Source organism: Grus americana, chromosome 17 (assembly GCF_028858705.1).
Source record: "Grus americana isolate bGruAme1 chromosome 17, bGruAme1.mat, whole genome shotgun sequence".
NCBI classification, from domain to species: Eukaryota; Metazoa; Chordata; class Aves; order Gruiformes; family Gruidae; genus Grus; species Grus americana.
Window position 1 is genome coordinate 16,520,232 of NC_072868.1, and position 285,681 is coordinate 16,805,912.

The following is a 285,681-nucleotide window of genomic DNA, read 5'->3' on the forward strand; positions in this document are numbered from 1 at the left end:
CGTGCTGGTTCCCATGACCTGGCACACCACACTCATGCTCCTTCCAGAGCGAACTCTTCCCAGCTTTGCTGGATGCGCACAGGTTTGCTATCTTGTCAGGGCATACGTTTCGTTAATGGAAGTTCCTTTACCAGAATCACTGAATGAGAAGAAAAAATAGTGAGATTACTACTGACATCACATATCCCTCTTACATCCATAGACCTTACCGAGCTTCACAAAGGGGAAAAGAGTTATCGACATTTTTTTGACAGCAGTTGTAAAGTAGACCTAAAATCCTAGCTGAATATGAGGTGTTTATTCCATACTGCAGGAGCACATAGGCACTCTCATCATATCCCAGATTTCAGCTGTATTAGGTGCTGGAAATAATGCCAGCACAAAAGGTGCTTCCTTTTCCAAATTGCTACAATCTCTATGTGAGAAAAGATAACACGGTGGGACAGAAAGCAAATGGATTGGGTTAATAGTCTGAACCCCTGGAAGTTTCTGCAATATATGTTTATTATTAGGGTTTAACTGGACACCTTATTGGGCATGTTGATAAAGTATCCCTCTCTACATTCTGCACTAATGCACTTCCAAAAGATATGAGCTGCTGCTAATTAAGCCAGGGGTGATTAGCTGATGATACAGGAACGTCGGGTTCGCCAGCTTGCCCCTGGTCTGTCAGACCTGGGCTCCTGCTCCTGGCTGGGAGCAACGTCTGTGCACTGGGCAACGTGAAAATCTCCCAGGTAAAGGTGTGATGTTGTACGTGGGACTGGGGACTTGGATTTAGTCTTCGCCATGTGCCATAAGGGTTGCTGTCACGGTAAGTAAATGATGGTCTATTTTAATCCATTATTATTATGCATTATATATTTCTTCTATTTAATTTCAAATCAAATGTCCTCTATCCAAAAAGAGAGATATTTTCGACCCTGCACTCCCCATCCCCCTTAGACGACCAAGGACATATTTAAAACTTAAAGGCAAATGTTCCATAAAACACTGCCCAACCCTTTGCAAATTCCCTGCATAACTCTCACATGCATCCTCTAAGTTTAGTCCATCCCTACTCCAAAGTTGTAATTTGCCCTCCAGTCCTTTTTTTTTTTTTCCCTCTCTCTTTTTTTACAATCCTTGCGATGGCAATTAGGGCAAGAGATGCACTTAGGGCTTTGCTTCAATTACAGATCCCTCCATCTCAAGTTATATGCTCTGCTGTTTTATGCTAATTTGAATGTCCTTTTGCATGAAACATCAGTCTGAATTCTCTAATTGTTCTCTCCTTATCTGAGATTTGTCTCATGCTTTCCACCCCTGGGTGTGGTGATCTACATCCCACATAGTCCCAAAGGCTAACTCTTTTTTTTTTTTTTTTCTTCGCCAGGGCCGAGGTTTTGTTAAAGAAAATCCCTTGAGGCAGAATCACTAAAGCTAAAGAAAAAATAGCAGTATTAGCGCTGACCATTAATACAGTCTTTTTCTCTCTATAGGTCTCACAAAGCTTCACAAAGAGGAGTAAACGTTGTCATCTGCATTTTACAGGTACGTGAACAGGCAAAGAGCAGAAAGTTACATCTGATAGACCTGGACAAAGACAGATCTGATACGGAGATTTGGAGTATCTGATGGGTTTGAGGACATTATGCCCCATTTGTCTTTAAATGATGATATAAAAGGGTGATATAACTGAGCTACAAGGGCTATCATAATTTTCCTTTCTCCTGTATGTCCTTCAGTTTTTCTGGATTTTGTCTTGAATACATGGAGGTGATAACTTGAAGTAAATGCTACTCCTGCTGTGAACCTCAACACTTCTGTCTTCAGTTTAACTCTATCAGTGCTTCCCACCCCAGCCTCCAAAGGCAGCCCTTCTTTCTTTCCAGGAAAACACTTTGGTGCAGAACAGATCTAAGTAGTGTGTTGGGGGAGAAATATTAGGCTGAGGTGCAGATATGGAGGTGCCGAATGCTCTGAAGCAGTCACTGGAGGAAGCGGCACAAGATGCCCTTGAGAATTTCAAGGAAGCAAAGAGTGCCTGTCTTGATGCCAGCAGTCCTGGCTGAAAAATGATGCTGGACTTAATGGCTGGAAAGACACAAAATTGTATATGACACTTTCATTCTTGGTCTTACTCCTCAGCCCCCAAATTTCTGCTGCTGTATATTACGCATCCCCCTTGTGAAGTTAAAGTAGCTCATAAAAGTGTTAAGTAAAAAGTCAAAACTTACATGGGAACTGTTACATTTTCTCTGTGTGGCCATAATGAGGTTATTTATGGTACATGTAGGAAAGATTAAAGGTTTTCATAATAAAGGAAAGCAAGAGCTCAAGAATTGGGTGCCTCCTAACAGCACTGACTCTCAAGATGGGATAAATCACCCAAGCAACCATTAAAACTTCAAGAAGATTGCTTGTAAACCTCCAAGCAATGCCAATAAAGCATATTCCTTGCCATATAGCAGTCCATATGGTGGAGCTCAGCAGTTTTTCAAAACTGAGGGCTATTCACCATTTAACCCTACTGTCTTTTTCCTCAGAGGGCATAGCGCCAGCGAAGCACTATCAAATCAATGCAGTCTTTAAGCGTGGGAGGGTGGGGAAATGGAGAGCAGACGCAGGAGAAGTTAACTTACCGGGCAGCGAGCGTGGAGATGGGTTGGATTCCTGCCCTTAAAACTCAGCACCACGTTTCATTATGCTGCTTCTTGGGGGTCTCCCATCATAACACAATGTTAGAGACGCATTTTTATGGGCTCTCAGGAAGTTAGGAAAATATTCCATGGCCCCTCAAGGTTCTGGTTCATTTGCATTTTAAAAAGTCAAGTCTGCCCGTCCCTTCCACTCTGAAAGGCCAAGGTAGTGAAAACTGCAATAAATCACAGTGTAAGTTTGCGTGTGGCACGACAGCAGCGACTGTACGGGACGCAGCCTCAAGTTTTACACCAGAGAAAAACTCAAAACCAGACATATTTTTTCATTTCTTCTTTTTAATATTTTTTTTCCTTTTTCTCTCCCCCATTTCTCTTTCAGGAAAATCAAACCTAGACGTAGAGATGTGACAATGGTAAGCACTGAGGAAGGTGATGTAGGAGTTAATATGGGCCAGCACTGGCCCAAGAGTAATTCCCAGAGATGGATCCTGTCTGGGCCAAGTTCTGCAGCCTTACCCAGTGGATTTCTCCTTTTTTTCTTTTCTTTTTCAAGCCCTACTCGAGAGAAGTTACCAAGTTCCATCTTCATGTTAATTCTTAAGCTTGATTTAAGAGAGTCGAACAAATTTATGAAGAGTCCTAATTCTGCAGACTGCAGGCTCCCCATGGCGACATTCAGTGAGCTTCTGGGGAATTCTGGTAACGGACTCATTTCCCACAACGACAGCTTGATTCTCACTGCGGGATTTCTAGTGTTATTACATAATAAATAACAATGGTTATAACAAAGATAAGGAAAACCCACCAGTATTCAAATAATTCAGATTTAAGCAAATGGTCAGCTTTCAGAAAATATTTTTTTTTCCAACCAATATTGTAAGAAAATATTTCTGGGAGGGAAAGGAAGTAAATCTAAATCTCTTATAAATACATTAACTTTGGGCACTTGTGTAAATCAATTGGACTAGTACATCAGCCGATATAAATTGTCGTTCTATTAGTTTTCCTAGAGTTATTCTAAAGCTGTGCTGGAGTAATTGTCTTATTCAGTTGAACTCAGTGGACATCTTTGTCTAAGGACTGTGGCACACGTGTGGATTTAACAATAGAGATGGATCCAAAGTCCCCGTCTGTACAAACTAGACTATCACGGTCTGCAACGCGTCTTCAGGTCTCTCAGTGATTGGTACCATAGACTACCTGCAGACCTGACTTTAAAAAGTAATGAGCGTTCAAGTCCCCTGGTAAAATCAAGGAAAGCTTTAGGTGTCTAACACCTCTGAAAATTAGGTGCATCGTCCTGGGGAGGGAAAGAAAGGAATATCAGTGCCAAAACTCTTGGGCCTCGGCACGTATTTCTCTCACAGGCAACTCGGGTACCAGCACCCGCACGCAGACACATCGTGTCTGACCCGGCGATGCTGAACACGGAGGGCTAGGTGGGAGTGAGCATCCCAAGCAATGGGAGTCGAGCGGAGCAGGGAGGTAGCGAGGCTGGAGGGGGCAATAGCCCTGAAACTGCAGCAAATGCTCGGAGGGGTGCTCCTGCCATCGCTCGCACGGCTCTAGGAAATTCTAGTCCAACACTTAGCATACAAATGGGGAGAGAGTTTCCTGTCTGGGGACACCACACCGCGTTTCATGCCTAGCCAAAGTGTATTTTCTTTGTCTGTGGGAAGGTCAAAAGCACGAAAGAGTCAGAGCTACAGTCAGACCAAACCAGGGGAAGTGAATTGGGAACTAATATTAAAAAATTGTGGCACACGTGATGCAAGCCCACTGAACACTCTTTCTTATTTATTTCCACCCCCTTACTCCTCAGAAATGTGCATGTTGCCAGCACAGTGTCTGTATCTGATTTTTTTCTTCAGTGCCCTTCTGAATTACCCATCTTATTTGCAGAGCAGAATCCTTCAGCAATCCACCCAGAAATGCCCATGAGATTTGAAGTTAGCCTGGAAATCTTTCAAAGGACACCAAAGATAACTGCACTGGCTCTTCTATTGCATTTCCATTTTATGGCATCTTTTTATATTCTGTAGTAGGCTTTTCTGAATAAAAATGAGACAGCCTCTTAAGAGGCCTTTTTATTATTTGCATTTGGCAAAAACAGCCTTAATGAGCTGTTAAGAGTCATTCCCCACTCCTATTGTTGGCAATGCATGGGAGCCTGTAAAGTGTTGAAAAGCCAAAAGACAATTTATGATCCCTGATGCTATCCCTTCCTGAGACAATTCTTCAGAAAGGAAGATATCTGGGGAGTAGGAAGTCCCATTATTTAAATGCTTGAGTAACTTTTACTGGAGTCATAACTGTGGAATTTGCTATTTTCATTTCAGAACTGTTTACTCTCTCCGCATTCCCCTTCAGAGCAGCAATGTCATGCCTGCGCTGCGTGCTCATTCCAGCCTGCAGCACTAGAGAATAGGAAGATGACTCAAGGAAAATTCCCCATTCATTCCCGGGATTGAATAAATAGCACCAAATTCCAAGCAGACACTAATCAACTTACAAAACCCTTTTAATTTTCTTCTTCCAAGCAGTGCTCATGCTCAATATCTAGAGGCAGCAGTCCCTTTGTCAGCACTAGTCGCATTAGCCTGGTCCACACAGATCTGGAAAGTGTAAAGGAACTCAAATTTACCGACATACGGGACAAGGGGTTATTCAGCACAGCGGGGAAAAAAAATGAAACAAAGAGTTTCACAAGTTTCTGCAGCAGAGGCATGCGTGGTTCTCAGCATTGTTTTCGCTTTGAAAATGGGCAGCAGCCAGTAAATGTCGGAGGTGTTTGTTAGTGACTGAGGGTGCTGAAGAGACAATCAAATATTTGTGACAAAGGCAAAGACCTTGGATGTTATCGTTGACACCCAGACGTCTCAAGAAAAGAGCAAATATTGCATTCATTGTATTGTCTCTTACTGTAAATGACAAAATGACATCTTTCACCAGGCTCGGGTATTGATCAGCTTCAGCCCTTACTAACTTAAATACTGTAAATGGGTGAGGGATGGGTTTGTCTGTTTGGCAGTAATTAAGTGATACTCTCACTGTCTGAACAAAGAGATGACCCAATGAGGCCTTACACCAGTGCCATTGCCATCGTTCCCATTCCCAGAGACCTGTAATCACTGCTACTATTAATGAAAACAAGGCAGGCATTAAAACAGTGAAAGATTAAAAACTCTCTTTAAGAAGTCAGTTTTTATACAGGAGATATTCTCTTTTAATAAAACCCCAGTATTCTCCACGGTGATATTTCCCTTGCATGCCTGGCCACATGATCTCAGTGCGCTCGGATGTCCGACGAGCATCCCGTACGGTCACCCAGCACCCGGAATTGAAGCACATTTACGAGCAGGGAAACGTCATTCAAATGGTTAATGAAAGCACCTGGGGAAGCTTGATATAGTGAGCGGCCAAAAAACCCCACCACGACCCAGCCAACAAATGGCTCCAAATGCTGTTGTGCCTCTGATAAGAAACTCTCGCTACGATCCGTCATTCCAGGCTACCGGCATGTCACCCCGAAGATGCTGAGTGGGCGCCAGTTAAAAAGAGAGCAGGAGAAACCCAGAGCTGCTACAAAAGAAGGGTTGTAGCCAGCTCCAAGCCCCCTGACCTGAACAGGAGGTGGCTCGTTGCCTGATTCCGGCGCGGGGCTCTGCGCTCGCGGCGCAGTTCCACGGGGAGCGTGGTGGGAGCAGCCTCGGTGAGCGGGAGCCCCGGGGGTTCACCGCTGCACCCAACCTGGCGGCGGGGGGACCCTCCCCTTCCTTTGGTCCTTGGGGGTGGTAGAAACCTCCACGGGGGCATGGAGGGAGCAACCTCTGATCTGGGTGCCACCGGAGCAAGGCACACAGAGACCCGGGCAGCGAGGATTCAGGCCGCAGTTACGTTCGGCTTCTCGTCTGGTTTCAAAGGGCACACCGTGTGCTTTATTTGCATCTGGATGTATAATTTCAAAGCTATTTTTTACTAAATAGTCAAACAGATGTGATTTGATTGCCTCCCTTTTATCGGTACACGTAATAGTCACCAATGTTCTACTATAACAAAGCGTCCAAAAATAAAGCAACTTGGTCTTACTGAAAATGCCGGTGCAAGTACCGCTTTTTAGCCCTGTCTCCTAGGAAGCATGATAAAGTATCAGATCCTGCAGTGATTTTTCCAGATCAAATTTCCATCGATTCTAGCCTGTGCCTGATCTCTCATTTTTTCAGACACAATCATATTTTTCTAAGTTGGATATTTTAAATCCCCAAAATGCCAGGGTCTGATTCTGACCTCACATCCTGAAACGAGTGGAGTGACTTTCAGACTTACTCCTTCTTCCATTAACAGCAATATAACTGCTGTATAATTTTGTCTTCCATCGGGGAAATATTGCCTTGCTGGTTTTTTCGAGCCCGAGTCCTTTGTCTGAAATGTAATCATCAGCAATTACCCATGTGCGGAGCGTTTTGTCACACTTACTTACCGCTCACAAGCCAGCCATACATAGTAAACAGTAAAATGTGGGGCCAGCCTCTTGCTGGTGTAAGCAGCTGTGAGACGCGTGACAATAAAGTGATGCAAATCCACAACAGCTGGATTCTTGGCTCCTCACTTGGCTTCAGATTATTTAAAAATGTTCTTTCCTTCTGTAATTCTATTTGCATAAAAACACAACACAATAATTTGACGACTGCTCACCCTCACGCTGCGCATAGAAGCGAAACAGCTTAATACTGAACTGAGCAATCAGTTATTATTTTTTCCCTGAAATCACACATCTTTCACTTTCTTCCCTGTGCTGTGACTTACAAAAGTGACTTACAGTGCAGCTGGGTTATGCGGTAAAATGAGTAATTCGTACTTGTTAAAAGAAAAGGGTTATTCTTTTGTTAAGTCGTGGAACAAAGCTTCCCAATAAACGTCGTATTCTGCTATGCGCCGAGTGCTTTTGTCCAGTGCATAGCACAAATCATACTGTTCCCGAGTGCTCATCCACAGCAGTATTCTTTAATGCTTAACTCAGTGACCTCACAAAAATAATTGGTGTGAAGCAAATTTACTTAGCCCTCCGCCTTTATTTGCAGACTGAATAGCTCAGAGAATTGTGCATATTGTTTATGGAAATGAAGAGGGAGAAAAGAAAACAGAACGTTACTCTCCGGATAAAGACGGGCCCATGCACAGAAGAAACCCAGGGGCTTAGCGTGATGTCCCTGCCTGCATTATAGACACCTCATGAGAGATGCTGATCGACTAATACAACTGCAAATCACCTCGGTGACTCTGAAAATCCATTCCAGCTGCTGCGATTTAAAGCAGTCGACATTTTTGACGTTATTCTTAAGTTAAAATTTCAGGTTTAACTGTGAGCTTTGACTAATAATTATCCCCCGGATGCAAATAGTAATGATTTACGAGCAGACTTCTGTTGATTTACAAGTGGAAGAATAAGCCCGACTCTCCTTTCTGCGTATAAATCTGTACACCAAAGCCCTGCTTGGAACCTTGGGGATGTTCGGCATCAACTGGGTTCCAAACCCAGGCCGGGTCTCCGTTCCGTGTGTCCACCCGCAGAGCCTGTCCAGGAAGGCTCTGCTCAGGGTGCGCAGGAGCAGAGCAAAACCCCCCCCGATTCGGCCGCCTCTATATTTATATGTATATATATGTAAAGCTTCCCCAGGGAAAGAACCCCCCAACGATCCGTAGTTTAAAACCGGGTGATAGACAGAACAGAATAGTTTTGCTTGATGTGCATGTGATATAACCGTACCACAAAAGCAGCTTACCAAACAGCTTGCGGAGATTAGCTAACAAGAACTAAGCTATTCTTTTCAGAAGGTGTTATTAGCATATTTTTCATCAATACTATACTTAACAGCTACTACATAGCAGGAAGTGGTATTTAACCTCTTGTTACAATGTAACGAGATTACTTTGTATGGTTATGTTACATTCCATTCATAAAGGCCCTCCTGTGTCCAGTTAATTAGATTCACTGTTTGGCAGCATTAACTGGCAGCAAATGCAAAGAAATGTGTCTGCAATATTGAAATCTTAAGCTTGGTTTGGTTTGTCTTGCTTTAAGGCTGCGTTGAGAGCTCTGTAAATCTTGATGTTGAGAGATAAATGGCATTTATTAGAATATTCTGCCGGGTCCTGATGAATATCCACTGAAACCCCCAAAGGTTAAAGGAAAGCTAACTCTCATGGTTATCTGAAATAGATGAACATCACCTGATTTTTTGAGTCAAAACCAGGTGAAACTATTTTTCCTTGATTTGGCTATAAATCTGAGCTAGATGGGACTCTCTTGCCATAAGGCTTTTTGCTTTTTGGTGAGTTCAGGCTTTGTTTGGAAAAGGGAGCACGTTGAAGGAGTTGATCTGAATATAGAGCTTGGAGCAAAGCAAGTGAGTTATGTGGGATGTTCTATTTCTGTTTTGAACAATTTCTAGGGTTCTAATAATTAGTGGGTTGGTTTGGGGTTTTTTTACCCCTAAAGATTTTCTGTGTTGCAAGATGGGTGCCAGGAGTGCTATTTGTTATTTGAAAGATCCAATGTTAATTAACAAAAAATAATATGACAGAAAAAATAAACTCATAACAGCTGCATCTAGTTTGGCAGAGTTACAGCAGCAGCATCTCCCTCTTGTAGAAGCTGTTCTGTACTTCTACAGAAAATCTTGACAAATAGTTAAAAAACCTTCTTTTCCATCTTCTGTAAAAATGTGGCTTTACCCCTGTGTAAAGGAAAAGGGGAAAAAAAAAAAAAAGAAACAAATTAAATTCAGCAATCCAGCTTAACAATGCCACTGTTTTGCTGCTTGGCTGTACAATGAGTGTGCCTGGCTGTAGTATTACAGGCAGCAGTTTTTGTGCAGCAGCACAAAAGACACATCAGGGTTTGGTTTTTTTTTTTTTTCCTCTGCTTTCCACCCACCTTCCTAAGACTCATCAGCACAGCCCTTACCCTCTGGTTTTGGGAGGTTTTTTAAGCCAAAGAAAAATTTACAAGTGAACAGGGAAAATGTGTTTTCATGCCCAAGATTACAAGTTAAAAAAAAAAAAAAAAAAAAAAGAAACTCTAGGAAAAGATTGTGCTAGGATTTTTTTCTTTTCTGCAGGAAAACCTGGAAAATAGATTTAAGGTACATTGAACTGGCTTTTAAAAATATTCTGCAAGTGCTAAGTACCATCACAAATTTTACAGGGTGCCTAGTTGGGGGGGGAGTTAGAGGAGCTGAAATCCGGAGCGCAGCCGCAGAGCACGGTGCGATCCACGTTGCGGGAGCCCGTCGGTGCGGGTTACAGCCGCAAGCCGAGTCCTGCCCTCAGACCGGGGGGGGACGCGCGGCCGCGCCTCTGAGCCTTTCCTCGCCTTGGCAGGCTGGGGGGGGGGGGGGTACCCCGGCCCTGCCGCCAGCCCAGGGCGCAGGCCCCTCCTCGGAGCGCTCCTCATCCTTCCCAGCGCGAAGGCAGCTTTCCCCGGGGGGGGGGGGCGCGGATGCCCTGGAGCCGGGGGGGACCCGGTGCAGCCGCAGCACGGCAGCGGAGGGCACCCGCGCTGAGCCGGGCCTGGCACCGAGCGAAAGCGCTTCCCCCTCCACCCCCCAGCCGGGGTCGTGCTGCCCTCCCTGCCCGCGGAGGGGGGGTGGCTGCCCGCGGACACCCGGGAAGGTCGCACACGCCGCGGGGGGCGCTGAGCCCTCCCGGGTTTCGCTCTCAAACCGGGCAGCGGTGCGGCAGCCTCAGCTTTGCCACTGCTGCTCGTTCAGATAAAGTCTGTAAAAGGTTTTGTTTGTGTGTTTCCAGGCTGCAAAGTTAATTTAAAGGGACACTGTCAAGGTTAGCAAGCTCAGAATTTGATTTGACTGGATGTGCGTGTTTCCGAATAACTGTTTGAAAAGTCTGCGTAGTGCTACCTTTTTTTCTTTCTTTTTTTTTTTTTTCTTCCTCAAGACAAAGATATTTCTCCAGGGAAAATATATCAAAGCTGCGGGTCTGACTTCATGGGCAATCCTGCTAAATCTGCCTAGTGTTCATTCATATTAGAGGAAAAGCAAATTAGAATGAAAGCAAGCTTTCCAGAGGAATGAGATTGGTTTAAAAAAAAAAATACCTGAAGCAAGAGGAGGATTTTATAAATGGTGTACAACTCTTTAAGCAAAACTCCTTGAAATTTAAATACCAAACAAACATAGTGAGTATTTATCAGTGGATTATGGGGCACTTATTGACTCCTGCAGTGGTTCCCACACTTCCCAGGGTCACACTTAAACAGACTCCCCTCGCATCTGCTCCAGCCCCTCCAGATATTACTGATAAGTCCTGACATCCAGACTTCTCTGCTGTAATTACTGTGTGCTGGACTTATCAATTATTCAATCAATAACCTGTAAGATGCGTATCCTCCTATATCTGTTTGCAGAATCTTCCTTTTCCCCCTGTTACTGTGCCAGTGCTCAATGAAACGGACCGTGGCGAAGCTTTTGGGTTCTTTGCTTCTAGGTCTCAGGAATGAGCTGAGGACACTTGCCCATGTTTCAAGGGCAGTTAAGCCTCTTACTCGTCTATGTTCTTAAGTTGTAGAGACAAATGATGTAAATGTGAACCCTGAAACTTGCTCCTAATTTCAACAGGACTGTGCTTATTTTTTGCAAATGTTCCCAGGAAAGCAAAGGAAGCTGTAAGACAGGCACCAAAGAAATCTTTGCAATGCTAGGGTCACCATCAACAGATGGATGAATAACCGAGGCATACGGACTCCCTAGCATCCGAACACCAACCTTACATACTCCCTCTGCAAGTGCGCTACAACCGGTCACCTTATCACCACTCGCCAAGAGATCAGTGATTTATTATAAGATGCTGTGGAGTGTGGCTATCACTAACAAATTGCATGCCTTGCAGTACTTCATATAAGCCATGTGGTGCTCAAAAAATAACTTCTCAAGTTTCAGTGTATTTTCCATGTCTTTGTACGCAACCTGTGACTTAAAAATACCACTTGCATTGCTGCTGCTGGCCAGAGTGGCAAGTGTGTTCTATGCAGTGCTTGTCAGGACTAGACCCATAGTGTTTTCTCTTACACTGAGATAAAATATTTTACTTCCACACATTCTAATAGTTCTGGAGTACTGTTTTGTTGCACTATGAATGAAAGCTACAATGAAAAGTTCCATTTCAACTAATTGGTAATTTTCCCTTTTTGACGATAATCAAATCAGATTTGATTGTAGTTTTCCTCTCTCTGTACGTTTTTTTGGTGGGGTTTTGTTTTGTTTTTCGCACTCCCCTTTCCATTTCCTCAATAGAGAATGAGAGAAAACACTTGGGGGCAGGGGAACCTACTTTTTCTTTTTTTCTTTTTTCTTTTTTTTTTTAGAAGGATTATTATTCAAATAACTTCTGAAAAGCAGCTTCAATTTGAATTTTTTCATTTTGCTTTTGAGATCTCACGTATTTAGTCATTGACTTAGAATTACAGCCAAATCCTATGGAATTATTTCTGCAAGCTAAAGAAAGCAGAGCGCCCTAGCTGAATTTCCGATGTGTTTCTTCCAGCTGCCATTGGATGTTTATCTGGATCTCCACTGCATGAAGACTTGAGCTCACTCCACGCTGTTTCTCCTCATGTACCTGTGCAGGTGAGCAGTGTTGCCCAGTTGCAGCCTGGCCCCATTCTGCAGCCTCACAGCCTGGTCCCATCCCACAGCCCGGTTCATCCCATCTCGTCCCGTGGCCCTGTCCCCAGCCCCATCTCATCCTGTCGTCCTGTCCCGCAGCCCCATCTCATCTCGTGGTCCCATCCCGCAGCCCGTCGCATCCCGCAGCCTGTCCTATCCCATGTCATCCCAAGGTTCCATCCTGCAGACCCGTCTCATCCCATCCCGCAGCCTGGTCCCGTCCCATCTCATCCCAAGGTCCCATCCTGTCCCATCCCACCTCATCCCGAGGTCCTGTCCCGCAGCCCCGTCCCGTCCTGAGGTCCTGTCCCGCAGCCCCGCCCCATCTCATCCCGAGGTTCCATCCCGCAGCCCCATCCTGAGGTCCCGTCCCGCAGCCCGGTGCCATCCCATCTCATGCCAAGGTTCCATCCCGCGGTCCCGTCCCGTCTCCTCCCGCAGCCCGGTCCCGTCCCCGGCGGCAGGAGCTGTCCAGCGGCCGTTGCGCTGCGCGGCGCCTCCCGGCACGGAGCGGCTCCAGGAACGGCCAGGGATGCCCCGAAGCCAACGAAACGCCGCTTTGCTGTTTTGTACTAGGCGAGAATCGGGGCTGTTTGTGTTCATCTCCTCTAAATTTTATAGACTTGCATCGGGCTCCAACACCACGGGGCCGCGGAAGGGAGACGCTGTGCGGTGAGTCACTCTCTGCTTTATGAGCACAAACACACACGCAGACGCGTACGTTTACGGCCTCGGTGTTTGTGCTGAACAAACGTACCGCAGCTCACGACACCCGTCTTCAGCTGCAGCGTGGATGCCTCTCGCACCTCGAATCCTTCCTGGAAAGGAAGGCTTTGCCTGCACAGGCCCCCGTGGGAAATACCGTTCTGTTCACCTTCCCATAAAACTTGGTGTAGTTATAATACAGATCTTTAAAGGCTTCATTGTATCACCTATGTACAATGGGTGTCTGAAGAAGCTGTCTTTAATCTCTTTTCTGCAGGCTTTTCTGTTTTCCCCCAGAAGCTGTCCTGGGTTTTAGGACCCCTTCCATCTCACCTCCCAGTGGTGAGCCATTAAGCTGAAATCCAAAACTCAACACATCTGCGCCGCTTATTGTGTAAAAAGATCAGGGATAACTATATATGAGGGATCAATTATTTGGCTGTAATTCAGCAAAGTACTGAGTCATGCACCAAAATTTAAATGCACGCCTTGTCCTGGGATTGCTTATATGCTTAAAGTTGGGCACATGCGTAAGCGGTTTGTTGAATCGGGGCCTAAAATGGCATGCTATTGCTCAGTATAAATTAAATGTTAAAGTTTGTTCTAGAGCACCATGGTAAAATAAATCTTTATCTTAGCTACTTAATACTAATGAAAAATAATATTATTGGTACTTTTCCTGCAGCAATTCACTTAAAGAGAAATGTTGTACGATTACAGAGAACAGCTAACCATGCTTCTTGATCAACCTGATAATTAATAGGAATAGAGAAAAAGCCCTGTATTTCTGAGTGCTGATCAGGCAGCAAAGGCACTCCAAACATCTGAAGAAAAAACAGTTTGTTAATTGCTGTCTAGACAGTTTATTGCTGCAATAAGATCAAAACACAGAATACTGAGGTTTGTGGTATGAATCATGCAGACTAAACAATTGTTTTATTGCATTTACAGAGCACTTGATTTATAACACAGTCAGCTCGGTAATAAAATTCTTCCATTGTATATCCTGAATAATCTTACCTCTTTTTCACATCTCTCTGGTTTAATTCTATATCAAGATGTTTTTAAAATGTCCAGAGTGGAGGGGGGATGGCTGCCATGTCTATATAAAGTCGCTTATCTGGGGTCTCTGTTAGACCATCGCTGAGCATACAGCATTCGGCTGAGCCTTGATCAGCTGATGGTACTGAGGGTACAGCGAGGAGCAGATTTATTGGGCTGCAGCCTGCAGCGAGTGCGCTAGAGGAAAAGTAAGCCTGTCCCATTGCAAGGGGTTTATTCCACTCCACATTCAGCCAAAAGGGATCAATCAGGCAAGTGACTTTTTTTAACTTTATTACTCTACAAAACTTTTTTTTTTACTGAGAAGAAAGATTCATCTGTCCGCTTCTGTGGGTATCTCTGAGGTTTAAGGGGAATTTTTCTGGGAACCAAGAAACTTTTGGGATGATGGAAATTCCTCATCTTTATGGAGCGCTGAGCTAAGGGAATAGTTGCATGAAATCTGAGTCTGTGCAAAGTGCCAACTTTCCCTGGGAGCATACAGCGATGTTGCCTGGGTCTTTGTACAAGAGAACTTTGAAATATATATTTTTTTTTTTTTTTAGTTTCCTAGTTTTGACCTATTATCATCCTAATATCCATGAAGAGGAAAGTAATACTAGATCGGATTGTAGTTCTGGAGTAAAATCAAACCAGAGACCTAAAGCTAGAGAATCCTAATTTCACAAATCCCAGACGGCTATCCCAGTCCCACCGAGCACGGTGGAAATGTTGCCGCTGACTTCACCAGGTCACCACTGCACCTACAAATTTAGTGAACTGTTTCTTGATAAATCTGACAGGGCTGGGGTAAAGCAGAATGATATTTCTCACTTTATAAAAGCCTGTTTCCGTAAGATTTTGAAGTAAAAGCTGTTTGGGTAAGTTTAGATGAGTATCTTTGACTCAATATTGGGGAAAAAAAAAATCCTTCTGCAGAGTAAGCCCCTGATTAAGAAGATCTGTGCTGTCTCATTGCAATATCTCAACATGAATGCCACCACTGTAGTTGTATTTCAAGTTAAGCTCTTTAAAAGGACACACCTCCCAGGCCTGACTGGTAAAATATGTCTGAAGTGGAGGGACCTTTGCATGAATCCAGACCCGGCTTTACCAGTAAAAGTCCGTATTCCTGATGGCGCAATGAAATGACTTCTCAAAACAGCACTAGGTCTGTATCAAGACTGCTCCAGCCCTGAAGCCGCAGTATGGACTCTGCGCTATCTCCTGGTACAAACTGTGCTCCAGAGAAATGACAGAAAATGCTCTGGTACAAATTGTCACTCCTGCCGCTCACCTTCATGGTGTGCGGGGATCAGTCCCGGCTCTCGAAAACCTCCAAGTATCGCATTGCCTGTCTGCCTTGTAACTCGGCTGCAGGAAGACCAGCCTGGCTCTGTCTCAAGCTCGTCTGGACCTCCAGCGCCCACCGAGGGCAGAACTAACCTTCCCCAATGTCCTTAGTACACGAAGAGGCGAATTCGCAGGGCGCAGCTGGTCCCTGAGCAGCGCAGGGGCAGGACAGCGCTGCAGAGGAAGAGCACCGACGGAAGGAGCCAACGTCAGAAAAGGTAGGACCCTGGGTACCAACCCGGGCAGTGTCTGTCCCGTGGCTGATCTGCAGGCTTTTTGTTTCTGGAACGCAGGAATCTCCAGAGCGCGCTCAGGCGAGGAGCCTGCTGAAGGCTGATGCACCCTCAAGAGACCCACAGGTTCTTGGAGACCCAGATGAGCTCAGCCACACAACCCAGCGAAGAAGGGAAAGACACGCAGGTAGACACTATGTTCCCCAGAATACCACCTCCGTATTCCCCTATTCTTTCTTCTCCAAACAACAAACAAACGAGTACAAGCAGAGAACAAGAAATCGTCTTTATAAATAAACCAGCTATTTATAAAATGAGCAGTGATGGTCTTAGACAAAAGCAAACGCTAAAAGCCACCGTGACAGGGCAGGGCAAGAGAGGCAAACGGGCTTCTAGCAGCATAAATCAACGCCTTGCGAACAGAGAGGTGCTGAAGAGAATACCTGAGATGTGAACAGAATTCAGCAATCCTGCGAGCAATCTGGGAGCTGATCATTTAGACTCAGAGATTCTCATGAATAAAATTGTAAAGTAAATCTGTAACATTACTGTCAATAATGCAGAACTACAGTTTTCCAGTTTTGAGAGTCCAGATAAATTATTAGGTTACTTTCTATCAGAAGAATCTGTTGCTGCCCAAGAGGATTTGACATTAAATTTGCTGGCGGGAATAGAGCAAAAGCTTTTTTCAGAGTCCAACTCCTGCACAGGTGTTTCTTAAAGCTGAGTAAATATTTCCAGAACGGGTGCCTTGTTTTTTTTGTGTTAGGACACTGGTTCACGCTGCTCAAGTTACCAGAGCTTTTTGATACCAATTCAGGCAGTTTTCTCCTCCAGATCCCTAACGCTTCGCGTGCAGCACGATGTCAGCCACCAGCACGTTACGCGACGTTCGTGGCACCGTTTCCCGCGTGTCACCAAGATGCTCTGGAGTCCACCCCTGACTGCAGAGGAACTACCAGGCAGCTCCCACCCGCCCTGCACGGATGGCCAAAATTCTCTGGCAAGAGTCAAGGTAATCTTAGGAAGAACTTGAAGAGAAAATCTTGGGGATTTGTTTTGCCCACTTTTCAGCCTACTTTTGGCTTGCTGATCCCCGATGAGCGTGTTGTTCCAGAGAACAAACCCAGGCGGGAGGGCGGCACAGCTGACATGTCCTCTGGCCCAAAACTCTCCTCAGGACAAAAGAGCAGAGGAATTTATGGTGAGGAAAGGCAGAGTGAGAGAAGGATTGTGTCTAGGGAAAGGCACCAAAATGTTGTAGATGCTGTGAGCAACAAATGTGGGTGCTGAAAGGCCTCGAGGACCAAAGACGCAGGGAGTTACGGCATGCGGGCCAGCGTGACAGCCGGTGCTCCCCTGGCAAAGCACCTTCGCTCCTGTCAGAGCAACGCGAGCTGTTACAAGCACACGTACTCGGGGGCAATCAGCCCTTCGTGCTTTCTTTTACACAGCTTTAAATGCTGTTAGAAGTATTTCTGTCGTTTATTGCTACTCAATAAAGTTTTATCTTGTGAAAGTCATGATTTATTTACTGCATCTTGCAGAACAGACATGTGCGCTCTCCCACATCAGCACCCCTTTACCAGATTCATAAAAATGTGTTAACAATTCATTTAAAATTCATACACAAGCCAAGTACAGTTCCTTCACAAAGCTGCAGCAAGTAATATAAAGCAGCACGTGCCCTGACATATGGCACACTGTCAACGTATGCTCTTAAGGTCTCCCCCAGCTGTAAGTACTTCAGCGTGCTTTTGGAATTGCTCTTGTGTCCGGCTAGTCAAACAGCATCTTCCCATTTTCCAGTTATCATCGAGCTTTTGCTAATTTTCCCTCTCAGCTACCAGGAAAACGCAGACTGTGAGAACAGTCGGTTTAGAGAGAGGCTGGTCAAGAGTTTATCTCCAGCTTTTCAGTTTATCAACCGCCTGTTTAACAGGGGGCTTTCACCTGCTCAGACGGGACGCAGCTTTTTGCCGGTCTATGTGTGAGTTACGCAAGCAAAAAGGTGAGGTGAGAATCAAAATGAGGGGTTTATCCCTGCGTGCTCCTCTGGGGAAAATCATCTTTGCCTGTAGCTCTCCCAACGGTCCTCATTCTGAAAGGTGCAATCATCGCGTGGCTTCAGTGACCTTTTACTGATGGCTGTGAAAGCCCTCCGGTTGTTCCCTTTCCCCAGGACACGCAGTTTTGCTCAGCATACCCGCTCGCAGCACTGACATCTTCGTTTTCCAGCACCAAAGGACGCTGCCTCCGAACCTGGCCAGGAAGGTCTCACCCCCAGGCCCCTCGTGGCAAGGTGCCCCCACTTTCAACCTTTCGCGGGCGAGGACGACTGTGGGAACGCAACCTCAGACTTCGTTATTCTCCGGTATCTCATGATATTTGCATAATTTCTAACCAAATGAGGTGTGAGGGATCTGTGATATCTCTGCAGCGCACTTTTTCCCTTTTATTCCTATTTTAATGGTGCTGTGCACTGGGAAAGACAGCCTGATGTTTGTGAATTCCAGAGGGAAAACTATTGGCAATTTTGTGCTGCCCTAAGCAGTAACGATCCAGTTTTGGGGTGTGGACAGGACCCGAGTGTGTGCTTCAGGCCCGAGCTGTCCTTCAAAAGAGCACCCAGCTGGGCGGCTCCCGCTCCGTGTGAAGTTAGGAAGAGTCCTCGCTGCATTCCTCACAATGTTTCTACACACGTTTGTGCAATATTTGGCTTATTTGTGCAACGTAATTAATGAAACATGTCTCATTGGCACCAGCATCCCCAGGGACCCTAAAGCAAATGGGACCCTTTGAAGCCTTAAAGGGTCTTAAAAGCAGAAAATGTTTACCACAAGTTTATTAAACCAAGCTTTACTGGTAATAAATTAGCAGCCTGTAGACATGCCCTTGTCTTGAGGAGCTGACATTAATCTTTTAGAAAAATACAGTAACGATTTACAATTTTCATAGCACCTTTCGATCTTTCCATTCACAAGCTGCCAGTGGATTTTGGTACCAAAACCTCTCGGTTTGGTTAGGTGTCCCTTCCCAGGGCAGGCCCTCGGCAGAAAACAGGGACGAGTCGAGGGACTCCTGTCCGCACGCGATTCTCAGAAAGTCCGTGAAAGACATCAAGCCTTGCACAGCGCTTACAGGCGTGCGTGAGCAAAGCCCCACGCGCAGCACCATCGTGTTCCTCCTTTTCCCACAGCCACTGATCCATGCCGCTGGAATTATTTTCAAGACATCGACCCCGTCTCGGTAATTGAGCTGGGGGTGGCTGATACGTCCGTTCTGTCCCTACATCTGCAGTTCAGGTTATGGGATCTTACCGTGCTCTTTCGAAACCACAAAACCCTGGGGGGGGATGTTTACGGATTTGCACATCCCTTACACTGCACCATTGTATGGTAAATTATAGTGGAGCCTCTCCTGAGCTCATTGACAACAGCCCATTGTTTGAGGGCGTTACATATCCCACGTGCTCGGCCCGGGACTTGTATCGTGAAAGTGTTGGTGAGCTCACGTGAGAACCGCTTTCTAGTGTTTCTGTTTGGACTTTCAAGGACGTTTGTGCAGGTGCACAACTTGAATAAGGGCTCTTTTCTCAATCTACAGGATTGTTCCAAACTTCAGCTGGAGCAACGGCCGTTCCCAGCAACACTTGGTTTTTAGAAGTGATCTCAAAAATTTTTGTTGTAACACCTAGTATTACTCAGTTTTATTTATTAAGGGCGTGTTTGAGTATCTTTCCGTTAAATAGGGTATACGGGTGGGATACAGCTTGTAAGGTTCAGTGAGGGCTGAACCAAGTCCAAGGCAGTGTGAGGATGCGTGCAGATACTAACACGTTCATCTTTTGCGTGTAAATGCTGCCTTAAGTTAATAAATGATGAAGTGTGATTGCAGGATCAAGCCTTACGTGCCAGGCAGTATATTCCTCACTGTGCCTGACGTAACCCGTAGCTACCCAAAGCGTCCAAAACCTGCGGACTGAACTGTGGCATCTGTGGCCACGGCTCGGTGGCGGAAGGGGCTCGGAGGATTCCTGCCCCATGACACCTTCCCCACTCCCCTCCCGAGCTCTCCGTCCTCTGCTCGGGGGGGCTGGGGTGTGTCTTGAAGCTGGATCAGTGCCCCGAACTGGATGGCAGACTGATTTCACTACTAGATGTGCCAGCACAGGAAGGACTGTGGTGCACGGAGGAAGCAACGTGGAGGGAGTCGTGGATCACTGGAAACCGCAGCTGCCTCGGAGCTCGCCGTGACTCGGCAGACCAGGTTAGTCACAGCTGATGGCCGAGCCCAGGGGAGAGCGGCTGCCGGCAGCGCTGTGCGAGGGGCTGATGCTCTGTCTTCCTAAATCCTGGAGGGCCGAAGCTTATTTGTACAACAAACGAGGCCCGGTTGGGGTTTACCACGCAGAATTGTCCCTCTCTAATGTAACTCAGCTGTGTATGTATTCCATTGCAAAGAAAATACAGCCGTGACTTCTGCTGGGTTCCTTAGCGCTAAATGTTCGTTTGACTTAGGCGTGTTAAGAGAAGTGCATTGGGCAGGGGTCTGAACAAATGCAAATCGGAGGTGAATCATCTAAAATATTTGGTGTTACAGGCGCAAGCGGGACCCGAGTGAAGCCGCTTGTCCCACTTTGTGTCACACAAACACTAACCCTTTATAAATCATTAATTTCCAGACTGTTTATTATCCGGGGGAAGTAACAAAACAGTAGTATCACATAACACATCCTAAGAATGCCTTGTTCATTTTAAGAGCAAATAAAACTAAATAGCACCAAGCTGTTAGCGATGCCGCCTACGAGACCGAGCAGAAACACAAAACGGGGACCTTAATCAGGCCAAGGCTCCAAAATAAACAGGGGAATGGGTGAAAAAAAGAAGAAAGGTTGGGCAAGAGGGAGTTCCCGTAGACAATCTTCACGTCGATATTCTTTGTTCGCTATTGCGTGGAAATTGTCTCTGCTCGTTACGCGGCGGGGCTCTCACCAGCAGCGCCGTCAGAGCGCGAATGGTTTCCACAGCTGCTGCTCGTGCCCCTCGCCGCCTTTCTCACAGGAATGATCTGACGCCTATCCACAGAGCAGAGCCACCGCTTCAGCAAAGAACCATCGAAATTAATTACTCCGTCAAGAAAGCAAACTTCTTGTTGTTTTGTTAGCACGGCCCCTCCTCTAATGCGTTTGTCATACGTCGCCCAGGAGCCGCGGGTGATGAGGTAACAACGCTAATCCCCGTCTGAAGATGAGGCACAGAGAGAACGAGAGCGATGTTTCCCTTTGCTCCAACTTCACCGAAGTTCACCTTTCCGCGCAGCACCGGCCCCGGGGCGCAGAGCAGACCCCGCCGCGGGGGGAGGACGCTACAACCCGGGCGCTGCCGCGGCACGAGAACTCAACCGTGCGCCTTGCTCCAAAATACCCTGGCAGAGCTGCAAGCAGGAAGATGAGAGTTAGATAAAGGAGGTGGAAATTCTAATTTATTTTGTAACCTGCCAAGGGACAGTGCTGACGGCTGCGAAATGCGCGGCTCCTTATTCCTCGCGGATTTGCTCGTACCGCGGTGCCAGAACCCGGACTGGTTCGGAACTGTCGAACCTCACCAGCACAAAACGTATTGGCTTTTTGTCAGCTGAGCTTAAATCAGTTCCCAGTTTTGCTAGTAAAAAGTCCTTTTCTGGCCAAAGTGACTGAGTTTATATTGAGCTGGCTTTTTTGCTGGCCTTATTTGTCAGTAAAGTATCGTACTTCCAAAAGGGATGTTAGCAAAACTGTAATCCAGGCCTCACGCATGATTTTGGTCCATATGTTATTTATTTTAATCTCTTAAGGTTCCAAAATACTATACATTTACTGTTGCCTTTAAAGTTATTGTTAGTTACAAAATATTAGAAACATAGTTTCATCTATAAAATGCATAATTAAATTAATCTTTACCATACTTATTTTACATCACACAGGAAACGTTTTTGCCTGATGAATACCATGGACGTATAATTAGTACTTTATACCATAAACTAGATTATAACTTACACTGTCCACCCTGGCTCCAAATATCCTTGCAGATTTTAATTCAATTGCTGCACTTTATCTGGATGAAAGCATTTGAATTCAATTATTATTATTCAGGGCGGATTTGTGTCTTTATATAGGTTAGATGTGGTAGTAGTTTTAAAACAGAAGTTTAGTGGAAGTCTCAAATTAGACATTTGCATCTATATTTAGGCATCTACCAGATTTTTAAATGCTGAACATCTGATTTTTCAAGCTGAGGTTTCCCTAGGTTTGGGGTTTTATGGGAATCAAGGCCAGAAGATAAAAGTAAAGGGAAAGTAATTTTGAGGCATTTCTGAATTTCAGTGGGAATCGGGCACCTGACCTGCTGGGGCTCTTTCGAAAGCCCTCTGACGTGCCTCTCTGTACCTTCCAACGCCTAAATGCCTTTCAAAATCCGGCAGGACACTTTGGATAAATGTTTAACAGTAAACCCAATAAAATCTCCCCGTTCTCTTTGATTTGTTCTTTCCTCTGCCTGAGCAGATTTTAGGAGTTTCTGGCAAGACGTCCCTTGAGGGAGATCTGCCCTCTTTAATTTTAGCTGAAGGTAAGAAAGACGTGGTCGCAATTTAGAGACGTTTTCCAAACGGGATCCTGGAATTAGCCGTGCGCTTCTATATTTAGGCATCTCTCTCCCAGATTTAAACAGCGAGCGCCTGGTCGGGGCATTGATCTTCTGCGGCTCCTCGCTCCAGCCGGGCACGCAGCCTCGGCCGGGGCTGCCGCAGGGAGCGGAGGCAGGCCATTCATTCTCCTATTACAGGCCATCCCTGTGTTTATACCATCTTGTTTAGCTTACTCCTAATGCACATCCTAAGACGTACCTCTAATACACATCCGAAGACATGTTTATGAAAATTCTTTATAAGCAAAATATTTTACTTCCATTGAGTAAGTTCAGATACAGAACAGCCTCGGCGCTACGGGCCGGTTCAACTGCACTCTCGCTCTCTCCCTGCGCATCTTTTATTTAAAAAATCAGCCTTCAGCCCACCCACATTACCACAGCAAGACCCAATAATTGTAACATATGGATTCTGGGCCGATCTTGCGCTGTTCTTGCTAACATGTTTGCAAGCAGTAATTATTCTTCAGAAGATTAAATACTACTTAGAGCTGTGGAAGGTAAGTTGTTAGCTGGAGCAACTGGGGTTTGGGCTCGTTCTTTAAATGCTTCTTCGGAGCGGTGACTGTATCCCTTTCTGAAGCACACATTCCCAAGGTGTGATCCCCACTGTCCGCTAACTGGGAAATCCTTTCCATCAAACGGGCTCGAATCAATGGCACCGGTGAACTGGCTGCACATCCCGACCGGCCCTGGTCTTAAAAGGGTTTTGAACATTTACAGAGCCCGCTGACTCGGTTTGTGGGTGCTCAGCACTTCTGAAAATCAGGCAAGAAGCTTTTAGAGATTGAACAATAGCCCGACTCCAGCATGAAGTAAAATCATTTAAAATTTGAAGAGAGACACGTAAAAAGGGGACATGACATTCAAGAGATATTTTATTATGTTAGACAGCAAATTCATAGGAAACGCTTTTTCAGTGAAGTGATTTATTGCACTGTGGGACTCGTGGCCACCGAGACAAGGATTTTAAAAGTTTTGTGCACAGACTGGATGACAGAACTATCTTTGTTTAACTGTTATCGTTAATGGCATTTCTGCAAGCGTTGTTTAACCTCAGGCTTCAGGGTCTAATCTATGCTCTGATTTGCAGGTCAAGATGAAACCTAATGTGGTGGCTGATTATCTTGCAGTCTTTTACACCATCTTCCCTGAGCATCCGATGATGTCCAGTATCAAAAGTGGTTATTGACTGAGATAGGCACCTTCGCCCCGCCTCGTTAGGTCCTAAAATCAAGCTCTGGTGCTCAGGCACTGCCGGAACAGCGCTGTGCAAATGCCCTGCAGAGATGTCCTGTCCCTAGAAGACAGCGATGATGAGCTCTACCAGCACAGCGATAACCAGCTCCCTGGACAAAAGCTTTCTTCCCTGGATGCTCTGATTTGTCCCCAGCGTCTTACTCCACATGGACTCGATCCCACATGCCCTAATCTCAGATTCATCGGGATTCAGGTGGGCACCGCTTCCACACTGCTGAACTCAGCCTTCTCCTGCGTTATTTACGTTTATTCTTTCCTGGAGAGAGGAAAAAAAAAAAAGTAAAAATATTTTACATGCTTTTTAAACTCATAAATATAAGGAATCAAAGGCAATTTGGCAAATCTGTTTCATGGCTAGAAGCCCACCGTGGATCTGCGCACTTAGTTAAACCCAATCTTGCTGAGGTGTCTTTCTACCTCTGAAGAATCTGTCACTCGGAGCCGATCGATCACGGTGACGTCCCGTCCTCCCCAGCCCTAGAATGTGTGTTTCTTTTCATTTGCCTATTCCTTCACTTCCTGCCATCTGCCTCCCTCGAAATTTCTTCTCCTTATTTTTCATACCTTTTCCAAGTTGTATCTCCACAATCTATTTACCCACTGTGATCATCAGACTAAAACCAGAAAGCGACTGAAGCTCATATTCCCAGCAGGCTGAAATCTGATTTCCTCTGCCTGTTTTATTCAGGTATCATTGACAGTATCTGAAAAAACAAATATGCACTGCGTTTGGATGAATAAATTTCACATAAGAGTGAGATAAACACGGCATTATGCCTCACAGGTATTCAGAGAGGGAAAAAACCCAACAAAAGAAACCCCAAAACAAATATTCACTTCAATTACCCCAAAAGCTCCAAAATTATCTTAAAGTTATCTGACATTTATATATATACATACACTGTATATATATAAATACTGGAGATATATATATGCTGGAAAAAATATATATACTGGAGATATATATATATACTGGAAATGTTCTGTTTACTTTCTGGGGGTTTGTGACCTTGGGGTGAACCCCACAGAGACCCCACGTTTTCAAGCTTTTCTTTATTATCACATGTTTTAAGATTACTTTACAGATCCACAGAAGAAAGACTTCTCTTACAACCATTTGTTTCTCTAGGAACTTCAGTTCTAAATGAAACATCAAATATCGTGGGAGTTAGTAACCCGAAACCGAACAGTTTGTATCAAGAAACTGCTTGATATGAACACTGAGTGCGCTGAATAGTAGTCATTCATTTCCAGAAGTGCCGTCAGCTGCCATGTAATAGTAGGTTCCCAAAATTATGGAAGTTTGCATAAATATCTCCTCAAACAGGCACTAGAGAATTAAAACTTTTTTCCTCTTTTTTTGCACATGCATGGATGGAACTTCCATCATATTTCACAGATAGCACGTAATTACACAGAGGGCTTGATGAAATAAAATCGGTTTTTCCGGGATAAACGTTGCAAGCAGGGGGTAAGGTAGAAGGGAAGCCGGTGGGCTGCCGGCGCTGCGGGGCAGAGCCTAGCCGTTAGGTCACGGCGCTGGTGACGAAGGCCACCTACCCCACCCCGTCCGGGCGAGGACCAAGCCAAAGGTCTGGAGGGTGCACGCGGGAGGAGACGCTGCTCTCCAGAGCAATGGCACGAGGGGAGAGCTGGACATCCCACTCCTCAGGGTTTATGGAGACTGCACAGGTGAATTTATGGGTGACTTTGTCCTTCCCCTCTTGTACTACAGGAGCGTGCTTTGGCTGGACCGGGTCCTAGCGCAGTAGGAAATCAGCACCCTCGGGATTTTTCGCTGGTGCAAACTCACCGCGGAGCCATGGCAGAGCGTGGAGGGGAGGCTGCACCCCCCCGGGACAAGCAAACGTGGTGTTTGTGCTGTGACGTGATCAAGCCTTTCCTTGCTTCCTGAAATTTCAAGTCCTTCTTAAGTCTTTATCTACGTGAAACCTTATTCTGGAGTCCCTGCTCCTGATTAACTCTCTGTAGACACCTAAATATTTGAAAAGCTGCTTAACCTTGGGGAACACCCCCAGCGATTCACCGCAAAGAGCGGGGGCAGGGGATTTTAAAAAGAAAAACATTATGCCCGCACTGTGCAACTCCACGACTGAGGGAAATGCACCCGAGCCCGGGAAACTCTATCCTGGGTTACTCACTGCGAGTATTCCTTCCTTCCGAGAGGCTGTTTGTTTGTGTACGGCTGCCCCAGGCTATCGCAGCAAAATTCCTCGTGCTGAAGCAACTCCATTCATACGGGCAGGGCCGGCGCGAACGCACAGTCCGGCGACGCGCAGCAAACCAGCACCGGCCAGGAGCTGCAGATGTAAACCCAAACTGAGCTGAGTTCAGCCCTCTTTACGTGCCCCCTTAGTAATGCAATTAGAAATAGAGAGAAACAAAGCTGGAGGGAGAAATCCCCGTCGTTTCTATTTACACCATGCATCCAACAGACCTCCCCCTTTTCTGGAAGAGTTACAGAACGCATTAATTGAGCTTCAGGGTGGCTGATAATTACATAATTGCAGACTAATTTCCCCTTTCCTAGAGGTGAAGTTACATTCGTGACAAAAAAAAAAACAACCCAAAAAACACCAAAACCCTGCACAGCCTTCTCAGAAGCAGAAATGCTGCTGCACACACGAGATCTGAGCCTGCCCTGTCCAGGCTGCGCTAACGAGAACCCAATAAAGGGAGAGACCTGGCTGGTGCAGGTAGCGAGGATGGCCGGAGCTGCAGCCTGTGGCCGGCGTGGTCCGGCCCCACGTGCCTCCCCTCCTCGCCACATGGACCCACGAGCACGTTTTGTGGCTGTGGTCTGAGGAGCCGATCCAGCTGAGCTAGCAACTTTTTTTTACTGGGTTATTTTTCAGCCAGTGCAGCATAAAAAGAACAAAAAAAGAGGTGGGAGCAGAGGCTGGTTTAGCCACGCTGCTGGTTAGTGCTGATGCTCAAATGTCATCGAACTGAACTGGGAGGCTTCGGCTCCGTGAACATGAAAACCAGATCTAAAGACTTGGTGCGCCCTCCTTCCTCTTCGTGCCCCTGGCTGGACACAGGGATGGCAGTGAGTCGGTGTCTTGGCTCGTCCCAAACCGTAACTTCACCCTGAGAGAGAACACCAGGTCTCCTGCCTGTAAGCCACCTGGGCTGTGCCATCGTCCGTGTCTGCACCGTCCTGAGCACGCTGAGTGCCCAAGGTAAATAGCGGGGGGGAATGAGGGTGCTGGACTGCTCCCTGATCGTTGTAGGAGGTGATACCGTCTCTGAGAGCGGCATTAGCATTCAAAATTCCAGCTATTCAGCCTTGATTTCCCCATCGCTCGCTCACAGCGAGGTCAGACAACACTCTCTCATAAAGCCTGTCTGGGCGTTCAGTGTCGTGCGTACGGTGGGTGAGGATGTGCCACCTCGGCACCGAGTTCTCCGCTCGCTGTGTCACGTGGAGGTAACACCCTGCACCGTGATGTCGCGTCGTCAGGGCTTTCAACCCCCCGGCAATAAGTTTATACCTTCTTTGATGTGGCTGTAGGGATGACAAAGACGCATGCATCTCACGATTGCTTCAGCCGGTCTCTGGAGGCCTGAGGTCTTCCTAATCTTTTGCTTTTCCCAAAAAAATGCAAAAGATTTCTCAGCCATCTGAAAACCTCTCGGGAGGCGTATAGCTTCAGACCCAAATTGCAACTTGAAAAGGTTTGTAGAAAACAAGTCTGCAAACATATTTAGTGTATGAAAAATGATTTTCTAAAAAACATACAAGATGTTCTATTTCACCTAATTCTCTGTATTGACTTCTGTGGCATCATCTTCTTCCTTCTCTTTTTCTTCCTGTAATGCATTTCTATTTCTTCCGAACACACAAAAAACTGTTTCTTTTACAAAACAGAACAAAGAAGTTTTCCTTCCCAATCAGTAATTTTGTTTTCTTTTGTAATTGTAAAAAGAAACTCCTGAAAAATCAATATATCGTTGCCAAGTCATACACAATTGGGAATGGAGCAAGCTTAGTAAATAAAGGAAATTGCAATTTTTTTCCTCTCTTTGGTCACCCTTTAGTACACTCAAGGTGACTGCCAATCTCTTCGGTGCTTCTGGTTTGCTCCCCAACCCCATCTATCCTCCCCTCCTCCTCGAAAATGTAAAAGTTAATCTCGGAGATGAAAAGAGACGTTTGAAGGGAATTGTTCTTGGAGTCAAAATTCCTGATGCCCTAAATTACAGCAACCCCCACCCCGAAGTGACTGGCTCCTTCAAGTAATCTGACCCCTCTCAATTAACTAGCACAGAGATAAAGATTGCTCATGCTAAAGTTGTCACATAACACCAGGCTTAGAAATTGGAAAATCTTGAGTAGAAGACAGATACCTGTTCGGCTGTATCAATAGTTTCAACATATATCAATATTTGTATACGATTTACTCTCTTGATGTGCAAAATTGCGTGAATTTATGCACCTAAACCTAACAAGAAGGGCTTCTTGTTGAATAACCGCTTTAATTAAAATGTATAAAAGAGCATTTCCTGGCTGAAGCTTTAGGAGAGCTAGGATCTGTGGTGCTTTTTTCAAGGCACGACTGTCATCTGCAAAATATAAGCACAGAGTTTTGAAGCTCAGATGTGAGCTGCTTACAAACCCAAGAGAGGCAGAAAAAGATGTTTTACTGACTTGATTTGCACCTGCAATTAAACAGACACACAGGCTAGGCTAATTTACACTGAAACTTAATTGCAAGCATAAATCTTGTGTATACAAATGACGTATAAATAAAACCTCTCCTAGATATCCATGATCTCTTACACAAAGGAGCCAAGAGTCCCATATCTCCTTTTTTTTTCATGGTTATAGGTCTCACTTTGGGACACGGAATTACTTTAATGCATTTGTCTTCTTCCCTGAAAATACCTAACTGTGGGATGTCAGAAAAATAAATCAGGATCCAATTTGTCCCGGAGTACCTTTAAACAGAGATGCTGTTAACAATTAATCAGCAGAAAGAGTGTGAGGCAACACAAGCGTGCGGGTTACAATTTATTAACTGTAATTCCAGCTTGTTTGAGCGTCCTGCAAAGGTGCCTGGCTGCTCTTGAGTTTTTGTGGAGGGAGCCAGGATTGAGTGTTACAAGGAATGGGTCAAGGGATTATAGATTTGCTGAGGCCATTTTTATTTTCTAAACAATATTTCCCACGCAGAAGGCACGCTGAGACTCCAGGGGCGAGCAGCGTACAGCTGGGCCAGCGCGCTTTCCCTGAGGGGCAAGTTTGTGATGAAGCCCAAAGGAGAAGGTAGAAAAAAGGGAACATCCAGAAAAGAACAAAAAGCACCCCACGCTGGGTGTTCGCCCTGAAAATGCCTCTCGTGTAACGAATTTCCACACCAGGGTGAATGTTTGGGGATTTTGAGGGGCGCGTAAAGGAGACCAAATGGGGCCAGGGCGCTGAAGGCTCAAGAGACCTCAAGTCATTTTGTGCCGGGAGCAGAACGGAGCATCACGGCCACGCTCTGAATGCTGTCGGTATCTGCGTGGAGACTCGGACTGGAACAAGACCAGATACTCTGAGGGCTGAATTTTAATTTCATTTTGTCCCAGGGCTGGTCAGTGAAGAGGCTGTGAGAGTTGTTTTGTTTCTCTTCCGCAAAACGTATTCTCTAGGTTTTTCCTACTCAGGTCTGAGCCTGCTGTTATTCTGATAAGAGTGTTTATGGTGTGACCTACTTAACCAGAGCTCTGGTGGCTGGAGGCTCACAGTAGTGCAAAGACTAAAGGCCACAAACAGGAAAAGATATCATATGAAAAAAAAAACACAAAAGTTTTCAGGCTTTTGTCCTTTACATGCTGCAAGGTGTCAAGCACTGAACCAGGGCTGAGACCATTGTTCAACCAACTGCTCTTTTCAAATGGAAATGTCTGCAAAAGCCATGTCAGCAAAAGGAATTCTTTGCTTAAACTGTGGCTCCTAGCTTATATCCTACAACAAAACCTGAGGCCTATTAGTCCATACTTAGGACTTGTTACTAGGTTTTAAAGCTCCTTTCAGGCACAGTTTTACCCTAATCTGGCTGTATCACTAGCACGGGCAAGATTATGAAGCTGCAGGGTTATGTTGCCTTTGACTTGCGGATGTGTGTCAGAAGTCTGGTTTATAGTTTCCACCAGTGCAATTGTCTTTTTAAAAATATCTGTCTGCAGAAGGCACTGGAGCGACGCAGGACTGGCTACGTCCACACAGGAAACAGGACCGAGGATTTCCAAAGCTCTGTTGATTTTTCAGCTTTCATGCTCTGGAGATGTATTTCCTTTGAAGTGTCTCAAATAGGGTAGTATCCAATTATATTTGTAATCCCAATCTAATTCAATCAGGGACTCCAATTATAGCTGATCTGTCTCTTAATCTAGTTAAAGTCTGTAGAGTAGACTGCACCTTAGCTAACATAACTAAATTAACATTCAAGCTGTTGGACACTTGTAATCAGAGATAACCAAGTTACAGCCAGAACTAGCTGGAAAGCGGGAGGTTTGCGAGGGAAATGGGCTGATCTTCATTTAACGTCCAAACGCTGCGTCGGTTCTACTCGCAGCTAACTCTCTGCCAAGCTCCTATTTACAAAGGGCCTTAAAAAGTACTTCTGGGCTGAGCTAAATACAACTACCCCAGCCTGGTCGAGTTGTTTTCTTCCTCTGGAAGGCTTCGTCCCGGCTCCCCCAGCAGCGGGCTCGGGAGCACTAACGCTGTGCCCCTTGCACAACCGCATCACCTTGCAGCCCTTTGGAGCACGTGGCCCAGCAGCTGCTCGGCGTCTCACCTGCCGACGGTGTGGCCACGGCACATCTGGAGCAACCACGGCACATCTGGAGCAACCACGGCACATCTGGAGCAACCAGGCAGGCGCCCAGGCCTCGCACAGCCCCCCCTCACCCGCGCACCTCCCCAAAAAAGCCGCACCCGAAGAGCCCCCTGCCCTTGAGTGGACGGTGCGCGCTGAGGGACAGCGGGTAGGTGACCTGACGTGCACGGGTGACGCACCGCGGTTGTGGTGCACCAGTCACGCTGCCGCGGGGAACGATCAGACGGCATGAAGGGGCCGCAGGTATAAAAGCGGACGGATTGTAAAAGCTGGCAGGGGAACGTTACAGATGGGGGTAGCCCTGCTAGCCAGCGCTGCTGCGTCAGCGTGACTTCAGATCACGAGTTAACTGGCTGACGTTAAAACCAGCAGGTCCCAGACCAGTTTGATCAGCCCGCGCGCATGGGGCTACGATGCAACAACTGCGCTTCGTAGGCGGGAATGTGGGGGATTGTTTTGGTTGTTAGGGGTTTTTTTTTTTAAATTTATACCAGAAATGGCTGTCTGAAGTGACCTTGGCCAACAAAACAGCAAAGATGTCCTGTTGTATTCAATCATACTTGGGGGCAGCGATTAAATTTAATTAGTTCTGTCCCAGCTGCCAGTTGCTCAGCCTCAGTGTATTTCCCCACCAATTCTGGCTCCCTCTTTCAGTTTTAAGGGCTGCACTGAAGCTGCCCTGATGAAGACTAAAGTCTGTTTCAACCGTTTTGGGAGACAATGTATGAACTAACAATAATTTCCTTGGTTTGAAGAGAAAATGGAGCAGCGACGCTGTCTCTTGCTGAAAGTAGTGTCTGACAGCAGGAACACCTTGCAGCAAATGTCCGTTTACCCCAGTTTGGCCTGAACTGTCTGGTCTGACCTGACTTGTTTAGAAAGGCACATGCATTCTCTTAAATACAGTAATGACATATAAATGACATATATTTACAGAATGGTATTGGAAATTTCATCAAAACTGGATCTATGCACGTAAATCAGAGTTTCTCGAGATAATATTACTTGTGGCAGACAGAACATACTACCATCTTTGAGTCTTGGTGAAGAATTGATCTGTAGGAAAGTTGGCACGAGGAGAAGGAAGGGATGACTTTCTTCCAAACTTCACTCTCAGGACAAGATCCATGAATTGTGAAAATAGGATACCACTCACAGTAAATTGCTCAGATGTTTAAGAGCCATCGTACTATTATATCCACTCCCTTTCTCCCCTCATTCCTGCCATAAAGAGCAGAGTACTGAGCGTGATCACTTTAGATATTTAAGTCATTCTTCAACTAAGCCAACATTTCACAAAGAAAAAAAAAAGTGCAATTCATAGATTTTGGTCCTTTTTTCTTTTAGGCTGTCATTGGGATAATTTTGTATTGACTTCATTCTATTCATGGTTTTAAGTGTCAATATTTTGGTTTGTTTTTTTCCTACTGCTTTCCAACCATAACAGTTGGAGACAGAGGGCTTGGGGATTTTTTTTGGTTGTTGTTAATTTTTATTATTTTTTAACTAAAAGCTGAGCCATCAAAGACCAGATGGCACCTCCAAAACCTGCTAATGCTCTGAATCTCCACTAACAATTGGCTGTCGGTCCTTCGTTAGGTATGGCATGAACCAAATTCACCCACATGGAAACTAGGCAAATTTAGGACTGGGATATAACTGACAAAAGTAATTGGAAAAACTGCTGTAGCAAAAGAAATGGAATTAGGTCTACAATGTCAAAAAAAATAAAAATCTTACTAATCATAGTCATAAAAGCAGAGAATGAGAGCTAATTTTACTAAGTAAAAGACCCCTGCTAAGTGGTGTTTTGACATCTGAAAATAATTCAATTTCGATCTTGGTGCTTCACTGACACGAACAAGGAAATTCATAATTCTCTCTCGGAGCCGTCGTTCCAAGCCGTCTCTGCAGACGACCGCAGGCACTCGAGCCCAGCTAACAGACTTTCTGTGCGACCGCCGGGAGCACGGACCTGGGAAGAGACGTTTGCAGCCAGGCCCCGTCCTTTGCCAGGACAGGCAACGTGCTCCATGTGCCTTGCGTGAGCTGCACCGAGGAAAACCTGATGGCACCCGGTATCGACCAATTGATTATGAAGCAATACTACATGTGATTCAATCACAGTTATCTGAGACGATAAGCATACGGGGGGAGTTGTCCTAATTTGTCACCTACTAAGTCGTATTTATCATTGCCATCTGATTAAATATTTCACCATCACATTCAGGTTGGTTTTCACTGAAAAAATTATACCTCATAATCAAACCCCATTAGCCTAGTTCCTAATTTTGAAGGGGATTTACCACAGGCAAACGCAGCCCTTATGCCGCTGGCTCACAGGGTTATTCGAGACCCTTACACCAGTGCTGGCCCTACATCCCCCTGTAAAAAGGGATAATAATTAGACATCTCCAAAGGCTCCATTACAGCTTAGTGCTAAAAAAAGGGTTTGTGTACCTAGTCTGGAAGGAAACGATCTCACAGGATTCCTGTTACTATCTGTGATGTATCATTGGGTCATGAAATTCAGCGAAGACAGCACCGCAATGACAAGTTACACTTACCTCTGATCTCACGTTTATTCAGAAGCAAGTAAGTGTTTGAAAATGAACAAACACTGCGGGGTGGGGGGATGCTATTCACTTAACATGCAGTTAATCCAGCCCTTGAAAGCCTTGGTTTGTATTCTCGGGCAGAGCTGGATCTCTCGTTCTCCAGACTGCATCTGCCACCTAACACACGATATTACACGCGGACACTTTTCATGCTGTAAGAAATTGAGCCGATAATGTTTACTCTTGCCTAGATGAAACGCTTGGGCATTTTAGCAAACATCCAGAGATGTGTTTGTTTACCTGCCTAGCCCACATGCCTCTCATTCCTCCTGGCTGGGGAGCCAGCCGTGGTTCTTCCCAACGTTACAGTTCCGCTGTTTCCCCTTCCCTGGCTCGGGAGAGTCGAGGTTTGAAATCAAGTTGCTTCCTGCATCTCCAGTCAGCGCATCTCGGGTAAAATGCATTTTCGAGGTGACAGCCTAGAACCCATGGGAGTCAGCAGTGCGTTAGTCGCACTGCGAAGGTGGTGTTTCTGTAGTGTTTATAAACTCCTAGGTTTGGCAGCATTGGCAGCCTGAGTACAAGAGACGGTGTTTACAAGAGGGAGGGGAACTACCTTTTTTTTTTCCTTGTTACACCCCATGTTGTCTCCTTCTGCTTCACCTTCCCCTACTGAAATGGAGGTGTGAAAATCTTGCCACCTCAGAACACCTCCTCCCCTCTTCAGTCTCATCATGGATGTCTAAATATTATTCCTAAAACATAATCACGTGAAATAATGCGACCCCCTCACAGTAATCCCAGCTAACGGAGCTGGAGCGAACAGAGGGCGTGGGGCCACCAGATGACTATGCAGAGTCACAACCGCTAAAGCAAGAGGCTTGCTGCTATCGGAGCGTTTCAAAACAATATAAACGGCTGCTCACGCTTAACAACTCGTTATTAATTAATAACAGTTCTGTGATGTTGTTACGTGGACACTGGGTTTGTTTAGTAATGGAGGAAAATGACTCTGTTAATACCTTTGTTGCAGCTCTTCATTACTGCTCTACTTAATATTTTGGCTCTTAAATATTTAGGACTGAGTGCCTGGATCCCTTCAGGATGTTCAAAAGAATCGACATTAAAGATTTTAGCGCAGCGATAAAAAAACCTGGAAGCAAATTCAGGAGAGTTTCTAAATTTAACCTGAAGCTTATTAATGAGCAGGTGTCCCCTCAGTGACGCTGCCCTGCAAACGCATCCGAAGAGGGGCCGTTGCTGCAGTGAGGGCAGCCGTACTGGTACTAGCGATTCCCACACGGAAGGTCCTTAAGCTGTATGGTGGCCGCTCCAGCTGCAGCCGCACCAGGAGCATCACTAGGGCAAGCAGCACGTTGTTCCCCGAGGAGCGGGCTAGGGAAGCCTCTTTGGAAAGGCTCGTGCTCCGTCGTTCTCCCACTCCCCCGTGTTTTCCTCGCTCAGCCCAGGATCCACAGCCCGCGCGGGTGCCCAGTGCCGGTGCGAGCGTGCAGATCTGGAGCGACGACTTGGCTGGTGGGCCAGCAGTGCGTAGGTGCTGTCTGGCTTGCCGGCTGCATGTGGGTAGGGTTCGAACCGCAATTCTTTCAGTGAGGACATTAATTTGGATCTTTCCTCCCTATCCAGATGCTGATTGTCACACAACTTGCACAAACTCGTGTCTGAAACTGTTCCCCTACCGTCAGGTTTGACTGAAGTGGTCAGCAGGTTCAAAAAAGGAAGATGGATGGATGGACCAAGGAAAAGCGTAACCCTTATTTTCTTACAAAGTAGGAAAAAATAAATCCCTTAATTACCATCGTTATAATGGTATAAAAACTGTTTCAAGAGAGTGTCTCGTGGTTGTGGACTCAGTTAGTCTCGTCTGGAGGAGTCACAAGTACTTACCAAGATGCAATTTAATACACTTATTAACCACCTCTGAGTTTGAATGTCTGGGTCTCTGCATTCAATCTTGATTAACTGGCCCAACAATGAACGTTAATTACCCTGATTTACATTGCCTACAGAGCCATGGTCAACTTCATATCAGCAAACATGAGGCTTCCTAAACGTGTTCCAACAGGGGACCGTTCAAGTTGTCTTCCCTGTAGTGGAGATAAGCTCCGAGAGCCTACGCTGGGGGATTTACCTTGCGATGAGCCACAGTAGGGAACAGGGGAACGATGCAGGAGGAAAGTCAACCGGTGTGCCTCGAAGTATATCCTTTTTTTTTTTCTCTTCAAACTATAAAGAGGTAAGTAATACATAGGTGCGACTTAGGAAAAGGCATTTTCATTTACATTTAAATTCTGAATTTTGAAGAACAGATGAACTCAGTTTTTAATTTGTGTGTTCTTCCCAGCAATAAAGTGAGCTGATGAAAGTAGGACAGCACAGGATTTAAGATGGTGTTCCCTACCTTGGTGGGAGTTAGTAAGCGTGTATATGGAGATACATATAGACACATACAAATGTGTATGTCTATTTTTATATATATATATATATCTCCCCACAAACATAGTTATCAGATTTTCCATAGTGGTAATCATTTTGCAGTGACATCCCTGAAGACAGGAATTTCCCGGGCTGGGCAGAGCTGTGGTTCCTGCTGCTGGCAACAGCGTCCTGTGGCAACGCGTTCCAGGTGCTGCTGGGGCTGGGTGCTCAAAAAGCCTTTTATCAGCCCCGAGGGTGGGGCTGGGCTGCTCTGGACGTTTGCCTATCGAGGATGATGCCTCCGCTCTGTTGGTGGTAGAAGATTGTTCCTCTGGACTGTTCTTAAAAAAATAAATAAATGTCAAGCCAGAAAAGGAAGCCTGCTATTTTTCAAATCCAGAAGCTGTAATCATGCTAATCCATATGATCGTGCCAAAGCCAAGCAACATGCCTTTTGCATATGATGTAATCACCCAGCGTAGCCTATTTATAATCACCCCTGGCTGGGAACACCTTCCCAGAAAAATATCATCAGGAGAGTTTTTCCTTGGTCACATTCTCCTGCTTCCTCCCTATATTTTTCAGCCAGCTGTGGTCTTTTCCCTACTTTTGCTGTCTTCCCAGCCTTAAACACAGCAACGTCCCTTGCTTTTTTATTTTTCATTTTAAACTAACACTCCCCACATCTTCTATTCTTTCAGTGTGTTACAGCCATACTGAGTGAAATCCCAGTCCTCTGAAATCAATACCAAAACTTCCATTGATTTCATATAATATATTCTTTTAAATTCAGTACAAATGCTCCACATGAGTCGTCTATTTTAAATATGGATCTACTGTACAGGGCTGTCTGTCTCTCAGCTTGATACATAAAACAGCGTGTTTAATAAATTCGCCGGTGTGGGTTGCTAGCATTATGTGTAATAAATGAAAAATCTGTTGGTTATACTGAGCATATCAAGTGTAAAAGGAGAAAATTCATCAATGTAAATATCTATCTGTGGATCAATTGGTATCAATCTTGTTTAACAGTCTATTTCCTCAGGACACACTTTGGAAACAAAGAGCATTTCAAACTGCTGGTTAAACAAACACATATATAGAAGCTCTTTGGGCAACATGGGGGTGGAGTAATCGCTAGATAAAAATGGTCAGAGTGGTTTTAAATACTCGTTAATCTCTTCTGTTTTATATTAGTAAACACAGAGTTTCTCTGGATGTACCATGCCCATTTAAGTGTATCAAGAGTGAGGGTTTGTAAAACCATTATTTGCTTGCAGAGGAAACAGCAAGGAAAGTGGCCTGAAAAACAAAATTTGTCCCCTGACCTCCATGTTCAATAATTGTCCAAGGAGGAGGGCGATACCTTCTGCTCTGCACAGGTTTTTCTAAGGCTCGTATTATCCTTAGCTAAATAAATCCCCTTATGAGACACTATAAAAACAAGACAAAACCCCAAGAGGATATATAACTAATTAAATCATGATGTGCTGTTTACCTTGGTCTACAATGTTAAAATATTTTCATGGCTGTCCCATGCAAACTACAGCTTCCCCCCTTCTCAAGCATCACAAAAAAAGACATAATCCTGAGCGGTACCATGGACACTTGGCATGACCCTTACGCCCAGGCACAAACTTTAGAATTGTACAAACTCCAGGGTTTTTGCACAGTAAAAGTGCCGGTAAAGTAACCAGTAAAATGATACTGTGGTGTTGTGCAACGTTCTGTGGCAACCGTGTGGCCTCATTCCATCCCATTGCTTCCTGCTGTCTCGTAAGATTTGGGTTTTCCATCCTGCATCGCCCTCCTGAACCCCACGTCATCTCGGGTGGACGTTTATCCTCACAGCAGCTCTGCAGCTGGGGAAATGTCATCCTCAGCTCACAAGTGGGAAACTGAGGCACAGCCCCTGGTAAATTGTTTGCTGATCAACGCAACGGCAAGTGTGTGTGAAGTCCGACTTCGGCTGAACCTAGATCTTCTGAACGCTTACCCAGTGCCCTGCTCCTCCAAGTCAACAAAGTCATCTCCGCACCAAATCAATCTCTCTCCAATGTCCTGAGCAACCCGGTTCAGTTCTCATAAGCAGACCCGGGAGGGGAGGTGTTCTACACGCAAACAAAAAGAAGCCGTGTCTCCCGCGAAGATTTTGCAATCCACGTCTCCATATTTTCAAGGATCCTCACATTTTTGCTTAGGCAAGGTCCAGCTGGCTTCAGCGGGGGTGGGAGGGGAGGAGGTGACTCTGCTCTGTAACACCCGGGAGCTTTACAGCAGGGTGAATCCGAGCCTCAGCCGAGCCGGGTCCTGCAGCCAGCTCCTGCCCCACGGGCTCTGTCCCCAGCGTGCCACCGAGCACCAGGGGCCACCCAGCCGGGCTTCTGGAGCAGGGCTTGACTGCGGTGCCTTTTCACGTGGAACCAGCAGCAGCAGAGGGGAGTAAAAATGAAAAGCATCGCGGGGGGGTACTGCAGTCAGCTTAGTACAGGCGCACACTTCCAGAGCGTCGTTTTTTCCACGTGCTTCGAGTTTTTCTCGTGAATCTTTTACACGTGTAACGCTTGTATTTGCTGTTAAAAATACTATTGGCTCGATTTTGTCGGCTTCCCAGAAAGTGAGACTTAAAAGAAGTCTTTAAACAAACGAACCAACACCAAGCATAATTACGCGCCGTCTGGATCCGCTTTTAAAGCCCCTTAACTTGCCCACAGCCCCGGGAGACCCCGGGCTCGCCCGCTCGGACAATCAGTGCTCTTTCCTTTTCCACCTTATCTAACGACAAAGGGAAGAATTAGCATTGTCCCGCGCTTCTGCTTGCTTTGGGGGGGGGGGGGGGGAAGTTTAAAAAAAAGAAGTCTTTAAAGCACAATATAAAAAGCGCAGGTGAGATAACAAAGGTATTGTCTCTCGCCAGCCGGGAAAGCCGGGCTGCCGGCTCGCTTGTTTGTTTACTCTCAGAGCGGGACCCTGCCCCGCTGCCGGGGGGGTCGGGGGGGGGCTCCGGGGCGGCCCCATCCCCGCGGGGCACCCGCCTTTGTGGCCGGGCCGGGACTACATGGCCCAGCGTGCCCCGCTGCGCCCGGATCAATGGCCCTTATTTGAATAATCTGTGAGCCCTTGGACTCAGGCCAATCAGCTGTCAGGGGCCCATGATAAATCGCAATGCATTATTGATAATCATAATTACTCTGACATGCGCATTCCGCCCAATGGGGGTAATTTCCCAACTCTAGGAATTTGTTGTGAAGAGGAAAATAATTGCTACTATTTTGCTCCCGATGCTGGTGCACCATGTCGCGACGGAAGCAGGCGAAGCCCCAGCACATCAACTCCGAGGAGCAGCCCCCAGATGCTGCAAGTGGTAAGGCGCGGAGCCGCGGCGGGTCCCGACTGCGCTGGTGCGCGGAGGGGGCGGCCGGGGCGCTTGCCGGGGGGGTTCTTCACCCTCGTGCTTCGCCCCTCGCTCCTTTTCCCCTGCGGGCTCTGCCAGGGGCCCGACCCCCAGCTCCCCGCGGGCTTTGGGGGGGGGGGGGGATGTTTAAATCCCCGCGCCCCTGCGGAGCCCCAGCGCGGTGTTGTTCCGCGGGGCCGAGCGGGGCACCGGCCCCTCGGTATTTGGGGCGGGGGGGGGGGGGTCTGCTTTGGGCTGCTTCGGGGCGCAACTCTGCGCGGTGCTGCTCGAGGGGTCCCTTGCCGGGCTGGCGGCCCCCCAATGCCCCGCTCCCCCCCCCCCCGGTCCCGCGGAGCTGCCGCTGCCGCGCTGGGGTGCAGCCTCACGGGAGGTGAACCCCAAAGGCTCCCTAGGTGGGGGAGATGGGGGGGGGGCGGCAAACAGAGGAGGGGGGAGGAAGGAATTGCGAAGTCTTTGCAGGGGTAGGAAATGGCTCGAGTTTGGTTTCCCCGGTGTATTTAACACTTTCTCGGTAGTTATGAGGATTTTTGTGGGGTTTTAAGAAAAAAAAAAAAAAAGCGCTCGGACTATTTTTGTTGGAGATCACAATCGCCCTGGACCTTTTGTAGCTTGACCTCCAGCCATCTTTGATTTCCGACTTCCTAAAATAACTCCGGTGAGCTAATGTGGGGTGTGCGTGAGCGCTTTGTATTTGGGCGGTGGGGGGGGATTTTGCTACTGCAAATCGCTGTCCCTCCTTTTAGGGGAGCTCGTAGCCCTCTGCTTTGCTAAGGGGAGAATAAAGTATAAATTTGCGCTCAAATTAGCCCTGAGCTCCCGGCGGGGTGGGCGTGCGGGGGAAGGGGCGGAGGGCGCCTGCCGGTGCCCCCACGGGAGCGGGGAAGGGCCGGGGCTGCCGGAGCAGCATCTCCCCGCAGGGGCTGCCTGCAGCCGGTCGGGGCGGGGGGGGCTGGCGGTTTCCCGGGCTCCGGTGCGGGCTCTTCCCCCCGGTATTGACGCCCTCGGTGCGGGGGAAGCTCCGTCCTGCCCCAAAACGCGAGTGGACCGGGAGGGCACGTCCCGGGCGGGGAAGGGGAGGCTGGCGGTGAGCTGACCTGGGCTGCGTTTGGTAGCAAGAGTTGTTGCGGTCGTTGTGCCCAAACACGTCTGTATGTCCCTCAAGAACTTTCTTTGGGCTCTCTGCCTGCCCGAGGGACTGGTTTAGTGGAGTTTTTTTCCCATCCCCAGCACTGCTCAGTACCAGTGCGTGTTACAGGAGCTGCTGATTCCCAGCCCGCAGGAGGTTCGGGCTCTTAATTTTTTCCTCCTCCCCCCTCTCTTCTTTGAGTCGAAATGTGCGATTGTTGGGTCCGGTTAATGGTGACTTAAGAAACAGCAAGCTGGCCAGAAGGCAATAAATCCCATGTTTAATGCATGACTGTTTTCCTTTGTGCATATGGTTAGGTGGGGGGATGGAGGTGATGTTTCCACATGTAAATCTCTGCCCGTTGCTGGAAAGGCACCTCCGGGGCTGCGCTGAAACAAAAGGGTTAATAACTCCTGATGCGGCCCGCGTGGGGCGGGGGAGGTGTGCGGGGAGGGAGGATCGCTACACACCGTGCTCTCCGGGGCAATGGCCAGCTGCTTTTTTGTTGGTGTTGGGGCTTTTTTTTTGCCTTTTTTTTTTTTTTTTTGCTTTCCCCTCCTCTTTTAACAACAAAACCCTGGATGAAAATCCCGCCGGGAGCCGGGGCAGCGATTGCACAGACCGGGGGGACCTGGCGAAGCTCTCGCCCCGCCGGGGGGGGGGGGGGGGCTGCTCCGCCGTCTTTTGTGGGTGGCGAGGCCGGCGGTGGCCGGGGCGGGAGGGAGCGGGGGGGCCGGGGCTGCCGTGCGCCTCCCCGCGGCCACGCTCCGCCGGGACCCTCCGCTGCGGCCGGGGACGACGGCGGGGTCCGGTCCGCCCGGGGGTCCCCGCGCTGAAACCCCGTCCGGCGCGTCCTCCGTCCCGGCTCTCAGAAATCACAGTCGCGGCTGCGATGGCTCTTATCGCCCGCGAATCTCCGAAATAGTCGTGATACTCCCCGCTCCAGGTGTGCCGGTAAATAACGAGTGATGAAGCTGCATTACAAAGTCGAAATACCGCAGGGATTTGCCTGGGACGTTATCGACTATATACATAATCGTAATAATAAAATCAAACCTTTATCTCCTCTTTAGCAAGTGTTCCTTTTTTGGGAGGTCTTTTTTTCGAGTTTTTTGCAAAGCGATTTGGGACCCAACTCTCTGAACAATGCGGCGTGTTAAGAAACGGTTCTGCTAACCTGGTGATCAATTAACAGGTCAAAAAATCAGCAGGTGGTCACTGGAGAATAATGCTACATACTGAAAATTAGCATTTTCACAAAGGGCTTGAAAATGCCCATTGTGCAGGATTGCTGCCATTAAAAGTCTGAATCATTCTTAAAAATACAGTATCAAACTGCAACTTTGTCTCAGGGTAAAATTGGAGGTTTCCTTTATTTAACTCCCCGGTTCGTGCTTTGAGCTCTGCCCAAGGGGAGAGGGGGGTGTTTGAGGAGGAGAGCCCGAGCTCTGCCGTGGGTTCCTGTATTTTGTTTTCATTTCGGGCTGCCCGAAGCTCCCGCCGCGGGGAAGGCCGGCGGGGCGGGGGAGCACCCTGGGCTGGCAGCACCCTGGGCGGGGGAGCACCCTGGGCAGGCAGCCGGGGGGTTGCACGGTGCGAAGGGCGAGAGGGTGCCTGGGGGCGGGGGGCGGCCGTGCCCGGCTTGTTTTTCCTTTTACGTAAGTGAAACATTATATTGGTTGTAGTGATGAAGCCCTTTTGCCGGGCTCGGCGGCATGTGACGTTTTGACAGAGCTGCTGCTGTAACCTTTGCCTCCTCCTGCTTGCTGTGGGTGGTAAGTTGATGTCAGGCTTACAATTAGGACTCTCATGCAATTGACCTTGGCAGCGGGGTTTGTGCCGTTTAGCTCGGGTCTTAAACACTGTACTAGTGTTAAGTGTGGTCCGGGGCCGCCGCCCGTACAGCTGCGGGCCGCGCCGGTGGGGCAGGACCGGCCGCCGCGGAGCCTCCGCCGCCGAGCAGGTAGGGCCGAGGGCGGGCGGCCGCGCTGCCGCTGCTGGGGAGCGCTCCGCTTTTGTTCTTCCCTCCAGAGCGGGTCCGGCGTTCGCCCTTTGCCTCAAAAACACCCCATAAAAGCCATTGTAACGGGCAACGCCGGGGTTGCAGTTGGGCTCGGCGGGTGGGGGGGGGGGAGGCCGAGCGGGGCAGCCCCGGGGCGGCCGGTTTGCCCGCGGGGGCCGGGGCGGGCAGCGCAGGCCGTGAGTGCCCCCCACCGACCGGGGACGGGCCGTGCGCCGCGCAGGCAGCGCCAGGGCTCCCTCCCCTCCCCAAAAAGGGGGCTCTGCTCCCTCCCCTCCCCAAAAAGGGGGCTCTGTCCCCCCCAGGGGGGCTCTGTGGCCACCCGCGCACTCGGGGTTCCCGTCCGCCCATGGGAAGCCCCTGGCAAGGGCTGAGGAGGGCGCGGGGCTGCTCGGGCCGCTGCCGTGGCCTCGCTCGATGCCAGGGCCCCCGATCTTACATTTTCCTGCCTGTTTTAACACTTTTTTTTAAGGCTCCTCAGAAGCGTTTACGCACAATAGTTTGTTCTGTGCTTGGCCAAATCTTTCTCTTTAATAAGTGGATAATCAAAAGGGTGAATCAGTAGGTAGGTAATAAATAAAAAAGCCTTGTGAGAGTAACCTGAAAGCACGCGAAATCCTAATTGTTAGGTGTAACGCGTTTCTGGCTCGTTCTTGGGTAGAAAAATGCTGCTGATAAACTCGGTGCAGAAAACCTGAAGGCCCGTGGAATATTTCTGTAAGTAATCAGTCGTGTATTTTGCTTGCTCTAGGAAGTGATTTTGTCATAGTTACAGTTAAAGAAAATGCTTCAAATGGTGTTTTATAGTGGGGGAAGAAGGGAAATTTTGAACAGTTTAAAGTTCTTGGAAGCCCTAGCTTTTCAGCTGGGAACAGGGGAAAAAAAAAATCATGAGGGAGGCGCGATGCGAGAGCCCCAGGAGCTGGTGGCAGAGGTTCTCGTGTCTGGGGCTGGAGTGATACTTGCTAATCCTGCAGTGAGTTGATTTTTAACGTGCAACTGCACGGTTATGTTAATATTAAAGAAGTTGATAAAGTGTAGTCGTGGAAACAATAAGCTCACCAAAGGTATTAAACTCTTGAAAAAAAAAATGGGGAGGAAAGGTTGAGCTCTGACCATTTCCTTCCAATTCAAGTGAAATATAATTATACCACAGTTAAAAAAAAAAAATCACTAATGCTCAGATGAGTGGTATACCAGCAGCACCCTTTCTGAAATCACATAAAACCAGACAGGACTTATTTCACTCCTCTTTCACTGGTTTCCCCCCGAAAGAAATTAATTCGAGCTGTGTGGATTTTATCAGCCTTCCTTGTCGATGACCGCCTTGTCCTACACAATAGTGGATTTTTTCCATCCATTTGCCAGTGATTCAATCTACCCCCCCTGCTGGGTTTACTGCATTCTTCTAACTTATTGGATAACTAGATGCTGAGAGATAACATTCCTGAAATTCGGGGGTGGGGAGATAAAAAAAAACAGTAGAAGTCCTATCCCTGGGAAGCCTTTGGAGAGGGTTAAATGAAGTGCACAAGCAATTGTGGCAGGGCTCTCCCCGTACAGTACGTGGACAGAGCTGGCCGCCCGGGGAGGTTTCCTTGGGGAGAAACCCCGCGATTTCAGACCGTCCATGTCCGTGATAAGTGCTCGGGGACAGGCAGCGCGGGTTTGGGTAAATGCGGTGCTCTGATTGCAGGCGCTTGGTGCTTCGAGGCTGGGGAGAGGATGTAGCTAGAAACCAAGATGAGGAGCTTCAGAGAAGCTGTTGGGTTTGTTAAGAAACAGTAAATTGCTCCTGTATTATTCCAGCTACTACGCAATAATTAAGCATCCTGCTTCTACTGACTGTATCTTTAAAATGCTTTTTGAGGTAGGGGAAGCTGTTGTACTCGCTCTTTCTGAGGTAGAAGGGAAAATAAGGCATAACTCTTCCCTACAAAATATTGAATTTATTTGGAGTCCTGAGCTAGTGCCTTACTGTCAGCCCCGAGGAACTGGAACTAAGCTGTGTGGCAGCGAGAGCGGGCAGGGCAAGGGCAGCGCTGCCACCCTGCCTGCTGCTGCCCAATGCAGCTGCCTTCAGCTCGCTGGAGTTTCTCTGAGGTGGCAACTGGTGCTTGCGACCAGAAGAGTCACCCCTGGAGCTACTCAGAACTGTGAAAATGAGGGGCATGGGCTGTGCTGGAGTTTGGAAAAGGGGGCTTTGAATTTAGCGTGGTCTTATCGTTGGAAAAGTGGAAAAATAAGAAAGCGCTGTCAATGGGAGGGAGATAAATGGTCAGATGCTTTGAAGCAGTTAAAGTTTGAGGGCTTGTCTAGACGTAGTTATCCTGGAATATCTGCTTGGGGGTGGCAGCAGTCGTTTCACGCAGACATTTCTAATCCACTTGAAACATTTTGCACGGCCACTGTGGAGGTGCAAACTGCAGCGTGAAATGCGTGTGCTCATGGAGGAGAGGCTGTGGAAGTGAAGAGCTTTGTGCTTTCTCATGTAACACCTATGGTTATTTTGCAACACGGGGAAACTGTATAGTTGGGCCTGGGAGATGGGACTGTTAAAGGATTTGTAAGAGAGGTTTTGCTGTTTTAGCCTATTCTGTGAAATACCTGCTGGATGGAAATAGAAAAGTAGTCAGGTAAAGACCTCTGGAGTCAGTGTACAGAGTAGTTATAGAGGCTTCTTGTCTGTTGGGGGTTTTGGTTTGGGGTTTTTTGTTTGTTTTTCTCCCAACACCAGTGCTTGCTTTCCCATTATATCTGCTCAGAGTCTTGCAGAGGTGGGTTTAAAACCATCTATTCTTGACCTCGGTTGACTCTTTATTGACCAAGTTCTGAATCATGTACTTTCTGTAGGTGTCTGCAGACTAGATTTCTCTGTATATTTTTCCGTAGAGTTAAATCAACTTCAGAGGCATCAATTTAATAATATTTGGGGTGGGAAATGTATGCTAGAACTATGCTTTTATCTTGTTTCCTTCACTTGTGGAAGTTGTTTGGGCTAAAGGGGGGGGGGGGAAAGTATTTCATTCTCCCTGTTTAGATATGAGGGATCCAAACAGTTTTGATCGTAGCTGTGCCAAGAACACCTTTCCTCCCTGTTCAAGGACTTGTAACCCTGATGTGTACATGATTAACAGAATTAGGTACATATAGATTTGCAGTTTTTGCTTTGCAGGCCATAGCATATCAGGCCCCTGATATTTGCATTTTTTAATTGACCAAGTTGCTTTGGTTTTGTTTTTTAAATCGCGTGCACTTTCCATCACTCGTGTTAAACAGTTGAAGTTTGATTTGTTTAATACCCTTGTTAACCTAACAAATGCCAAGGTCTGCAATGTCCTCCCTTACAGAGCTTTTCCGCTACCCTGAAACAGTAAGTCAACATGCTGGAGTTGTTGCTTGGACATGCTTCCCCTCCACCCCGCCATGTACAGGATATACACATGTATCAGATGTGTGGTTCAGTTACACCTTTAAAATGAAAGCCACAAATAGCTCCTGTGCTTGCAGAGCCTTCGGTTCCCCTTGTAAGATGGTGTGGGCTAGTAACATGGAACCGGCGCTGAGCCCCGACGTGAGTTACCGGAGATGTAAGACCTGAGCAGAGGAGATCTCGTAATACAAATTCTCCATTTTGGTGGAGCTCCGCAGCGAGCCCCGCTGCGGGGGTGGGAGCGACGTGCTTGGCTCCTGCACCCTCGGCACCCATCAGAATTGGACCCAATAATGGGAGCTTCAGGACGCTTCACCTGTAACACGTCTGCAGTCCTTCCCACTCCCCCTCCGCTGCGTGAGCCTCAAGTTTTACCTCTCAGCGCTCCCGCCTCCTGTGCACTCGCCCGCCTCGAGCTGGGTGCGAGTTTGTTGTTTGAAGGATGGCTAGACTGAGCAAAAACATCCTGTTTTGGTGTACAATTTCTCTTAACCTCTCTCCCCATTCTGATATTTCCCTGAATTATATTTTTTTTTTGGTCCGTGTGCAGTTTCTGCTCAGTGTAATCTGTGGGGCACTGATGGAGGGAGGGCAGGAGTGGACTTGCAGACCAGCTTTGCTTTCCCTCCCCCTCCCAAAAAGCGGGTGAGTGGCGGATGCAGCTAAACAGGGTGTCCCGAGCGGGTCTGAAATGACTTTGCGTTTTGCAAGCAGGACTTGTTGCATCGCTCTAATAATCATCAGTATCGATGTAGGCTCATACCTACATGTGGGGCTCTGTAAGGTAATCGTCTCTTCTTTACTACTGTGGCTTTTTAGAGGTTGTTTTTTACGTGAGCGTGCTTTTGAAGTATTTAAAAGCTAATACTGGACTTACTTTTGCTTTTGTCAGCCCTCTTTGGTAGTAATTACTTCCATAACGGCAGAGTGAATGTCGTTTAATAGATCGGCGTACAGTTAAGAACTGCTCTGAAGGTCTTGCATTAACAACCTTGTATGAATTTCTGTGAGGTGGTTAGCTAAGGATTACAGACTGAAGGACAAACGCAAAATAAGTTCATGTGACGTTTCAATGTTACGGTGCCTTCTCTGTCTTCCTTGAGTCGTGTTCCTGTCGTTAAAGCTATTTTGCGGGTGCTAGCTGCCTTGCTGCACTGTCTCTACCTGTACAAAGGGATTTGCGATAAACCTCTTTCCACCAAGCCTTGTGAGATTCCTTTTATATTGCTTTTATTGAGAACGGAACTAAGATGCAGATTTCTTTGGGGCTGCAAATGACTTAGCAGCAAAACAAAGAGCAGGAGTTCAGATCAATCTGCAAACTTGATTCCAGTGTCTTGTGTCTTTAACTTGCAATTCGGGTGAAGTCAGTGATCTTAAGAATAGGAAATACTCGGTCTAAATCTAGCTGTTAATAATGTGACTTTCTTTTATTTTAAGGGAGTCCACAAGACGTCCCAGGTGACGGAGATGGTGAAATGAGTTCCAAAAGGTGCCGCACGGAGGAAACTAAAATCTGTGAGAAATGCTGTGCAGAATTCTTTGATATCTCTGAATTCCTTGAGCATAAGAAAAATTGCACTAAAAATCCACCTGTTCTAATCATGAATGACAGTGAGGGAACAGTACCCCCTGAAAGCTTCTCCGAAGCTTCTCTAGGGAGCTTTCCAAGTGATCGAATGGATAGCAGGACACGCAAGGACACTCAGGCAAAGGGCTGCACTGGTTCTATGGAAAAGAGAGAAGGAAAAGCGGATGCTGAGTCGGTAGGAGGAATGTACCTTAAAATAGAACCCCCCGTCCCGCCTGCGGCTCCTGGGCTAAGCTATCTACCAAAATCCAAAGTACCAAACACTAATGTGACTTTGCAGACGATACGTGGCACTAAAGTGGCTGTGAACCAGCGGACCTCCGATGCCATCTCTTCGTCAGCAGCCAGTTTTAATGCTATCCCCATGATCCTGGAGCAGCTCGTGTGCTTGCAGCAGCAGCAGCTCCAGCAAATTCAGTTGACGGAGCAAATTCGCATTCAGATTGCCATGATGGCTCCCCATGCCCTGCATCCCTCTATAGCAGCTGCTACTGACCCGCTGAAAGCTCTGGGTGCTCACATGTCTCAGCAGCTGTCGGCTGCTGTTGCTTTAATCGGACAAAAAGCTGGAAGCCAGAGCCTATCACTGGAATCCTTGAAGCAAGGAAAACTACCTCATTCTAACACTGGCGTTGCGGCCACCGGCTCGCTGGCTGCTGGGCTTTCCCCCTCCTTCCCCTTGAAGCCGGAGGCAAGCAGAAGCCTCCCCGGCTCCATTTCTCGGTTCCCAAACCCTTTACTACCTCAGTCCTCCAACTCCGTCATCTTCCAAAATCCGCTTTCGGCCGTTTCTTCTGTAATAGATTCCTCAAAGAAGGGGAAGGGAAAACCTCCCAACATTAGCGTGTCTGAAAGCAAACCAAATGCGGAAGAGCCGTTCTTCAAACACAAGTGTAAGTTCTGCGGGAAGGTCTTTGGCAACGACAGTGCCCTGCAGATTCACCTCCGTTCCCACACCGGTGAAAGACCCTACAAGTGTAACATCTGTGGTAACCGCTTTACAACCAAAGGAAACCTTAAAGTGCATTTTCAGCGTCACAAAGAAAAATACCCCCACATAAAGATGAATCCCTACCCGGTTCCTGAGCACCTGGACAATGTTCCCACTAGCACTGGAATCCCGTACGGGATGTCTGTGCCGCTGGATGAGTCTAACCTAGTTGTGGACAGCAAACCTCCCCTAACAACCCTGCCTACCTCTGCGGCCACCAGTGCACCTCAGACAGTCTCCAGCCTAGCAGGCGTCAAGGAGTCTCTGCCTGGTACGTTCTCGAGTGACCTGCAGTCAAGGCCTTCTCCAGAAAGCGAGGGTAGCTCTTCCTCCTCAGGGGCGGTCGGTCACGAATCGGGAACAGAGCAGAGCTTGAGTTCACCACAAGCTGCCTGCAGCGTGAGCATCTTCCATGTAAGTGGGTCAAATGAGCAAGGCTCAGAGACATCGAAGCTTCAGCAGCTGGTTGAAAATATCGACAAATCCACTGCTGACCCCAACGAGTGCCTGATCTGTCACCGAGTGCTGAGCTGCCAGAGTTCACTCAAAATGCATTATCGTACTCACACCGGAGAGAGGCCATTCAAGTGTAAAATCTGTGGCCGCGCCTTCTCCACTAAAGGGAACCTTAAAACTCATTATGGCGTCCACCGGGCCAATACTCCTTTGAAGATGCAACATTCGTGTCCTATTTGCCAGAAGAAGTTTACAAACGCAGTTGTGTTGCAGCAGCACATCCGCATGCATATGGGGGGACAAATACCCAATACACCAATGCCGGAAAACGCCTGCGACAGTGCTGACGTGGATCCTGCTGTGGCTGAGAAGAACGGAGACGTCAGTCGCCCAGATGAGACCGTGGAAAGCATAGAGATGGAAGAGGACCTGGAGTCTCAGGACGGCCCTAGGAGCTCTTCAAAACCTCCTACTCCGTACGATGCACAATCAGAATCGCCAGCCACAGCAGCCAGCTTCTCTGGTATTGCAGCACTGGAGAATCAAATGAAGATCGTCAACTCCGCTTTGAACTTGCAGCGGCAAAGCAGCTTGAAGTCTAGTGACAATGGCTCGGCAGAAAGTGATGGCATGACAAATGATTCGTCTTCTGTGGCAGGAGATCCAGATTATCAGAACGGCAGGAGTCCTGCTGCCTCCGAGTCTGCATCGCTCCAGGCTCTGTCTCCGGCCAACAGCCAAGCTGAGAGCGTAAGGTCAAAGTCACCTAGCTTCAACAATCAAGAAGATACCGGCACGGGAAATAAATCAGAGGGTCCTGAGAACACTTCTGCAGAAATGGAAGGGGTCATTGGTGCTTTGGATTTAACTTACGGCAACATTGGTCGAAAGGTCATTAAAGAAGAACCTGGGTTACACTTTGCAAATGGAGAATATGGTGAGTAACGTGAAATGGTGGCAGTAACGTGGGGTGGGGCGGTAGGGCTGGAGGAAACTTTTCTCCAAAAGGACCAACAGGAGTCAAACCTCCTCAGCTTTCCACTCTTCCTTCCTTCCTTCCTTCCTTCCTTCCTTCCTTCCTTCCTTCCTTCCTTCCTGTGCCCTGTCCCGCCCTGCAACTCTCTGAGACACGTCCGCGTTTCATGGAAAAACAGCTTAACCCAAGAACGTGGCATTAAAACTCTCTTTTTTTGTGAGGTTTTTGAGCTCTTTAGTATTGAGGCTGATGTTGATCTAAATTTGATCAGAAAGCGATAATTTCTGACTGCTAAGCTCACCAGCAAAAATAGGGATGAACTGATTTACCTCAGAGCATCCTAGCGAGCGTAAGAGCAGCCCCACTGTGACTCTGGAGGGCTCTGCAGGGATGCTCTTCGGGCACGTGCAGCTCCGAAGGCAGGGCCTCTGGTGTCTTAGCCAGATTGAAGCTTGGAAGCAGAAGGAGGTCGGGATAAACGTTATCTTTGCTTTCCTTCCAGGTCGAAGTAGTATTCCAGCTGCTTTTGTTAGAGCCCCACCAGCCCTCATAAAAATGGAGATGCCCGGTGAGCGTCCCATTAGCACTAGCCATTTCATCGGCCCACCAGCTCTCTCTCCTGGTGTTGCCCCCCTCCTCGTGCCACGACCGAAATTCTGCCGTCCCGCCAAACAGCACATCTGCAGTACGTGTGGGAAGAACTTCTCCTCTGCCAGCGCCCTTCAGATCCACGAACGGACCCATACTGGTGAAAAGCCATTTGCCTGCACCATCTGTGGGAGAGCCTTTACAACAAAAGGAAACCTGAAGGTAAGTCGTATCTTTTGTTGTCACCTCCTTTGTCAGGGAAAGTCGTACCAGAGAGGGAGAGATTGTGAATATTTACCCTGCCTTTGGGGGGACAGCTGGGATTTTCTTTTAGTTCCTCAACTGGTTATCTGTGACTCCTGTCTCTCCTTCCTGAGTTCCCTCACACAACTTGCTAAGCAGTGTACTCAGCTCACCCGCAGAAGCCTTTGCTGCTGTCCCTGACTTTCCTTTCTGGATGGTAGGGAAGGCTTAGCCCTTGCTAAGCAGATTGCTTTATTTTCCTTGGGATTTTGATGTGTCCAGACAAACGTTTCCTAGACTGAATGCTACAAAATGCCTACGGAATACATGCATTGCATTGCACTGCTTGAAACGCCGTGCAGGACGAGGAGGGATAAAACTGAGGATAATCCTGAGATGGCCCAAAGCGCTTGGGGATTGTCTCCAAGCACTTGCTGGAGAAGTGCTGCGAGTCTGTCCTGACTGTCAGGTGAATCCTTTTGCCCAGCAAGGGACTCGCAGCTCCCTCGCTCGCACGGAGGCTTCTCACTTCCCATGGGAACCTCCTCAAGCTCTTCAGCCCTCGTTCAGTCCTTCAGCGCAGAAACGGGGATGGGCAGGGACAATACCCTGCAGTTTGTGAACAGTCGCTGACTGGAAGCACCAGCACTATGTTTGTGGTGTGGAAGATTTTACCTTAGGCGTAACCTCTCTTCCAAATTCCTTGCTGAGTTTTTTGCATTAACTAGTCCTTTTTTCAATGTAATCTGCTCAGCAATAATGTGGCTTTTATTTTTTTGGGAGGCGAGGGGCGCCTTTGCCAACATCGCTTACAGTAAGTGTAAACCACAGACCTACCAGCACTTCAGCAGGAAACTCTTAGAGAGCCGTGGTGATGTCGGGCAGTAGAATGACTGTATCTTGCGCGTGCCAGGAAGAGAATGGAGACAAGAACTAGGCAGCTTAAATACTTACCTGAATGCAAACGGAGCATACATGACTTGTTTTGAGCAACTCGGCTGTAAGCAAAGTAGAACTCGGGTTACCGTAAGAGAACTGTGGTACTAACGAGTCTCTCTACTCTTTCCCCCCTCTCTGAAAGGTCCACGTAGGAACTCACATGTGGAATAACTCTGCCAGGCGGGGAAGGCGGCTTTCGATTGATAACCCCATGGCTCTGCTGGGGAATGATCCCAAGAAGGTATCTGAAATGTTCCCAAAGGATATAATGCCTCCTTCCGTGAGCATTGACCCCACAGTATGGAATCAGTATGCGGCGGTACTCAGCAATGGCATAGCAATGAAGACTAACGAGATCTCAGTGATCCAGAGCGGTGGCTTACCTACCCTTCCAGTCACCATTGGGGGCGGTTCGGCAATAAATACTGCTACGGTCTCCAAAATAGATGGGACCCAGTCTGGGACTGGCTCTGATACAGAGAAGGCCAGTGGTGCTGCTGCAGACAACGTGCCAAAACACCAGTTCCCTCACTTCATGGAGGAGAACAAAATTGCTGTTAGTTAAAAACTCTAGCGAAGTTGACGTACAGAAAGAACAAATATATATATACACAAACATATATTTTTAAGAGATTCCACTTCAGCCTCCTATTTTCCTATTGACGTGCAAATGATTTTATGGTTGTCTTTGTAAGAGTTGCCCAGAGTACAATCATGATATTGCTTTGCAAATAGTAAATAATAAAGAATAGGATTTCCTTCTATTTGGAAAGATGCGGGTCTTGCAAAGTAGTTCTTACGTGTGACTTTAATGTGTACAGCCTTACAGAAGTTTCTGCAACTTGAAATTCCAAAGGTTAGAATATTTACCTCTTTGTTTAGAGTGAAATACTTGGGGGTCTTGAATAGAGTGGAAACAACCTACTGTTGATGGAAAAGCTTCTATTTACTGATGAGAAATGAAAACTATTAATGCGGGTAAATATCCTAGAATGTCTGCCACCCTCTTAGAAATAGTTTTTCTGTTTGGATTTTTGGCTCTGTGTGATTTCTGAATGTACTTTTTACTATAGTGGCTATAAAAACTACAATTTTTTTTTAAATTCCTTTTTTGCCTCAGAAGTTCTATGAAAAGAAAGTTGCTGTTTTTCGTTAATCACTGCTCCTAAGGAATTAATTCTCTGTATTATTGACTGCTGCTTATTTAATACTACTACTAGGACAGTCCTTCAAGTGTAGTGCCAAAACTCCTACTTCCAAAGATGTGCAGTTTTTCCTAGATGTTTTATTTCAATACCGAGAGCCCCAAACAAGCATGGGTGGGTATGTATATACTTTTTTTTTTTTTTTTTTCCTCTCTTGAAAGGGAAGACTTGCCTTGGGAAGTCAGGTCTAAAAGCTCTGCAAGGAATCTCAGGTGACTGTTGCAATTAGGCATGGGAACTGGTTTCCTTAGCAAGAGACTTTTTTATTTTTATTTTTTTCATTTGGGTAATTTAGAAGATCAGTCTGTGTAAACCTGTATTTAAATATGAAGTATTCATGCTTAGGTTAAATGTTTTGTGGGTTTTTGGATGGCATTCCTACTCTGGTCATTAAGTTTCTTGGTGGTCTGTGAACTGGCATTCTACCAAAACGGTAATTAATGATCCACGTGTGTTGTATGAAGGTTGCTGGGATAGTCATCTGGATTCTAAGTTATCTACCTCATTTTTTCCTTTTGTAGTTGTAGTGTCTATTTTTCTATTAATGACCACTGTAATGAACTGAGATTCGAGCAGATGCTTCCATGCACTATCTGAAACCAAAACCTGATGTATTAGTGGAAGCACCTGAAGACTTACTGGACTGACCTTTCGCTATTCCTCTCGCGTCTGCTGGAACTGCGTGTGTAATGGGATCTCAACCAGACTGGAAGGTGAGCATTTGGTATGGAAGGACTGAACGACGGAAAGAAGTCTAGTTGTTGACCACAGGAAATCTTCAAGTCCGGTCTCCGTTGTGGAAGGCCCCAAAAATGCAGATTACCAAAAGTTTGTGTAATGTTGTTGCACCTGATTCTTGCTTATGATCGCTGTATGCCGAGTTGTGCCTTTCCTGCTGGACTTGTAAGAACATACCAGTACCTGTTTACACTGTAAAATGGATATTGTTACATAGACCATGCAAAAGGCATCCCAATTGTCAAGTTTCTGCATTGTGAATGTATGACTTTTAAGAACTCTGTAGTTTTGAGTATCTACTGATGCGTTTCTGTTGACATTTTGAGAATAAATTTTGGGATGGCTTTTTCACACTTGGTGCTTACGTTTTTCTGGCAAAGCGTTTTGTCTCCTGACGAGCGAGTTCACTAAGCAGCATGCTGTCTCACTCCAGTGGCTCTTTAAATCCACGATCCTAGGTTGTGCACCAGTTTGTTCCTTAAAACAACAAAAACTAGGGAGCAGCGGAGGAGGCTCGAGATCAGTTTCTTGGGAACAGTTTGATACAGGGGTGGGAACTTGCCAGGGATGCTGACTACTGCGCTAAGAAGGAATGACAGTAGTAGGTGCAGTAATTCCTGTACTGGGATCACCCTGGAGAGGGAGAGCAATGCTGTTACCCAGTTGCCAGTGCCTGAAGAGGCTGGCTGTGCAGAAAAGCAATTGCCCCTAAAGAGCAAAGAACAACAGTTCTGAAAACGGTCCTGATACGATGGAAAAGTGCTGAGCTTCTGCTACTCGCAACCTAAACTAGCAGATGTAATTTGCACTCGGGAGGTGACAGTGGAGGAAAAGGGTGCAGAACCAGCGTACCCTTGAGGTACCCTTCACCATGGGTGCTGCCCTGCCCTGGTGCCCCTTGCACAAGGCTCGTACGTGGGGGGGAAGGCAGAAAGGAAACACTAGCTCTAGGCTCTGCCACAAGCTCTGGAGGAATGGCAGGAGAAGGGGTGGGGAGGGCAGGCCCAGGTGGCCCAGGAGGGTGGGCAGGGTAACTGTAATGAACTGCAGCAGCACCAGGAGCAGTGTGGTGTGGAAGAGGAGGTGTGGGTTTATGGAGAGGTGGATCACAGCTGGGAAATTCCTCTCCAGCATGGGCCAGCCATGGGTATTGTGTAAAAGTGGCCTGGCTTCAAAAGAGCCTGCGATCAGAAGCCTGCTCTCCGCTGATAGCTTGAGACCGAGTGGTATCATGATGCCATGAAAATGTGCCAGCAGCAGGAAGCTGACGAAACCTGTCCTGGGGCTTTGCAGGTAGTATCTGCTGATGTCTCCTCATCCAAACAGCTCCTGAGGCTTGGGGTCTCTTTCTCTCCTAAAAGTAGGTTCTGAGCCTGTCCCATGAGGGCTGAGCTCATTGCTGCTTTACCTCAAAAGGTCCCAAGGCACGCGGCTCTGCCTTTCCACGGCCATCCATAAAAATGCAATTCTGTATTTAGACCTCTGCCGCCTTTAGCTGTGTTGGTCAGCAAGTTGGAAATTAAGGGGAGATGAGAAGGGAGGAGGAGTTTATTAAAGCATGAGCTCTGGTCTAGAAATAAAATGTCAGGAAACTGCTGGGAAACCAGGACCAGAGGTTTGGGCGAAGAGCTGAACCGTATCCTGCAGCGCAGGGCTGCTCAGGGGAAGCGGGGAGGTGCAGCTAGTGCCTGCCTTGGCCGGGCACCGAAAATGAAACGATGGGGCTCGGCGCGGAGTCGCTGCAAGGCTTTACTCTCCCGGCCGCGGTGCCGAGCTCTCGCTGTGCCCAAAGCTGTATCTCGCAGCTGGGTGACGAGGCAGCGCCAGGCTGGAGCGTGGCGGGATCCCCAGCGAAGCTGCGGGGGGCAGGTGGCGGATCTGATCACCCAACCTGAAGAACAGGAGGGACCTATCTGTCCGGGGGTAGGGCCTGCCTGGCCGCTGTGCCGTAGGGTACTGCCGCTGGAGGCAGCCGGCGGCGAGACTGTTTCCGAAGCAAGCGGGACCGGGAATGGGGTGCTCTCCTGCGTGCCAGAGCTGAACCAGCGCCCGAAACTCAGCGTGGTAGAACTCGCCGCACTGGCAAGTGCGTACAGTTTACAGTAATGTCGCATCTTTAAAAAGACAGCTGGTTCTCCTCTTCCCTATGCTGATGTAAATTAGGAACAAGTTTACCGGAGCTAATACAGCTACGTTGGTGTGAGAGCAGAAGAGAGCGTGGTATGTGCGCCGTCTCTGCTCATTAGCCTCTCTTTTTGCCTAAAGGACTCTGCTCTTACTTGTTATTGCTTGCTTTGCTCAGCGCACAGAGGATTTGCCCAGGCTGTTGCTTTTGTGAAAGTAGCATATTTACTTGCATGAGCTAAGGTAAAGACTGGCTTACTTAAAATGTTAAAATTTAACTTTAAAGTTGCATTGCTTTAAAAATAAAAGGGAAAAAAAAAAAAGAGTGCATTAGGCTTACCTTAATGTATTAGCTCTATTCTTCTAAAGAAACATTGCTCTTGACCTACCCTTTCTGTTCAAAACTTTCCAAAAAGTCAGTGGGAGCTTTGAGGAGTGAGCTGATCTGAAAATCACGTCGATAACCAGCTCTCTGGGCTCAGCTCCGCGAGGCTCCTGCCGTGCCCGCGGCTGGCAGCGAGGAGGTGGGAGCCTTCCGGGGCTGCTGATCAGCCCGGCGGGGAGCAAAGCGTAAATGATGCTGGGCTTGGATCCGCAGAGGGGAAAGGACCTGGTGAGGTGCCTGAGCCCCTGGGGGGGCAGAGAGAGAGGCTGAAACGAAGGAAAAGGGATGAGTTTTGCATTAATTTTTAATTTTTCCTGTAGAAAGCCATTGTGCTTACGGCAGGGTTTGCAGTACGTTTGGAATCAAGAAAGATGTGCAAAATAACAGCTCAGGCAGAAAGCTGCCGCAGCGTCTGTGTGATCCCCTGAGGTTACTGCTGCGGCGTTCTGGTCTCTGTTGTGTGCTCAGGTGAGAGGGCTCTTCCTGCGGGCGCTTCCCACGGCCGCCCCGCTCCCGCTCCCCGGGCCGTGGCGTTGCGTGGGTGAGCACTGGGCTCGTGTATGTGTAACTGCAGCTCACACTCATTGCTGACCTAGAAAAGCGCCTCTCATTGCACAGCCACAGCAGGACAGGAAACATAACTCAGAAGCAGAGAAAAGAACTGGCAATTTCACAATTTCACAATCCTGCCTATTACCGTGTTTTCTATTTCATGACCATATCTCCTATTTTCTGCACTTTGAGATAATTGCTTATAAAGGACAGTATTTTTTGCAACATTTTGATTTCTGTTGGTACCACTGATACTGGAAACTGTCTGACGGATGCTGATTTATTGCAAAGCGTGCTTTTTAATGCCATTATAGCTGGATGATGTGCTGGACATCCCAGCCAATCTAAAGCAGCATCCTCCTCCTTTCAAACGTCTTCACTGGCCTCCCCGGTTGTCACATCTTGCAGTACAAAGATTAAGTTCTCTGATTCAGTTACTTCATGCAGAAAATGTCTTGATTTGGAATGAGCACAGGTGGATCTCAATGCGTGCCTTATTTTCCAATACTTGGTTTAGGGAAAAAACAGACATTACTAAAGTTTTGTATAAAAGTGTCTCTTTAAAGAAAACTAAAAAAAAAAAATAATCCAAACAAATCAAGTAAAATTCACAGCACCTAGTAGTATTTTACATATTTATATATTTAGTCAAACAGAGAATCTCAGTAAACGGAGGAGAAGCAGAGGTACTGTCCGTAATGTCAATGCAATACCTACAACGAGAAGAGCAAAAGGGAAGAACAGGCTGAAGTATAAAACCACAACCTCAGCAGCAGCGGGCATTGGCGCAGGTCAGGAATATCTTGTCTAAAATGGTCTCGTCTATGCTTCAATCAGCTCATTTAAGCTTTCAAATAAAAAAAAAAAAAATCCACCAAAACCCCAAACAGAAAAACCAAACTGAGCTGACCGCAAGTCGAAGCACCTGGTTTGTGAGCCCGTGCGAATGCGAGGGCCAGCTGCCCAAACGGGCTGTGATGCAGGAGGAAAGCGCGGGGTAAATAACTACCTGTAGTCTCGGTGTAGTAATACAGACCCTGTCCTGAAACCTTCTACGCGCGTTAGCTTCCTGGCTCCTCGATGGCTTTGCAGTGTGATGTACGTGATGGCAGAGGAGGCTTTAGATCAAGCGTAACTGAAATGGCTTCACAGCCCTTTCCAGCCCTGCAGAGCCACTGCGTGAAGTTTGTTCCAGAAAACCTTGTCTCCATGCAGTCTCTAAGTTCAGAATACCAAATTTTGTTTGTTTGTTCTTTTCACCCACTGATTGTTTCTGTGAAACCAGCTTGATTACTTAGATCCTTAAAGTACAGCACACGTTCAGGTGATTTGCTGATTTGGGGTACCTAAATCTCTGTACGTATTAAAAGTAGCCCACCCCTCTCAACTCATGATGTCCAGGTTTGGAAAAAATCAAATTTCCTCGTTATCTATTCTTCTGTTCCCCCATAAATTCTTTCAGTCTTAACTGACAAAATAACCACTTTATATAGGGGGGCAGGGGTTGATAAAATTTGCAAACAAAAAATGTGTAACAAATACCAATTTATTCTATTTATAGCTTTACATTTTTTTTATCACACCCACAGGATGTGCAACACAGAAATAAAAATCAGTATGGTGAGAATTCATAAAACAGCTACAGCTAACACCAAAATCATTTCAAGAGCTAATGAAATTAAAACGTGAGTTTATTTGTCTAGAAAGCTGCACCTTTTTCTTTCTTCAGTTCTTATATTTGACAGCTGTCCTAGATGAATGACAATTTGACTATTATTGTTTTGAAAAATAGGGACTGAAGAATTGTTTTTTTCTTGGTCCACAACATATAGTTGTGCGAGGAAAAAAAGATCCTATACAAATAGCACACTTCCTCAGATCCACATGGAAAGTATCTGCTCTGAAACTTCATTACGGGAATGCCAAATGTTCTCTCGATAACAGAGCCCATGGCAGTATGAGCTTTATTGTAGTTTCCCTTAGCAAGTGTTGATGGATTTATGGAGGGCTTCATTAAATATAGGCTTAAAGGATATCCGCTATCGCCCACTTGTCAAAAGAAAAAATAATATCAAAGCCATCCGTGCGGATCGGAGATGCAGGTGTTAACAGTGCATTATAATCTGGTAGTGTTTAACTTGCCAATTAATTGCAGTAGTCTTGTCTGAGTTCAGACGTTTAAAAGATAAATTTAAAAGATGAATGCATCTCGTGTAGGCTTAGGGCACACGTACAATGATGCCATACTGCTAATGACTCTTGCTTCGGCATCCCAGTTCACGTTTGCATTTCTCTTACCAAAATGCTCCTTCCGAGCAGCGACTCTGCATGCGCGCGGCCGCCGAGCCCCGGGAACGGGCAGCTTGGGCACGTTTGCTCTTATTTTAAGGGATCGAATGTCCTAGTGCGAGCCTATTTCTGTGCTACCCACCCCTTCCCTTGTCAATTGTGGGAGTGAGTCAGTAGCACGGGGAAATAACGCGGCGTACGAGGCTGCCTGCTGCACGGTTACTGCACGACTGCAAGTTTTCAAGCCCTTAGCAACCAAATCCCTACTCCTGCACGCTCGTCTTCCTTACAAATGGTGCAGCTGCAAACACGGCTCTGAAACAAAGCTAGAAACACCATGTGCAATGGGCTACGTTTTCAGACAAAGAAGGTGCACCCTGGTGTTTGTAAAACATGCACTAGTGAAATCAGGTAATAGCAGGTACAAAGAATAATGTCACAACTTGAATTGCCTGTGGATCATAAACATTTTGTGCAACCGGTTATACACCTATAGTCTGAGCCATCTCCTTAGATGTCAGAATTATCTATAATTTGAATCTCATGTTTAGGGAAAAAAAACAACAACAAAGTAAGCAAAACCAAATGTAGTTCCAAAATGGAATTAATCTCCCAGCATATAAAAAGTCAGAGAGACGATTATTATTCTGACCTTCTACAGTGTTCATCAGGCAAAACCACTGGAGTCCTATGCATAAAAACCTCAATTATTTATTTAGTAGCACAACTAAAATGGAAGAAAATTTATAGCATATTGTGCTAAATAGGCAATGAGTACAATTTGCAAGCGCATTGTCCAAACCGCCACCCATTGTTTGAGTGGCAAACTGGCACCAGGACTTGCTCGGTGGAGGAATATAGGCACACCCCCAGAATACGCTCTGCTTACACGTTCTTTAATCAGCGGAGCTTGGAGACCTGGGCGCATTTGAGGCTCAGTGGAACACATTGTGGGTGTCACGGGCAGAGAGGAGGGAAAGGCGCAGGGCCGGGGGGGGGTGTGCAGTGCTCTGTGACGCAGCGGTGCGATGGAGAAGTGGGGCAGAGAGGTGAGAACGGCAGGAAGGCTTGCTTCCAAACCGCTGGGAACCGCTGCGGTACAGGCTCCTGGACGTGGAAACTTCTGGTTTGATTCAGGCGCCCGCTGCCAGCCAGCGTGTCCATAGGCTGAGCTGCCCCAGATCGAACTTTTGCTCGTCTTTGAAAACTTGAACGGCAGACGACAGAGACTCACGACTGCTCAGCGCATAAAACGTAATGCTACCTGCAAAGCGAGCGGGCTTGTGCTGCCCGCTCTGGGAAAAGAGGTTAAATCATTCCGGCCAGCAACCCGGGAGCTTTGTACAACCCTTCGCATTAAAAATGGGGGCTCAGCCTTGGAGATGCCAATAAACGATTTCTGGTTTTGAAATGGGGTCTATAATGCGCAGGGATGGAACCACTGCCAGCAGCTGACAGACTCCCTCCGGGACAGCCTCGGAGGAGGCCGAGTGGTCCGGAGTCGGTGCTACGACAAATCACTGCGGGGGGAGCGGGGAGGGGGATAAAACTCTGCTTGTTCTGGTGTTCATTTAATCATCTGAGCAAAAAAAGTCCTGGGAGAAAAAACCATAGATAATGATTTCAAATTATGGAAAATAAATCAGCTCCTTTTAATTAGCTGTTGTGCAGTATGAATTCTGCAGCTTGCAGGGCTCCTTCGTGAGCCTCAAGTTCTGTGCTTACAAAAACTGAGCATCAGAAGAACAAGCCAGTGGCATCAGAAAAAAACAAAATAGTTTTTATTTCACTTGATTTAACAAATGTAACTTCTCAGTCTGAGGCTAGAGGTTTTCCCTTGGGCATTCCTTATCACCAGGAAAATGAAAATCAAAGGCTTGGAAATCAGGAGAGCGCATACCTGCTGTGAATGGGGAGCTCACGTGTGCAATCTTTAGAGCAAAGGTAATGAATGCTATGCAAGAAATACGTCAAGGGGTGGGTTTAGCCATCAGGCCACAGCCAGGTCTAGATCTTGCACAGTGATTTTCTAACCAAAAATCAAAAGTGTTACAATACAAGGCAGAAAATTAGAGTGCCCATAAGAGAGTCTTTGAAAGATTGTTTGACTCCTCGGATGCTGCGGGAGTACGTCCGCAGGGTGCAGCATCACCGTCGCTTGATTTCTGTCACCGTTTCCCAAATCGCTTGTCCCTGATTATGTGGGTACGTGTGAACCTGGCTGTGCGTCCCGTCGCTCCTCGTCTAGGATTACTGGCACTGAGAGTCACCCTGCGGCCGTCAGGTGTTCCTCCTCCCGTGCTGCTGGATGGCGGAGATGGGCAACGTGCAGAAATGAGGGGAAGGAGCTTTAGCTGCTCCATACGCAGCAGGGATGTCATTCCTTTCCGTCTGAAACACAAAGATGTCAAGGGCCAAAATGTGGTGCCTAGGAGAACGTCGGCTGTTTTAAAACCCAGTGCCACTTCCACCTCAAAGCAAATAACAGTGACATTTGGTAAGTTTTATTTTAATTGCAGATGGAGCCTCGAGGCTGGAGGCTAGGACTGTCATTTCAGCCAGTTACAGCATCAGGGCAACGGTTTTGTGGCAACGGTGTTAGCATTTGTGACAGCTTCGGTCACGTACAACATCCTGGGTAGGTTCTTCTGTTGCTCCTTTTATTGAATTATCATTTGAAGTGAATTCTACCTTTTCTCTCATTTAAAAAAAATATTTCTGCAGTCAAATATGAGAAAAAAATGGAGCAAATATGTTTCATGAGCTGAAATGTTTGTGGGAGGAGAAGGGATTTCTGTTTCTACTTCAATTGTCCCCATGAGTGCATAAGAACAGCAGGCTGAGAAGTAAGAAATTAAAACATGGTATTACTAAATTGAAACACAGTCTAAAAGTCAGTTCCACAAACAGTTTTTGTAATAAGACTGCCCTAGTTAGAATGACCTTGAAAATACCTGCCCAAACATTCTCAGCACTGGTGCCTGAAACTGGTGTAACTATTAATTACATTGCTGAAATGTTCTCAGTACACAATGCCAGGATGACTCTGCTTCAAGTGTAAAAAAAAAAAAAAAAAAAAGAAATGACAATTGCAGGTTTTGTGCTGGTGTAATCCATAGTGTAACCTGAGCTAGAACGCAGGGAGGGCAGAAAGACAAGAGAGCTACCCAGAAACTCTAATGCGACTCGCTATTCTTTGCTCTTATTTTCTTTTTTTAATATATTCTTTGCTTTTCTTTTTAGTAGTCTTCATTTTTCACTGGGAAAGTACTAGCTTTAAAATTACCTTGTGCTTATTTTAAGATCTATGCAAACATCCCTCATCTTAAAAAAAAAAAGAAACAAAACCAGTAACTTTGGTATATGCCATTTTGTAGTATGTTAAAACAAATGGTGAGTTTGAACTTCCATCAGGCTTACCCGCTCATTCTCTGCTCCTGCTCATGGTGACTGTGGTATCTTTGTCCTGCGGAACCCTGAGCTGTTTAGACTGTGCAGGCAGATGAGATCTGGCAGCCCGGGATTGCAGGCAGCTGCAGGGAGTAGCTACAACAACTAAATGAGACACCCGTTGTAAGTGGTCTAAATACAGCTGCATGCATAAGTAGGCACGGTGAGTCTTTGCTCAGCGAACGTTTCCAAGCAGGTTATTTGTTACATGAAGGATTTTGCTGGCTCTTTGCAAAGGGATGAGAAATAAGCTGGCCGTGCATGAGGAAGGGGTTCAGATTTTGTGGTGACCGGGACTGCAGTGGAAGATGGCGAGATGGATGTGTAGATCTGACTATTTCATACGATCTTTATCTGCGCTGGGCATTTCCTCCATCTGTACGGGCGCACGGGTGTAAGTGTTGGTGGTTTCAAACAGGAAGAAGCTGCACTGGCACGAACGACAGCCTACGGCAGGTCTGCTGCCCTCGTGGCGTGGCTACGCAGGTGGCAGGAGCAAACAGATGGGCAATGCCCACGGCGGCTGGAGCGCTCCTACCCAAACACTTAACCTCGTCGCTGGATACTGTCAGCATCCGCGGGCACCTGCCCGCAACAGCCGCGGTGGCAGCTACTGCTGGGTGCAGGCACGGCTTTGCTCACAGCAAACGTCCCACACGCACGGCACGATTCCCCTCGAGGCGAATCCGGCTGATGCGCTCCCGGCCCAAGCCCGTGCCATCCCCGGCTGTGGCACTCGTGCGGCTGCTGCATGGCCGTGCGCAGGCTGCGCTCCGCATCCAGCCCCGACGGGATCTGATCGAAATAACTAACTAAAGGAACTCTCCCAGACAGCCGGTTTTTGTAAAAGCAGCCCCTGGCCGAGCTGATGTAGCGCAGCAACGCAGAGGAAAGCGTTACTGGGGGGCAGCGAAGCGGGAGGAAGTGATTTGAAAGGGGGGGCTGGACCTGGTCCACCAGCTGTGTCACTGCGACAGGGCCATCGCCTCACTAGTTCCACAGTCTGAAGCAGTTTGTTACTGTTTTGACGTTTTCTCAATCACTTGTTGGTTTTCTACAGACTTTAACCCAGGTCCCAGCAGGCTATTGTCGCAGTTTCTGGTGGCTGACCAGATACCATTAACCCTGTTAGACTTCTCTATTTGTGGTTTTCTAGATGTCATTTAACGTTCCACGTTTTAAGAAGGATGTGTTACGTGAATATTTGCCTTGACCAATTTTTTTTCATGATAGCATCCCTAGGAAAGTGGACTTCGTTTGAATAGGACCATGACAGTACCTGTTTCTAATCCCCTTATGAAATACATCTTTCCCACTGGGAAATTTGTTTTTCGTGTTTGAATGAAGAATAAGGTCAACAGCATGAGAGGTACGTGGGCTGGAGGTGAGCAGGGTGTGTGGTTTTTAAAGGATTCCTTTGCTTTCTTGTTTGTGGCAAAGAAGAACATGAAGATATGGAGATGGCAGGAGGAAAATGCAATGGAGATAGAAGAATTGGAGTGAAGCAGGACGAGTGGATGCAGAAGCCAGAACAGGTGTCAAAGTGACCTTGGGCAGAGTTGGGCTGGGCCAGGAAAATGAATCAACCAGTGGGAAAGATTGCGGGGGCATCCAGGAACCCTGTCTGGTAAAATACAAATTGCACTGGGCCAAGCACAGACCTCAGCTTCTGTAGCCCAGTGCTTTGTCGGAATCTGGTTTGTATACCTAGCTTTAGTGAAGACTTAGTCACTGTGATTGTAAAGAAAAGCTTGAATTCATAAACAGAAACGCTGGAGCAATTTGTGCCTAAATTTGCTGAGGAACTCTGAATCCGGATGCAGACACGAGCATTGCCGGGGTGGGTGACGGTGACCGGGCGAGAAGGGGGCGAGCAGCAGCACCGCAAGGCGCAGCCCTGTAACGCGGGTGCTGGGGCGGTGTAAGGAAGGGGGGACACGACTTGCACCCCCGCGCTGGCTGCAAAAGGCTGAGCACACACGGGACGTGGCGGTGTGGCAGGGCTGAGCCCCCCGCAGCCACCCGGGGGGCACCGAGGGGAAGGGGCGGGCTGGAGCGCGGGGGTAAAGGCAGAGCAGGTGCCGGCTGGGCTGGGCAGGGCTGTGCGGAGCGGAGCGGGGCCGAACCGGGCCGGGCGCTGAGGGCAGGCAGGCGGTGCGGAGCGGGGCAGGGCAGGAGGCGAGCAGCGGGCCGGGCCGGGCCCCCGGGGGGGGCGCCCCGGGGCGGGCGGGGCGGGCGCGGCACCTGCGTGCTGGGAGCCCGGCGGCGCGGAGCCCGGCCCCCTCGGCGGCGGGGCCAGACGGCGGCGGGCCGGGCCGAGGCGCTGCTGGGAAGCGCATCCCGCCCCGCTCCGCCCCGGCAGCCGCGGCCATGACCGACAACATCCCGCTGCAGCCGGTCCGGCAGAAGAAGCGGATGGACAGCAAGCACCGCACCGGGTGAGCGCTCCGCGGGGCGGCACCTCCCGCTGCCCGCGGGCCCGGGGCCCCGCTCCTCGCCCGGCCGCCGCCCTGGTTGGGGGAGACGGGCGGGCGGCGCGACCCCCGGTCCCCTCGCCCCGGGCCGACGGCGGAGCCCCCGCTCGGGGGCCTTTGCGGGATGCCCGGGGCTGGCGGGGCGCGGAAACGCGGCGGCGGGCAGGCGGGAGCCGCGTCACCCTGCGCTGCGCGGCCGCGGTCCGAGCCCGGGGGGGAGGGGGAGGAGGAGGAGGAGGAGGAGGCAGGCGGGCGCTGACAGGTTGTTCCTGACGCCATTGCCGCGGCACGCCCGGGCGGAGCGCAGGGTCCTGCTGGCCGCGCTGCGGCCGGGGCCGGGGAGAGCGGGGCCCCCCTTGCGTGGGCACAAACCGGCCCGGCCGGCCCTCACCGCATCGCCCCCCTCTCCCTCAGAGCCCCCCAGACAAAGCGCTGCCCGGGCAGCGGCCGGCATGGCTGGTGGGCACCGAGCCTGGCCCGGAGAAGTGGGGCGGCACACGCCGGCGGGCTGCTGTCCCCCCCGCTCGGTCCCGTATCCCCCCCCCGCTCGGTCCCGTATCCCCCCCCCGCTCGGTCCGGTCGCCCCCCGGCGCTGCGCTGGGCCGGGAGTTACCGGCCGGCGCTTGGGCGAGCGCTCGGGCTCCGCTGAGGAGCAGCGCTGGGCAGAGCTGCTGTAGGGCTGTGACAAAGGTCTGCGTGCAGAAACTGCCTTCAGCCGTGTCCAGGCCACGCAGTAGCTTTAATGTGGGATGCCGCGATACCCTGAGTGTGGGATGTGTTCCGAAAGGAGGTGTGCGTATATGTTTATCCTGATATTCCCATGCAGGAAGTTAAATAAGAAGAATGATCCTTTCGTGCTGTTTTGGTAGGAAATTGCACCGTTATCCAGACAGGTTGGTTTGCACACAGGGGGATGTACAGCGTATCCACATTACCTGGCTGTCGGTTATTGCAATGTTTCTTTTGTCCCTGGATAACTTGTTTTTTAAAATGTGGTGAGTGATACTAGCAAAATAAACCACAATATCAAGGGAAACCCTGACTGTTAGAACAATAGCAAATTGTTACTTTTTTCCCCTTGTTTGTTATGTTTTGGGTTGAAAGTTTTGATTCGTATTCCTCTAACTGAAATTGATCTACATAGTTTACGCATTATTAGAATTACTCCTCTTTATCAACATTGTTCCTACTAACTGATGTAGCATCATCCCTGCCAGCTGGGAGGCTGTGATGCAGCAAGTAATTCCCTGCCGCCCGTGTGAGACGCACCACTGGGCACGCTGCACAAGGCGCAGCCACCACGGCATTACATTTGGTGATGTGACGGAAAGCGATCAGGGAGAGGTGGATGCCTGAGAAATTTCTCAAAGCTTCTGGAACAATTTCTAAAGTTCTCTAGTCTCCTCCAGGTATTACGATGTGGTTAGTAGTGTCTAACAGAAATGGTTCTCCTCTAACCTAAGCTATGGTTCGCTGGTTGTGCACTCTGCCTGATTAGCAGTCACAGACGTGATGGTTCCAGTGTTAGCAAGAAATTTTGGCAGCAAGAAGTTGTGAAGGAAGATCGCTTAGGATTTTTCTCAGTAGAATAACTTGGCTTTGGCGTTTTTATTTGGTGTTTATTTGATAGCTCTGGGGATGGGACTTACCATAAAACAAGAGTTCCCAATATACGATAAGTAGCCTGTGATATGTTAGTAACTTGATCAAATGATAGTGTGGATCACAAAGCACCAAAGTCCAGCAAACCCAAAACAGTGTTATAGACCAAAGGAGAAATCAGCCAGCGAGTCAGGGAGGGTCCCTGGTGGTGCAGCCAGGATGGCATCCTGGGGATCCTAAGCCATAATCAAGACCTCCTTTCTTCTGTTCCCTCTGAGGAAAACCCAAACAAAAGCACTTCCAAGTCATCTTCCTTGATCCATACGAAAACTCAGGGATAAGCAAGTTTTGAAAGACTTCACCTTAGCGTAGCCCCGACTGCAATTTCTGCTGTGGGGCTTTCCCCCCACCAGTGGGGGCAAGTTCTCAGACAGATTTTTGTCAGTGTGGTGAGCGGGGATCAGATTCCAGTTCATGTACTCAATTACTTCATAGAAATCTTCACGTACGTTAACAAAAAGGAAAGAAATGCTTAATTCTCGTGTAGGCAGCAAAGGGCAGGTGTCACCCAAGCCAGGCTTTCATTCAGCCTCAGCCTCTAGTGTCCTCGGAAGAGAAGCCAGGGAGGAACTCGCACACGAACAAGCACAGAGGTGAATGATGCTACAGGCAGCCAAGATCTGCGTCAGAGAGAAACCATGTGCTTAATAAACCAGTGGGAGAAGTGGTTATCTGTTCCTGGGCTCAGCTTTGGTGTGGGTCTTCCTTGCTGCCGTCGAAGGCTAGGCTCTGAATCCTGGAGCTGTATGCCTTGAATTCAGCCGTGTTCTTTCCAATGCGTTGCAGCACTCTGAAAACCAGTATGAGACGTGCCAATGAGGAGGGACGGGTAGCATTAACTGCGGCGGGACTGTTGGTGGGATGGCAGGTGGGGCTGAGCTCTGTCGGGAAGGGAGCTGCGAGATGCTCCGTTCAGCGCGTGACACGAGCTTTTCCCTAAATAGCGTATGGTCTCAGTCCACAGTCCTGCAAGGCATTTTTGAAAGCGGCAAACTGCTGTGCTCACGCTGCCTCTGCGACGTAGAAAGGCCTCGATCCAGAAATGTGGGGGAAGAATGGGGAATGAAGCGGGAAGGAGGAGCTTTGCAGTAACAGTTCACGCGGCCATTCCGTTGTACGTGCGTGTGTACTCTGGCTCTATTTAAAATGGCAAATTCCATTTCAAAGTCAACAGAGCTGGGAGCTCCTGCCCTCCGTCTGCCTGCGTGTGGGTGTGCCACGGCGTGCGCCGGGCTGGGCTCCCACCGACCGGCTGCTTTGCACCGCGGCGCTGGGCCGGTGCTGGGTTTGGGCTGCGGGAACGGCAGCGCCCCTGCACCCCCAGCTGCGGTCTGAGACGGGGCTGTTTGAGGTGTCTGGAGGTGCATAAAAAGGCTGGGTGGTTGTGCGTGGCTCCGGGGTCTTTATCAATGGGGAATTCTTTATATGCTCTTACAATAATGAAACGTGGAAGGTTGGTTTGTATATTAAAGGCGCCAAGGACTGAACAGCACAGCCTGTGAGAAACATAGAAACAGCATCTGAGAAATGTGCTTGTTGTAGAAGTGATTAAATATGTTGATGAACTTCAGCACTAATTTGATAAATACTACCCCAGTGTTAGACAGATGTAATACTTTTTTTTTCCATTAGATTTGTTTTACATGAAAAATGCTTATGAAAGCATTCTTCACAGAATCACAGAAAGCATTTTTCATTTGCTCTCTCAATTACTTCTCCATCAAACATGCTGCATTTATAAATAAAAAATGCTTCTTGGTAATGGCTGTTCATCTGGCACCTGACAGTCTGTCATATTACAGCTTCTTACATCATCACTCAGAATGGGGTTCGTAAACAAATGCCATCCCAAGTGAAGTACACGGTAACCTTTGTGCTCTTCACCACCTCCCCATTCGTGTAGATCCCGGGGCAGATTAAGGGCCCATCACTTGTAGGACTCTGTTTTGGATACAGCTCACAGTGAAAGGTACTTCTGAATGGTTGTGATTTTATTTAGGGATTTGAGAGTTTGGTTTTTATTATTGTTTTTGCCAAGTTACGGTTCAAAATGTGTATAACACAGTGCTGTGTAAGCTTCCCCATGTAAGTAGTTTTCATATATTTTTCATGTTCTTTCTGTAAGATAATTTTAAAAGTTCGTGGTGTGCAGTGACTTGCTGGTTTGCCATACTACAGGGGCTATTGCAGTACTGTTCTTCGGTGCTTCAGTTGCAAAAGGGAGGAGGAGAAATGTTTAGGAATGGGTATTCCTGAACTTCTATAGAGAACTGCTCACACTTCTGTAACTGGTGGCCATTCCTGGAAAGTGCATGCTAATTTTATCAGCATCTCTAAGCAGCAACTAAACTTTCAGCTGTTTTTCTAGACAATCTTTCTTTCCCTTTCAAGGACGTAGTCTTCTGATGTCCTGATGGAAAGTATTTTGTTATTGTTAATAATGCCGGTAGTTCCGTCCTGCCAGAAACAGCCGCCTTCCTGCAGTGACACTGACCTTGCCCTGAGCGGAAAGCTTTGGAGTAATGCGATGGCCTGAGCAGCCCCCTCCCTCGTCATCCAGGTCTTTAAGCTTCATACCCGAAAACAGGGGTGGCATCCAAAGAAAGTAGATCACAGAACTGTGCAATGCCTGTAAAATAGTTTCAAGGAGGAACAAGTAAGTGAACTGGAAAAAGCTGATAGCCCCAGTCGAAAGGACTTTTTATTTCACGAGCACCAGGATAATCTGAAAGCACGTTTGCGTACTCGTTTCCATGTGCTCAGAGTACTTCGCTTGTGGTACCCAGCCGAATGGATTTGTCAGAATGTTTTTTTCGAGGTTAAGATGATTGAGTTTCCAGAGGAGAAGAAAGAGAAAAGGACACTGTCTGAAGTGTTCCTCAACAGGTTCACCACCCGTCCTGCCTCGTCTTTCCCGTTTGCTCTCATACAAGTTGCATTTTGTCATCCCAGCACGTGTGCGTCCCGAGTCGGATGCTTAGCGGCACGGCCCAGGGCTTTGCACCCTGAGCGCGGCCGTCTGTCCCCGCAGTACGACTCCTCGGCACCTTCGGGGCTTTTGCTTTGGCCCCTGAGCGCGCAGCAGCCGCGCAGCACCGGCCAGCGCCGGGCTTTCACCGGCGTCGCGCCACGCGGTTTGCCAGCGCAGCCTGGTGCAGTCGTAAAAGCGGCTGTGGAGCCCCGCGTTTGCTCACCCCGCGGCACGGGCCCGCGTGAGGCGGGGGTTCAGGCAGTGACCTGTCCTGCCTGCGTCACCCTGCGCAGGTCGGGAAAGCTGCGCTGCTGAGCCACCACCCGCCCTTGCCGCCCTCCTCTTTGTGTCAGGCGCTCTGCGAGGATCGCAGGTGTCATGGGGGGGCAAAGCAGAACCGGTGATTTCAGTAGTGTATTCTTCCTTAATGAGGTTTAAGACATCATTGAAAAGTTTAAAAAAGTAAAAATGATGGCAATGGAATATCTTTGGGGGGGTGATGAACAGCAGCCTGTAAGAACGAGCACATGGTTCTGTGCTTGAGAAACGTCGGTGTTCTTACCAAAACCTCCTTTTCTAATTTATTTCAACAAGCCATGGGCTGGCACTTGCACAATTAGTGTGCAGAGATAGCCGTTGCCACTTGGCATTGCTGCAAAGCCCGGGGTTCGGATTGTGGGCTGCTGCCCCGCGCGCGCCCGGCAAAGCCCAGGCCAGAGGAAGAGCCACGGTCACGGAATAGGCGAGAGCTAAATGCCAGCGCGGGGGTTGGCTAGGCGCCTTCCTGACGGAAACTCTTTGGGCAGCTCGGAATGTATATGGGATAATATATATATATATAAAAAATATATATATAATATATACATTGCAGTATAACACAATTCTGCAATTGATGCTATTTTGTACGAGGGAAGGGAAATGGAATGAAATAAATCAGCATTTGCTGATTTATTTTTTTTTAGGATTTTCAGCCACAGGGCGCACGAGTTCCGTGCTCAGCACTGTGCGTTCTGGAGAGGGCTTCCAGGCGCGAGGTAACGGGTTCCCGGGTGCTGATAAACCTCCCCAGTGCGCGTGTCGCACCCTGTCACTCTCTTACTACTGGTTGTAGTGTTGTGTTCATTGGGTGGAGTTTTGATTTTTTTTTTTTTTACAAGCTCCTTTATGTTGCACAGAAACCTCGGGCTGAAAGGCAGTGTGGGAGACTCCTTAGCAGAAATGCTGGATATTTTGTACTTGAGCGTTGATACTACTGATAATCGCCTTCAAAAACTCGCTAGGCAGGAAGTTTTTCTTTTGTTTGTCTAATTAGGTTTTCAGTTTGCCTTCCCTGTAATTCAGGGGGTTGCAAAAACTGTGACTCTAGCCAGGCAGGAATTTCACAAAACTGTGATTTTTACACAGCAGATTCTCCCGTTCTTGCTTATACTTGGAACTGCGTTATTTTTAGACTGAATCTCAAACCTTATAGTAACACAGTGTTTGTAGATTAACATTCTTACAGTAACAAGTATCTTTGTGGTGGGAACGCTACCAGGGGTCGTGGCTTGGATTGCAGAAAGTCAGCTAAATTCTGGGTAATTTCACTTTTGTGCAATTGCCTTCCGCTTCCCTGCCTTTGCAGGTGCTGCCGGTCCTGGGGGCTGCGGTCGCGCTCAGAACCGCGCAAGCGTAAGCAATTCTGGGGTGCTGGTTGCTAGCATTCACAGACTAGTGAATTCACAGTCATGTGGGAGAGACTAAAAGCAACGTAACTGTATGTAACAGAGCGCGCTCTTCCTAAGGTAAAACATCCTCATTAGTTTGTGGGATTCATTTGCCGTTTTCCTTATACATTCATGAAGAAAAAATGCTGATAAGTCATTGAACTTACTGAAATGTCCAGAAGTCTGCTTTGGAGATTTAGGTATTGGTTTGAAGATCTGCCCAGATATTTGGCGAGTTCCTGGGAGCACACTGGTGAATTTTACTTTGTAAAAACAATTACCAGCACAAATAAAATATTAAATTGTAGTAGTACCCTCTTTGAGCCTTATCCTATTGTAAATATTATGATATAGGTGCCTAGGTATTTCTGCTGAGTACAATCCCCAGAAGAGGCCCAACCTAAAAAATAAACAAAGGCAACTGGTTTCAGATGTCTGATTACCAGGACCAACCAACTCTGTAACTGGGGAGCACGTTGTGATGAAACGGGGAGTGTGGACACCAGGTTTGCCCCCTTGGGCAAAGCCTCTTACTTGGGGTCTTATCACAGAGGTCATTCCGAATTCACAGCCGTTAAACCACGGAATCAAGGCTAACCTTGTGTGGTTTTTCTCCATCGTGAAAGAAGGAGAACCACTTTTTTTTTCTTTTTTTTTTCCCTTCTTTTTGTCCATAGAGCATATCTGTCTTCTACTGCGGTCCAAATACCACCATTTTCACTGATTTCCATTAAAATATATTTGGGCTACAAGTGACTATTTGTCTTAGGTCTTCATCTGCAAACAAAAAAGAAAACTGCAGTTAAAAGGTTTCAAGCTAATAAAATATACTTCTGAAGTAGAGTTTATGAATTGAGTGTTTAACACCAACTTTACTCTTTGTCTCATGTTGGTAACTGCCTGTCAGATGTGGGTATTATACACAACCCTGCGGGGAGAAGGATCTGCTAGTTAGATTTTCTTAACCAGAAAAACAAACAAAAATTGATTGTTCCAGGAGCAAGTGTACCCCTTTGCAAGGGGTTACATTTAGGGCACTTATGTTAATCATGGGTTTATGGTGCTACCTGGGGAATAGCCAAAGATGGAAGGCTGTTGTCTTAGAGATGCTACAAGCGCGGCGTCACCGGCGGTGTCCCCGTCGGCAGGGCGGCAGTCGTGGTCTGCACAAGTCCTCGTGTTCCTCTCGTGGACCCCTGAGCAGTCACGCACCTCCGCTGCCTTGTTCCGCTAGCCCGAGCCTGCTGCGCGTTGCTGTCGGGGGAGTGAACTGTCCTGTGTTCGTTTCCGCCAGATTTTCCTGCATTCTCCTAATTTTCTCTTCTTCAGCAAATGAAGAGTTAGCAAGTCGGAGTTGATGACCGCAGAGGCTTTGATGAAGCGGACCTCTACATGGTCCGTGATGAACGTGTTAGGTGAAAGCCCTGGGATTGTAACTGAAGCTGGGGACCTCACCAGTCCTCTGCCTTTGGAATGGAGAGTTTGACGTGCGCCGAGCTGGTATTGGGCACCGTCCAAAACTTGTGATTTCATGTTCCTTCCGGAGCGAAGCATGGGTGCTGCATAGTGCTCTGCTGTCTTGTTGGCGTTTGGGTCGGAAAGCTGCTTTGAGTGAGAAAACCTTCTCCCCTGTGTTTGGTGGCACCTCTACGCTTACGGCGTCAGTTGTTCTCGAGCACCGACTAGAGAAAATCCACCTTTTCAGGGCTCACCTGCCACTCTTCATGAAATATAATAATGTCAAAGTAATTTGATTATGCAAAAATCCTTTCGTCTAGTTTTAAGAGCTTGTGAGAAGTTATCCCACGAGTCAGCTTGGTGAAGTTGGTGCCTGTGCCCGCTCACGGGGCACCAAACCACACGGCAACACCTCTTCTTTGCTGCTGGAAGCAAAGCTGATTTTTGTGCCTCTTATCTGCTGAAGGAACTGACTTAACTGATAACACATCTCTCTGTTTATTTGCATCCAGCAGGGCATAAAACATTAAAAAATGGTATCTTGGTAGGAAACCACCCTCTGCGTGGTGAGTTGTAAACGCTGTTCGTCGTGCTGCACGTATCTCCTGGCGAGACGGTGCCTTCAGGGGCCGAATGCTTTGTGTACTTCCTTCAGTCGTTATTTCTTTCGGTTAGGTGTGTATTTAACTGAACTTTTGAGGCAGAAGGCCGTGATTCAAGAGCAGATCTTAGCGGTGGTTTCTGGAAAGATATTTGTTAAGAGCTCTGAAGCTTTTGGTTATCAATCCGGCTGATGCTGGCTCTCCCAAATGTCAATGAAAGTCAATAGGTCTGGTTTTAAAGGAACGGGGGCATTGGGAAGAGATTGGCTTTCAGGAAGAAGCAGTGACCGCAGAAAAGGAACCCTTTTGGGGTTTGGGAGGGTACAACGCTGCAATTTGGAACAGAGAGGCTTTTTCAAGGCACAAGAGGAATCGCTGAAAAGTCCTTGCATCTCCCGCGAGGTAACTGAGCCTCCTTGATTCATTGCCCCAAGGAAGGAGTCGTTACCTCGAGCACTGACGGTTTTATTCACTACGGTCCGTGCGAGCTGAGTTTTCACTGGCTGCAGCAGCCCGGGTGAAGGTCCCACGAGGTGCCTCGAATTCACCTTTCTGAATTCCCGTGTAACTTTTAGCAAAGGCCAGAAGTGATGTTAAATAAATAGCTTTAATATAAGCCTGAGTTGGAAAAGTTAAAAAACAAAAAAAATCATCATGCCAATGTGTTCATATTTTATTTATTTTGAACAGTTTTGGGAAAAATGACATTGCAAGATACAAAAGGTATTTGTTGAGCTGGGTGATTGAATCATGACAATGTTTAATAGAGCAAGAGCAGAGATACCACTGACAAAGTAGGCAAAAAGGCAGGAAAAAAATTAGAGCAGAGATTATATTGGACTAGTCTGATTGCAAATAGGATGAACCTAAATTCCTGCAGCCCTTGCTCTGGCAGCTCGGGGATGTGGCACCGGGTCCGGGCTGCCCTCCCTAACCTCGCAGCCTCTGCGGCGGGGCTGCAGTGGGACAGTTGCCTGAAGAGCTGAAAATACAGATAAACTGACAAACTGGGACTGTGTAGCTGGAGCTACATTGATCTCCGTCAGTGAAAAAGTCTGTTACTCATTGGTAGTTAACATACAATTTGCCATTAACGTAAACAGAGCTAATGACTGTAATACTGCATAAAAATAAAATCAGTAATCATTTAGTATCTATTTTCAGATTCTTCTTAAGGTTTAATTTTTAGAGCATTATAGATTATTATTCCTCGGCAAGACTGTTTTAAAGTACAAAAATTCAAATATGCAAATATGAAACCCTTCTGTTAAGAAAGTATACATTTCTACGAAGTAGGGGTTGTAGGGAAGGGGAGGAGAATCTCTGTCTCCATCTCTCCTCTTGAGGACATAGCAGATGACTTTACATATGTGCGTTCCTGTTAAAGTTCAGTTCATAAATGGCAAAGGCCCCTTTTGCTTGAGGAAGTTTCCGTGTGCCAGCAAGGAAACGGGAGCAGTAACAGAAAGTGCCTGTTACTGTTTTATTTGTGGAGGAGCTTTCTGGCATAAAACCTGCAATGGATGGATGCAAGGGGACCTCTCTGCCCGTACCCTGCACCCTCTCTGCCCGTACCCTGCACCTCCTTGCTCCCTGAAGCCCTTTCGTTCGCAGGCGGTGGCAGCTCTGCCAGCAGCCAGCGCTGACTCGGTGCGTGATGAGCGTGGTCCGTGCATCTCCACACATCCGTCGCTCTCTGGAAAGCCGGACGAGGAGCCGCCCCAGCCCTCGTGGCTGCAGCCGCATCTCGCCCTGCCGCAGGCTGCCCGGCTTTGAACGCGTGGTTACGTGATGATTTCGTAACGGCTCCGGCACCGTTCGGAGATGTTTGCTGGTGGCGAGGCCGGGCTGCAGCCGGCGGGTGTTTGGCAGAAAGGCAAGCGCTGGGCTCTGAGGCGCTCGTAGTCCGGCGGATAAGTGGCAGGGAAGAAGTGATGCTCAGCTGTTCTGCCTGGCTGGCAGAGGGTCTGGGGTGCGCGTTAGAGAAACGTGTTAAAAATTAACTCATTATCTAATTACTGTTCCTCCTATAGGTGCTGTGAGTGCTTAAGATGCTGTGGGAGGAGAGACCCGAGGCCTCGTACTGTTTGGCTTGGCCATCCAGAGAAGAGAGACCAGAGATACCCTCGCAATGTGATCAACAATCAGAAATACAACTTTTTTACGTTTCTCCCTGGGGTAAGCGTGAAGAAAGTCACTTTTCATCATCCTGCCCCAATGCTTTCCCCAATTTCAGTGGGTTTACAGTAGACAGGTGCAGAACTGGGAGCTGGGGGAAATAACTCACGTTTGGGTTGTGTTTGGTGGGTCTCCTCGAGGACACGGAGCCGTGCGAGCGCCCGGGACGCTCAGGGACTGCCCTCGGTTTGTGTTTCGACGCTAGAGGAGCGTGCGGAAATGTTCCTGGTGGTTAGTTCAATAAGCGTAACTTCTCAACTCCGTTAATCTCCTCCCTCCCCTTTTTTCCCTTTTTTTTTTTTTCCAGGTGTTGTTTAACCAGTTCAAGTACTTCTTCAACCTTTATTTCTTGCTTTTGGCCTGCTCTCAATTTGTCGTTGAAATGAGGCTTGGCGCGCTTTACACGTACTGGGTTCCTCTGGTAGGTCCTTTAAGGTTTATTTATTCAAGAAAGTTTCAGTGTTTGACAAAATTTCTTGTGCTGCCTTTTCTGTAGGGTTTAACTTTGCACCTTAAATCACTTTGTTAGCTTGCTTCTTCGGGCCTGCTCCGTACATGTCGTAGCAGAGGTGCCTGTTCCAGCCCTGAGCTTTATTTTGTAGAGGCGTGAGGGGGATGTGAGAGGACTGGATGTGACGGTTGGACTTGATGTTCTTAGAGGTCTTTCCCAACCCTAAAGATTCTGTGATTCTCTGACTCTGCCCCAGCCCGCTCGTCGTAACAGAGCTCCGGCCCCTGGCCGCGGGCGCTGCAAGGAGCAGGGCTTGGTGAATACCGTGAGGAAATGGACGGAGGCCAGAGCAAACGTATTTCCCTGGCGACGCGTCTGAGCGGGCTGTGCTCGTGGAGGGGCTGCGTGGGGCCGCCGCGCCAGGGCCAGCGGGAGCCCGGACCGGCCTGGCAGCTGCAGCGAAGGACCGAAGGGCGCTTTCCAACGCGACCGTAGCGAGCGGCCACGCGCGCAATGACGGCAGATTACGTCCCCTGCCAGGCGGTCTGACCTGCGGCCTTGGGATAGGTCACAGGCTGCTTCGTAGTTTAACCGCATTGTGAAAAAAACCCCAAAAAACTGAGAAAACCACCCTCCCCAAACCTCCCACGTATGAAAATAAATACATAGAGACATTTTCAAACTCAGTCAGGGTGCAGATATTCTTTTCCTTCCTGTAAACTATTTGCCCTTTTCTTTTGATAGCCGTGTGTTTCACCTGCGATCAAAGGAAATCGATAATAAGCAGTTTTGAAGCAGAAATTCCAGTGCTGTCGAAGGACAGAAAGAGGAATAGTTGCATAGAATGGGCTTCTTAAATCTCTAAAACGCACTGCGTGAGCCAGTTACAACTGCTTACATGCGTAAATATAGGCACCTATATATTTTTTCTTTTATCTGAGTAAAACTATTATTTCTCTCTCTATGTGAATAACTTCTCTGCTGCGCTTCAGCTCATAGTATTGTAGAATAATTTTGGCTCAGAGGACATCTGGTCCAGCTGCTCAAAGCAGGGCTGTCTTTAAACTTAGCTTGGTTGAAGTCATGTACCAGAGTTTTGAAACTCTCTGAGGCTAGACATCTGGTTTACTTTAAAGAAATGACACAAACCCAACTGACCATTGATTAAAAAAGCGCAGGGCACTGCTTGTGCACTCATTTGAGAAATGGTGGTGGTAAAAGTTGGTGACTGTTGAGGGAGCTGAGGAGGGGCGAAGGAAATTTGTCCTGCCTTTTAGACTTTCAGCACCGTGAAATCCCTGGTAAGAGCCAGGAAGAAGCGAGGGGCAGCTTTGGGACGTTGCTCTAAATGTCTCTGTACACCAAAGCCTGGGTCTCACTGAATTCTCTCTCGAGTGCGTGCTGTAGAGCATTTGCTCTATGAATCTAACGCTAGTTTCGTAAGATCCTGCCCTATGAACAGCGTACGCGTGCGCACAGAGGATCGCTCTCTCTGGGTTTTGTATAGGCAGTTGTGACTTGTCTGTGCCAGGTCAGCAATCAGAATTTGGTGTATGAGCAGGATAAGAAAGGTCTTTGTTCGTTACTGGCTGCTAACACGAGTGTCCGGGATGGAATGACAGATGAGATGACACAGTGAGTCGGCACATGTGGGAATATTTTGGGGCGATTATTTGAAGACTCTTTAAACAGCTGAAACATAAGTTGAAAATCACTGATGCTTTTTTATTTTATTTTGGAATGCGGATAGAAATTTCTAGCTAAACACACAAATGCAAGTTGTAAATAGAAAGGTTCATTCTTGATTTGTTGGTTATGGGAATGAGAGATCTTCCACGGTGGTGCAAAACAGACAGTCGTGGTCCTGAACGCTGGGGGTAGAACGCTTCTCTGAAAATATTGTATTAATGGCTTCTTACTTTCAACGGCTGTAAATGCAGGATTGAATACAGGCCTCTCTTAAAAAAGTAAATGCCCGTCCTTGGGTCTCTTCTTGTGTGTGCATTTTTAAATACTGCAGAAGCATACCACATTGCCTTTCAAGACTGACAGTCATTAACCTAGATCATGCACTGAGATGTGTATGTATGTGCTAGAATTAGGGACTATTCAGTTTTATTACAGGATTGTGAGAGCCGGCAGGTGACGTGTACCTTGGTATTTACATAATTAAAGAAACTCCTCTCCTTCAGTAGCTCTTAGGTCACCGCTCATCATTTTCCTTTGGTTGAAAACCATGTGAGCGTTTGGATGGCTGTTGAGTTGGGCAGTGTCAGCAGTGCTCCGCAGCAAGGCTTCCCTGGGGTGGGGGGCTCAGGCTCACGAGTTCTTTGTGCCCAGCTTAACAACTCGTACACACGGCTTTCGGAGGTGTGTGCACAGCCGTTCTTTCTAAAATGAAGCTACTTAAAGCTGGAAATTGCAACCCACTGGCAAAATCTCCTGTTTGGGCAGGTGGGTATTTACAGACATTTTCATGCATTTTTCACGTAACCCTCAGTTTCTCACGTCACCCTGCCCCCTTCTAAAAATAAAAAATGTTCTTATCGACAGAGATAATCAGTACGCGGCTGTAATTTTCAAGAATACAGGTTGTAAAAAGTTCATTTTTCTTCTGTAACAGTTGAGGAGTGTTTTAAGTGTTTAGTGATTCTGAGCTGAATAGCACCTAACAAAACAATACCTTTGTGGCGCTAGCCCCGTAAAGAATCATTTGCGTGAGTTTAGTTGTTTTTTACATAGTGAAGGATGTGATGCATGTTCCTCGTGGCAAGAGGAAATGAAATGACTGCCCATGTCCACAGAAAAGTAGGACAGAAACCCTAATCGCACAAATGTGTAATTATACTATGAGTAGTTCACATTAATGTGTTTATACTGCATATTTGTGTAGGTTGAGTATGTGTATACATATACATGACTACACAAGCATTATATAAGTATATATATATTTGCATATAGAAAAAAGAGGTTATATAAATTTCTGTATAAAGCAGTCTCCCAGATTAGGTGAGCTAACTTTGGCTCTGTGGTGAGGGAGTACTGAGGTTTGAGGGATCCTGCCTTACATTGGACTTTTACGTAACCCCTCTCAGTCTGGTTACTCACCTGTGATGTGAGATGAAATAAGTTACTTACCCTCTTCAGATAAACTTTACCAAGATTTGCTTGGGAGGTACTGGCAGAGCATCACGGTAAAGCTAAGAAGCACAACCATCATTTTTTGAGCGACAGCTCTGTTGCAGTTTTTGCTATTGGGAGTTCTGGGCAGCAACGTGTAATATCCCCGTAATTATTTAGTGAGAGAAAAGAGAGTAAGGAAGTGCAGATTGTTGGCATCGGTAGTGATAAATATTGCTCTTATTAGAGGCAGATGTGATTTTTCCTGACCTTTTAATCCATTCTGTTCCCCCCCCCCCCCATGCTCCTTTTAGGGATTTGTGCTTGCTGTTACCGTCATCCGAGAGGCCGCGGAGGAGATCAGATGTTACGTGCGCGACAAGGAAGTGAACTCGCAGATCTACAGCAAGCTCACAGCAAGAGGTCGGCTCGGCGGCTCCAGCGCCCGCTGCATCCTGGCACGGCTGCGGCAGCGCTGGGGGTTGCAACTCAATCAAACGCTGCTGACAGTCGGAGGAGCAGAGTTCAGGGAATGGGGAGGGGGTTGCGGGTTTGCGGGCACGTGGCTTTGCGGCCACGCCGCTGCTCCTGCCGCTGCGGAGGCCTCGGGGGTCCGGGGGGCTTCTCGTGCAGGGGTCCTCGCCAGGCTGCGGTGGGTGCTGGGCTTTGTGGAGGGTTTGCCAGGAAGATGCTCAGCTAATGGCAGAGGAGGTTAATTGCCTCAGATAGAATCCCAGACTGGTTTGGGTGGGCAGGGACCTCCCAGCCCACCCAGTGCCACCCCTGCCATGGGCAGGGACACCCTCCACTAGCCCAGGTTGCCCAAAGCCCCATCCAACCTGGCCTTGAACCCTGCCAGGGAGCCAGGGGCAGCCACAGCTTCTCTGGGCACCCTGTGCCAGGGCCTCAGCACCCTCACAAGGAAGGATTGCTTCCTGACATCTAATCTAAATCTACCCTCTTTTAGTTTAAACTAACTTTAAACTAAGTTCAGAGCATCATCTCGGCGACCCGACAGTGCATCTTCAGGCGCAGGAGCCCGTGCGGTGTGCTGGGACCTCACTGCAGCCAGCACCGGGCGGGGGTGAGCTGCCGAGCGGCTGACGGGATATTTTAAACCCTGCTTGCTCCTAACCCCAGTGTAGGCCAGAACGTCTTCCCCAATTATTATCCCTTCTTGGTGGATTGGAGCCACCAAAGAAAATGAAACTGGATCTGAATTGCGCTCAGTTGTGGAGGTGGATGTTTCCAGAAGGGAAACGTGTTTTCCTTCCTGCAAAGCTGTGACATGAGAGAAGCGCTCCGTAACGTTGCAGGAAGGGAGGGAGAGGCAAATGCAGCAAACGGCATAGTGGGAAGAAAACAAGAATGGAGCTATAGTAGATGTGATATGTTGTTTGGGGGCTTGGGGGGGGGTTGTTTTTCTTCTGCTTTTGGTAATGGTGCATCTGTCTTCCCCCTGCATGTGGTTTTTGCTTGTTCACTGTGTCGAAAAGAGAGACGGATGTAAGAAGGATTCCTGTAAGATACCAATTCGTATTCTTTAATGGAAACAACAAATGTGTGCTTAAAAAAGGGAGGAGGATCCACGCTGGCAGATAATTTGCAAAAGCACTGTACTAGTAGAATTAAACGCAGGTCTGTGACGTTGTCTGAAGCTGGTTACGCAGCGGTAGGTTCCAGTAGTGAGGGTGAAGGTGGGCAGTGTGGTAGTGCCTAGGGCTGGGGACCCTGTCAGCACAGGGACTGCGACTGCCCGGCGTGCTGGCGGAGCTCCTGAGTGCACGTGTTGAAGTGACTTAAGCTTCCATCGCTAACTGAACACGCAGTACCAGTTGAGTCTCATAGGTTTTTTTTTTCTGGGTTGTACCAGCCAGGGACTTGCATCGTGCGGGTCCTTTGCTAAAAGAGACTGTGTGCTACGTTATCACATCTTCGGTGTGTCTCTGTCAGCAGCAACTGATGAAGTTGCTCAATACTGGCAGTATCTTCTCTTGTATCTTTTTGTATAGATCATCTTTAGCCCCTTCCTCCAACCGTGAGGAGTTTGGAGACCTCGTTTGTGAGCGAGCGCAGGCTGCAGCTCAGCGCTGCCCCGTCCCCGCTCCGGCCGTTGTTTACAGCCGTGCCGGACCTAACAAAGACATTTCAATTCGCGTTTGAAAAATCGAGTGCTGCCTCACTATGGAGTTACTCCTAATGCCATGACAATGACGGTGAGGCCAGGGGTTTGTTTTTAAAAAGGGAATGAACTGAATTAAAGCAACTGCTTTTTTCATTTCCAATCTCTTTGTTCTAAAAGTTTATACCCCTGAATTAAGATGTAGTGAGCTAGGCGCAGTAAAAATAAGCTGCTTTCAACACTTGCACTTTTAAGAATAAGGCTGGTTTTTAAAGATAGTAGCTTAAGGCTGTATATATTTCACTTGCCAGGAATCATGAGGCAACTCCGAACTCGGGAGTTTGAGTTTCTGAATATTAAATCCCCTTTTAATAACGTGTTCTTACTACAACACTTAAAATGCTTGGCAACCAACAAAAGCCTCATCTGAGAGGGGTGTACTACATCTATTTAAAGATATAAAAGAGTTGCCTTCTGGATTCTATTCAATGATCTATAAGGGGCCTGACCTCTCCTTTAGTTCTTTTCATATTGCTATTACGTTTCCCATGAATGATTTCCCTCCCCCCAGTCCTTTAACTTTTCTGATTTTGTGAAAGAAGCCAAGGAGGATTGGCAGCTGGGCACCAGCCGAAGATCTCAAGCCACTTTATTTAACACGCATTTGGTGCAGAAACAGGAGTGAGACTCTGGAGTTACTGGTGAGAGTAGGGAAACCACAGAAAATTACTTGTGGTTTGGGGAGAAAAGTCATTTTCAGTCCCTCACTGAACCTGGTGTCTCTCTGTAGTCGAGCTTTTCAGGAGACCTGAGCATCCACTGATTGAAACCTCAGCACCTCTGGGAACCCCCTGGGAGCGGGGAAGGACCTTGAGGCCACCGTGGCTGGGGGCGTTGGGTTTGGTTTATTGTACCTGTTAGAAAAAGCAGGCGAGCTGCCAGGGAAGCCCTTCACCAGGTTAGAAGGAGAAGCAGCTAGTATCAAAATAAGCTGAGAACAGCTGATCTTAACCAGTCATTTTCAGTGTAGGTGACAAGGCTCCAGGTAGAACTTGCCTTGGACTGTTTGCAGGCTGGTTGTTGGGATTTTTTTTTTGGTGTTGAATAGCACGGTTCATGCTTCAGGATACTGGCACAGCCCTGTACTAAAACGGGCAGTGCAGAAGGGTGCTGGGGCACAAACCCCCTCTGAAATGTTGCTATATAATTTTTTAAAACTTCACAACGGTTTCACCTCCGAAGGCAGCGTTTGGGGGGGGTGAGGTGAGGCTCGACACGGAGCACGGCTGTTCTTGAAGCTGTTCTGGCTCTAATGGGGCTGTAGCTTTCTCCAAGCTGTTTTTATCTCCCCCGAGTATTTGCACTAAGCTGCTGTTAAGGTGGCTGGAGAACAGCTTTTCCCATCTCCAACCTCCCAGCACAGCCCCACGGATGTACGTATGTTCTCAGGCCTGCGTGAAGTCCGGGAGACTCAAGCGCGTGCTTATGTGCAGTTTTGCATGGGGATAGGAGTGAGCACGGGTTTAAGTGCTTTCCCGAATCGGGACCCTCCTGCCCTCGGTGCGTGCGGCTCGATGCAGAGCCACAGCTGGATGTGGCTCCGGGCCGGAGCTCTCCAGCTCCAGCACAGCCTGGTCCCCCGCCCCGGGGTAAGGCTGGGTTTGCAGCTTTGCTCCTGTACGCGAAGCTTTTTTCAGGCACTCTTCTTGTCAAGCTTTTTAAGATTCACTAAGCTGCTTGCTTTGTAGAGAACAAGGGAGAATCCTCTTTGGATCACGTTTTATTTTGAATATGGTGGCTGAATTCTGGGGACTAATCATTTTGGGGGGCAGCGTGAGGCAGAGGAGACAGTAGTGCATTTTCTGTGTTCCTCTATTTTACGTAAGATCAAAAAAATTCCACCCTGAACCTCTTTTCTCTTTCTACTAACGTAATCCATTTATTTTCCAAAACAATGAAACCAGCAGACTTCTGGAAAGCATTTTGTTTGTTAATAGAAAGCTCTCAATTTAAAGGACAGTTATTTGGATTGTAATAAAAAATAATCAAATTTCAATCCCCTATTCATAAACCTACAAGTCTCCTTGTGTTCAGAAGTCTGTGTGCGGACTTTCTGCTTGATACAGAGCTAGAACTGTGCTTGCAAATTCTTGGTTTGTTTTTCTTCTCTGGCAGCCCCCTCCCCGTAACACTGCATAATGGGGAGAAACTCCGCAGCAAGAGCTGGGAAGAGACCTCCTACTGAGGGGTGCTACTTAAGATACAGATCATTGGCATTTACCAGCCATATAAAAACAATATTTTTCCAAACCCTCTGAGTCCTGCTCCACAGTTTATACAGCATAAGGCTGTAAAAGCCAAAAGTTTGGTGCAGCACATCCAAACACCACCTACCTCTTTTTTTTTTTTTTTTCCAGATGCATTTGACTTGTTTTAGTAAAACTCTGGCTTCGTCTTTAATTCCAGATTAAGTGTTTTGATCTGTACCTTAATGAAGGTCTGCAGATCTATTGTGAAATCTTGACGTAAGTGGTACAAAAAGGCCTCTCTTCTGGCCAATGTATTAATACTTTAAATCTGCTCTAGGGTGCATTCATCACACTGCAGATTTGGCGATAATTTCAAAGGCCATAGCTGAAGTTGCAACAAACTTTGCATTTTATTGTGTTTATGTTTTTGCCTTTTAAAAAAATAAATTAAAATCAAGATACAGTAGAGAATAAAACAATCTAATTTTAAGATTTTTTTTTCTTTTTAAAATAAGAGATCAAGACTAGTTGCTTTTTAAAATTGTGTTAATTGTTGACTTATATTCTGATTACCTTCTGAAAACAAACTGGAAGCGTTATAAATGCTGAAAACCTATGCATATTTAGAGGAAGCACTTTTAGATGCGTTTATAAAAGCATGAATTTTTTATTACAAAAAAAACCTTAATAGCAGAGCAGTCATGTTTTTAGCTAGTTTCTTAAACGTGCGTGAGAAAACATCTAATGTTTAGGAGGTAGTTTCCCCACAGAAAGAAGAAGGAATGACAGAATTCCCAAGATCAAAATAAAACTAATTCAAGTAAGTTGCTTTATGGGCGTCCCGAGTCAAAGGAAACATCTGGTCCCGCGCCGCCGGAGCAGGACATATGGTACCCACTGCGGAGATGTCAGCCGGGAGAGGCCGGGCTACGGCTGGAACAGCAGAGGTGGCTTTGCTGCCTAAAAAGGGCAAGTCATTTCCAGAGGAGTTATAAAACCGTGTGCGTAGAGAGCTCCTGGCTCTCCGTGGCCTCCAGACAGCTGAGCTTGGGAGGGTTGTTGAACGAGGCAGATCTGCTCCAGCTGCTTTGATTTTCCGTGTATTGGAAAAGTTTTAAAGCAGATGACTTTGTCTTCCAAATAATGATCCAAAAAACCTTTTATGTGCATAATGGTAGGAAATCATCACGTTGTGGCTTTGTCCAGGCATTAATTTTTCTTTGCTGGTGTGAATTTACATCATTAGGGAAAGGGCTACAAAAATAAGTTTCCATTCCTGAACCCTGCAGGTAGTCCTGCCTGTACTGACAGTCACCAAATAAATCCATGTGATCTTTGAGAGAAATGCATAAAATATGGTTAAAGAAATGCACCTCTCCTTCCAAGAGCCTTTTTGCCCAGAGGTTTAGGAATCGCAATGCCTGTGTGGGGAGAGAACACGGGGTTGTTTTTTTTTCTCCTCCTTTGCAGAGGAGAATATTCAAAAGCACTTTTTGTTGTTTCATGAATAACCGTATTAAAAGGGGAGGAAGAGATGTTATCTGTCAGACCCTTTTAGTGTCATAGTACCTAACTTTGTATAGCCCATACAGAAGACTGCCAGGGATGCTTTTTTGGATCCTCTTGGAGTGCAGCTTTTCTTTTCAAGCCTCTGCGTAATGGACTCTTAATCCCCGGTATGCTTCCTGCCCCGGCAGAGATGGCTTTAGCCCACATTCATTTTGTTTACCTTTTTTTTTTAAAAAAAAAACCTAAAAATCTCACAAGGCAAAACCCAGAACGTGTGAGAAACCTATGAGATATTTGTGAAATGGGCCATGACTGCTTATAATTTGTAGGAATAATTACGGCATGTAAGGAAGTCTGCATTTATTAGCAGCGGTGATGAAGCATGTTGTTAAGCACACAGTGTGTCACCGAAGCAGCAGGCTGCCGGTAGCCCAGAATGGCTTTCATTGTTAATCTGGAGCAGAAACACTGAAGCATATCCTGAGAAGGATGCTAATGAAGGGACTGCCAGTAGTAAAATCCTAGTGACCTTTGTGCTTTGTGCTAATTTCCATTCCCCTCCCTTCCCCCTTCTCCTCTCCCCTGTGCTGCTCCCCGGCCAGTTAGCCCGGGAATTTCGAGGTACAGTAGGAGTGTTGTCCGTGCCGGGGTGAGCTCCACGTGCCTCCCCCACTTCCACTCAAGTCATAGCAGATTAAAGAGGCTTTTGTTGAAATATAACAGACAGACACATAGAGGCAGGGTTCACATTAACTGATTATAAATCACTGGTTAGTCTGAGAAGCCAAATCTAGAGCTGGCTAATGATTTGAAATTACTAGCCAATTGTTAAATTAATCCCCTGTTTTAAAGCAACTGGGAAATGTTTGACAGCTGCAAAGAAATAAATATTTACGCGTTTTCTGCAGGACCTGTGCTCTGCAGGGTTTGCTCGGGCTGTGCCCGCCGAGAGGCGGCAGAGCTGGGCCAGATGCAGGAGCTGCGTGGCGAAGGAAATGAGCCTGGGATTTCAGATGGGCCCGTTGTGCTGCTGGCTTCCAGGTCCTGGCTTGAGAGTTGAGCTCCGCGCTTTCAGCCACCTCGGGAAGAGGAGTCGGAAGCTGGGGGTTCCCTGTTGTAATTTCCCTGTTCTTGCTCTGTTGGCTGCCTGACGCTGGCAGCGTTTTTGAATTCCTGGGTTAAGCAGTACAAAACTAAGTCTAAGGGCTTGTTTCAGAGTTGTCACTAGAGAGGGACCAGGGGCTTTCTGCGGCCAGGGCTGAGGTCTGGAGCTGTTAGATGAGAGACTTTGCTTTACGCAGCGGGAGCAGTGCGCTTGGTAAGACTTTACAGGGCAGTGCTGCCTAATCCTTGTGATAGAAACCTTACCCAGCCTCACCAGTACAGTGAACTGGGAGGAAGGGAGGTGAGGAACGTCGCACAGCACCCACAAACCTGTCCTGCTGCTGCTGTAATGCTCTGATCTCTTTCCTCTGCAGGGACTGTGAAGGTGAAGAGCTCCAATATACAAGTGGGCGACCTCATCATTATTGAAAAGGTTAGCCTTTATGTGTATCTTTTCTGTGTAAAGTACTTTCTTTGCTAGACCATAGAAAATGAGATATTTTGAAGTCACGTTTGTTTTACAATAGGCTTAGCACACCAAGTGTTGAACACTAGTTACAATATTTAATCACTTCTCAGGGTTTCCCCCAGCCGCGCCCCACCAAAATAGCATCATCGTCTTTACAAGCGAGAGCCAATCTGTAGATATGCGCCTATAACCTGATTTTTCCACTTACACTATGGCAAGATAAAAAGCTTCCCTGGTCCTCTCCCTGACCGCTGAACACAGGTTAAATACCCGATACAAACGCAACATCCGAGAGTTGCTTTGGGCGTAAAGAACACAAGTACTGGGAGAGACAGTGATCCGTTCGCAGGCACTGGTGTGTACAGGTGCATTTCCCCCTTTATACAAGTTTGTGTGGGGTTTTTATCCACAGATTGTTTTTTTTTTTTACACAGTCTGTGCAAGCAGCTATGACCTCTAAAACCGTTAGTATGAAAATATTCAGTACAAAATTTAAAAAAAGGAAAAAGGTAGCTGTGGACTCCAGATACATGCTTTCTTCTAGCATGGGACTTCTTGAAGGGAAACAGCATTAGTTTAAAATTTCTTCATACTTCTCGAGTTACTCACTAGCTCTTTTGTAAGCCTAGCTGTTGGTCAGTCTGGTCAGTGGGAGCTGGCACCGGTTATTATTCTGCACTTGGAATTCTGCAGGGAGGCGAGTTCAGGATTCAAAGCAAAACGAGTATCAAGCTTGGGTTTGACAAAGAAATCCTCTTTCCCCTCCATGCCCCCTCTGCTTGTCGCGGTGGGGCTGTGGAAGGCGGCCGCACACGCGTGCGGGGCTGTATGCACAATAATGGCCTTTCTTCTCCGAACAGAACCAGCGGGTCCCTGCTGACATGATCTTCCTGAGGACGTCGGAGAAGAATGGTAAACATCTGGAACCAATTGTCAAAATAGCCATTAACCTTTCACTGGTTGTTTAGAGAAAATTATCTTTTGGAAATGTGAAAGAAATAGGTAATAGTAAAATTTTACAGAGACAGAGAATTCAAATGCTTTTATGGACCACCACTTCTCAGGATGTTACACTCCGTTTTGTTTGCTAATCAAAGTACGTAGGTAGTGGAATCCAGGGTAAATGAATCAGGTTGTGCAATGGGTTGTGTTATAGATGTAAATCATTTTACTTGCCGTTCAGGTTTGTTTTCTTACGTGTGGACAAGGAAATGTTTGATCAGAAGCATTAAAAAACATAAAGACTGATGAGAACGTTTCAGATGTCTTAAAGATACAGTGCAGAGTCTCACTGTAGTCTGGACTAGTGGAAGGAAATGAATGTGTGATGCCGGAATGTCTTTCTCACGTTATTCACAAATATTACTTGAAATCAGATACTGTCTGCAAGGAAGGAAGGGTGTCCTAGATAATAAGTTCATGTCATGAGCTATAGGTGTACCTAAGACAGATCTGGAAAGAGCACTGACTGGTGTTGAAAACCCACAGGGTCCTGCTTCCTTCGCACGGACCAGCTGGATGGGGAGACGGACTGGAAGTTGCGGCTGCCTGTAACCTGTACTCAGAGGCTACCAACTGCTTCTGTAAGCTGCCTTCCTACGAAATACTCTACTTGGTGAACACGTGTTTTCTCTTTTACCTGAAAAACTTTTGAGTGCTTCCTTTAATGGGCTGTTTTGAGAAGGTGGCTACTGGTGGGATGCTCCTATTTTCTTTGTCCTCCCCAGAGCCCATCGCAGTAACTTACTGCGGGATGGGTCTTGTCGCAGGACAGGCACCCTTGGCGGTGGTGCTGTCATTCCTTGTGCTGCCCGACGTTCAGAGGCACAATTCATGCTTTTTCATGAAGTAGGTTCAGAGGCAGTTAAATTTTCATTGCTTGCCTTTATGAGAGGATGAGTGTCACCGTGGAAGCTCCGCTGTACGGTCTGGAATAAGCATATAACCTCCATCAAACATGCTGTTTCCCAAAATTTCTAACTAAAGTAGTTCGTGGTTTTGTTTGGTTTTTTTTTGGTTTTGTGGGGGGTTTTTTTGGTTTTTTAAAAAAGGGGAATCTAAGTACTTGTTTTATTGATGTTCTATCTGTAAAAAGTACAAGAAGTTTGTTTTATACAAAGGCTTTGAAGCCAGGCATTCTCTCCATGGAGTGAACAGTTCATGCTTGTGTAGGAGTCAGCAGTGAAAACACTGTGCAGAACCGGTGTATCCTCTGGTCACCACAGAACTGTTCCTAGTGACACTGGCATCCTGAACTAACTGTTGAGAGACAGAGCTCCTTGCTTGCCTCGGAAGACCAGTCCAAAACCCTCTTTGCTACGAAGTTATTAAGTGCGTTAGGCTGTCTTCATTATCCAGGCTGAAATTTCTTTTATGGGGCACCGACATCTAAGTAACTCCCAGGAGTCTCTCAGGTATCAGTTCAAGAAATACTCTGCAGTGGAGCTGGTACAACAATTGTATTCTCTCTTAGACAGTTGGGCTGCAGTAAGTAATACAGTTTAGTAACTATCTTAACTTGATAAGTAACTCGTGCTCAAAGTATTTTGGTAGAAACATCTGTACATTATTAAAATGTTGCTGTCTGCCAAAACATGTCTGTTTTGTAGGACCTACTGCAAATCCGATCCTACGTATATGCAGAAGAACCCAATATTGATATACATAATTTCGTGGGGACCTTCACAAGGGTGAGTCTTGCTGACATGTGCTTGAAATCATATATGTGGAGTTTGCTACACAAACCTGCTGGATACTGCCAGGATGCCAGAGTGTTTCAAGAGAAATAGTGAAGTCTGTCTTGCCATTCCTTGCTGCTTCTTTCTTTCTTTTGTTTCTTCATAAAATCCATTAAATAAATCTGAAACAAAAATATGGTTATTGAAGCTTTGACTTGGACACAATGTCAGAGGCTGTTTGGGATAAAGTACCTTCCTCTGACGGTATTAGACCTGAACATTTGGATGGAGATTGGTAGTTACGTGTTCATGGTGCCTGTTCAGAAGGCAATCTGGACCTGCATGAACTCCATAGGATTAAAATCCTTTAATTGTGAAAAGACAGGATCTTGGCTGGATCAGGCAACAGCAGTCTGAATCTGAGTCAGTTGGGTTTTTGCCTTGAATTGCATGCAACCTCTGTGAACTCAGTTGTATCTGCGCCCTGTTTCAGAGGGCAACAGCTCAGAGCCACTGTGAAATATCACCATTCAAAAATACCTATCTCTTGACTTGGGAAGATGCATTGCCTACTTGGGGCGAAAGGTTGGGTTTTTTCCTCTCAGTGGGATTATGAAAATTTTGAGAGATTCATCTAATGCCCTTGGGGAGCTTTCAGAGGACAAATGGGTTTGTAACAAGCAGGAGACAGAGCTTTTTAGAAGTTGTTTGCTGGTATTTTAATTCAAAATTGTAGGTTTTGCCCTTTTGTCTTTGTGGCATGGTTTAATCTCGTTTAATAGTGCTGGCACGGAAGAGGAGTTTGAGTGGCCTGGGGAGGCAGCTCTTGCATAAAACCTGCACAGACACTCATTTACTTTCTCATGCAATAGTACAGTTGTGTAGAATTAATCTTTTGGTGCCTAACAGGAATCGCGCTTTCTTGTAACTGTTCTGTGGTGCGGATCAGACAGCTTTCCAGGCATCGCTGAGTAGTGCAAACAGGTTCTCAGTGAGATCTTACAGTAAGTAGCAGGAGAAATGCTATTAATCCACATGAGCCAAGTGAGGGAGCGTTTTCCTGTAGTCCCTGGAGAGCTTCTGGCAAATCCCTTTCTTGTTTATGATTCCCGGGGACCTTCAGCAGGCAGAGGCATCTTAGTAGATTTTTTTTTTTTTTTCCTCCCCTCCAATCCTTCTGTTTCACTGAGCCAAAGTGCTCATGTTTTTAACCCAACCAGAGATTTTCCTGGGTTTATGAAAATCCTCCCTCCTATCAAGAAGCCCTCTCCCAGCATCCCTCTCCAAACACCTCTGTGCGACTCTCATCACCCACTGGTCTTTTGCATTGCTGACAAGTTTGTTTATTTTTCTTTTAAATCTGTTGCAGGAGGACAGTGACCCTCCAGTAAATGAAAGTTTAAGCATAGAAAACACCCTATGGGCCAGCACAGTGATTGCATCGGGTAAGATGGAGGCATGTGTAAATCTTTTTTTAAGGGAATATGTTAACAATTTTTAAAGGTCTTTTTGTAATGGAATAATAATCTCTGTCAGTTGGAGAAATTAGCAGTTGGAATGAGGTTTCCCACTTGTCCTAACACCTCTGGGGAGCTGAGCTGACATCTAATTGCCTCTTGGACATTCCTAGATGAGAAAGAATTGGAGTGGCCTTTGGGCACTTCTTTAGCGTCTAGGACCAGAATAGCACTTAATTGCTCTCCACATTGACATCCTAATCTGTAACAGAGATGGTGTCAAATAGATTCTGGTAACAGAAGCTAAGATGAAAGATTTCCAGGTAAGTGCTTCTATTGAGTTCACTTTTAAAAAGGAAAAAAATAAATTCTTTGACAGATTTTGGCTTATATATACGATAAGCTCCCAAGGCCTGAGATTAATCAATGCCCTCTTGTAGAGGCTTGTCAAAGTAAAAGCCTTGTTCCTCTCCTGTCCAGCGTGCTTGCAAAGTTTGCAGGGCGGTAGCTGGAGGAGAGTGAAGTTCTGTAGTACAGTTCTGGAATTAAGATTGTCGAATGGAGAGACTTGGCAGTGCAGTACCAGGGTGTACATGGAATGAATAATAGTAGGAAGAAACGCGGACTTCAAAAGATATTTGATGTACTGAAAAGATTTTTATTTGCTCTTTTAAAAGCAGAAAACAGCGGATAAATTTTATTCCTGTATGTTTCTTTCTCATCCTGCTCTGACTCTTCTTCAGAATGTTTTACAGTGTTGTCACAGTGCTTGTGACCAAGGGATTGTAAAAAAACTAGTTGTCCAAATACAATTTAATCAAGGTTCAAATAAAATTTAAGCAAATTATGTTTATAGTTTAGTAATTGCCATCCATAACCTACATTCCTCCCCTCAGAGCATAGGCACATGTAGGCAGCCTGGCAGCTTCAAATACCCATCAGGGTGCTTAAAGCACAAGTCTCGGCTCATCCCACTTTTGAACAAAACAGCTGGAGAAATGGAAAGCCATTTTTCTTGTGATTCCGCCCTGTATGGCTACTCTCCCCGCACCCTTTCCCAGGGTGGGGTTTTCTTGCCTCTTGTATCGAGGCTTTAATTTGTACCGGCTGTTGAAGCATTGCAGATCTCGCAGTGCCGTGGCCGAGCCAGACACGGGGGTGTCGCAGTGCATAGCCCTGCAGAAGCCGGAGGGGAACGCTCTCCTGCCCTCCGCACGCTCGCAGCCTCTGCCTGCTGAGGGTGAAAGCTCTTCCTCCGCTGTACACCCAGCTGCGTGCAGTATACGCGTGGGTGCAGACATTTTGCCCACGGGAGGGCACGGCGCGCGCTCTGCTCCGCCTGCCACCGCTGCCGTGCTGTTCAGGAGTCCGCGGGGTCGTGGTGTCTGTACCAAGGCGTGCAAGCACCTCCTCTCTGCCCAAATGAACTAGCTGTTTGAAGCCAGGCCTCCCTTCTGACTGTGGACAAGTTATTTGTAGGTAGACCTCTTTGAGTTCAGTTAATAGGAATAACATTTCCAAATATTTTCATCATTTCAGATGGTTTATGCAGTTGAGTCTGTTTTGAATGGCCATAAACCAACTAGAAACACTCTTTTCATACATAACAACGTGCCTTCAAGCTGTTCTCTAGTCCTGGCAGGCTTTTCCTCTCATTTTGACTGACTTGATCAGTATAATACTCTGTTTTGTTTCTCCTATAGCAATAGTAATAGCATGTCGTAGGTTATTTCTGTTAGGAAAAAATGGGGATATTATTTTTCTTCTTCCGTAAGTGAAAGCTGTCAAGTTGCGGTGATGCCATCTCACTGGGGCAGCCTTTGCTTGTAAGACGAAGCAGAGCTATGTGCCTTCCTCCATCTGCTGTAGTAGGAACGGGTCTGACTCTGACTGTTTGTGGTTGATCTGGAGTAGCTGTGCCATCTGCTGATTTGAATTGCGATGATCTTACCACCACCTGCCATCTGGCTCCAGTGATTTGTTCTTGGGTTTTGGGTTGTTCTGTTTTGTTTTTTTTAAAGGAATGTTTCCCAGCATATTTTTAGAAACCACCTCTTTTGAATCAGTCTTATTTAAAAATAATTTACTTGCAGCTTGTTAAAACTCTGATCGTTAATGGGAGCAGGGGAATAGCAGAGTATAAAATAGCAATGTATTTGCAGTAGTGCCTTTTTTTTTAGTGGTGGTGTTCTCCATTTTTACAGACTCCTAAAATTTTCTAGTAAAAAATTAGACTTTGACAATAGCAGCTTTTAAACTCTTGATGGTAGATAGCTTTTTCGTTATGGCTTTTTGCAAAGTCTTTTAGGGAAATCTGTGAAAAAACAGTAATTTATGGTGCTAAACTGTATTATGTTTCTGTGAGAAGAAAAGGGAGAACTTTGTTGCTCTTGGATCTTTAGCAACCGTGGGACACAGCATTAAAATATGCTGATAGGCTCCCAGCAGCTCCATCTGTTACAGGAAGGTAGGAGTTGGTACGATCCGCCTTTCGGTGGGAACAGCAATCAGGCAAACACTTAAAGTAAATTGTGGATTTTAGAATAAGGTAATTCTGTCTTTGGAAGCTGTTGGAATTCGTTGGTTGTACTCTGATTGTGGCAACCTTTACCAGTAAAGAACCGTAGCCCAGAGCGCTGATTTAATTTTGACAGACTATGAAGAACCACTCTCTGGTGTAAGGCAAACTTACCCGCACCAAAGTGGGGTTCAAAGTGGTGGGAGGAAACCCAAGAAGTCCTCCATCCTTAGCAACTTTTATTTGTAGTGGGGAGAGACAACTGACATCAAACGGGGGGTCAGGGAAAGTCGAGTGAGCAAAGCAGTTGGCTTCTCTTGCCATGCACATCAGTTGACACAGTCGGTGCTGCTGCACCAAGTCTCACCGCATGGGCAGTGTGGTTGAAGACTTACAGATTTTTTGTGGGATGTCTTCTATTCAAAGTCGGTGTTTTCATAGGTTTCAGGTACTGGCTTCTTTAATTTCTGCTTGCTATTGCTTCTGAAATTAACCTGCTAAAAATCCTTTCCAACTGCCAAACCTTTGGGTCCAACAAGTGTTTTTATAGAGAAAACAAACAGAGGTTGTTTCTCTTGAGCTGATGCGTGCTCTGTGGTGTTTAGGTACCGTTGTGGGAGTTGTCCTCTACACTGGAAGGGAACTGCGCAGTGTGATGAATACTTCAAACCCAAGAAGTAAGGTATGGTAAGGAAGCAGTCTTATAATAAATAAAAAGGGGCAGAAATTTATCATTTCTTAAAGAAAATCCTTCCAAATGGGATATGTACACACTATAGGGACAACCTCATAGGAATAATGATTCATGTCTCCCAGCCTATGAGTTAAGATAGCTACCATAGCAGAACCTGTTTCCCCTTATTTTTTGATGCTATCGCACATCTGTCATCTCTTTTTTTTTTTTAAGATTGGTAAATCCATTGTTTTATATGGTTATAATGAGGTAGTCCGAGCTAGAAAGTTTATTTTGCTGCATTCTACTATTATAGCAAAGCTAAGGCAAGGTGCAGGGAGGCTTCTGTAGTCTGCAGGTTTTGGCAGCGTGAGTCCTCTCACACCTCTTGATGCATTGCTTAGCTTCCAAAGCATATAAGTCTTATTTAATAAGCTGGCAACAATACTGCTTATACATTTAAATGTGTTTGTAGCGTTTTAAAAGTGAATAAGTTGACTAGTGGAGAATGGCTCTTTGGATATGGCAGTTCGTTCCCTTTGTGAATATTGCATTGAGCTAACGTCTTCTCTCGTGTCTTTGAAATGTCTTTATTTTATTTCTTTAGATTGGTCTCTTTGATTTGGAAGTGAACTGTCTTACCAAGATCCTGTTTGGGGCTCTCGTGGTGGTCTCGCTTGTCATGGTGGCCCTTCAGCACTTTGCTGGCCGTTGGTATCTTCAGATCATAAGATTTCTCCTTCTGTTCTCGAACATCATTCCCATTAGGTAAGGCGATTGCTAATTCTTCTCAGCAAAACGCTATTTCCTTTGCATCCTCCTCCACGCTTCTAGTATGAACAAGCACATAAACTCTTATCTATTCCTCATTTGACAAGTAAGAAAATCTAAAAATAGAAATCAAATCACTGTTCAAACATGAGAACTGCTTTGTTGTTTCTGCTGAATTTGTTTAGCATGTTCACCCGCTCGCTGACTACCTCAGGCTGTGCATTAGTCACTTAAGGCCCCTTCTCTCGGTGTTCGGGCTGCCTGGTTACTTTGACAAGAGCAGAGCAAAAAATGGAAAAGGACAGATACTTATACAGCATGCAGTGTGACAGGACCCAACTGCCTTTTAGAGGGGACTGAAACTTTAATATTTAATTGCATTGTATTAATAAGTAGATTGTTACTTTCGGTGTAGGTCTGGGATTTGTTTCAGTTCTGTTTTTAACCTGCTGTCTGCATGTCAATCACGCTGTCCTTACTTGTCTTCCCCTCAAATTATATCTGTTTTTCTGAATATAATTTTATTATCTCTCTTTGAATTACAGTATGACTGCAGCAATGCACAGTCCTTCTCCCCATTTGCTACCCAGCCACTCACTTTGAACGTACTTCTCCCAAAACACCCTCTTGGGCAGCTCAAATTCAGCGTGGAAGACACGTCCTTGCATTGCACTGTGGCCGTTCACAATGATTTTTTCCAAAGTTTAATGGGAGATAAGTTTTTTTTTTTCTTTTTTCCCTTCCTCCTGCATAGTTTACGTGTGAATCTGGACATGGGGAAAATTGTCTACAGCTGGGTGATCCGCAGAGATTCCAAAATCCCTGGGACTGTGGTTCGTTCCAGCACTATTCCCGAGCAGCTGGGGAGGATATCCTATTTGCTTACAGACAAAACAGGTATCTATGTAGGAAATACAGTTTTGAGTCATGGTATGTTGTTGTTTGGATTTTGTTACACTTTTGGCAGACCAAAGACTATAATGTAAGATTTCTTTGGACTAGAAGAAATATGCATTTCCTGTCACTTTGACAATATGATTTAATTGGCTTTTTGGAAAAAAAAAATGTTGCTTTTTTTTTTTTTTTTGCTCTGAATGTACTATAAGTAAGATAGGACAGGAATATTATGCTACTTCAAAGAACACTTAGTGTGCTATTAAACCAAAAGCTGAGGGTAAAAATGAAATTAAAAGCAACTTCTAGAGTTAGTTTTCAAAGCCAGATGAAGAGAGCTTAGACACGTAGGCAGGAACATACCATCAGGCAGTCTCCTGCTGTCCTTACACTTCTAAAGTTGAGCTTGAATTCAGAAGACCTAAGCTGTAATGAAAGCTTGGTCTGACATAAAATCCTGGTCCCATTGAAGCTGTTTCCAGAAGTTTTCCTTGGTTCCACCAGGACCAGAGTTAAGCCTGCAGATCTTGCTGTCATTGACTTTGGGGTGAATAATCTCGTTCTTATTTACTGGCATGGTAGTGTGCACCACTAATTCCCGGGAGGGAATCGGCCCTCGGGTTTGTTAGTATTGTCTGTTTTGCTCGCCTGAGCCTGGTGCAGTGACCGATTCAGCTTCTGGCCCAGTTTCTCTTGGACTGGGGGTACAGCAAGGACAGGAACGTGTGCTGCGCAATAGGCGTGTTGGTGTTCTCTCCATGTCTGGTGCTGCTGCTCTTGCAGGAACTCTTACGCAGAACGAGATGGTCTTCAAGCGGCTTCACCTGGGAACGGTAGCTTACGGCCTGGACTCCATGGATGAAGTGCAGAGCCACATATTCAGTATATACACGCAGGTACAATTAAATTGCATTGCTTAACTCTTTGTTCACAAAACATCTTTCCAGGCCACTGGGCTAATGGTGATTAGTATGGCAAGGATCTGCCTGTTAACTATTACTTTTTGGAAAAGTCTGAAGGTCATTGGATGCTTAATACATAAATGTTATCATGATTGCTTATTACATGCGTAGATTGTTTCACATCCACCAGTCTTCTCACTCTAACTGCCACAGCACGTGCACAGATCTGTAAGCGTAAGTGTGCGTCAGTGCCTGTCTTGCTGCTGAGGTCTGATTGTAAACCAGCACTCTTTTATTTAGATACTCACCATTTACAGCAACCACAGTGTTTGCTTTGTTGAAAAATTAGCTCTGGTCTGGTATAAATTAATACACTAAGTTAGTGGATTAAGTTGCTGTTTGAAATGCTGTGCACTGGGGCAATAATAGAGGAAGAGGAACCGTCGGTGCTCAGTAAGCAGTAACAGAGAGCAGTGTACCAGTATCGCTGCTTTAGGCCTGACGGTTACAAGAAAAAATGGTAAAAGTGGGATTCTTTCAGTAATGCACCAGTGATCTTGTATGGCGCATAACTGACATCTGCTTTGAGAACTACCTACACCTAAAGAAGGCAGCAAAGTCAACATGTGAAGTATAGAACAGGAAAATCCTGTTTTAGGCAGTCTCTCCCTTGCATTCCTCTTCCAGTATCAGGGGATGAGCCAGCGTCTAAAAAGCCTTCATCCCTGTTCTTAGACTCTAATTTCAGTATGGTATGACAACCAGGTAACGCCATGTGGCCTGTTTGGGTCAGCAAACTGTGTTCCTTTGCACTTTACAATGGACAAGACGCTTATGAGTTGAAACTTCATATAAATATGTGCATTTCCTTTGTACAAGAAAGGATGAGGTTTTACTTAAGAATATTACTACCTTTAAAAAAAAACAAACCATAAATCAGCTGTCAGCAGCTGATGTTCCAGCCACCCCTTGGAGTGGTACTTATAAAAGATTTAAGAATTGTCACTAATTAGGTAATTGTGGAAGCCTTATTTTTCATTTTCTGTTAATAACCATTCTCTCAACTGCAGCTAGAGATAACTTTTTCGTGACTTACTGACAATTAGGTTTATTTTTTCTTTTGTAAAATGTGACTCCACAGATGCAATCTGCAGACGTTAGTGATGGGTTACTACTCCTGTGTCCTATGTCAAGCATTTGCATTTCTCAATAGTTGAGGAATTGCCTCATTCCGGCAGAAACCGCAGAAGTTGTTTCGAAGTGCCTGTGCCTTCCTTTGGGCATGCACACCCAATGCACTGAACTGGGGTTTTCACGTCACATTGTTTTTGCTTTGCTCGAGAGATTTTTAGACTGAAGCGTGCTTTTTATACCCCCCACAAAGTGAAACACGAAGCCAGCATTCCTGCCTGGAAAAAGGCACTATGTACTTACTGTAAATAGGATTTTTATTTTTGGATTTTGTTCGTGGTGGTAAAGATGCACAGCAGGTTTCCTTGACCTCAGCGATCTGGTTGGGGGCATAGCTTTTCCCGAGGCAGGCTGTCAGGCTGCACTGTGCTTTTAACTAAGCATATGATAGTTGATAAGTACCTGGTGTTTCGAGTAATTATCTTTTTCACTGGCATGTGTCTCAGGTAACTTGGAACTCCTAGCTAGTTCTCTCTTTCCCTCCTCTGTTTTCACAGCCTTCTTAGCATCTGGTTCTGCTCTTGGTGTTGAGACCCTTGAATGACCAAACTGTACTTTGAAAAGAAAAACAGCCAACCAAACCAAACCAAAAAAGACTTCGGATCTATTTGCCCTCATTTTGTACTCAATCTCCAGAGAAAACTCGACTACTGGTTAATTATTTGCCGAAGTATTCAGTATTTGTCCAGAACCTTTTGGTGACCGTGGCTAGTGCTGTGTGCCACTCTAAATGCACTTCAGCCCAGGGTTTGCTGCTGTTCGATTTGGTCAAAGCCTGCTGCAGCCGTGCTGATGGGCAGCAGTATTACGTTTGAAGATCTTACGTGTCCTAATCGCTAGAGTGTGCAAAATAGCGTGTGGAATTACACCGGTGCAGGATATGTCTCGTAAAACGTTTATCATTACCAAGTGAGATTCCTAGTAATGAGAAGCATTTGCTGGCAACGATTCATTTTGAACTGTAGTTCTTATTCTTTGCTCTTATTTTTACCATGTTGTGGCCTTTGACCTGGAAGTGAAACTCTTGTCCTCTTGACACGAAAGGTTAACAGAGCAGGAAACTAGATCACTGTGCGTCCCTTCTTCAACCGGGATAATTTAGTAATTGTGCAATTATCTGAAGACTCCCATTCTGATACTAAAAATAGTATTAAAAATTAAATGAATGTAATTAAGATTTTCTAGGTTCATACGAGTCATCTGTTTTCTGTTTTCAGCAATTATATTCTCTTGCACGTGAAACCCAATTGACTCTAAATTTTCAGTGCCACCGGTCTTTCATGCAGCAAAAAGCGGTTTCGCTGAGTCCTCTGGCTTTGGTCCTTCCACCGGTCGGTGTTTGGTGGATCTGCAGCAAAGGGCCTTTTTCTCAGCGTACCGTTCCGAAACCGCAGGCGGATCTGTCGGGGCACTCTACTCCACCAGCCGTGACGATAAAGAAGCTGCGTTCCGCCGGGGTGTGTTCCCAGTCCGGCCCGAGTTCAGGGCTGCGAAGGGCGTCTCATCCCTGGGGACGTGAGCCTGCACACCTGTACATACGTCGTCTTCACTGACGTATAAACAATTTAATTTATTTTTTGTTCTTTTTCTTTGCAATAAGACTTTCTTCTGCTTTCCTTTTTAATAAGCAATCTCAGGACCCCCCCGCAGTGAAGGGCCTTACCTTGGCCACCAAGGTGCGTAAGACCATGAGCAGCCGGGTGCACGAGGCAGTGAAGGCAATCGCGCTGTGCCACAACGTGACGCCGGTGTACGAGTCCAACGGGGTGACGGACCAGGCTGAGGCCGAGCGACACTACGAGGACTCCTGCAGGGTGTACCAGGCCTCCAGTCCTGATGAGGTCAGTGTCCAGCCGGGTGGATAACAATATAAATCTGACCTTGCTTTTTGCACAAAAACAAAAAATGATTTGGTGAAAGTACTCCAGTCTAGTGAACAGAAAAATATTTTAGTGCATTTATTGCACTGAGGACCCATGAAAGGACCAGAAGTGCCCTCTCAGCTGACATACTGCAGCCAAATCTGCCTCTGCCTGAAGCTCCAGAGCTACACCAGTATCTGGCTGCTGTATCAGCATCTGCGTCGCAGTTTTGCTCGTATTTCTGCCCACACCTTTTGTACAGGGTGCATTTTACAGTTCCGGGCCCCGAGTCCCTCTGACCACGTTTGGTAATTGCAGGCAATCTTGTCTTGTTTGGAGGGCGTCAGAGCACTCCCACGCGTCAGCTTGTCCCTGACCTGCAAAGTGTTGGAACTTCCAGACCAAGTGAAAAGTTGTACCTCGCGCTGGGTAGCACTGCTAACCCAGGACACGTCCCTTCCCGTGCGGCTGGGACAGACCCGGAGCCTGAATTAATTCTGCAGAGTACTTGAAGGGCACAAGAGTGTGTCTGTGAGCAAAGCTGTGCCCTGCCTCTGCTGGCACCCAGCCCGGGGAGAAGCTTTGCAGCTCTCCAGAGACCTGCTGGAGACTTTTCCTGAGCACTTGAGAGATAAGGTTCAATACAGGACTTAGGATTAAAGTGCCCTTTGCCACCCTCTGCAGAATCTGGAAAATCTAATTAGAGTGTTGTTTCCTTCTGTGATGAAGACAAGAGAAATAAAACTTGGTTTCATGTATTGATTATGGTTCAAGGACACATCTTCTTTAGTGCAACCAAGGTAAAATGATTTGTTTTCTATTAATATGAACAATTACACTTGCTCTATGCCATTGAAAGAGACTGAAGTTTGAAACTTCCCATAAGAATTGTACTGATGGTATGGGATCATATCACGTGTTTGACTACATACAAAGAGTTCTTCCATTTATTGCCCCAAATAAAATATTTGCCTCTGATAATAACCGTTTCACCTTTGACATCAAAAGAGAAGCTGGCTTGCTTCACTGTTAGAGGTGAGAAATTGTTTGCATAGAAATAAATTTATTCGTTAGCCCGGCTATATGAGGATTTTGGAATTGTTGCGTGTATTAATGACAGACTGGCACACAGAGTTAGTTTCCGCATTTCACGTACATTCAAAATATTCCCCATACTGTTTTCCTTCTCCAGTAGGCAACTCATTCATTCCACATGGTGTGTTCTGTAGTCTGTACTACACAAAAGCTGCATCTTTGTGGTTTTTTACCCCTCCTCCATTGATGTGCCTACAGTGACAACAAGCACTCACTCCTCCCTGGCTTTGGCGCTGGTGAGCAGTGCACGTGTGTGTGCATGCGTGCACGAGTGTGTGTCCTTTCCCACCACATAATCTAGATCTGTGCTTGCCTTCTCCTCTACTGTGTTGCTCTCCCCCATAAAAACAGCTTTACAGAAATCAACTGCCTTTGGATTGAAGCAGGTTCTGAATGATTTCCAGATGGTAATTTTTGTGATCTGCATTTAAGGGTTTTTTTCCTAAAGCATTTACTGGTTGTTTTTGCACAGATCCTCTGTTTATTTACATATATGCTGTGGTATATAGTGAAGTCAGTGATTTGTCTTTTCCTTTTTTGCTTTATACTGTTCTGTCTTTGAAATATTTATGCAGCAATTTGTCTCAAATGCCCAAGGGTTTATTGTTTGTTTGTTTTACTGCAGCATGATAACTAATCCTTCCAAGGTTATTGTTTAAATTCTTTTTTCCTTTCTTGCGGTGCCTTAAGTAGAGAATTACAGTGGGTTCAGAAATCAGATATGCTTTGCTGCACCGAGGAAACCTTGTCTGTAGGTCTTAGATGTACAAATATTGTTTAGACATGCTCTGTGTATGTTATACTAGATGGTACAAAACGCAGGATCAGCACACGTCGGGTCCTTGAGAAGAGAACGATGCTGTTAAATAACATTCCCTGTAGGGGAATGGCTTTGGACTCCTGTTAAAGCCAGCCTTTGAAATCCTATATCAATAAAATATTGCCATGGCAGGGAAGGTCAGTTTATGAAATGAGTACAAAAACTTGTATTCTCTTTACTTTAACAGCAAGGGTAATTTCTACCAGTTGGCATAGGATTCATTTCCTGTAACAGAAAGCAGGATTTCCTAAATTTGTTTCCTGTGCATGCTGCCATTTAGAAGTCTTGAAGTATCTTTATTCAGATATCGGTTACAGCCTTGGGGCTCTGCAAGCGTGTCAGTTGTAGCCATACAGTAACTAACAGGGGAAATGAAATAGATATAATCTGATCAGAGATAAGAGTGCCTGGGATTCCTGGGCAAACAGTCTTTAACCCTGACAGCCTGCCGCAGCTGCCAGGACATGAAAGGGTGCCCTGATCCATCGGTTGCTGCCTGTTTGTCTGCCCGGGCAGCCCTAAATGGGACGTTTGTGGAGCAGCTCATGGCACAGAAGGATCAATTTGTCTCTTTAGAATGAAATGTATTAGTCGATACCACTTCAGCGGTGGCTTGGGTAATTTAATTGTCGGGAAGATCAAAGTTTGGGGGATAGCGTGCCAAGCTGCTGTAGCTGCTTCGCTGTGTAACGCTCAGGTCTGTGTCTGACTCGGCCTGGACGGAGCTGCAGACTCAGGGAATTTATTGATTTCTCCTCATCGCTGAGCATGGGCTCTCTTCAAGGTGTTTGAGGGATTTCAAGCCTGCTTTTAAATCTCCTCGTTTAAGCTGTAAACATGTTTTTGTATCTTGAATGTTTCTCATCTTTTTGCTGTGACTGAGGGCGCCTCCGGTTGCCTGTTTGCACGGCGCAGAGCATAAACCCCGTCTTGCACGGAGCCGGGAATGCGTGCCTGGCCAGAGAAGCCATCGGCGCTTTTGTTGGGAGCTGGGAACGTGTCCCCCATCCCTGCCAGAGAAGCCATCAGCACTTTTGTTGCCATCGGTGTTGTCCACCGGTGCCATGCGCTTCCCAGAGGCCGAGCTCATTGTGCTGCCTGTAGAAAGGAGTCGGTAATTTCAATGCTTTTAGTACATCTGATAGGAACACTTCAAAATTGTATCACTTTCTCCCCCAGTGTTTATTCATTAAGTGCTATAGAGGCTGGGAAGTGGTGTGTTCAGAGGGGTCAGCCCTGCTTCCCTCCGGCGCTGACTGCGGCTCACCTGGAGGGCCGTGAAGGGCTGGCAGGGCCCACGCCTGCTTGGGAGCAGCGTGGAAAGGGGGATTTCTTTCATTATTCCTCCCCTTCCATTGGCGTACCTTTTTGTGGTCTCGGCCATCCGAAATGACCGGCGCCGCACAATGCGGCACAGTTGGATTGAAGTGTGTCACGTGCATGACACAGCACCTCCGACGTGCTGCACATCCATCTCTTCCTCTGCGCAAGGCTTTTCTTTCGGGGGGTTAAATGCTTCCTGGCGTAGGATCTAAGTGAGACGCTGGCAGGGAAGCAGGGAGGAGGTGTCTGTCAAAGAAAGTCACAAAGGAGATGCTTTACTGGGCTGAGCTGGGAGCAGGGGTTTGTGTCTCCAGACGTTTGCAACGTACCGACGTGGGCAAACCGACAGCCAGTGCTGCGCACACTGAACGTCACGTAACACCATGCTGTGGAAAACTCTCGATAATTATTTATTAACCAGAGTATTGGAAACCTAAGCTCCATCTCTGCTCTGGGAGACACTGCTAGGAGGATTATCTGACTGCACACGTTAATGCATTAAGGACGGCTTGAAGAAACTTTTGACAAAGATAAGCTTGAAAGAGCCTTTGATTTGTTGTAATCTTTGTGAGTAAGCCTGCAAAAACTTGCTAATATTTGAACAAATATTGATTCAAATTAATTTAAAGGTCTTTCAAGGCAAAGCCAACTCACCTAATTTTTTTTTTATCTGGTGACTTAAGACTACTTTATGAAAGGAAAAGTTTATTTTAGGTTGTCTTTTAAGCCTAATTGTGGAAAAGGAGCTGAGTTCACAAAAGATTTTCCAATTAGACCCAATTGTATCAATTCATCTAGTAAAATCTTGACTCAATGCAAGTATTTATAGATTCCATTTTTATCTGTATCTTGTGTATGTGATTTCCCAAAATAAATTCCATTTTTCTCTAAGGTATTTGTGGTCGCTTAAGGCAGTAAAGGCAGAACCTGAGAGGCACAAAGGATAATTAACCTTCAAGTCAGCAGCAACCATGTGCCCAGCACTCTCATGCCTTTGAAAATGTCACCGTAAAATACTTGCAGTATTTGGTGTCTGTTGGGAGAAAGTATCCCTTGGTCCTGCTTGGAGGCCAGTGATACATGGGTTCACATCTGCTGCTGCTCCCGTCCGTTACTGCCCAGGCAGCTTCTAGAGTGAGACCCCTCGACGTGGATGTGTCGGCTGACATGGGGGTTCTGGGGGACCACCAGGGAGACAACGTAAAGCCTTTGGTCTTCTGTCATGGCTCTGGTTGTAATCTAGGGAAAGCTTGTCAAGAATTCAGCATTGGAGGTGCTGAAGTACTAGGAGCTGCAGTCAAAGTGAACCCACATAAGCTCAATTAAATGAATTCTGGTGTGTGCCTTGAAAAATCTGGGGTTTGGTTTTGGTTTTTCGTTTTGTGTTTTTTAATGTTTGGTGAGAAGGGGCTCTCTGCTAAGAGGGGTCTGTGAGCCAGCCCTTCGGCTGTCTTGCCGATCAGTGCAGAGGTTGGAAGCTGCTGCTGAGCTGTTACTACCAAACAGATAAAGTATAACACAGAGCTCATTTTGTTTGTTTGCTTTTCTAATATGAATTTTTAATGTGCTCTGCATTAGTGTTTCTGGCTTTGATATTGTAAATCCAGGGTGAATGTATCGTTTTGAATTCTCGATTTCATGAACAGCAGGCTGGGAAATAGCACATTTGACAAGTAAGTGTTTGCAAGAGATTTACCTGGCGTGCCCCAGCAGAGGTTTGGCACCCCGGGCAGCGGTACCTGTGCCTGCCCCTGCTTAAAGGTTGTCCGTCGGGATGCGGCAGTGGAAGGCAGGGAGCCGAGTCCAGGGCAGCCTTGCAGCCACGTTCTGCCCAACCCCCAAAGCACTGTTAGTAAGCTTCTAACTTCAGGGAAAGCCGACTAGAAGGAGCCATGTAGTGCATACACGAACGGATCGACTCTATAGCACTGTTAATGACTGATGGACTTGTCGCAGCCCCTGCCCACGGTCCCCTCGGGGAGGTGTGGGGTGGGCTGGCCGCCCTCACCATGGCTGCCTCTTCTCCTCCTCCCAGGTGGCCCTGGTTCAGTGGACCGAGAGCGTGGGTTTAACGCTGGTGGGCAGAGACCAGTCGTCCGTGCAGCTGAGGACACCGGGTGGCCACATCCTGAACTTCACCATCCTCCAGATCTTCCCCTTCACTTACGAGAGCAAGCGCATGGGGATAATTGTTCGGGTAAGTGGCTTCGGGTAAGTTCTCGTGTCTTGGAGCATCTCCTGCTAATGCAACATGAAACACAAAACATTTGCTTTCATCCGTGCTGTTCTCCCTGGCTGAGCTTTGCAGTCTCTCCTACCTCAGGCTATAAGCTGGTTCTGTTTTGAGCTAATAGCATCTCCTGGCTGGGTTGGTTGGTTTGTTAGGGATACAGCCTTTTCCTTGGCCATGTTTGGCGGTAAGTGCTGTAGTGCCCTGAGACATCTTTAGTTTATTGATCTTTGGTGCCTTCTTCAAACTAACAGGGAGCCTAAGCTTCCAGCTCCCTCCAGCTGCTCCTTCCCGCTCGCATTTCTAATTCGTCATGTACTCGGCGGGGGTGTTCAGCCGTACAGCTCCTCTGTCTGCACACGCCGGTTCCCGCAGGGCGCTGCTGGGGGCAGTGTCAGGCTGGGGACGGGTGTCCGGCCAGTCCGTCAGCCAGCGCGGCCACCCGCCGCGAGAGCGTGCCTTTGGCAGGGCAGTGGAGCCTCCGGGGTGGCGCTGGGAAGGAAGCGGGGGCTCGAGCATTTCCTTCCAACTGTGAAACTGAGGGCGCTGGGGATGCTGGAAGATGTTGGGGGAGGATTTTTGCTACAAGTGCAAGGTGGAAGGAAACCGAAGGGACTGGTGGGGCAGAAGAGCTAAAATCCGAATGTTTTGGCTGCCTGTGTGCTGAACCAAGGCTCAACAGCTTTGGTAACCAGCAGAGATGCCGCGGTATCTCTCAGGTAAGGCTGTTTCAGGAAAGCTTGAAGCCAGCGCTGCCAGCCAAAGCAGTAGTCACCGTTACCCTCTCTCCTGGGACCCGAATTCCGTGTCCCCTTCCGCAGCGGCCAACACAGTGAGGAGGAAGAGGAGCACATTAGGGGCAGGACTGCTCTCTCCAGGGGAGCAGGCATCAGCAGCGTCTTGGGGAAGCTTGAGCTGACTTTGAAGCCTCACTCTGTGTCCCTGGGGTTGTCTTTCCATCTGTCCAAAGGCTCCTGCCCTTCCTGTCGTGTGCATCCCATGGTCACGCTGGCGGAGCTGAGGGGGCTGTAATGATGAACCGGGGCTGTGAGTTGACCCAGGTCACGAGTGCTTTCCCCCCTCAGGGTCAGCCAGGAGCAGGAACGCGAGCAGGTTCATGGGTCCAGCTTACGCTGTCTCCAGAGCAGTTGTGGTAGAACAGGAGGTGATGGAGGTGGCAGCAAGTGGGAAGGAGGGAGGGGATCCTGGACTGATGCCACAACAAATAGCTTTAGGATATTGCCAGAGGTATTGTGGAAGTGCGCCCGACCTCTGCCAAGCATCGAAACTCCTGTTAGACCCCGCAGAAGTACGACACTGCGGGAGGAGGCACTTGTAGCTGCAGGGAACTGTGGAGACTTTTGAGCTGTTTAACAGAGCCCGCAGCTATGCTGGGAACACGGTGTCACGAGCAGGGCTTGAAAACAGCTGATTTAAGGTAAAAGGGTGCATTTGTGCAAGTACTTTTGTCGGCAGCAGCAGGCACTGCGCACGCTGAATACGTGCCCAGCTGAAATTGTATGCATGACTCTGTGGGTTTATATACAAATACAATATAAGATTGGACTTTCAGAACAAAAATTACCTTAGAAAGAAGAAGAAAGTGTGGGTGTTAAAAACAGTTGAGATCAGTTGTCACCATTATCATCGTTAGTTTTCAAGATAGGGCTAGAGAATCAATGTTAGATAAACACACCCAGCCATGGTAAGGCACTTCCATTTGCCTGCAACCAAACAAGGTGAAACAGTTTGAATGTTTCTTTTGGAGATAATTAAAACATCCTTGTTATTTTTTACTGAGAGTACAGACAGATAATTGGCACCAGGAATCTAAAACATGAATATGAAACCTATAATCCAGGGCAAGATACGATTTATTGTATCATTTCATGGGATCTTCAACTTTGTTATTTAGGGTGGGGAGAATAGGTAAAACTGATGGGGTTTTGTTGTTTGGGGGTTTTTTTTTCTTCTTTCTTCTTCTTCTTCCCCCTCTGTTTACTTTGTGGTAAAACAGGGTTGCTCCATGTTTATTTTGAGGTATCTGGAAATAGGATGTAAAAATATCTTCTGCCTCGTGTGTTTTAAGTTACAGCAGTAGGAGGAGTAGCCTTTGGTTTTAGTTAGAAACAGTCGGGATCAGTATTGCACACATGGGCCTCATTGATAGCAGATTAGTTTGGTCTGCTTTATTGGGGGATGTTTGGTAGTTTCACAAATCTCAATTTCTGTGGACCCCTGGAAGAGCACAGCCCTCATCTGAAACAGCACTGTGAAGGGATGATGTAAAATGGAGCGATGCAGGGGTTGTATTCAGTAACAACAAATATTACCCAGAATTTCAGTATTCCTCTTACCAAGAGATTTGGTGGTAAAGATGGAACTGTATTACATGCATGTAATTATTTTTGCAAGCCCACGAAGGACAAGCTGTGTTTAGCACAGACTGAAAATCGTTAAAGCTCGTGCAAATGGCTGTATTTGTGCTATCCTACCTGAGTATTTTGGACCTGGATCTCCGGTTGCTCAAGGAACTGCTTTTAAGTTCGGGATCACACACTGCAGTACGGTGCAGGGGGGAACAGATTTGTATTTCAAGTTGTTTTTCCAGGCTTTGGAATATTAAAGCGCACCCAAGGGCAGGAATGTTAGTTGACGTGGGCTGATAGGCTGAGAGCTTGTACAAAGTAATTGGGGTGTTAAATCTGTGAATCTAGAGATCCGACCGAATGCATTCAACGTACACAGCCGTCAGTGTTCCCAGGAACGTCTCGTGCTCCGTGGGATAGCTGCAACAAGTGTAGTGCATATCCGTCTAAATACAGCAAGTGTGAATTTTTCAGATTAGTCATTTTTACAGTGGGAATGATGTGGAGACTTCAGGCAACATTTTCAAGACCTAGAATAAAAATACTAGCAATAAAAGAGGGAGGACTAAACAACCTCCCTCCTCGTTGCTTACTGCAAGTGCAAACTTTTGATGAGGTGCTGTTTTATCTGAGGTGTAAGAAGCGGGCTAACCATTGAAGCCAGGGTACGCTTCATGAAATTGTGTTTAGATACTCAGCAGAGAAGTGGATGCTCTGAAATTTTCTCATCCAAGTGGAAAGCAGTCCTCTTTTTTTTTTTTTTCTCTTTGATTTGAAGCTTATTCCTTTTAAATTATCTATTATCTGTATTTCTTCCCTTTAGGAAAACAACGATTTCTGTTTTCCATTTCTGTATTTAGAATATCACTGCTGCTAAAACCAGCAGAACTCCCACTTGTGGTCAGTGAGAGCAATGTCAGGCCCAGATCCTGATGATAAATACTGTTAATGGAAGCATCGGCCCCTCTGTTGTGCTCGTTAATTGAGCGTCTTCATTTTGCAGCCTTAGCTGCTGCTTAGGCACCAAAATCAGCTCCCTGTGTACCCTGCACAGAAGTAGGTTTTGCATAGCAGATGCTGGCTACCTGGGTAATTTGCCGTGTTCCAGTATACTCCAAAATAATATCTTCAAGCAGGGTTTTCTTTTTCATTAAAAAAAAGAAAAGTTTATAAATAGGTAGTTGTCAAATAAACTTTTATTAAATGTACATGTATGTATGTGTAGGCACTCCATTTGGTTTTGATTCACAACTTGCAAGGTGTTTACCTCTTCAGTGTATCTTCTAAAACGGTGCTGCTGGTTTAAAAAATGGCAATCAGGGGAGGGAAGGTCGCGTGAGGTATCCAGAAGACAACAGCCGCCGTGAGCAGCTGGGGAGGGAGGGAGAAGCTGCAGAATGAAACTGCACTCGGGGTGGTAGCGAGTAGAATTCGGATGGTAGTATGTTCTGCTCAACTATACAGATACTGCCCCTTCTATAAACTACCATGGCGATCGTCTTGCCAGGCTTCCCGTACGATCCGGGTGTGGAGTTTGAGCAAGAGATTCGTGCGTCCAGCCCAGCGACGCGCGTACCAAAGCCCTTGGCAGACGCCCATCTCCCCTGCTGGTCCTGTCTGCTCTGGCTCCTATTATAAGATCGTCAATACATAACTTTTAGTAAATGAAGTAGTAGTTAATATTGAAAACAAGTAGCAGATGTTGCCTCGTTTGGGATATTTTTGCAATATCTGCTTGTTTACTTGTGATCAACTGTCATTTCTGTAGCTGATTATTTCAGTTCTAAGAAGTCTTGTTCTACCAAAGCAGCCAGCCTTCACTGTTTGCTGACTTGTCTTCTTGAAAGAAGGCCTGTTTGTTTGACCACAATATTTTCCATTCTTCTTTTTCTTTGCATTATTTTTCCCCTTACCCATGTGGAATGATCTTTGTTGTAAAGCAAAGATAGTGCTATTGTCATATCTGGAATTGAAAGAAGCCTTTGAACTGTGGCCAGAGTCAGACCACGGTGGAAAAAGATGCGTCTCCAAAACAATATAACTGGCAAATCTCTGTGTAGATTTATAGTGTGATCTTACCATAATATGAGAACGCACTAACCTCCTATTGAACTCGGTGAGAGGAAATGACTAATGCAAGGAGATAGCTGATACAGTATTTATATTGGACAAAAAATCTAAACTATCTTAAGCCAGTTCTGCAGCACGGGAAGCGGAGTCTTTATTCAGTTTCCTACAGAGATGTTGTTAGACACTTTTTAATCAAATAATTTAATAGATAAACCTTTACCTTTGGCTACTGCCAAAAGCATTGTGTTTTATTTAAGCAGATTCTAGTTGTTTTGGTAGAGTGATACGGATTTTGCTTTGGGGATGTGGGATATGTGGCTATTGGTCTATGAAGGCTGGACGTTTCAGGACATCGAAAAACCTGCTTAAACTTAATTATAAGACTTCCTTGTGAAAATCTTAATGACCTTGGCAAAAGTGCTCAGTAAAGCAGCTTCATTATCCTTGGCTACTTCTTAATTTCCCTAGCAAAACTACTTATTTATCTTCTTTGCATTTTTAGTATCCACATCAGGTGCTGCTTTTTTGGGTTTTGGGTTTTTTTCTTCTGTGGAAGTAAATTCTCTTTTGCCAGTGCCGCAGGACATAAGGCTTTTGCCTACTGACTCAACACTTCAGGTGCGAGAACCTCTAGTTTGTGTAACTGCAGAACAGGTTGATGTGCGTATTAAAAAGTGCCCATTGTGCTTTTCTTTCATTTCTGGTTTTCCTGAAGTACTTTCCCCCCTTCGTCCATAGCTCTATTTCCAGGCCTTCCTGGGCTTTTTGGTTTTGCGTGTTAAGTTTATTTTCTTCCTATCCCTGGTGGCTATCTTGGTTTACAGAGCAGCTTGTTCCTTACTCATTGTTTTGTCTCCTTTGAGGAAATTGCCAGGGTTTCCATTAGCTTGTAATACTAATAGCTGTGACCTCCTTAGGTATCTGCCTGGTTAGAAGGGATTTTTTAATTTGTGGTAATGTAAATATGCTGTGCTCGCAGCTTACAAATTGCTTGTATCAGATAAGGCAGGCAGCAATCTAACCTTTCTGTGGCAAGCATAAACTTTAATTATGCTTATGCCATATAATGTAACGGGGGGGTAAATTACAATGATTTTTACTCCGGTAAACTTCATGCATCTGTTTTATTGTTTCAAGTAAGTATGAAATAAATTTTCAGGGTGAGGGTTAGAGGTTATTCCAAAGGCACACGCAGTCGGGACTGAGAGGTGTCTGCATGGAGATCCCACGTTGCTGATTAAAAAGCTGATCATCCTTGTCTGAAGCCTTTTTCCTGCTGTGAGTAGCCGAGTTGCAATTGAATAAGCATCTCCTTCTGGCCCCGAGACAAGATGCTGAGCCAGATGGACCTTCAGCCTAACCCAGCACAGACATTTTTGTGACGGATGTGCAGAAAACTCATCGCTTAGCTTGCTGAGGCCACTCCAAATATGCTGATGTTGGCCCAGCTTAGACTCTTCTGTTTCTTATCTGCAGGATGAATCAACAGGAGAGATCACCTTCTACATGAAGGGGGCTGATGTGGTGATGGCCGGGATCGTGCAGTACAACGACTGGCTGGAAGAGGAGGTATGGGGCCGTCTCTCCTCCGTACAGAGGGTTTCTCATGAGAGTGCTTTTCTTCTCCCAGGGCAACACATGGCAAAGCTTGTCAAGGTGGCAGAGGGGACACAATTCCTAAAACACCTGCGAGCCAGAAGGTCACTGATCTTGGCAATGCACTGGATTAGTCTTCAGCCAAAGATACATGCATTAACAAGGAAGTCAGGTGGCGAGTTCAACAAGTTTCATGCAGAATAAGTCTTGTAAATAAAATGGATTTTGCTCAAAATTGATTGCCACTCAGGATCACCAGTTTTGTCCTGGGCTTCATCCTGTGCTTGGATTTATTTTAGACTGAAAGATCTCATTTCAAAGCCACAGTTGGCAGCTTTGTACTGGGATATGTTTGTCAGGTTAGTAGTGATGATGACACAGAGTTTATAGCAATAGCTTCAGTTACTGATTCTCCCCAACCCCTGATGTTCAGAGAAACACCACCTTGGTCTTATTTAATGAGTTTATGGCCAAAGATGCCAAGTCTTCAAATCCAAGGCCTGTGTCCTTTTACTTAGAGACAGAGAAAATGAGATCAGTGGGGTTGTTTTCGCCACACTGATACAGCAGAGAGGACATTTTTGTTTCTGATCACTGGGATAGATTACAAACCATTGCAGATCTTTTTTCCTCTTGAGTTTATCATGCACTTTATCAGATGTTATAGACTTACTGGGGTTGCTCAAATGGGATGATTATTTTCTTAACCTGCTATCTTACATTGCCATCTCTGCAATGCTGTGCATAAATCATCTTACTTGAGATGTCGTTTATGGTTTACAACGTGATACTTCTTTCCAGTGTGGTAACATGGCTCGGGAAGGCCTGAGGGTTCTAGTCGTAGCCAAGAAGTCTCTGACAGAAGAGCAGTATCAAGACTTTGAAGTAAGTTTTTGTTTGGTTTTTTTCTTTGTTTTTAAACAAACAATCACTGAAGTGATTCTCACAGACCTCTAGTGATAATGCTGCCTCTCATCTCTACTTCTGCTAGAACTGTCGTTCTTCAATGTCTTGCTGTTCTTTTAATCAAAGTGGCTTTTAAAGTGGTATGTATGAAACTGGATCCCAGCCAGGACCCTCCAAAGCAGTTCCCGAATCCTGCCTTACAGTCTTTTGCAGTTAGAAATTCTGCAAATATTCATCATTTGTCAGACAAATCGCATTTGTGTGGGGAAATGTGTTGGCTTTTAATTTTCATTGTTGCATTCCAACATCCAGGGAAACTACAAACAACCAGAATATAACCCAGCCAGGCTTCATGGAAACCCAGGCTTCATGCGTGGGGTTTGTTAAATGAGTCCCTACGCACAGCGCTAATTTGCTTACCCCAGGCAGGCAAAACGCAGAAAACTGTTTAGTTAAATGCGGAGATGAGAGGGTGGAGATGTTTAGGATTCTCTCTTGCCCTCGTTGCTTCGTCGCAGGAGCCGTGGTTGGACCCGCGGTGGGAGGGAGTCGGCTCCAGGCTTTCTGCAGGTGTCACTTCAGCAGCTGCTGTGCATTCGTGTGCACGGGGATGCGCTGCACGCAGGGCAGGGACAAAACGACAGAAACTTCCCAAAATACTTTCCGCCTTATTCTGTAACACACACCTTGTGTTCGCAAGCCATTACAGGTGGCATCCCTGAAGGACAGTTAACAGAGGGAGGTTAACTGGTTAACCCTGGTGCTGGTTAATCCACCCAAATGCAGGCTGGCTGTGTGAGTGACTGTGACTGTGTCTGCTCCGTCTTCAGGCACGCTACGTCCAGGCGAAGCTGAGCGTGCACGACCGCTCCCTGAAGGTAGCCACTGTCATCGAGAGCCTGGAAATGGAGATGGAGCTGCTGTGTCTCACCGGCGTGGAGGATCAGCTGCAGACGGACGTCAGACCCACCCTGGAGACGCTGAGAAATGCTGGCATTAAGGTCTGCCTAACCTAATGTTACTCCTAGCAGGAACACCTAGACCCTCTGGAGTATGTGGCACTGTCTGACCAATGCATTTGAAACATCGCTTTGGGAACAGAACCTGCTGGAAGCAGTGTACGTTAAACAAACAGTGAAAGCATGTCACCTTTTGCGCTTTTTTTTCCCCTAACATGCTCTGGCTCCTTCTGCAGAGAAAGCGAGTGCGTAGGCAGAAGGGTGGCTACGGGAGACTTTTCTTTCTTTGAGATGGTTGCAGGAAACAAGACCAGTTTGGCTGTGTTTGGTCTCTGGTGCGCAGCCTGCCGTGCTGGGGTTGAAGCGCTGGGCTGTGAATATACGTGTTTTCAGTAGCCACCAGAGGGGGTCTGAGCCAAGAGAATCAGGGACTGGACACTTTTTTTCCTGCCCCCCCCCCCCCCCCCAGCGTTCTGGGCTCCAGCATCTAAAACTCAGACACCTACGGCCTGAGCTGTGCTCAGCAGTGAGGGAACCGGTGTGATGCCTCCTTAATTTCTCTCTGAAAACTTGTCAGTCAGATTCCAGACTTGCAAAAGAAAAAAAAAAATTGGACTAAACATTCAGATTTGGGCAAGAAAAGTAGGTAAAAGGTTCTGGTTGTGGTTTCTCTGCTTTAAGTAACAAAGTGAGTAAAAGTCTTGAGCCGTGCTGGGAGTGCAAAGCAGGGCTGTGTGTTTGGGGTTTAGGTAGGAAGTGGGATTCAAGGCTTGGGACAGGCATCCAAAAGTGCTTTCTGCTCGGAGCCATCGCTGTGAACAGCAGGGACTTCAGCAGAGAGGTGAGATGAGCAGAATCAGACAAAGCTCCTCGGCAGCACTGGCTTTCTCCCCCTGCGGCGTGGCGTAGTCCCGAACAGTTATTCCAAAGCGGTTTCATTTTTGCTCTGCACCTTGGCTGGAGTCAGCGTCAGGGTGTGGAGTGTGTCGTTACACAGCGAGCGCGGCACTTCTGAGCACTCCTTGCAATGGTATGTTCGTTAGGGTATTGCATGCGAGAAGTAAATCGGGAGTGAAGGCAGTCTTGTAATTCATTACAGGGACCATCTTGTTAAGATCAAATCTTTTTCCAACCTCAGATTATTAAACAAATAAGTGAGTCTTTGTGTGTGTTTTGGGGTTTTTTTAAAAGTTTCATTAACTATTCTTGGGCGGTGTCTTGAAAGAATAAAAACACCAGTGGAAGAAACAAAACAAACTCTGTTACATTTACACTGTGAGGAAATTCCCTGCCAGATGATAACAGGGTATCGCTGCTGACATTGCTTTCTAATGCCCCCCCTCACCAGCACAAAATAAAAGGAGCAGTGTATATTTAAAAAAAAAAACCCTCTTAAAAAAAAAAAAAAGCGCCAACCAACCGACTTAGTCCGTTCCAGACGCACACATCAGCAGTGAGCTAACCCCAGTTGCATCATCCATATTTCAGGCAGGGCCATGAGGGATCTTTCTGCAGCAAGGCCCGTTTATTTCAGCTGCGAGAAATAGCTGGGGTGGGACACATTAACACACGCATACACATTCTTTAGCTTGTGTTTTGTGGGTTTATCAGCAGAATCTTGACATATTGCAGGTGGGAAAAATGTTATACATAGTTTGTAAGTTCTTTTGCATTTCAGCTTCTTTTTAAAAGCTTTTTCTTTCATCCGTGAGAATTTTCTTGTATGTTTTAAAATAGGGAAAAATAATTTGTATATATATTCTAACAGTCCTTTTATATGCCTGAACTGGCAGGTGGTACTTCTAGATGTCCTGCAGACATGGTTGTTAAGTTTTGGGTTTAATCCACTAATTATTTGGATTCCAGGTGTGGATGCTGACAGGGGATAAGTTAGAGACAGCCACGTGTACAGCCAAGAACGCACATTTGGTGACACGGACACAGGACATCCATATATTCAGACTAGTGAGTGACACCCGCATACCCCTCTCTCAAGACTTGTTCGGGACCCCAAGTTCTGGGACAGGAGGAGTGCTGGGATCGCAACTGCTTTCCAGCAGCAGACCCAGAATATTTTTATTCTTTTGACCCAGCTGTCTGTTCCCTGAGCTTTGGTTTATCTGACTCTGTGCTCCAAATAACTCGATGTGCTACCCGTCCGTATTACTTTTGCTCCCTCTGAGACTTGTTTGTTTTTTCACCCCAGTGAAGCAAACCCTTCCTCACTTGCCATCTCTTTCCCCAGGTGACTAACCGTGGAGAAGCCCATCTAGAGCTGAACGCCTTCCGCCGGAAACACGACTGCGCTCTTGTTATTTCTGGCGACTCGCTGGAGGTAGGCTCCAAACGCCTCGGGCTGTTCAGGAACAGCCAAAACACTGCGGCTGAATTAGGATTTTATTTTTGTTTTTAAAAGAAACTTTCATAGGACAAACACCAGTGACGCTTCTGATCTCTGTAAATTAGGTGTGTCTGAAATACTATGAGTATGAGTTCATGGAGCTGGCGTGCCAGTGCCCTGCCGTCGTGTGCTGCAGATGCGCTCCGACGCAGAAGGCCCAGATCGTGCGATTGCTGCAGGAGAGGACGGGCAAACTCACCTGTGCCGTAGGTAAGGGACCAGTTAGGGAGGAGCGACCACGTAGGATGGTGTCTTTGGTTTTTGAGTGAGCAATCTGGTGTCATCTCGTAACACCTGGAAATGCTGAGATAGGGAACAGTGTTTTTGTGGGATGATTGCCAAGATGAACTTTTGCATATGGGAACTTCAATGACAAACCACTCATAAATATTTGGGGTGGTATCTTTGCAAAACAGAGCTTGAACACGATCGGATGAAGTGCCGTTGTTAACCTGTGAGCTTTATTTCAGGTTTGTAGCTGTAATGGGACACTTAAAAGTCATAAAATGATCAGTGGCCTTGAATTCCTGTGCATCTATAAAAAAAATTCTGAAAGAATTTAAATTCCCAAATGATATTTAAAATCCTGCTGTTCTTGATAAGGTTCAGTGTTTCTTCTAGTACTGCGGTCTGGTGGAGATGCCTTTAGTGGGGTTGCAAGTTGCCTCTCTTGCTTAACTACAGTGTCGTTTCCCTGTGCTCTGACCTGCAGGTGATGGAGGGAATGATGTTAGCATGATTCAGGAGGCTGACTGTGGGGTTGGAGTTGAAGGAAAGGTGAGATTACCTCATGTTTAATAAGACTTTCTATGGCAACTCAGAAGCTAGTCTGCAACTCTTAAATGAATCTTCAGAAATTTGCGCAAGAAAGCAAGAAGCTTCCACCAGAATAATCATCAGACCCCTAGCCTTATCGTGGAAGATAACTTGTCTGGAAAGGAGACTACTCTTTAAATAGAGTTCAAATTCATTATTTGGTTCTTGGCAGATTCCCTGAATTTGGACCATTGTGGTTAGTTTTGGGGTTTTTAATCACACGTAGATGCTCCAAATGCTGGAGTTGTAGTTACTCTGATAACATACACCCTACATGTACGATTAAAAACTGGTTATATTAGTTTAGAAAGCAAGATCTGGGTTAGAGCTCTGGTTCCGGCATATGGAGCTGCTTGGAGCACCAAGACTGGGTTTGGCGGCAGTGGGAAGGCTCTGCTTGCAGTGAGCCAAAACATTAAAATTGAGTGAACTTTTGAGACTGAAAATTTGTGTTCAAAACTGACTCGATGTGAGTGCCACGTTAACATGCATGTTGTGAATCATAATTCAGAGGATTGCTTGGAATAGGAGGACAGGGTTCAAATGGGAATTCTCCTCATATTTTTGCTCTTTGCTTAAAAGCCACGGTGGAAGGCAGAAGTACTGAGGTAATACTCTCCCCCACCTAATGTATTGCAAATTTTCTTGGAAATTCTGTCAATGATAACTAAATAATAATACGATATTTCTTTGTTTCCAATAATGAAATGATCTCATTATGCTTTTACTTGCTGTTGTATACAGGAAGGAAAACAGGCATCACTTGCAGCTGATTTCTCTATCACTCAGTTTAAACATCTGGGTCGTTTATTAATGGTGCATGGAAGGAACAGTTACAAACGGTCTGCAGCTCTCAGTCAGTTTGTAATCCACAGGAGCTTGTGCATCAGTACAATGCAGGTAAATGGACTGTCGTGAGGGCTTTTCCAACAGAGCGGTGAAAAAGCAAAATCAAAAAGTAGAGGGTCTGCATTTCATCTTGGATGCAACTATTTCTTCTCCTGAAAATTGTCATGGTTTGGAACTTGAAGTTGTTACTTGGGTATGAAAACACATAAGAAAGTTCCTGGACAAACATCAGCAACTTCTCCAAAACTGCACAAACAATATTCTACCTTAGAAAACGCTGCTGTGATGCAGCATGTCTTGCTGTCATTTAGTAATGCCAGGAAGTACTGAAAGCCTGAACCAGGGCACTGCTACTCAGGAAGGTCTCTGCTGAGTAGGTTTGCGTCTTTTCAGGTGTGTTTGAAGCAAGGCCTTCAAATAGGGAGACCAGCGTTACGCAGCTGAGGAGGACCTGGCTCAGACCCCGAGGAGGTTACCGACGCTCGGTCGGGCGTGCTGTGGAGCGGTCGCAGGAGCCGTGCCGCAAAGGCTGCTGCAGCACGTGTTAACCTTCCCAAGTGCTCAGCAGCTCGCTGCAGCAACGTGGAGGCTGTCTGTTCCTCTCTGTTTCAAAGGGAACCTTAGCAACAGATTTCATATTCGCAACATTTACATTGTTCGTGTGCGCCGAGCCTCAGCGTAACGAAAATGCAATTGCCAGTTGGCAGGGAGAGTTGAAAGAGATTTTTCAGAGTTTGTGAGCCAAATTCTGTTCTTAGCTGTGATGACTTGAGTGAAAGTTACAGTTCAGGACAGAGGTTACTCTTTAGGAGTTGCGTTTCCACGTCATAATGTACTGATATATTCCTTAAAAATACTAAGTCTTTTTTAAATAAAATACTTGATATTCTTGAGAAGGCAGGTTCTGCCCTCTTCCCATTTTAGAATAAATGTGTTGGAGAGGGATGCATAGAGACAGAAGGTTCAAACTCAGGGGACAGTCTAGCTTACTCTGCAGCTAAAAACAAGAACAGAAAACAATCCCATAACTTCTGACCAAAAAAAAAAAAAAATTAATCTTGAACTCTTTTGGAGTTTGTATTAGTGAGCGTTAACTCTTTACATTGTGAAGGCATCATCCAGGCATAAATAAGTACACACCTGGCCTTCGCAACATCTGGATGGCTTTGATCAGACCAGTGGGCTTTGGAGGGAACGCTTTATGTTCTTTTCTGTGGAACTACATTACAAAAAGTTTTCCAAGTCCAGCTCTCCAGTGTTTGCTATTAAACACAGCTTTCATCCAAGGTTTGCGTAGGAACAAAAAGGGTTGATATTACATTCTTCTGTCTTCATTTCAGGAATTTGGAGAACCCACTGCAAGTACGTTCCAGTTTGAGCAGAGTATATTTTTAAGCTGTTACTTTTACTGCAGTATCTAATGCCTGAAAAGCTTATTTCTTTTCTTTTCTAGGCTGTTTTCTCATCAGTATTTTACTTTGCTTCAGTTCCTCTCTACCAAGGCTTTCTCATCATTGGGTAAGAGCTCACTTTTTACTAATAGTGTGGAAAACCTGTGCATAATGAATAGATTTGGGCTAATTAACATGCAAGGCATGCACATCTCCACTCTGCGTGTTTCACAACATTGCTTCAGAAGACAGACGCGATCCGCGTCCCCTTTCTGCTCCTCTGCGCTGAGCAAAGTCACCGAGGCAGCACAAGAACTTCTGGAAGCCTTTCCAAAAGGATGCTTTGTCACACTGGGAACACGAGAAGCAAGCCACCCTCCAGGAAACGCTCCTTCGATCCTAGTGAAAAGCAGAGGGACCGTCCTTGTGCTCTGGTGCCTGCGCAGCAACGAGAGGCAGTGCCCGGCTCCTCACAGTGTCAGAAAGGGAGGACAGCCCAACCTCTTTAGCCGGAGGAATCAGTGCCTGTCTCAAATATACTGGGATTACACTTGTGGTCCTATGACTTTATAGACTTTCGAGTACTTAATTAAAAACCAAACAGTGAATTCATCTCCATTTACATCACAAGGCAACAGGATCAAGCCTGAACTGTATAGCAAATTTTGGGATGGGGATAGGTCTGTCCTTAGCTCTGCTAATAACCCTTCAACACCAGTTGCAATACTTGAACCAGTCCTCTGTGTATGAGTGTTTCTAATCAAAAGCCATTCAAAAAGCAAATCCTGTAGGTTTTTCCTGTATGCAAAACTCTGGTGTGTTCCATTTGCAAGTTTTTATAATTTGTACATCATTTGGCACTTCAAGAATACTGTGTTTCCTTTCTGAAGACTAGCATTTCTGTTTGCTCATCTACACCGTAGATTATTTACTGGTCTTCTACCTTCTTCCCAGGTACTCCACAATTTACACGATGTTTCCAGTGTTTTCTCTAGTCCTGGACAAGGATGTTAAATCTGAAGTTGCAATGTTGTACCCAGAGCTCTACAAAGATCTTCTTAAGGTGTGGGAGACTCTTGTTTGTCTGTTTTGGTTTAAGGCAAGATCCCTGTCTTGATTTGAAGCTGTCTAAATGTGTAAAGTCAAATATATTATCAGTAGATCCAGAACTTTATCATGCATTTTCAAGCAAAATTGCTTTAAAGGCAAATTTGAATTAATGGATACAACCAGATTTCCTGGCAGTTTGTTGTTGAATGCTACATGAAATGCAATTTATTAAAAACGGCTGGGGAAATAGAAGTTCCATTCTGTGGGAAATTCTAAGGATTTAATATTACCGATTTGTTCCAAAATAAAGGGGAAAGAGAAATTGTCAGGGATTTGGCACTATCCTGAAGCCAGAAAAGAGGATGGCGGGACGGGATATGCTTATTTGGTGGAGGGAGGAGGTTATCACATAGTTTCTTGAATAGAAATTTGCCTTGAGGATGATCTAAAGGGACCTAAAGGTTTGGTTGCTGTGCCATTTTTGTAGCTTTAGCATGAAAGTCAGGTCCTTCTTCTTAGAGAAAGAAAAGTTTATTTGATATTTACCATAGAAATATGAGGAAGGTAAATCTTGGTTTAGGTTCCTTTTTTTTTTTTTCTCCCGGAAATTTTTTTAATAACTGGGGTATGCAGAGTGGGAACATCTTCCTTAATTGAAGGAAAGGGTGGACTGAGTCTTCAACAGATCCTTTCCCTCAAGGAGTTCTGTTAAACAGATACTCTCAGAAGCAAAGCCTGTTTTTCCAACAGCCTGAATAAGTCTCCATCTGGTTTCACTTGTATGTTGTTTCTTATGTCATAAACCACTAATTCTCCAACCATCCTTAGGCCTGGTCTAAACATAGGGGGGTTTTGTACTGGTATAGCTGTGTTGGCTGGAGATGCTTTTTAAAAAACCTATCTGCCTTCAATATGATGGTGATTTGTGTGTGTGTGTCTAGAAATATAATATTAATATATTCATATATATGTGTATACACACATCTTATATTTCACAGTACCATGACTAAACTCATGAGACATCTTTGCATTGAATTAATCATGTGTGCAGTAAGGAAGAGGTTGTGCTGTGCTGTGCAAGCAGTGAGCTTCCACAGTCCCCAGCCTCCTTCGTGCATCATGACAAATGAGAATAAAGAGACAGTACCTCAGGGTTGGTTGATTTGTTTTGTTTTCTTTCCAAATCACATTCAAATTCTCTTTTATTAATTGCTGGGTTGATCTATAAATGAATGTTCATAAAAGAAAACCCAATGGAGCTTTGTCTTTTTCTTTTTTTTTTTTCCTTTCCCCTCCCAGGGACGACCGTTATCATACAAAACGTTTCTAATATGGGTCTTAATAAGCATCTATCAAGGTAAGAAATCAACTTCTGTTTGTGCCTTTAGATCTTTTTAAAGAGTATAGAACATCTAATTTTTTGTATTGCAGGAAGTTAGGTAAGGCATGAAGTGAATTTAGCAATGCATCCTTGGGATGATGAATAAATCTTTTTTTGTCTTGGAAAATGTTGGCAGCATTACCAAGGGAAGAAATTAACTAAATAGTGGCAGCAACTGGTCAACCCTGTTGTAGGTAATAATGTAGAAGTTCAAAGCATACTGCCTCTTCCCGTTGGGACCATCCTTTGTAATTTTGTGCAAGTTCTTTCAGTGCTTTAATTGCTCCATCTGTAGAGTAGAGTTTGTGACTTGCCTTCTTCTGAAAAAGGTCTTCAAACCTATGGGTTATACAGGTTATTAAGTCAGCATGCAAAATACAGAATCTGTAGCTTTGTGTATTTTATCTAAACCCATCTTTTAGAAGTGGCAATAGTTCTGGTTACTTCATAGCCCTCTGTAATGAAGGACTAGAGTAGAGCTCAGGGTCTTGATCATATCCCATACACTCTAATTAGGCTGCTAAAACAGTTAAGCAAATGCCTTAATTACAATGCATCTGTTTTCCAAAAGTGGATGTAGTAATTGGGGTATATGTCTAAGAAGATCTTTTCTTTCAGTTTGGCTTTTTTTATCAAGTAACCTCAAACTCAAATACTTTCTATAAGTGTTAATCAGGGAATCATGGAAAACCTGTAAATAACCTGGAGCTATAAGGCTAAAACGGCAATATGATTCTGTAGCAAAATTTCTTGTTTTCCAAAACTCCTCTGTCAACAAGAGTCAGAATAAATGTGCCAAAATAAGCAGCTAATTCTTACTGATTTAATTGATATACCATCCTCAGTAGGGAGTGAAACCAAGAATATAAAAGCTCTCTTGGCATTATCTTCTGAAATCTAATACGGTAGAACCCCACGACAGGGATAACGGTCTTCTGATGCTGCACAAATATGATGGCAAAGCCAAGGCATTTATAGAAAACTCACAAGTGGTGGAAAGCTAAAGCCAGAGGGTGATGCATTGAGGGAAAGATTTCTTCTTGAGCTAAGACCACTATCTGGTTACAATGTTTGGTTAAAGTGACTTCACTTCTGATGTGCTAAATAACTAGAAAACAGCAGGCCAAACAATTGGGCTAGTTGCTAGCAGAGATGAGCCTGACCGAAAACTTGAGCAGTCCTAAATTTTGGAAAGTTCACAGCTGGATTTGAACTTTGTGGCTCGAGCTCTAGTCACTTGCAGGTTTTCCCTTCGAAACTAGCCTGGTGTGATGGATGTTGGTGCGGATTACTCATGCTGCTAACATGAGTTATTTGTGCAGGTGGCCGTGCGGGGTGTTGTGAGCGTTCCCTGGCTGGCCAGAATGGGAGCATGAAACAATACATCATTAACAGTGCTTTAGCGTGTGCCCCTTTTAGGGGGAAGTGTAAAGGGGAGAGAACTTGGCCAAAGCGGTGCAAAGAGAGGCTACCTTGGGTCCACTGAGCTTTTCAACACCTTGCTTCCATCTGGGCACTGAGGCAACGCAGTAGGTTTTATAAGTATTTGATATCGTCTAGCTTCCGAGTAGTGACCAAATGCTTTCTGGGAGGATGGAGTTTTGTGATGTTAGAAATCTCTAGTTGCCAAAATAGCGTGTATTAATTTCCTATCTCCATGTGCCTATGAATATGATAGACTGTTATAAAAGTCTGGGCACCTCTGCTGTAACTTTTCCCTGTCTTGTCATCAGTTCTGTCTCCTAAATAGTAACTGATTCATTATCATTACATTCATCAGGTTTCATGAAAAACAGTCTCAAGACATGACTGTGTTTCAGCCTTTCCAAGACCTAGCAGTGGGTTTTAGAGCTTAGACTGATGTTTGAACAAAATACCCAAATGTTCCATTCCCTTGCAGGTAGCATCATCATGTATGGAGCACTCCTCCTCTTTGAATCCGAATTTGTCCACATTGTGGCCATTTCCTTCACGTCCCTGATTCTCACCGAGTTACTGATGGTGGCGTTGACCATCCAGACATGGCACTGGCTCATGATAGTGGCTGAGCTGCTTAGTCTTTCCTGCTACATAGCTTCTCTGGTCTTCTTACATGAGTTTATTGGTAAGGTTAAATGCCTTTTCTCCAATCAGTTGGTTTATGACTGAATAGTAACAGGACTGTAAAGAGCTGAATTGAGCTTAAAGGCTATTGATGAAGCAACAATAATTACAACGGCAGCGGTTCTGACCAGGATGAGCTCTATTTGATTTGAAGGCACTTGGAAGATATTTTATGGTTCCTTCTCATAGCAAAATGCTAGCGGAGATAAAGGTGGTCAGTAGGCTGTGTGCTGCCCAGTGAATCTCATCCGTACCTTCAGAGTCCCACCACGCATCAGCTGTCGTATGTAACAGTGGTCTTCATTGCCATATGGGCACTGAACTTGAGACTGCAGATTGAACCTCTGTTGTTGGTTCAAAAGATTCGTCTTTTAACTGGGTGAAAGTGCTGCCTCCTAAAACTTAGCTTATTTTATCTGCTTCATTGGAGCCTTTCTCTTGTGGGTTTGGTTTAGGGTTGTTTTTTTTTATTTGCCTGAAACAGAGCTAATCCTTTGCCCTGGCTAAAGGAGAAAGGGTGAGGAATTCGAGATTCCCCCAGTAGCTGTCTGGTTGCAAATATCATATCCGTAGGGTTTGTTCCAGTGTTCGTTCAGGAACCACAAGATGTCACTACTTCTTCCATAAAGCTCTTTGCTAACTCTGACAACAATGAGGATAACTTCCCAATGGGTTAGATCTGTATCTCTTGCAAATGGGTATACCAGCTCCATATTGAACAACACTTCAAGTATTTTTGCAACGATTCTGAGGTATTATAACTGAGTCGAGATACGGGTTTGCTGGACTACCGGAGTCAGAAGACAAGTAGTCTGTTTCAAGGAAGCTTAGTGCTGGCAGGAGATGGATAGCCCTGTTTCAGATGGGGTATGTGTGGGCACTTGCCTGTGAGGAGCTGCACGCCGTACTGAAACGTGCTGTGCAGAAAGCTGTATCTTTCGTGGAGGAGAAGGGCAGAAGAGTGGGGAAGCGGGGATCGTACGGGCTTTGAACTTGCACGCACCTCTTCCCAGAACGCACTTCCCATCTTCATTGACTCTGTGCTCTTTTCGTTTTACAGATGTTTACTTCATTGCAACTTTGTCGTTCTTGTGGAAAGTCACCGTCATCACTCTGGTGAGCTGCCTTCCCCTCTACGTCCTCAAGTACCTGAGACGAAGGTTTTCTCCCCCAAGCTATTCGAAGCTCACGTCCTAGGGCTGTTCTCCTTGCACACCAGAGACAAACGTTGCACATGGCTGAGAGACAAAATTGTGTAGTTGTTACTATAACGAATACGTCCGATATTTGCATAAGGATCATGTGGTAATCTCTATTACATGCTGCTTTATTGACAAAGACTTTGCAACTGCCATGAATGGAAACCTAACGATAAAAGGGAGTTTTCTGAGGGCAGAGGCACTCGTTACTTCATCCAGGTTTTGTCCCTTTTGTGCAACTTAGCTGGGGTCAAATGTGCGTAACCGTGATGACGATGGGTTTCTCGTGCGTGGTTAAAAGTGTCTGAAAGCTGCTAACTGACCTTGGAATTTACACTTGACAAATTTAAGTTACTTTTTAAGTATCTATGCTGTTCCTTGCATTGTGTAATGTTGTTTTATATTATTTATCTTTTTGTTTCAAGTAGTTACATTCTTTTTTACATCTTGGAAATCCCTTAATGTAGGTGATGCACTACACTGCTGACAGCTGGCTCCTGATTTACGGCATGCTGTTTCCATAATGGGGCTCCAGCATGTCGGATATACACACTTGAGAATCTGAGCGCGTTTGAGATTTTGCTTCAGTTGAAATGTAGTCACCCTAGTGATTTTGGAGGTATCCAGACATTGACAAATACAGAGAAATCTAGTCCAGAATGAAGAAATTCAGTTTTGTTTAGCTTTCGTGCTTCCTGTTAGAAGGGGATGGTGACATAATAGCTCTACTCTGTATTTATTTGTATAGGAGAAAATTATCTAAACTAAAGCAAATCCTCTTTGGAAAAGAAATTTGCAGTTGATCAGACTTGAAATGTGTCGACAACGTGAGAAGAGGCTCGTACTGTTCTGCAGACAATGTGGCAGACGTGTCTTGAATCCTTGGAGACTGAAAGGAAAGGTCACAGAGCTGCTGCTCCTCACAGCTACACGAAATCTGTTTCCTGTTAGGGCGAAACTGCGAAGATGAGCTGCAAATAAGCTGAGGCACTCCTAGGTGGATGTTGTTCGTGGCACACGCCCTGCAGAGAGGCAGGTTTTGAGAACCTCCCTTTGCTCTAAAAACCAAACTTGAATCACAGAGGCAGGAGTGGGGTTTGCACGAAGGCGTTACGCTTGTGTGTGTAGAGCAAATGTACTTACTGATTTTAATTTTCCAAAACTAAACTCAATGAGTTCTGGTTTTATGATAAGCATTGGCCCACGCTGTAACCCCCTGAGGAGAGCAACACCTACTTAGGCTGCTCAGGAGAATGAGAGTGAGTTACGGGAACCTTTTACCGTCGGGTTTGTGCATCAAACATGGATGAGCTTTCAGTGGCAGCCATCCTCATCTAATGGCTGTTTAGTCTGTGCTAAATTAGTTACTTGCTGTCTCATTCCCACATCATAAAAACCACCGCTGGAGCTGGCACTGCCTGGCGCCGCTGTCGGTCGGCTGCCCAGAGGGACCGGGAGCGGCCGAGCCCGGAGCCTGAGCTCCCGTCTCCCCTCGCGCTGGTGTGCGCAGCAGAAGCTCCCTGGTCGCCTCTGTGCCGTGCTGAGCCTCCGTACCGGGCTGCCAGCTTCTGCTGCCGTTGCTGCGGGCGCTCGCTGCCGCGCGGAGCACAGCGCGGCACTGCAAGGTCTGGTGTGGAAATCGGTGGAAAACGGGAGTGCTGTTTTAAAAGAAGAGCTGGAGTCTGTGTTGGCCCGTAGTGGTACGTCTTGAATTTTCACATCTAAGATAGCTGTGGCTGGTGTGGTCGATGTGTGGGAATTGCTCCAGGGAATGTTTTGCACAACATGACCTGCCTTCCTTGCTCTCAGTGCCTGTGAGTAAATATCAAAGAGGAGGGGAAGCAGGTTCCAGAAGATTTACAGAAAAATTGTGCGTTATAATGCATGTGGCTCGGGGTGAGAGTGCAAGTCCGTATGACCTTGCTATTTCATGTGGGGAAAACTCTTAATTTAGAAAATCACGTTTCAGAATCCTTCAGGAGTAAGAACAGCAAATGCTCTTTAATCTAACACGCTGTTTTTTCTTTTGTGCCAGTCTTCCAATTAGACTCTTGTCTGAAGTCCTGATAAATAGCAACCAACGTTAGAAAGATCCTGCTAAGGAAAGACAATTCTTCATATTCACCTTCTCGTAATATTTTGGAAACCTGCCTTTCTTTCCTTCTCTCCTAATATTTTTTCCCTAATAATACATATTTCTGCCCATTAGACAGGCTTGTGTTGGGAAAGGCTCTAGAAGCCCAGAACTTCCCAGTGCTCTGTCCCGCAGAGGAGGAGCGGTGCCTGCACGGCCCGTTTGTGGGGGAGCTGGGCTCACGGCCTGTTGTGAATTATCCCACTTTGCCAAAAAGCTGCTTAACGTTGATTTTTTGTGACTTGCTACAGCTCCTGGATAGTGCCGGCCACGCAGGTGTTCTGGAGTCCCCGGTCAGCATTTGATTTAAGTAGATTTAAATATAAGAATCAAGAATTCCGTTTGGCAGCTTCTTGTGACTGAGAAGTCGAGTCCCTCTTGTCGGTTGGCCAAGACATCGCAGTGCTCATCTGCGTAAAGCCGCGTCCCTGTCCGGTGTGTATCAGTAGTTCAATGTCCTGCGAGAATAACAGTGCCATGCTACTGTCTGTAAATATTGGAGACGCATATGTGGTAGAGTTCACTGTTTCCTGAAGTCAATACAGTTTACACTGAGTGGACCATATTTGCAAAATACTAGCTTACACCAAGAAAGGGAGTGAATTGTGATTTCGGTTATATTTATTGAATCATAACTTTAATAAGGAATGCGTATTTAGTGGAATCGATAGTAATCTGTAGCTGTGTTTTGGGGTGTGAATTATATTCCTTTGCAGCTAGTTTTTTTTTGCACAAGGTTGTAAATCCAGGAAGTAATTTCTGTCTGGGTATACGCTGCAATTTTTTAAAGCAATCAGAAAATTAAAACTGCCATCTAACAAACAGCAGGAAAGAGGAATGATTGTTGTATTTTTCAAGTTTAGCACTTTATGTCTGCAATCTATTTCTCTTAAGTTATTTAAAAAATGTTTTTAAAAAGAAAGTTTAATACATATGTTCATACTTACTGTACATTTGAATAAATGGATTCTCTGCTGGAAATTTAATTTAATATTTTTCCTCTAGTATGCTCATAATTTGTGCTTATTGGGAGTGAAGCACTGTTTTCTTCTGTGTAGTATCGTGTTTGTAGCCTTAGAGTTCTTCCTATTCCTTTTTGTGTACTGTAGCAGTTCATGTAACTTGTGTGCTTTGGGAGCGTGCTCCGATGATGCTGTGGGGCTGGGGTGTCCATCTCCCCGTCTGCTCCGGCTTCCCACGGCTGCCGACGCTCTGTGCTGTGCTGCCGCGGGGTTAGTTACCACGGAGGTTTTGTGACATGCACTGTTCTCTTCCTGATCTCTGCAGTAATTCCAGGTGTGTCGCAACCCTCTTCTTTTTTTTTTTTTTTTTTTTTCTCTTTAACTCTGCGTTTGTCCCCCCATAGAGCTTGTCCTGTTTATCTTTGCAAACATTCGTTTTGCTCGGCTCATCGTGCAATTGCAATGCAACATTCTTTATTCAACAGCAGCAGCTAAATCTGTGCAGGGTCTTAGAACTGAGCTGGGGAGTGGTGAGTGACGTCCCTGGTGTCCCCTCGGTGCCGAGAGCTACGTGCTGAGAGCTACAGCTGTGGCTGGACCAAACCGAGCAGTGCCAAAGGCGTTGTTTTTCCATGGTCTGCCGAACTATCGCAATTAAACGCCATCACAACCTCTCTCGTCCGCTGCAACTGCCGAGGGAAATCTTGCTGTAGTTGAGTGAGTTTGTCAGGGAGCCCCAGAGAGTTAGACGTGGGAATCCCTAAAGCTTGGCCTTTGGCTTTGGCCTTTGGCGAAAGCCGCTGCACCGTCTGATGCGTCCCAAGTCCTTGGTTCGCACGAGCAGTGCTCTGAACCGGGGCTGTGAGCTGCTGCTGCCTGCGGCTCAGCCCCACAGTTCTTTGCACGCAACCGTTCAGGTGGGGTTTGACTCATCTCCACGGCTGCTGGGGCCAGTCGGGTGCCCACTAACATCTTCAGCCTGAGCTGGGTGGGCTCTTTTTGCAATTATTATTAGTTATTTCATAATTAATAAACTCTCTGATTTGCATGAAATCCTGGGTTCTACAGCTTTGCCAATATGGTCCATTACTACCGCCTCCTACAACTTGTGTACTTACATGCCTTTGAGAACATTTTTAATTGTTAAGATTGTTAAAAAATAAATGTTAATTTAATTTTTAATTGGGGAAATGGATTCTGGTGTGAAAATGATATTTACTGTGATGCCGATGTTTCGTACCTGTCATCTAGTTAAACAACGTGTAAATACTCTTGACTCGAGAAATACGAATGCCAATTATTTATTGTTCTGTGGAGTTATGTGTTGCAGATGTGTAAAAACTTTAAAGGGAATGTTGTAAAACAAGGTGGAAAAATAAATTTTATGCAACTTCTTTACTTCATCCATACACCATGTGAAACACCATCTGTGATGCACCAGAGTTGGTCCCGGCGTGGTCAGTCCCGGATGTATTCTGACAGAAGTGGAAGAGTATAGGTTAAGCTGCACGGTGGCCCTTTAACTTGTCGGCGTGGGAAATGCATGTCCGAGAAATGATCAGAGCTTTCCTGCTTCGTTAAATTCTTTGCTGGACTCGGTTTTCGAACTCTCTGAGCCGGGAGGGGTTTGGGGGGTGGTTTGTCTTTACTCTGTCAGCTGCGGCGGGTGCCCCCTTGCGAGGGGGCTTTCTGCAAGTCCTCGTTGCAGGTCACTGGTGGGGATTAGCTCTGTGGAGCGCGCAGGCTGCCGCTGGCCCTGCCGCTGTCACGCACGGCTCTGACCTTGAACTTCAGCCCCGGGCGGCCGCTTCGCTGCTGCCTTTCCTGCAGCCAGGTAGTCCCAGGGCACCCAGCTGTCCCCGGGATTTAAACAAGCCCCGTAACTCATAAATTCAGGTTCAAGGGACTCTTCCTTCAGGAAGATTCTGGGGAAACCCTCCTCGCAATTTTTGGTGCAACCCCACCTAGGGAGGGGGTGGTCGTTCTGGTCCTGCTGGTGCCCGCTCTGTGAGTCAGGAGAAAGTCTTTCCTTGGAAACGTATAGATGCTGCTCTTGGAACAGCCATGATGCAATAGCATAGGGAACAGCTATTTTTGGGATGTTCTCATCGCTTCGACGGTTGGTGAAGTAACTGCTCGGCGGGATGGCAGTCCCACGGCGAGGGCTGGCTGCCCCACGTGGGGCCGGACGCGGGAGGGAGAGGCAGGGGATTAGCACTGCGCGCTCCCCGCGGGCGAAACTTCAGCAACGCAGTACGGCAATTTTCTACCAAAAATGTAATACAACTATAAATGCTCTAAAAAAAAAAAATTAAAAATTGAATAATGTAAATCTATAACTTGGGAGACTATTGAACTAAAGCGCACTGATAAACTATCCCTCAGATCATTAAACATATATTAAGGTTTTCTTTTAGATTCTGTAGGGGACAGATGCCAGCATCTTAACCTTTTTCATGTTTTGACTTTTTTGTATAAAATAGTTAATGCAAATATTAAACAATTTTTGTGATGTTTGCACACATCAAATGAATGCTGTAGACTCCAGAAATTACAGTAACAGACTTCGCTCCCAAGTGTTACCAATTTCCCACTCTAAATGGGTTACATAAGCCCTAGTTAGTGGTTCTTTTAATTTATGGATGGTTTCTTTTTAATGGTGAAATGTGTAATTAAAAAAAGCTAGAAATAGTTTTTCTAAACTCGCTCTGGAAAGGGAAGGAGAATTTCTGCAATTTTTTTTTTTCACCCAAACATTGCATAATAGTAGAAATGTCAAAGATTTCCTTGGGGTTTAATTTCATTCTTCATGTGGCTGTGGTCATACAAGAAGTTTGAACACTGCAGGGGTTGGCAGATTTTTGGAAGATCACGCATCCTGGGGTGAGTTTTCAGCCTAGGCTTTACCAAAGAATGCCAGTGGCCTTATTTTTCAAATTGTGGTTGTATTAGACCTCTTCTCTGTTGCATTGCTGTGGCCTTAAATATCATTGTCGTGATAAATCTCCACTAGAGGAAGGAAACTGCTCCTGTTCCCACGTCAGAGGTAGCAGATGGGGGCAGAGAGAACCCCTCATCTCTGGGCTGTACCCAAAGTCCACGCAGAGCATGGCGTGCAGAGCAATATTCTTGTTTTGATTATTAGACTTTTTCCCCACCTCAAACATTGGAGTCAATCCTATAGGAAAGTTACTTGTTCCACAGAGTATTCAGATGTCTGTTTTTAAATTAGGAATATGATCGCAGGCTTCAGAAAAATTATTATATGGAGTATTTATAAACCCCGATTCAAAAATTCTGCCAGGTTCTTCCATCTTAAACCTGGAGCTGCAGGTCTGCAACTGCGTGTGAAAACAGCCGGCTGCAGAAATAGCATCGCTGCGACTGCAAAAAGGTAACGCAGGGGAAAGCTTTGCTGGGTGTGACAGCAGTTCCTGGCAGCACTTCATCCTGGTCCAGCACCTCCTTAAGGTCAGCATCAGAACCGATGCTGTGGCTTCCTCTGGCCACGCGTTGGCATTTCCTGGCCCTAAAACTCCCTGGGTGGTGTGGGGCTCTCTAGGTCACATGGGGCATCGCCGAATTTTTGCTGCTTGTAGTTAGAGATGATCAACATCTTGCAGGATCTGGCCTTCAGAAGAACATCCTTCCCTCTGCTCCTCTTCCTCCCTTTGTGGCCCAAGACCTAACTGTTAGTGAGTGGGTTACAAAAAAGGGCTTTAAACTCATTGCATTCCCACTTTAAAGCCTCCCTCTCTTGGCTTGCTGTAATTGTGCACGTAAGGAGGAATGTTGTGTGCTGTTCCGATTCTCTCACAGAAAGAAGTAGTAACAAGAACAATCTGTGCAAAAGAATTTAGCGCATTAAAGATGGGGGTAATAGTCATTCTCATTTGTCCTTTTATGTGAAACAGATTTTATTTTAAATGTACACTCTGAGTAGCTTAACCACATCCAGAAACTTGTTTACCGGGGTAAAAGTAGAACTGCCCGCAGTACAGGTTAAGAGCGTGAGCAGAGGTGAATTGATCGTACCGCGTGAGCACCGTGCCGGAGCACACACCTTGGCGGGCACGTGGGAAGCGGGTATCTCCTGTGCCAGAGGTTTCATCGGACGGTGTTACTCACTCATGTGTTCCACATCTGCTCCAGAAGAGCTGCGTTGTAGCCCCGCTGTAGGCGTTGTGTTTCCCTGCCGTTAGGCGCGGGTCTGTCCTGCGCGGGCTCTCCTGTTTGTAAGACATGGCACTCCTGACTCGTCTGCGCGGCGGCAGACTTCACCAACGTGTCACTTGTCAAAAAGTGATTCAAATTGCTATTGATCAGGATTCCTTTTTAAAATGAGAACAAACCGTTCGTCAGTGGTACCGTTACGTAAAATGCCGTGCAATGGCCTCGAGGAAGCACGATACCTGCTCCAGCAGCAATGGTGCGTAACTGCCACGGAAAGCAGCGCCGCTGGGCGCCGAGCCTGAGGGAAAGGCAAGGGATGCTGCCCGCGGAGCAGAATTCCTCTGCACCCTTTGTAAGTCTGAGATTAAGGTTTTGAAGAAAAGGCACGTTCACAAGGACCGGTGTTCCCTCTGTCAGGCAGCGTCTCTGCTCCAACATGGTGGTTTCCAGGGAATCGCCGCGTCCTGCGGCCGTCGCTGTCCCCGCCGTGCTGGGCCAGCCCAGCCAGAGCCATCGCTCTCGCTCTGGGCAGGAGGGTCCCACGTGTGAACTGGCTGCCCTGGGCCAGGGTGCCGATTTGGGACCCGGAGCTCGAATGGGTCGTGCTTACAATGTTTATGTTTGCTTCGGCTTTCATCTAGTTCCAAGAATTAGAGGGTAGGACCTTTAAAGGAGGAGAGACCTCCGGCCCGCAGCAGACGGTGAAGCAGCTCGTCATCTCGCTGCGGGGGCACAGCGGTCCTCTCGGCCCTGCGAGCGGGATCTTTGCCCTGGAGACGTTGCTGGAAATGTTTATCGCTCTCCAGCTGCGCCGCTGTAGGCTCCATCCTGTTCTCCTGTTTGACAGCCGGCACACCACGAGCTGCACCGTCGCACAGCGCCGGTGAAGAGCAGCCGGCGCTTTAACCGCGCTCTTGCCAAGGCGCCCGTGGGCTGAGCCTGCGAGGGGAGCGAGGATCGCCCCTCGCCCGTGCGGTGGGAGCTGCGCTGGTGGTCAGCAACCCCGGGGAACCGCGGGCAGCCCCCCGCCACGGCCCGAATCCCCCCAGCAGCGGGGCGTGGGGTGGGGGGTGTCAGCCCTCGTGGTGCTCGTGCCCGATGGCCGTGTGCGTACACGTGGCCTGTGCATGTAGATCTAGTTACAGATCACTTGATTTGCACTTCAGATCCTTTTCTTAATTTAATTTTTAAGTGTAACTGGAGCAGTTACATCCTGCTCTTTATTAATGTAGCTTTAATTATTTAGCATGCCATCTTGGCTTCATTTTAGCCTGGAACAATTCCTTTAGCCCAATGACAAACAGAAAAGTGATTTTAACATTGAAAGTGAATAAAATTAAACAAGAGCAAAGAATATTTTTTTTGCCTAAAGTGTGAGCTGGAGACTAACACCGGTTCTTCTCCTTGCCTCTCTTTGTGTCCGAGGTAAGTAAATACCTGGAGAAGGGGACGGCCGGTTTTAAACAGGATCTATGCTATCCCTGTCTGCTGTGAGTTTATCAACTATTATTTGCAGTGTGACGCGGGGACTTGGACCTTCTCCACCCTGACAGCTGGGCTGTAAAATGAAAAAGATATTCCTAAAAGACCAAGGTTAGATGTTATCAACCCCTCCTCTATCTTGCTTTCTCCAGCTATGCCTCTTTCCAATCTTTAATATCCTTCTAGTTATTTGTCAGGATGCGTTGCTGCCTTTTAGCTGGATCCAGATGAATTAACCAAAGTGACAGGTTTTATTTTAGGCTGGAACTAGTGCCGGAATTTCTCAGGCACCGTCTATAGACTAAAGTGATTCAAAGCTGCTCAGTTTGGCTTCTAGGAAGTCTCAAGCCTCCTGCTGATCAGATTTTGATATCTGAGCTTTCCTATATACAAGGAGAAATAACCCAGAAAACAAAGTGAAATTGCTACTTGCAACACGAACCCGTAAGGAGAACATCCTTCCAAACTCAGAGGGAACAAAGTGCATTGTGCTGGTACCGTGGTGCAAGACCCGGGGCTGGTGTAAACGAACAGCTCACGCTCATCCACCCTCCCACAGTCCTCGGGTTTTGTTCAAGTCCAAGTTTAATTCTTGTGAGTCCTCGTTACTGAAGGGTGAAACTAATTTTTACAGGTGCAGTATTCACCATAAATAGTCTTAAACAGCAAGAAACATCTTGTATTTCACGTGTGGATGACAGCTATTTCCTTCGGCAGCCTGGGTGTCTCTTGTGATGTCGCACCATCAGGATACCGCGTGCAGGGCGGTGATTTATGCGCGTTCCCACTCCTCTTTCTTTCAGCTCCTGTTGCCGTTCCAGCTCCGAGGAACATAATGCCACAAAGCCTTCAGTAAAACCAGAGCCGGGAGGAAATATCAGGTGTTAACATCCAATAAAAAGCTAACACGCTTGAATGAACTGGGATTGCAAGGTACCGCTTGTATGGCCCGAGCAGGACTGACCTAATGCAGCGGGTTTATGGCGGTGGCAGGTAAGGACTAATTAGAGACCCTGGACTCCATCATGAGCTGACTTGTCAAGTTAACTTACCGACCGAAGTACCTACACTGACATTGTGGGGGCTGTCTGCTCCTTTGTGTAACTGAATGCAGTTGCTCCTGAAGAAACGTGGCGAGTAAATCTGAGGTGCTGAAAGAAATACTGCACTAGAAATTACGCTGTAGGGAACGTTTTATATGCTTTGGGGTAAATTAATGACCGGGTTTGGGGTTTTTAGAAAAAAAAAACCACCAACAAACTTTGTGCACAAATACATACTTTAAAATACATTTTCTTTCAAACACCAACTATTTTAACAACAGTGTAAATCAGATTTTACAGACCGTATATTTCAAGTATGAAGTTCATTAAATGTGTGAAATTCTAGATTAGCTGCCGGGTGTGGCCAGAGCCCCAGTAATGAATCGTAAATTGTGTTCAGGATATAATATCAGATTCCTTTGCCCTGGCGGTGATATTAAAGGGATAACACCACCTTTTCAAAACAGTCATAACCTTTCTTTATTATCTTTATTTAGTGTAGCCATGATATGATATAGCGAATGACTGCATCAGTGTTTCCATCCTGAACCTAACGTACAGGTGTCGAACTGGATTAGTTCATGGGTTTGTTATTAATAAACCAACTTATGTCCTACTGTAACTGAAACTAATGCTATCTATTTACACATGCGTTTTTGCCAGCGCTCTGATAGTGGGTGGTAGCCTGTCTTTAGGTACAAGAATATCGCTCTGAACCACAATTCACTCTGAACTTGTGTGCAAAATTCACGTAGCTGTATTCTCCGGCTGAGCCAGGGTCGATAGGTGCGGGCGTTTGGGTCCAGGTAGGCTGGGAGCGTGGTGGGTTTCGTGGTCATCGTCTTGGCCTAGGTTTGCTAAGTCCTTCCTGGACTAGCTTTCACCCACGAACGCCTTCCCTTTCCAAATCTTTGCAAACCCCCACGCAGCCCCCTGGGGAGGCGCTTGCTGCTGCCTGGTACCTGGAGGAAGGTCCATGCTGAGAACTGCGGAGCCAGTGGATGTGTCCCTGGGGGATGCTGAACCCCCCCCCCCGAAGGGAGCTGCTGGGGGAAAACGCTCACCATCACCCGCAGTCAGAAGGATCGCTTCAGATTCCTGCCTTGGTCCTCCACCGTGCCGCCGGGGGAGGGAAGGTGAGTTAAATAGCTGGGAATAACATTAATTAACGATGCTGTTCTCATTCCACAAACTCTTCTGTGAGCTGGGGGCGATGTGCAGAAGTGAGCAGCTATTTCCTTGTACATTTGTAGCCGCGGTAACTTTGGGGACAGGATCTGCGCTGTATCCAGCGTGGCTGAGCAGGGCGGGCAGGATGGGATCCCCAGTGCTCACCCGCCCCAGGGACGGGCTCTGCACCCAGCAGCTCCGGCACCAGGGAAGCCCGCTCTTGGCCAGCACGGGTCCTTTCTTCCTCTCCCTTTCTCCTGCGCTGTGCAAAGGTTTACAAGCCAGTTCTAATCCTGGAATGACCAATAATGGGAATTTCCCAGGTAGCCACTTTTGATGGGGCTAAAAATCCAGGGTTAAGAAGTTAAAGAACGGGCATTCCTCAGGCACGGCCCTTTGTTGGAGATCTCTTCCCGAAGCGTGAGCTGGCGACGGCACTTACAGTGGCTCTGCAAGAAACAGGTAAACGGTAACATGTTGTTTACTTGCCTTGCCCACGTAGAGAAGCACCTCTCCAACTCCCGAGTGTGACTGATGTTCCTCAGAATTATTCCAGCAAGTGATTGCTCTATTTGGCTGTCTCTTCTTTTTTTTCTGAACCTTAGTTTAAAATCTTGGAAGACAAAGCAAAACCCTATGGTTTTATAATCTGAAAGAGAAAATATCTTTGGCAAGAAACTCACATCTTTACAGCCTCATCCAGAGTTTGTATTTGTTTAATTAGTCTTGCTTTTAAAAATAGGTTATAGTTCAATTTTTATCCTACTTGCTCATTTGCAAAAAGCCTTGGAGCTGCTAACCTACTCATTGGTAGTAGTTTGTAAGGCAGTGCCAATCTGGAGGGCTTAAGTGTTCCCTGAAAACATTGTTTGATGTTTGGGTAAAAGCATAAATCATGGCGTATAAACATCCCGCTTTGCACAAGTTTGCTTAATCGGGGCGCGCTAAGCGAATTTCAGGTTTGGAGCAGACCTAGCGCCATTTCCAATCCAGTAAATCAATGCATCGCTTTGATTTCCAAGCTGTCACGTCTGAACCCTGCTTACAAAGCTCTCGATCCACCTGCACCTTCCCTGTACCCCACTGTTCCCGGCTGCCCCCCACACCCCGCCATGACCCCCCGCGCTGCGCGGTGGTGCCCCCGTGGTTCCATTCCCCCCAGGGATATGGGCGCACGTACACTCTGGGGTGTTCAGCGGAGGGATGGGGTTTGCCTTCTGCCCAGGAGCGAAAGGAGCCTCCCGGGAAGGTGGACCCTTGTGCCTGACGGGCCGCCCTGCCTCCTCCGCTCCCTCGCGTGAATGAACTGCGGTGTCTCGAATCAGCGTGGGCTGGTGGCACACTGAAGGGGCTGGGGCAGAGCTGGGCGCTGGTTGCCAGCCTGGAGGTGAGTGGAAGTCGTGCTGGGTCACTGGTGGCCACAGGGATGTTTCGGGATGCCGCAGGGGTGTTGTTTTGGGATACTGCAGGGATGTTTTGGGATGCCGCAGGGATGTTGTTTTGGGATACTGCAGGGATGTTTCGGGATGCCGCAGGGGTGTTGTTTTGGGATACTGCAGGGATGTTTCGGGATGCCGCAGGGATGTTGTTTTGGGATACTGCAGGGATGTTTCGGGATGCCGCAGGGGTGTTGGTTTGGGATACTGCAGGGATGTTTCGGGATGCCGCAGGGGTGTTGGTTTGGGATACTGCAGGGATGTTTCGGGATGCCGCAGGGGTGTTGGTTTGGGATACTGCAGGGATGTTTCGGGATGCCGCAGGGGTGTTGGTTTGGGATACTGCAGGGATGTTTCGGGATGCCGCAGGGGTGTTGTTTTGGGATACTGCAGGGATGTTTCGGGATGCCGCAGGGGTGTTGTTTTGGGATACTGCAGGGATGTTTCGGGATGCCGCAGGGATGTTGGTTTGGGATACTGCAGGGATGTTTCGGGATGCCGCAGGGATGTTGGTTTGGGATACTGCAGGGATGTTTTGGGATGCCGCAGGGGTGTTGTTTTGGGATACTGCAGGGATGTTTTGGGATGCCACAGGGGTGTTGTTTTGGGATACTGCAGGGATGTTTTGGGATGCCGCAGGGATGTTGGTTTGGGATACTGCAGGGATGTTTCGGGATGCCGCAGGGGTGTTGTTTTGGGATACTGCAGGGATGTTTCGGGATGCCGCAGGGATGTTGGTTTGGGATACTGCAGGGATGTTTTGGGATGCCACAGGGGTGTTGTTTTGGGATACTGCAGGGATGTTTTGGGATGCCGCGGGGATGTTGGTTTGGGATACTGCAGGGATGTTTCGGGATGCCGCAGGGGTGTTGTTTTGGGATACTGCAGGGATGTTTCGGGATGCCGCAGGGATGTTGTTTTGGGCTGCAGTGGGGCCAGGCAGGTCCTGGGCAACCACCCCCAGCTGCACTGCAGGCTGAGCCGTTTGGCTTTTCCCTGGAAAAAAACCCCGAGGTCTGTTTTTTCAGGAGGCTGAGGCTCAGAATAGGTTTTCCTGCAGCTGCAGGTGCAGACCTGGTGGTTCTTCCACGTGTAACCTGCTGTGAAGGTGTGAGACACTCCCCTATACAAGTGGTTATGAACTCGTGCGACTGTTTGCAAACGCGCTTCGCTGTCTGTCTGCAATCCTACAGCCTTCTAGGAGACAGACACAGCAATAGGTAAAACGGGAAATTGCAGCCTGGGATGGTATCGCATCAGGCCAGCTGAATTAATTACATCCTCCCTGTCCCATAAGAGGACACTAATTCAAGAGCTGCCCGACTAAAGACAGCGAGAGTGGGGCCTATTGTTCTGCGAGTGAGTTCAAAGCCATTTATTTTTTCCCTTACAGGAAATTTTCGAGGGGAGGGGGAAGAGAAAGAATGTTCTCTACACTTTCTTCAATATCATTTTTATTTGTGGTTTTGTTTTCTGAGGTTGTCTTTGTTGAGGAAAAATAAAAGCTAAAAAATCACTCTTCACTTATAAAAATTATTTTTAATGTTCACAAACAGAATGTTTACTAAAAGCCAGGTCTTAGAGAGAGAAAAAAACCAATCAACCAACCAAAAACCCACCAAAAACCAGACCCCTCCCTTCACACCCCCCAAACCAAAAAAACCCCCCTACTTCAACTCAAAAAAATAGCCTTTCAGTTTATCGAGTTTTGTTGAAAAAACAGAAAATTTCAACCAATTTTCATTTTAGTTGAAAAGCTATTTCTCATTTGGAAAAAATGTTTTGATGGGAAAAATTCAAGCAGTTGCAGTTCCAGTCTCGGAGAGCTGGATGTGGGTGGATTCCCCGGGCCACGTGGAGCTCATTACAAGATCAGACGCTCCGTTTGTAACTTAATTAAGTGAGAGAATATGTTATTTAGACAAGTGCGTTGTCAGAAAGGAGCCGGAGTTGGTAACGCGGTGGTGATGCCGGGGGGGGCGGGAACGGGAGGGCGGTGCGGGGCTGCGGTCCTTGGGCCGGCCGAGCCGCGGACGCGGCGGGGGGGGCTGCTCGCTGCTCGGGCCCCCGGGGGGGTGCGGTGGGACACCCGGGGGGTGCGTCTGGCGTTCAGGCGCGGCTCTGCCTCACGCCTTGACCCTGCCGAGGTTGCGCTGGGGAGTGATGCGATTGCTGCGTCGTACGCAATGGCAGGTTCGGGAGAACGGTATTTACTTTGGAAGGGGAGAAGCTTTTGTCAAAAACACTTATTGTTGCTGTGAGCCTGAAATACCTTTTGCAAGTGGAAAACGGAGATGTCTCCATGAAGTCTGTGGTGATGAACCCCGGGCAGCTGCCCCAATGGCCTGAGAGCACATCCTCAGGAAACCTTGATGGCTTATCTCCTGAAGAGCATGAGAAATTTGAAAAACAAACCCAACCAAAACCCAACGAACTATTTCGGTCTCATTTGCCAATTAACAGCGCGGAGCCGGCCGGAGCGCTCGTTCTGCAGCGGGAGGTGCCGCGGCCCTGCCCGGTGGCGGGGCGATGCTGCGGGCAGCTGCCGGGGGAAGCCCGGGGCCCCCCCGGCCCCCCCGGCCCCGGCTCCCCGGAGCCCCCCGGGCCGGCTGCCGGCTCTCCCCGGCGGCGCCGCTCTCCCCAGCCGCCCGCAGCAATCCCCTCCCGGGCAGGGAGCTCCGTGCTCGGCCTGCTCGGCTGGGAGCCCGGCGCTGAGGACGGGCCGGGCAGCTCACGGGGAGAACGCGGGTTTCCAAACCTGCCCCCGGGGCTGGGGAGGGGGCCGGGGGAGGCACCCCCTCCCGCCCCCAAAAGCCGGGCATCTTGGCAAATCCCGGAGGGTGCCGTGGGCACGGTGGGGAGGTGGGTCTGCTGATGGGGGTTAGGGATGCGGGCCAGAATGTGCCCCTGAAAGGAAGAGGAAGTATTCTCCTAAAGAGGGAATAAATAGCTAAAAATATTAGCTATTAATAGCTCCTTACCTCCAAAAATAAAATCCCTTAGTGATACCAAAATAAGAAAGCAAAGGAAAGTCGGAGGTATTTGGCCTTCCTTTGAAAAAGGAAGCTAAAAATAACTATATATATATAAAAATCTCTCGTTTCTAGGGAAAGTCTCTGCCCCCGCATCCAGCCTGCACAGTTATATAAGACTTGAACTACATCCCCCCACTCCTCCGCGGCCGCTCACAACGCGCTGGGAGCCGGAGCCAGATGGAGAAAGGTTCCGTCAGGAAAGTTTAACTCAGCGGGGAGGCTGCAGCCAGCGGAGGACACGATTCTCTCGCTGAACTCTCCAAAAGCCTTGGAAATCTTACAGTTGTGTCATATGCTGGTTTGGGGAATGCTAGCAGTCCGGAGGCAGCCGCCAGCCCTCTTTCACTTCTTTATTTATTTATTTTTTTTTTCGCTTTGCACTGAGTTTAATTTGGGTAGCAGGATTCAGCATTTTTAAGTTGGAAAAAAACTTAGTGGAAGAAGATATTTTAGGAAAACCCTGTCATGTGAACTAGCGGGAGCCGATCAAACTGAGCTATTAAAAGAAAGACATTGTATTTTTAAACGGTCCAGACTAGGGAAGCCAACCTGTGTGCCATAACCGCTGAGCTGTGACTGCTCCCCCGATTATAGCTCAGCGTGGGAGGAGGCGAAGCTTTCCGTCGGGGTCGCCCATTCTCCGCTTGCTCTGGGATACCCTTGGCAGGGCCCGGTGCCCTCGGCCCCCCCCGGGTGTGTGTGTGTGTGTGTGTGCGCGTGTGTGTGTGTCCCTGCACCCGGCTGCTCCCTCCGCTCGCCCTCGGCCCCCCCTCAGCTCGCCCCTTCCCGGCTCTGCCGGAGGGCTCCCCCCGCCTAAAGCCCCTTCCCCGGTTCCCCCCTCTGCATCTCCCAGGGCGGTTACAGCCGGGGATGCTGGGGTGACCAGGCAGTGCCGCGGCGAGGAGTGTGGCTGGTAGGGGTGGAAGCCGGGCGAAATCAATAATTCCTCCCCGCTATTAACCAACAATTGCTTTGATCGGAGAGCAAAGCGAGCAAGCTCGGTTTCCCTTTAATGTTTCGAAACAGAAATCAGGTGGTTCCGACTTGACTTCACCTGATGCAATGGTGGCTCCAATCGCACACGCCGCTTAGCCCAGGCGTGACAGCTCTGCCGCGGAGCCGGGAGCTGCTGGGTCCCGCCTGGGGCCGGGGTCGGAGCAGCGCCGGGGTGCTTGCAGGATCTCGCTCGTAAACATCGTGGCTTAGTGCGGCCGGTTGAGAGGGCTGCTGCAGGGCAAAGCGCCCGGGTCGAGCCTAAGGGCCAGGCGCAGCTTTTCGGTGCTTCTCTGCCAGCCCGCTGCCGTGCGGGCCCGGGGCTCGGGCAGGAAACCCTCGGCGAGAGAGCGGAGCTCCCAAACGGCATGGCCGCTGCGGGGCCAGCAGGGAAGGGCTTCCCCCACGGCCCGCGGGGAGGGGGGCAGCTGCCGCGGGGGGGGGGGGGGGGGGCGGCGCGGGGTTCCCGGGACGGGGCTCCCCCGCACGTCGGGGGTCGGTGGAAGCCGATTGCATAACGGGCCCGCGGAGCTGGGGAAGGTATTTCTGCCTCGGCACGTCCAAAAATGACAAAGGCTAGGAAAGTGAGGTGCGCTGAGTTTCCCTGGCCTGCCTGCAGTTGCTAGCCTGCGGGACAACAAACTCGAGAAGCAGAAAGTTTGATTGTGATACCTCCTTCGAGTCGATTTTGGGACTCAGAGAGTGAAAAATGGAAACGTCGTGCGGGTGCCAGCCAGCCCTCCGTGCAGCTCCGGGCCAAGTCCCTCCGCAGTGAGTCACTCCCCGCCGCTGCCCAGGGCTCCAGCTGACCCCGGCTCCAAGTGTGCGTTGCGGCGTTCGGTGGGGTTGTACACCCGCACCGAGGGACTGCAGAGCTGCGGGATCCCCGAAGAAGCACGCTATGTGTGTGCACCCTTGATCTCTTCTGGAAATAACAAATGTAAGTCCGGTTGCATGGAGGCACTGAGCCCAGCACGGTGTCAAGAGGCAGATGCTCGTTAACACACTAGTGAAAACTATACGTTGTGAGACGGCACACAGGTCGTGACATCTTTGACTTTATTTTCCTGTTTTCTTTTGCTTTATTTTCCTGTTTATACATAGTATGTGTAAACACACACGGGTTGTCTTGGTTTCGGAGGCTTCCTTGGCTATTTCATTCTTGCTAAGCTCCACGTGTATCAATGGAAATCCATGGGGTTGCTCCTCTCCCTTCTAAATGGATCTAAAAATAGAAACAGAGAGAGGTCTGTGAAATACCACTAAACAAATTAACCGATTTTTTTTTCTTTTCGTCTTCTGTATGAAGAATTGAGCCAGTGGTAATTAGAAGCCAAATCCTGTGCCAGTAACAAGATGGGTATTAATAGGGTGCTGGCGAATTTAAAAGACATAAATATAAGCTGGGGACTTCGGTTTTCTGAATGATTTATTCAAAGGTAAAAGCAGCAGCAGTCCGAGCTTGTCTCTGCTGGGAAGAAGGAAAACTTCTGCACAGAAGCCCCGTTGCTTTGAAAGGCTTTGCAGTGCCTGCAAGTTTTGTTTAAAAAGCACACACTGGGATTTTTAACATCATCCATATTTCTTTCTTTCTCGCTCTCTAACTTTCTGCTCAACAATTAAGTGCTTGTGCTGCAGACTGAGAAAGCCGCAGAGCTGCCTTGGCCCGGAGCTGGGAGACGTCATGGATTCCTGAGTGTGAAGTTTGCAGGAAAGCCCTCAGTTTGGGAGATGGAGGCGATCCAGGGGTTTCCATGGCACTGGGATAAACAGGAGGAAACAGTGAGGGAATCCCGTTATTTTACAGCATTCAAAGACTATAAACACTCAGAGCAGGGAAGGAAGTGGCCTTTCCCTCTCTAGTAACCCTCATCTCAGAGCAGAGAACTGACTTCACTTCAGGAACAAGCTCAGCCCAGTTCGGATCCCTCTTTGCACCTCCAAACACTTACGGAGGAGGCGAGCAAGAGGGGTTCCCTCTGTCCGGGCGGCACTGGTTGAACATGGTTTAAAGAAGATTTTTTTTTTCTTCTTCTTCTTTTTTTTTTGTTTATTTTTCCTTTTTTTTTTCTGCTATTGATTTTTTTTTTTTTTAAATTCCTGATGCAGAGAGAAACTGCCTGCAGGCTGGTACATTACCACCACATCATGAGGTCTATGGATCAAGGTAGGGTCTTACTCCTGCGCTGTGTGTCTGTGTGTGCCGTTCTGCGTGTCCGTCCCCCCCCCCCCCCGGGCTCTCTGCAGGTCGCTCCTGGCCCGGCGGGCAGCTCGGCTGGGCAGGGGGTCATGGCGAGAAGGTGCCTCGGGGAAGGGACGGGACTGGCTTTAGGTTTGGTTTGAAGCGCTCCGCGAAGGCGATACAAATCTGTCTGGAGAAACCTCCTTTAAACTTCAGCCAGAGGACTCTCCTCTTCCAAGCCATCACCCCGGGAGTCTCGCTGACTAACCTCCGGCCGCTTTAACCCTTCCGCCGCCTGCCCGGCTCGGGGGCTCGGGGCGTCGCAGGCGGCTTCCCCGGGCCCGGCGGAGCCTGCGGCGGCGCTGGGATGGGGCCGGCGGCTCCGCGGCCGCGCAGCCCTCGGGGATGCCCGCGGCTCCCGTCGGGGTCGGCGCCCCCGCGGGCCGTGCGGGGGAGGGGGCGAGCCGGGGCCGGGGGGCTGTGGGCGGCCGCCGCGCTCCCCTCCGCCGCGGTGTCCCTCCCGGTGCCGGTAAGAGTTAAGCGCGGCGAGAGGAGGAGTCTGCCCCGCTGTCAGCGCTCAGTGCGCGCCCCCTGCGCGGCCGCTCGGCTCCGCGCCGCCCGAGGGTCCGCTCCGACCCCAACCGACACCCCCCCTCCGCAGCGGAGACACCCCCCGCACCCCCCCCCCGCGGCCGCCCCGGGCCCATCGCGGCGGGGGGGCAGCCGTCCAGGAGGGGCCGCGGCACCCTCCGTCCTCCCCCGCGGTGGCGAGCGAGGCTGCGGGCCCCGGGGGAGGGCGAGGCGCCGGGAGCGGCTCTGCGTGGGGACGCGGAGGGGCTGCAGGCACGGCAGCGGCTGGGCGATGCTGGCACGGAGCCGTCTCTCCGGCAGGGAGTGGGGGGGTCTCCGGGCACAGCCGTGCGCGGGGCTCTCGGGGTCGGCGTGGCCACCGGCGGCGGATCCAGGCGGAGGATGCTCCGCGCTAGGAAACGCCTCGCCGCCCGTAGCTCGGCTGCTGTAAAGCACCCGTGGACCAGCGAGCCCGGCTGCTCCCCCCGGACCCTGCAGCCCCCTGCCCAGGCGGGCGGCCCGCTGCCCCGGGGTGCTCGGCGCTGCACCCCGCGGGCCGGGCGGGGAGCGCAGGTGAGTTGCAATTTTGACGGGGCTGCCGGTCCGGGAGCTGCGCGGAGAGGGGGCAGGAGGCGGAGAAGGGAAGCGCTTTTCCATCGACTCGCTCCAGTTTAGATTCCCCCGCCCTCCGGCCGGCCAGCGCCGAGCCTGCCCGCCGCGCTCCCCGCCCCGCCGCCGGCGCTGGCACCGCCGCTCGGCCGCTGACTCAGAGCCGCCCCGGGCGCTCCCGGGGCCGGCGGAGGGGGGACGCGGCTGTGGCGGGGCTGAGGCGGGATCGCAGGGCTTCGCTTGAAGGGCCCTTGGTAGCGGCTATTTGTTTTCTCCTGCCGCAGCAAGCTCCCCGGGCACCTGCCAAAACACACTCATTAACACGTACACCCAAAGGGGATCATCCGAGAGCTCCGATTCTCGGACAAGCCAATGGAAAGGCTCTGAGTGGCTTTATACCGCCTTAGGATCAGGCCATTGCCCTGCCTCGTGTATCCTCGGCTTGCTCCAGACAAAACTCCCTCTCTCCTGAGCGCTTCGGCGGCTCTTAGTCACTCTCACAACACCCCGGAGAAGTTATTTTGCTGCAGAGAGAGCACGGAAGGGAAAGATAGGAGACTTCTTGCACTTCTCAGTGCTGGCAAGGTCCCGCTCTCACCTGCTATAGGATAGCAGTGGATCAAAGCACGAAACAGCACTCCAGTGGCAGCTCCCACAACTCCCATTGCTATGCAGCTCTGCTTTCCCCAGAGCCCTGCAGTCGCAGACCAAAATGAAAGGCACTGATTTTTTTTTTTTTCCCAGATCAAATATTTGAGAGCACAGTAGCCAGATGAGCAGTGCAGTCATTTGCGCGGCAGAGCCCAGAGATGTTCTGCAAAGCATATGCTCCTGGGCCCCAGCATGTATTTTTCCCTTTTGCAAAATGCTTGCTCCTGCCGGTGGCATAGGGGCGATGGGAGCAGACCCTGGCACCGACTCGCCTTCGTGTCACAAGTCTGCTCCCAACGCTTCCACAAAGAAAGAGCCGCATGAAACTGCTAGAGGTTAATAGCACATGGCACTTTTGGGATCCGTCTCTGGCTTCGGGAGGATTTCTGCACCCACAACAAAGCGCAAGAGTCTCATTAACGTAGGGTGTGTAAGTGATGATGTGCTAATAATTTTAGGACCTAGCCCCCTTTTATGATTAGAGCAGGCTCGGAATGGGGAATGAAGACTTTGCACAGCCTGACACACTGCTAGCAAAAAGATGCTTCGGGAGCTTTGCTCCCTGAGCTGCGCTTCTGCAAGTGTCAGCAAGACACTAACCATGGCAGACTTTCATCAGGTGAGCACGAGTCCCTGTGCCATCCTGTCCCACATCTGTTAACGCTCCGTCACTCGAGGTAGCCCCTCTCTATCCGTAAGCCTGCCCCGCGGGACACAGTTACACCAGCTAGCAGTCAGCAGATGATTTCAGAGTCTTTCATACAGGGCAGGAATCACATTCGCAGATGGGACACTGACATAATTGGAGCACTCTTTTATAACAGTCCAATAGATATTCTAACTGAAATGTTTCATCATTCATTTTTTGAAAATAGCCAAGGATAATAATATCCTAGAACTTCTTTTCCACTACTGGCTTAATCTATTTTTTTAAACTATGATATGTGCATTCCTTTGGTTTGCACAGCAGACTTCAGAACTTAACGGGAACACAGAGATATGAGCAATTTTTCCATTGTCCTTTCCTGCCAAACCACTTTAAGCCTGAAATTGGGGGGTAATATCTCTGACTCAACCTGACCCCAAAATTGAATAGTAGCGTGTGTGCCTCTCAAAGGAAGCACCAGAACGTTTCTCCCCTCTCTCTCTCTCTTTCCTTTTTTTTCTCTAATAGCACTCCCCACACTCCAGACCAAGCAACTAGTCACTCACAGTCTGAGCTCATTTTAAAGAGCTTGGATTAAGTCCATGTGCAAGTTTTAGTTGCCTGTTAAATTTCTAATGCCTGCCACATACACCATTAGAACACTTAGATTTTTAAGACAGCATTGACTCGTATTTTCTTTGGGGTTTAGCTGCTAAATAGTCATGCAGCATTTTTAATCTACTTTTCTCTACTGCTTTTTCTTTTAAAAAGTTTAATATGAGGGTATTACAGTATTACAGACCCAGTGTAAATTATGTAATGTGGACCACATCATAATTACCACAGTCACCGTATTTCTGAAAAGATCATTTAAAACTTTCTTCAGCTCGGAGCATCATCCGGTCGCTTGCAATAGTGAAGTTATTGGTACAGGGAATACAATGGGACAGTATAAGTAGAAGCTGAAAATAGTGAATGATAAATTAGTTCTGCAATAAATTTAAATGCTGAAAATTATGTTGAGTAGATTTTAAATCAGAGGTTATATTACACTAGAAACTACTCTTTCTTAGCTTTGTTTATTGCATTCCTTGTCCCCTAGTACCTAGGTAGTCCAGTATTCACATACTTTTAAAGTTTATTAAAGCAAATCCCTGCCAAAGGCAAGCGCTGATCCAACTATGTGGAAAAGGACTCCTTCCATTCTCCAGTTCCCTGAAATGGCAGCACAATGTATTTCCAGTTCTGCTCTGTGTAGAGGCTGCTGCAAGTATACGTGGCTGCAGTTTTTGTTAATGCTGCCAGGGACAGACTTTGCTTAAGTTCTTGAAACACCTTTTTGGCTCATGAAAACAGCTTTAAAAAAAAAAAGGAGTTAATGCTGACTCCCAGATCTCTAACGTGGGTGCTGCGAGCCCAAGCGGAGCTGTGACCAGGGGCCGTGTCGGTCTGTGGATGGTGGTAACAAGAGAAATAAATGGAGGATCCTTGTAGAAAGGAAGTGTTTCTGATACGAAAAAGATTGAGATTTAGGGAAACCAACTAGTATTTCCGGTCTTTGGACACTGTATTCCAGCCTTTCACTCCAGCCCTAATGGAAAACAAGCATTAGGAAGTGTTTGTCACGTTGTTTGGGTTTTTCCTTTGATTTGGAGTGGCTGGATTTTTCTTCTGAGTGTATGTATTGAGCTGAAGAGTCCACAGTCTCTTTAAGTCTAGTAGTCTCCCTGCTTTTTCTTCATCGCTAATTATTCATTACAGACTGTGGGCAGTATTTGTCAGTTATGTAGCTATAACAGCTAAAACTTAAACAATTCATAATGGTTTATTCTCATTGTTGTCTCAAGAGCATGCTTTGGGTCTAAACTAAACTCCGCTCAGCCCTTGGAGGGCTCCAAAAGCTATAGCTGTCGCTTGAGCTGAATTCTGCAGCTGCTTGCACCTAGTAATGGTTCCATGTGCCTCTAATATTTAGGCCAGATCTATAGTTTGTGGATTTGCACCATTTCTGCTCAAAATAACACGCTTGTAGGTTCCAGCACAGCCCACAGTATAACTCACACCTCAGTGCACTCAAAGCCTGTGGAAACTGTTACTCCTATACGTTACGCTGCAGCGGTCATATGGGACCAGTGTCCTTATGTGCCCTGTGAGCCGCAGAAGGGGAACCCAGTGGATCGTATCCCCGGTGCCTGTTGCTGCTTGGCATCTGTCAAGTTGTCCGCTGGGCAAAAGAGATGAATCCTATAAGCTGAGCTAATTCCTACGTTTCTCTAACACTTTTCTCATTGCTGTCTTGTCACCCTAAGTCCTCGCCAGTGTCAGAATTTACGATTACATGTATTAGCGGTGAAACTATTTCGGATGACATGGTCATCTTGGAAAGCGAAAGGTACATTTTCCATTTGTGGAGTATTACTAATTCTAGGAGTAGCTGAGGATAAGTTTGAAACTTCACATGCTTAATGGATTGCAGGCGAGCTAGGAAATAGAGGATAAAGGATTGGGTAAAGATTTAGCAGAAGTTGGGGTCATCTCCCCATGCTCTCCTGCCAGTCACCCATATCTTACTTAAAAAGGCCAATGTTATTGTTCGTGTCTTTTCCTTTTGTGGCTAATACAAATGATGCTATCCAATTGTGCTCCATGTGTTGTTAGCTGCAAGGATGACAGCTCTCTTTAGTGCTAAGCCAAGATCAGCGAGTATATTTGGTTTTTCTAATGAATTTTAACTAGAAGGGCCAACGATAAAAGGCTAGCGCTCCAGCAAACAGTAAGCATCATTTTAGAACAGATATATATATAAATTGGCCAATTTAATGTATGTTTTCTTTACACTAAACAATTCAGAATGAATCAAGCCCTCAGACAGAGCAGCATGTGCTCCCCAAGGGCCGGCAGCCTCCGTTCCCCACGCACGTTCCTGAGGGTAAGAGCTCAACCCCATCTGCAGCTTTCTGGGGTGGCCTCATTTCTGAGTGCCGGTAGCCAAGACCGCTAATCACCGGCTGCGCTGGCTTCCCCGTCGGTGCCCGGCGGCAGCAGAGCCCTGTCTCTGGCCGAACCAGACACTACGAAACTACAGAGAGCGAGCGCCTCATGTAGTTTTAAGAATCGCTGCAGCAGATGAGGTAGACTTTAGCTGTGGTCTCCAGCTCAACCACAGAGCGAGCGCTGGATCCTTTTCAAAACAGGCTTCAGCGGTCCCTGCACCGAGCAAGGAGCCACCTCGGGTCAGGCAGCAGCCTCGTGTTGCGCAGGAGGAGGCAGACACAGCCTACGACCTTCTCAGGCCGTTTACACACGCGCGTGCACATCACAGAGGGCTGCGTGCTGACGCCCAGCAAAGCGCCATTCCTGGTTGTTTTGGCAGCGTGTGCAGGAGAGAGTTCAGATGGTTTGGTCCAAGGAAGCTATCGTGTTACTATGTATATTATGCGTTAACGAGAAAAAAATATTGTCCTTTATGTCTCTGCTGAGTTCTAGTATGGCATTGATTGCAGTGAAATCACTCATTAATCTAGTGGCTGTGAATACGGAATAATGGCTTTTCCCTCTCCGTTTAAATTGCACTCCAGCGGGAAATGTATAGAGAGAATATACCGGTAGGGTTCTTGTATTTCCAGCTCACCATCTCCTCCTGTAAATACCTCAGTAAAAACCCTGGTGCATCCCGCCTGCGGGATCACCTGCCCTTTCTGAAAATCTGGTTTCCGCATCCCTTGGCACTTTCCAGTAACAAGTTAATGCCATAAAGGCCTAATTCCACTCTGACCATTCCCCACCTGCCTTCATGCAGCCCCAACAGCAGTTTTTGCCGTTCCCCTTACTCCCCGTTCATGCCCAAAATCGCCGTGCAGTGTTTCTGCTCACCATTAGGTGCCTCTAACGCCTCCCAGTAGCTGCTGCGGGGTGACCGGCCGGTGCGAGGCTTCTGCTGGGGTTCCTCAGAAGCTCCATGTAGACACTGATTTCAAAACCCAGGAAAAGTCCGAGATCTTGCACTCTGGACCGGCAAAGGATGGAGCAAAAGGGTGTGATGAGAAAGTGATTTGTCATTACTTGGCTGGCCACATTAACGATAAAAGTGACAGAGTATAAGCCTAAACATAGAGATTCTGGTTCATGTGTGCCATAAAACAGACCTTCTGTGACCTTATGTAAGTAACTTAGGGTCAGGTTTGTACTGTAGTTAATGCTGTCGTGCTAACAGGCTTAGCAAACAAAAACAAGTTGAAGTAAACACCAAAATACTTTTTTAATGATCTCCGTCCCTCTGCCTTTGCCTCCCTTCCCTGTCTACAGACTAAGAGCATTTTTCAAACTCACAGACCCGGTGACAGCCATCCGTACTGTAATAAAGGGGACCATACAAACAGGTAAGCGAGGGAACAGAGTCTTCTGACCACAGATGCTCTAAACACACAAATTTAGGATCTCCAGTTACCCACGAGTGAAGTCATTGCTGGTTGTAGCAGCCATCGGAGGGGCAGAAGGCTGTTGGGAGGCAGCAACCAGCACCCTGTGAAGGGCCTGGGCAAGACGTTGATGAATAGAGTCAATGTGGCGAAGGTGGCCGAGGGTACCTGGGGAAGCTGGCAGCGCTGGCAGTGTGGTCAGCAGGGAACGCGGCGAGAGCCATTCTGTGAAACACCGTTTGTGAGCAAGGCAGGAGGAGAAGAGAGGCCTTGTGCACGAGGGACTTGATGTTACTGAAGGTGCTCCAGTTAGGACAGGTTGGCCTGCGATTGCACTAGGAGACGCTCCCAGAAACCTGCCTGCTGCTGCCTTGGCAGGAGCACGTGGCGGGGGACACATGAAGCCTGGAGAAGGGAAGGGCAGCACCTGGGCTGCCTGGAGCTGCTGGAGATCTGGAAACCTCATCAGAGAGGGGCCCGACTGCTGGGGAGGAGGAGGAGGCTGCGTGCAAGACAGTAAGTCATGCTCAGCCTCGGGTAACAGGGCAGAGACGGCTCACCGAACGGGCTGAATGGCGGTTCTGGAGGCTCCATGCCCCCGCAAGGCCGCTACTTCCCTCTCAGCCCTGTCCTTCCCCACTTTCCCTCCTCCCCAGGCCCCTCTCCCCCGCTCTCCCACCACGACCCTTGCAGGCACACCCCCCCCCCCCCTCCCCTCCCCTCCGGGACCCCCACCTCCTGCGGGGCCGGGGCCGGTGCGGTGCGGTGCGGTGCGGCCCGGGCTGGGCCGGGCTCCTCCTCCCGGGGGCGGCCCCGGCGGCAGGTGGCTGCTCGGAGCAGGAAGCCGCCAGCGCCGGTCGCGCCGCTCCCTCGTGTGCCGCGCCGGGGCTCCCCGCCCGCACCCCGCCGTCGGGGGCAGCCGCGCCCGCCTCAGCGCCCCCCGGAGATCTTTTTGCTTCTTTCTCCCTCTTTTTTTTTTTTTTTCCCCCCTACAACTCCTCTCCACTTGCGCTTGGAAGGATACCTACGGGTTTCGCGGCGGTTATCGCGCTTCGGGCTCCTTTCGGCAGCCGGCCAGCCCCGGGCGAGCCTCCCCTCCCGCCCCGCCGCTGCCGGGCGGGCTCTGGCCGCGATGAGCGCCGCCGCCCCGGCCCCGGAGCCCGACCCGCAGGAGGGGGGCCCCGGGCATGGCCCCGGCCCCGGCCCCGGCCCGGCCCGGGAGGGCAGCCCGCAGGAGGAGTTTGACTTCTCCATCCTCTTCGACTACGACTACCTGAAGCCGATTGAAGGTTGGTGAGGAGCCGCCGCAGGAGCAGCCGGTGCCGAGCCCCGACGGGGCCGCCTGGGCCGGACCCAGCGGCTCCGGGGGCCGGGCCGGGCGCTGCCTGCGGCCCTCCGGGCAGCCCCTCGCAGGGCGGCAGAGACCCGGGGTGCTCCGGGGCCCTCGCGGGGTCTGCCGCCGGGCATGTGCCCGGGACCGGCGTGGCGATGGATGCCGAGCGGTGTCTGCTTGGCGGGCTGTGCTGGGGCTGGGCTGCTGGGGGGTGCGGTGCTGCTTCAGCCTGCAGGCGCTTGCGAACGGCCGCTGTCACAGGCGGCGAGTGGCTTGGTCCCCATCTGGTGATGGAGCGTCTGAGAGCGGCCGTGGGACCTTCCCATTATTTACACCGTCGTGTACGTGGGTATCGGAGCGCAGCTGTGAAAGGCGAAGCAGAAGAGCTTAGCTCGGTTGGTCTCCTCGGGACCATCATCGTCGTGATGGTAGAGGGTGTTCTGGAAAGTCGGAAAGCCAGCCTGACTCGGAGTTAGGTACCTGAGAGGACTCTGACCGTCCTGCTGGGATGGCAAGGAGCTGGGGAGATCCGTTTCCAGTTTGGGTCCAAACACCGCAAGCTTAAGTTGCATTAAAAAAGAAAAAAGTGACAGTCTCTTCTACTTTTCTGAGTTTACACAAGTCTGTGATACTAAAAGCACTGTGACAAGTGTTCCCTGACTCGAAATAATTCAATCAGTTGATGATACTACAAATCGATACTTCCTATCCCATAGAACACAGATTTGTGTAAACCAGACAAAGCCAAAAGAGACAGGACCCAGAGGAAAGAATTGCTGGGATATTGTTTCTAAGAGACACGTGTTTTGATGCTGCACAGCTGAGAGGTGGCATTGCTGTAGGGCATTTGAAGAGAGAGATGTTGTGTTCCTGGGGGACAGTGCAGGAGAAGGAGACCTATTAGGCCTGAATCGTGGTATCATTAGTGGAACAGGGAGCTGTTACTGAGTTTTATTCTTTGTTTACTTGCTTAAATATACAGATGTGCACCAGCATCAAAGCCGAGTGAGGATGGTTAATGTCATCAAATGTACAAAGCTGAATTTTCTGTCAAGGCTTAATGTAGATCAAGCCATGCTAAAATAAATCCACGATGGGGAGAGGTCAGTGATTTTAATGAAAATACATTAAATCTCAGTGAAGGCTTCAGCTGCTGCTTTTTTCACACAGAGTAGTGCTGTGAAGCCTTAAGTGGGAAGTTCCACAGAATATAATAGTACGTAGGTGGGGGGTAGAAAGTTTAATCTTCAAACCACATAAATGCAGAGCAGTGTATGCTTGTAGTAGAAGTAACTTCCTTCTTGAGCCTGCTTTCTCCACATTTGAATGAGTGGAAACCATAATTAGTAGTAATTTTGTTTGTTCCAAAGATGGAAATCATTAGCATAAAAAAAAAAAAAAAACAGATCACAACTATATATACTAGCATTGTAATCTGGAGAATATTCTCCCTGGTTTTGAAAGGCACTAGCTAGAGTCTGTAAGCAATCCAGTATACATCCGTGACCTTTAATGTACAAAAGATTAAAGCATGTTTACATGAGAACAGAAAATGTTCAAATTTTGAGAAAGGGCTTTATCCACATGCTGGTGGTAAATGATGATCGTTGTTCATGTGCGATTCTGGCCTCGTCTGAACTGCAGTTGGGAAAACAAGTCCTTTTCAGTGGAGGATTCAAAATGGAACCAAAACCATAGGAGTGTCTGTGGATCCCAGCACTTCAGTCTGGTTCCTGCATTCAGAGCCTGTTTGAAAGAAGCCCTGGTTTCTTCAGAGTCTGGCCTGCTCCACCCGCCGCTCACGACAAGTCCTGTAATAACAAATCTCTGTAAACATGCTAAAAGTGATCTTTTTTTAAAAAAAATTTTTTTTTTTTAGGGAAAAATGTAAATTTGGGGCTCTAGGAATGGATTTGGGGTGAAAGTTTATTTCTGATAAACAGTTTTTTAAAAGGTTGGGATTTGACAGTATCCACCTAAGCTTGTGTTTTATAAGTAGGATCTATATCACAACTTGTTGCCATGGAAATGCCAGAAATATCCTTACTGAAAGCGGCTGGCGTTCAGCAGTGCTTATGTGTGCCTGAGACAACAGGAACACGGACTGCTATAAAAGCATCGGGGGAAAAAAGGGTAAATAAAAATCCTACGGTCAATATTATTAATATTAGATATTCCTCTCTAAGCCAGCCGTTTCCAAAAGCAGGAGTGCTGTACAAAGTGCCATTTTCCATGTGCCCTTTACTTTTACCCTTACTTGCGAGACTGTAATTAGCTGTCTTCTCCTCAGCATCGGCACACCAGAACATCTGCCTTCAGACGGCTGAACTCAGGGGTGTGCGCAGGCGAACAGGCTTTGGGACGTTTGGGCAACGCGGGTATCCTGCGCTGTTAGGTTGAAATTGTGATTTTGCTTGGGCATTGAGGATGATTTCTTTTAAATCCTTTTAAAAAAAAGTGTTGGATGCCTTCCGTTGAGAGATGCATGTGGAGGTATCGCCAGTGGTGTCCCAAGTCTTAGCTTATTTCAGACTTGAAAGGTGCTCAATATCCTTGTTTCTGTGCAGAGCAGATCAACAGAAAGTCAATGAGCATCTAACTGGCTCCTGCAAATCGGGCTCCCAGATAAGTAAGTTCTGATAACTGCTTTGTGTATTATTCCACAATACCTGTCGTTGGCCACTATGAGACAAAATACTGAAACGCCAGACAACTGCTCTGCTGCAGCACCTCGCTTCAGGTATTTTTGTTCTGTGTTCACTGTGTGATGATCTGATGGGTAAAGCTGCTGCTTCATTTTTAGTTTTTGAGGTTAACCCTTCTGAGGACTGATCCTCTGAGGGGTGTTTCGAAACTTAAAATCCAAACAAAGTCCATCTTTAAGTAAGTTTCCAGACAACATCCTGCCCAAAGACACCAGGTGAGAATGGATATTGGAAGGAGTTTCTGGTAGGCTCAAGCCGTTGCTGTAGCTCAGCAGGCTCTTGCATTGCATCTGGTGATACGAATCTGCAAGGTCTCTGTATGTATAACATAGAAAGGGGAAGCAGGGAGCATCTATAAATATTAATATTCTTCTAAATGCTTGCTTGTATGTAGACAGGCTCCCAGGGACATTGCCACCTCGTGCAGGTGTCAAGCCCTGTTTAATTTGCCTTGTTCCTTCTTTTTCTCCCCAATACAAAGCTATTAAAGGAAAAAAAAAAAGGAAAAAAAAAAAGAAAAAAAAAGGAAAAAAAAAAAAAGCTTGCAGCTCGGTCCTGGTGTCTGGCTCAGTAACACAGGAGGCAGTGTTCAGTGGCAGCCCCGCAGTGAAGCAACAAATTTGCACATGTAACAGAGAATACCAGATTTCACTCAGGAAATCAACTTTCACTTTGAGCTTCCAAGCAGCTCGTGTAAATAACAGACGACTTGGCTTTTGAAAAATGCAAACAAGCTCTGGGCTGGACCCTTCAAATTACAATAAGCAAATTAATTAAAAGAAGTTGGACTCTTTTACTTATGCAAATAAGAAACTCCATTTAAATCCCAGGAGCTGCGCTGCAGCAGACGGACGTGAGGTCAAACCCCAACTTCTCCCCCTGCCCTCCCTTGTCCCGCACGCGGCTGCCTTTAGCTTGTCCTAGATGATTTGTATTAACCCATCGTGGAATGCAGCTGCCGGGCTGATCTGTTATTCCCTAATTTCATGCTAATTACCAAGGTCACGTTTGGCTGACTGAATGGCTTTGAAGTTGCTGCCTTGTTTAAAAACCGGCGGAGGGTGGGCGCTTGCAAAGCCACGTGTGCACACACGCACTGCTGTGTCCATCCGGCTTGGGAAATCTTGGAGCCCAGCAGGACCCGCTGTGGGTTCTCCTTTCTGCCTTGCAGAGGTGTGTGGAAAGCAGTGTTTTGAATCGAGGGTTAAGTCCTTTCAGACTTAAATCCCTTGTTCTTTTCCACCTGTGCTTTAACTCCCCTGGCTAGTCCGTACTAGGGCCGGTCCCGCCGGGGCTGCCTGAGTCCGCAGGGGCTGCTCAGCTGTTTGCCCACTGCAGGGTGGCACGCAGCGCCCTGCTGCCCTCCCCTCTTGTGGGGAGAGGAGAGATGGCCTTGTGAACTAGGAGCTGGGTAAAGGCTATGGAAAAAAGGAGGGAACGAGAGCTGGCAGCTCGCGTGGGATGCTCGGGGGCTTGGAGGTAGGGCTTCCATGTCGTGGCCTCGGGTGACAGTGGGCTGCTTGCTGACAGTAAAGCTGAGAACATCAGGAGGTGCCAGCGTTGTCTGGGTGTGAAATTTGCTTTCTTTTAACCCCCTTTCAAACAAGAAGGAACTTTAGGTACTGAATCAGAGCATGATTCAGCAGTGAAACCTCAGGCTGGGAAATGCCCGAGTGAAGGGAGGTGGGGAGCGCTGTACCTGCCCCTGCAGCGCGTGGCAGAGGAGCTGAGCCGAAGCTGCTGAGCTGAAGCTGCTGAGCTGTTTGCTGAGATGCCCCTCAGAAGAGCCGTGGAGAGGACAGGCCTTCGCAGGAGCGTTTCAGCCTGCGTTCTGGGATGCAGCATGCAGGGACAGGTGAACCCGTGAAGGTGGCACAGCTTCGGGTGCAAAGCTGTACCTCTGGGCATCTGCACAAAGGTTTCAAAGCTGCTTCAGTTCTTGAGCGACACCTTTGCTGGGCTGGTCCGGCACATCATTACTCTCTTGCGAGGGGTGCAGTGCCCTCTCACCCCCGTGGGGAGCCCGGCAGGCGGGGGGCCGGGCTGCCCCTTGCCACCCCCGGAGCGCCCAGCCAGCAGCGTGAGGTTTGCTGTCCTCAGCTCCTGCCACCCCAACCAAGCTCACCTTGGCAGCTCAGGGAGAAGCATGGGTGTTGCTGGGGCCGTCTGCCTGCCTGGAGCCGTTCCCACGCCCCGGGCTGCTCCACGTTCTGCAGATGCAGAGAGAAAGCAGCCGGGCTGGGGGAGCAGCCTCTCCCCGGCCCCGCTCAAAGGCAGGAGCTTGGCGGTGTTTCCAAGAGCAAACGCTCCCGTGGTGCTCGCCGGGGGAGGCTGGGATGTTGGCTCGGGTCTGCCCTGTCGTCGAGTGGATTCCAAACCCCCGCCTGCCTGAGCCGAGCTGGCTGGGAGCGGGGCAGCCAGACCCCTCCTACGGAAGCAAAAAGCAGAATTTCTCCTGATTTCGGTGGAAGAGCCGTTTACTTCCGGAGAGCAGCACTCGCTGCTTCACCCAGCTGCCCCTTTTCCCTCCCCCGGTGAGGTCAGACCCTTGCGTTGTAGCATCACCGGCATCTCCATGGCAACAGACCGTGACGTCACAGGCATGGGCAATAGCACCCGGGACAGTGATTTCATTGTACCTCCGAAGTTATGCAGGGCCGGGGCTGGGTCAGGAGATCTCCCCAAACCCCCCGGGCCCTGACGAAGCCGTGCCGATGCGTCAGGGCCGGCAGCCTCTCCCTGCCCGAGACGCAGCCTCAGCCCCTGGGCATCCCTGCCCGGCGCGCTTCCCCCGGCGCTCTTCAAACGAGCCGAGCTTTTCTTGTCTGCAGTCTTGCCCGCATTCCTGTGCTGCTGCCTGCTTTATTGATAATTTGCCATGTGGGGGGGAAACTAAATATTTTTGCTCTACGGAAGGCTGTGGGTGGTGTCGGCTTGGCAAAGGGCGCCTGCCTGCTCGCTGCCTGCGAGCGCTGGGTGAGCAATCCTGCTCTGCGCGGCCCGTGAAGCGCTGCGGAGGAGTGCTCGGCGAGCGTGCCGGGTGAAGGCAAGGGCTTGCTGCGGCTTGTTGTTGTGCGTAAACGTTGTTATTAATATCTGGGACGTGGATCCTCTCGGGGGTGAATGCCAAGGATGAAAGTGCTCGTTTAAACACAGTATTTCAGGGAAAAGCAAAGAAAACTCAGGTTATCTAAAGCCCAGTTTTCCATGGGCAGAAAGCGTGGGTGGTGGTGTGTGTTTGTTATTCAGGAGACTTTAAAAATTACACGTGCACGTGCAAATATGTTTGCTTTTCCCATACCCCTCCGCACAAATCTGCACAGGCTAGCTTTGCTGCTCAGCGTGTGTTGTGAGGAGGTTTAATTCTTTGCCTGTCGTCTGTGGATCTGCACAGCGTGGTTTAACGGGTGCGGTGGGGGCAGCTCTCCCTGTAGGGGGGAACCGAAAAGGTCGCCTGTTCCTTGATGTTCAGCCCGGAGAGCTTTTCCGCGGTCGCTGGTCACTGGACGGATCCTGCCCCGAGTGCTGGCGTCAAGCCTCGCTGTGTCGGTGCGGATTTTGCTCCTTGCATCAATGTAAATGGGAGCGATTCTTCTGAAAGCGGTGGGCGTGATGTTTGGGGTGACTGTGGCGGGGGGTGCCGCTCCGAAGGAGTGGCGACTTTTATTCAGAGTGAATCGTAGCATCAATATCTAGGTTTGATGCGTCAGAGTTGGAGTGATGACACGCTAATCCTGTGAATGCCAAAGCTCTGATATCGAGATTGACGATGCTAAAAATATGTTCGGCTGAAAATTCAGTTACTCGTTGCTGTTTTCGACATCCCCGAAACAGCTGTGTGCTGGGATTAAAAGCCAGAGGGAACCTTAAGGAATCTGCAAGCCTCTCCCAGTCGTCTCCCATCCCGTCACATAGACATTCTGTGTGTTGGTTTGTTTGGTCGGCTGTCGGGGTTTCCCGCTAAACACGAAGGCTCAGCAGTTCCTGCTACATTTTTTCTTTCTGTGGAGTTTTCTCCAGGTTGCGCAAAGCATTGAGCACAAAAAGTGTCAAAAATCAGTGGAGGATTTTGCTTTCACAAAAAGAAGCATTTAAAACTGAAAACGAACAGAACCCCCCTGAAATTAAATCACAGTCTCTCTGGGTGCAGAAGTTTCACATTGATCTTTTGCCACTTTTGCAGAAAGCACAGTCAGGTCCTCCCTGGCTTTATGTACAATATGGTTTGCTCATGGGAGATGCTGCCTCATGTAGAGCAGGAGTTAAGAGAAAATGCTGGAACAGTTATTTAAAAATTTGAATGAAACCCGCTTCGCCTGTGACACATACTGATCCGTGCCGGGGGCGAGCAGGCAGCGTGGATGAGCCTCAAACGGTGGAGCTGTTTCAGGTATTTCCTGTTGGATACATCCAAATCTGTAAAAACATATACAAATCCTGAGAGTATTTTTCATGCTTTTGTGTAATGACCAATATTCCTCAGTTGCTCCCGGGCTGGGGAAGCCCCCGGAGCTGATGTACATCGAGGGGTCTGTCCTGGGGATACCCGGCATGACCCTGCTCTCGCGGATGCCGCTGGTGGGGTGCTGGGACGAGATCAGAGCTGGGCGTAGCGATGCTGGTGGGAATTGTGTGTTGCCTGGAAGCATCCCTGTACTCTGCAACCTGGGGATAGTTCGCGAGACTGAGAATCTCTGAAAATTGAGGATTTTTTGCACCAGGAGAGAGGTGCACTGAACACTTAGCTGTTAATGTATATTTTATAATCCGTCTCTGGCCAAAACGTTCCTTGAGCTGAAATTGGAAGGTGATTGCCTGTGACCGTGGGGCTGGACCCTTTCTGTCTCTGTCTATCTTTTCCATCAAATATTTGTGAATGTGTTTTCTGATCCTCTGGTGCTTTCTAACGTGAAGCCTGTCACCAAAAGTTGTTGAGTGAGCCAAACTTGTTGATATGGAGCCAAACAAATCATCACACAGAACCGACTTTTTAATTTAAGAGCTTGAGCTCAGCTTTGGTTTGATGAAGCCTTTTCTGGCCGGACTTTGCTCTGTAAGGAAGGTTTTTCTCTCTTCACCAAAAGCTGTTCCTCAACCTTTTGGTTTTCCGAGACCTATCTGGGAGCGGTTTTGTGACGTGATGGTCTCAGTCCAGCTCCTAGCTGACCAAAGCCGACCACGGTCACGACGTCCCGACTGGCGCTAAGGGGGGTGTTTGGCAGAAAGCGTAGGCGGCCGGCAGTGACACGGGCAGAGCTGCCGTGGCGCCGGCCCTGCCAGGAGATCCCCCCAGCTCGGGGCCGGAGGGGTCTGCAGTGCTGCTGTCCGTGCTGCATCTGCTCGGAGCACTTGAGCTTCCCTGGCTGTTAATCCAGTACTTCTCACAAGCGTTACTTGCAGTTAAAAAGAATTAAGCAAATATTTACCTAATATCAGATCACAAGCAGTTTATAAATATGCATTTTTTTAATCCATGATTGCTCAGCTTCTGTAATAATATTATAGTCTTAAAGAGACCCTTCTTTTTCCAGAAGAACCGACTCCACATAAAACCAACAGCCCACCCTCTGGAGTTACATACGCTCATGATGTCTTGGACTGTGGCCTCAAGCCATGCCCCCTGCCTTTTTCTAGCCTTTCTGCAGATCCCATGGGCAGATATGGACAGCCAGATAGCATAGGGACAACACCTACACACCCTGCCAACGCTGCAGGGGCCTCTGCTCCGAGCCCTAGGATTGAAATTACTCCATATAATGAACTGATTCATTCAGGGGGTCCCTTCCGCAGCAGAGACACAGATGTTCTTTTGGTAGAACATCAGTCAAACTCAGCTACCACTAGCCCAAGGGTTACCCTGCCTGTCCCTGGCTTTGAGGGCTACAGAGAACCACTGTGTCTGAGCCCAGCTAGTAGCGGCTCCTCTGCAAGTTTCATTTCAGAGACAAATGTATCTCCTTGCACATCACCATGTGTTTCACCAAATAATGGTCCTAGTGATGACCTTTGTCCACAGTTTCAAAACATCCATACTCATTATTCTCCTAGAACCTCTCCAATAATGTCACCACGAACAAGCATCACGGAGGAAACCTGCTTGGGACGACATTCACCATCACCCTGTCCCAACTCAAGGTCTTCATCACCAGGTGCAAAACGGAGGTACTCTTGCACTGAGCTCTACAGTAGTCAGCTGCCTTCCACTTCTCCACGACAGTCAAGGACCCCCTCTCCACAATCCTCACCTCGCATCCCCTTGAGAGAAGACAACTCTTCAGTTACTTACACGCAGTTGCCCAGCGCTTCTCTTTCCATGGATGCTATGAACAGCCTTCCTACGGATCCTTCCTGTGGTGTTCCCACGAAAATTTGGAAAACCAGCCCTGATCCTTCATCAATGCCTTCCCACAAAAACAGCATTCCGTGTCACGTCTTTCAGACTGTTGACTTCCACGGGCCTTGCGAGCAGGAGGACAGGAGAAACTCAGCCCCAGAATCAATTTTGTTGGTACCTCCATCCTGGACAAAGCAGCTGGTGCCTGCAATACCTATCTGCAGGTATGTACTGCTTCTTGTCGTTCTGTTTTCTCATGGCGTGATGCGCTCTGTCGTGCATGGTGATCCCTAGGGAGTGTTTCCTTGGGCAGAGCCTGCTGCAGACCAGAGCCAAGCGCTCAGGGACAGCAGTGGTCAATGGGAGCCCGATCCATTGTGATCCCGAGAGGTGAAAAACTCTGTGTTTGGAAGAAACGTCATCGAAGTGGTTCATTGGTAGCACAGCATACAACAAATTCCATTTTCCAAATTATTTGTCTAAAAAGCAGATTGCAAACAGCCTTTGACAAAGGCTAAACACTCTTATTCCATCCTGCAGCTTCTCAGGAAAATGGTTTGATTGCTTTTCTAAATTCAGGGAACATCTCGCTTACAAATTTCCATCGAAGGTGAAAATACCTTAAATATTTCCTGATTCAAAATAGAGCACGCTGCTCCAAGTCAGACCGAGCTTTGGGTCAACCCCGAGTGCCTTATTGCTGGTCGTTAATTTGTTAATTGTCGTTTAACCCAAGTCTCAGCCGTTGGCACTACGCTCATCAGCTCCCTCCCTCGCCGGCACTGGCGGCACGCAGGTCCGGACCCCAGCGGTGCGTGTGTGCCAGGACGGAGGTGGCCAAAGGCGGGACTCCGCTCGCAGGCACCAGTGGCGCCTGTCCCCACGCTGGCAGCATCCCGCGCTGCTCCCCACAAACCGCGAGTGCAGGAACGCGGGCTGTGCCGCTCCTTGGCTTGTTAGATCGGTCCCAGCAGCAGCTTGTGCTCACAAAATAAGAGTTGTTTAAAATCCAGTGCAAGCTCTAGTTGTACATTTCAATGTATTAATTTCATGTTATAAACCCTTGTGTGTTTTGATAACAGGAAAACTAGTATCAGGTAAGAATATTTAGCATTTTATTCATGTGCATGTTAATATTTATGGCAATCATAAATATTAATTTATGCAACTGGTAAGTAATGGTAAATGGAGTTAATATTTTGCAAGGTCTGTTCTGTGATCACCGTTTAAGACACAGAGCAACAGCTAGATAAAAGAGGGGGATCTTTGAAAAAAAGTAACTGCTACAGATATTTCTATTTAAGAAATGGAAATATTCTGTTCTCTTCTGCAAGGAGATGGGCCCACAGAAATCATTGTGTTTGTCCTGAAGTTCAGCAGAGTTTGTATTCAACGTGAGCAGGGCAGCATATCCTCACTGAAATTAATAGCAGACTCCTAAACGTTTCGGCGAGAGCAGCTCCGGTGGGGCACTCGGAGGAGGAGGGGGTCAGGGCTTTGGGGAGTAAACAGAGTCTGCAGAGCTTCAGCTGGTCTGGTCTCTCTCTGCCCAGTTTGCCTGTCCAGTCGCTGCCGCCCCTCGAGTGGCCGCTCTCCAGCCAGTCTGGCTCCTACGAGCTGCGGATCGAGGTTCAGCCGAAGCCCCACCACCGGGCACACTACGAGACGGAGGGAAGCCGAGGGGCCGTCAAGGCGCCGACCGGAGGCCACCCTGTCGTCCAGGTAAGGGACCGCAGAACAGCTCCGCGGAGGAAAAGCGGGGGGCGAGTCCGTTTTTTGAAAGTCTTGCTGGGGGCCGACCCTGGAAGAGAAGGACCTCGTGAACCTGGGTGTGCTTGTAGATGTGCATAAAGTGTCTGACGTTGAGCTGTGGTGAAGTCCTAGGCGGTCGTAACGTTGGTTTGGATTAGCTTGTGAAAGCTCAGAAGCTTGGGCAAAATATTTGCCACCTTTTCTGAGCTATATGTTAAACCTCCTGTGACCCACCGCTGCCATAAGATGTCCAGCTGTCCTGAATTCCAGCTGAGCCCCTTTTATCAGACGAGCAGATCACATTAGATCTGCGGTACCACGTCCTCCTGCCCACGCTGAGCGGGGGTCTGGGAGCCGTGCTCCCCCAGGTCTGCACGGCAGAGCTGGTGCCTGTGCTCCTGGCCGTACCCAGCCGGGCTCCTCTCCGGTCCGTACGGCCAAACAGCACTCGACCTCTGCACGCTCACCTGAGGTTTAAGGAAAGGCAAAGCAACCTTCGTTGACCGCAATGGGACTTGGATTAGGGTATGGGTGTTCAGCTGGAGTTTCCCCAGAGTTAGCAGCTCCTTTTGCTAGAAATGTCTTTCATGCGTTTGCTTTTTCCTTAGCAATTTTACTCTTTTTTTCTGTCCTCCGGTTACACGGTAAAACTTCTGATTTTTAGCCCCTTTAAATTTAGCTCAGAGAATTTCACCCGTGTGTAATTCAAGCACTCAGTACATCCATTTCAGTCCAGTGCCTGGTTTATATGTAACCTGCTGACGCCGTGTCTCACCTCGTGTGCAGCTCTGCTTGTCACCCGTGGTACCGCTGTCTCCTCTGGGTCCTGGATGTGCACCGCCACGGGGAAACCTGTACTAGCTGTAGCAGCCGTGTGATAAGGAGACAGCAGGGCAAGATAATTACATAGCAGTGGGGGTGATTTCAAGAAAAAAGTTTGGCCTCTATAAAGGCGTAGATGTAGATAGGACATGTTTATCGGCTTTGCCATTTTATAGGGAGAGGGTGAATGAGTTTAGGCAGGAGCTCCCTCGTGATTTGGGCTGATGTCACTACAGACACAAAATGTTATATTTTGAGGTATCATTTCTGTTGCTCTCAAGAGTGCAGTTCTGGCCCCAGCTATGCTGGTGAGATGGGAAGTCACCCTGCTGAAATCAGTGAGTGAAATCCAAGCTGACGGTGATGGGGGTAACAAAGTTTGGCCCTTTGCTGACCTGGGAGGTGGATGAGCTGAACCCTTCTTCTCTTGCGCAGGGCAAAGGACTTTTCCTTCGCTTTTCAAAGGGTAATGTAAAATAATGGCCAAGTAGTGCACTGGAGCCGTTCGGGGCCACGTCAGACTTCTCACTCGTTTCCTCCCAGTTTCAGCCAGTGCCATTTGGGAAGGAAAGCCAGGCTTTTGGTCGGGCTGCGAGGTGTCAGGGTGATGCTGCCGGCGATGAGGTGCAGCCACTGCACGCAGCAGCCACAGCTGCAGCTTTCGCCAGGCAAAGCTGGGCTGCACCCCGTGCGTGGTCCTGTCTCACTCAGGGCGTGCTTGGCAAGCCTGGACCAGGAAAAAGTTGAAGTTTATGCTTAGTTTTAAGCGTGTCATCAATACCACTAATGTCACTGGGTCGGCTTGTGCTTAACTTCAAACACATGTTAGATATTCCCCTGCAGGCTCAGCCCCTTTTAAAATCAAGCCATAAATTGTTAAATCAATGAATTTGTTTACTTTGGTTGAGCTGGACTTACGTGTACGGACTGGATATTTGAGTAGAGGGTGCAGGATAATAATAAATAGCAATCACATTTGACATACCTTAATATATATGCAATCTTTTTAGTTTATGAATCTGACAAGCTCCTATCCCACGGTGGCGTGTTTGAAGCTACGTGGGTGTATGAGCTACATGGCCAGTCAGCACTTGCTCTTGTCTCGGTTTGCCTACAAATGTAGTATCGTTTACCTTCCCAAGATATTCCTATCAACTGGATGTTTATTGCAATGAGGGAGTTTCTCGTGCCATGGGGAAATACAAGTGCTTTGTTTCCTTCCTGTAATCAGTATCAATCAAAGATGGATTTATATTTTCTGTTGGAGACAGGAACTGATATTCCTAGTTCTACCATAATTTGCCATCAAGCTTAAGGATCTTAAACTATAAATTCAAAGATCCACGTTCGTTTCCCGAGCAGATGTGCCTCTGCACAGCTGTGCCTGCACACGGGGAAAATATGGACAGTTTCTTTATGAAGGTTTATTATAAACCTGGAAGTATTCATTGGATTTGTGTTCACTTTAACATAACAAGGTTCATATGGGTGCTGAGCACTGAGATAGTTGCACCTGTATGGTTTACGACATCTGAAACTTGGGAAGGCCAGTAAAATCCAAAGCTTTCATGTCGTAAGTTATTTGGCTTCGAGGTTTCTTTTTTTTTCTTCTCCTCCTTCTTTCCCCTCAGTGAGTTTTAACTTTTGTGTTCTTGTCAGATGCAAACAGTACAGAAACAGAGAAAATGAAACTGGAGAGATTTTTTAAAGGTAGGCGCTGTGTTGAGGAAAGTTTGCGTGAGTTAAAGGCAACCGGTTGCAAGGAAATTAAATTTCAGCAGGCTGTGCCCGTGCTCAGCCCCAGAGCAGGAACGGCAGTGTTGGCCCGGGGTGATGGGGCTGGGGTCTCCTGGGGGCTGCAGACCTGGCGCTGGGCACCCGCAACACTTCTCAAATGCCGGGCGTGAGCGTGCCGCCCGTGGGGTTTGTCTGGAGCACTGGGACCCCCCGTAGCAACTTTCTGCAATCCAGTGCTGCCTCTGAGACATCCGGACTTAAGCACTGAGAAGCTGAGCTTGCCCTGAGTGGGGGAGGCCCACCAAGGCGGTGGGATTTGTACGAAGGTTGAATCTCCCATCCATGTCCCATCCATTTTACAACCCCTTTGAATATACTGCTATTCCACTATTTTGATTACCTTTTCTAAAATACAGTCTCTCTTTAAAGAAATCTGATTTATTTATTTTTTTAATTCCCATTAAATTAACCCTCCATGTGGCTAATTATCCAGCTGAACCTTCTGGAGGAAGAGATGTTGGCTAGTCTTTGCAGCATGGTGTTGGCCTGCAATATTTACTTTTTGAAAAATGCGTTTTGCATGCAAGTTTCTTCTTTCGGGTGCTCTGAAGCTACAGACCAGCAGATCTCATATCCTCCAGGCCTTATCTTGTGGTTTATCTTTCTGATGCTGCTTCCTCTTCTTCACGTGTCTAGCCCCGAGAGTTTGTGCACAAGACTCTGCACCAGTTGTGCGCTCCTAGTATGGCAGAAGAGTCTGGTTAATCAAAACCTCTGGCTAGATGGGCCACGCAGAAGAGGGCATTTCCTTCCTTTGCCTGGGGAGGAAGAGAGAAGCCGTGCATGCCAGTAATGTTCACACCATCTAACTTCAGAGACCATCTAGGGTCACATGGAGAAGCCCAGGCTCCCAGTTTAGCTGTTCTGAGTCACTCTTGGGAGGAAACTACAGCTTGCTGTTAACTATCGAGAAACTCAGCCTTTGATTTTAGGGATGTAAGTTGAATGCCAGTGTGAGTATCCCCATGGTGTTCAGTCGCTGAGAATGGCAAGGAAGTCCTGTGTAGCAAGGACAAAGCTGAAGTTTGCGTGCACCTACCATCTTGCGGGTCCAACCGTCATTGAGCCCGCAGAGGAGGGGTGGGCGTGATCGGTTTCCAGCTCTTTTTCACCAAAGTTGAGGGACAGCTGCTTATTTGTACCCAACTGCTCCAGTCGAGGCTCTGAAGAGACCGTCCATTAGGAAAGGCAGTGACTGCTCCCGTGTAAAGAGCTGACGGATGTGATGGGGATAGAGGTGGCAATCCAGACACAAACCGAGCTCGGTCCAAGTTCACCCCGCAGCAGCACGCCCTGCCCAGAGGGGTTAAAAATCTCCATCTTTGCATGCTTTTAGGCAAACATCTGCTAGGAAGGACATGGATTTATTTAAATTCTGCTTGGGACAGGAGAGATGAACTAGATGATTCCTTGAGATGTCTCCCAGCATTATTTTCAAGAATCCTCCTAGGAGCTCCCACACATGTTGCAGCCCTTGGGTGTGAATGAGACAAACCCATTTCACATCATAATCTCCCCACATTCTGAAGTCCCCTGGGGTCCTCGGAGATGGTCGCTGAGAGAAATGGGTGACTGACTGCTGCGTTCACCTCAGAGAACTGAGAGCGGTGAGACAGGGCATCCATTTCAGATGTGCATCTGCCATGGACTGTGGAGAGGCTATGCTATTTTTATGCTATTTTCTTAAAAATCTGTTTATGAGAACTCAGCTAAGTCTTGGGGTCGAAGAGTAAATACACGCTTTTTTACTTCTTCTTGTTTTTCTTATTACTTCTATTTTTTCCCGAAGCACCTGTGTGCTTTGGACTTACCTCGCTGTAAAGAGCCCTTGAGGAAGCTGGTGTTTTAGAGGGCTCTTCAGCACAGTAACTTGCAGCCGTGTTCTTGAAGGAGTGTGCCTGACGCTGGCTTTTGGGGGGGTTTATGGCCATCTTAGCAAATCCTTCCCCTGATGCATCGCTGCTCTAACTTATCTGTACAAAAGGCTCAACTACTTCTGCATGAAAGCCAGCCCATAAGCAATCAGTAACTCATTCGCATGTCTCACTTTGTTTCTCTCACTTCCACTGCTTTATTAACTCAGTTCTTCATCAGCAAACCTGCTTTTTTCCACCGCTTGTGTCGGATAATCGAATCCGTTCAGCACAGCCCGGGGCCGCGGTGCTGGAAGGCGGCTGAGGACGTTGGCCACTCAGGCCCCAGTTTGCCGGGGCAGCACCTTGCCCCGAGCGCATCCTGCATCGGTGGTCCCTCACCCGGGCTGGGGAGAAACTCGCTGCTCAGCCGGAGCGTTTGCGCCTTCCCGCAGCCGGAGGTTTCGGGCGCTCGGGCAGGCGGGCACCGTGTCGGGGGGAGCATTGCTCCGGACCTCTGCAGAGAGCCGTCTCGGTGGCTGGGGGGGCCGCGGTGGGTTGAACTGAGTAACAGGGCGGGGAGAGAGGAGGGAATATTTCCCTCAAGTCAGAGCATCAGGGACTCCTCCTTCCCCACCTGCCCCCGCAGCTGGAGGGGAACCTATCTCAAGTGAGACTTCAGTCCCTGCCTGCGGCCGCTATCCTAAAATCACCAGGGGGGTCCACAGGGTACCCCCCCCAGCACAGCTCACAGCGCACCCCTGCGTGTGCTGCTCTCCTCCTCGCTCCCCCTCTTTAAGGCAGGACGGCTGTACGGAGAGCGCTCCCGTTCAGCACAGCCGACCCAGCCTTCCCCTGGCTTCTAGCTTCTAAAATTGAGGTGACTTTCACTGCCTTTTTTTTTTTTTTTTTTAATTAAAAAGAAGCTGGAATGGTAGAGTTGTTCATGGAGCACACAGGAGCTGCTTTACAATAACAAACGTATGTTCCACTTTCCTTTTACAGTTGAATTTTGCCGTATGTGTTTTCTTGTGGTTTCCAAGTCAAAGGAGACATTGTTTTCTAGCCGAGGCTTCCCGTGGGGCCCTGACTTTAACTGTGTGTGACTTCCAACATTCGACTAATTCCTTTGTGTGTTAGTGAAACCTCCGATGGCAACTCAAACCGAATCGCGGCTTGATTCGCACTCTCACGAGCAGGTCTGGGCTGGAGACGCGCCCCTGCCGAAACCCAGAGCAGCCTGCCCGGGAAGGCTCGCTGACGAGGGCGCGTCCGAGGAGTTGAGTTTGTCCTTTTCTGCCCATCTTCCCAACTGCCCCTGTTCAGCGAAGGGGAAGTCCGAGGTCCGGGGCGAAGCCCTGCGTGTTTGCGCTTCCGTGGCAGGCGGTGCTGGGCTCGTGCTGTGCAGCAGCTCTGTACCATTCTCGTGGCCTTTGCTTCCCTTTTCCCGCGAGCGGGAGCCTCGCGCAGGCTCTCGGCGGCTTTTGGCCCTTGCAGGGATTTCTGCCCCCACCTCGAGGACAGCGTCTGGCAGACCGACGGCACGTTTCCTGCGGGATTGACCTACTGAAAGGACTACTGGGCGTGTTTGCACAACCGTGATGATTGTAGGTGCCTCTGGAGCTTTGGGCTGTTGGGTTGCGGATATATTTACTGAGGTTACACGTGCGATTGCAGGGATGGGTGTGCAACTCTGAAAATGCAGATTTTGGGTAGGTCTGGGTAATTCTCTTCAAAACTAATATCCGATGAAATGCAAGGGTAGGTCAGTCAGTACCCCTCACGCTGTGCTGCCAGCATACTCGTAGCGTGGCTGTCCCTTGAGATCTATCTCTCTGAAAGCTCAGTGGAGCCACTGAGGAAATGGAATTGCTAGATAAATCAAAAGTAGGGTAGGAAAATATGGGTGCGCCTGAAATTTGCTTTTGTTTAGATGAGAGACTGGACTGAAAAACCGGGACTATCAAATAAGATACCTAATAAACCAAGAAGAACTGACCTGTATGCTTTCTGTAACTAACGCAAGAAGAGAACTGCTGGATAACGGTCAGGATAATTAGCTACTGGGAGAATGTAACCAGAGATAAGTTGCATCCTGTGCTGGGTCTGCATCCCGCTGTGTGAAAGGGACGCTGTCACCCAGGCGTTGTGGCTGAGCGAGTGCAGCTCGCCCCTAAGAGAAGGACGGGCAGGATGGCTCCGCGGCGCAGTTGGGGCGCAGGGCAGATGCTCAGTGAATCACGTACGCCGAGGGAGCTGGGGGCTTTTCCCATGGCCAACCCGCTTTGAGTTAGAGGTGAATCAAAAGCTCTCATTGAAACTTTTGAGCCCAATTCAAAATACATTGATTTTGATGGAAGGTAATTTTGGCAGAGGTGAGGGGAAGGAGTGTTTGCCAACCGGTTTGAGTGTGATGCCTGTGAGATGCAGGCAGCCTGGGTTATTCCTTGGCTTAGGAATACGCCTGGGTTAGGCAGATGCAAGATTTAGGCTATTCTTTCATGAGTGATCTCCCTGCAGGACTGTATGTGGGGGAGTCAGAGCGCAGTAAACCAGAGTTCAAATTTATGGCTGTTTGCCATGAATGCGGACACTTCCAGCGCAGCAGTAACGCCTACAGACCTCATCCCGTTCAGGGTGCGCTCGAGAGTCCGCGGGAGAAGTTCGTGCAGGGTGGATAGTGTCCTGTAAACTCACATCTGAGCTCTCTGCTCATGGGCTTCACCATCCAGCTAAGCCTCCAGTTCCTCCTCTCTCTCAAGACCAATGTCTATTGAATTGGAAGAGCCTTGCGCCAAGCGAGGACTCGCACCTGGGTCTCCTGTGTCCGGGGGAGCGTCGTGCTCGCTGGGCTAATGGCTGTTTGGGGGGAAAGGGACTGGACTCCTGCCTGCTGCTGCTCGGTGAAAATTTTCTAGGGTCTGTATTTCATTCTGAAACAACTGTTGGAACCCTGATGCTTCCAGCAGACCTGAGTTATTCTCTCGGAGCATGCCTCGTGTTGTGGGTTTCAGCATGAGAGAGAAACTGGGGAGGAGAGAGGCTCCTAAGGGCTTACTTTTATCTCTTCTATTTTCTTTTCCCTTTTCTTTTTTTCCTTTTTCCCAAAAATGTTTTTTGGCCAAGATCCTTTCCAAAACCTGGCTGCCATTCAGGCAGCTAGCCAGTGCCTGAGCAGACACGTGGCGTGGTTCCTGGACCCCAAACCCTCTCGCAGGAGGCGCAGCCCTGGCAGGGGGGCTCGGTGCTGGGACGTGGGTGAGTGCAGCAGAATCAATCATCTCGGGCTGAACCGAGTAACTCCAAGACGCTCTTGCTGCTACCGCTGTCCCACCTTCCCCCTCCTCGGCAGGGTTGCTCTCAAGCTTTGTGCCACATTGCGGTGCCACAGCGAGATGCTCCCGGGGCTGCACCCGAAGCATCGCTGCCTCGCCTGCGTGCCGGGAGGATGACCTGGCCGTGGCAGAGGAACCTGCAAGGCTGGGTGATAAGCAAGCAGCTCTGCTTCCACCCGGCCTTCTGCTCCCGCTGTGCCGAGGCCGGTCCCTGCAGAGCCCCCCCAGCCGGCAAGGCAGTGACTTCGCTAACCGGTGGCAGAGCCCGTGCCAAGGAGCTCCCCCAGTGCGATTCTGTCAACATCAGCAGATTTGCGCCCTCTGATTTACCTGTGGCAGAGCGCGCTTTGTCGTGCTGGGGGAAGTTTAAATCTTTTGTCATGAATGTGAATGGAAGCTCTTTAATTACGCAGCTGGTTTTCTTAGTAGGAAAAAATTCATATTTTCACCCAGCTGTGAAAATCCGATCCCCAAATCCCCCTATCTGGGCACATGCAGTAGTCAGATGCGTAGTGCCTCTTCTCTTAAACTTTCAGCCAAGAGAGTCAAAGCATCTTGAAAACAGGATCAGCTCTTCATAGGGGTAGGGAAACTGAGGCACAGAGAGGAAACAGCTTGCTTCCATTGCAAGGTAAGGCCGGTGTCAGGACGGTCAGGAACAAACCCCCAAGTGCTCTCTCCCAAGAGCTGCCAGCTCTGTCCCAGACCTGTATTTTAACCCCACGTGGAAGCAGAAATCCCAGTTAGACACTGGGAGTCTGGTTGTCATTTACTGTAAGGAGCAGCAGAGCAAATGAGATTCAGTCCTTGGAATTTTGACAAAATTGTCACCAAAATAAGAAACACTTAAAATTGAGTATAATAAAAACTCATCATTTAGCAGAATCAGATGTTTGAAGGATTATCTTTGGAGGCCTTTTTAGACTGCTCCGGTAAGGAGCAAAAAGAACCGAGGCAGAGATTTCCTTCTGGTTTGCGTTCTTTTGCTGTGTCCCAAGTACATTAAATTGAACAAAAACATGTGACAAGATTCAACTTTATTGCTCAATGTCAGCTCTAAGTGAAGCAGGCAGGCAAGCCGCTACATGATACGGTGTCTGGATGAGGTCTTTGTCTTAATTACTGACAGCTATTGATATGCCACTCTCCCCGAGACAATACAGTGAGATTTTCCATCTTGGTAGGAGTATTTTTGAGTAAAGACTCCCCAAAACATCCTTGAAATTGGTGCAGTCAAAGGGTATTAATGATGAGAATTAATGATCAGATCCGAGACGCAAAGTTGCCCCCCCCAGAAGGGAGGCAGGACAGCAAGCTGTGCCGAGCGGGGGCCACTCGGACAAGCACACCTTCCTCTTGTCCGCTGCGCGGTGTCCGAGAACGCCTGCTGGAACGGAAAACAGCCTCGGGGCTGGTGAGGAGCCTGAGCAGGGCGATAGCTGGTGGTGTCAGAAGCTTTGAGACACGTGCGGGTTCGACTGTGCAGCCTCTCGCTGTTTCTAGAGGAAGGTGGGCGTTGGGCGAGCTGGGCTGCAGCCCAGGGCAGCCGGTGCCACAACCGCTGCTGGCGAGCCCTTCAGTGCTTTCTTATCTCCTTGTGTACAGCAGGAAAAGGGAAGCAGTAAGAGGAAGCGATTTCTCACGCGGCTTTGTATTTGCTTCTAATTAAACGCTGCCAGTCGAGCTCTGTTTTCCCACTTTTCGCTACTGGCCAGGGACGGTCCATCTGAATCACCCCGGCGCTGTTCTCAGAGCTGACCACACACATGCACACCCCGGCCGGGGGGAAGCTGGAGTGACTTCCACCGGGAGATAGCAAGTAATACGCAGCAGTTAATGGACTAAGCTGCGTGTTACAGTGAGCTGAAACAAGCAAGAGAGCTGATTACTTTCAAGCAAATAAAATCACCAAGACTAGTGAATTCATTCCCCAATTTTATACTTCCCTTCTGGCAGTAGCTTGCGTTGTCTAGACAGCAATCAGCTTTAAAGATGCAGCTTTATACCTCCCAGGGGAGAAAGACCTAAATTCCCGACAAGCAAAGCTCTGTCGGGATGAATGGGAAACAAATTATTCCCTTCTACTCTCCAAGGCAATCGGCATCTGTGTCGCACAGGGCAATGTTCTCACTGGGGCTCTTCAAAGGTGCCCGTGAGACTTGCGGATGCTCCTGCTTTTGTCTCGCAAAGCTCATCACTGTTTGCATTCAGACTTTCAGATGTGCAATACCCAAACTAGAAATCTCCAAGAAAATTTGGCTCTGAAACTCATCAGTTAAGAAGGCAAAGGCAGAAGCTTGCAATACTAGTGGAAACGGAGGTGCTGCGGCTGGTGAGCGGTGTTCCTGCACGTTTGTGCCATTTGCAGAGCAGGGCTGGCCACCCCTGCAGCAAAGCGGACGCAGGGGAACGGGCACGTGGGGTTTCTCACGGTGCTTTGGCTGCTCATTCCCTGTGGGACCCGGCAAATCACTACACCTCTCTGCCCTGGCTTCCCCATTTAGGAATCAAAAAGTTATCTTGCTTATCTTCTGTGAATCCTCCTTCTTCTTGCTAATATTGTAATTCTATATAAAATATAATAGTATTTAAACTCAAGTAAACGTGTCCGAGATTCAAAGATCTAATTTCCAAAGATTTCACTAAATTCCCTCTGTATACGCATACGCCATATCTATAGGTGACCATCTAGAGGATCTTTAAGGAACTGGCCTTTCTTTCTGACTCCGCTGTCACTTTATCACTCCATTACCAGACAGCATAACTAAGCAGTGTTGCAGGCTTCACTTGTGCAAAGAGATTTGCCATTCGTGCAGCCCAGCGAAGGTGAACCTGTGTTTGTAAACCCCACGGCCAGAGGCGATGTGAACTCTGCGGGTGCAGGGTTTGGTTCGTCTGAACACGGGGGTGGTGACTGATTTAGATTTGAATTTCAAACTCCCGCTTTAAGTGCTTGTATATTTGGAGCTGGGGACTCAGTGTGTAAGAAGACCTGAGTTTTGAAACAGTGCAGGGAAAAAAAAGCGTTGTCGCATACGCCAACCGTGCGGTCTCGACGGCTGCGGTTGCCGGTACCGTCACAGGAATTGTGTTCGGGCGGGTGGCGGGGCTGCCCATACGCAGCACTGCGGGCACATCTGCTCGGCTTTGCACGCGGAATCACGCACGTGCCTTCCTGAACACGGCACTTAAATACCCCCCCCCCCCCCAAATTTGACTGGTATTGATCCATGGGAGGAGTGCAGAATGAATGGATTTTATTTATGCAGAGGTGAGCCGATGATTTTAATCGTGCCACGCATTTCCATTTTGTTTAGAAACCAAATCATAGCAGTAAACCAAACAAGAAAAGTCTCCTTGTTTTCTGAATGATGTTATTTGTTTATCTGCCAAAGTGCTTTGCATTTCCTCAGGTCACAGACCAGCCCACGTCTGGCTATGTTAATATTGTAAGAGTTATGCAAAAGTGAAGTTTAAGAAAAATCTTTTAACTGAAAGAAATAGGATCTTAAAATCCCAAAATAGAGTATGGAAAGGTACACATCATGTCTGGCTTCTCTTTCCCCTTGTGGCAAATGTGACTCAAAGGAGTTGGGTCTTTTCCAGCTCGATCTGTACACAGTTTGGGGGAGTTTTACTGTGAACAGGTCACCTTATAATACACAAAAATATTTCCTCCCAGAGTTCTGTATTCATAAATCTTTCTCGATTCTCACTCTCTTGAAACCACAACCTAGATGATTTCGTTTTCTTCGCGGAAAGAAGAGTGAAAAAGGGTAAAGGAGCACCTTGGCGCGGGGCTGGTCCCGGGTGTCCCCCCGCGGGGTCCCCGTTGCTGGGCATTGTGCCGCAGGGCCAGCTGAGGCTTTCGAGCAGCTTGGTTGTTGCTAAGGGAGAAAAAAAGGAATTTCAAAGTTATTATTTAAAAAAAATGTTTTAAGTCATTGCTTCTCTGTAGGGTTCTTTAAGGGTCACTTTTGCTCCTTCCTCGCTCCGCCAAAGAAAAGATCAGCGTTGTGGTTAAATACTAAAGCAGCTGCCTAGCGTAGTGGAGGTGAGTGGTTATGGAGAGGAACAATCTCTCATAGTTCGATTTTGAGGAGAGACATATATCTGAAACACAGCTTTAATGTGTTCTTTCATTCTAGCTTACAATGAATTTTTCTATATAAAAATGCAGCACGCGGTATTAACTCTTTTCTGTCCCTGCGAAGTCGGGTTAGCATCGCTGTTCCCCTGGTACAGGCAAACAGAGCCGTTGTATGGCGTGACCAAAGCCGGGCACTAAGTCGGTGGCAGAGCGGGGTGTAAAACTCCAATTTGAAGGTTCCTGGAGCAGTTCTGTGGGCTGTCCATCTTCATTTTTTGTTCCTAAGTCATCCTGATCTGTTCTTAGCAAGGGAAAGGTAGATGGAAATGCTTGTGGTGAACGATCACCTATATTATCCTTTAAAACGTAATCAATTAACTCAAGATAAGGACGGGGATACTTGACTTTTAAATGGGGATACTTACATATATTTTTATCTTTGTATTTGCATTTTATAATGCTATTTTGATTTTATGGTGATGTCATCCCAAAGCATTGCCATAATGTCATAAATTACCAAATAATTATGTTACTTTCTTCCACTGATCAAACGGTTGATTTGAAATCTGGTCCTGGGCAGGAGCAGGCAGCCCTTTGCTGTGTGTTTTATACCCCCTCGCCAGCAGATGATACAAACATTGCCGTACGAACAGGCAGCCGATTCCCCTCTTCTTTAAGTCTCTGTACATTTATACAGGCACACCCCCACAGATGTACATATTATTAGAAGACCATGAGTACTTTTACCTTGAGAGCTCATTCTATACATGCAAAAAAAACCCCACTTAAAATGACTTTTAAAGGTGGCCAGTATTACAAACTGTACGTAGCCAGTTCTGGTACAGCTGCTACTGACTGTGCTCACTGGGGGCAAATTATCTTTTGGAATTTATTATCTGTTTTCCTCCGTTCCAGTCTCCCACCTGTAACTCTGGGATTTTGTTCTGCCTGGGCAGAGGGCGAAGTGAAAGCTGCTTTGCTTGCACTGTAATAGCCGGTCGGTCCAGAGGATGCTCGTGTCATCTCAGCTGGATCCGCAAAGCATTACTCTGTCAGGCTTGACAATAAACACGCTCAGTACTTAAAAACTACTGTTCTCCCTCTCCCCTCGTGAAGACAAGATGGCTTTTGGTCACACAATGGCTTTTCACTGAAGGCCAGGAAATCTTGGATCTTGAAAGCACCACGCTTAGGATGAGTTCTGGTCCGGCTCCCAGAGGACCTGGGCTTAACGGGCCTCCGCGGGTAAATGGGGGCTGATTCCTGCGTTCAGGCCTGTTCCCGGTAGATCTCTCATTTTGACCTCTGTCGCCTTTAATCTTCGAGACGCTCCATACATTTCCACGTCTCCCCATGGCTGCCTTGGCATTTATCACGTTCTTGGCAAGGCTGCTTCCCCAGTGCCAGCCCTCATGCGTGGAGTCCCGCTGCGCTCCCCCTCCACCCCGCTCCCAGAGCCAACTGGCAAGCGTGCACAAAGCCTCGTGCCCCGCGTCCCTTCCTCGCACTCTCCCAAAGCGCTTGTGCGAGTGAGCTATCGTAGGTGTCTGAGCCGCGGCTGGGCTGGGTTCAGTAATTCTTTCTTGCACAAGCCCTCCTTAAGGCCTGCTGAGTTCAATGGAGCTATTCATGTAAGTGGAGGCTGCAAATTTGGGCCCTTGGGTTGTAAGGTCTCTGGGGCATAGACCCTGTCTTTGTACGCCTTGCAAATATGTGCTAGATGAGTAATGATAGCTCAGAAGAGTGAGTGTCGCTTTACATTTGCCATACTGAAGGAAAGTTGCCAGGACTGCATTGATGCTGCATGTGGTCCCCTTCCAGGGGGGAATTAATCCTTCTATGCAAAGATACCTCCCGCTGACTGGTGAAAAGAAAAAAGGAAAAAAACAGAACGGTTTGGCCCTGAATACCATTAGCTTAATCTTCCTTTTCTCTGATCTTCCAGTACTATTTGCTTTGTATGGCTTCATCAAGGTTTTGTATGTGGACGGAGTAATTGAAAACAAATTTAGCATGTCTCAGACCATAAAGTTCCCTTTCAGCTAGATCACTGGCTATGCGGTAGATAAATGTCTGGTTTTCATTTTTGGTTATGTGAGAAATTTAGAATGGTTTGATTTGTAATTTTGAATGTTAATAAAGAAGGAGAAATTTCCTCGTCTCTTGGCCTATGGAGGCATTCTGGCTTTCTTGCTTCTCTTGCAGCAAATGCTGTTTATAAAAATGTTATTTAGTACAGACGAGCCTGTCTATGTCCTTGAACCCTCGAGGTGCCCGTCTCTGAGGTCCGCTGAGACGTCCTTGTGCCAGGTACTGTACGGTCACAGGACAAAAATGCCATCTCTACCCGCGCAGGTAGTATTGTGGTGGAAAGCAAAGGAACGGCTGAAGGTGAACCACCACCTGGGGAAGGATGAGTTTCAAAGAGCAGCGAATCAGTGAACCGGCGCCGCTCCACATACGTGATTTCAGGAGAAGAACAACGTATTTCCTCTTAAGACTATCTAAGAATTCTGCAGACAAGGAGATTTGTAGGCTGGAGATGTAGATATTAAAAGGGAACATCCTCCCTGGGGGAAGAGGCGGATGGGCAGGAAATGCAACACTTGAGTGTTTAAGAAGTTGATGCTGGTGTTTGGGGCTGGATTTGGGAAGTTTGGGAATAGGTGTTGATAACTGGGTAGAAAATGAGAGGTGAGAGGGCAAAGAGAAAGGCAGAGCTCTGAAGATGAAGGCAGGCAGCTTATGTCTGGTATGAGGGAGTCGGGCGAAGCAGGAGAGGTGTGAAGCTCAGGGTGACCTGGGCAAAGCGAGAGCTGGCAGGACGGTCCTTCCCGCGGGGTTTGAAATGGGTGGGAGCTGGGGCAGGACTGCTGAGGCCAGAGAGAGGGATGTGGCAGGGATCATTAATTTCTGAAATGTTTATACATCGTTTAACATTTCAGTTCTCAAAATCACAAACGTGTTCACTAGATACTTCCTGTTTAGGGGGGAAAACCCCTGCAGTCGAAGTAGGAATCACAAGCTGAGCTGAGGCAAAGTCATTTTACTGACCGTTAGGCTGGACAGAAACTTGGCTTTGCAAGTTGGACGTCACACAGGGACTGATTTAAAGTCCCCTACGTCAATGGGCATCTCCCATTAGCTTGGATAAGGTCTGGAGAAGGTGCATATGGGAGTGCCACGTATATGCCACGTATATAAATGCAAGCGAGAGACTTTCTTCTGTCCTTACTGTGTTTCCTGCGGACGGGAAGCAGGAAGCGCTGCCCAAGGCTGCAGGTGCGGGGAGTCAGCTCCTCTTTGCAGCTTTATCCACCCCACAGAGAAAAATCTTTTGAACCTCAATTTAGGAATCAGCCACTGCAAATTAAAGAAGTGTACTCAAAAATGTACCTTTTGAGGGGGGTTTATCAATCTGTTTTGGAGACAACTAACAAATTTCTGGTAATGGAGAGCTTGTCTGGCATTTTTTCTTCTTGATATATTCTTTTTTTCTTCTAGATATATTTAGTGTTATAACTCTAGCTATATATTATAGCTATTCCATTAGCTCCCTTCCCTATGTATCATGGACTCCAGCAAATACTCTAAAGAGGATGTCTGTCTCTGAGAGCAGGAAAGAGCCTGTACTACACATATCTTTATGTCTCTCTATATCTCCATATCTGTAGATGTATTTGGTTTCCTGACATGAAGGCATCACAAGCCCTGTTGTGATAATAGATTTTTAATGTCTTGTCAGCTTCACGGTTACATGGAGAACAAACCCTTGGGTCTTCAGATCTTCATTGGGACAGCAGACGAACGGATACTTAAACCTCACGCTTTCTATCAAGTCCATCGCATTACGGGAAAAACCGTCACCACCACCAGCTATGAAAAAATCATTGGCAACACCAAAGTTTTAGAGATCCCACTGGAACCCAAAAACAACATGAAAGCAACGTAAGCATGTTTTTTTTTTATTAGCAAAGTTGAGGAGGATTAAATTGGCATGTGAAGTTCTTTCTCCTGTGGAAAGGAGTCAGTTGAATGAATAACGATGTCTGCTCTGGAGGGAGTCCCGTTTCCAGAGCTTCGGGATGATATATGAGTGTGAGACCCTTTTTACAAAAGCATGAGCAGCAGTTACAAGCACCTGGGTTAAAGCTGCCAAAAGAGTTACCGTTCACCAGCTGACCGTGCAGGCATTTTTGCTCTTTACCCCAATAGCCACGGTGACTATACTGTAGTCATCTGTCATCTTCAAAGTCAGAGTGGTTTTGCAGGGCACTAAGGAAAACGAGACTCGAGTCTCAAGTCCTTTTGGTGCGGTGATGCAATGAGGAGCAAGGAGCAGTAGACAGCGGAGGAAAGGTGTACGGTTCGTTTTACATTTAATGGAATAGAAAACATCTCTCCTGGACTCGGCCAAGTGCTCTGGCCACGAAATCGCACTCTCCTGTTGTAATAGATTAACAGAAAAGCAAGTACAGACACATCTTTTCTGTATTATTCCTTCCAGTTTTATGGAGGCAGAGGGATGAAGTGGGCACCAGTCTGAAACTTCAGGCTTGAACGTGTGCCAGGCAGCACGAGAGTGATTGCTCTGCAGAGGGAAGAGCTGTATCTCCATCCTTCAGAGGATACTGACAAAATTGGCAGAGCAGCTATGTTTTTAAGCCCCCCTACTTCATCGCAAAATCCACATTCTTTCTTTATATATCTTTTTTTTTTTTTTCAGAAAATATACCTCATTCCTCCCTTTCCTTCAAGCCTCTCCTTCCCTCTGCACCCAAGGAGATAAATAAAAGTCCACATCTCAAACTTAAGCAGCCGAGTGCTGAATGGAACATGACTGTGTTCCTAACGAGAAACCCTGGAGTAATAAACCCCTGCACACACGCAATGGCAAGGAACAGTGTGGGTGTAGGAAACAGCTTGGGGTTTATGCCTCCCAAAACATGATTTTAATTCATATCAAAAGAAGAAAAATGGTATGTCTCTGAAACTGGTATGAAAATGGGTTGGCAGTGCCTGTCTAATAACAGTGCACCCTCCGAGGACTATTGCTGAGCTGAAGATCTCGGACTCTGTGAATACTAATTGGCACATTCTCTTAGTGTAGAGAGGCATGCTTGCTAGGTTACACTGGACTAACACAGGCGTTAACCTGCACTTACACCAATAGTAAGCTGCAATGCTGGTTTAAGCAATCCTGATCCTTTCATTGCTGCTCAGCCCCATCCTGCTCCCTACATCCTCCCTTTGTGCGGGAAGATGTCGAATGGGAGCAGAGAACCCTTTTCTGCACTGCCAGCGATTGCCTCGGCTGGGAACAACGTCCCAGGGCTCTGAGGATGACACGGTGACACGGTGACATGGTGACACGGTGACCCGGGCCAGGGCTGGAGAGCCCAGTTCTAGCAGAAGCGCCTACCTTGTCCAAAGGAGGGGAGAGCAGTTTGGTTCCTGCTTTGGAGTTGAATCCAACCCTCGCCCGTACAGACTGTGGGGAAGACGTGCCGGGATGGTGCACGCAGTTAGCTGGTTCGACTGCTGGGATTCCCCGTGGAGCTGAACTCATTCGCCCACGTGCAGCAATAGCTGCTGTGCAGTGTGCGGGCACGGGGCTGGCGGCAGGGCTGGCGGGGGAGGCTTTAATGCTCTCTGTCTCGCGGAGGGCTCCGGCACAGGCTCAGCTTCTTGCCGGTGCCAGGGCACTTCTTGTTCTGGTTCACTCTGCCGGCCTGGGGGCTGGGGCGGGCGCTGCCACGCGCTCTTGCGCTTAGACCCGCGGGAGGTGAGACTCGGGGTTCCAGTGTCTGGAGAGTGGCTTCGGCCGTTCCCAGCGTAAAGGCCACCCCATCCCTCGGCTGGCACGTGCCTGGGATGCGCTGAGCCACCGGGCCCAGGCTCTTTGGGGGCGGGGGGGTCCAGCAGCATCCCTCACTCACTGCGTGCCTGGGATTTCTTCCCCTGTAACTGCTGACATGGCAATATTGACATCCAAAGCAGAACAAGTGTCTGCTCTTAACCTGGAGATCAAAGCAAAACAGCTTAATCCTCTTGACTGTCACCTATTTCCAAGCTGCCTGAGAGCAGAAATGTTAAGCTAAACGGTGTGTTTTGCAGCATTGACTGTGCGGGGATTTTGAAGCTGAGGAACGCAGACATCGAGCTGCGCAAGGGAGAGACGGACATTGGCAGGAAGAACACCCGCGTCCGGCTCGTCTTCCGCGTGCACATCCCTGAGTCCAATGGCAGGATCGTTTCTCTGCAAGCAGCATCAAACCCCATCGAATGCTGTAAGTATCCCCTGAGATTTGCTGCTTCTCCATCTCTTGGAAAAACGATCGTCTTATCCCTCTGCTCCAGGCTGGCACCGAGGGGACAGACCTGACGTGCTCAGATAGGCAAACGCAAGGTGCTCTGCTCTTCCTGCGCTGGCTGGGTCCGTGCCACCGCCTGAGCGACCTGTGCCTCCTGCCTGCGCGCACTCCCTTTCCTGAAACAGGCTTTGGCAGCCCGTGGCTCTTCACGGTGCTTAGAGCTTGCGAGGACAGCGAGGGACTTGGGGCTTGTGCAAATTGTATTTATTAGTGTTGTTGCTGCTGGATCTTTCTGGCTAGGAGGTCTTTTCTGGTAGCAGGGAGCCAGTGAGGGTGTGCGTGTAGGGGCATATATACATCCTCCCTGTTTGTGCACGAGCGTGCAAGCTGCCTGCCTTCCTGGGAGTAGTTTTATTTTGAGTAGAGGCAGAACCAGAACTTGTTTTCCATAAGCTGGCAGGTGGCGGGAGGTTTTGAATTCAAACCTGGGCCAGATCCTAGCACTGTGGCCAGTCCTGCCTGCTCAAGGAGTGACCGCCGTGCTCTGAGCTGAGCTGCGAGGAACACAGCTGAAGTGGAGAAGCAGGTTTGATTCTGAGGCTGAGGCGCATCCTGGTCATTGTTTTTTCTAGATGTCGATGCTAAGGGCTGTGCAGCTGAGGAGGCTGCAGCTGAAGCAGGGAAAGCCCGGGTTGTTCTGGTATTCCCCTGAGGGACAGAACAAATCTTGCAGTTTTGATTTCTGGGGCAAATCCTGCCAGCGTGTAAGCTGAGAAACCCACACCTCCCACTCACATACTGGATCCTGAGAAAGAGAGGCTGCCGCCAAGGTGCCCCGTGTCACAGTCATTTCTGGAAGCGCTCTGCCTACATTGCTGGTTCGTGTGCATCCTGCAATGCTTTTTGTTGGTAAATGGTGCCTTTTCAGCGGTTTGGGGATTTCACAAATACATAATGAACAGTTTTCCTCTCCCTTTGCTGAATGACTCACCCCTTTAGCAGAACCTGTCTTGCCATAAATCATGTGAAGAAAGTCATTGAAGAGTTTCTTATGTGTGAGTTTTATTTACTGAGATGCAAGCTTTACTGAAATAACAACTGCATAGAAGAAGAGAGGAGCCAATTTTGTATGGGAAATCAACAGAAATTGTGGTTAGTGAATTATTGACGGCAGCTTTTTAAAAAGTAGTAGAAATGAGTAAACAAGGCGAGGCTAAGGAGAGGATGACGGATAGGTAAGATCTCTGGGCAATGTTGATGAGAAGATACCATCTATCAGAGCATTGTAGCAGCTGGGTGAAGTCTCTGGGCACAGTGGTGGGGAAGGGAGAGTAGTGGGGGCAGCCACCACCCTTCTCCGTAGAAAAGGTTATGATCCTTTATGGGACCAGATGGCTGAAAGAATAGTGGCCTCCACCCCAAACGTGTCCCTGCTGAAACAACGGCCCGTTTGCTAAAGGAAACGTTCAGCAAACTGCAGCTTCTGTGGGTAGGAAGGGAACTGCGGCAAAGGATCACCTGGCCTCTCCTTCACCTCCTTTTAGGAGTGGGAACAGGCCATTCCTGCCGGCAGTGGGGAGCTACTCGGGTGGGGAAACCCCAGGTGTAGCTCCTACATCCACCGGAGCCCGGAGCAGAGGGTGGATGGTCCCCGGGCCCCGCAGGGAGCCCCGCAGATCAGATCACACCCCCTTAACGCAAAGAAAAGGAGAAGCAAATATGCATTAGCCAGGCATTTCTAAGACCCTGACACAATTGCACGTTGTATTTGTGCCCATCACCAAAGAGCTTTCAGGCAGAAATCCGGTCACGGTTTGCAGAATAAGATCGGCTCTGTCTGAATTGTATACGCACACCTAATTTGCCTGTGCAGTGGCTGCTGTTTGCCAGGCTTGTTGAAGATGTCTAGGCATTTGCTCTGAGATGCGTTTGCTTTGATGAGTCTTAGGGGCATAAAAGAGCCAAGAGTGGAGATACCAGTATGTGTGATTTATCTTTCTGGTTTTTGTAATTAAAATATGAAAATGTTGGCTGCATAGCAGACAGCAAAGCTCCTACAAGAAAAAAATGTATTTGCTCCCCAAGAAAAAAAAAAGTAAGTTTTATTTTTGGAATACTGGATACATTGGCAATTTGGAGAGATCTGTCAGGACTGTGCTTTTCGAACTCATTGGAAGCAGAGCACGAAGTGATCTGGAGTAATAAGCCTCTGCCATTTAGGACGTATGTTGCATATTTAGCAATATTTTTGCATTTCAGTAGCACTTCCTGATCTCAGCCCAGTTCTGGGAAGATGGTTAAAAACATTAATTGGTTCAGCAGCATTAGTAACGCAGGCTAAATCACATTGCGATGATAATCTCAGTTTCTGCCAGACAATCTGCACGTGTCTCAGGTAAGCTCAGGTGCCCTGCCGAGAGGGGGCACGCTGGGGCTCCGTGACATCTTCTCCTTGTGTCCCACCTCCACCTTCGGGTGCTGCTGGGATTCGCTTTTTTCCCTTTGTTTTTCATTTTTTTTGACACGGCCACCCGGGAACCCTTATCCTCAGGGATTCTCCCATCAGATCTGTCTGGTAGCTGTTGGCACTATCCCGCCGGGAAAGCCTTAGTAAGTAGCAGCTTCGAGATAACTGGCCATTTCCCTACCAGTGGGGTTCCCCCGAGAGCACTGTTGCTACCAACAGAATATCTGAGTGCTCTCCTCAGCAGAAGCTGATCCCGGTTAAAAACTCCCACCGGTGTCAGCAGATCATTAGCTGCAGTGAAGCAAGAACTGTGAAGTATCTGCTTTTCATGCGGCAATTTGATTCCACCTCATCTGTGTCACATTCAGCACTTGACAGGTTTTAGGAGGGGATTTCACAGGTTCAAAGCATCATCCGGAGCAAGTTCCTCCCCAGGCAGCTGTGTGGGAGGACCAAAGAGGTGATATGTTGTTAAATGATCAGTTATGCCTCAAAATGGACCTCATTTTCAGACAAGCACGCACATTCAGCAGCTTGCAGCTTTTTGCCTGTTGCCTGTTGATTCGTTCCGAAGCCACTGAGTAGGCAAAGGCATTGGAAAGCCCTCTGATAATTGCAGCAACAGGCCATCACTTACTTAGGGATAAAAAGCCCAGTCTTGTAGATGTGGTGCTGCAGAGGTGAGAAAAATCCCTTCTCCTGGGTGTTGCTCCACGCCAGGTCTGTGAAATGGCAGCGAGCCCCGCAGGCGCCACGTGAGATGCCCCTGGGATCCGCAGCCGACGGGCGCACGCAGCAGCCTGCTGCTTGGCCCGGCTCCCTGCCTGCGCACCTCTGCACGCCTCGGAGCCGTTCGTCGTCGTGCACGATGTTGTGCATCGTTGCGGTTGGTTGTGTCCAGACGTCCATCCCTGCTCGTGCGGGTCCGTGTTTCAGGCACAGGCATAAGCCAGCTCATGCAGGTCAGCTCTTGCTGGGCCAGGCAGCGCTATCGCAGAGCTGCTAGCACAGAGCTGCCAGCACGGAAGGTGTGAAATCGCAGGCGTGCAGGGTTACTGAGTTAACTCATCCCGTCAAACACGGCCATAACAACAACAAGCCACTCGAGGGCTTTGGTGTTCGCAGACCTGATCATTATTGTCAAACCTTCCAGGCAATTTCTGTAGCATTAGTTCTATTCATTTGTTTTGACTTTTCACTATGAGCTGAAACTCATTTCTTGATGAGTGATCGATCTCTGGAGTCGTGTTTCTACTCCTTGGCTGAAGCATCCATGGAGCAGGGAGGGAGCAGCATTGAAGTTCAGAGTAGCACCCGCGAGGCAGCTTGCTTTACTCCGTGCTGGTGGAGTAACTGCTGTATGCAAGTGTCTGCAAGATGTGAGTGTAACTGTTCGGGGTACCATTCACGCTGTGTCACAGTTTTTATTCTAACGGATCCAGGTTAAACCATCCCAAAGTGTCTGACAGTTCTTGTTCCGTATAATCCATGTTTGCCGATGCCAAGCTGTGCTCATGAATCCCTTAAAATGCAAGCGATTGCACTTGGCGTGAGAGAAGGAGTCTAAAATCGTGTTCTTATAATAGATATTCCGAGGTGGTAAAAAGCAAAACAAACAAAACTTATTACTGAAGAACTGTGTGTCCATCTGAGGAATTCACATAGTTTCTATTATTGACCGTATTTTGTTCCACTAAATTGGGTCAAATATCTTATTTCCCTTTAATCAATTTCCCTGGAAGTTTCCTTTATTTTTCTCTCCTTCTAGTAGATTTTCCCATAATATTAGACAATCTGAGCCTATGATATGTGACACATTAATAACTGCAGGGGAAAGAGCTAGTCATGTAAAAGAATGTTGTCTTGGCAAAGCAGCGAGTGCTTTTCCTCGGCCGGGAGCTGTGCTGGTTGGAATACAATGGCAGGCAAGAAGGAGCCCTAGTTTATTGAGATAAAAAAGCAGAAACTACTGGTCGCTTTGCACCGGGGGGATACCCATTTGCCAGTTTAACCTTCACCATGACTATTAGGAGAGTAGCATGGTTTCCAGTCGAATTAAAGGATTTTTTTCCTCTCATTTCAGCTTCGGGACAGTCAGGCAGTTGACACACAAACTGGTGCTTTTTCTAAAGTAAAATTTTGCTCTCTCCTAAAGCACAGAATTTAGAAGCTAATTCTGGCAACAGTTGCTACTTTTAATGTGCAACCAAAAGATTTCAGTCTGGAAAGTCTGAGTCAGACAGCAGGAAAATGCCCGCCCTTTCTGCAGGCTGCAAGCCTCGCTGCGAGGATGAGCTCCTGTTTACTTCTTGTCTTTGCGATACCGCTGTTGGTAAAAGCAAGCGCCCCAGCGTATTACGCACAGCAAGGATTTCTGAGCACAGTTGAAGCTCAGCACATCTCCTCCACCAGGGATTAAAGGGAAATGCTGTGCATACCCGCAGAGATGATCGACAGAGAAGTGAACCGAGGCCATGGTTTTCCTGTCATTAATCACACGCTGGTTTGATGAGCTGGCTGCAGTTCATAGAAAGTATCATACTTATCTGACACCGCTGCCATCAGTGCTTGTCACTCCTCCTTCGCAAGGACATCATGAAATAAATTATGTGCAAGAAGGAGGTGGAGAAAAGCCCTCTGGTTTTGGTGCTTTTTTCTTGGATGGCTCTGCACAAACTGCTGATTAAGTCTTGCTGGCAACAAATTGGAAACTGTTGTCATTCATACCGGGTTCTGTTCATAGCCTTTAGATCACATTTCCAAGGTTTCCCGTCTAATCACAAGGGCTGGAAATTTGCTTTATTTACTTGATTCTCACTTAAACCTTCCACTGCCCCATTCTCCTACCAGGAGGTAAATCGTGCCGTCGCTCGACGAGGTGATGGCTGCTCTCTCGGGTGCCTTCCCGCTGCCCGCCCGCCCGCCCGAGACGTCTCCTGCCTTTGGTCCTCCCCCGGCTCCCGCTCTGCAGCTCCCCAGCCTTTCCCTCTCCTCCCACCGGAGCTCGGGGTGCTCCAGCGTGTGATGGACGGGATCAAAGTCTCTCGGGACATTAATGCGTTGGACAAGCACTGGGCGCAGGAGCTCTGCTCCTATCAATCCATAGGCAGGCAGCTCGTAAACTCACGCAGTGTGACAGGGGGAATGAAAGGTTTACTTTGGCTCATTAGGGTCTGCACTGAGGTGGAAGAATTAATCCCACAACAAATTATGCCTCGGCTATTGCTTCTAGGGTTCGGGATTTTTTTTTTAGCACCAGACACCCAGCTCTATCTGCTCTTCTCAAATCCAGCAGAAATCAGTGGCTGGAGCCAAGAGCCTTTGGGTGTTTGGAAAGCCTCGTCAGGAGCGGTGAGTCACGGCTTGAAGGCTTCCAGCAGGCTGGGGGAGCTGGGGCTGCCCTGGGCAGGGTAAGGACCGGCAGGTCCAGAGAGGGACCCGGACGTTTGGCCTGGGGAGACTGCTGGTCATGACTGCGCCTCTTTTAAGTAGCTGCGCTCTTTGGTTTATTTGGCTTGTGATGGCAGTTAGGGGTAATTAGAGGTGACGCTAGCTTTGTCCTCACCGAGCTGCAGGCGAGCCTCAGGCCTGCTTGTGATCACCCAGGGTAAGATCCCTCCTAAACCGTGCTCAGCTATGGGGACAGCAGGCAAGCCTAAGCTCTGGATCCAGCTTGCAGGTGGCAGAAGGATGGCACGGAGCAGATTTCACTCTAGCAGCTATTCTTTGGCTTCTTTTTACACAGAGGTTTGCGTGGAGGCCCTCAGCCACGCTGCAGAAGAAGGCACTGAGATAGTGCGCTGATACCCGGAGGCTGTGGAGCAGCTCTGCTCTGGAAGTGTCGGTCAGAGCCGCAGTGCCCTGTGCGGCGTTCACAAGCCTGTTCCTCCCGAGAGACAGAGCACATCAGTGCTTTTGCTTTGCCTACATTACCCGATCCAGCTCTCGTTCTTATTGCACATGCAGGGAGAGAGATTGCCGAGACGGTTCCTCTCCGGAGGCTGTTAAGAGACATTTAGCTTCAGTTAAGACTCCTCATAAAACGAGTCAGCTTTTGGGCAAGACAAGGCAGCGCTTGGAAGCCCTCCAAGCCAGTGGAAGGAAACACGATGCTCAGGCAGGGCTAGAACTGCTCCTCCCAGGAGATGCGTGCAGGAGGAGCGCTGACGGGGAGGGCTGGCGGCACGGGGGAAAGGGGCTCTCAGGTGGAGCTGGGATCACCCGAGGAGCACGGGAGGGAATACAACTGCGGTTGTCACTTGCAACCTGCTAGCAGCAATGGGCAACGCTCTCCTGGGGGAGATGTGGAGCTGCAACAGACTTATCCAGGCAGTCAGTTGTCTCAAAATACCCCTTTTTCTTCCTAGAAACGCGATAGCCTCCCTGCCAAAAAAGGAACGATTGTAGATGCGGTGGGCAGGTGGGGAAGCAAGAAACACCTTCGCCCTGCCTTAGCACGCTTCCTCACGGTCAGCCTCCAGGCTCGTGCGTCCCCGGTGAGGCGTGCAGCCTGCCAGCCCGGAGGTTCAGGTGGTGGGAACTTTTCCTGCACCTGCTGGCGTGGGGAAGGGGACAGAGGGTCCCCCCAAATCGCCCGGTGCCCCTGCAGCGGGTGCACGTGAGCCCAGGTGGGCCGTGGGCAGCAGTGCGGGCAGGGGCGGCAGCGGGGGGGCTGCTTCGGGGTCTGCCTTCCTCCCCGGCCAAGGCTCGCTGGAGGTGGTGCCGCGCTCCGAGACAGCAGCTCCCTTTCTCTCTTGTGTCGCTGCGTGCATTGTATTTCTTGGCACCATGTATCCATGACATCTTGATTTGCAGACAGTCAAATAAAATAGAAAAATAATGTCCCCTGTTAATAGGTTGACACACTGCTTCAGGCCAAGTGTGAGTATTTCTATAGCATTTGCTTTGCTGCCTTATGTCAGTAACTGTTGCTATTGAAAGTAAACACCCCAACTGGTTAAATCAACAGCGTTTTGTTTATTCAAAGCTCATAAACTCCAGTAGCTGTAGGTCACTTTATGAAGTGCCAACCCCTGGGGGAAGAGAAGGAATAGTGTGAAATTATTGCATGCAGTCCACCCATCATGAGCCTTAGAGGAAGGGGATTTATTGGCAATTAATATTTCTTGCAGAGGAAAAAAAAGTAATCCTATTGAGGCAGCTCCACACTGAACCTTGAGCCTCCTTACTGGTGGAAATGGGGAATGGGGTGAAACTTCTTATAGACCTGGGTTTAAAAAAAAAAAAAAAAGATCTTGGAAAATGAATTGTGATTTGTTTTAGAAAAGGGTTTGCTAACCACCTAGTGGGAGGAGAAGAGTGCAGGCAGAACAGGGCAGAGGAAGCCCGGCGCTCAGGAGGTTCCTGCATTCCTCCACCTTTCCCTTTAGCACAGTATCTGCACTGAGAAGCTCAGCTGAAACACTTCCAAATGCTGTTATTCTGCAGCACATATAAAGCACACATGGGTTTTGTACACCTACAGGTGTGACCAGATTTGGGTTGGGGAACAAAAAAAAGCTGGAGAGGGACTATTGAAAGCTGGAGAGGGACTGGTGACAAGGGCAGGGAGTGACAGGCCAAGGGGAATGGCCTGAAGCTGCAGGAGGGGAGATGGAGATGAGATGTGAGGCAGAAATCCTTCCCTGTGAGGGTGCTGAGGCCCTGGCACAGGGTGCCCAGAGAAGCTGTGGCTGCCCCTGGCTCCCTGGCAGGGTTCAAGGCCAGGTTGGATGGGGCTTTGGGCAACCTGGGCTAGTGGAGGGTGTCCCTGCCCATGGCAGGGGTGGCACTGGGTGGGCTGGGAGGTCCCTGCCCACCCAAACCAGTCTGGGGTTCTGTAGAAGATCAGTTTTGGAGATGCCCGTAGCCTGCTCGTGCTGTCGCCGTGCCAGAACATAGCTCTGTGTCAGCCTGGCTGCGGCTGGCCGTGGCAGCACGGAGCAGCACTGGGGTGCCCGCAGCACACCTCTGCCCATCGCGGGCTTCCTGGCAGCGCTGCTGAGGCCGCCCGGCCCGGCTGAGGATGGCAGAAGGGTTTTGGCATTTCCTCAGGGCCGGGATGCACGTTCCTGGTGAACCAGCTGTCCTCCCCAGCTCCCTGGTAGGTCGCAGCGTACACAAACACTGCACTCTATGGAAGTTGGACACAGGCTTGGTCTTCAGCGGCGATTTCCAACTTGCCGAGATCCAAATGTAATTAAGATGAGTCAGACGGTTATTTCCAGGCTAAAATTTGTCCTTCCTCGTCCTGAAAAAGCTTTGAGAACCACCAATGTGTGGGATGTCAGGTACAAAGCTCTCTATTAACACACTGAAGTCTGAAGGAGACGTAGGTTAATGTGGAATTTTGGTGATTTGGGATGCTTTGGAAGTGAAATTTGGGGACCGAATAGGAATAAATGGTGTCCAGGGCAAAGCTGAAATACATGTTCTCTTGATTATTGTAGACATGGTTTTCATGATTGCTAGTTACTTGTACGCCTTTGAGGTTACAAATCTGTCTTTGTGATAAATCCAATTATGAACTCATCAAAAATTTGAGTATTTAGGGAAGGGAATTAATCATACAGCCATGTGAAAGAAATTAGCAGCTTCTGTGAAAATAATCTGAATATATATTCTTAATTGGCAGTATCTCTAGTCCAGCTGTTGTTGTATATTTGAAGGGAACAATGAGTCATAAGGTTGTTTTAAATAGATTTTTAAAAATGCCTCTCAAACGGCACAAGAAAGTTATAAGTATTGAAGTATCTATATTTTTAACAAGAGCAAAAACTCCGTCATGACTGGCAGAAAGGGTTCGGCTGAACTTGTCCTTGCAGGACACTTCTACAGACACCTGTCTGAGAGGTTTAACGCTTGTGTTTTCCCACCAAATATTCTAGCATTTTCTTCATGTGGTGAGAGAATTTGTACAGCTCTCCCCCCGGCCAAGAGCTGTTGGGTTTTCGGCTTTCTGGAGGTCGCAGAGCAGTAAAGGGTGCCGGGAGCAGGTCACAGAAAGCACAGGCTCGCCCGTGTGCGAGCGGAGCGCCAGCGCTGAACGTATGGGATAACATTTCCTTACTCTTGGCTCAGCAGCCAGCGGTGCTCAGTGAAGACACAAGTGCTCAGGGTCTCTTGGGAGCAGGCTCTTTGTCAGAGAGAGTTAAAATCCAGCCAAGGCAGCTGTTAAAGACATGAGCAGCATCCTCTAGAGGCCTTTCCAGTTGGGGTGGATGAATCCGGAGGAGTTTGAGTGCAGGTCATGAACTCGCAGCTCACCAGACCCGAACTGCTGCCCACCTGGTCTGCTCGCAGGGAAGCTCGTGATATCTTCCAGCTGTCCGCGCTGCAGGGAACAATTCTCCCATCTTCGCTTTCTTCGGCTCCTGCCGCTTCTTAGCAAACAGTTGGAATGGCCTTGCGGGGATGGTGACCAGGAGTCTCTGAAGCTTTTCTGGCCATGCAAATGGCTTTTTTAATGGGATGAGAGGGAAGCAGGTGGAGAGATGGTGTGATCCTGGTTTTCTGGCTGGGGCAAGAGAGAATAACTTGCCAAAGTCACTCTCCGAGTTTGTGACCAAGAACAGTAAAGACTTAGAAATCTTTGATCATGTACGTGCCCATCTGGATTCCACCCTACCTTTGCTTTCCTTGCCTTCTATAATCAGACTCCGTCTGCAAGACATGGTCCGGCTCCTCAGATGTTCAGGCCTCTGCAAAACATGCTTGCAGAAAGCCCAGGCTGCAGCCGAGTCCCGGCGTGACCCCTCCTGTTCGCCAACGTGAACGCGGCTCCGTGATTGCCCCTCTTGTTGTGTGCGCAAGGCTCGCTGCCTGCGCGTGAGACGCTGCTTCTGTTGGCAAACGGGCTGCTCCAGGCCCGGTGGAGCGCCTGTTCTGCAGAAGGCAGTGGGCTTTTGTAGAAGGGTTTTATTTTTATTTTTTTTCTGAAAGAATTCAGTGTTATTCAGTGGAATCCTCTCTGCAGGTGGAATTTTTGGGTTCCAGGGCTGTAGTGTGCCTGCACTTGAAAATTTGGACGTTTATTTGGAAACGGACATGGGCAAGTTCCAGCTCATTCATCCAAGCTGTCCTTTCTCAAGGACAAGGAGTAAGGCCAGCACAGCTGAAACGCTGCAGCCAGCTCCTGAATGTTTCCAAATAAAATGCCTTGAGTAAGTTTATTTTTCCCTCTCAAACCTAAATTTAGCACCCTGGAGAAGCTGCTTTGGCAGTCAACAGATGGTAACAATGACAAGATCGATCTGTGGATAGTTCTGGGAAGATTTGGAAAGTCCTGGTAAAACAGAGTTGGTTTCATTCATGTCTGCAATTTGTCCACAGCCCAAAGATCTGCTCATGAACTTCCAATGGTTGAAAGACAAGATATTGATAGCTGCCTCGTTTACGGAGGACAACAGATGATCCTCACTGGACAAAATTTCACGGCAGAGTCCAAGGTGGTGTTCACAGAGAAAACGTCAGGTAAGGCAGTTTTTTTTCTAACTGTCCCTAATGGCATAAGGCAAATCTGTAGTGCTGTTGTGTCTCGTGGCTCATCCTAAGACTTGTGCTTATGAGGAACTCTGCTCAAGAGAGTAATCTCATTCAAGTTCGTGTAAGTAGAACCAAATCACTTGACTTAACCATGTGAGTAAAATTAGACTCGGGAGCACATATTTGCGTTATTGGGCTTTCAGGCACTGTTGAAGAGCAAATCAAAGCTGTGTCATGGGGGAGGCTCACAAGAATACCGACGCCGGGAATCAGCAGGAACAGGATATGTTAGCAAAGAAATGGGATGACCGTTACGTGTTCCTCTATGCTCTTTTCATCTCATGTTTAGGGAATGCTACTGTAGAAATCATAATTGAAATGAACATTTTTTATTGATGTGAACTACAGGCAAAGGTTACGTTTTCTTCCCCTTAGAAGTCTGTGAGGGAAAAACATGCATAATGTGTATTTTTATATCAAAGTAAATTATTTTTTTTCACATACTAAGATACAAGACTACATCACTGCCATATTTTTTCAGATACTTTAATATAGGCCTAGTCTGTAGCAAAACAAATTGAATTCAACTCAAAGAGAAAAGCCCTGTTACAGCTACTTTTTTTTTCTGTAGAGCTGCTTCTTTTAAAACATATTGTGCCCAAGTTTTCAGATAATCTTGCTAGCTCTTGAGCAACCGTGAAGGGGGAATGAGTGGCAGATTGTAGATTCTCTCCTTCCTTTTTTCATCTTGTCTACTTATTTGCTCGACTTGCACAGAGCCAGAACAAGATGGTCCCAAACCCTGACTGGTGTTGGATGGAGTAAAGAATGTTTACTGGGAGTTATTTAGTTGCCTAGCATCACTTTTACTGCCTTTGCTGAGCTCTCTTTATCGTGTTTTCATAATGGCATGCTATAATAAACATCACTTGATTTCTAACTCAAAGAATACCTGACCCCAGAAAGCATGCTTAGCATGATCTAATGGTTAAGGTGGGCAGCAGAAATCCAGCTTTTCTTGTTTACAGGAGGAAATTCTGCTGTAGTTAGTTACCTGTTTTTTCAGAGCTGAATTGTTTCTGTCCTAATATCATACGCATGCAGGTATTTAATCTCACCTCACCAAGCAGTATGTGTATTTTATTGGATTTTCTAAGGCTTTTGCAAATGGACATTTGTTTCTTTGTAAATGGTCTGGACTTGTTTAATTTACCCTTCATTAGGCTTGATTTTTATATTCTAAATAATGTGCTCTGCAAGGATAATAACGATGTCCAGGCATCAAAAAAGCATTTTGCAAATATGAAGCGCCAGACTCTGCCATCCTTTACTCCTCTTGATTTCAGTGACACACAGGAGACTGCAGTATGAAAAAGCAGCAGCCTGTTTTATGTAAACTTTGTGTTCCCTTTGTGCTGTTAAGGAAACATGTTGCTCCTAAGTTTTCTGTTGATAAACTAAGGTAGAGGCAGCGTAAGCGATATATCCAGTGACTTGCAAGGGACTTAAGAAGTTGCATTGCCCAAGTGAACAGCATGTGCATGATTTATGGGATAATGTCTTTGGCAAAAACTACGAATCAAGCCAAAAACTAATGTATGTGGGCATCAGCTGGTGACGTGGGGGGAAAAAAAAGCATGCAGTGGGTCCCAGTTTCTTCCCCCCAGCAGCAAGCCCTGCTGCTTTACAGCAAGGATGAAGGCTCCGGGCCTCTGAACTGTGAAGGTTCAGATGAGCCTGTGCAGTCAGCGCACAGTTTCTTGGCACCCTGTATTTCCTTTTAAGCCCTCCTATTAATTCCTTCCCACTGTGCTGCCACTGTTCCGTCGATGTCAGCGAATCGTGAAGGTGCATGGGAACATGCTTGGCAGCCCGCGGCGGTACCTGTCCCAAGAATGTTTTGCAGTAACTAGAGGAGATGATACACTAAAAGGAGGTAGCTCTTCATGCCATTTCGAGGAAACATCCAAACCGCCCTGCCCCTATTTCCATATAAGAGCAGAGGAGGCTCTGGCTGGAATAGATGTTAGAAAGTAAAAAGAACAACAACATTTTCCACACTAAATCTAAAGCTTCTCTTCACTGCTGGGGAAACTACTTTTTTTAATTTTTATTCTTTTTTTACCTCCTGGTAGTGGAGAGGCATGACTTATCCCAGCAGCAGTGCCCAGTCTGGAGCAGGGATTTGTGTGCTGGTGTTCCATATCCTGCCTCCCCCGCCGCCCCTCGGCCTCTGCAGGCAGTCTGAGTCTGCTGGACTTCGAATAAGTGATTGCAGAGCGGGGATTTAGAGGATGGGAGGCCCAGAGTCAAATCTTTGGTCTGAATCAGAAGTCTGTAGTTTGAGTGGGTTATCTGGGGGGCTCTGCTCTGTCTGGAGGCGAGCTCGTTCTGTGTAGCCATGCACTGTTTTCTAATGCAGCGACACCTCTTACAGTTATGCCCTGAAGTGCTTTTAAGGTGAGGATTGCTTTCTTTAATGGGTATCTCTTAAGGTGAGGAAGGTTAAGAAGCTGAGCAGGATGTGCAAATCATGCAGGGGCTGATCTGACTCTGGCTGACTGCAGTAGATTGAGAACTAAGTGTTTGTGCTTGGGTTGTCAGAGGTTAATGAGTGTCCCAGCCTGCCTGAAAATTAAGATCTTATGTACCTGTGATTTTCAGCTCCCCTCTTTATAAACTGTAGACAATTTTAATTATCATTACCAAGTCCATGCTTAGTTGCCGTTGCATTAGGCTGCATGAACACAGAACAAAAAGGCCCAGTTCCGCAGCCCGATTTATCAATTAGAAATGTCACTGGGTGGAAGGAGGAGGTGGATCCCGCGCTTGCCTCGGGGAGCTCGCTTGCTGCAGATCCGATCTGCACAGCACCTTGCAAAAAGCGCTGATAAGCCACTCAGAAGCAAAGTAAGCCACAATAAACATCCCAGTGGGTGGGTGGTGCATCGCTGGCGCGACCCTGACGCCATTGCGCCCTCTTCCAGAGCGCGATGCTGCCCCGGGGAGCCCGCGAGAGAATCTCGCACCTCTGCGAAGGCAGGAAGATGCACCAGCTCGCAGGGGAAACATGGTTTGCTTTGAGTTTCATTTTAACAGCTCACAAACCTTGTCTGTGCTACCAAGTAGTACTCGATTTCCCACTTTTGCCACTAGCTCTACTGGTAACGCCGAGGGTGAGAGCAGCAGTGTAGACGCCCATCTAACAGCCTGTGGCATCCCGTACTCTGTAGAGCTCCTTGACTTGGCTTGTTTGTCCAGTGTTTAGGATGAGAGTAGCAAGACTCTTTGCTACCCAAAAACCTCTGTGCAGGTATTTTTGTGCAGTCAGACATTCTCCTGTTAATTGCATCATAGACCCCAAAATCTGGTTGCACCTTGAATGTGGGGTCTGGATCAGCGTGTGCAATGGGGCGGGTGCTGAGAAGGCGGCAGGCGGCGTGCCTTGCAAAACCGAGGGGACTGCTGCTGGGGCTCTCGGTTGTAAATTAGGCTTTATCCCTTGGGTGGACACGCAAAACCTGTCTCAGTTTCCTCTGGATCATGTAGGCAATTCTTCACTCACTCCTGGCAACGCAGAGAAACGTAGAACTGTTCATATTTGTGACCGAAATACAACATGCTTCTAAGAACAATAATGAACAGTTTTTACATCTCTGTTACACAGCGCTACAGATATGTGTGTTTTTCCCTAGAAATACCTGGAAAATAAGGAACGTTCCCTAAATTATGCTGGGATGTCATTATGAAAATAGCTGCCGTGTTGTGTTAGGCGAACACAAGCTATTGCAACGAGCTCGCCAAGGAGAGGTCTGTCAAAGTCTCATTTCAGGCTTGCGACAGGAAATGGCAGCAGGAAGCGAACTGAAGGGCTGGAGCTCAGCGTGCTGTGTGCGAGCGAGGGGATAAAGTACTGCGTTTGAAATGCTGATGCATAAATAGCATTCATTTTCTTAATGATAAGGTTTATCAACATGCAAGCATTGTAGTTTTGAGTTCTTTTTAAGGTTATCTCTTCCTGATGAAAGATGGTAATCTGTAGCTGCTGTAAGCCAGGAGAACTCATGAATTCAGCAGAGTCAGTCCAGCGCACAAAAGCAGAGTTTGGCTGAAGGAGTTTTAAGATCTGAGCTCAGAGACGCATAAGTGAGCCCAGCTAAATAAAAAGAGGTCAGGAGAAGCAACTAGATCGGATTGTACAGATAGACAGAAATTTTTTTAAGTACATGTACTCGTTTAATTTTTATCTGGGAGAGCTTGAAAAGTATGGCTATCAAGGATTTGGAATATGCTAAAGGTCAAGGGTGTAAGTGTTTGGTTGGGGCCCAGATCTTACAATGCAGTTAAGAAAAGAAAAGGTTTGGAATTCCCCCTTTTATTTGTTTAAATTGTCATGCAATAATTTGCAAGTCAGATGTTGTTGGTTGCATTGTGTTTACTCCCATTTGTGTACTGGTTACTGCTGCTCTGCTGCGAGTGATAGAGGAGTTTCGTGTTTCCCTGGGAGAAAAGTGCAAATGGGCTGTGCTTTCCCCTGCCAAACTCTTAGGTGGCCACACGGACATCATGAATCATCGCTAGGACAATGTGGGTGGTGGAGGAACAACCCAAACAGAAAGCGTACATCTTTGGAGTAGATCCACCATAAATCTTTCACTTGGGCCATGCAGTGTAAGGAGAGGAGGTGGTGCTCTCTGTGCCCTTTGAACTGATGCAGCTGTCAAGGCCTCTGAAGCGTGGACGGTCAAAGTCCGTTGGACAAGCATAAGTCTTCCCAGCTCTAGATTCAAGCAGTGGAGCTCTAGTTTCTTTTTCCCTGGAGTTCCTGCATGACTGTCCCCTCAGTGATATTTTCGTGACAGTGGTTTCCTAGGAGGGTATCTACATAGCATACTGCTTCCTGGGTGTATGTTACGTGTGGCTCTCCGCCGGGGATCGCTGTGGGAGATGGCTCGCTGTGCATCCAGCTATGCTAACTGCAGTGGCTTGTGTGCCCCGAAGCACCCGTGGCCACATGTGCATTGATGCAGAGCCCCTGCAATGGCTTGCTATCACTGGAATAACAGTAACGATAATAACTATTCCGATGATATTTGTACTGCTTCACAGTGTCTCTCTGATTTCCAGCACTCCTGTACATCCGTCATTGCAGATGTGCTTTATTTTAGCTCTGGCCAAATCATTTCATTTCTCCAAAACATGCTGCTTTCACTTTTAGAACCAAACAAGCAGGCTCTAGAGTGATTTTGCTCTCAAACTTGCACTTTTCAGTATTCCTGCTGCATCACAAGCTGGCAAATAAGCCCAGCAGCGCTTTTGGGTTTTGGAATTCCCACTTTCTAGAAAAAGTCTTGTTTATAAAGCACAGTAAGTTGGACCCAGTGAAATTGTGTAAGTTGATACATACCTGCTCAAAATCAGTCAAATGACTTGAAACGTGGAACAGTCTTCTGGCCAGGACACTCCACTACAGAAAGCTGTGATGGGATGGCATTCTGGCGTGTATAATGTGAGTGGAAGGTGGCTCGTGCATCGGTTCTGGTGATAGCGAGCCACCCGGGCTGAGGATCGTGGTCCTTTGGGGGAGAAGTGGAAGTTAGTTAGTTATAAGATGGTCTGCAGCAATGCTCCCCTTTTCTGCTCTGCCAAGTCTGAAATTTCCCACCGTATCCCTAACAGGAAATCAAATGCCTGTTAGTAGTCTGACAGTTTCATGAATGATCAAAAAAATCCCAGGGAATGCCAAAAATAGCAAACTATTTTCAACAATTATCTCTTTGAACTTAATGATGCAAAATTAATGATGCAATTTTCTCAGTCAAACTAAAGATAAAAAAGACACCAAAGATTTTTTTAAAAACTTTAATTTTTTTCCCCAGATCCATCCAAAAGAGACATTTGCTATCTGACCCGAGAAAACAACTTTATTTAATGCAAGCTCCAAGCTCCAGTTCTTTTACTGAATTTCTAAATTAATGAACTGAAATAGAGGGTTTCAGTTACGGAGAATTGAGAGGAATGGGACATATATTAGAACTAGGATCATAACTCAGTCACAGACACAATCCACTGCTGAACATGATTACAATGCAGGTTTTTAAGGTATGTTAACCTGAGACAAAAGCCCAGCATCTGGGGAAAAAAACCCAAACTATTGTTTGGGGTTTTTAATGGGCAAGGCTAAGGGAAAAAGCACAAATATCTGGGAATGGTTACAGACTTAGCAAAACAGAGAGTGGCACTGTAATCTTAAATGATTCGATTTGTTTGTGACATGTGAGGTTCAACAGAGAGTACATGAAATAAATCTGCTATCTTGCTGTTTTCTTGATAGTTTAGAAGGAGCACTGAAGCACTAGCACTTCTCTGCTCTGCGCAGTCTGTGGCTGCAGTCCAGCATTTAAAGCTGGATGCACATCTTCGCCACTCTTAAATCTGTGGAGCGGTGGGATGAACCAGGCGAATAAATTACAGGTGTCTCTGTCGGGAGGCCCAGCTGATTCTGGCATTAGCTGAAGGTGATCACCTTCCCGGCTACTCTCCCCTGCTCGTGCCCTGCACTGCGCCGAAGCAAGGTGGCTGCGAAGCAGAGCACAGAGCCTGCTTGGCAGTTCTCGCTGCAACGAGGTGTCAGAACCGGGGAGGATCAGGGAGGTTTTGTTCTCTTTGAGCTTGTTTTCTTTGTTCTAAGCAAAAGAGGAAGGTGTCTCAGCAGATCCCACCATTTGTGAACACTGAGGAGTGACAAGTATTAATCGGGAGGATTAGAGTTTGCCCTTTTTTGCTGTGCGGATGAGAAAGTTTCAGGGTAAATGGGACACCTTCTGCTTTCCCTTGCTATTACAGCTGCTGAGAACCCAGCAAACCTTCCTGCCTGCAGGTTTACTCTGGCTGAAATGTGCCGCGTGCCCCAGGTGTTCTTGTAATCCCGTGGGGCAACTGCCAGACATTAAACTGGGAATCCCAGAAAAACACTGCAAAACAGGAAAAAATCTAAGGATCACACACACAAAAATGCAAAAGAGTGTGGCTGCAGAAACGGAGTTGCCATAGCTGTGAGAGACTCAGCGAGACAGGGTGGAATCCAGTGTTTTGGAAGGTTTCCCCGTATGACACAAGATTTTGGAATTTTACAGCTGGTAAATCCTTATTAGCACAGGCAGCCACTGCTGGCCTGGGTTCCCTGGCTCCCTGCTTACTATGGGGGCGCCGAGTGGAAGTATGCCTGGTCCTGATTACTCAGCTTTGAATCTTAATTGTTTAAAGAGAATATTAAAAAATAATAATAATTTTTGGAATAAACAAAAGGCAGAGAGACAAGCTCCCATCACCTGTTGACAGAAAATTGATCATGTAAAAAGCTGGCATGGGGAGTGGAATTCCCTATTCTCCCACTTAGTCATCGCATCCTGGTGTGACTCATTTTATTGCATGGAGGTTCCCAGTGGTTTTATTTTGAGAGGAGCTTTTGTTTAATAATTTATACACACACACACACACAAACACACGTATAATCTTAAAACGCCCCCAAATCTATTTTGATGAATTGGCATAAGGAACCATTTGGAAGAGGTCTGGAATGACAGGCTGCCCCTGCTGCTTCACTACTCAGCTACTGTATTTATGTTTTATTTTAGTGTGAATTGAATTCGTCAACAATAGATGGGGAGAAATCTCCTCTAGACTGGTTCTCACTGTGCAAAATGTCAGATTTGGGGCTGGGCTGGATGGCGGATGACTAATCCATTGGCCTTTTACCTCCCAGACCTTGACTTGTATCTTTGGCCTTGGTGACTCAAACTCATGTCCTCAGTGAAATGAAGGCACTGGCCTCAGCTCATCATAAACAGAGCTTCATCAACTGCAGTGGGCAGTCCTCCTTCAGAAAGAAAAAGAAATCCATGGAAATCAAGCTCAGTGAAAAAATCAGTAGCTCTAGTTTTGTGAGTTTTAAATTCGTTCATGCTGTGTTTGCTCTAAAATTTGAAAACTCTTCTGAAGTAAAAGCTTAGAAGGAGACAACTGCTTAGGACCAGATACTGAGCAACCTTGCACTGACATGAAGCAGAATAACTTCCAAGCTGAAATCAGAATTTGTCCCCAAAAAGAGCAGCAGAGACTTTGTGTGAGCGTTCCCCTGCCCACGAGGCTTCTGCATCCCTGAAGCGGTGTCTGTTCTGCTGGAAAGCACTCGTTGTTGGGTACTTTGTTCTTGGGGTGGCTCTAAAAAACCTCGACTGTTTTCCAGAGATGCCTGTCATCTGATAAAAGCTGGCAGAGATAATAATTGTGCTTTTTTGGAAGACCTTCCAAGAAACACAGTGAATAGGGACAATTCATTGCAAGCCTGAAGGGAACTCTGCAGAAACGTGTAGTTGGGGCAGCCGTCCCACTGGCTACCAGGCTCAGCTTCTTTGGGGAACTGGCGTGGTTTGCTGCCTGGGAAAAGGTAACAGGTTGTTCATTAAGTAATTTGTGTAATGCTTGACTGAAAAGCAATGTACATTTTCCAGCATAAAATCGCATGCAGACACAGAATCGGCACAATAGTATACTTAGTCTTCAACTGGAGAGAACTGCAAAGAAAATTTCCTGGACCTCTCAGTCCATCAGTCATGCTTGTTCAAATAAAGCAGTAAGTTTGTTTCTCTGCTAGTTACTGACCCCAAAGTCATGAGTAAGGGATCGTGAATAATGTGTAAAGGCTGTAACTGGTTCAGAAAACCTTTAATTGGCTAATTAAGAAAAGCCCTATAAGGGGCTGCAGAGAATCACCCAAAATGTTCCTAATGCAGACTGACGTTTTGATTTTCCCCAAAGTTTGAAGCAAGACTTTTGGTATGATCACTGTTTGAGTTAGAGAGGGTAGAATTACTTTCTTCCAACAACTCATTCATTCCTCCAAAGAGTGCTGACACAATCAGATCTCTCATCAGGGTTTAATGCTAAGTCTCATAGCCCTGAAGCAGCACAAAAATCTCTATTTCCTGAACATTTCACTGACCTGTGGTGTTAAAGACTTGCCAACTAAGACAAACCATTAAATGAGCAGGGAACCACAACAGTAAAAATACTGCATGAGGCAGCCATGCCTGTTAAGACCTCAGGATCTAAATCCAAAAGTATTTTATCATCTTTAGTGGAACTACTGCTTTTTTCAGAGGTGCAGATTGAATTCCCCCTTGTGGAGGTAGATTCTGAGACACACCACACCCATGGACCTGGCACCAAGTTCTCATGTGATCCGTGCACGTACCGGCACATCCCCGCAGCGCTCTGGCTGTCGGACAGCCCAGCGCTGGATGCGACTTGCAGAGCACACGTTCGCTGTGTCTGTGCGCTCGCACTCTTAGGTGACTTCAGCAAAAATGATGCTGTTGCTCTTCTGCAGCTTTCTTACCTCTCCGCTGTCGAAGCAGGCTTTACTATATGCAATAAGTAGCTATCTGTACTTGTGGACTTTAAATTAAGTTATTAATCGAGCTGGGGCTTAATTGTCTCGGTTTGCAAGCAGGGAGGGGACCAGTCATTTGCCCTGTTTGTGGCAAGACAGAATTACCGGGTAATAAAGGCCAGAAGGGACCTCGGGAGGTCGTTGAGCCCAACCTCCTGCTCAAAGCAAAACGCACCCGCAGTGTTTAGGCACCACCTGGGTTGCAGCCCCAGGAGAAAGGGGCCTGCTTCGGCGTGCCCAGGTCGTGATGCCTGCTCTGTGTTGCGGGCTGTGCTCTACCGTCATACCAGCATTATGATTTTTAGCACATCCCTGCAATAAAAATCCCATTTTTGCTGATGACTTTCTTCAAATATCCACTTTCATTTCCTCCCCTAAAAATTCTCATTTATGCACATTTTAAAGATGATGAATGTGTTGACAGCTTGGTGCAAGTTTTCTCTGTCCAAATTTCCTCGAATTGTCCTACAGATGGGCCTTAGTCTTCTCAGTTTGTTCCTCCTGCTCTCCATTAACTCTCTGAGCGTGCACGATCAAAAGATTTCATTACCAGCAAAAAGGATAGGCTCAAGTAGAGAGAGATTTCTGAATGCAGTTGTATTTTTCATTTTATTCCCAGCCTCCCTCATCCTTCTGCCAAAAGCTCAGCGTAATGTGCGTATCCAGAGGGGTTAAAGGAAAAGCAAATATTGATTGTCTCACGCTAAAGTTTGTACATTCGCAACTATAGAAGTGAAGCAGTGAGACAGATGGAGCCACATCACGATATTTCAGCATAAAGGTCAGGGAGTGAGCTGCAGGGCGGTTATGTTCAACAGGGCTTCGGTGCGTAAAGAACAGGGATTGCTGCTGCTGACAGACCTGTTAGAAACCTGTTTAGCTGCCACAAGCATGAATATATCCAAACAGAAGCATCTATCATCATTAGAATGATAACCCCAAATACATTTATTTGTCGTTTGGTTGGGCTTATTCTCATTCTTACTCTTAATCCCCACAGACTTTGGACTCAGCCTAAATGTCACTTGATTTTTATGGTTGGCTTCATTAGCTTTTAGTGCAATTTCAGTGGCTCGGTTGCTAAATCAAATCCACTGTGATTGTGGTTGCATGTGCTTCACAGGCCTCTTGAATGGGACAGATGACTCGGAGGCCCATTTCTGCTTTATTTTATGCATCTTGGACCAACAAATCCTTTTGATTTCTACCTTCTTTGTGAAGTTAGTGCTGTTGTATCTGCACAGACTGTTCGAATTTAGCAGTGCAGAAACAAAGATGAAAACATCCTGCCTGGAGGAAAACCAGTGTCAAATATTCCGGCTTGGCTGTCCTTGTTGTCAGGACATCTCCATACTGCATTGCTTAGGCAGTCCCAGCGTGCGTCTCTGTCAGAGCTCGTCTTTTGTGACATGTTTCGTTGTTTCCTTTTCCCTCCTTTTTTTGCTCAAAGACCTACAGAAATTTCTCTTTTGTTTTTTTCGGGGGGATGTGTGGGGAGGTCTCTTAATGCATACTATGATAGTTTCTTTTCACCAAGATCACCTACAAGAGGAATTAAGTATTTACTGCCTCGTCATCAGACAGCGCATTTAGTACTTGCTGGATTAAACCCCTGGTATTTGTTGGCTCCCCCCTTCCCGATTTACCATTGCAACCATGGCGAAGCATCAGCTGCATTAATAGGGGTATAGATGTAACCTGCAACAGTCCAGAGCAGTGGCCAAAGCACATGTTTATTGTTAAATAATGGCGTATTTTCCATTCCTTTGCACAGCGGTCCTTTGGGATGTGAGGGCTAAGCAGCAAATTGTAGTTAGCAGCTTGGTTCGGCCATCTCTGCTCTGGCTGGCCATCAGTAATCCATGTGTCAGCATAGAAAAGACAACTGACTTGCTCTGGGAGAACCTGGAACACTTAAAAAAAAAAGAAAGAAAAAAGTCAGAATTATGTAGCGTTCTCTCCTTGCACCGGAATGCCAAGGCAGTAGTGGTGTGAAGTGTTGGAGGCCTGGGCTCTCCCTCCCCTCTGAGGCTCTTCCTCACCAGCAGCCGATGGACGGGCCCATCGTCCAGCTTTTCCTCGGGGCTGCCGCTGCCCCAGCGGGAAGGGTCGTGGTGAGGAGAGCCGGCCATCGCCGTGTGCCCACGCCTGCCCCACCACAAGCCAGGCACCAGGCCGAAACACCCCGGGGAGCCTGCCTGTCCTGAGGGAGGAAGGGGCGACGGACCAGGGGAAACCCAGTGTGGGGGCCAAAGCGCAGAAGAGGCATCGCGGGGCTGGGTGCTGGGGAGGGGAGGCCCGGGCAGGCTGGGGGCACGCTGGGCCGCAGGCGGGGAGCAGGGCAGGCAGGGTGCTCTGGGGCTGCAGTGGCCAAGTGGGGCAGGCAGGGTGCTCCGGAGCTGCGGCCATTGAGCGGGGCAGGCAGGGTGCTCCGGAGCTGCGGCCATTGAGCGAGGCAGGCAGGGTGCTCTGGAGCTGTGGCCATTGAGCGGGGCAGGCAGGGTGCTCCAGAGCTGCGGCCATTGAGCGGGGCAGGCAGGGTGCTCTGGAGCTGTGGCCATTGAGCGGGGCAGGCAGGGTGCTCCAGAGCTGCGGCCATTGAGCGGGGCAGGCAGGGTGCTCTGGGGCTGCAGTGGCCAAGTGGGGCAGGCAGGGTGCTCCGGAGCTGTGGCCATTGAGCGGGGCAGGCAGGGTGCTCTGGAGCTGTGGCCATTGAGCGGGGCAGGCAGGGTGCTCCGGAGCTGCGGCCATTGAGCGGGGCAGGCAGGGTGCTCCGGAGCTGCGGCCATTGAGCGGGGCAGGCAGGGTGCTCTGGGGCTGCGGCCGCCACTCCAGTCCCTCTCGGGGAGAGGCTGCCCAGAGAGCCCAGCACATCTGTCAGCTCATTGTCTGGAGAACAAAGAGGAAAACAACAGAAAAAATGCAAAATGCATTTAAAAATACTCTTTCATTTCCCTTTTCGCCAGAAGCAGAAGTACTTAAATAACAGAGGACAAAAGCAGCTCTTGCAGAATTTCCAAGAATTGGGAAAAATAAAAAGTCCTGTGAGAAGGACTGTTGGTAGGAGACTTCCACCCCTGCCCTGCCAGACCTGGGCGCACCAGGAGCTGTCTCCCCGTCCCCAAAGTGAACGCCAGCCGTGCGGCTGCACTGTTCCCAGCCACGCCGGTTTCTTTGCATACGTGTCCCCTATTCATTCTAAAATCAAGCTTTCAGAAAGGTATCAGGCAATTTTTTTTCTCCCCTTCAGTATTTTTCTTCCGCAAATTGCTTGGCTAAAAGGCTCAACAGAATATAAAAATCAAAGGGGTAGAGATTAAAATCTAAAAAAAAAAAAAAGTAATAAGGCATTGCTAAAAGATGTTTCTGGGAAGTGTGGGTGACAGTAGATTTAAGAAATATTTGTAGCCAGATGAAGCAGCCAGTCTGCGTACAAATGTCCTGTCACTACGGATGTACTCTAGTAGCATGGGGGTTACTTTGATGGTATTCCATGCAAGGGGATCAAATTTTATTTTCCTCTATAAATACGATTTTGTGTAAGTCAGAATGGAGACGAGCTGCGTGGATGTAATTAAGAGCAGAAAGACCTCCAGTGGTTCAGAGGCAGAGGCTGCTGCACACGCAGTGAGGTGCTTTTACCCTGAGTACGGTGAATATTTGGTGGTTTATAGGGACTTCAGGACTGCCGGGGCACTCTGTGGCAGCCTGCCGTGGAGGCAGTGCAGAGGTGCAGATCCACTGGGCTTGTTCCTCGATCAGAGGAGATGTACTGCTAGATACCATGTGCTGAGGTTTCACATTGCACATATAAGAAACGAGTATAAACAGTAAGAGGGCATGCACAACAGCAATCGAGCACCCTATGTAGCTGGTTTCCCAATTATGGTAAGAAGCTGTCCGCGTTGAACTACTTCTAGAAAAACCTATGGCTCCCATGAGAATTCAGAGCACCTGCCAGTTTCACTGTGCAGCACCTCTAAAAACGAGCCCTGAAGTAGCTCGGTTTGCTTGCTTCCATCTACGGGCGCCCTATACCAGATCTGGAGTTTTGCTAGTCCTTCCTCCACCTCCTGGTCTGCTCTGCCGCGTACCACGCTGGTGGGGAGCTGGGCGGTCTTAGCTTAAAACAGTGGAAAGTTTGCTGAGCTGCTGACCGAGTGTGACCACTGCCAAGTTCTCTGACCTTCTGGTGCCCTCCATCAGTCAAGCTGACTGAAATCAAGTCTGGTAAAAAGCAGATGTTGCACCTGTGCTAAACGTTTCATTCCTCAGTTTGGCTAATTTGTACACAAACATTTCATTTTAAGATGTATGTAAGCTTTTTCCTGGCGAGAGACATGTTCAATGATGTGTTTAAATTGAATGTTGTTGCTTTTGGTTAGGACTGGGAAGGTGCTTGCAATTTTAAGTCCATTTTGAGAGCTTTGCTAACGTGATGTCCTTAATTTGTCTCCTTTTTTACGATTTAAAAAAAATACAGTGAGGTTGATATTGTGATATTCTTCTAGATGGGCAGCAGATCTGGGAAATGGAGGCAACAGTGGACAAAGATAAGAGCCAGCCTGTAAGTATGCAAAACATTGGATGTCCTCTCCTTGAGCTCCTCAGACAGCAAGTTGTATTCAAGGGGTAGTTTTCAAAGAGCGTCTCAAAAGCAGAAAGAGCAGCTATCTTGCTGCTGTGATGAACAAATGTCAAAAGCTTCAGCAGTAAATGTGTTGCAAAAAGAAACTATTCATTTAGCAGTAACCCACAGCAAATTGAATAACTGCTAGATTTTGTGTTCTTGCAGAAGACTCTATTGTACCAGCCCGTCCTCTGCAGGATGCTGGCTGTCCTGACTTCCTTTCGCCTGCATGGAAGTCCTGGGTGCTCTGTGCTTGGCAGGACAGGATCTGCGCTATAGTATCTAAAATGAACATTGATCTTTCAAGGGAATGAGCCTCTTTGTTCACTTTGCTTAATGGGACCTTACTGTAGTTCATTGCATTTAGGAGCTAGCACTTACATTGCCATGGGCCATGCCTGCCCTTGCGGAAGAGAACGGGACGCTTGCTATGAATTTCCATGGGAGCAGGATCTGGCTGTGTATAAGTAAAAGCCTATAGAATAATCAAGTTTATTCTAACAAAGAGAATACTGCAATACATACTTGTTTATCAAGCACAGTGTCATTAACAATACCGCTGCACTGATCACCATTCCGCGTGTTTTATTTGTAGCTGAGACTTCTCTCTGCAAGTTCAGGACAGCATCAGGTGCAAGAGAGGATACAGTACATAGAAACCAGCTTCCTAGTACCAAAAATCTTCTAGTCTTTCACCATCTGCTCTTTTTTTCCTTTCTTCTTCTCATGCCCATCTTTATAGGGACGAATAGGAAGATTTCTCTTCCTTTATGTCTGGGCTCATAACAGGGGAGATCCACACAGGGATCTGCAGTCAGCCTCAGTTACTAATTCTATTCTGTCACCTTTTGTTGTTTCAGAGCATGCTTTTTGTAGAAATACCAGAGTACCGTAACAAGCACATTCGCACAGCTGTGAAGGTGAATTTCTACGTCATCAATGGGAAAAGAAAAAGAAGCCAGCCCCAGCATTTCACCTATCACCCAGGTAATTCTCAAGGACAGAGCAAGTTGTTGCCTAGTTCTCATGAGCAAGATTTTCTTTTCTGCTGTGCGGTTTTCTTGCCATTATTTGAGGATCTAAGATCTACTAATTCAGCTGAGGGCAGCTAAGCACTTAACAACTGTTTGGTTTAAAGGATGCGTGTGATTTATGATGAGGAATTTCCCATAAATTTAAGGGGACAGTTATCTTGGCAATGGGCTGATGCTGCCCCATTCACTTGATGGAAGTTTGCCAGCAGCCTCAGTGGGAGCAGACTCAGTCTGTGACATGATGTGACCCTGTGAAAACCATGAGCATTGCCTTCCCCAGCTGACGTGTACGACAGTAAGATAACATCAAATCTGGGAAAGTAACAGGGGCTTGGTATGGAGGAAGCCAAGCAATATATGTTCTTCAGAATGAAGCTGCTTAAGGAAAGTATGAATGCTTTTCTGATGTTCTTCCTCTTGGGAATTGATGAGCCATGTCACAATAAATGCAGTAGGATTGCTAATGAGATTCCCAGAATTTCTCAGCTTTGGCTGGGAGAAAAATATTGTGAGAAAATCAGAGTATTGTGTTTGTGGAAACCAGAAAGCATAAAATAACTACCAGATTTTATGCAAGCTTCAAAATGATGTCTTAATTTGACTGGTTTCTAAGGATGGGCAAACATTCACTCTGATTCTTATTTTGGTCTCCTCCAGCCTGAAAACCTCCGGTCATTTCCCTGAATGTATGAACCATATAGGGTATCACCAATGTGAAGGGGTTGTATAGTTGTTAAATTGTTCTGCTGTGGAATAGTATCGAGAAGTACAATACTATCTCAATATGATCCCTACAACAGACCACTTCAGAGAAGGAATTCTTACACTTCCAAAAAATAACCCTGTTGCTTGACCATTAAATGGTTTCCATTGTATGGTATTTCTGTACTGAGTTTTGGGGAAGATTTGACAAAAAAAGCATTATAAATGTGAGAATTTGGCTGTAGAGGACCATCACTTATACACACCAAGGTTCACACAACTTTTACTAAATCATGGTCTTTTAAATGATGGTGTCAGAAAGGTCTTCAGCTGTCAGTCCTGAGGAAGTTACATGCAGCAAAGGAACTAAAAAGCAAGCTCTAAAATAGTTTAGCTCTGCCTTTGGTCGCTAGCTAAATGTTTGACAGAAAATGAGGAGTTCTATATTTCACATGTTTATTCTGTCTTCCTTTGAGATGGAAGTACTACACGGAACACCTATCTGTTGCTGCATATTTTGCTTATGTTCCAGAATGGCCCTTAAATTAATGAAAATATGAGCTAAAGTATTGAAATTTTCAAGTTTTAGAGATTTGTGGTTAAATAGATCATTAAAGATTTTCAAGAACATCTTAGAGTGCTTTCAAGAGAGACTCTGCCATGATTGCATATACATGATTTATTAAACTCAATGCCTGCGAGATATGAGCTTGCACATGCAAATCTTGTAAACGGCTTAAATCTCTTATTACTTCAAGGAAAACCTCTCTGTTTCTCATCATCTTGTTACGAATAACGTCCTTTGCATGCTTTATTCTAGTACCATCAATCAAAACAGAGCCCATTGATGACTATGATCCAGCCTTAATCTGCAATACAGTACACAGTGGTCTGGGAACAGTAACACAGCCTTACTATTCACAGCATACAATGGTCACCGAATCCCCTTCCTGTCTTGTGGCCACTATGGCTCCTTGCCAGCAGTTGCGCTCAGGCCTTTCTTCTCCTGATTCTCGATACCATCAGCAGAATCCGGCAGCTGTAATATACCAAAGAAGCAAGAGCCTTAGCCCGAGCCAGCTGGGCTACCAGCAATCCAATTTGATGGCTACACCGGTCGCTATTTCAGATGCCCATAGGTCAGTGCTGGTGCACGCTGGTTCTCCAGGCCAAAGTTCAGCGGTGCTCCATCACTCCCCAGGCAACCAGCAGTCTTCTCCAGTGATTCACTATTCTCCAACCAACCAGCAGCTGAGGTGTGGAAGTCACCAAGAATTTCAGCACATCATGTGCTGTGAAAATTTTACATCCAATGTCGCAAGATCCAGCCAGCCCCAGGTCAGTCAAGCACAAAGGTTAAGTCCGAGTTCATACCCTACCGTGATTCAGCAGCAGACAGCCTCGGGCCAGCGAGCAGCAAAAAATGGACCACCGGTTAGCGACCAGAAAGAAGTGTTACCAGCTGGAGTCACTATTAAACAGGAACAGAACCTGGACCAAGCATATCTGGATGACGGTAAGCACCGCTCTTCTCTTGTATGGGTTGGTTTGTTGGAGGGAGGGAGGAAGTTCGGGACTTTTGAATCCCACCTGTTCCTCTGCACAAAACCAATGTGGCCTCTTTGTGATGGGTGTGGATATTTGCTGTTTGCTCATGCTGCATTTTGTTCTTTCATCAACTGCATTTTTGGTAGATGGCAATGCACTTTGGCAACCGAGCAAAAACCAGAGTGTTCTGGAGAAACTCCGTCTTGCTTCGTGCCTTGGAGTGAGCTGTCAGGTTTCAAGCTCTTGCCATTTTGTTTCCATTTGCCAAAGGTTAGTTTGGAAAATGGAGAATCTGAAACAAAATGCACTTTTAAATTATTTTTTTATTATTCATATCAGGGCAAAGTCCACTTCGTAAAACGCTTTTGTACATTTTGTACTAAAAAAAAAGCCCATTGAACAGTCCATCAAGGCCTGTAATGAATGGGGTAGTGCTGCAGGCAAAACTATTGCAGATGTTCTAGATGAACAGTAGGACATTGATAAGTAAAACAATGCTGTTTCTTTGTTGTGAGCCCAGCAGATTTAGCCTTTAGGAATGAATATAAGTTAGAGTAAAGCTTTCTTTGAACATATCCTGCTTATTCTTAGGTAGGCAGCTATTGGCAATCTGGTTGATTGGTTCTTTTATTAAAGTATGTTCCTTGCAAGAGGAAATTAATGCAAAGTTAATAGTGTAGCTGGACGCTGCAATCATAAAGGCCAGTAGCAAAACTGACATTGATTTTAGTGGGAGCAGAGCGAGGCTGCTGGATATATTGCTGCAGATATAGGGTGTTCTTATGCGTGAAGTACAGACCTGATTTTCACATACATTCATTGCTGCTGTCCTCTCAGTCTAGGCAATTGCATGCCTGGTTTGATCTGGTGAATGTGCTTTGCAGGCACCCAGGAGTTTGGGATTCTTCTTGCAGTTACTCACCTGGAGTTGTGAAATTGTGCCCATGAAAGTTTTATTTGCTTCGACTTAGGTACTGAGTGCTCTGTGGCTCTATCACATACAGTTTTCATTGCTGCTTTTGTGGGCAGAGTAGAGTTTGGATGGTTTTCTCCGTTGGTCTGTGTTTGAAATGTGGTTGATACAGCTTTGGTGCCATCACAGTGAAACTTGGAGAGTTTTTTCTGGTCTCCTTGTCTGAAGAGGAGTGTTGAATTGAGTTTTAATGGTGAATTTGATTTAGGAGATTTGCTGGATCTGCAAGAAAATAGCTACGTAAAACCCACTTCCCATTCAGGGAATAGGGCATGATAACAAAGAAAGATAATTTTTCTAATAGTAAAATTGAACACTGTGCTTTAACGTACTTTTAGTATGAGAGGCTGAGAGATTCTTCCATGTTTCTAAAAATACTTGGTACAAACCTTGTAAAAGAAGTAACAAAGAACAAATCTTGAAGTTAAAGCTAGCAAACTTCAGAGTCAAGCCAAAGTCCACTTAAATGAACTCCCAAGATGGACTGCGAAATTAATTTCACTGGGTTTCAAATCAGGCCAGTAACATCTAACTATAGCATAGGTCACAAGGGACGCACTTGACCTCTGTGCTAAGAGGAGCCATTAGGCAGAATAGCAGCAAGTTAATAATGAAATTCCAGGCTTCTGCTTGGCTGACTGGATGATCCTGAATTGATTTCAACTAGAGATTAATTTATCAGTTATGCCACCCAAGTCAGGCCAGGCGAGATCGGTCACATGCAGTCTCTTTACTGACCTTAGTGAGTTTACATTAGTTAGAAGTGTGTCTCGGAGAATCGTGATTTACTTTAGGACTTTGCAAAACATTTCATTCTGAAATGTTCAGGACTTGAATTGAAAAGCCACTTTGTTTGCTGCTGGGGAAAAGTGACTCAGAACATAACAAAAGCCATATTTTTCCTAACTAGAAAGTTTATTTTTGTGCTTTATAGTATTAAAAGAAAGCAAACCCAAAGGATTATGGAGGCTTTACCCTCAAATCCCTTTTATCCAGAAAGCTCTTCTGAGATAAAGTGAGCTGTTAGGTCTTGCTGTGATTTTTCAGGGATAGATACTGAGATGATGGCTCCCCAGCCAGGCTTGGCATGAGTGCGCTGCACTGCCGCTGATGCACAGACTCTTAGGCAACCACTGTTTCAGTGTCTCTCACTTCCCTTCACTCTTCTTCCCTTTCCCCATCTTCCGCCTCCCTCTTCTTTGTTCTTCTTTCTCTGCATTTCTGCTGACAGTCCAGCTTCTGTCCCTTTCTGTGGTTGTGACCTCCTCTCGTCAACTCTTGTCCTCTGCCTTCATGGTTAATGGGCAAGCCCTGGTGTTCTAGACTTTGCTTCTATTCTGAGCTTTGCCACGAACTTCTTGAGTGACCTGGGACAAGCCCTGCTCTGTCGGCTCCTCATTCCTGAAGCTGTTGCCTCTCAGAATGGGTATGCTGTCCCAGTCTTTTAGATCTCTTGGAAGTGATGAGAGAAGAGCATCTCATAGCTAACACAATTGCTGTTTCTCTTTACCTCTTCCAGCTTCCTGCTGCCTCTGCTGGCAGGACCCTTCATTATTTTCTTATCTTCCCTGCTGTAAGAAAAAAGTATTTATCCTTCTTCCTGAGACCATGGTTTGTTCTTTGCTCAGAGCCTTCACTGCTCCACAGGGCACATAATCCTGGGGACTTAATGCACTTAACCTGTCTTTACCTCCTGCATTGTAAAGGTAAGAGCTGGTTCCACCTCCACAGGGGGATTACAGTCAAATGTGTGACCACGGCTCACAGAGCTGTAAGCTCTCGAGGTTGAATAGCACCAGCAGTGTAGCCAAAAGAGCGTGGACTTTAAGGCAGGTGATGGCAAGTTTTTACTTATCTTCTGGGTGGGTTTTGCCATGTGCGAGGAAGTCTTTGTGCAGTAGCTGCACAACTGGTACCATCCGTACTGGCTACCCTAATGGTTGCTTTAGCAAGTCTGTAGCTCATTTCCGACCATATTGCAGATGTGGAGACCTGCCATGTGCTTTCTTGGAAGGAGACATTTGCCCCTGTTCTCCTCTTCCTGATGCTACCTCAGAGCAGGAGGTGCCCAGCCTATGCAGCTCCCTCCAGCAACTTCTCGGCTTTCCCCTCCCAGGCAGAATTACGAAATGCATGGTTACTGGAAGGAAGGCTCTAGCTATCGAGTCATATAGGTTGGATTTGGAAATGCAGCCATAAGGGAGACTGATGCAGGCTAGACATTGCCACACATATGTATACCTTCATATACATATTCCTCCATATACCTCCATATCTCTCTGTCAAAAAAAAAAAAAATCCATAACTTTTTGATATCAAATAGTGTAAAGGTGAATCCCCAGAGGAAGGGACTAGTCATGAAAAATTGGCAGAGAAACCTCTGTTCCCCACCTCTGCCTCAGAGATTCATTGCTCTTGGAGATTCTTTGGGTGTGAAGATAAGCCATGGTCAGGAGATCCTTCAGGACCCATCAGGTGTCCAGGCTAAAGCTGGCAAGCAACGATTCATTTCAAATGCAATGAAAGCCATAGGATGAGAGAGTGCTCAGCATGTTTCAGCCAAGGCCTCATCTTAATATTGTTCATAACCAAAACCACCAACAATGGTAAAAGTTACTCAAACCACCACAGAAATATGTTGACAAATAGAACTTATTTCTTCCAGGACCTTCAGAGCAATCAGATGAGCTATTTAAAGCACAAACCCAGTTAAAAAACTTAGTTATTTGCAGCACCGTCCAAAATCCCTTGGTGGGGCAGGATGAAGAGAGAGGGGACCGAGGGCTTGGGGCACTGGCCGTGCCCTGCACTGCCCATGCCCGTGCTGCAGAGCCAGAGGTTGCTGCGTCGCCCTGGGGAAGCCGCTCAGCTGCCGTGTGCCGCAGTTCCCCATCTGCAACACAGAGAGAGGAGGATCGTGTGACAAGAGCAATAGGAGGATAAATGCTTCACAGACCCTAAAGCACTCGGATGTGACACGATCTAGAAGTGCCTTGTAGAGATTGAGGGTCAAGTATGGTGTTAGGCTCTTTCCATATACAAATAATGGACCTGTAGCTCTTGTCTTGAATGTTATCAACTTGCCTGCCTTAGATTTAGTTCTTCTTTTCGACTCAGCTGTCATGTTGTGTGCTTTTTACTGTATAAAGAAAAATCCCTGTCATTATTCAAATAGTAACTATCTAACCACATCTGACACTCGGAACTGTCTGCTTGACACAGCAGCTCTAAATTATTTTTGGTGCACCAGTAATCTTTAATGGGGAGGAGAAAAGCCAGGCAGATGCTTGTGCAGTGGTTTATCAGACTGCCGATCAGCAGAGATGTTTTATAGTGAACTCACGTATTTCACAGAAAATTTCAGGCACAGCAGGTATTTCTTTAGAAAATGGATCTGCAGGGTGTGCAGTGTGGTGCTGGTAAATCACCCAGCACTTTCAATCACCTTCGCTACGAGCAATGTGTTAAATTTGTGCAGTTTTGCTCCCCACCGCAGTAACCATTGCCCTCTCCATGGGTCTCATCCAAGACCATTCGGAGCCTGTTAGGTCCCTACGTTTCTTTTTGTGTGCTTTCATTCAACAACAAGAAAATCCGCAGTCTGTCCCCACAGTGGCATGAAATGAAATTCAAATCCCTTCTTTCCTCCATGTTCAGGAAGAATCTTTCTTTTCTGACCAGCGCTTTTCTCCTTAGGCGGGTAGCTGTTACGCACAAGCCTGAGCAGGGTGTACCTCCAGGAAACCCCGGGTCTCCTGGGGACCCAAGATGCAAAACTACTGTGTTAGCCCTGAGCAAGCTCAGTCCGGGACTGAGCTCTTTCCTGCGGCTTTGGTCTCACGCAGCCCACTCCGTGCTGGTCCCACGGCTCCTCGGGGAGACGGGCGGGCGTGTGCGGAGGAGAGGGGGGGTCACTGCAGCCAGGAGGGAAGGCGGGACACAGGGCTCCCCGCAGTCGATGAGGTCCTTCGGGCTCGGCTGGGGTGCCGGCACGTTGTGAGCATCCTGCTCGCGCTCCCCAGCCCCTGCACGGCGGATGGAGCAGCGGGTGGCACGAAGCCAGCTCCCTCAGCTTGCTGCCAGCCGGGGATTTCCCTGTGCGGGAACCTCGGCCGTGCAGTTAGTGCAGGTTTAAGCCCTCCGTGCGTTAGAGCAGTGGAGCCACGCTAGCAGGGGCCAGGGGTCCAACCGCCTGCCTGGCTGTAAAGCCGCTTTTCTCTCTTACCACTGTATTGATTTCACTCTCAGAAAGCACAGAAGACGGTGGCTTTAGGGGCATGTTTTAGCTGGGTTTGTAGTTGTTTTCATCATGTGTCCATGCAGAGAGTAAAATAGCAATACAGGGCAGACGGGGAAAGGTTCCTGTTTCTGGGCATTTTAGACAGGAGTGAATTTGAATGCTGCAAGTGAGCTGTGGTTCAGTTAGAGCAACAATGTGCATCAAAAAAAGCCATGCTCTGTTTTTAATTAGAACTACTTTTCATAGAAGGTGTGGTCACTGCCGCTCAGGCAGAGTTTGACTAAGAGTGAAGCATGTACATTCTCCAAAACATTTTGCTCAAACACTCTAGCAAATCTACGTAGTCATCAGACTCATTCTTGAAGCTCTGACTCACTTTATTTCCAGATTTTCTGTTCTCTGTTGGGATCTTACAGCACTCCTTGGGTACGCTACACGCTTTATTTTTGGATCACTGCTATTGTGGGTTTGTGTCGTGTCAGGATCTAAGTGCCCCAGTCATATGACAGAGTCTTGCTTTTCTGGACACAACGTGAAAAGAGAACAAAAAGGTGATTCTCTTCCCAAAAACCTGTAGTCTGTTGGCAGGGAGTAGAAAGATCAGTGTATCAGGAGGAAGGTCTCCTGGGTTGTGTCTGAGCTTGGCCTTTCAGCAAAGTATTTAACTTTCCTGTACCTCAGTTTACCATTATTAAACAGCATCTTGTTATCCTTCCTTCTAGTACAGTTAAGCATTTAATTCATCCATATTACTAAAACATGGATTCTCAGAAAAAAAAGCTGCATACCTGAATAAGAACAAAGTATTTGTATTGTTATGGCAGGCTGGCATCCGATGTCTTCTTCACCTCTAGAAACAATTTGCTATATGAGAATTCAGACAAATCCAGCCCCTTTTCAAGCCCACTCTTTCCCCAGCAGTCTTTCTGAGCGGCTGTCCTGCTGCCGAAAAACAGGCAAAACAAAACAAAGCAAGAAAAAGAAAAACCCATACATCCAAAATCAGCAGTGGAGGAAGGAAGAAAATGAATCAAGTGATTAAAACCATAGTTCCACTGGCACCTCTTTGTTCTCCAGCTCAGGAATCTTTAATTGGTGCAGTAAGTGCCCACAGGCAAGTTGTGTTACAAAGCGTTTCCTGTTCAAAAGAACATGCAGACTCCATTAGGAGACCACGGGCACTGCCGCCAAGAACTGACACTGGGGACGGGTACGTGAGTGCTCTCTCGGTGCCTCGATGGGCAGGGTCCCGTCACCGACTGATGCACCAAGACAGTAAACCCCAATTCTACGATTTGCTGGTGGAAGGCATGCCACCGTTTGAAGGCTAAACCAGTGGGCTGTTATCAGCAGAAAGTGCTCAGTTTTCAGAAGGCATCAAGCAATTTTCAATGATAGTTTTGAAATACTGGCAAAGAGTTGCTTGAAAAAAAGAACTTGTTCTTGCAGTTGGGAATTGAAAGCTTCTAAACCACAATAAAGTCCTTTCCCAGACTTGCTGTCCATTTACTCCACGCTCATGGCATTCCTTAGACAGTCTGAATCACAGACAGCAGACAGCTCTTATAAAGAAGACCATAGGCACCCATCTGTTGGAAGACATCTGCCAAAACAGACCATACATTTACTTTTGTTCCTTCAATCCACTTTCAATTTAAAGGGATAACAACAATAACATTTTTCAGCCCAGGGACACTATTCATCCAGTGCAGAGAAACGGTAATGAATTAAAATAATTCCACTGCAGAGGGAAGCAGACAAGCTTTTCCCCAGCTTTTACAGATGGGTGCAGCGGGGCGCAGAGCTTTGAAGTGACTTGCCCCAGCTGGTGCAAGAAGTCCCTGGTAGAACTGTACCTTGCCTTGGGGCTGCCCGGTCCCCCCAGCTGCATCCCTCGCACAGACGTGGGGGTACCAAAGGCACGTGAAGCTGTCAGCGGGTGTGCAGGAGCTGGGGCAGCGCTGGCCACGCCGCAGGCTGTTAAAACACGTGTTGCACTAACCGCTCTCTCCTTTTTCCGTCTTTCCACCGGACTCGCTCCTTTCATACTCTGCATATCAAAGAATACTACCTGCTTTCCAGAAGGGAGCGATTGATTGCTGGCAAGTAGTATGCTACTTATCATCGAGAACAGGCATGTCTATTAGAAACACCCTCATTTCTCAGGGCAAAGTCTGGAGACAGAGCAAAGTTGTCGTGTGAGCAAGGACAGGATGTGAGGAAAATGAAACAGTGGTCTTCCTGCCAGCTCGGGGTGACACTGGGTGTTTTACACAGAAATTCTTTCAGTTCAGTCAAAATCATAACTGTTTTGACACCATTTTTTAAAAATGGGGGCTTTGGAGATGAGAAGCAAGAACTGCACGGATAGGAAATGGCTTATAACAAAACTGCGAAGCAGGAAAGGGGGTTAACTCCTTCTAGAGCTCAAGTCACCATTTTGCATTGAACCAGAGCAGCACTCTCTGGAAACCTTTAACAAGGCTTGTTTTACACTGAGGCAGCTTACCACATAACTATGCTGGTTAAGGTGGTTGATGTTTTTATTATTTTGCTAACACAGCTATTATGGTAAAAGCCCTTGTATAGACACAGCTCTGTTGGTGTAGAAACGCTGGACTCAGCACAGCTTACGCCAGGTCAGGGAACCACCACCAGCTGTTGTGCTGAAGGGATGGATGACTGTTGGCGCTGAAGGGTTTCACCAGCAACGCCAGTGCCACGGAGCTGGCCGAGCTCGCCGGGGCAGCCGCAGCGTACGCAGTGTAAGGGATTTCATGTGCGCAATAACTGCACGAGCTCAGCTTGCTGGCTTTGTGTGTTGACCACCTCAAAATGAATCCTAGAGTTCGTAACTTCCAGCAAAGATGATGCAATGTGCTGGATTCATTTATTAGAAAGACGCTTTGCTGGGTGGAGTCGTACCCCCCCTGACAACTATATAAGGAACCTGCAGCTAGGTATGTATTTATCCTCACAGTTTGTCCTGTTTTCTCCCCTTTAAGATTAGCACGATGTAATTGAGTAAGTATAACCAGTGAACTGGCTTACATCCACATGGCAGCTCAAAGCTTTTGCTAATTCTTTGCGATTTCATTGTGAGTCTTGGAATATTTATAGCAATTTAAAAGTCCCTGTGCAGGTGACTGCAGAAAATACGAGAGTTATTTTTTTTCTTAGTGATCTTTTCAAGTCTGATCCAAGAAAAACCAAAATATTAAAACTATGAACCTCGGTGTTTTGATCTTTCAAAACCCAGGCAGACAAAAATGATGCAACTTTGGGGGCGGGGGGTTGACTGCATGATTTTAAAACCAATCGCATGATTATTAGAGGCCTGACTCATGAACCCTGAACGCCTGGGTTTGGCATTCCTGCTCTTCACAGTTTCATTTGTTACAAATTCTGTTAATGTGCAAAAGTGGGAAAGGGTAGGGGTCTTGTCCCCCTTTAAAGCACAATATAATACATGGGAGGATTCAGCTCCTGCTGCAAAGGCTCGCAAAAAGGCAGCTTGAGCCATTTTTGAACTGCACTTCTGAAATCTTGCAAGCAGCTGCAAAGAGCCCTGCTGCTTTGAAAAGTTTGGACAACATCTGCACATTTCTTTAACTATTGTGAAATAAAATGCCTGGCAAGAATAACCATCTTAAAGATATACAGTCTGTTTATGGTGCAAACTGAAAGCCAGTTATAAAGTCTTCTACTATAGAAAACCGGCTGGATTCTCAGCATTATTCACACAAGCAGAACTTTTCCAGTTAAGGCAGCATGGAGAGTTGGTGGAGGACTTTTTGTCTGTATAGATCTTTTCTCTTCATTTCAAGAATGAGGACCTATAGGTGATTAATTTGAAACTCATTTTTTCTTCCACCTGCTTTTCATACTTTGCTTCTTATGAAAATATTGTTATTTTTGTTATTATTATTATTATTATTATTATTATTATTATTATTATTAAATCATTGGACATTTTAAAATAAAAAATAAAAGATTGAGGATGAATCATCTGAATTTCCCATCAAAGTTAGTTTTCTTGCAAGAACTCTAAATAGTGCGAGCGAGCCACTTCTCTGCCCAGCAGAAGCTGGTATGGCCTCGTATTTCCTGGTCATTTTATAGTGCTGCTTACTCACCAGTTCCAAGAGACTTCTGTGCTCTAATTTGGATGCAGTATGTTTTTAGAAGAATTTTAAAAGCAGACTGGACAAATGTACAAGAAGACAATCCTCTATTGGCTACGAGAGGTAGCAGATGACCTAATAGGTCATTCCAACTTCTGTGATTTGAAAAACAAGCAGCACATCTGTAGTCATGCCAGCAGGAGAGTCAGAGATAGGGGAAGAAGAGCAAATACTTGAAGACCATTATAAAATGCCTTCCCAGCATATTAGCTCCTAATTTGAATTTTCAACAAGCTGTTGGCTTTCACACTCTTTCATTTTGTAATATAACTTTTTCTGTGTTTACCAAGAAGAAACCAGAGGAAGGTAAAAGCCAACCTAAGACTTAAAAACAATGCAGTTGTGTCTGAATCATCACTCCAAGTCCCCATGCTTCGATTTTGCAAGCACAGAAACCTGGGCGTACATCCAGCTGTGAATTTCACAGATGGATCCTCTCTCTAAGAGGGGTCTGCACAAAACCCCTAAATCCAAGTACTCCCAACTTTGCAAACATTCATATTCTCCAGTTTAGGTGCACGTCACTGCAGTCTGTTTGGCAATTAAAGTTCTGATCTCTCTGTATTTGCATGACTAATGGTCTAATAACAATGACTTTGAAGACTTGGTCTTGAGTTGGATTTAACCAGTGTTAGGTATAAAAGAGTTCAAGCTTCAGCTACTGCTAACTAGAGTAAAACCTCTGAGGATCAAAGGGCTTCAACAGTGATGCCCATGGGACTCAGGGCAACACTAATTCCCTCGGTGAGAAACTGGTCTAATACTCTCCATCTTCCTGCAGGTTCTCCTCATCCACACAGTTCCCGTTTTAATTAAGCCATCTCCTTTTGTGGGTTTTTAATTTGGAAACTCCAAAACACAGGCTGAACTCTGCCCTCAGCTGAACAAACACGATTTCTTTAGAGTGAAATCGTAGTTGAACTGGATTTAGTGAGAAAAGTATTACTGAGTTCTGCCCGTGGGTGCTGAAGTGAGTGATAGGATTGCATCTGAGGGAGAATCTTTCCCCGTGGATAATTGTCAGGTGTGGAAGTAAAGCCCAAAGCACACTGTCCCTTTTTTCCACCCAGCTGTGTGCGTTTGGGGAACGCTTTGACGTGTGGGTGGTGGGAGGGTGCTGGTGGCACGGCAGTCGTGTGCCAGACCTGTTTGTGCACCAAACAGCGTGCACTGCATGACCAGAAAGCCTTGAGGCCCTGCAGAAATAGCGGGATGATATCACAGCAAAGTGACAGCGTAGTTTAGTTGTTTTTCGATGCTTATGTGTTGACTTCCTCTGCCTTTGTGCAAGGACTCTGGACCTTCACTTTAATGTGCAAAGAATAATTTGGGCCAGTAAATTAGAGGAGTGTGAGTTTGCAATCATTCCCTCTGATCATCTCTGCCAGGGGAGTCTAGTCAAAGATTCCCAAATTGTGGTGTGGTTTGGTTTGGTTTCTTAATGATGCATGACTTCATCATTCATGAATGAATCGAGTCAAATGTAGGACAAATAGTGAGACACATGAATGACTCTTATGACATTTGCAATGTCTCAATCGGTGCTGGTTTATTTAGGTGGTTTCTAAGTTTCTTTGGAAAGAGTGAGAATGACTAAATGAAGGGGGAGCCACTTCAGAAGTATGGGAGTCAGTGGTGAAAGTATTGTGACGGTTAAACCCCCCTGGGTTAAATATCTGTGATTATGAGCAACACAGTGTCGGTTATTTTGTAAGAGCTCAGTTCCAGGAGACTCCGTAGCCACAAGGCCAGAGGAAGCTGGATGATGCACCAGACGTTGCACTCCCTCTATGGTCAAATACCTCCCGGTGCTCGTGCTGGGTCTTCATCAGCCACGGCTGGGTTTCCTCTTCTCAGCAGGAGGCAGCAGGGCTATTCTCCGAAAGTGTCCGCGGAGGTCCCGACTTGGAAAGGCCCCTGCCCTCGGATGCTCAGTGCGTTGCGGTGCATCCAGCTTGCCCACAGGCACTGCCTTGGGCTGCCACTCCCCAGGGAGAGGGGCACTGGTGGGGCGCAGGGGGCACTGCCCTGCCCAGCCTTCGCTCCGTGTCACCCCTCTGCCAAAGCCACTGAAAACCAAGGCCCAGCATTTCTCTCGGTAAATGGTCACCAACCTAGGAAGCTGTCCGTAGGACTTGGGGAAGTCCCCCAGTTCCAGTCACTGGATATGAAGTAATTCTAACTTTGTACAACTTGATGGAAATAGTCTGCAAACACCGGCCGCTCTAGGCGTTGGGCAGGTCCAGTGACCAAACTGCCTTGGTTTGAACCAGAACTGTGGCAAGTCAGAGGAGGACGTTCAGGGGCTGTACTTTTTAATTACATTGTGGTTTGTGGGTATTTTTTTAACTTAAAATTACATTTAATTTTTTCTTGTCTGGTGTCTTCTTCATGCATATGCATTTGCTTTGAGTTGAGGTGCTGTCTTCTTCCTTGGAAAGCATCCCAAGATACTGATTTCCAGCAGGCAAACCCTCAGGTGAGATTTTCAGCTAGGTAGGCTGGGTTACACGAGAGCTCTTCTCTTGAGGTCATCCTGCAGCTCCCTGTCTTCAAATAACTTCTACTATGTTTCATGTTTCCTTTTTAAAAAAATGCCATTGATTTTAATACAAATTTTACTTCAGTATAAATTTTATAGGCTATTATTAAAATAAAAAGCACATAAAACTATTATTATATCTGTTTTAGAAATTAATATCTGTGGAGCTTTTCTTTTTACTTGATTACATTTCATAGCTCTTCCCATCTTCACAACTAGTGCAAGTTTTAGATCAAGATTAAGACTTTCCTTTCAGGCTTCAAATGTAGCGTTAAATGCTCCTCCAAATTTTTCTGTCATGCAGAAAAACAACTCTGCTTTTCAAAAACCACTGCTGAGCACAAGTGTCTCTGCAGAAAGCCTGGAAGAAATCTCTCCCGTGTGTGACATTCCAGTGCAGCTCTCGCTCTCGGGGAGCATACCCCAACCATGCAAATAATCTAACCCTTAATCACAGTTAGACTGTAATATTTACTAGCATTTCAACAGACTGTGGTCAATCTAACAAGACGTTCATTTCCTCCCTTGTATGCAACAAGAGATGCACACAGTTGATGGCTGGTTTATGACAGGAAGCTCACGCTGCCGCACACAGGCACGCTGCGCTGAGGCTAGCTCAGCCCGGGAGGATCAGAGGCTGAGGAACGAGAGGGATTAGCCAAGGGCAGCCTCTCCCCCCGCCTCTGCAGCAAAGGTAACTCGCATCGTGCCATGTACACAGACCAAAACCTCTCGAGGATTTTTCTTTTCAAGACGTATGCTGCGTTCAGCCGACAGGCAGATGCACTAGTTATCTGGGGAGTCCCTGTCTGTGGCACCTAGACAAAAGTGCTTTGGCAGACAAATAAGTGAGGAGATTAATTTTCTTGTCTTTAGAAAACAGCGCGCGCCATCGCGCCTGGATAGATCGATTTTGTTATGATAGCAAAACAAGTTCTATGGAAACCATTGTGAACCCTGGAGTGAGGCTGCCCAGGAGAGTTGGGGAAAGCCGCTTTTGTTTGTTGTGCTTGGCATCGTTTTGCTCTGGATGAAGATGCTTTAATTTTGTGGGGAGACCCAAGAGAGCATTCCTCTTTTTCCATACCAGAAAGCCTTCCAAGCTGGCATAAATGTCCCCTCTTTCCAGCTGCTCCTTTCCAAACACACTGTGCCTCCTAAAGATAGTCTTTACAGTGGCTGGGGCTGGTGGAAAACATGAAGCCTGCATGGATTAGCACAGGAATTCATTTGGGCTGACGAATTGGGTTTCCCTCTATAAACAGCACTAGTGTTTTCATCTTCTGGACAGCACAGCAAACTTCACGTCCTCTTGCTCCTCGGCCCGCCTCTCCCGCGCTGTGAAACGCTGCGTCCAGGCCAGCCGTGGTAAAAGACACACTAAGGCCTGCTTATGGGGGATGGAAAACAGCATGCGTTCAACGAGGCGTTTTCAACTATCTCCCTTCTCAGACAGGTTTTTTTCCAACCCTTCAAAGAGGTGGTGGGGTTATTTTGGTTTTTTCAGTTTATTTTTCTTTCCAGGTAAAAGGGAAGTGAAAGTAATCCCTTCTCCACTGGCTTAGTGACCTTACAGGCAGCCCACACTATATATTTTCTTTTCTTCTTTGTTTAACTTCAGCTACAACGTGCTTATCATCTGCAGGAGTTAAGGATTCTCTACAGAGGGTTTTGTCTACCCCTTTCCCCCTGGGGCTTTGGGTCGCAGGAGCACGGCCCCGCACAGCATCGCTGCCTCCAGGGACCATCCTAGCCCTGCCAGGGAGGCACCCCCAGCACGGCACTGAACGCCTCCACTGCGGCAAATACACTTCTGTAGCCCTTACACTTTCTTCTATAGCTTGGTAAATATAATCATCAGGGGTTATTAGTCACCCAACATTGTTTCCCAACACATAAAGGCCAATTACATGATCAGACTGCATTTAGTGGTGGTTTGTATTTACCTGACTGGTCAGTAATGGATGATTCTGTCTGTGCCACTGACTAACTGAGCATGGAAAAAGAGTTGCGTGGATGAAAACGGGGGACTTGGGATTCAGCTGTCAAATGAAACAATTATTTAAGTAATAAAGCCCTGTCCCTTCACTTAATCACCATGTTTCCACATGTATAGCCTACACCCCATTAAAAGTTTGTTCCTTAGAAGTAAGTCTCAGCAAGCCCCCACCTGCTCATAACGCGCTGCGGTCTCTCCTGCCCTTTCCAGGCGCTCTGGATCCGGCCATTCTCCGGCTCTTGCAGGGGTGTCTGCTCTGGGATGGGGGGAAGATGGGGGATTATCCTGGCATTATTCAGTGCAGGCAACTGAAACGGGCATGGAAAGGGTGCTGTGGTAAATGCATTACCCACATTCATGTGTAACCTGCTCTGCTGCTGAATCATGGTCTTTTTACAGGTAGCATAGATTATACTCATGACAATATGGGACTTTAAAAAGCAAACTACAAAAAAAGCAGAAACCTGCAAGTGGATATCAGTGCCATAGTGTTTTGAAAGTTTATAAATCTACAGTGTATTTATTATGCTACAGTTTACAGTGTAAGCATTGCCATGCTTTCAGAAGCAGCAGAAGTTGGGGTCAGGATGCTGTTGGCTGCAACTAAAATATTTTCTCTGCCATGTCATCTGATGTAGATACCTATTTGTGCAGTTCCTGATCACCACACTCTCATCTGGTGTGGTTGTGATGGAGTCAAGCACCATTCCCATTAGAGTGATGAGGAAGCTGCCCCTGGGACTTCCAGGAGAGGAGATGCTGACCAGGATGCGGGCTTTCATGTATGGTTGCTTTAAGCAGGCTCACTGGCTGCTGAGGGGTTTGCAGCTGGAGCATCAGCTGCTCTGAACCACACGAGGAAAACAAAACCCAGCAGATTTCCAAAATACTAACAGCTGGATGCAGATGACATTTCTGAATCAAGGGGGAAAAAAAAAAAGCCCAAACCAAACCAGCCGCTCTCATGTTGCTCTCTGGCCCCCTTCCGATGCCCCCCCCAGGCAGCAGCAGGGCAAGGCTGAGTGCCTTGCAGAATTGCAGCCGGGGGGTGGGTTTCTGGGGCACCTAGCGCAGGTGATGAGAAGGGGTGAGTGCACACTGGAGATGGTCACCCTCTTGATAAAAATCCCCTCTGTCTTTGTAGACAAAAGGCTGCAGCCCCCTCTATCCACATCATCCTTCAGATCTCAGCAGGGATACTGGCTGCTGGCTTGGCCCTGAGACGTACCCGATCTCTGCTTCACAAGGCTCTCCCAAGGTCCCTGGTTGTTGTCAGCAGAAAATGGGGGAGTTCTCAGTTCTGTGATGCTCCTTCTGCCCTCCCCCAGCACCCACTGTAGCATGAGCCTGCTCTGAAGTCACCATGGCTTAACCACCCACTTAAACTTGAGCGCATTTTAACTTCTTGGCTGAAAATGGGGAAGACCCAGCCTCTTGGATAGTTTATCTTTGCTGTGAGCCTTCCTCATGATGATGCTGCAAGGAGCGTGCCAGGAGTCAGCACTACCTCCCCACTGACGAGTCAGCTGTTGCTAGTACAAAACCCTTCCCATCTCCACCCCGCATCCCAAAGGACAAGCCCCAGTTCCTGTCATGGGCTATCCTCCACTGGTGTTCCCCACCCCTTGTTCTGTCTCGTCCGGCAGGGAAAGCGTTGGGTACAGTCTGGGCCAGATTCTGAAGGGTGATGCGTGCTTGTCTCTTTGTGTGTTGGATTTTTTTTCAGTGGTTGGATGTCTAATCCACAGTGATTTAGTTGGGAGTTAGCTACCAAAATATCTTTAACAATCTGGTCTTGCAGAAGATATCTGGTGGCTTTGTACGGTTTCATTACGCTGTGTATGCTAGCTGGGGCATTTCATTCATGTTGGCAGTCGCTTTCCTTCCAGGACCTCTCAGAAAGAGTTATGGTGATCTTGGCCTTCGACTTTGCTGCTCCTGTGTCTTCCAGCTGTCTGTGGCTAGTTCCCCAACTGTGGGACAAACAGTATTCCCATTCAATCCGTGTTCCTAGCCGAGGGAACGGCCTGCCAATTGCTTCTGAATGTGTTCTGTAGTCAGATGAGATCATATCACACGTAAGCAAGTTCTGTCTTTATTTTAGGCAAGACGGTGTTTTATCATGATGTGGTTCCAAAGCCTTCGTTTTTTGGTTGGAATTCACCCAGGAAGTGTAGCACTGGATGGTTAAATACAAACTAATAGGTTCAATATGAGCTACAAATGCAGAGCTCGTGAGCTGGCTGTGCAAACTCGTGTATAAAGGAGAATGTTGTCATGCATGTCATGATGAGAGAGATTAGGATGGTCTTGCTAGGTACTTGCAGCGTCTTGCAGCATCCCCTGAGACGCTGCAATGAGCATAGTGTTTCTCCTCCTGCCTGGGTTCCTGGCTTGCATGGGGATACACACAGCTCTCAGACCTCACAGTTGGAAAATTTGGGATGGCTCATGGTGAGTTCCTGGGAAGGATTCTCTGGGGCAGTCTCTTTGGGTGGTTGTTCCTACGTCTTGATCTGGAATTGGGATGGGAGGTCTGCAAATAATTGAGGGCTGATTTCTGAACAAATGTAGGTTATTGCTATTGTGGTGAGGTTGGGAATTGCCCAACCTCAGTAGTGCTGGCTGCACTTCAGCTAAAGACAGTCACCTCGGCAGCTATTGGACATCGAGGAGCTCAGTTCTATTTCTGGTAATTTATAGCCCCTTCTTTTGTTTTCATACTGAGAAAAAAAGTTTTATCGTTTGTGCCATTGAGTCAAATTGAAAGTTTTAAGTCTTTGGATGATGCATATACATTTTTCTTATGCTCTCAAGCTGTTTATTGTCAGAGGTTCCTGGCCTTCTTGAGGTGAGATGCAAAGTCACTTACAGTATCTGCTCCCCACAGTCCTTTTTGTAGTTAGAGGTGTCTCACATAATTAGCTCTCCCTCTCGGTTCATAATGGTCTCTGATTTATACATATACTCCATAGTATCATTTAGTATCTTTATTATTACGTTATTTTATGTTAGAAACCCCCGCATGGATGAGAACTCCATTGTGGCAGACACTGTGTCAACTCCAAAGGAAAAAAATCCAGTTCCTGCCTCAGAGGACTTATAGTCAAAGTGCAAAATAAAAGCAAACAGATGGATGTGGGCAGACACGCAGTATCTTGTATGTGGCACCTCCGTGACATTGTTACGTGTGAATTGTAACACTCTGTCAATAGCCACTTAAATATTTAATGGTCTGGATTCTTTCCAGCTAACTTGGGACTCCCAACTGCAGCCCCAAAGTTAGGCGCTGTCCTGAGTCCCCTTGCCAAGAGCCGCAGACCTCTCCGGGGTGCCCGTGGCTTCCCGTCGCCTGCAGAGGCGGTTCCTGATAGCAGGGCTCCTAAAACAGCGCTCACCGTTAGTGCCTGAGCAGAGGGGAAGGATCTGGCCCCAGACATTCATTTGCTGAAGGATGCAGAGTCATGGTAGAAGAACAATCTGTGCACAAAAGTGATTTCATGTGTTCCCATGCTCAGTGTTTTTCACTACAAACCATGTGCCTACTGCCCATAATCCTCTTTAAAATGAGGCACATAGGAAACATATGCCGCCTTCGCGCTCGCTGTTCCAAAGTTGTTTGTGAAAGCAGAGTAATTGCAAGCAGAAGGTTACTTGCCTGCCTGTTCCAGAGGAGAGCTTGGCTCGTCTGGCAAAATTGTTGTAGGCCACTTGTGCCCCTTCCCTGTTACCTTGGGACGGCGATTTTCTGCTGGCTGTTTTCTCCTGAGAACCGGGCTCAAAATTCGGTTCAGACATGTTCAGAGGGAAACCCGGTTTGCTGGAGAGGCCCAAGTTCTGCAAGAATCCACAAGCCCTTCAGCGGGGACGCTTGCAAAGTTAAGACACAGCAGAAGATAAGATGCCAGAGAATTAGAGCCAGTAAATAGTTTTGTGGATTAATAGACATAAGCGCTAGTGCTCAAGGGAAAAAAATAGATTACATTATTGACTGTTCATCCCATGCAAAACTGCCTAAAGGGAAGGGTAATAATGGTTTGTTTCCCCTTAATTAAATATTTGTTAAATGGTTTGTTTCCTCTCAATTAAATATTTGTCCTGGTAGTTCCTTTGTGACAGAAATAAAAAAAGCAGCAGCTTTGCCTATTCTTGTTACTTTCAGCTAATCCTGAACATGCCGTAACTGTTCTTCAGTTCCTACCCCCCAATTATTTCCTGTAGAAAATCGCTTTCTCCCATCCATTCTCTTTTCTCTCTGTTTTTGAAACACTTTGCTGAATGACTCATATCGCCTCTTAGTAAATAGGTTAAGTCTAAGAGAATGATGAAACTGCAAAGTGACGTGTGAATAAATAGTGCTATCGCTTGTGTGCTTTTCCTGCCAGCAGTTACTATTTTAGAGGCATTGTGTTATCTATTACCAATTTCATTAGCTTTTAAACCATGAGGTGCGAGCTACTGTAGGAAAAAATCATCACCAACCTCCTTTGGTACTGCTGGTTTTAATCTAAAAGAAATAGGTCTTCATACCAAATGACACTGCTTATCTCAGCAGTTATGTAGCAAATTCATGAGGTCCAAACCACGCACACAAAAATAGATGCGAGCACAGTTCACCCGGGTGCTTTGCAGCAGCGGCAGCTGCCGCAGAGTTAGAGCAAGAGTTAGGAGTGACAAAATGAAGACTCTTGCCTTGGATTTCTTAAGCTTCAGTCCATCAGCCTAATATTTCTGTATTGGTTTAGCCAACTAATGTGGTTTAAGAAAATGAACTCCATCCCCTTCCAGTATAAGTTTTTGTATATGTATTTATTATGTGCGTATTTTACTTGGTCTCATTGCATGTTAACTAAAACTAAATATGAACTTCATCTTTTCTCAGTAACTTGCTAACTATCAACTCGAGAGAGCCAACTGCATGACTCAAACACGTGTCCCTTCCCTTACAATTTCAGCCAAAACTCTCTGGCACCAGAGTACTGCAGAATGAAAGTCATATCTAAATATATGTGAGCAGAAAGAAAGTCAGTCAAAAAAAGGCTTTGTTATGGAAAGCTACTACAAACCAAATCCACGGTGGCCTGGAGTTCCTCATCACACCCAGGCTGATCTAGTTTTCCACTTTCAAGGTACGCTTCCCAGAGTGGCTGCTGACACTCGCAGAAGAACTGCACAAAGCTATCATTGCAGTCCCTCTATGCCTTACGTGTAGTGACTAAACAGACTTGAAGGGTTTGTCTAATAAATAATCAGGATATTTATCATAGGCTTAGCAATTATAATAATACAAGAGGTTTTGCTTCACATTCATAGAGTTCCCAACAGTGTCAGCATTGATATCCAGAGCCAGTCCTTTGCCAGGTAACCCGTGAACGAGATTGGCAGGGCAAAAAACGGGTGCTGAGAATGAGACTTAAAGAAACACCCCAGTTTGATGGGATGCCTCTTCCCGTCATACTCCTGCAGTGACTAGGATGCAACTCCTCTAAATTCAGGGTGTTTTACACCGGGGGACTGAGCCTGCGGATGATCTCCGAGAGCTTCCCGCCGGGACACGCTGGAGCCCGGCGGGGCAGCCGGGAAGGACGTGGCATGGTGCCTGAAGGAGCACTGGCCGGATTGCCAGCTGATGCGGGCTGTTCCTCCGGTTGATGCGTAGGCAGGGTTTGCGCCTATCTTAGACTCTTCTGATAAAAAATAGATGACTAAATACTGAAATCTATCAAGCAAACAGGAAATCACACTCTGGAGCAAAAATTGCTCCTTCTCTTGCTGTTCCAGTCAACAGCCCGGGATTAGAAAGCTTGTGCGTGTCCTGCAACTGTCGCAGAACCCCAGTTTCCTGGTTCATGGAGAAAGAGCCTAGAAAACTCAGCTCATTGATTTCCAGTAGATTCAAACAGGGATCAAAAGGATTGAATAACTGAAAGCACCACAAACAGCACCTTAGGATTCCTCCATTCAGCTCACTTTAGGCCCCTGTTTCTCCAGGAGAGTATGTCATTTGTAAGCAATATAATTCTCCCATACATTGTTTGCACTTCAGATTTCAGCCCTCTCTTAATAAACTGGTCTTCCAGGGAATTAAACAACCAGTTAACAGCCAGTTCTTCTCTTAACTGATTAACTGTGAAAGTCCTCTGGCCATGGAAGCATAATAATTTTTTACTAATCACTTTCAGGTTCAGGTGCAACTTATTACTGATTTACAAGATTGTAACCATTTGTGTAACGAGCTGAAGTGAAGCATGGCGACATGGGACAGCACCCAACAGCTCCCTGCAGCTCAGGGAGAGCGGCGCAGGTTTCAGGTTATCTCCACTGCTGCAAGCTGCTCTGGTTTCCTTCCCGTGTAACTGCTCACTTTGCTTCATATCAGCAGGGAGACCTCGGCTGGGGGGAACAGTTTGCAGAGTGACAACTTCTGTCTGAGCAGTACACCTGAACAAACAGAAACAAAGCGTTGCTTGTCCACCAGCTGTCTCGGATACCGGTCCCAGCCTTCCCACAGTCAGAGCAGAGCTCCTCACGAGTGGTACCCCAGTGCCTCCCAGGGCAAGGCATCCTCAGGGCCGAGGGATGCTCCTTATTCTCCTGGAGAATGCCATACAGTGAAGTCAGAACAGGTCACTCTCTTCAAAGTGCTCTCTGCTGCCTATCTTGGCTTGATTTCCCAATTGGAATACTTAGGACCCAATTTTTAGAAGTATTGAGCACTCCAACATTGACTGACATTTATGGGTTTAAAGGTTTTAGGTTGGTAACTTAAATTGTTGCCTACTGGAATGTTTAGAGTGCCTAAGTGAGCTCAGCACCTCATGCCTTTGGTAGTTTGGGATCTTAACTACCTAAGGACTTTAAAACATCCCCATAGGGACTTTTGAAAATGGTTGCTCTCTACTACATCCACACACTTGGTATAGGCTTATTCTGTGCAGGCTGTCATCATAATTTCTGGCTTTTTTCTGTTAGCTAGGCATGTATTATTTAAGTTCCCTGAGCGTGACCTTCACAGTCTTTCTGCATTTGTCAGAGCAGAGCAAACCTGTAATAAATCTGGTCCTTCAGGGATACTTTGGACTTGGCCAGGGCCATATGGCAAGATGATGCTGTAGCAGAGATCTGAGCTCTGGAGTCCCACTGTCCAGCTTCTGCTTTAACCACAAGGTCACGCTTTCTCCCGACAGCTTTAACACAGTTGTTTTGTAGCAGTAGGCTGTTGATCTTTTCTGGAAGCCCACTGACAATAATGAAACTCCTTACAATTTCTGGGGTAGTGTCACAGACAGATGTGTGTTTTGAGTACTTCCTTCTTGATAGTTTTGATGGATAGTGCGTTTAGGACACCAAATTTGTTTTTGGCAGAAATGCTGTCTTCATTTTCTGCTCTTTTCTTACAGGCACACCCAGCTTCCTGTTAAAGATTTTGGGTAGGATAGTGCCATAGATACCGATCATTTTAGTTTTGCACCTCACTCTGGAACTATATTGAAATATAAGGGAAGGATATTTAAATGTCGTGAGTGAAATCCAGATCCTGTGAATCACGAGTTTAGATATTGATTTCAGTTGGGACAGGCTTTAGCCAAAAATATGCATTTTATTTAGATTCTGTTTTCCATCAGATATCTATATTATGTTGTTAAATTCATGGAAAGATGCCGATGGGTTTTGAGTCTATTGAAACTATTATAGCAAAAATGCATCACGGGACTTGAATTGCCACTTAGTTTGAGATCAGTGACTTCTTCCAAGAGTTTGCTTAATTAATGGAGATGACCTGATTGCTGTTGGGCTGGGTGGTGTTGAAGAGGTTTCTGGTTAACACAGACTACATGGATTACAAGCAGGACAAGGAAGAAAAGTTGCAGGGTGCATCTATTGGCATTATTTCAATAAGGGGTAAAACCTTTTTCTGATGTGTAATTAAAGTAAAGCTTTACAGCTAAGAACCTCTCAGTAGTAAAATATCCCCATTTTCCAGAAAACAGCCTTTCATGGCTGTTGATTTATAAAACAACTCCCCCCCCACACAGAGTATTTTCCCCCAACACGGTTTGTTGGGTTTGGGTTCCTTGCGCCCAATACACCTAAGTTTGTATTTACCAGTCAATTAGTTGCTCTGCTTGCATGTGCAAAAGCTGATTTTCCAGGATGCAGAATATAAAATAGGCTGTGTACTGAGTGGTAGGTTCCAGTGTACGATACGTGGCTGCAGGATCTTAGGGAGCCAAGTAAAATATTTCTTTTCTATATATAGTGACTTGAAATCCAGCAGCAAAGACACTTCTGAATCTTGCACTCAAAACTAACTTAGTTTTTAAGAAGCACTTTTTCCTCCTTAATATTGCAATTATTTTTTTTTAATTACCACATGGTTTTGCAGAAGTGCCAAATGTTTTCATGATGAATTCAAAAGAAATCTAAAAAAGATCAGACAGGGAAAAAAATGAAACAGAATTTTAAATATTGCCATTTTATAAGAAAAAAATTTCACCTTATTTGTGTTCGAAGCAAAGACTGTAACTTTCATAATTTCTTTGCGCATATCTTTCCTGTTCTTTACAATTAAGGCAAAGTCTAATTTACACGGCCACTGTGGTTAGATCTCTTATTTAAAAGGGACTGACTTGTGATCTGGCATAAATGTGTCATGTTTTGTGTGGGCCAGTAAGATGATAATATAACTGAATTTTGCAAAAGGCAGTGACTAGTCTTTGACCTGGCTTACAAGACGCATGGACCTCCTGTGCCTCTGAAGTCTCAGATCAAATGATCAGCATTTCGCATGTTTTGTCATCAGTTTAGGAGTGTAAATTTTTTGCATACTTATTTTTAGATAATATCAGTTGAGAAAAGAGGGGAAAAAAGTAAAATCTAGTGCTGGATCTGAGCAAACAGAAAGGTCAGTGGTTAAGTTCTGCCTTATGTATTGTATATGCTGAAATGTCCTTTTAATAAATTAAATCACAAAATGAAAGAGTAGCTGAAAACTGCAACATTTGGCCTTGCAACAGAGGTCAAAGGTTACCTTTTTTTTTCTCAAAAATGGTTTTGCAAATCTTTTTCAGAGCTGATAGATACACACCTTAGCTGGATACAAAACATTATATGAAAAAGAATGACTGTGATCTTTGATCCAAGCAATCAAAAAGAAAGGTAATTGGTATTTTTCTGCCTTTTCTCCAGCTGTGTGTTTCTCTTAACCTTTATTTATTTATTTTTTCAATTAAAAAGTCATGCCCCTTTTTATTTGGCTTAGAGGGTTTAAAAGCTTATTTAATTTAATTTCATTTTTTTTTCGTCCTTTTTCTTCCCCACTTGTGTACTACAAAGCTGTCCTGAAGTAGCTGGGGCCTGGTGGGCAGGGAAGGAGAGATGGGGTTGTGCATGCTGGGCTAAAGCATCCTGTCCTTCCCGGGCAGCAGCGAGAACCGTGTTAGGACCGTGGTTTGCCTGGTCACGATTTGAGGGCACACTAAAAATTCAGGGTTCAGCTTCCCTCCCCAGTCCCCGTTAAGCCATTAGTTCCTCCCTGCGTGCCTTCTGTTTGCTTTGCATGTAAAAACGCCTCTTGGCCGCGGCAGCGGAGCAAACGTGGAATGTGCAGGATGCCTGCCCGGTGCAGGGAGGAGCGCGCTGGAGCTGGGCTTCGCCTCCTCTGGTGAGCCCCTCGCTCCTGCAGGACCCCCCCGGGCACGAGAGCCCAGCCACGGGCACGGCGCGGGGACAGCATCGCCTTCGTCGGCGTGACTCCAGGCATGCACAGGGAATAACGCTAGTAAAGTGGTTATTCCGATGCGTGTGTGAGTGTGTGCGCACGCATGCATATGAGCGTGTGTGCGTGTAGATAATCAATTACAAGGAGCCTGACTCATTGCCAGCTGAAATTGGAGACTGTTTTCTGTCTCTGGACTACTAGTTGAAGCTCGGTATTTAATACAACCCACTATCATCCCGCAAGTGAATACACTCCAGATTTCTATCTGAGAGGATGTGAATTAGAGTCTTAAGTGTCTTTGAAGACTGGAGCCCGAGAGACTGACTCTAACCCATCAAAGCTGGGTGATCAGAAGAACGCGGACGTTCTCCCATGATTTCAGCCAGCCCCTCGCATCCAGCTGACTTGGGGATCTCCAAGCAGCGGGGCTGTCGCAATACTCGTACAACAGCAGTATCTGACAGGGTTTGCTGAAGGGATTCAGGCCTAACTAGGCATTTCCTTGGTCTGGATGGCTGACGTCAGCTGTAATTTCAGTATCTTCTTTTTATGATTTAATCTTTCATTATCTTTGCATATGTCCTCATGGCCCCATTTAATCAGTTCTTTCTCATTAAATGGATCAATAGCAGGGTGCTCCAGAGTTGCCATATGCCAGGCACCTTAAATAACAATATTTTATTTATTAATCACATTATCTTCATTTCCTCTCGGCTAGAAATGAGCAAATAATGAGAACCGATACTTGAGATACATTTTAACCATGCTACCAGAAAAAGGTAGATGTGAATTCAGAATAGCAAGTTCAGCTCATGATCTCAGCTTCCTCTGAAGTTTAGATATGTCTCAGTTTGCTGGTTTTGTTCAACCTACTATTGAAACCCAAGTCACTGAGATTACACCTGGGTCTGGATCCCTGTGCTCCCAGAGCTGGAGCAGATCACCAAAGATGTGTGATTTCACTAGACTCGGTCTGGAAGTGACTCCAAGCTGGGAGAGAGATACTTACCTTGGGATCCATATATATTCATTAGATTTAGGGGCTTTGATTGCAGGTTAGTACTTTTTGTGCTGGGACAATCATTGACTTGCAGGTCCTTCCCATAGAGCACCCAGACTAGTGTTGCCCAGCCTAAACTGCACCTGACTGCCCTCGCCACGTGGATTTAGGTGAAATTTGGGGTGACGACAGGACATTCGGGCCACCTATAGAGGAAGCTCCCTTGTCATTCAGATGCTTACAACAAAAATGCAATTTGCCACGTGTAGGAGCTTGCACGGTGAGAGCCCAGCTGCGCCCGAGTGCGGTCCCGCAGCCCGTCTGTGGGGTTAATGTTTCATACTGTTCCCCTGCAACTTTTTAGCTCTTTGCAGATTGTAGTCCCCCTATAACCTCAGCCCACAAAACCCACTGCTGACCTCCCATGCAGCACACAGGAGGGAAAGTGAAGTTTGCAGCTGAGTAAGCCCTTCACCGCACCATCCAGCCTGCCCGGAGCCGGCGAGCAGAGGTCCCTGCACTGGCCAGGCTCTGGGCTCCTGGTCTGCTGGTGCTGCACAACCCGTCTCACTTTACCTAAAGCTCTGGCTGGGAAACAGAACCAAAACCAGACCCCTCAAAAGACTGTAGGCTTAGTAAACTCCATTTAATTATCTACTCATTTTTCACCTGGTATTTAACCCTTCCTAGACGAAGATGGCTGCTGGCTCCGACATTTCCACAAGCGGTGGCTGTATTAAATGAAACGAAACTCGCACACGGTATTTTTGGTACGCTGGCTGCTCAAACAAACGTGTCGATAAATAAATCGGCCTGCAGTCTCAGCCCGCTTGTTTTTAGAAAGGAAATGACCCTGTAAGAGTGGGTGCCCACTTCTTTTACCTCACTGCTATTTTTAGCTGAGGCTGTGAAAAATTTCCATTGAAGACCTGCTCCTCTCATTTCCTGGGTAGAGCAAACAGGAAGCTCTTCTAGCTGAGCTGGAGGAGGCTTTTTGCCTGAAAGTGGACCAACCTCACCTCCCACTGGTTGCTTGCTTGCACTGCAGAGCAGCAACACACCGAACACCCCACGTATGTGCTGTGTTTGCAAGAATTCACCCAACAGGCTGCTAGAAGCCAGCAGGTCACGGTGGCGGGTAGAAAGTTGGGCAGGAGAGGACAGGAGTTCTGCTGTCAGCCACGTCCTCTCCAAGAGGCACCAATCTGGTCGAAACCAGGCATTTCCTGGCTGGAATTAGAAAGAGCTAAACTCTGGGCTGTTAAGGGTGGGATTTTTTGAGCACGGAGGGATGGAAACGGCCTGGTGTGGCACAGGCTCCGGGTCCCTTCAGGAGAACGTACTGTGCCTGGATGTGCAGAGGGCTGGCTGCCTGCTCCTCCCGTCGCACACCTGTGCCGTGCTCCGTGCGAACACGTACGTAGTCCTTAGGGGGTACAGCCCAGCACTGCCGACGTCTGTGCAGTAGAAAGCGGAGCTTTGGTAAAACGTAGAGTTTACTTTCTCAGAAATAAATTCCATTGCATGTAGAGCGGAGGGAGCTTTCAAACTACTAGTCATAACTACTAAAAATTAATACATGTGTTCCCCTTCCCAGGGACAATAAGAGATAGGGCACCATTTTTTAAAAATTGTTGGAAAGTGGTGAAATACTATGTTAATTAAAATTTTTCATAAATATTTGTTACAAATGGTCTTAAATAGGGGGGCCTTGCAGCTGCATACCTGAGGATTAATCAATCTTGGGCGAGGGTCTTCTCTGGTTTAAATTAGTCTTTGTCTTAGCCCTTAAATGTCAACAGGGAGAAATCATTTAGATCTGGGGTCTGAAACCTTAGAAAAATTGGTCTTTTGGTTTTAAGGCAAATTTGTCAAAGTAGAGAAACAGTTTCCGAAGTGCGCACCCCCGGTGAATGCATGTGAACTGGAGCCCCAGAACAGGCAGTTCAGGAGTTTTGCACCAAAATGCTCATGGTTTAGGTCTCTCCTAACAAAAGTGCAGCCCAGAGACAGAATTGTTGTTCCAGGAGGTACCAAAGGGTGCTTTAGGCAAATAAGCGTGAACGGTAGACAGGAGAGAATGGCTGTTGTATAAAACTTGTAACACTGTTCTGAGTTTTTAAACAGAGACCAAAGTTCTTCAGTGTCTTCTCTTGAGCTTTATTAACACGCCTGTCCCAGCCTCCTAGAGTCTCATGGTGGTGCATGGAAGTTTGCTTATGCTACACTCTACAAACGAACTGTAACAAAAATGGTAGAGCAGGTTGAGTCTGCGGTGAGATTTAAAAAACCCCACCACAATAAACCACAAAAAAGCCAACACTTTTTCACCTGAATTGCAATCGCTGTGTTTTCAGCACTGTCCACTATACTTCCTCCAAATCTGGCCTTTCTCTTTTCAAAATATTCTTATTTCTGCCTAGTGAAAATGTTAAAATACTCAGATTTATTTTTTTTTAACCCTGGTAAAGGAAACGTCTGTGAAAGAGGGAAGTGGTGTGTACGTAAGGGATGTAGCACGTACTGGACACATGGTTCAGCTTGTCACTTGTGTTTCTATGGTACCTGAAGCATGCTGAGCACAGTGTAACGCCCCTCTCTCTGCTCCTCCCCGCTTGCCTTTCAAAAATAGGCAGTCTGGGTAATTAAGTTAAAAGTTTTAAGTTTTATTAAAATTATGTTATGAATACACAGGGGACCTTTTCGGCTAACAGCAAACTGCACAAGGATTGCTTTTACTTCTCGTAATTTTGAAAGTGCTCTGACACGTCTTCCTCTTTTATTTCACAGTTAACGAAATTATCAGGAAGGAATTTTCTGGACTCCCTGCCAGAAATCAGACATAGAAGAAGAGATTTGTGAGACAACTTTTACCAAATCCTTCCATAACTGACCTCTTAGATCCTTCCAATGCCCCTGCAACCTCCTGCTTCCTTAACTGTTCATCTCAAGGCACCAATTCAATGCAAGGAACAATGTATTGGCATCAAGCTGACAGCCTTGACTAAGCAACTCGCCACCTCTCTCTGTAAACACCGAGAAGGACACCCTTCCTTTCGTCCGAAGATCGTATTGTTCTCATCTAACACAGCATCTGTCTGAGGAAACTCTTCAAGCCTGCTGCAGAGTATCTATCCACGTATCGATCTATCTTAGTAATAAGGGAGAAGTGAGATGTCACTCCTGGACACCGCACAAAGCAAGGGAGGTTATATATTAGTGCTTACTTGGGTGGGGTGGGAACCGGGGAAGAAAGAGTAATATATTCCATACCAGAATAACGACATTTTGCAGTTCACTAACAGTGACTTGCCCTCCAGCCCTTCTGAGAAATTGTATTGTTGTGGGAAACTGAGGCAACCCAAGCTTGCTCGGCCTTTATCCGACCTGGGATCAAAAGCCATTTTTTCTGACTCTGAGCACTGTGATCAGTATTTCAAACAGTAGACGTCAGCTGAATCCAGGAGTTTTCTTCATTTTTCTTGTCAGACTGGATAGGAATTTGAAGGAGAAGGATGCTCACAGAGAACCAGTGAAAAGAGCGATTCAGCAGTTGTTACACCTGTCCCAAGGTAAAATAAACCCAGATAAAACAGAGATTAATATATAGGAGTCACAGCAAATCCAAAGATTTTATGATTCATCCTTATTAATATTTAGTCAGTGTATGAACACATCTTAGGTATTTTCTCTCTAATAAATTGTTGCTGTTTTTTTTCATATAGAACCTGCCATTGGCTCATAACTTATCTCATTTAGCAGCTGTAACATTTAACCACACAAGCTGCAGAGGAAAATAATTGCATCTTACAGAAACCGTACGTTCCAGAAAAAGTATACACTTACTTATACTCACCTTGTCTCTTTAGCTTTGCAAAGCTACCAGCAAATTCTGGAAAGGTTAAATTTCCACCTCAGTTAGAATGTTTGTTATGTTTTGCTTCATGTGTTAGAATATACTGTACTGACACAGGCTTATCACGACGAGATAACCGCTGCCATCTGCAGTTGTACCGCTAGCAAGTTTATAACGTTTTCGTATGTCATTGCTACCCAGTGTGGTAAAAAGGCATCGTGAGCGGATAATCGATGTACAGTAAAGATAGCCATAATATTGTAGGAACTACGTAGTAATCTCTTCTGGTTTTGTAAAGGAGGAATATTTTTGAGAGTGCAGAGCCTGAGCTCTATTCTAGAAAACACAGCGAGTCTATCCTTTTCTCAGCTGTTTCACAGCAAACCTTGCTGAATACCAACGTGTCCACACGCTCACAGCAGGAATTAGGTCATACGGATACAGCAGGCCAGCAGAGCAGCTGCATAATCGGTTCCCCAATATTGCAAGAAAGATCCCAAACTGGCATTAATAACACAGCCTGGGGAGTTTGCTTCTTTTTCCCCTGGAAGTACTGCCAGCGCGCACCGGCAGCGCTCGCGTACGACGGCGAGTGGCAGCAGGCGTCAGTCTCCTGGTGAGACCCAGATCCCCTGTCCCCAAAGGAGTCCCGTGTCCCACTGCAGCAGCACCGCAAAGTCGCTGGCTGAGGATGGCTCACGCTGGTGCTCAGATTGCGAGCTCCGCGTGTTGCGTCAGTACGAATGCCGAGAGAGCCAAGCCTCAGCCTGTGCCTGCAGAGGGGAAAATGGCCTTTTTATTACTGACTTTTACAGAAACAAAACTGAGGCTTGGACTAGCTGCGATGACCTCTGTGCAGGGAATTACTGATCGTGAAACAGCACTTGTACAGTACTTCGACTGGCTCACATGCCTCAAATAAGCTATTCTGGATTCTTTTAAAACTGCCGGTTTGCCAGGATCTGACATATACTGTGGATTTTTAATGCAGTCCGATGTTTTGGACAATTTTGAAAAATTCCTCAGGCCAAAAGTTGCCTGTCGGAAGGTGTTTGCTGCAGCCGAGTGAACGAACAGACCAAACGTGTCTCCTGGTTTCGCAGAATTCACGCTTGGAAGTACCAAAACTGACCATCTATTTTCCCTCATCCAACCTGTAAAGCGTAGGAGAAATTTAAAAACCAAACCAAAACCCCCTACACAAAAACCCAGAAATCCTCAAATAACTGACAGAAACTTTTCTCTTGCTGGATTTTAAATAGAATATCGAAGAAGAACATGAACTTCTTTTCAAATCTGTAGGCGCACTGACGTAGTCTAAAAGCATTGCTCCTATTTGGTGACTGTCACAGCAAGTGCTTCTCAGCAGTGCCCCGCACGGACATGAAGTCAGATCTCGAAGTCAGGTAACCGCACACCAAACCCACTAGCGACTGCCACGAGCCATCGCAGTGTGCATCTTCATGGTGCGGACGGATTTGGATTTTTATCTGTTTTATTTTTGGCCACTGTTCCCCGTGCGTTTAAGCATCTTTCTCCCCTTTTTACTATAAGGAATAAATGTGTATAGCAGACGAGAAGAATGTGGACTTGTAGCAAAGGCTTTTCAGCGCTCACAGGGGCCCGGGCAGGCAAACCCCTGAGCCGCTGCGACGCTCCATCGGAGCTACGTTGCAGGATGCACCCACGAAACACGCTCTTTACCTGAAGGTTAAGATTTCCGCAGCGCTCACGTGTTCCTTCAGGCACTTGAGAGGGGGAGAGGATTTTTTCTTTAATGCGCTACAAGTGCTTTACTCCTGCTTGCATTAGCTGTATTTCTTCCTCATTTTTAATGCATAGATATTAACCTGTACGTGTGTTTGCGTAGGTCCGTATACATGTCTATTTATATAATATAACCATATATACATATATATGTGGCTATATTATATACATATGATGATACATGAACACACACACACTCCTCTGTTACAAACTTGGGTCACAATCCTGTAGTTGGCTCCCGGCAGCCAGACCTCCGCCGGCACGGGAAGCCAGCTACTGGATCCAGGGTTCACGAGGCGCATGTAATATAGACTACATTTTAGTGGTTTTATTTACAGCTACATGAGGTCAGGCTGTGCTACTCTATCCACTTTTACACGCAACTGTTAGTTAAATACTACAGCTTTAGCCAACTTTATATTTATTTCCAGAGAAAAGGAGTATCCTCAGACATAGCGTTACGCATTGATGTCTCTTTTTATAAAGAAAACTGATATGTTAAAATTATATAGCTAGGCTGAAGAACTTCAAAATATACAGTACTAAATTATTTGCTGTTCTTGCTGAGCAGTGTTTTTCCAGTATTTCATAACTTAATACAACTCGCTCTCTTTCTGTAGAAGCACTAGTTGAACCTTGGAAGAGTTAATACCATTTTGTGAGTAATTTGTTCTCACTTTATCTGGAAAATAGCCATATTTGCACATGAGGAAATTCTGTCTTTCCTCAGTTATCTGAATGTTTCACCGCAGTGCCTTCCTGCCATTGTACCAAAGGCCTCCAAATATATCGTCTACAGGGTGAACAACTCTAATGCATTTTCCATCAAAGTTACACCATGCAAAGTACATAGGGCTTATTGGAACTCAGAGTTCATCTTTTCATTTGTGTGTGTGCGCGCTTTTTTTTTTTTACTTCCATTTTTCCATCCAAGCTTTGGCTGCAAATACAGGATGAGCTTCGATAAACTTCTGCATCAAATATATGAATACGTAGAATAAAATCATCTTTCATGATATGTAAACAGTCTGAGAGTGGAATGGGAGTGGACAGATATCAGGAAGAATTTTTTTGTCAGTTGTGAGTGTTGGAAGTACAGTTTGCCAGGAAAGTAATTGCTCGTGAAGATACTTGCAATGAAATATGAAGTCCCGTTTTTGTTTTTCTCCATGAGAATGAGCAAAATGTAAGACCTGAACAGCAGCGACGGAATGAAAGTGTCTAATGTATGTGTTTTTACTGGTAGAAAGAATGTAGAAGAGCCATGGGTTTTGCACTTGCTTTATTTGTATCCATGTAAATATGTATCACTTCCATTCTTCTTGTAGGGATACAGCCTCTTCTGAATGTAGAATATTTCCAAAACCAGCACTATGTTATTCTCTATTGTATAAAATGCTGCTGCTTAATAACATATCTAAAACAGTTCTCAAAATAGCTAGCATGTTTTTAAAGTATATTTTGTAATCCATATCTTTACAAAAAAGCGTCTGTGCTTTTTGTCTGACCAAATATGCAACACCTTTTGGATTAAGGATAGTATTTATAAAGGATCAATTTTCATTTCCTGAGTGTATTAGTTTTCTATGCAATTGTTGTTGAATTGTTATTGTCCTAAAAAAGATGTATTTGATAAATTTTCCAAAGACTTCAAAGACAGCTTTAAACACTTCAGAAATGTGCTAAATATTTCAATCTGACTTTTTCCCCTGCATTTCTTTCCAAATTGCTACTTAATAGGGAACGATTATGTGCCAGATGGGATTCAAGGAAATGACTCTCTTAATTTCAAATCTTAAATTGATTCAGATCTTCATAAATTTTGCACCACTTAAAAATCATCCGATGTTCCAGTTTATCTGCAATTCTGAATGTTTGTTATTTACATTATGTGTTCCTGTGCAACGGGAAGAGACGCCAGTGTTGGGTTTAGACTGAGTAAAGTGCAAATTCTCCAGAAATGACCTGTTTTCCCCATCGTTTACATTGCAGTGATTTCTTACCTGTAAATGTAAGGCATCTGTCTGCCATCACACGTGGAAAGTTGTAATTCTTTATTCATCTCAGTTCAGAATGAATAATCCACCTTTTTGAATGTTTGACATAAGATTGACATCTGTCTTTTTTAATGTCTGCTACTTCATAACTGCAGCGAGTGTTTACCTACCAGCAATTTGTTTAACTACCAGTCAGTATCTCGTCTACTGTGGTCTGTTTAAGATTTGTTTAGCCATTTTCATTGTTCCTGGGGTACAAAAAAAATAAAGAAATTGGTACCTGACCCACATTGCAATAAATTTCAAGTGAAGGTGCTGGTACTGAAAAAGATCATATAGGCTGCAAACGAGCGGTTATCTGGGGAAAAGTTAGTATTTTTCAGTTTCTTTTCAGTAACTCATAAAACAGCAAAATTGGGTAGAAAGTTTTAGAATGACTGAGTCACAAAAATGAATAAAGATTTATGTGTTTGCAATAGCCCAGAAATCCCCAGATGTGTTGTTGGAATCACCAGGTATTCCAGAATTAAACTGCCATCATGTCACGGATGCTGGTCAGTACCTTCCTGCACACGTAGTGTGCTGAGACCTGGGAATGGAGAATCAAGGTACAGCTCGGGCTTAATAATGGTGGCCTAATTGGGACCTAGAGATTTGTGCGCGCGCGTGTGAGTGTGTAATTACAAAGTGACACCCCCCCACCCCCCCCGCCCCGAAGTCCAAGCCTCCTTGCTGAAGCCCTACCCTGGATGTTCAGGTAAAACCATTTGTTAATAGATACACGAGTGAGCAATTGTCACTCAAACCATCCTAACAGATGTCTTTTTAATCAAACTGTTCAAAAGCCTAACCTTAAGGATTGAAAGGGGTTTATATCATTCACATTCCTACAACAACATTGTTAACCTCCAATGTAATGATTTTTTGCTACCTGTAAAATATTTTTATATATTGCCTGTACTATGGTAGTTTAGCAATAAATGAAAGGATATTACCTGCTGCATGGGTGTTTGGTTTATCCTTAAATTCCTTTGTCACCTCTGATAAAGTAACATCAAGTGGGCGAGTCACCCGCTCGGTAGCTGTCTTGTCCTCACCGCCCCCTAAACCCTCACCCGCGGGACGTGCCCACGGATTTCAGAGGAGGGAGTACTTTGTTAGGGAGGTGCCCGGTACCCTTTGCGCCGAGATCCCGTTCAGTTTCTGTAGATGAGATGATAGATTCATTCCTACAGTGACAATTTTATCAACTTCTTCACTTGCTCTTAGCGTCTGTTTCCCCCATTTAATTTTCTGTTCCCACCAGCACCATCCCGATAAAAACACTGAACACATCAACAGGTACGCCACAGAGTGTTCGCCTTTACGCGGCATTCGTTGCCATCTGTGTAAATGTCCGTCTGCATCAGTATATGCTTTTTAGAGGCTGGGGATGTACTCTGTTTCATTTTTGTTCATCTAAATCTTAATTCTGCATTTCCCTACTGGAGACACTAAAAGATACATGTTCATACTGCTGTGCTGGAAGAAAGCCCAGAGCCCATTATGTCTCAGTAAGAGTTGAGTTTATATAGCGTACAATTAAAGACATTTACCTTAACAAAATCAATATTATCCTTTGCATTTAAAAACAGAGAATTCAAACCATATTCGATGCATTTGTTGGACATGGAGCAAGCGCTTTGCTTTGCTTATTCACAAAAGCCTCAGAGCAAGCGCCATGTGGAAGTTCTTAACTCCCAGTACGCTGTACAAAGGCTGGGAAGCTCATAAACCAGACAGGCTTCGCCAACAAAGAAGCTGTTACTGGCGAGGAGAGAACATTTTATGATGAGCAAATATATGGCACACAGGATTTTAGCTTTATTCAGCAACAGGAAAATTTAAGTAACTTAACCTGGAAATTCCACAGCTAAGGGCTGAGGACTTGAGCACCTGACCTGATACTCTGGCTTTAATTTATATCTTGGGTCCCAATTAAAAGGCTACAACAGTACCCCAGATTTTTAGTCTTAACGGGAAATTTCCTGGATTTTGTAGACTTAACTCACTCCTTTATACCCCTTCGACACAGCTGACTTTTTTCCCCAGTTTTACTTTTCATGGTAGCAGCAAGGAACAAAAATTCATGTTTCTAATGAACATCTGGGTTTTGTATGAGAACTCGCTTGCTCGCGTGCTCCATTGTGTAAATACGTGATTTACAAGTTCTTTTTCTTTTTATACAAATGTGATTTACTCAATTTAAGAAGCTGCATTTCAGCTTCATACCAGATTCTTTTCTAAACACGCCATCACTGGCTTGCTCAGGTGGCCACGCTCAACCGGGCTGCTGCTGAGGGAGCTTCACAGGGCCGATGCGCTCCCAGCCAGCGCCGTCCTCGTCTGCCCGAGCCCCGCGCGCCGCCTGCGCCTCGCCGGACCTCGCTCCTGCGGGCAGCGTGCATCTCCGTGAACTCACGTTGCAGAGCGGCTTGGATTATTTTATTTGGGAGGGGAAGGGAAGGCCACAGCACAGGATTTGAGCTCCTGCTAAACTGAAGGGCGAGACTGCTGGCCCAGCAGAATCGCTGAGGTCGTGAGGAACCACTTAAGCTAAAAGCCGCGGGGAAGGGAGAGGCTGGCGGGAGCTGCACTGTGCACGGACCGGCCGCATCCAGGCTCGGAGGTGACTGTGGCACAGAGGCATCTCCTCGCTCCGTGGCCGGCAGGACCGACATTGCAGCTGAAATCAAGGGGGAGAGCAGGGAGGCAGAGCAGAGCAAGGCAGGCAGGCGTGTAAAATAAAAACGATCTCTATCCGCCGCACGGATATAATACAAGTAGTAAAAGGCTACGTGCGCATTGCAGTCTGTTAGCTGTCTAACTGCCTTTGAGAGCCCAGCTCTGCCTGGCGCTTTTGGCTGAGAGGGACCCTCAGGCCGGGGATGGGGGGGGCAGCCAGCCGGCATTCGCCCCGCCAGCCCTGTTTTCTTCAGGAACCACGCGAAAAGCGGTGCAGACCTTCGGCCAGCGGCAGCATTTACACACAGCTACGGGAGCGTACGGAGCTGAAGAAGCTATTTCTAGGTGACACTCCCTGCTCTAAGGCTGTGCTGGTTTTGGCTGGGATACGCCTCTGGCTGTGCCTGGGGCTCCAGGCAGCGCAGAACCAGCAGTAAGAAACTGCGGCTTCACTCCTCGGACCTCTGGGCTCAGCACTGGCACGTATCCTGGCTCTGCCTCCGGCGGGGGCGAGGGATGGCCGGGCCCGTGCTGGCCCAGTGCGGGGAGCCCACCGCTGCCCCGAGCCCGCTCCTCCAGCAGCGCTGCGAGGAAAGAGCAGAGGAGAAGTCACTCAAAGGTCCTGGGGAGCAGCCCAGTCCCTCCACCACCTGGAGCAGGGAGCAGCAACCGGGAATGCCTATTCCGAAATACCGCTGAAGGTTTGGAGTGGGTTGGGACGTCTGCTCTCGGACATGTCCCTCAGCAAAGCCGCAGCGGCTGCCTGCACCGACCTGCCCTCCCGCCCTCGGTGGGAGCCATCAGCATAGCAGCGTCGGCGCGGCCGGGGGGAAAATATTACAGCCTCTGTGCCTGCAGAGCAGAACAGCGATGGATGCTGTGATTTTGTGGCAGGCCTTTAATGATAGCCTAGGGGTAATCAAAGGAGTAGTCAAGTTTGAGTCGTACTAGTTTTGACAGATAATTATCAATGACTTTTTTGCCAGCTATGTGCTCCCCCCCTTTAATTTACCTTTTTTTTGCAATGTCAGAAATTGTTGCAAACCCATGTGCCTTAACATTTCACACCAGATGAACGTGAGGCATCAAAAGCCATCGAAAATTCAGAAGTATGTGTGTGTCCCACCCAAACTTATGACAACAGACCTCCTCACATCTGATTCCTTGCAAAGTTTGCCCTAATCAGTACTAATTAACTTTATTAATTAATTGTAATCAGTGCTAATCCATTAGTCGTTTATTAACTACTACTACAGCATCCGAAGCCACTTGCTGTAACACTGCCCTTTATGTACCAAAATCTGCCTCTTGTGAAGGAGCAATGAGAAGCTGGCTGGGAAGGGTGAGTCAGCGGCGGTGCCCGCACACGTGCTCACGGCAAGGGATGGAGCCGGACTCAGTTTCCACGCGCTCCTGGGGAAGCGTGTGCAGGAAGGAGAACGCACGTTGCAGCCTTACTGCAACTACCAGCACACTTTCCCCATCCCAAATTAAAATTAAAGGGTTTCCAGCGTAAGAAAAACATCCCTGGGAAACGGGGCCTCCTTTACTTACCGTGCGCGCCATGGAGCGTTACTGTTAATTCCCCAAATTTTATTTCTGAAGTGGCTTCCCAGCGCAGGCACTTGTAGCACCTGGAGCCAGCAGCACAGCACTCTGCTCAGGTGTCGTACGGGGACCCCAACAGCAGCAGAGCCGAGGGCCCCAAGGTGCGACAGATTGGCCGTGCAGGTAAGAGTACGCGAACGTGCCAGTGATGGGGTTTATGTATTTTCTGTGCCACTGGTTATGCTTCTGTCAAAGTGACGCTTCATAGTCTGGCAGGTTATTTTTCCTTAGCGTGATAGTAAGGTCTCAGCCGTGACCTGCTCCCTGTGGACACTCTTAATATATCAACTGCTTGGTAAGGCTGGATCCCTGGTGCGACAAAGCGTCCTGGACGTTTAAGTTGGCCTGAGTAAATTTTTCATGGACCCTTTACACAACCTTATTGAAAGACGAGTAGTATCGTGGACGCCTTCTCAGGGGCCTGATTCTATCAGCACGAGCAAGCCGCTGAAATCGAAGCCCAACAGATGTTTAATTTCTAAGCTTTTTCATGTTAGGCGTCACTAAAGGAAAAGGTGGGGAGAGACCTTTGGCTTCGGAGTTGAAGTCTCCAGTGACGAGCTCAGCGTACCATTAGTGCAGGACTGCCTTTCTTTCCTTACGCTTTTTCTTTCTCCCACTTCTAAACTCAAACAGGCCAATAAATCAGGATTCGTGCTGGTTACATACGCAGGGCTCTTGCAAGAAACTGTATTGGCTTCATTTACCTTTAAAAAGGCCATATAACAAGAAATAAATGGAAGGAATAAATGTAATTGAACCACGCCCACATATCTTACATTTTTCTAGGCTTTTATATGGGCATGGGCTATGTAATACTTTGCCTCACAACGGCACTGCTCCCTCCAGGCTGCAGGCGGGGGCCAAAGCAGAGGTGGTGTAAAATTGCTCTTGAGGCTGCGTGGGGGGGGTTGTTGGGTTTTTTTTCCCTTAGCAAGAAAAAAAGTCTGGGGAAATACAGCGAAGGGTTTGCTGCAGACAGAATATCACTGCCATCTGCAGGGGACCTGCGCTCGCCGCTGCCGCACCCATCCTGCATCCCTCCCACCGCTCCGTGGGGAGCCCACCCTGCAGAGACCCCCACGTCGGGGGGGCAGCACCCGAGGGGGCACGAAATGTCCTGGCCATGGAGAACACCTCCCGGGGGGGTTCCGCAGCCAGAGAGGGAGACAGCGGCCCTGCCGGCAGCTGACCTGGTGACCTTCACGTGCTGCACCCCCGCACGTCACGCCCCCGCACGTCACACCCCCGCACGCCGCATCCTTGCACGTTGTGCGGTTGGCCTGTGCCCGGGCTGTGTATGCTGGCAGAGGGGTTCGCTGCCTCCCCCCGTGCCCCCGGTCTGACAGCAAAGGGCAGCGGGAAGCGCTGCCGGGCGAAGCGGTTGCCCCCCAGCAGCCGGGCACACGCACACGCTTTGCCGAGCACGGGGCGATTTGGCGCAGACCCCCCCGCCCTCCCCTCGGGGCTCCCCAGCCATCTCTCCCCGGTCTGGCAACGCGATGCCAAGACTGGGAAGTGTTTCACGACTGTGAAAACCGTTTGTCTGGGAAACCTTGTTGCCCCAGTCTTCCCCGCAGCTTGGCTCACCTCGTGCTGCTTCGTTCCCTCGTAAGGCAGCGGGGAGTTGCGCTGGGCTGGGCTCTGCCACCGCGTTTGCTGCGCCGGGCAGCGGGTGACGACCGGAGGTGATGCCGTTTCTATTAATCTGTATTAAACCGGTGTTCGCATGGCTGCTGCGATGGCTACGCAACTTCCCGGCCTTTCTCTTCGTTCCCCGACGCTGCACGCTCCCGGTTTAGTCTCCAAGAGCCTCTCACCCCGTTTCACCGAGCGAGGGCTGGGGACTGGGGTGGTGCGGAGAGCAGAGCGAGGACGGAGCCCGAGCACCCTGCGTGAATTGATCATCTGGTTCACACAACAGGGAGCGGGTTCGGCAACAATTAACCTTTGCTTTAATTATCCTTCCATTCTTTAGAAACAGGTTAAGCTAAACAGGTATTTTTTATAACTAAGGAGCTGCATCTAAACAAGATCCATTTTGTGCTGGTTACAGTCCAGGACTAATCCACTTCCCTAAAATTATATCAGACAAACTCAGATCTTTCTGGCCACCCTGAAGCCCTCTGAAGTAAGACTAATGATGAAGGCTCAGCTGCTTTATTTTTCTTACCCATAGTGAGCTCTCCATCAGGAGAACTTAAGGAAATAAGAGGGATTTGCTGGATGAAAAGAAAAATCTAAGGAAAAGAGTGTTTGGGGCTGGTTGTTTTGGAGGTGGGTTTTTTTGAGCAAGGATGCCTGATAAACATCATGACTCAGTAGAAAAAAAAAAATGCAGCAACAGAAATAACCACGGGGCTTCTCCCTCCTCCGAACCTGGGTGGCAAATTTTGGTTCAAATGCGTGCCACACAGAGGTGCGCTTGAAGGTGCCTCTTCAGAGGCTGGCACCCCATGGCCGCTCGCTGCCTCCCTCTCCCAGGAGGAGGAAGGGGCTGGGGAGCAGAACCACCCGAAGGCGATGAAGAGGACAATTCCCTGCCGCAGGACACTCGTCTGCCGGCGTTTTACAAGCAACCAGAGTCGGAGGCTGACCTGGCCGGAGCTGAGGATTAGACTTGCCCGTTCAGCCTGGCCATCGCTCTCCCCAGAGCGTTTTCCAGCGGGGAAAGAATCCAAGAGCAACAGAAATAGAAGAGTACTGGAACAGGCTTTGTAGACACCGGTGAGAGAAGGGCCGCAGGTTAGGATCTCTTTTTTGAAGAATCGTGCACAGTCACATGCTTGTGACTACTTAGCAGGACAGTCCCTCTGGTTACGCTTTTGGAGACACGGTGCTTTTCTAACCAATAAACTCCTACACGTAGCAGCGCGTCCGGTTTGGCACGGGGGGACCTAAGCCAGAAGCCCCCCTGCGTCTGCTGTCAATCACACGGAAATCATAACATTCCACACTTTTAAACATTTTTAAATTACAAAATTCCTTGGGTTTATCCAGTGTTTTTTCACACACGCAGCACCAATTTCTGAAGGAAATATGATAACCTTGTTTGTACAGATGGTGAAACTGAGGCACGGGGAAGGGACTCACCCAAAGTCCCAGCCCCAGCAGCTGCGACGATAACTGGGGTCAGAGTCCAGTTGTCAGAAGCCCGAGCCCAGACCGATATCCATGCTCCCGCTCCCCCAAATTCACGAAGTTTGAGGTGGCTGCGGGCATCGTGGTGAGGAAGGAGCCCTGAGGAAGCCTGGGTGCTGGCGGCAAGGGCTGGCTCTGCGCGCTGGAAGGCTACGAGCCGCCGCACTCAAGTCCCATAGAATCGTCTGGCACGGAAACCGCAGCTCACGTTGACATTGTTGCTGTTGGCACGCGGTGCCTGGTGCTCTAGAAGGAGAAACACCACCCTGTTATTCTGCTGTCCTTTGTTTCTGATTTATGGACCCCTCCAAAGCACAAGTGAAAGGTATTCACTTCATTTATGGTATGTGGTAGCAAGTGGGATTTCAAGAATGGCCAAAAAACCATCTACATTTGCTGCAAAGGCAGCAAATTCCACATTTATTTCCTCTACTATGGCTACAAAATTTGCATACTAATAAAGAAGTCACTGGGTAGTTGTTATGAGTAGAAATTCAAGGTATATATTTTCCACCCTGTAATAACATGGGTTTATTAACCGATGTGCGAACCCAGATCTCACTATTTTAGAGGCCAGGATTACACTCCGTGTATATTGACGTTATACCTGGCCGATGGAATTGCTTCCCTCGCTGCTCCCCACGGGTTTGGGGATTGCTTATTTCTTCTAAATTCTCTTCTGCAGGATTAAAGCTACCCGAATAGAAGCATACACTCAGTATGGGAGATGCTTTGCAAGTCTCTGATTTGGGTTCCATAACATAAACCAAATTCCAAAAGGGGCAGCGGGTACCCCATCACGCTGGAAAACATACGGTAATAGGCAACATACATTAGGGATCGAATTTATTTTGGTGAGCTGATATGAGCAAGACTTACACAGACTTGCTGATTCCGATCCAGTTCATTTTCTGTAGCTCACATCAGAATTTATCTGTCAATAATGCTCCATAACTTGGCATTTTGGACTTCTCCCTCTGCAGTACTGCAGCTGACCAAGGCGGTCTGGATGCTTAAGTTAAAACTTGTATGAATTACAGGGGCTTATTTATTGCTTTAATTGGATTCTGACTCCGCGTGCTCAATGCCATCTCTCAGTCGCGACTTGCCGTTACACTTGTTCTCAGTGAGGACGCAGGGGTTGTTTCAGTCCCAACATTTTATCCATCCTGTTGCCACGACCTCGCTCATACAGTTTCCCTCTGATTTAATTTTATTTCAGGCTTGACCATTTGAAGATTTTTCTTTTCTCTCAAATTATATTGTGGGCATTAGCCCAGTCCTTGATGAAGAAACATCAGCGTCGCCAGTACATCCGTAATCCCAGATGGCAGCTGGAAGCCCCAGCTCCATAGTCAATACCTCGGTCCTGGTGTCGCACATCGGCAGGCACAGAATCGTATCATACCATGCTGATAGCATCGGGCCAGCGTTTTCCCAAAGCTTCTCCTTCCCTTAGCTGTTAAAAGAGAAAAGGGGGAAAGAAGGAGGGAGAGTTCATCCCACGAAGCATATTTCTTGGTTGCTGAGAGACTTCAAATCTCCCTAATGAATAAACACAGTGCACTTAATTTTGTTTATGAAAACAGACTTACTGTGATGGCAAAAAGCATGAGTCAGTGCCCTGAGCGAGGGGAGAGCAGCAGCTGGAGACGCTCACCGAAAAGCAACGCCTCGGAAAGCAGAACAACTCTCATCTCGACCAGTGCCAAGAGATGCAGTTTCTCCTCTAGCAAAAACCACCAGGACGCAGGGAGTGGGAGAAGGCTTCCCCACGGAAGCTGGTCCCTCGCTGAAATACAGCAGGGAAGGTTAATGTTGGAGCCCCTCAAGGAGGACGAGTTGCTGACTCCAAGAAGCACGTCCTCCGTTCGTCCCTGCATCCCCTCTGATAGTTGTTGGCGTTTATTTTGCTTGGACAAAACGAGCAAAGTGGGACGTGAAGCTATCACTGTGGCTTCCTGGCCTGGTGAAGGTCCTGAGGCTTCACATAAGCGAGTGCAACAAGAACACCGTTTCCTTTAACTGATTTTACTCTTCGTACTCACCATTAGACTTACTCCCCACACGCGTGCCCCGTCTTCTGGAGGGGAGAGTCTGGTGTGCAGAACGCACACCGCACTGCGCCTCGCAGGAGCCCCAAGTTGCCGAACACGTTGTCCTCCTCGCTCGGCGTTCGGTGGCCTGCCACCCTGCCACCAGCACCCTTGCAGAGCAAGGCCGATTAGATCTTCCTCTAGTCCTCAGCACGTTACCGGCGCTCCATAAATAACGCCAGCCCTTCCTTCAGATCGTGGGCCTTTTGTTTTTCTTCCTCAGTTTCACTGATGTAAATCTGCCATGTGTGCACGAGGCCGTGCCATGGTGATGAATGATCCTGAATAAGGACCCACTTAGCCAATTTTCACTGTACAGAGTTTCATTGTGCAGAGGAGGGTTAACACACAGGGCTCTGTTCAAAAAAAAAATGAGGTAAACAGAAGTTCAATGCTTTTCCTTCATTCAAAAAGAAAATAAAATTCTGAAGGCCAAGCATGGAGGAAGGAAAGAAATTTCAATTAAAAACCTAAAATTGCTGCTCCTACGTTGGTGCTAGGCCCGATATGCAGGTAAATATCCTGGACATAAGCACAAACCTCATCAAGAGTCAGTAAGGTCTGCGGGCGCCGCAGGGAAGGCAGCAACGGACGGCACCCTGTACGCCGCAGGAGGCACAGCAAGCTACCCCAGCTCCCTAAAAATGCCCCCAAAACACCGAGACAGGGAGCGATTTAAAATTCTGTGTGTTCCACTTTCCACGTGAGGCCGAGAGGAGCCTGTGGCCGTGCAAGGCGTGAGCCCAGGCACGCGCAGCCACCGCTCCCGGCAGCGCTGCCCACAGGGCTGATGCCCCGTGCAAACATGGCTGCCCTCGCTCATCAGCCGCCTGGCTAACGAAAACGCTGCTGCCGCGTCCTCAGCCTCCAACTATTACATATTTTTGAACATACACCCGCTGGGACTGACCCAGACATCTGAGGGTGGGTGAGAAATTAGCAGGTTTTCCGTACAGAGACTGCAGCTAATAGCTTTGCTAGCGGGCAGAAAACCAGAGAAGAATGATAGATTTTAGCTCTTGGCTGCCCATTATTAAGGGACCTTTCAAGCTTTTGCCTTAGAGCAGAAGAAAGCATGGACTGCTGAAGGTCGTACTGCGCCCTGCAACCACGCAGTCATTCAGCCCCCTACCAAGGCACGGCCATCGCAGCACGCACATCACGCCTGCTCATGGAGGAAGGCGGAGCAGGGATGGGACTCCTGGCTTTTCACCACTAAAGCCTGCACCTTCAGTCGAAAAAAATCACAAGCTATAGCGAAGGTGCATGAAACGATCCCCCCCCAAAAAGGAGCGTAACTTCTACGGGCTGCAAGGCAGGATTCATCCTGCGGAACAGGTGCTGGTACAGGGACCCGGCCCACAACGGGGTCAGCGAACCCCGGGCAGCGGCGCGGGGGCACGGCGGGTGGGCTGGGCTGGCACCCCTCCGCTGCGCCCCGGGGAGCACCCCAGCTCCCCAGCACCACCTCGCGCCTGGCACCATCCTGCCCTAGCAGGCTCGCAGGTCTCACAGTGGCGTTGCTGGGCCCCCACAAAGGGCCTTAGGCGGTCGGTGCCGTGCTGGTGTGCCGCAGAGGGTGTGACAATACACAAACAGGCTGACCGAGGTAGATTGTCACACTGATTTTGCACTAGCACACATGAAAATACAGGTGCAAAGCACCGAGAGGGGAGTGGTAATGGTTCACAGCACTACTGCGGTGCTATGGTCGTTGCTTTTACCTTTTAGGGCTTTTCTGTGTGGGTTTGATGAACTGGCTCTCTCCCTCGTCCAGCCAGTGTCCCCCACCCATTTCCCATGTTAAGAGGGAACGGCGGTTTCAGAGGGTTATTCCTCAGCACCCCCCAACAGTAACTGTATGCTCAGCTTAAAAAAAAACCTGTTAAAAGCGTGTTGAGTGTCAGGTGGAGCCCTGGACACATCAAAGACAGCAAGCAATACTGGAGGTCCTTCAGTAGCCTCTGCTAGTCGCAGGTCACTGCTTTCTGTTACGGTAGTTCACAGAAAAATTGGCAGTAAAAAGTGAAAACTCTGTGATCCGAGACCTTTTCCTCCTTTTGGTACCCAAAGCTTAGGATGGCTGAGTCCCAGGTGGATCCTTTTCCTGTTCCTGTGAAGCTTCTGATTAAACAGTGGCTTTTGGTGAATTATCTTCAGTACAAAACCAATTCTTCACCTGCCACAACAGCACCAAACGAACGGGGACGCGACTCCAGCCCAAACAAAATGCCGGGCGTTTCATGCAAAACCTGTGGAAATTCCTCCCCTAGCTGTCACAGGCTCAGACGTTTCCGATTCCCCAGAGCACGGAGCCGGAGGGCCCGTCTCCCTGCGGCACCCCTCGCGCCACGGGCACGCCATTTGCAATTTTGGTGTGCGCTCCGGTGCACCTGGCGCAGACGGGCCTTGGCCCTGCAGAACAGTCGTACGCAAGCTACTAGCATAAAGAAATAATGGTGAGTAATAGTTTTCCCATAAGATCCATTTGAAATAGTCTGTATCCAAAAGTACTTATAATTCAGGGGAAAAAAAATCTATTAAAAACTAGTTCTGTGGTACTAAACTTGGCTCGGACCAGCCCCTTAAAAACAAACAAAAAACCCCTAAGCACTGTAGATTAGTTGGCTTTCCACCAACCGACTCTTGATTGAAAATCAAATGCAGATGTGAACAGAAAAAAGCAGCAATTGCAGCTCTCGCAGCAGCTGCTCGTCGTTGGCATGTTCCAGGAAAGTATCGGTGCAAACTGGTACCGGCTGGACCACGCCGTCGCCTTCGTGGCAATTATGTGGCCAGAGAGCGTTCCTGCTGTCCCCGTGAAGATAAACAGTGCTCTCCGCAACAAAGGGAAAGGAGGGATTAAGGCAAGAAAAAAGGATTCGGGTGGGAAAACTTCGTTTTCCTACAGCTAAGGGGTACGTGCGCAACTCAGTGCTAGGAGCGAAGGCATCCGCCAAGAAACTCGTCCCCGTCTTGTCCCTGCGACTGGATGGGAAGAGTCCTCCCGCACAGGGCGGACGGAGGCTCCGTCTCCCCAGCCTGAAACCGCCAGCCCGAGAACAGCAACAGGGGCAGACCGGAACACTGAACGGTTTTAAATCCTGTAAAACAGAAATGAAGAAGGAAGAGTGAGTGTGATGACAAAAGCTGTTTTGTGCTGTCCTGGCAGAGGAGCGGAATTGATGATGTGATGAGTCAGTTCCCTCTCCAGCATCACCAGTCCTCACCATGCCCTTCCCACACAGGCTCTGCCTGGGGGCCCGGGCTAACGCCCGCAGCGCAGGGACCTGTCTCCTCTCAAACTTCACTCTTCTTTCGGGGAAGAGAAAACTGCCGCTGCAGCATTACAAGTTCTTTTAGGGCTGGAGGGGCTGCTTGAGTAGCTGGTTGTCTTTGGGGCAAGAGGGAACGTTTTGTATCAAAATACATTTCTTGTGAATGATCCTATCTATTGTACCAATTTCAGCCTATTCTAGCCTGCCATACTCAGAAATATTAAGAGAATTAAACCTGAAAATTTGAAAATCATATCCATTTCCACACACAAAATTGAACTTTGCAGGATTCCTTTTTTTTTTTTTTTTTTTTTAAGTTCATGCCACTGGATACACTCCCCTGCATGCCCAAACACTCGCTCCCTTGTGCAGGATGCTTGCAGTGGCTATCGCACAAATGACACATTGTCTGTTGGCAAAAAGATGCGCAAAACGAGACTTGACTCGGAGACCTGCTCACCAACAGCAGCAAAAATTCCCCTCAAAGTTTCCTACAGAAGTGGAGCCAGAAGGTATCTTTCTCAATTCTCTCTGGAGAGTGAGAACTTGGAGTATCTCTACAATACTGCGTAGCAATGTGGGTTTTAAAAGAAAATAATGAAGTCCGTAATAATAGATAGCTCCAGAAGCGTTAGTTTTCTTCTTTTTGTCCCGTTTATGTACAACAAAATAATCTGAGAACAGAAATAACATTAAAGTAGACAGAGTGGAAATAAGATCCTTGCATTAGAAAACCATTCACCAACATGGCCAGGGATAAAATATCAGCTCTGCTTCATGACTCATCTCTGAGTCTGTAACTATTTAAATACCAAAGTACTTTGAATTTTATGCGGTCGCAATAAATAGCAACAGGCAACTGAATTCACGTCCTCACTGTGTAACACTCTATTAAGGAAAACTCTCCACCCAGCCATCCATGTTCTCTTCCCCCCACTTTTTCTTGTTTCTTTATCATCTTGGACTCCTACCTCCTTTTTCTCCCAAGAGAGCATCCAACCTTAAAAGCACTCACAATATTGCAGAGCTATCTTGAAAGAAATGTAGAAATACTCTACGAATTTTTACGGGAGCAGCTTTCATACTCTTTACACAATGGGATGCTGCGTATTTCTTATTATAAAGGAATTCTTTGCAGCTATCTCCATATTGTTCAGCCATCACTGTTATCAGCCCCAGCAAAAGAAGAACAAAGACAGTGCTAATTAATTGCTGTATCACTCTGAAAAATGAAGATTTTCTCTGCTTTTGACTCTGGTGTCTCTGGAGTACCTTCACACCGTACAATCAGAGGAGCCCCAGCTTCCTACGGCAGCTACCAATGCGACTCTGACCCCTCTGTGCGCTCGAATCCCACCTTGAAACGTCCTTCCCACCCACAAGAGGTGAATAATAAATGAATTGTGCTACTCCAAAAAACCGATTACGGTGGCTGCACCCTTCATTCTTTGCTTAGAGCCGCCAGGCACTTTGCAAGTCGTTTGTTTGGAAACTGTCCAGATCCCCAGGTCTCCTGTGAAGGAGCAGTTTGCTCCCCACGCCCCACGTGTGGGGCTGCCAGACGTTGGTTTGTCCCAGCATTGGGGTGCCCGGGTGTCCCCACCTGCTGCTGGCTGCTGGCAGTGGCACAAGGACGGGCCTTTCCCCACACGGTCCCTGGGAATGAGGAGGTGAAGGTGGACATGGAGACAGCTGAGATGTCACTGTCCGGTGTGGAAGAGCTGCTGAGGCAGGGGCAGGCCATGGACTGCGTGCAGCGGGTGATGGGAGCAGCGCTGCTGGGGTCACCAGACTCGGTTGTGGCGGCCGGCGTCGGGCGGTGCAGGCAGAAACGCAGTACAGCATGGTCCACGTTGGTCCTGCCACCAGCAAGGAAACAGGCTGGCTTCGCTCTTCTAGTAAAAATAACTGGTTTGACATTGCACCATAAGCATGGTCCTGCTGCAGAGAGCAGTTGCTAAAACAGCCTCAGATCTTTGCAAGCCTGCAATCTTCAAAAGAAAAAGAGAGGGAGTTCAGTTTGCAGTCAGGGATCTATGAATACCCGGGTTGTTTCTGCTGGGGAGACCTGCAGGACACGGTCCCGGGGAGAAAAGCTCCGTGAGCGTGGTGAGGAGGTGCTGCTGGATCAGGGCAGAGGTGGCTCCCGCTGGCTGCGGTTCAAATCAAAACGTGTCAGAATGAAAACAGAAAGAACTAAACTTTTTTTTTTCCCCCCACCTGTTAACTCTTCAGTGCTAAGGTCCTTCTCCAGTTTGCAGTTACAAATCTACACATATCCAGTGTTAATGTAAGATTTAACGCATCATCACTGACACCCCAAAACACAGGCACTATTGCCATGTCCATCTGCGGGCCTGGAAATCGTATGTAAATATTATTTCACCTGCACTAGCACACCTTAGTTATTTGATCTCAACAAGATAGGACAGGACCATCCATTTCGAAGAGCAAACTGGTGTATCGGTAGGCAAGCCACCAGCAAGACTCGTTAGCACAAACTAATGAAAGCCAGGAGTCTTGGCTCACGCCCCTTCCTCTCCCAACGGGAATCTCTGCCTAACCAGGCTCTTCCCCCAGCCCGACACTGGAGTGGCAGAGATCTTTCCCAGCCCTGTAAGTACCCATTGCTGCATGAACCCTGGATTTCCCGGGTTGCTCTTTCCATCCTATTCCCTTTGTTTGTGGGGGGTATTCAAACCATTGCAGCTGAAATGCTCCCCACGCTCCTTTCCTGCCCCGCTGCACGCCGGTGGCTCTGACCCAGGCAGGGTGCCAGTGTCTCACCGTTAGCCCCTCGGACACCCGGGGCTTCAGACTGCCATAGAAAGGACAGTCTGCATGTCTAGTCCTGCGGACGGTGAGAAGAATCTCCCTCCCTCAAAAGGTGACGCAAGAGGACTTGTTCCCAGAGCCCGGCTGTCCGGTGAGCGCAGGCACATGGGGACAAGCTCCGCCACACGCAGGTTTCTGTCCGTTGGGCTAGCTGTTGGCCTGGTGTAATTCGGGTCTGGTATCCACACAAAGCGTGTCACTCCAAGTTCGGGATTCGTGCTGGAAAACTGAACGCCTGTATGCACAGCCCTGCTGTCGTCTAATCCGGCCAGGCTGCACCGACGAGCCTGGGTCGGTACAAAGACACCCCCTTTGCTCAAACTCTGCCCCCCAGACAGAGCAAGAGCGGGACTTGAGCCTGTGCCAGAGCTTGCAGGAAAGCAAGCTGCTCGTGGGCGAGTCTGGACTGGGAAACGGGCTTGGACATGTCGTCCGTTAACAGCATAAGTGTGTCCCAAAAGCTGGGTGATCTGGTTCTTCCGAGCCTGATGGCTGCTGACCCGAAATCTAAAGATCAACCATGATTTCCATGGCAATACCCTTAGCAGAGCCTTCCAGCTACTCTGGAGCTAGATCTTCAGCCTTTCTCCTGTTGCCAGAAAGGACGTTAGCATGTGGGCTAAACCCAAAGCCTTTCAGTTCCTTCGCTGGGCAGGTCTGTCCTGCACTGGGACAGACGGAGCCAGAAACCACTTGCCAGCTCCTCTAGCACGGCTGGACCTCCACCCAGAGAGACTTAGGTCCTTTTATGCAACATCTGCCAGTTCTTACCCATTTTCTTTTAGACTCCGAGTATCTATCAAGCTCTACGGCTCCACCATTTATCTCCCACGTGCCAAAGTGTGCATCCAAAGGGAAGCGTCTGCCGTATTCCTGATAGCAAGGTCACTGTCAGAGAACGTGTGTGGGAATTTGGATCAGACAAGCGCTGTTTCAGCATTCGGCCTTATCAGTTGTAACCACCCGGGGCGCGTCCCTACCTCCTAGAAGGGATGCGATGTGTACGTTGCTCCCTCCGTCACTCTCTGAGGGAATTCATGACATCTGCAACACATTACAGTCTTTTCAAAGAAATGTTGTCTACATTAAGTAGAAGTATTTAATTAGCACTTCATTTAGAGCATGTGGTACAGCTCACAGTTCCATTTTGGGCCAGAGATGATTTTCAAGGGTGGGTGGAAAACAGCCGAAAATGCCAGGAGGCCGGCATAGTTTGCAACAGCCTCTCACCGCTTATTTCTGTTTTCACATTATTGCAGACTTTGCAGGGAAGCTGCCGCTGTTTGTAGCCCCAGCGAACTGAAAACAGACCCTGAAAGCAAATACACACAGCAAAAGTCATAGGGATGACTGTTGCAAATGCCTGGTGTCACCTCCATCCCGTTCCTCTCCCGTGGCCCCCCCACAGGTGTAAGGTCCTGCAGGAGGGAGGTTGCCCCGGGCCTGTGGAGCTGGCCGCTCCTTGCCGCGCGTCCCCCCGCGGGCTGCCTCGCCCCGGGGAAGCCCCGATGATTCAGACACCCCTCTGAGTCACTGTCCGCGTCCCCCCCCCGGAGAGGCTCACGCCTCGCTGGGCAGAGCCAGCAGCAGTCCGTAACCGGGGGCCGTGGCGGGGGGCAGGGGTGGTGTCCCCCGTTCCCCCCCGGCAGGCAGCTCGCCCACCCGGGTCCTTCCTCAGGGACGCCCAGGCTGAGCCCCGCCGGCGCGGCCTAGTTCTGAGCGCCTTTAAAAACAAACCTCTCCGGTATCATCGAACGGATCTTGCCCATAATTTTATCAGTTCCTGTGGGGACTGGGAGATTCAAGTGTCCGTGTTGGCCTAAATATTTGTCCTTGGAAGGAGAGCCAAAGCCTCAAATGTGAGCTTCTTGCCAAGATTGAGAGCAAGTCGAAAGACATCTTACAGGCAGACAAGAGCAAAATCATAGCGCTGGAACTGCTGGAGTGACACAGCTCTACACTTCGCACTGCTCAAGCCGAAATCTTGATCTGGCTGGTCTCAGATTTCTGCATCTGCTTGACCCCCCAAACCAGCCAACTATTACCTTCCTGGTGCCTTCAAAAAACCCCAAACAAACAGAAGAAAACTTGGTACATGTAGCAAATAAACCGTAATATCATCAGAAAAAAATCTCTATCAGATTTTTTAAACACGATAGCAAAAGGACAAGACCAAGCAGCTGTGGTTTTGTGTGGTTCTATACGTATATGCATACACTTCAATCTATTCATATCTACATATATAGAGAGATATAAATATATCTATTTATATACATCTACGATAAAAACTCTTCCTTGGCTGCATACATACAACTGCTGTTAAAGTCAATGTGATTCCATGGTGAATACACACGTACAATTATTGATCATCACTTACCTATTTTATTTGCAGTGTTTCAACAATTTTCTCTACTGTAGCAATACACTATGCCATCTCTTTGCAAAAGTTTTCACTGTTGCAAGTCACACTGGCAATCTATTTTTCACATTTAATTCTGTTAGCATATTTCCTTCACGTATCAAGCTCCATAAGAACATGGCCATTATCATCCAGTTATCACTGGGGGTAGTAAATGACACAGTGGACAAGCAGGACTGCTGTCATCTCCATGGCAAGAGATTCACACACAAAATTTAAATGTTAGTACTCGATGGAAGGCAACACGCATCTCTGGAACAGCTTTCTGATTTCCAAAATATAGCTAACAGAACCGAAAGGCTGCTGCAAAATCTCCAGTTCAGGCGATAAAGCAACCTTCTGAGACTCGTATGTTGTACTGCGGCCCTCGCCACCAAACAGCTTCCAAGCGTCTCCGTGCTGCGTGTGTCCCGCGTGCACTTCTGAAACCTTGGAGCTGCGTTTGTACAGGAGACACTCTGCAGCCTGCCTTTTCCCGTGCGCTGATGCTTGGCTATACATAACTAGACAGACTATTTCTTTGGCAGGAAGTTCTGAACACGCTATTAGTGTGGGCACAAACTTGGATTTCCTTTGGAAACAGAGTCTCCAGTGTCTCATGAGGTAGGACTTCTAATACCGTATCTGACACTGGGAAGCTTTGTTCTCTGCAGCGCCATTTGAGCTCATGCCTCCTCGAAGGCTGTTGCGTTAAGGAGCTGTTCCGTGTCTCACAGGGTTATATCTCTCGCAGCAGCGTGTAATTTAGTGACTCTGCTCCAGCAAATTATAAAGCCCACATCAGAGTCTGTCAGGCACGGCGCGGTGAACAACACGTGCCCCAAGGACAGCTCTCCCGGGGCCTCCTCGCAAACTAAAAGGTTGGTCCCAGTTTGACGAAATGTAAATGCAAAAGGTGCTTGTCCCAGTATTTGCGATTACTGTGGCTACGTGTCTGCCACAGTAAAAGCACTTGGAAAAGGCTAAATTTGCGTTTTAGAATTACATAATTCAAATTATACACACGCGCTCCTGGGAAAAGCATGGCTGCTCGGCTCCAGCCGGCTCTTGCAGCAGTCAATAACCGAGTCTGAATATTAGCAGATGCAGAATCAGCACTTCAGCACCGAGCATCTCTGGAGCTGCTTCCTTGCAACTGCAGGACAGGGAGGACTCAAGTGTCGGGGAGAAGCAGCACACGGAGCCCCCTTCTTGGGGAAGCAAGGATGAGGAAAGCGAGTGTCAGGGCAAGGGGTCTCGTGGGGAAGAAACTTTGATTTACGTTCTCTGAAGAAATAGAGATGGGACATAATGAGGAGAGAGGAAAGACAGCTTAAGCTGTGACTCTGCTGGCTTTCCTTCTCCTCTCCACATATTCTCTGGAAGATTTCCTGGTGGCACAAACTGCTTCATGTGTATCTTGTTTAGTTTTGGCCTGGAGAACTTCCTTTGGAGCCAGCCCAGCCCCTGTTGGGAACATAAGATAAATCTGGATTCATTTGAAACTCCCATTTGGAATAGGCAGGGGTGTCCTTGTCAACATGTCAGATTAGGAATGCTCCATTTGCTTTAATGGAGCTGGCCTTTGGTTTTATCCAGAAGGCTCCATAAACTTCCATTGCCATTTATGCTCCAAACTTGCAGTCTTCAGAATTACAGTTCCCCCCGCCGCCATTTTTCGTTAAATTGTATTCCTTTGCTGTTTGATTTGCTAGTAAATCAATGCAATCCTATCCACCAGAGATGCTCCATTTATTCTGGAATAAGGAAGTGGTTTTATCAATCTGAAAAAGATACAATTTTAATGATCTGCAAAGTTTAAAAATGCATCAAAGAACAGAGGAAAACCGAGGAACAAAATATTAATGAAGGATACCTGAAAATCGCTGCAGTACAGAGTGAAATCGGAATTATTTCTTGTAACACAGACACCTCAGGTGTTATTGGCGAGTCACTTCAGACACGTGCTGTAACATCCACTTCTGAAAAGTCACTCTAATTGTTATTCTCTTACTTCGTAGAAGGCTAAACTTGTTCATTCCTAAAGGAGATGAACAGGGCGGTAAAAGTGTCTTTTTTAGCAAACTGTAGGGTTCTCCGAAGTATCACTTTATGGCAGCCAAAATTTTCTAAATGCTGAATGAATCAGAAAGCCTCCTTGGATCTTTGAGAGGATGGATAACCATGAATTTAGTGCGCTGGGCTGGCACTCCAGACATCCGGGTTTAAATCCCATCTCTGGCATCTACAGCATCTGGCACCCCCGCATCTATTGTGTGACCCCAATGAGTAACCGTCTGCCACTTCCCAGTCCACGGAACAGGGTAACGACCCTGCCTCCCGCTCCCATCGTGTCTGTCTGATCTTCTTCGGTGAAAAATTCGTCAGACCAGAGCCTGTCCCTTCACAGGCGCCAACCAGCTGGTGTCGAGCAGCCACGGGGGATCTGGTCTGCGCGGGACTCCGGGTCAGCGTGACTTGTCCAACATAACACCTTTTTCAGAGGTTGCTCAGCCCTTTTGGAGGAGGCGTCTTGCTCCACTCGGAGACCCTACAACCCGCGCTTTGTCATGCAAAGGGCTTGCCACCGGTTGTGTCACTGAGAGGCAGTTTCTGCTGGGAACGCTGCTGCGCCTCTCCCAGAGCGCTGAAGCCAAGTGGCCGCACTGTGAGGAAATTGCTGTCATGAGGGAAAGAGGTTCCTACGATGGACAAAGCCAGTAAAATATGAAATTTTCTTAAATTTGTCCAGAACCTCAGCCCTATGTACGATAAACATAGAAAGCAACAGGGTAAAAGGAAATTGTTTTTTTCTGTTTTCAGGTTGCAGATAGGCAGGTTCCATGACTGTCAATTTTTTAGTCCAAGGTATTTGAAATTGATAAATGCTGAATCCTAGGTTGTCTGACCTAATTTCCATTCATAAAGAGTCAGCTCAAAGTTGCCGGGGTGCTGACTCTGTACTGCCCAGCCGATGAGCTGTGAGGCAGAAATGTTGGGGTTCCTTTTGTATGTAACTACTGGAAAGCGAATCCAGCCCAAGGAAACATCCTGACACAGAGACTCTTCTGTCCTGGCTCACCACAGACACACCACTCGGTAATTCAGCGTGATGGATGACGTGACCTCAGCGTGAGCTCTGCCCCAAACTCAATACCAACATATAAAAAAGAGAAGATTTTTGTATCTCTGTGTCTCAGTTTCTTGAGCCTGATTGATATAAAAGTAAAAAGCATACCCAAAACCCCCACCAACCCCCCCCCCCCCCAAACATGCATTTCAAATTAAATTCCCATATGATGGGCTCTTCAGCTGATGGTATTAATTCAGCCCTGGCTGGTCATTTAGATGGTAAAATTTTGTTTTGTTCTTATGTAAAGATCTCTGCAACAAGGAGATCGAATACTGTACCCTTGTGCCAGCAAAGTGAAATGTAGAAAGTAATTAGAAGGAGATTAAAAAGATAAATGACATCCATTCAATATGAAGCTCTGTAGGCAGTTTAGAATTTGTAAATTAGACGCCTTATTCAGGGGAGCAAGACTGCTGATCATCTGCTTTCGTTATGGCAGAGGACTCCAGAGCAAAAGGTATAAAATTAAAGGTGAAATGCAAAAGGAGCTATCAAATCCTTCCAGCTCAAATACACAAATTCCAAAGTTACCGGTAAGATAAGAAATAGGGGGAGGTTATTAGGAAAACGTTATCCTTAACTTCGCTTTTAGGAAATCCAGTTCCTAAAAATACACGTACTAGAAAATGGCTTGGATGTTAGTACGGCAATGAAAGAGGTTGTTGCGGAGGCTGCAAACCCCACAGAGCTGCAATTTTGTCGCTGCTGGTTTTGGAGCAGGCACGCCGGCTGCACGTGCAGGGCGCTGCACACAGACCTGCCTGGCACGGCAGCCCTGCCTCGGGCTCAGCACCCTCCTTCCCTAGTTCTGCACTGGAACGATGCTGAGGAGGCTCAGCACATTCAGCAAAGTGTTCACCCGTAGTCCTCAGAGCTGGAACAAATAAAGCTGTCATACATTTTTAATATTTCTCAGCTATTTAGAATGTGAATATTCATCATTCTTGCAAACCAGAGGGTAATTAGATTCATAAATTATCATTGCTTAAATGTAGAGCAGGAGAGCAGCGTGCATTTCTGAAGCTCGCTTCGCCCGGAGGAGCCCTAGTTATCTCATGCACAATAACGAGATAGCAAGCACGGGTAGTTTCTACTCTTTGTAAAGCATGAGGAGGCAAACGCACAGCTGAACCCCACAAAGCGTGCCGGCCTCGCGCCTCCCTGCGTGCCAGGCAGCAGTTTCGCTGACGTTCCAGGGACCTCGCTGTCTGTCCACACAACCGCCGCGAAAACCCCGGTTTTGGCACGCGCGGCTCACGCCGAGGCCGACGTGTGCTGGGAGCAGCACCGCCGGCCAGAGCGAGGGCAACACGAAGGCAGGGCACGGCGGAGAGGGATGAAGGGGTAAAGGTTGTCGTGCAGCTGCCATCGCCTCCCGCATCCTCACATATTAATTGTCTGGAAGTTTCTGCAGAATTGACTAACTTATGGAAATGGCATAGGCCAAACTGCCAAGCTGGAAGGTTTAAATACACCAGCTCGTACCTGGGGAAAGCTTGTGAAGCAGATGCTGAGCAGCGGGAACGGGTGGGAAGGGACCTGCTCTGCAAGGGTGGTCTGTCTATAACTCTTCCCTGCGCAGAGCAAGGCGAGAGCACGGCCCTCGTTTTAACCTCTCACATCACCAAAGGCTGCTGTTTGCTATTTTCAGTGGTGATTAGAGAACTCTACAAGTCGCTTCTTAAAAAAAAATAAATAAATCTGCAGAGGATCTGAAAAGCTCCTTATCTGGATGGCGGGGGATTAACGCGGGAACTTCGCCGCGCTCTGTGGTGAGCTGCAAACCGCACGGGGAGTCCTCAAAAGCGTCCTTCACTCCTCGAGGAGTGTTTGCGCAGATCAGGCTGAGCGCCCGCAGGCGGCTGGCTGAAGTTGCCTTCTCTGGAATACATTTGTTTATCAGAGGGAAGAATAAATAGCTGGCTACACCGTGGTCACGGCTGCAGCTCCTGAGAAGCCCTCGGTGCAGCTAAGGACATGCGTAATGCACTAATCGCACCGGATAAAAGTGGGGGTATCTCCAGCCCCCGGGGCTGCCGATGATTGCTGGTTTGTAAATGAAGAGGGATGCTCAGCCCTGCCCTGGAAGGTGCCGCAGCTCCAGAGAGCCACCGTGCAAGTCCAGATGATGTCACGGCACCACGGCAGCAAAGACAGACAGGACACAAACCAGAGCCAGCCGTGGTGTCCTCCGATGTCAGGACCGACACTCACACAAGCGCTGTGACTTCTTCTCTTCTTGCTCTGTCTCGTAGGTCAATCCCGTTTCATCCCATTTTCAGGTCTTTTTGAAGAGATCTACTCAACACAGGGAAAATGGCAGGGTTTAGTGCCACGGACCAGTAATTAAAAGTGAACCGTTCTACTATATGTGCCAAAGTATTGGGCCAGATAATAATAATAATAATAATGATGATGATGATGATGATGATGATGATGATGCAGCAAATGTGAAAATCATAGGTTTTCCTCAATAGAAAAATCTACTTTAGACATCAGAAAGAAATTGTTTGTGTTTGGATTTTCATTACATAAAAGACTTCCCATTTTAGTTTCTTTATAGTATAAAAATAGTACGAGGGTTAAAACAGAAATCTAAATCTGTTCTATTATATTTGTATTAACAACAGTTCTTATTTCAGGCTGCCTTTTTCCTGAGCTACATTTTTCTAGATTTCCTTTTGAGAGTTGTCCAAGATCATAGCCTTGAATCCAAAACTTTCACTGTTTTCTTGTAGATCCAGTTCAAATCCCAGGATCAAATTATTTCCTGGAATTTAAGAGTCTCTACAATAGATAAAATACAGATTTAAGGAAAAACTAGCAGATTATTTAACATGTGTGTTTCTTTTAAAAATAAACAAATTTAAAAAGTAAATCTGAACTAATAACAACTTATATTGATAAGTCATTTAAGATCAGCTATTTTAAATTTTCTATAGATTATTTATATACGTTTCAAACAGTACATCTTTGCTGCTGATATTGCAACGAAAGTCAAGCAAGTGGCCTGAAGGAAGTTATTCTCCCAGAAGCTGGACAGTTAAATGAGTAAATGAGCTCACTCAAATGAGTAGTAACTGTTTTTTCCGTAGAAAAGAAAATTCGGTGTATTTGAGTTGCCGAATATCTGTGTTCAAGGAGTAAGTCATTCAGCTTTGGGAAAAAAGCAAGAAAGTTTGTTTCCTCCTTCCAGTTTGTACGCACACAGGCGGTGCGAGAGCCCGAGCCCCGTCACCCCCCGAACTTTGGCCGACACGTTGACAAGAAACAAGTGCTTCAGTTCATAAATGCATTCGTTTTCACTGACAAACCCAATGCCTGGGTAAACCTACTGCTTTTCTCTGTGATGCGTCTGAAGTATTTAAAGGCAGCTTTTAACTAATAATTTTAAGCTGCTGCTTTTTTGGTGTTTAAATTAAATTTCAGGGGTTTATTCAAAAGCAGTTTCACAGAAACTGGAAATGAAATCAGCCGTCCCATAAATAATATATGCTTGGCACCATTTCTAACATAACGCAGATAGAAAACCTGATACTCTGAATGAATGCCTACTGAGTTACAGCCCGGCTGCACCATTTATCTACAAAAAGCCCTCTCTCCGAGAGAGGCACAACAGGCAAAATTAATCCAACAGCTAAAAATCAGCATTTACTAAAAGCAAGTATTTTAAAAGTACGAATGCAAACCAGCTTTTCTTTAAATCGAATGTTTCTACGTGCCGATAGAGACGGTGACTTTTAGTTGTCATTGCAGTAACTGAGTTCCCCGAAGCGGTCCCCGCGGCCCGCAGCACCCCCGGAGCCAGCCCAGCGCTGCGGCAGCACCGCGACCCGCCCGGGCTGGGGCTGCGCTGCGCGGGGGGCGCGGCGGGATTTTTAGAACGTGGTTACGGTTCTCCACAGCTAAGCGAGCGGGGAATAGAGGGCCGAAAATGTCGTTTTCCGCCGCAGCCACCAGAGGGGAGCCTTTGCCTTCTGTAACCCGGGAAAGGTTCCTGAACCTGGCCGCAGGGAAACCCTTGCAAGAGGGAAAGTCAGCTCCTTCGGTTTAGCAGGGAAGTTTGGCGTCATTTTCAAGGTCGATAAATACATACATACGGTCAATTAAAAAGAAACCAGCCAACTTATAACCGCACTAATTATTTATACATGCATGTTGCAGACTCATTGTTCTAGGGCTTTTACATGAAAAATTAATTTATATAGAAGTCTGCAGTGCTTTTCCTCCCTCGTGTGCAAGCGTGTGGAAAACCCACACTGTTGTTCAGCGCATTGTGGCCACTGGGGGAATCCATGGGCTTCTGCTGAAATGCCAAATAATTTGAAATCAAATCGTCAGTGGCAAAGGACAGGCTTGCTGTAGACTGGGAGCTCATTAATTGTAGGCTCAAATGTCACGCCTGCTATTAAACCCCGGCAGTTTATTGTGCGTGTTCTCCTTTTACGTGGACAGGTTAATTATATGGTGAGGGAGACTTGCACTTACCTACAGGACCGAGCAGGTGTTTGTCTCGTCGAGCGTTAATGAGTCGGGGCAGGATCTGTACCAGGGTCACCTGAATCTTGCCGTTGGCCGCAGAGAGTTGGACCAGCCCTCGACCGGCCACCGCGGCGGAGGGGCTCCCAGCATCGCCACAGGCACTGTGGCCTTTGCTGCGGCGTTAGGCGGCCGGTTCTGTGCCCGTCCTGGACCCCGTGAAGGTGCTGGGTGGCCCTTTGGGGAGAAGGTGGGTGGCAAAGGAAGACTGGTGTCCAGCTAAAACCAGCGCAGGCTCAAACCCAAAGCGCATGTTTCTGGTCAGAGGGAGCCTGGCAAGGCTGGGAACCCGGAGCACGAGTGTCACTCTGCTATCATCTGCAAACTGCCCTTTTTTTACAAAACACCCGCTTGTTGGATGAAGGCTCAGGTAACTCCTGCCTACCTTCACCCAGCAGTCAGCGCCGGCTGTCCGTGTGCGCCTGCCCAGCTCAGGGCCAATACCCGCATCCGGAGGGAGGAGAACGAGGATTTAATGGTGACTACCGGCTGCCCGGGAGAACGTGAAACTAAGGCTGGAGATGGGAGATGAAAGGTGCTCCAAGGTGTGAGTATAAACCATTAAACATCATAGAAGGAAGGAAAGTGTCAGCTTTATTGTTTTTCTAATTCAATAAATAGACTGGAACTCAGATATGCCTTTGTTTTCTGAACAGAAGGCAGCCCAGCTTGACATTCATATTCCCAAAATCATGCCTGTATCTCGAAACAAGCCCAAGCTCCGTCCCTCAGGATGAAGAACAGCAAGAGCCTGATGCTGCGCTGGGTACCAGTCACCCTGCAAACACGCTTCTTTCCAGCTACCAAAGAGCAGTCTATTTTCCTTGAAAACTGAACCCCTCAAATCAAATCAAGCCCACTTGAGCAGGCTCCTGCGAGGCAGAGGCAGCAGAAGGGGCTGGCAGGTCCTGGGGAAGCACTTGGAGCTCTGCATAGTCCCCAAGAGTTGGGTCAAGGGTGGGACAACCTGCCTGCCACTGTTGGTGCCCATCCATCCGCCGTCCACGGAGCCTTGCAGAGGTTAACGTGGCAGCGCGAGGGACCGTGCTCCTCTCGAAAGGTCTAGGGATGCTCCCGGCTTCAGGCACAAATTTGCTGCCTCTGGTTGTGTCAGGGCTGAATTTGGCCTGTCGTGTTCTCACTCCAGCTGTGTCCCCCTAACGGGACTATCTGCTGGCTGCTCAAGAGCTCCAGTGTGAGTATCCGGATATTATATCCCTTTACTCTACTTACAATTCCATCTCTTGATTTTAAGGACAGCTTTTCTCTTTCTTCCCACTTCCACCCTCCCTCCTGATGCTGCGGAGTCAGAGAGCAGTTATGTTACCATAACATTTCATAAGCTCAGTGTAAAAAAATCAGAGAACATGTAGTACCAGAAGGGATACAACGGCATTTGCATCCATCACTCTGTCTTTGTACGAGGCTACTGCCTGTAGAGCACTGAGCGCTGCTCTAGCACTAATAGACATCTCCACGACAGTCTGTATCGTGCTGGGACAGGTTTCAGGTGATACTGCCTCCGTCACAACTATCTAACCCAAAGCCCGTTGCCTTTTAACATACACTGTTGGTTGCTAGAACGACCGAGGTAAGGCACGGCTGCTGAAATAGCCGAGACCTCTAGTTTTCGCTGACCGAAATTTCAGGAGCAAAAATTATCTGAAGTAGTTTAAGCAGTCTTTAGAAAGCCAGCTCCTAGCAAAAGCCAACGGCAGCGTTTTCATGGCTTTCCAATGTCTCACTGGGAACCCCATTGCCTCCTCACCGCAACATCATTTTTATGCAGCAAACGGCGTGGGACGTGGTTCTGGCTGTGCACTGCACGTGTGCAACCCTTCGCGCCGTATAAACCGAAAGCCCATGGATGCAGAAACAAGCCTTGATTGCTGGGTTGTCAGAACTCATGGACTGAAGCTTACCCAAAGGACGGACTATTTTTTATTATCAATGTACTTTGTTTTCAGAAAAGAAACTGCATATAACAAAAAACCTTCACTTGAAACCAGTCCATAGAAGAGAAAAATAATTGAGCTCATGTTCTTTATTTATCACCAGAAAGGGATGAGGTTTTAAAGCGGTTTTGTTCTTCTTTACAGCTGCTATCAATTCTGACCTTCCCATATAACTCATCAGCAGTCTCTGATTCAGACTCTTATTTCTCCTTCTTTAAATAAAGGGAAAGAAGTAATGAATTTTAACAAAGACATCTTTATGCCTCAGAGTTTCTCAGAAGTCTGAGTTAAAATAGCGCTAAGAAAAACCAAAGAGCTTCAAATAGTTCGAAAAAAGTTCTCATCCTCACCATAGATCAGCCTTTATTTGCACAGTATTTCTTGCTTCATCATCCTACCAGTTCTCCAGTCATCTAGGTAGAAAGGACCTGATATAAAAAAAAGAAACCACAAAGAGAAGGAATTTAACAAGTTAAAATGTTTGAGGCTTCTTTAAACAAATATCATAAAGTAGTAATGACATTAAAAAATCAAAACCAAGTTCACACACTTTTCACCATGCGGAGTCCACCCCACCAAGAGAAATATATTTGCTGGGAAGGACCGAACCTCTCTGTTCCTGGTTTTATAAATGGCATTTTTTCATTACCACGGTACCCACTATTTCCTCTGACCTTACGTCCGAGAGAACTGAGGAGCGATCCAGCTCCTGACAAACTCAAACAGAATGGTTTGGAATACAAATGTGCCGGTCACACACCGATTTGCTTCCGAGAACCAGGTCCCTTTCAGAGGCGTGGGAGAGCTTTATTTAGAAGTGTAACTTTATTTAACTTCAGTTACGGAAACCTCGGCCCAGAGACTTTGCCCCCTCGCGATGCGGCGCGTGGACGATGCCCGGGTTTCGGCTGCTCTCCGGCGGCAGCAGCTCCCCCCCAGCCACGGCAACGCTGCTGAGCATCTCCCGTAATGAGTTACTTGGGTGAAAACAAGTTCAAGCCGTTGCCTAGTGAGAGGAGGTTAATCTGCTGTTAGGTATCAATCCTTCTGCATAATTAGCGACTGTCTTTTGATGATATAAATAGTGTTATTAATTACACCGATATTAATACTGCCACTAACATTGTAAGGTTTCATTATGGATACCAATTGAGTTTGCTGCAGGATCACAAGTCATTAGAGAAGGAATCTGCAAATCAACCTCTCTGCTTCCCTCAGCAGGACGCAGACACGACACAGAAACGGACGGTGCAGTGGGGGGGTAATTTTCAGTCCATCAGCACCTTCTTTCCCCGGCCGAAGGCTCCGGGCAGACCAACGCGGCGATGCTATGCCCCACCATCACTGTAAGAGGCTGTTAGTTGTCCCTGTTTGGAAGGCAGGCGAGGGAAGGGTGCACTCAGCACGAACTATGAGACATGAGGAAAAACCAGAGTGCCGAACACCCGGAGCTGTTTGCGTGCGCTGCTAACGTGAGATTCTACTCAATGGGCCCTCAGGACACTTGTTGGCCCTGTTCATTTGAGCAGGCAAACAGGCCAGCAGCTGGTGTGGCAGAATCTCCCTAATTCACCGCCTTCCCTTTGGCCAGTTCCATATGTTTGAATTCCCTTCCTAAGCTGGACAGACGCTGGAAAACTCTCTGCCTGTCTTTGCTGCCCGAGCAAAGCAATCTCAGGGCTTCAGTCTGCAGATGGACCCAATAGCAAAGCTGCCTCAAGAAAAAACAAACCAAACCCCCCAGTAAGATTAGTGGTTTGTCACATTTACAGTCAGGTCAGAAAATCCCGTTTGTAACAATATTTCACTGTATTTACCAGTTTCTGCCTGCGGCTCTAACTGGAACCCGGTGCAAAGTAAACAAAGCCTTTGGGACTCGCAGAGATTGGTGGGGTGGGAGAAAGTGCCCACCCTCAGAGAGCACAAAGGAAATCTCATTAATGTCCGTGTCTGCAGGGAGGCCGGGGTTCTGTTTCTTTGGATTCAGTCATTAATCTGGTTTTATTACTTTCATTAGTATTGTCATCCATGCTTCTGCTGCTTTATACTTTCCCAAATTAATTAATGCTAAGGATTAAAATGCAGCTGCCTAAAACGTCTTACCAGGATTTGAGGTGAAAAAAAGATTCTAGAAATAAAGTTTTACGAAAGAATCAGTTCTGAAAGAACTGGCCGAGCAACATTCTTAGATGCCAGAAGTGAGCTGATCTTCAAAAAGGACTGTGATCTCCAGAATTTCTCATTTGTGAGGCAGATTAGGGAAAACAAAGAAAAAACCCAGCAGATCTCTTTTTCTGCTTAAAAACTGTTTAAATAATATCTGTACGCGGTCAGTATTTGATCTGGGAACATAAACCCACAAAGCACCCCAGACCGGTGTGCGGTCAGTGGAATGCTTTGCTTCTGCCTGGGAATAACAGACCCCAAAGCGAAATCCCAGGGAATCCGAGCGGGCTGGAAACTGCCTCCGGAGCTGCCTCGCCGCCCGGCCGGGGCTCATCAGAGGCGATCGCCCACCCTCGCTGCTCCGTCACTCAGGGCTTGGTCTAAGCACAGACATTGCAATTCATTGGCTCGTAAAATAAAATTGTGCCTTTAATTACCATCTGCAAGCATGCCTTTTGTCATAGGCTGTTAGGAGGCTGTAGATCTCAAAGGAATGGACATTAAGGCAACAAATATTTTGGGGCTTTCAAAACCTCATAAGAACATGGGTTTGTAATCATACTTAATATCAAAATCTCAACCTTCAGAGGTCAAAAATTGTGAGATGGGTGGTCAAATAAGGATAAACCCATACACTGCACTTAAAAACCAGCCGTGCCTAGGCAGAACCAAATTAGAATTTGTGAGGTCATGCTACTGGAAGAATTCGCCACGCATTTGAACTATTAATGAAACATTACAACCGTGAGTTGCTCGAGGGAGTAGGGGAAAGAAGAAAACCAAAAACGCTGGGGGGAGTACTAAATGCATAAATTGGCATATTCGTACCCATTTCCAGTCTTTTTATATTTCTGAATTAATTCGGTCCTCATGAAAAAAATAATACGAGCCTCAGAGCGAGCTGCAGACGTCCAGAGGATTTGAGGCCCCGGTGGGTGGGCACGGGGAGCCCCGGCGGAGGGGAGCGGGGACTGTCCCACCAAGGGCTCTGCGTCCGCCCGCGTCCTGACCTGTCCTCCCGGCCCCGCGCGCCCCTCGGACGGGGAGACTGCTGCGTGAAAAATCCCCGACCATCGCCTTTGTCACCCGCTGCGCTGCGCTGGCAGCCTGCCGTCCGGAGCGCTCCGAGTGGAAAACCAGCGTCCCCAGAAATGAGCGGCCACTTTGCCGTGCTGCCTTTGCGGGAGCGGGCAGGAAGGCAAGCATGGCTGCGATGGAGGGAGGCGCTCTGCGGTAGCTCGGCACGCGCGGGGATGCGGCGAAGGTGTGCGCGGCAGGCTGCCCGTGCCCCCCCGTACGCCACGCACGGCAAGCAGTACAGGGCACTGCCAGCATTAAAGAGGTAGTTTCCATACAACAACCCGGTGCAATCTGGTAGGAGAACAACAGAGTAGGGAAACAAAATAGGTGATTGGAAAAATTGTCAGAAACACCTGAATTTGATCAGTTACCTACTCAGGTGCTATTAACACTGTAAAGACGAGCCTTTGCTTACCGTACACTAATTCCATGCTGTGGATCTCATCCAGAGCCTCACAAGCCGTGCTCTTGAAGTTAACAGGAGATGTGATATTTACCTGTTCGGAGAGAATGTAGACCTATCATATCAGTGCTTTGGTGTAAGTAATTGCACAGTCAATCTCTAATTGTGCACCAAAACGAGCAACAGTTTTTACTAATCATACGCACGAGTCAGTACAAATGTACGTGCCGGGGCATTCTGAACAGCAAAACAGCCGAGCTGGATGACAACGTTGCAGAGTCACAACCTCAGGAGTTTAAAAAAAAAATAAAAAATAAAGAAAACAGAGATCAGAATCATGACCTTTGCAGCTTTAATTTAACACTTTATACCCTGAAATTGCAATATTCCCATCTGGAGTCAAACGAGAGAGGTCCGTGGCATAGCCAGGCACGAAGTCCAGCTCGACCTGTTCTCCTGTCCCGAGTTTTTTCTTCCGAACACCAGCGAAGGCCCTTTGAGCTCCCCTGAGTTACGTACCCGCGGGCAGGCACCCGTCCCCGCAAGGTGGGAATCCGGCGCCCGCAGATCCGCTGTCACTTCTAGTGCAGCAGCCTCCCCGTCCACGATCCAGAGCACGTGGTGCTGAGCACCGGAGCCGGTCCTTAGCCATCCCAGAAACTACCCCCAAACACCCCCAAGACTGTTTGCATTGCAAACAGAAGACAGCTGGCAGTCGTGGTGTTCGCTAGGATTTTACCCCAAGCTACTCAGTTAATTGGCGTTAAGTACTCTGAGACCCAGAGGGTTTTCAAACCCAAACGCTCCAGCACTGCGCAGCCTTCGCGTGCGTGGGGCTAGGGAATCGCAAAACTTTATTACTGAACCAAATCTTGGAGGTTTTGTCCTGTTTGGTGCCTCTCACCTACGAGCTGGAGTTTGGCCAGAGCGTGCAGCAAGTTGCCAAGGTTTGCTTCAGCGCAGCAGGACCGGCAGAGCAGGCATTCGGACGGAAAAGGCCTTCGGGTCCAGGTGGCTGTTAGCAATGACCGGTGGCAAGTGATCGCTCTGGCATGTAATTAGTAATAATCAAAACTAACGCCGTCTCACTGCTCATATACGCGGCTTTTCATCCGCAGTTTAAACAACTCCACGCACTACTCAGGATTATTACTAACATTTCAAGGAGTAGGACAATTTCACTGCCGGGTGAAATAATTTGCCCGCCCAGCCGTCAGCAGCAGGGCTGAAGGCAAAGCCCCAGACTGGCATTACCAAATGCGTGTCCTCCTGTTTAGCTTGTACCTCCAACCTCCGTGCGGACACGCCTGAGCTGCCTCTCGCCGTCTCCCGGGCGTGTTTGTCCTCCTCTCCCTCCCTTTTCCTCCTTCCCCTCTTGCTGGTCCCAGCTGAAGCAAGAAGGTCGGGGCCGTGTCCTTCGGGTGGGACCACCCCGGCGAGCCCGGACCTGCGCATTGGGCGCACGCCGATGGGCCCCGGGAGCCCGTCGCTCGGGGGAGCGATGGGGACAGGGCTGGCAGCGAGAGGCGGTGACGAGCGCCGGGGACTGTCCCCTCTTCCGCTGGCGGAACCCAAACGAGGACGTGTCTGTCTGCCTCTGTTCCCAGAGCGTCGGCATCACATTTTATAAATATTTTAAGCAGCGAGACCGTTAGCATCCAGCGCGCTGTGCGGCTTTCAGACGCTGTCGGGAGATGTCCTTCCCCTCGCTGCCTCCTCTCGGCCCTGGCTGTGATCTGTGTCCTGCAGGAGATTTTCAGCTGCTTTGAGTAAACACTTACACTGTCCCTCTCTGCACCAGAAATGAGTCCTTAGTCAATATTTTGACTGCCAATTTTGCCTCTTCTTTCTTTTTCTAAAATTTACTATCTTTTTTTCATTTATTTACCTCATATTGTATTTTCAGTTTTCTTTCCCACTGTTCTTCTAACAGCATTACTGATTCCAATGGATGCAATAAATCCTTTTCGAAGGAATATGGTTCCTGTTTAAGATCAAATCAGAACGCTGAGCCAAGTTAATTGTCCTAAAAGCTGTGGTTAGGATTACTGAACAAAAGTCTTTTTATTGGGTCAGATTCTGATCACAGATTTAATGAGACTTGCATGGTATGAGGCAGGACAAATTTGGCAGTTCTGCAATAAACATTTACAGTTCTGCAATAAATCTCAGCAATTAGTATTTAAATAGCATTAGCAACATGCACGCTATTACTTACTGTGAAACCCTCAAACCTTTAACATAGGACAGTTTTCCCGTAAAAATTATTTTTTAACCTTGATGGTGTGGATAAAAAGATAAATAAAATACTAAAAATACCTTTCTGTGGAGAACATCGATGTTATTTATTCAAAGCCATCCTGTGTCCGAAACCCCGAAAGCTGATGTCCGTGTGTTTTAGGAGTTATGTAATTTCCGTATATATTTGAGGTTTATATACAGGCTACATTAGATTGCCAATACCGAGCCCTGCGATGACAGGGATACGAGATGAAGCAAAAAGGCCAGCAGAGAGTCTATCCTGCCTCTCTAACTCACTCCTTTCGAACGAGCAATATCCACTGCAATGATGCAGCAGGCACTGCTGGTGGGGAAAGAGAGAATAATCTAAGGAAAAGAAACAATTTCCAAAACATCCTGCTTTTTTGGGACGCAAACCCATTCAGAGCTCAAAAACTGATGTTCCGGGCAACTCTGGGCAACAAATGCAACCTGTAAAACAGGGGAAATGCAAATGACCCCACTCACAAAAGTGCCGTGGCGTTCCATTAACGAATGCCGGGACGGCGCCTCGTTTCCCTCTGTCAGTCCCCAGAGGGAAAGTCTTCTAGAGAGGCAAAGTCAGGGTTCAGAAAAAATGGTTTTAGGAACATTCTCGTTGGAGAGACTCATTAAACTTGCAAAAACCTGCTAGCACAGCCTCTGTCAAACGGTTGAAGTAGCGCTTCCTTCACTGAATACCTTTTCAAGCACAAAATAACTTCAGTCTACACCTCTCATCCCACATCAGCCTTGCACTGCATTCATTCATTGATATTACTCCCAAACTTAGAATTAGGACCCTTGATCTCCTGTGCAGTTTAAACACTAACCTACATACCAAGATTTCCCTGGACTCACCCCAAACTAGAAAAACAATATTTTTTTTGGTAGCATGCTTAAAGTGCTTTTTCCCTGTCTGATTTTCTCCATTTATCTGTGTAAGTACGAGGTCTATGTTATTTATAAAGATTAATGGCAGTAAAGATACTCCAAAGATATTTTCACTACTTGTCTCGTTGTGCCCAGACACATCCGAGTTAGGCACGTGCTTAAAATATTAAGCACAGGGATCCACTGCCGCCAGCACACCTACCTGTGTGCGCAACGAGAGGCGTACGAAACGTGCTTTGCTGAAATAGGACCGTTTGTTGGAGGGGGTTTTACAATGAACAAGTTATAGCTTGCCGCTCGCTCTCTTCACTCTTGCCGTAGCGCATCCTGCGGCCAGTTCCGACTCCGGTTCCCCGCGTCCCTGTCAGGAGCTCCTGTCGTGCAGCCTCAGGAAACAGGGAAGCAAAGCAAGCGGCAGCAGCGCAGAGCCACGCACGCTGTAACGAGGAAGCTGGTATTGATCGTTAATGCATCAGCAGGACATAAAGGGCCAACAGTTTGTGGTTCAGTGAAAGCGTTCATTCCTTTCACTTTTATTCCCTGTGAGCATCTTCCTTTGCCCTCCTCCGCTTCCCCCCACCGTTAAGGCTTTCAGAGCCATAAATTCTGCGCTATGTCCTCGAACCCGTCATTTATACGGGGTGATAAATGGGAGCATCGGCATTTGCAGATGCAAAAGTTCACCCCGGAAACGGAGGCTGGGATTCGATATTTGATACCGCTGTGCAGAACTTTGCCCAACTGCTACGTTATATCGTACCTCACCCGAAGTTACTTGGACGGTGGCTCAGCTCCCCCCAGCCTTTAGGTGTGGAACTGTCTGGGTCACTGAGCCGCTGACTTCAGAGAGCCCGAGACAATTCATTCCTCTACTGCAGCGTGCCTTAGCGTGTTCAACTCTGCAAAGCAGATGGGAGCTGGAGCTCAGAGCCACGCAGCTCTATTTCTGTGAGAAGCTGAAATATTTTCTTTCAAATGTGGGGGTTTAGTTATTTTGTTCTTTGCTACAAAGCGATAAACAAATCCTTTTTGCAACCTGAGCCTGGGTCACTGCCAGCCACCAAAGATCAGGATTTGGTACAAAGCTAGATGGATGCTGAAGATTTCTAGAAAAAAACAGCGCAAGCTGAATCCTGCAAAACCTGTTAGTGTCTCTTTTTAGTTTCCCTTTTAAGATAAAACGTATAGCTTGCTAACAAAGCTGAGGTTTTCCTCCATTTGGAAGGACGAGTGAAACACCAGCAGGAGAGCAGGCGTTCCCCCACGCCAGGCTCGGCCCCAGCCCGGGCTCCCGGCGGGCAGGAGCGCTGTGAGCACACACAGCCTGAGTCACGGGAAACAGGCTGAGCAGGACGTCCCCGAGGTGGGAACCACGGGTCTGGGCTCGTAAACTGCCCGAGTTTGGTGCAGAGATGGTAGCTGGAGAATGAGGGGCAGAAGCCCAGTGTTGGTGCCTTTACACTCCGTGTTTTGACCGTAATAAACTTTTTAAAAGGTGTTCTATGATTATCCGAAACTTTGAGAAAGACATCCGAAGGAAAATCACTCAGAATTGCAATCCAAACCCTCAGGCCCAGACTCGTACTATGCGGTTCAAATGCCAAGACAGGTAGGAGATGTTGTTATAAACCCAAGGTTTCCAGGCTTTCCTTGGGGTTTCGTGGGGTCACCTGCAGGTTTGTAAAACCGCGTTTCGCTCCGCACTCGTGCTCCTGGACCCAACTCCCCCCAGCTCTGCCGGAGCCGCTCGTCTGCCGCTCGCTTACCAAACAACCAGTATTTTTAGAAATCTCACTCACAAAAAATGCTGCTCCTCGACTTGTGAGAAACCAAAAGATATCAGCGGCTGGAAGCTGCCCAGAAGGAAAGGAGGAATTTGCTTTCCTAATTCAAAGAAAAAGCTTCTGAACAATTGCATTCCAGTACGGAGCGAAAGCCGCGGATAAACCAGAGCACGCTGAATCGCTGACGGTAGGGTTGTGCCTGCAGGGAGTACGACACACAGCCCTTGGGCTGAAAATATCGATACCTTTTTTTTTTTTTATCTGAAGGAGACAGAGGGCAAAGAGTGTTTTGAGAAACTATTTTCCTATGCGCTGGCCATTTAATTCCCTGATGTGCAGCCGTATCGGGAAAGGTTAGGTGCAGGCAGATCGTTATCGTTTCCCAGTCCTGGTTCCACGCCCACCCCAGGGCGGCCGAATTACAAAATCTCCCACTTGTTATAAATTTCAACCTCCTGTTTTTTCTGTCGCTCTCCGTAGCGCATAGGAGCATTTTAATGTGTGCAATCCTTAAATGTCAGTGTAATGGAAAGCAGATGAGTCTTTTATGACAGCAATTTTTCACTCGCTTTTCTTGCTAAAACTATGCAGCAGGAATAAAAAAAGATTTAGACGGTGAAAATTGCGGTTTAGACACGGCACTAATTCTCCTTGCTTCAGCCATGTGAGGTACACCGGCGTGCGAAGGCATTGGCCCCCTTCCAGACTGCTCTGATGCAAACAAGACTTAGGAAGTCGAATGAGAATTCCTCGTTAGCGTTGCCCAACATTTCCGCTAGTCAAGCTTTGTCATGAACTTAATTACGGGACGCTGTTACGTGCCACGGCACTGCCCGGGCACTGCCCAGGACCCTTCAGCACACGACCAGGCAGCAATGCATCGCAGGGTACAACAGCGTAAGGAAAAGCAGTTTTTATCCTGTTCCTCCTCCTACCTCGCTGCCAGCATTTTGTACGTGGCGCTCGCGCAGCCTGCGGAAGGAGCCAGAGATTTAATGAGCATTTGAAAGTTAAATAATTTGTAGATGTGACTGTTCTGAAGCCTCTGTTTGCAGAGAGCCAAAACCAGATACGTGTCTGCTCGCAGACGAAGCTGAGCCACTCTACACTTACCCAAAAATCTCTTCAGAAAGCAGGGGAAACGCCAATCGAGCCAGATACACACCACGTTTAGGAAGGTCACTGCCTAAGGGTATGTTCTTGTACGTGTGCAAATGGGTGAAGACGTCTGAAATTACGAGGAGAGTACAAAACAGCATATAAGGGTTATTGGACTGAAGTTATTGCAAGTATACAACAAAAATAAATGAGATCATCCCTTGTCCAAATATAATATTTAAGAAGGTAAGCTAATGATCTTGCTTTGAAAATAAATCAAAGTAACTTTATTTTAGAGTACTGTAATTCTTTAAATAACAAAACTCAACACAAACTAATGTTTTTCGTTGAGGAAAAAAAGCTGCAATCCACCACAGAGAAATTTAAACAGGTCCCTTCTTCAAGGACATGCAAAACTTGTTTTGTGTGAAAAAGTAAAAAAACAAAACCAAGCCACGACTCACTCAAAACTCCCACTTTCTTATGTGCATGCAGCAGAAGTCTCACTATGCGTACATGTCAGCTTGAAACTTCGAGGTATGTAGCAGCTTATCTCAAACTGCCAAATGGCATCTGAACACGCAACGTGAAGGCTACCGATATCTGAATCTCTGCATATCACCTACCTACTGCATAAGTAGGTGAAACCTATATTTTCTGTTCATCCTTTGAAAACTTCTTTCCAAACATTTAGGTACTTTATCACACTGTTATTCAAATGTATCACAGTAAAGCCTTAAGGCATTTCTTGTGTCAGGCTGGAGCAAGCACAGAGCTCTAACTTTAACGCAAACATAAAATACAATTAAAAGCAAAAAAAAAACCAACCCATCCCAAACCCGACCCCACAACCCTCCAGAGACGTATAAAGCCTGACGTTGTCAGCTTAGCGCTAATCGCAGCGACATGCAAGGTAACCTTCTCAGCAGGGCAGACGCTGACTTGTGAGCATCATCCCAGGTGCTTTTCCTCTCGAGGTGCTTTTCCTCCGGCCGGCCTGAGGACCCGTGCACGAGCGCCTGCCGCCAGCGCCCACGGGCAGAGAGCTCCAGCTGTACCTGCCGCATACCCAAAGGCCCCTCTAGCTCATCCCAGGGGCGAGATGCAGAAGGCAGGTAGAGCTGTCACTGGTTTAGGATCTACATTTGCATCCCTTTTTCGAAAGTTCATGGAATATGCCTCACGCGGTTACATTCATTATCAGTAAAAACGGCTCCTAAATCATCATGAGTAACCTTTTAAAATTCAACTCTGAGACTAAGACCGTTTTGCTGAATCAAAACAAGTGACCCACAAGAATCTGCACTAACGGCCTTAGGTGTTTCCCTGGCTGACAAAAACCAGCTCCAGTTTTTCTGACTGTTCCAGTTCCTGGCTGCTTTGGCCAAGGAACACGACTTCAGACTAAACCTGAACCTGCGGATGTTTAACATGTGTTAGAACTAGACCCACCCTGGTAATAAGCTGTCTATCTGGAGCTCATCGGGCTTTGATCGAAGGACACAAGACTACCGTCTAGGAGATGTCTAGTCTGTGTAAGACAAATTCGGAGGCAACTAATCCTGATTAAAGCGTGCTGCCTAGATCTGCCGCTGGGGAGAACCGTCTCTCCGTGATTCGGAGGGATCCTCCAGCACCAATAACGCACCAAGTCTCGGCTTTGTTCTCTTCTCGCCAGGCCACTTGCACCTACCGCTGCTGCTGGGGCAGCAAACCACCCGTGACGGGCTTCGGCCACAGACTTCATCGCTGCCGCACAAATACGGCATCCAGACAGGTGCATAAACACTGCAGGCCTAGAAAACATCATCTTCAGATTTCAAATATGTTCTGAAATAAAAGCAAGGGGATCAGGATTTGATCCTGGGTTTCCAACCTGTCTTTTCACCACGCTCCCCTGAGGTTTCACTGCGCAGAAGAGCAGTCGTGTTTCCCAGGCTTGCTGCCTGTTCAGCAACGTAACGTGAAATGAAACAAAAACCATCCTTATTTTTTCTACATGCCTAGAAAGATATCTGTCATAAAATTATGACCTTTGAGAAGAACTGGACGGGAGCTGCTTTGTCTATGCACTGCACAAGGGAAAACCCACTCGAGCGCCTCTGCCTCGCGATGGTCGCGTCCAGCCACGCAGGGGCAAGAAGCGTTTGCTGGGCTTTCCTCACCTCCGGACTCACGTACAAAGAAATTACATCCTAATTACAGCAGTCCTCCCTTCACGTGAGCTGGACGGGAGACACTAAGGTAGCACAGCCGCGATACGTAGCCTGGCACTCGTGAGCTGCTTGCAGCTCTCGCGGGGATACAGCCCGAGAGCCGCAGCGAGGGGACGCCGGCACGGGGACCGCGCGGCGATCCCATTCCTCAGCCGTGCAAGGAAACCCGTCACGGTGGACACAGCTGCCAAGGTGAAACTACCAGTTTGCCCATGACCTTGGTCCCCACCCAGCGTGGGACCCCAGAGAGATGCCGTGGTCTCCCAGCCCGCGGATATACCTGCGCACACGTCTCAGGTGGCTCTCCAACCCCTGAACCCTTTGCTCTTAGCTTCACAGGCTCAGCGAGGTGATGGGGACGCCGTGCGATGCTCAGCCAGGCTTGTACCAAGGTCACGGGATGTGGATGGGCCTCCCCTCTGGACTAACTAGTCCAGGCCTGGCTGCCCGCTGCTCCCGCACAAAGGTCTTCAGGTCCTCTTGCCGAGCGGCCGAAGCGGTCAGGCAGTCCTGAGCGCTTGTTCCCTCTAAGGCCCCCCGCTTCACTTGCTGCTAATCAGTTACTAAATAAAACTCACACTTTCCTATGTTCTGTTTGCTCTAAAGAGCTAACGAACCCGCTTTAGGAGGTGGTTTAACCCTTTAGGGTAACCATCGAAAGCAGTCGTGATTAAAAATCTGCCTGTAACTGAACAAATCAGCACCGATACTTCAGAGCTGGAGGGGGGGGTCCCTTGTGGCTTGATAATTTGAAGATGGCTGACAAATAAACGTTAGAAAGTTGAACAGATGATCTGTCCGACATAGCACATTTTTAATTTACCCTGCCTTGTTTATGAATAAGATCTTTACGGCGCTGAGCCACCTAAAGCAGCAGCGTTATTCAGCTGCACAATTGGAACAAAACAACAAACAGCTCAAATTAATTCTGTATAAAGGCAGAACAAATTGTGTCATTTGCAATGCAAATGTGATTTCAAGCTTCATTAGCATCTTCTTGAAGGTCTAGTGCCTCAGTAGTAGGATAGCGATGCTTCCCAGCCTCCTAGAGGTGCCAAACACCCTGCCATCCCCAGTTCCTGTCCTCAGAGAACAACCCAGGGGAACCCTACAAGCACCATCAGCGGTAACGTAACTTGCTTTGCTCCAGGTTGGAACTAAACCCCAAAGGGTAGCTTTCATTTTAGCGGAGTAAATCCCTGGTGAACCCAAACATTGCCATTTATTCTGCCTTTGCTTAAGTAGCTTCCACAGCAGTGACTGTGGATGGAATTGTGTATTCGCTTCCTCAAAAACAACCCCGACCCCTATGAGCTTTCTCCTACTCTCAGTGTCTACTCTCGTTTGCACTCCTAAGGAAAAAGTTTGTAAAAACAGAAACACGAAATGAGAGCTCCAGGATTTGACTGCTCCCACCCTGTTGTGCTTTTCCCCTGGGCACCCCTCGTGGGCCCAATTCGGCTCCCCTGCACGGGCGCACAGCAGCCCGCGGTGGGGTTACAGACCTGGGACCTGATGGGGATGGGAACACCAGCAGTGCACGGCCAGAAGAAGCAACGTCCGTGTGGCAGGGTTCATCAGGACCGGTACAGCACCGCATCAGCCCAGACCTCTCCGCGTACATGGGTGACTCCACAGGAGGACGCTCGATGGCTATATAATATATAACCTGTTCAATATTGAGTAAGTTCATTTAACGGAAGATATGGGAACAAACTACTGATAGATATTTTGGAAACACGGTATTAGAGATATTTAAAGGCTGCTTACAGGGGTAATTATACTGGTTATGTTGATTTGTGACTTCAAGCTGATACGATTACACCAGAGTAGCCTCCCATGAGGGTACCTGATGTAGAAACCTGCATGTAACAGGGATATTTTCGTGGACTTGTTTAACTTTATTTGCGTAACTGGAGAAGCCTTACCTTGCTCGCAAGCCCTCCAAGGGTGGTGGACCGGTACAGAAATACTGGTGTTTTGACGTAGGAGTCCACTAGAGGTCCTGCTCAACTCAACAGGACCTAAACCTCCCTCCGTTAAATGTGAGAAAATGCAAATGAAAACACGCCAAATTGTGCACACAGACTGGGTACATAGATGCATGTGCTAAATTTAGGAAATGCAAATATGAATCTGATTCATATGCCCAATGACTGCCGGTGCAGGAATAAATCAGTTAATTGGCTCAGGCCAAAGCAGCTACCAGGTAGCCCAAACACCGACTGTTGACCAGTCCATGCACATAATCACACCAGCTGCACGCACGGTTGAATAAACACCTTTTATCAAACCAGGCTCTGTACTATTCAAAAAGGAAACCGACTGCCTGGTGCCGTCTTCTCTCTTAAATCAAAATCTTACCTTGGGTTCATGGAGGAGTTTGCCAAGGTTCAGCACGGGGCTGGTGAGAACCCGGCTGGCATTCGGGAGTCTTGCGGGAAACTGGGTGCAAATAGTGCGTCTGTCAGGAGTCAGACACCGGCAGGAAGCGAGATGTGAAAATCAAGCTCTGCTGGCAATCCCAGACCAGCTGGGTGCGAGTAGAAAGATGGCTGATGCCACCAGCTACCCAACCGCAGCAGAAGGTACCTTCGGTGAGGCTGAAGCACACAACTACAAAGTTGGTTGCACAGCACACCAGGAGCATTTCTGAGATACAAAAACCTCGGAATGGGGAAATAAAACACGGGTTATAGGCACAGCTAAATACGTGCCCTTAGGTGGTGTGTGGGACTTGGATCGGCGGGGCTGGAGTTCGGCCACTCTGGGACCTGGCGTGTCCCCTCTCAACCCCCCATGTTTTGGCAAAGTGCCCGGTGGCTGGTTTCCCCACGGGGAGCCGTGGAAAGCCGAGCGGGCAAGAGGGGTGCGTGGCAGAGGACTGGGGTGCGCGGGCGCTGCAAACGCACGGCAGTCGCTCCCTGCACCTTCACAGCCCACTTTGCATCTTGCTCTGATGGTGAGAGAGCAGAACAGCCTTACTCAGCTCCGGTTTTGCTCTTTGAGTCATGTCTTTTTATTTTATTGACAAAAGCAAGTTTTCCACCTTCTCAGCACTGCAGAACCAACACAGGGAGCAGATTCCCCTGCGTGCATCACGAAGGCGCAGCACAGCTCCCGCTGCCAGCAGCTTTTTCCGAGGAATGGCAGATGCAGACAAACAAATACCAGCTGGTAGAAAAATCAAGTCCTGATGTCTCATCTGAGGCTTGATTTTTACCTTATTTGAGAGGTCTCCTTTAAAACAACACGAGAGGCCTTCCCAAGCTGCACACATGCCATTGCTCTAAAAACTTCTATAACCATATCTTGTGAACAGACATGAGTCATGAGCAAAATTCTGAAAGCCAAAAAGGCTTTAAAATTAATCTAAGTAATCATCACATTACCATCAGTGCTGCCTAAAGCCTTTCTGTAACTCACTTTGGCATTTTACAGATAAAGATAAGGGACGTAAAGAGTCCAACTGGCCAAGCTACCTTAGCCTAAAGGTGGGGATACGGGAGGAGACAAGCAAAATGATACTGGGGATTAGCTGAAAATGATCCAGTGACCTGGGGGAAAGGAGAGGTGGAGAAAGCAGGGGAAACCACGGAATACTCTCTACTTTTTTTTTTTTTTTTTTCTCTCCCAGAAAATGTGTGCCTGCCTTGAAACCTAAACATCCAGACAAGGAGGGGCAGGGAGAAAAAATATCAAACCAGAAAAATTCAAAGTTGCATCTTTGCAATGTCCTCCTCCCTCCTGTCGTGTGTCGTCCCCCCCCCATTCTGTGTTCGTGGCGTTTCATGGTTTTCTGTTACTTGGCCTGTTGCAGCGAGCAGCGCCAGAGCCCCCCACGCCTGCACGGCTGCGGTTACAGCCCCCCTGCAGCCAGGCCGTGGGGCCGCGCGGGGTTTGGCATGGCCTCGCTCTGCCGCAGGAGCCTCTGCGTCAGCAGCTCCTCTGCCTCTCCATCTCTTGGTGACAGCACATCGTCCCCCCGCTCTCAGTCGAGACACCTTCGCATCTGAGCAGAGCCACGTTGTACAGCAGCGTCAAAACAGAAAAACAGCGGGAACCGAGAAGGGCAAAGGCCAGAAATTTCTCAGTTTGGGGCTTTGCCTGCAGAAACTTGGGAAGAAGGCTGCGGAGGGAAGAGCCCTGTCCAGCCGAGCAAAGCCCGGCGTCTGCAGGCAGCGGGTGGAAAAGGACGGGGAATTGTTAACACCATAACCACAGCCCTCAGAACTGGAGGGGAGGGGGTACAAGGCCTGCAGCAGATACGGGAGAGATTTGGGATTCAGCGGGTGCTGCTCTACCACACAAAGTCCTTGCAGTGTTTTTCTGATGGAAAAACGTCTCTCATCTATCACTTCTACCTTCCAGAAAGTATCAATGTGAACACATTCCATTGCTCCATAAAGTCCCATGGAAACAGGTCACGATCTTCTTGCCAGCTCGTACCTAACAGGCACCATACGCGTATTTAGTTCCATCTCGTTATACAGTCTCCATCACCATAGTAACTTACCCTTCTGCTGATACTGCACGATATCTTCCTTTATTCAAGGGAGGTAAAATACAGTTTTCCATTATCAGCACTCAAGGTTACTGCACCATTTCACAAGTGACTTCAGGAGCACACCGTGGCTCGCCAAATTCCGCGCTACCGGCGGCGCCTGCTGATTACTTCGGGCTGGGGTAGGAGCCGGGAAAGGAAGCCGTCCTGCAGCAGGGCCTGGGCAACAGGACCGCACTGGAGCACAGAAAGGAGCGATTCCGTTTCATCTCGTGCCAAATCAACTGCTCCAAATATTGGATTTTTTCCTAATACTTAAACTAAAAAAAAAAAGCAAGAGAGAATCAGAGTCCAAAGGGAGGCTGCAGGCACCAGTTGCTGCACGTAATCACTGAAAGCTGCAGTGCTGTGAATGTATTTCTGATTATGTTTCAGTTGTTCATTATTAAAAATGGGTTGCAGTTGATTCATAGTTTTGCTGCAATCAGCTGAAACCCAATTACCATCACAGCACAAACCACTTCTGATGCGGACTCTCAGACTGCCAGGAAGAAATACCGCTGTATTTCTAACGCACTAATTTTCCCCAGTGGCAAACAGAACTCATTTGTTTACGCAGTTTGGGAATTTTCTACAAAACTTTATACAACTAAAAACTACATGAACAGTTACACAGAGCCTGGACTACTCAACGGGGCTGGATTTTTCCTCTTCAGAGAACTTTAATCTGACATTGACCATGGCACTGTGTTACAGCATCACCAAACATGAATCTCCCCGGCGGGAGGCATCTGCCCCCGGGCTCCCGCAGCAGAACCACCTGCATGGTCCCCTGCCCGCACCCAGCCCTGCTGCCTCCTGCCTTTCTCTCATCTCCAAATGAAACCTGTTCTCCCACCAGTTTTCTGTAGAAACACCCCGGGGTAGCAGCAGGGTGGGGAACGACGTCTGTATTTTTGCCAGACATTCAGCATAAGCAGCCTGAGCAGTAATGGCTTGTCACCCTGCCCGTCTCTTTTTCCTTCCCTCCCGCCAAACTGTCACTTTTCTTTGGGATTGCCCACGCAAAGAGCTAGGAAATGATTTTCATTTTCCCTGAATATTAGGCAGTTTCGCCGTGCATTTACTTGCGGTGGATTCTTCCTACAGAATTACAGCCCAAAGGGTGTTGGTAGGCAGAGACGGCAGCGCAGCTGAGATTGGGAGCATTGCAAGAACCAACAAATCATTACCCCAGTACTGCGTCCTACCTCTAATTATAGGCAATTTGCATGCGCTACATGTATATATTTACGCCAAAATACAGCCCAGAGAGAGACGTGTGCATCAGCTGGAGTTTGGGATGCAGCATACAGAGGCCTGAGGAAGGGGGACCGGCAGCACAGGGTTATCAGGAAACGGGCAGCAGGAGACACATAAAGCCATGCTGCGTCTTCGGCTTCCCGTCCTTCTTCAGAGGTTGTCAGTGAAGTCATATCTCCATTGGCAACATCACAATCGTCTCCACAGCAACAAATGTGATGCTGCAGAACGCCACAATCTCTATTTTTAAAAAGGTAGGAGGAAAACACAAATGTGGAGC

General features: G+C 47.4%; 3 protein-coding genes and 1 long non-coding RNA gene across 11 annotated transcripts; all 4 read left to right on the forward strand.

Annotated features, from left to right (window-relative positions):
• The first annotated feature begins 19,639 nt into the window (after positions 1–19,639).
• Positions 19,640–26,085, forward strand: LOC129214234 (uncharacterized). Its single transcript, XR_008579634.1, has 3 exons — positions 19,640–19,926; positions 23,437–23,796; positions 25,339–26,085. It is a non-coding gene; the product is annotated as an uncharacterized LOC129214234 (long non-coding RNA).
• A 12,383-nt stretch (positions 26,086–38,468) lies between these two features.
• SALL4 (spalt like transcription factor 4) lies at positions 38,469–53,521 on the forward strand. Of its 4 annotated transcripts, none has more exons than XM_054845895.1 (4): positions 38,469–38,815; positions 46,886–49,420; positions 49,962–50,269; positions 51,372–53,521. In XM_054845895.1, the coding sequence occupies exons 1-4, from the start codon at positions 38,746–38,748 to the stop codon at positions 51,792–51,794; spliced, it is 3,336 nt and encodes a 1,111-aa protein (XP_054701870.1). In that variant the 5' UTR covers positions 38,469–38,745; the 3' UTR covers positions 51,795–53,521. The 4 variants fall into 4 exon arrangements, with proteins under 4 accessions (XP_054701870.1, XP_054701871.1, XP_054701869.1 ...); XM_054845896.1 differs by lacking the exon at positions 38,469–38,815 and adding an exon at positions 41,694–41,767 and having other exon boundaries at positions 51,372–53,510; XM_054845894.1 differs by lacking the exon at positions 38,469–38,815 and adding an exon at positions 41,774–41,955.
• Positions 53,522–64,242: 10,721 nt separating this feature from the next.
• Positions 64,243–128,050, forward strand: ATP9A (ATPase phospholipid transporting 9A (putative)). The gene is made up of 28 exons (XM_054845358.1): positions 64,243–64,410; positions 74,879–75,023; positions 75,331–75,444; positions 78,909–79,017; positions 85,953–86,011; positions 86,908–86,959; positions 87,536–87,630; positions 88,657–88,737; positions 90,095–90,170; positions 93,306–93,382; positions 93,981–94,141; positions 94,899–95,041; positions 95,822–95,934; positions 98,760–98,972; positions 104,267–104,428; positions 110,377–110,469; positions 111,298–111,381; positions 112,233–112,403; positions 114,228–114,326; positions 114,607–114,696; positions 114,828–114,972; positions 115,475–115,539; positions 116,323–116,478; positions 117,881–117,945; positions 118,773–118,881; positions 120,168–120,225; positions 122,150–122,353; positions 123,413–128,050. Exons 1-28 carry the CDS (start codon positions 64,343–64,345, stop codon positions 123,547–123,549), a joined length of 3,144 nt encoding a protein of 1,047 aa, XP_054701333.1. The 5' UTR covers positions 64,243–64,342; the 3' UTR covers positions 123,550–128,050.
• A 13,559-nt stretch (positions 128,051–141,609) lies between these two features.
• Positions 141,610–240,972, forward strand: NFATC2 (nuclear factor of activated T cells 2). Of its 5 annotated transcripts, XM_054845522.1 has the most exons (11): positions 149,965–150,344; positions 158,625–159,651; positions 160,981–161,149; positions 176,822–177,024; positions 179,194–179,366; positions 190,189–190,329; positions 204,307–204,362; positions 205,286–205,412; positions 206,982–207,677; positions 230,719–230,806; positions 235,159–240,972. In XM_054845522.1, exons 1-10 carry the CDS (start codon positions 150,188–150,190, stop codon positions 230,760–230,762), a joined length of 2,793 nt encoding a protein of 930 aa, XP_054701497.1. In that variant the 5' UTR covers positions 149,965–150,187; the 3' UTR covers positions 230,763–230,806; positions 235,159–240,972. The 5 variants fall into 5 exon arrangements, with proteins under 5 accessions (XP_054701498.1, XP_054701500.1, XP_054701497.1 ...); XM_054845523.1 differs by lacking the exons at positions 149,965–150,344; positions 230,719–230,806 and adding an exon at positions 141,610–142,146; XM_054845525.1 differs by lacking the exons at positions 149,965–150,344; positions 230,719–230,806 and adding an exon at positions 143,242–143,304.
• Positions 240,973–285,681: the final 44,709 nt, after the last annotated feature.

Excerpts from the sequence above, each read along its gene's own strand:
- SALL4 (XM_054845894.1), top strand. The coding sequence starts at position 41,802 with ATGCAATTGACCTTGGCAGCGGGGTTTGTGCCGTTTAGCTCGGGTCTT. Across the intron at positions 41,956-46,885 it reads GAGCCTCCGCCGCCGAGCAG|GGAGTCCACAAGACGTCCCA; the intron begins GTAGGGCCGAGG and ends TTTTATTTTAAG. Across the intron at positions 50,270-51,371 it reads CAACAAAAGGAAACCTGAAG|GTCCACGTAGGAACTCACAT; the intron begins GTAAGTCGTATC and ends CCTCTCTGAAAG.
- ATP9A (XM_054845358.1), top strand. The coding sequence starts at position 64,343 with ATGACCGACAACATCCCGCTGCAGCCGGTCCGGCAGAAGAAGCGGATG. Across the intron at positions 88,738-90,094 it reads TCGTGGGGACCTTCACAAGG|GAGGACAGTGACCCTCCAGT; the intron begins GTGAGTCTTGCT and ends AATCTGTTGCAG. Across the intron at positions 120,226-122,149 it reads CTTAATAAGCATCTATCAAG|GTAGCATCATCATGTATGGA; the intron begins GTAAGAAATCAA and ends ATTCCCTTGCAG.
- NFATC2 (XM_054845521.1), top strand. The coding sequence starts at position 150,188 with ATGAGCGCCGCCGCCCCGGCCCCGGAGCCCGACCCGCAGGAGGGGGGC. Across the intron at positions 179,367-190,188 it reads ATCAAACCCCATCGAATGCT|CCCAAAGATCTGCTCATGAA; the intron begins GTAAGTATCCCC and ends ATTTGTCCACAG. Across the intron at positions 204,363-205,285 it reads ACAAAGATAAGAGCCAGCCT|AGCATGCTTTTTGTAGAAAT; the intron begins GTAAGTATGCAA and ends TTGTTGTTTCAG.